Below are 288,358 nucleotides of genomic sequence, written 5' to 3' on the forward strand. Positions count from 1 at the left end.
CTCTAAAGTCAGCTCTGTGTTATTTTCTCCAACTTCTTCATGTGAAAACATGTAAGTCATTACGCAAACTTCTGGACAGAGTACGTTTAAAGGGTGGGATTTGCTGACTGTTTCATATTAGAATAATGAATGCTTTGGTTTGAATTTAAACTCCAGAACTATTTTTAAATGAAAAATATTACCTCTATAATCGTACTCTTTTTGTTTATCAAACTAAATATATGTATGTATGTATGTATGTATATATATATATATATATATATATATTTAGAGAGAGAGAGAGAGAAATTATTTTATTTCCAACCTTAGAAGTTTATATTTGTTAAATATTTAGAAATAGTTTTTATGGGAATCAAAAGACATTTGAATATATTATCAAGAAATAAGAGGAGAAAAGAATTAGTTCTAGAAATTTAGATGTGAGAGATACCTAATGATAAATTCTTTTGGTAAGCAGAAAATTAAACCAACTTTATATAATTGCCTGACAAATTTACTTATTGAGAATTAAGCTTGAGGATTAACAAATATGAAATAGATTACTTAAAGCAAAAGCTCAATATTTAATCCAGTAAATGTATTTCAGTTCATGGAAATGTATTTTAGTTCAGGCGTCTTTTGGTCTGTTTTATTTAATTCTTTTTATCTTACATTTGGCCTTCATTTTCGTGTAGAAGGACAAATGGCTGTCATTTTTACAACCAATACTGGTGCCTTTCAAACAAAAATGTCATTCAAGTGTCCTGTTTAAACTACTGGATATTTAACATCTTATTCTAATTAGGGGATCAGAATAAATCCGACTTGCTACAAATCTTCAGGTGGTTTATTGTGCCAAGAAATGTAATGTTCTGTCTGCATTTTAAAGTCATTTTATTCTTTAGAAATGCAGTGTACAAATGCATCAGGATAATCTATTTTGACCTTATGAGAAGTGATAGAGGCCCACAATACATTTAGTTACAAATGTTTAATGTTTTAGTATTTCAATATCCAGTCTAATTTCTACCTCTAATATTTTCTGAGGAATAAGATATATAAAGTACTCAAATTATATATAAGGGAGAGTCAGTGATAAAACTCAGTTTTCAACATGCTAATGAAAGTCTTATTTATTAAGCGCATTGTGCTGGATGGATCACACAGTGTAAGATGCAGGTTGTGTACATGTGATGCTGTGAAATATGTGTGTTTGATTTTTTTTCTCAAGATAAAATCAGTGTCTAAAAGGAAGCAAGGATGATACTGATGTTCTCAGCACACAAAGCAACCTTTCACTCCGCCCAGCAGCCTTTGACTCTGCCGTGCGCTCTGTGCAAGACTGAAGAGTACATGATGAAAGAAGTTACGCAGAAGTAAGGACATGTTGTGTGAAAACGGAGTCATTATCTACAACAGAATAAGTAAAAAAGACCGCTAAGAGATGCAGCCACCTCAACAACACTTTTGTGGGAAAATTTTAGCTTCAGTAATTGAAAATTTCGTGCAGAAGGAGAGATATTTGAGTTTAGGAAGTGGAACTCCCAAACCATGAAAACAAATGAAAAGCAGCTTTCAGATGAGATGTACTATTATTGTCAAGGCACAGATATTGACTAAAATTATAAAATAAGAATCAGTGCTAAAAAAGTGATGCTAAGTAATATTCTTGAATATTTTAATAAAATGAATATGTCTTCTAAAATTCTGGTCCCAGAATGTAAGATGAGCATGTATGGGGTACAGAACTCTCCTTTAACTCTAATAATTATGTTTCTGCATTAAAAGCCTGTAGTCTTATTTTCGATTACTACATACATCCACAGTTCATTATTAGTTTCTAGGCATGTATGAAAGAATAAAAAGATGCAGTCTTCATTTGACTAATATCTATTAAAGGCAACAACCCAGAATCCACTTTTATTTTCTTTATACAAATGCTTGCTTTTAAAAATGGTAAAAATATAAATATAGAAATAGATCAATCAAACAGAAAAAAAGGATCCCAAAAATAGACCCACATAAATATAGTCAATTTATTTTTAACACTGGACATAGGCAATACAATGGAGAAAACATGGTCTTTCAAAAAGTGGTGCTAGAACAACTGTATATTCACATGCAGAAAAATTAATCTGGACACACACCTTACACTCATCACCAAAACTAAGTCAAAATGTATCACAGACCTAAATGTAAAATGCAAAACTATAAAAATCCTAGAGGATAACATAGGAAAACGTGTAGATAATCTTGCATTTGATAAGGACTTTTTAGATATGACACCAATGGCACAATCTGTGAAAGAATTGATAAACTGGAATACATTAAAATTTAAAAAAATTCTCTTCTGTGAAAGACAATGTTAAGAGAATGAAAAGACGAACCAGAGACTGGGAGAGAATAGTTGCTAAGGACATACCTGATAATGGATTGTTATCCAAATTAATAAAGAACTTTTATAACTCAACCATAAGAAAACAAACAACTTATTTTGTAATGGGTCAAAGCTACCTCACCAAACAAGACACACAAATGGCAAACGGATTAAAAGATGTTGTACATAGCATATGGCACCAGGGGAGTTCAAATTCACACAACAATACATCTTAATGATCCCACCTAATGAATAGCCAAAACCTAGAACATTGACAACACCAAATGCTGGTGAGAATTTGGAGCAAAAAGAACTCTCATTTACTTCTGATGGAAATTCAAAATGGTACAGCAACCTTGAAAAACAAGTTGGCAGGTGCTTACAAAACTAAACATACTCTTACCATACAGCACAGCAATCATGCTCCTTGGTATTTACCCAAAGGAGTTGAAACATTATGTCCATAAAAACCCTGCACACAGATATTTCCAGTAGCTTTATTCATAATTTCCAATACTTAGAAGCAGCCAAGAAGTCCTTCCAAAGGTAAATGAATAAATACACTATGGTACATCCAGATGATGGAATATTACTCAGGACCAAAAGTGAAATGAGCTATCACGCATGAAATAACATAGAGGAAATTTAAATGCACTTAGTGAACGATGCCAATCTAAAATGGATATATAATGTGTGATTGCAACAACATAATATTCTGTAAAAGGTAAAACTATAGAGACCATAAAAAGATTAGTGGTTGCCAGGGGTTAGCAGGAAGAAAAGAATAGGCCAAACACAGATGATTTATTTTGGGCAGTGAAACTACTTGGTATGGTACTGTAATAGTGAATATATGTCATGTAGATTTGTCCAAACCCGTAAAACGTATGATACCAAGACTGAACTCTTAATATAAACTATGGACTTTGGGTAATAACAATGTGTCAGTGTTGTTTCAGGTATGGTAGCAAATGTACCATTCTGTGGGAGACATTAATAATGGGGGAGGCTATGAATGTGTGGGGGCCAGCAGGAAATATATGGGAGCTCTGTACCTATCATCCAATTTACTGATAACCTAAAGCTGCTTCTACATTTAGTTTTACCTGTTTGTAATCATTTTATTTGTTTGTTTTGAACTAGTGGGAGCTTACTTGTGTAAAGAAGATTACATTTCTGTACTCTAGTCTTTTTTGGTTATATTTCAGTAAAATTAAGGTGTAAAATGATTTGAAACATTATGTTGCTTCTCTGCTAATTAAAATTTCTCTTTTTCAATTTCCACCTAATGTAGCTTTTATTTTCTTAAGTGTAGGCACTGTACATACAATAAGTACTGACTAACTTTACTAATCCTCAATCCACACTGAAATACTCCCTGGATATCTGCGTACAAGAAAGGGAAATTAAATTTTCAAAGTAAATTAGTAAAAAAAAATTGTGTTTAAGACATTTAATGAGTTTATATAACATAGTTCCCTTATAACTGTTACATTGTATTTACTGGATCTGAAACTTTGTACTATTAAAACTAAAATTATTGACTTTGTTCTCCTTACTCACAGACATGATGTAACCATAACCATAAAAATCTGTTTCTATGATTATATTTATTTATCTCATTCCTAGTATATTAATATTAACCAGGGCTCATTTTTAAAACAATATTCTATCAGTAGTTGAAACAATTTTAACACTGGCAAGCAATGTGTCAAGATACATGGTGCATTAGTCTGTTTTCACACTGCTTTAAAGATACTACCTGAGACTGGGCAATTTACACACAAAAGAGGTTTAATTCACTCACAGTTCCCCTTGGCTGGGGTGGGGGCTACTCAGGAAACTTACAATCATGATGGAAGGTGAAAGGGAAGCAAGGCACGTCTTTACAAGGTGGTGAGAGAGGGAGAGAGAGAGCAAGGAAGTGCCACACTTAAAACCGTCAGCATTCATGAGAACTCCCTCACTATCATGAGAACAGCATGAGGAAAACTGCCCCCATGATCCAGTCACCTCCTACCAGGTTTCTCCCTCAACATGTGGGGATTACAATTCAAGATAAGATGTGGGTGGGGACAGAGAGCCAAACTATATCATTCTGTCCCTCACCCCTCCTAAATCTCATGTTCTTCTCACATTTCAAAACACAACCATGTCTTCCCAACAGTCCCCCAAAGTCTTAACTCATTCAAGCATTAATGCAAAAGTCCAAGTACAAAGTCTCATCTGAGACAAGGGAAGTCCCTTCCACCTATGAGTCTGTAAAATTAAAAGCAAGTTAGTTATTTCCTAGATACAATGGGGATACAGGTATTGTGTAAATGTTCTCATTCCAAATGGGAGAAATTGGCCAAAACAAAAGGACCACAAGCCTCATGCAAGTGTGAAACTTGGCCAGGCAGTCATTAAATCTTAAAGCTCCAAAATATCCTTTGGCCCCATGTCTCATATGCAGGAAAATGCTGATGCAAGGGGTGGGCTCCCACAGCCTTGGGCAGCTCTGCTCCTGTAGCTTTGCAGAGTACAGCACCTGTGGGTGCTTTCTAGGGCTGGCATTGAGTGCCTGTGGCTTTTCCAGGCACATGGTTCCAACCACACATTTCCCTTTTGCACTGCCCTAGCAGAGGTTCTCCATGAGGGTTCTGCCCCTGCAGCAGACTTCTGCCTGGACATTTCCACACATCCTCTGAAATCTAGGTGGAGGCTCCCAAACCTCAACTCTTGCCCTCTGCACACCTGCAGGCCTAACACCACGTGGAAGTCACCAAGGCTTGTTGCTTGCACCCTCTGAGTTCACAGCCCAAGCTTTACCTTGGCTCCTTTCAGACATGACTGGACCTGGAGTGGCTGGGACACAGGGCACCAAGTCCCAAGGCTGCTCGGAGCAGTGGACCCCTGGGACTGGCTTACGAAACCATTTTTCCCTCCTAGGCCTCTGGGCCTGTGATGGAAGGGGCTGGCATGAAGGTCTCTGACATGCTTTGGAGACATTTTCCCCATTGTTTTGGTTATTAAATTTCAGGTCCTCATTAATTATGAAAATTTCTGCAGCTGGGTTGAATGCCTCTCCAGAAAATGGGTTTTTCTTTTGTACCACACTGTTGGGCTGCAAATTTTCCAAACTTTTATGCTCTGCTTCCTTTTTAAGCATGAGTTCCAATTTCAAACCATCTGTTTGTGAATGCATATAACTGAATACTTTGAGAATAAGCCAAGTCACTTCTAAGCATGCTTTGCTGCTTAGAAATTTCTTCTGCCAGATACCCTAAATAATCTCTCTCAAGTTTAAAGTTCCACAGATCTCTAGGGCAAGGGCAAAATCCTGCCAGTCTCTTTGCTAAAGTATAGCATGATTGACCTTTACTCCAGTTCCCAAAAAGTTCCTTATCTCCATCTGAGACCACCTCAACCTGGACTTCATTGTCCATATCTCTATTAGCATTCTGATCAAAATGATTCAACAAATCCTAGGAAGTTTCAAACTTTCCCACATCTTCCTTTGTTCCCTTGAGCCCTCCAAACTGTTCCAACCTCTGCCTGTTCCAACATCACTTCCACATTTTCAGGTTAACTTTATAGCAGTACCCATGTCTGCTGGTACCAATTCTCTGTATTAGTCTGTTTTCACATTACTATAAACATACTACCTGAGACTGGGTAATTTATAAACATAAGAGTTTTAATTGACTCACAGTTCCATATGGCTGGGGAGGCTTCAACAAACTTACAATCACAGTGGAAAGTGAAGGGGAAGCAAGGCACATATTCACAAGGCAGCAGGAGAGAGAAACAGCAAGGAAGTGCCACATTTAAAACCATCAGCTCTCATGAGAACCCCCTCACTATCAAGAGAACAGCATGATCTCATGATCCAATCACCTCCCACCAGGTCGACATGTGGGGATTACAATTCAAGATGAGATTTGGGTGGGGACATGAAGCCAAATCATATCATCTGGTGAATAACTATTCACAAGAATCATACTCTCTATTCAATTTTGATTTATTTTGTTCGACTTAGTAGTGTATAAATAATTGAACAATTAGTATGTTCTCTTTGCATTTCTGGGCCTTTATTAACTGTATCAACCTGTCCCTTTGTTAAAGATATTCTCCTTTGTATTATGCTAAATTTACTAGTTGTTTTGTTTATAAAATTTAAAAATCTACAGAGCGTAATTTCAAGAACTATACTTTATTCTAACTGGACTGATAAGAAAATGAAATTCAAATTTTACATTTCAGATAATTCATCGTTTTTGACTAGATAATAATTTTAAACTAATTACTTAGAGTTGCAAAATTAGTACCAAAATTCCTGTATACTCTTCAACTATTTTTCCCTAATATTAACCTTTATATATCCATACTATAATTACCGAAACCAGAACATTTACATTGCTTTAATACTAAGACTTTGTTCAAATTTCAAAATTTTTCATATTAATTTCCTTTTATTTTTTGTTCCAGGACCCTATTCAGGAATCCACATTTCATTTAGTTTTTATTTCACCTTAGATTCCAGTAATCTCTAACATTTCCCTATTATCTCTCTTTCAAAACCTTGACACTCTTCTAGGGTGCTGATCTACTATTTGATAGAATTTCCTTTAAATTTGGGTTTGTCCAATGTTTTCTCATGACTAGAATAAAGTTACGCATCTTGGGATGAATACCACAGAAATGGCAGTATGTCCTTTGTGGTGTGCCATGTCAGGGTGTTTGTGATGCTGATATTTCTTATCGTTGGTAAAGTTAATCTGGATAGTTTGAATATGGTGCTATCCACTGTAAAGTTATTATCTTTCACTCAGTAGTTAAATAATATCTTGGAGTAAGTTTTTCGAAAGTACACAATACTATTTCTCTTCCAACTTTGCTAACTACTTTTCGCATCCATCAATAGATCATGCCTGCAACAGTCCTTGCTATGATGTTTGCTTAAAGTCATAGTTCTACAGTTAATAATTGGGAATTGCTCTGTAAAAAAAAAAAAAGACCTGTTCTTTATTCTCTATTTACTTGTCTGATTATTATTTATAACAATGTGCAAACACGGATATTTATTCTCTGGGTTGATTTTAATGTACAAATTGTTCCAACTCTGCCACTGGGAACATCTTCAGGTTAGTACCTGTACTCTTTCAACAAGACCTCATCTTTTTAAGAACTTTCTTACCTTCTAACTCCAGATTTATCTAGTATTGCCTCTACCCAACCCTGGAAAGCAAGCACTTCTCTAAGAATTCCTGATACCTTTTAACTGAAGAATGGTGTTTCCAAAACAAATAGGCGCCTCATTGCTACTAGATTTCATTGCTCCTAGAAGCTCTCAGTAGTCAGGGATAGGAGATTATGTATGTAAACTAATCTGTACAATACTCACATCTATATTTATTTTTCTACCTCTCTGTGTATATATGTATTATAAAATTTAAGATACATGTCATACATATGTTTGTATATACATAGGTATTTATATAGGCTTGTGGGTATGTGTTTATATTGTTAACTTTGAGTGCAGTCCAACACAATGGGGTTTATTTTATCCTTACTCTTTTCTTGAACATGATACATATAGTTCTACATATGTACATGAACATTATACATATAGTTACAGTATATTTATTCTTGTTTGTTCAATGCTAGTATACATATAAAATAGCTTCAGGATTGCTAAAGACTATCATTGGAAGAAATATATTTACTAAATAGAATACAACATATACTAAATAGAATACAACATTTATGCATAATTCTTTCTTTCTTTAGCCTTGCAGTATCCAATCAAAATATTGTTTCCCAAAGTTACTTAGGTAGTTGCTTTCTCCATAATCAACTTCTGTGATGATGCTATTATGTGTAATCTTGTTAACTTCATTTGTTAGTGTGTGAATTCCACTTTGGCTTTCCTCCATGCCTTGATGAGGTTTTAATAGTTTATTCTGAGGGGTTGTGAAGGGTATGAAAACATTACTGTATTTCCAAGAATCCGTGCTACAAAATAGTTCTCAGATAAATATTACTCGTTCTTCACTTCTGCTGCTCCATTCTCATTCTTCTGTTCTTAACACCACTTTGACACACTTTCCCTGTAGTTAACCAGTTAGAACATACATATGTATATTCTTATATCCCCTCTTCTTACTGTAAATAAGGGAAACATAGTATAGGTATTTCAGTCATTGGCTTTTTTATGTGGTGCTATATACTAGAAATCATCCCACTCTCAACTGGCAGATATCCTCCTGTTTCATTTTTCACAGGTGCATAGAGCTCCACTGTGTGGCTATACCATAGTATTCTCAACCACTCTCCTGTGTACTTAGCGATACTTAGATTGTTTACAATATTTTACAAATGCTGTTATATTGAATAATCTTATTAATATAGACTTTCAAATAACTGGAGCTATCTCTTCAGGGTAGTCTTCTTCTTGTAATCACGTAAGTGTGTAAATAGTATTGTTAAAGCATTGTCAAATATCTGCACAGAAGTACTGTGCTAATTTACATTACCAACAACAATCTGTGCGAGTTAAGTGCCTATTTCTCAATGAAACGTGTTGTTTCTTTATGTCATTTGCATTTTTTTCTTCTATCTTTATACTATAGACATTCCCTTGGTTGATATCTTGCCCTTTTTCAATAATCCTTAGTAAATCTTCATCCAAGTCAATCCTTACTATAGTGCTTTTTTCACCCAAAAAGTTGAGTAATTATTTTCTTTATTTCTGAAGTAATCTTGTCTTATCCTTCCATTACTTTTCAGAGTTCAATCAATTTTTAATTTTTTTCCAGTTTTATTGTGTATTTCTGTTCGTTCTTTTTGAAATTCTTAAGATTTTATAAATCTTCAAATGCTTGTTTGAATATATTTAATATTGTTTGGAGTATAGAATTACAGTTTTTCTTCTGTTTCATTCCTATTTTTCAAGGAGAAATTTTCTCCAGTTGATTTGGGAAATTTTGTTTCCTGACTTACTGCAATAGTTGTCCACAGACTTTTCCTTTGTTTATTTTATAGTATTGGGGTATTTTCCTGATTTTTGTTTATGGCATTCTCCTTTGCTTATCTATCAAAGTTCAGGTATATAACAAGATGTTTTATTTTCATGTTTTGCCAGTAGTCACATAGTTGTGAGTCCCATGATTTTGCAGTTTTCTTCCATTTTTCAGGCCTCTAAAATTTTCACTTCTACTTCTTTGTTCCTGTTCATCACCCAATTGCCAATATGTACTTCTGTCTTCTTTATTATTGCTTTTTTTTCCCCCTTGAGAAGCTATTTCTTTAGAAGTTTGGCCATTTAAATCATGCTTGCTTATTTAAACCAAATGTGTTCCTGTGTATAGCATTTGTGGCTCTTTATATGGTATCTGGCCCATTAAATTATTCTTAATTTGAAACCCCTCCTTCATAGTTTGTGCTTTTGTCTTTTCAGTTATTGATATTGTATTTTCAGATTTATGATGAATTTAATCTTTTTTGACGCTTTTTCTACCTAGTCTTAATCAATCCCTTTCACTGACACTCACCCTCAGATTTCCATATGTACTTTTTCTTGTGTGAGTTTGTTCCCATATTCACTACAAAGCCTTGCTGTGCAGTGGCAGTTAGACGGCAGTTTATAAAACCATAGTGGGAGTTCTTTTTCTTTTACTCACAGTTATTTTTTCTCAGTGTTAGCATTCTTTTTTTCAAGAAATGAAAATAGTGTGGTTCTTCACAGAATTTTCATAAAGATGAAGTAATCTCACATCTTTTAGTAAGAAAATTGGGAGAAATTGATTATTATAGATGAGCTATTTCTTTCCTTCACTTAGTCTTAAGCTCACAGTTTTTTCAAGTGGTTATGTACTAAAATTGGATAGATAATTTGGATGCTTCCCTACCTTCCCATCTTGACCCCAATAAAAATTTAAATGCCACTGAACTACAACAACCTATCAACACATTTTATTACTTTTCTTGACACTTACAATAGTTTGCAAGCAATTATTTGGGCCTCAAGTAAAATAATGATTGTAATCCATCATCCCACACTTCGATAATTGTTGAATCTGCATAGAAGATTGTATCATATGCACATTAATTGCCTCTAAGTACAAGAAGCTTATAATTCAATAAGTAGAAATATTCCAAATTCTTAACAATAGATCTTTATGCATTCTATACTTCAAAAAAAATTGAATGATTAATTGTTGAGATTTCCCCTTATGTAACTTTCAAATTATTCCTAGGATAATTTCTCAATAAAGCAAAAGTGAAACCCATTATTCTTATTTTGTAGTTCTTCCTTCCACAAACTTCCTCAGATGCTGTGAATGACAATTACACTTCTTTCTTTGAATTCTAAGTCAATATAATTACCTTACCAGCAGCTCTGCTTTTGTAAGTTCTTGCCTTTCTATGATGTTGTCACTCATCTCAGGAGCTGTTGCAAGACTAGGAACGTCCACCAATGGTCAATATGTCCTAGTTTTCTTGGATTCTGCCACGCTTTGCTTTACAATTCAGTGTGTATAGGTGTTTAAGTTGTGTTTAATGGCATGTGAGTAAAATTACTAGCTCTACTTCTAGACCTGATCTTTAGAAACAATCCTTTCCTCCACTGTTAATGCAATGGATTCAAACAACATAGCGGGAAAAATGTGGGTTTCTGAATGGCTTCATGCAACAAAGCGTGCTCACCACAAGGCATGCTCATACTTACAAGTTTTAGAGTGAAAACTTTTTGAAATTTTAACTGTAGTAGCAGTAAGCTTATGCTAGGTAATTCAGACACAATTATCATCTTGGGTTGAGATTTATTACACTTCTACATTGCCTGTATTACCAACATCACCGCTAACATTGTAATAAGCATGCAAAAATTATTGTTGAATGGATATTTTTCTCTACCAATGTAGTTACTAGTGTTAATGTTCTATTTTTATTGAAATTAAAATTCAATTTTTTTTCAAGGAACACTTGAGTCTACCCAGATATTCTAACCTGGGAGACATTATAATTTATTTTAGGTCTTCAAAGTTAATTTACACTTTGTTTCACAGTTTCCTTCATCAAGAAACCTGAAACAATATCCTGGGACTGAGGCAGAGAATAGCATAAAACATCTGTCTATGGTATACTCCAAATTATTTCTCTTTGATGTAGACACAATGAGGCACCACCCAGGCCCTTGCTTAAGAAAGATTTATTTCCATCTGTGGGAGTGCAGTCACCAGAAATCCTCCAGGTATAGGGGTGCCTCAGATTCAGAGAGTTGCCTTGCCCAAGGGCATGCCCGCCTTTAAGAGGTCAGAATCTTGTTGATGAACTAAATGAGATATAAAGGCCTGCGCATTTCAACCAGATGCAAAACACTCTAGATGACAATATTCCCCTCAGAGTGCTCTATTGTTTTGGGTGAAGTTTTGCTGGACCTGTATTATAATTGAATTATTGTACTTCTGTTTCCAGCCCCCTCTTGTTTTTTTTCACATTGAGTCTAATAAACATCTTACATTCTAAACTTTATTTCAGTGTATGTTTCCAGAGTACCCAACTCACCACACTTGGGCATATGTCATTATTCTTAATAACTAAACAGGTTTAAAAAAGTCTCTCCTGCAATCTAAGCTTCATTGAAATCTTTCGTGTTGTCCCAAATTGTCTGAGGAAAGAATGCTTCCTAGGTCCTGAATGTGATATCTATTATGATAGTTGGTAAAACAATCTCAATTAATTCTATAACTGAACAAAGCATGCCAATACAAAAAACAAAAACAAAATAGAAGACTAGCTAGATTGGTTAAGGAAATAACAAAAAAACAAAAAGAGGAGAAAAAGAACAATAGAAAAATCAGTGGGAACAAGCAGCATTGGCATAAGCTGTATACAGCATTTGTGGCTCTTTATATGATATCTGGTCCATTAAATTATTCTTAATTTGAAACCCCTCTTCCATAGTTTGTGCTTTTGTCTTTTCAGTTACTGATATTGTATTTTCGGATTTATAATGAGTTTAATCTTTTTGATGTTTTTCCTACCTAGTTTTACTCAGTCCCTTTCACTGACAGTTGTATTGTGATGGTTGGATTGCAACGCTGTCTAAAATAACAAAGTAACATTTGGTCCTATATAAAACAACTTGCAAAAACGTCATTTTTGTGAGCGTCCCTACCATCCAAAATGGCACCTTTTTTTAAACATTTCTCTAAAAATGAAACCTGCTTTCCTCCCAATGCTCCCAAACAAAACACAATAAAAAACGAAAGCCAATAACACCATGGCAAATGAATAAAGAAACCAATGAATGAATAAGTATATTTGAAACAAATCAAACAACAAGCAAATAAACCCTCTTATGTTCTATTGCCATAACAATTATGCAATGTCCCTGGGGTCTCAATCAATATGGAGATTGAATGTCCCTGGAAGCATTGCATTTGTACCTGCTACTCTTGTTCTGCGATGGTACTTGAAGGATCATTTGTCGCGGGCGCCAGGAATAACAACCAGAGTGCAACAACAATATTAAGGCAATATATCCTGTAGAGCTCAGCAGCTGAACTGATAATAATTGGTTAAGTAAACCAGATACTAAATCAAAAAGGATGAAAACAAGTCAAAATGACATGTGAAAATAGAATGTCTTGAGACAGCAAAGTGCAAACCAAATGTTAGTTTGGGGTTACATTTTATGGAATACGGAGTATTCACTGCTATTTTAAGATATACTATTTAGAAAGTAAACTAAAGGCATAGATTTGAAACAAATATCTAGGATATGTAATAGTTAAGTATTGAGAAGGATTTTGATTCAGAGACACAAAATATAACATTAAAATATTCAATCTGCAAGTTAGATGTTACATACACCACTAGTTTTTTTCTGAAAAATTATCCCATTATTATACAAATTTCAAAGTTTGCAGATTAGTTAAATAGCTACATTAAGAGTCACAGTTCTCGTTTCCAAAAAAATTGTTGACAGAGTAAAAAGATGTTAGACACACTTGATAAAATGGATATGACTGTTCTATGATCAATAAAAGCAATTACTGCCAGAATTGTTGATATTTTTCTAAAAATAGCATTTTAGCAGAATCAAATTTAGCTCATTTAATTGAAAGATAGAAACTTCCTTCTATGTTCTACAATATCCAGCTGAGGAAAACGGTGTCCAGAGATTTCACATTTTCTAAGTGACAATTAGGGAGCAGCAGAGTTTCCAACAGTATGTGTATGTTGTCTAGCTTTCAAGGCCAGCTATCTCCCATCCAATTTTCTATAGATATAAATTCACTTACTGAACAACTATTACATTCCTCATAAAATCAACATATTGGTAAGTCTCTGTCAAACTAGTAGTACCTTATATCAGAAGCTAAATGAAAGAAAGAGGAGCCTCTCATCGCATTATAGAGCTAGAAATGAAGACTTCTGTTCTACTGTTAAGTGCTACAAGTAAAAATCAGTACAAAATGGAAGTGAAAAGTCCTAAGCTTTCCAATAAAATTTATTTATTGTCCAGAATTGACCACATATCCATACACCCAAACACTCTATGACAAAATCTGTGAAAACAGTGCTTGCAATGGAATTCTGGGACAGATACCTGAGTCTTTGTCTCATATCTGGACTTTCTTTTGATCCTATCATCAGGCTGCAAATATCTACTACACATTATAAATCTTAATTATCCAGCCATAAAATGTTATTGCACAAAATAATTTCGCAAATTTAAATATTTACTTAGTTTTAAGCAGATTTCAATAGATCATTAAGTTACATTCAATCTAATTAAGGAGTCACATGAATTGTATATTTTACATAGTAGATTATGTAATCTGTAATACAACACATAAAATATAGGTTAAATTCAACAATGAAGATAAATGCGGCTCAAAGAACTTTTAAGATACTCTACAAATGTCACTTTTAAAAAATAGCCGATGTGTGAAGCCAGTTATTCATGAAGCCCAAATGCTTCACTATTTCACCACAATTGAATAAAATGAGCAAGTAAGTCTGGTTTTGCTACAAATATTTCAATTTGGCATTCTTGACTGATTTAGTAATGGAGGTACGAGTAATTGGTGTACCTTGAAAATCATCAGTTTAACTAAGTTTAACCACATGTTACTTTTTGCAAAATTGAATGAATTAAGCTCTTTTGTATTTTTTAATTTTTTTAAATGTATGTCAGACTCAAACGTTAGTTTTGCCTGTCTTTCATCTTAAATTCTGATATTGTTATACTCATTTTCAGCAAATGTATTTAAACACATGTGAAGTGTTCCTCATGCAGCTCTTCAAACTTTGTTCTTAAGTAAAATTTTTTTTTTGCTGCAGTTGTATGATCAAATGATCCTATGGGAACTGTCACGTTTTCCATAACTCATTTTTGTCCCACCATTGATTGGTCCAAAAATGGCAACTTGACTCAAAATTAACCAATGATACCATTTTCACCCTACATTAGTACAGATGACTTGTTTATGTACAGGTAGTATATTATTCAGAGTTTTCCAGGGAAACAGAACCAATAAGACGTGCATTACAGAGGGAGATAGAATGATTTATTTTAAGGAATTGCCTCATGCAGTTATGGAGACTAGCAACTCTGATGTCTGCAAAGTAGTTCAGCAGGCTGGAGACCCAGGGAGGAACTGATGCTGTTCAAGCCTGAAGGCTGTCCACTGGCAGAATTATTTATTTTCTAGGGTAGATCAGTCTTTGTTCTATTAAAACCTTTAACTGGTTGAATGAAGCTCACTCACACTGTGGAGGGCAATCTATTTTGCTCAGTCTCCTGATTTAAATGTTGATCTCATTCAGAAAAAAACAAAAAAACAAAAAAACAAAAAAACAAAAAAAAAAAACACCCTCAAAGGAAAATTAAGAATGTCTGACCCAATATCTGAGCACCATGGTCCAGTCACGTTGGCACATGAAATTAACCATAAAAACACCTTTGTCAATCTGGACTAGACAGATCTCTAGTCCTGGAACGTAGGTCGAGGAAAAGCTCTAGTCATCTCAGATGTCCAAGATAAGAGAGGTTGTACTTGTTTGGTTGTATGAATAAGGTATTCTGAGATTTAAAAAAAATTGATATCCCCAAAATAGTAAAAATGAACAACTGGAAAAGTCCCCACTTCCAATTATTCATGAAGCTCAAATGTTTCACTATTACACCACAATTGAATTAAACAAGCAAATAAATCTGTTTTTGTTACAAATATTTCAATTTGGCATTCCTGACTGATTTACTAATGGAGGTAAGAGTAATTGGTTGAGAGGAAGAATAACGAAGAAAGTCAAAGGCCTTCTTGTGTAGTATGTGCTTAAAGAAAAACAAGCAATAAAATTAAGCCACTAATACATTACCAATTTTTTACCTCTTTGTTATGGAAAGTACACATCTGGCTTTTCAGTTGAGTAAATAAGCTTTCTTTACTCTGTAGTATCATTTTATTTCTAGAAGCACTGGGGTACAAGAAGATGCAAAGGGAGCTGTTTTTATTGTTGGTCCTTAATTCATGAAAAAATGTAAGCATAGAAAGTCAACCTTAAGAACTTGTGATTTTCCTTCCTAATTTTCCTGATGTCCATGTTATTGTTGTCACTTATCAAGCTTCTACTCCCTTTACCAACGGAAATCTAACATGGCTAAACTTCTGTAATAGTGTTTCTTAATAAAACTCTCTGAATTACTATGTTCTGAATCTGATCGATCAAACTATGTGAATAAGGAAAAGATGCTGATAGTTTAATTCAGCATTTCTCAAGGTTTCTTTTAAATGGAACTCATTTGAAGGAAGATATTCTGTTACTAACCATGAATGATTTAGGCAATTTTCATTTAAAATGTTAACCTTATTTAGACCAGGCGTGGTGGCTCACACCTGTAATACCCGCACTTTGGGAGACTGAGTTGGGTGGATCATTTGAAGTCAGGAGTTCCAGACCAGCCTGGCCAACATGGTGAAACTCCATCTCTACTAAAAGTACAAAAAATCAGCTGGGCATGGTGGTGGCAGGTGCCTGTAATCCCAGCTACTTGGGAGGCTGAGGCAGGAGAATCACTTGAACCCAGGAGGCAGAGGTTGCAGTGAGCCGAGATTGCGCCACTGTACTCCAGTGTGGGCGACAGAGTGAAACTCCGTCTCAAACAACAACAAAAAGTTAACCTTAATTAAATTTAAATTATTATATAATTATTAATTCATTATGCTCATAAATTTTATACAACCATAATGATAAAAATACAAAACAGACCGGGCGCGGTGGCTCACGCCTGTAATTCCAGCACTTTGGGAGGCCGAGGCGGGCGGATCACGAGGTCAGGAGATCGAGACCATCCTGGCTAACACGGTGAAACCCCGTCTCTACCAAAAATACAAAAAATTAGCCGGGCGAGGTGGCGGGCGCCTGTAGTCCCAGCTACTCGGGAGGCTGAGGCAGGAGAATGGCGTGAACCCCAGGGGGCGGAGCCTGCAGTGAGCCGAGATTGCGCCACTGCACTCCAGCCTGGGCGACAGCGAGACTCCGTCTCAAAAAAAAAAAAAAAAAAAAAATACAAAACAAATAAAAATACGACTATAAAACCAACTAAGTTGAAATTAAAAATAACCTAATGGGATGTACAATGTGTAATGAGGAATTTTAGTCACATTATGGCTGTGGCATTTGATATTGCCTGCTAAGATACAAGTGATAAGGTTTGGTAATCTCACAGTTCTTCACGCTAGAGGTCAGAGATCAAGGTGCTAATAGGGTTGATTCCTTCTGAGGGCTTCAAAGAAGACTCTGCTCTAGGACTCTCCTGTAGCTTCCAAGAGTTTATGGCAATCCTTAGTGATCCCTGGCTTACAGATCTCTGCCTTCATCTTCACATGGTGTTTTCCTGTGTCTGTGTCTCTTTGTCCAAATTTCTGCTTTTTATAAGGATACCAGTTGTTACATTGAATTAGGGCTCACCTTAATGACTTTACCTTAACTTAACTAATCCTATCTTTAATGACTTTGTTTCCAGATAAGATCACATTTCCAGGGTACTGAGTTATGTCTTCAACTTGGATGTCGGGGAGGGGGATACAACTCAACTGATTACCATATATCTCTATAAGCTTGGACCGGGTGAATAAATTCTCCCCTACTTTATATGAACTTCTCTGAAACCTTCATTCATACATTATGTCATGAAATTTTTCTCTCATTTTCTTTTTTTCAACTTTATATTAGCACCTCTTTGTATAATTTGTCACCTAGTCACTGAAACCATGAGGTAGCCAAGAAGTGTAAAGTTACTATCCATGTCTAGAACATGCTTAAGCACATTTTTAAACATATCATGTTTAAAAAGATGATAAAACTTTTTTAAAAAACAGAAAATTTATTGTTGAAGCTCATGCATAAACTCTAGGTTGAGAAATACTGGTTTAATGTGTGTAGCAGATGACTTGTGGTCCCGCCCAAATCTCCTTGGCACTCACAGTTTGACAGCTTCTTACTGCAAACACCTGTGACTCCCTGTCTGAAGGCATTCTTTGGCTATTACATTTTTCTCAGTCTGTGGGCAGGGGTCAAGGCAAAAGTGCAAACATTTTAAAGCCCTCATGAGTAGTATAAAACCAGTTGATGGATGGAGTTGATGAATGGGGATCACACTTTGGGTGGAATAACTTGGAAGCATATCCCAATGGGATTGGATCTCAGTTACTCACAGTGTTAACTTGCTCATTCATGCACCTGTTTTGACTTCCTTTCTTTTTCTGTCTCATATTCCTGTGCTCCTACCAGCACTTCTTGGGATGACCTACCAAACAAAGTGCTTGTACCCTATTCCCATTTCAGGTTATGCTTCTGTGGGAAACCAGCATAAAATAATATGTTAGCTATAGCTAGAAGAACACATTGTAATAAAGACACTCTTGAGCTAGCTCAGCTAAAGAAATGATTTTGCTTTAGGAAAGCTACACGAAATGAGTAAAAGTTCTGTAAATTCCAATTATAAACTGTTTTTCAAATCTAGTCTTTCTCTCATTCCCATGATCCTACTTTTAGAATTTCAACATCTCTCATAGTCTCAAGGAATATCATTCTGACTCCACTCTTCCCTTTCTAATACATATCGCAAAATGACACTGCATTCAGCTCTATTAAAGGTCCCATTTCCTAGCACACTTTGACATACGACCTTTGCTCTAGTAATAAGCATGACAACAACAAAAGCACTGGAAGCTCCTCTGAAATAATTGATCCTTTCATGTCTCTCTGCCCCATTTGTGCTTTTTCTGCTGCCTGTAATTTTCCAGGGGAATGTCTGACAATTTCCAGACAAAGGATACCTCCTTTATTTTCTGTCACCTGTCTATCATGCCCATTACACATAGCTAGGATTCTGATTTATTGGTGATATAATTTTATGACTGTGCCGTTATTATCACATATCAAAATATTATAAATATTTTCATATTTTTAAATCTGCCATATGTTAAACACCTTGAGGAATATAATATTCATCTCCACATTTCCTACACCAGGTTGATAGGGTGTCATTAAAATATTTAATAAATGACGAGGCATTGTTGTAACTTGTTGTAATGTTCAAGATTCCATGTTTATCCTGAAATTTTGGTCAGTATGGTAAAATATCTCAGTGAAGATATTCTCACAAAATATTAGGGTGAGTAGCCAAGTAAAAATTCATCCTTATCTCTCAAACTTCAATTATACACTTTTTCTGCTGTACTGTTTGACACAGCCTCCTTGAAGCCAATTCAAAACTGACTTTTGACACGTTTTCCCTTGCTGAATGGCAAACAATCACATCATCATAGGTTCCTAGAGATGGGGAAGTATACTCTGGCTACTTCAGAGTAGTGAAAGTTTGTTGCTTATATTCAGGGGTAATTGAGAAGAGGAGAAAGCTATCTTAGCAGTTTCACCATCAGCCTTTGGAAAGAAGTAAATATTTTTCACTTTGTTGGCAATGCGGTAGCTGACTCAACACTTTTCAGCCTGCATTTTCATTCTAATCAGGTTAATGTGAATCCCCGTTCTTTGCCTGTTTCTTAAATATCAATATTTTCTGATGATCTTCCTCATTTAGTTTCCCATCTTTATTTACCTATTTCCAAACTAACTCATCCATGATTTGCTTTAGTTCCAGGTATATGTAAGTAGCACAGATATGTCTCTGAACCATATTCATGGCTCTGGGTGCATATTTTATTTTTAAAATATTTTTAAACATAATTTACTGTGGAAATCATCCCATATTTTGCCATCCTAACAAAATTATTATCCGTGCTTGAAAGTTCCCTTTCATTTTTTAACATATGTTTATACATATTATATAGGTTTAAGTAATGATGCATTTACAGTTTAAAGACTGATGTTTACTTGATAATATATCATACTTACTTGCTATTTTAAAAACTTCATAAATTATAACAGCATGATAAACCATTTAGAGAATCAGTATACTATAATTTACCATTCCTTTATTGTTGGATGTATTGGCTGTCCTCAAAAGTTTCATGTAATATTTTAAGGATCATTTGCATAGTTAGATTTTCTGTCTGGCTTTTATTTTTGCAGATTAAAAAAATCTCATAATCAAGACTGAATTAAAGAATGAGTACAATCAAAGTGCGTGGTTCAATAGCTTTGATAAATATTCTAAAAAATATTTCATAAAAATTATTAAGGCATATACCTTTTGTTGCCATTTTTATCTCACCATGCATTCATGTATAAAATTACTTTAGCTTATGAAAAGAAATAAAATTGTGCTAGTATTTTCAATTACATTTATTTGAATCATTTTAACAAGTTGAGGATTGTTTCATTATCTGTTTAGTAGATAACTCTCTCTGTTTTTGCACCATTCTTTCATGTACATTGCTTTTATTTGTTGGCAGACTATTAGTGCTAATTCAATTTTAAATGTGTTCTCTTAGAAGTACTTTAATCCATATTGGTTAGAGTTTTTTAATCCCTCACATAATTATGATTATATTATATATACCTCTGCCTTCTTTTTTACATGTTGACATGAATAAATGCACATTATTATAAAGCACTTAGAAATATTATTTTAATTGTTGGCTGCAAATAGGACATAATTTACCTATCTGTTGTTCAGTTGTTGTCCACTAAAATTATTTTTGCTTTTCCTAAGACAAACAATATGGTGAGAAATACATTTATGCAGACAGCCTTTCTAATATTTTTAGATTACTTTCTTTAGAGAAAGACTAATATTTGTGTGCTGTGTACACTGATTGGCCCATAATAGTGTCCCAATACATATTTTTAAATAAATACATGTTTGAATTGAATTTCCAGAATATATAAGGTAATTTTCTTTGTCTACCCCTACTAGATCATGCCTAAGGTATTGATCACAGTTCTTGATCATATCTTAAGAGGTAGATCAACAAACTTTGATAAATAGGTCAACAAGCTTTGATTCTTCCTTCTTTTAGGATACTGAAAAGATTTTAAATTTGAATATATTAATTCAATTTGAAAATTAGGCCTAGAAATATAAGATTGTGGAAAGACCCATTAAAATCTGTCTTTGAACACTTTGCAGCTTGTCTTAAGGGCAATGCATTCTATGCAGTTCTGAGGGCTTTTGCTCATGATGTAGTCATTTCATATTAGTCTTGCCACCAATTCAAATCCATAACGTTAATTTTGTTAATGATTCATCTCCCCCATTGCTATGAACTGAATAACTGTGCCCCCCAAAATGCATATTTTGAAACTCTAATTTCCAATATTTGGGAGTATTGGGAAGTAATTAGGTAATGGGGGTAAAAACCTTTCCGACAGGGATTAGTATCCTTAAAGAGCCAAGGAGACGATTTCTCTCCCTGCTGTAGGAGTATGTAGCCAGAAAGCCTCCACCCGTAAACCAGGAAAAAGCCCCTCACCAGGAAATGTGTGGGCCACCACCTTGATCTTAGACTTCCCTGCTTTCAGAACTATGATAAATAAATGTCTGTTATTTAAGTCACCCAGTCTGTGGTGCATATTGTAGCAGCCAGAACTAAGACACCCATGCTGTTAGATTTGTGGAAAAAAAATCAGACCAAGATTAGTCCTTTTCATTTAATATTTTGAAATGCCACCTCATTGTTACTTATCTTTTCATGTCATTGACATCATTTTATATTCCGACTCTCTTTTGTAAAATAATGGTTAGCTCTCATGTCTTTTGTGTCCTCTGCACATTCAATGAGGAAGGCCTCAATTTCTTTCTGTGAATATTAACTACAGATGCCTGCTCCCATGTCATGTCACCACCTGAAGTATTTATAGGTGGGTCATCAGGAATCCATGAAACAGCAACTTTTATAAGAAATGTTTCAATAAACTACAAATCCACTGAATTCTGCCACCATACCTGTCATGATTTTTTTCTTATTCGTAATTTTTTGAAAGCACTCATTATTTTGCTTAAAATTATTTCATCCAATTATACATAATAGCATATGAAAAAACCTCACATTTATTTGAAATTAATCTCTCTCATTGAAATTCACTGGTCTAAACATTAACAATAATTATAAATACAATAAAACAATAATTACAACAAAAATCATAACAAATAGCTATAAAATAGCCATATAGTTATCTGTATCCACTAGTCTATGATTTAAAATATTGCTGGACTGTCACGATAAACTAAATCTTACATTCCCTCACCATTTCACCACGTATTAATTTGAGTCTTAGGTGCAGGGATGAAGGATGGGTGAGAAAGAGAGTGAAAGGTATTTACTATTCACATCAATTCTTTGGGGAGGATGTAGATGCGGTTTCCTTGGCATGACACCCTCCTTCATGCATATGTATTACTCTATCATATTGACAAATAGAAACATATGTTCCTCTAACATTAACTAAAGTATTGCATAATATTAAAGGACCAAAGCACCACAGATGCTAAGAAAAAACCATCTGAATATTACACAGCTTCTTCTAGAATTCTACCAACTTTTGTGTGAGTCTATTGTACCTAGGTAATCACAGCCATATTCAGAATACAGTTTATAATTTGTCTTCTTTAAAAATTGAGAACACCACCTGTTTTCATTCTGTTCAGGAAAAAAAAAAAAGGTTTGATAGGATTAGGAAACACATCCAGTCTTTGTTTTAGCTGGCCCATTTTGAAAATTGAGGTCATGGATGATGGCTTCCTGAGTGGGGCAGCAAAAGCAATGGTAATGGGGAAACATTAAAAAGATTCAGATGTGTGGTTCTAAGAGGCATTCACAAATGTGTGAGCGCATTGACATGCTTGATTATGCAAAAGCTGAGCTGTGCAAATCATAATAATAAGCTTTCTCATTAGATTTCCTGCATTTTCTGCTTCTTGATCAGCCAGAAATATGGCCAAGTGTTCCCGTTCTTTTGAAATTTCCCATTTACACTTGTTTTAACTACTCAGAGAAAAATAGGGAAATAGAGCAGTGAAATGAGATTTTAATTAAAGGGGAAAGACGTTAAAATTTCATAAAACTAAAATATGTGTGCACTTTGGTTATAGTTAGCTTGAAAACAAAATTTTACTTGGCACTCACAGAAGTTAAATCAGTTTACAAGTCAATAACTAAGTAAAATAATGTAGTGCAATTATTTTAAAAGCAAACCTAAATGGGATAATTTTGGAAGTCTAATTGAATCTTTTATTTCACAAAGACAGGTTTTATTCAAAGAATCAGGGTCATCAAGAGTATAATAATAAAAGAGAATTAGTTGAAAGAAATGGCAAGACTAAAAACATTTTGCAGTTTTAACATATGTTCACGTATTCAAAATCATTTTACAATTTCACAATGTTAGACTACCATTTTGAGCTGAAATGATTAAATATAGTTACTTATACAAAAACCAAAAATAAAATGAGGAGCTCATTCAACATGACTAATGCTATCTTTATACTTTGATGCATCAGTGTCTTGTAGACAAACAATATATTAGAATAATTTTGTACAACAACTATTGCGTTTATTAGGCTTCTCAATTTAGTATTAATGAAGTCAATGACCAGGAGAAGCCACAAAGATTCTCAATTTAAGTTTTATGCTTGACATTGCATAATTTAGCAAATCAAAATATTTTCACCTGTAGTAGATAAAAGCAGAGCAATTTTTTCCTTTTATATATTTGGAGGTAAATGCTAATTTGCTTGATTCACACAAGATATTTAAAATTATGCTTCATATATTATTTATGTGACTGTTACCATGAAAGAGAATTTAAATAGGAGAGAGGAGTAGGAAGTAATTTAAAGATCCATTTTGAACTTCAAAATTTGATGTTATAGAGGCAACAACCTCCAGACTTATCAGGCTCAAGAAAATGGATATTTAAAGCCTCATCTTCACTGCTTCATTAATGAGCAAGAACAAACACATACCATAAGGAAATGGACACTCCAGTGTCAAAAATCTGACTGGTGTCTAGAGTTTACTTCCAATTATCTCCTATGACCTGCTTCTGTGCCCCAAGTTTGGTCACCAGAGCCACTCACATATTTCAAACATCAGTTGTGCGTCTATTTAGAATATTAACAACATTCAGTTACTTTTTTAAGTCTCTCTAAGCCCATGGTGTCATCTAGTTTGCATTCTCCATGGCTTAAATATGTATTCGACTTTCCTGTATCTTACACTTTCACTCCCTGAATTTCATTGTTCATTCTCTGAACTCTTACAACATGCTCATGTGGAAACCATACAGGAATCCACTCAGAAAAAATCACATAGGAAAGATAACACTCAGGAAAACATCCCCTGTCCCTCTCCTCTCTCCCTGTCCCTCTCCTCCCTCTCTCCCTGTCCCTCTCCTCCCTCTCTCTCTGTCCCTCTCCTCCCTCTCTCCCTGTCCCCCTCCTCTCTCTCTCCCTGCCCCCTCCTTCCTTTCTCCCTGTCTCTCTCCTCCTTCTCCCTCTGTCCCCCTCCTCCCTCTCTCTCTGTCCCCCTCCTCCCTCTCTCCCTGTTCCTTAGCTTGAAATAGTATAAAATGTAGAAAACCTCCCATACCTTGAAAGCTCACTTCAACTGCTTTCTGCCCAACTTAACATTTTAAACATGTTTTGATAATACATACAAATTTAAGAAACTCCAAGAAGCCTCAGAAAAACCCTTAGAGATTACCTTGGCTCATGGGCCTCAAAAATAAGAAATTAAGTTTTTCAATGGCATAGCCATTACAAGTTTTATCTTAAATTTGTTACAATTGAAGAATACATTAAAACATTATAAAAAGAAGTATAAAAAATCATTTTTTTTTTTTTAGACGGAGTCTCACTCTGTCACCCAGGCTGGAGTGCAGTGGCCTGATCTCAGCTCGCTGCAACCTCCGGCTCCCGGGTCCAAGCATTTCTTGTGCCTCAGCTGCCCAAGTAGCTGGTCACACAACCCTTCCATGAGAGCAAAATATCTCAACACTAAAATCCTCACACCACCCAGTTATGTTTCACAATGATCTTAATTTTACACCCTAAAGTATAAAGGCTGGTGGTCTCACTCCTTAACAGTCAGGTACATCGTTAACATAAACTTGTCCAAGCAGCTTATATCTCAGCTTAGAGGAGTTTGCTTTGCTTTCCACAAGGGGCTCCTTTCCTCCATCCGTGACTCCAGACTACGGAGAACATTTTTAGGACCACTAGATTTATTTGGCCTTCATCACTTCAACTCTTCTTCACCTCGCCTTCCTCTTACCCGACAGGAATTTATTATTAATCCTTCTCTATGACCTCCAAATTGCTCCTTTTTTGACTCAATTGCTAAGCATTCACTAAGAGAATCCAGTCAAAATGCCCATGAGGGCTTGACATATAGCTTCAACTGACACAAATAACCAGTTATGTGATTAAGATTTTAAGAACTTAGACCTGAGAACTTTTGAATACCTCACTATATTAATAACCCAAATTGTGATTTTTGTCACTAGAAGGAAGAGTAAGGAAATTAAATTTGGTTATTATTTCAATGGCTACAAGTAATATGCAATTTATAGCTATATATCTAGCATTATGTAGAGAGAAACATTTAGATTAGAATATATATGTTATAGGTATGGAGGGACAGCTCTAATCAGCAAAACAGATAATGAAGAATATTTGAATTATACTAGGAGATATCTGCCCTAACCATTCTTCACTAGGAACCTGCCTTTCTTTCCCCTGCAAGGTCAGCATCCTGATCATGTTCCTCATTCATCCATATGACCAGACACACTTATCAGTTCATTTCTCTAGCAACATTCTACACGTTCTTTTCTCATATTACACATTTTGCCAAGATCTCACTGACCCAGCATTTTATGTGTGAATTTATTTTCTTAGATATATAATCCTTTAAGCCACAGTTTTGGCTTAATGAGGAGGTACTTTCGCAAAAATTGACCATTTATTTTTTCTTTCTCACAAGACTTACTCTGCCTAAAACTATATGCACCATAAAATAATACACTTTTTTCTGTCTTGTTTTGCCCACTATTACATACTCAAGGCTGAATATAGAGCTAGCAAATATAAGAGTATTTTTAAAAGAAGTTGGAAAATTACTAAATACTAGTGGCTCGAATCCTATCATGAGTATTACTTTCTGTGCAAAAAGACAGTATTGTTTGATGAATGTATTTTAGTTAAACTTATAAATTGATAATGCTAAACAGTATGATATATAAAACACATAACTCCCTATTTATTTAAAAATCAAACAAAAAAACCCTCATTTTCCTTTTGATCTTAGGCAATGTTAGATAATTGATTGAATTTATAAAGTTTTGGCAAACTTAATCATCTATAAGAACTTCCTGAGGTATCCTCTTTAACATCTTCCCTTAGCATTTAATATGTTTACATCCATCAGGCACTCCAGTAACAATCTTTACTCAGGTCCAGATAGTTCTTTGGTAGAGAACTTTTTTTTTTCCTTTTTCTCTCTCCCCTTGTTGAATTGTAGGAAATTGTTTCCATGTGGTATCTCTTACTAGAGACTTCGGGCAAAGAGGGTGTTATTCAACAACACACTGACCTCTGACTCCTCCAAAAGATGCATCAGAAATATTCATAAATCCTGGAAAGAAATATTCACAGGCACACTCTATTAAATCTTAAAACTGATTCTAGTCACTCCTGATATTTCTCAGAGATCTCAAACATGACAAATTGTAATCTTTTGTTCTCATTTGTTTCTTATTTTCAAAACATTTTAAAATCTCGATATTCTCTTAAAAACAGAGGAGTGCTCAGGATCAACATCTGGGACTCTCTTAACTAACGTAATCTAATTTTCTCAGGTTACTTTACTAACATTCAATCATTAAGACATGGTGGTGCTCTTTATGATGCAATTCTGTATGATCATTTGCAAATTGCTTTACTTTGCCTATTTAATTTTTTTCAAATGAGACCATTGAATCCAATTAATATTAACGCCACAAACAATTAATTTTACATTAAGAATAAGTAGCTTCAGTTGATCGCAATTCTGGTCAACTACTGGAATTCAATGCTAATTTGCTAATGACAAGGAGCATACATTCACAAAGAAGGTCAGATTTAGATGTGAGCTATACTTAAAAAAAATTCTTTGAATTTGTGAAGAATGTTGTTAAAGTTTCACAGCGAGCAATGATAAAATGCCTTCATGAATGCTTGGATACTATAATTAACCTGAGTAATAATATACATTAAAGAATAAATCATCAAAGATACCTGGAATTACACAAGAAATATGCTTAGGAAGGATACATAACTGCTACCTGTTGTTAAGAGAAAATACTATAAAATTTAAAAAAAATTTTGGATAATCCTACAGGATAAATTAAAGCCAAATTTACTTTTGACAGTTTCCAATATTTTCTAAGTCTTGTTTTAATAGTAAATATGTGTACTTACAAAACAGCAATATTTTAATTTTAAATCAGTAACATGCAGGTACCCTATACAGCTGTTTAAATTCACTATAGTATTTTCATGTACTATGTTTTCACTAACAAGTAGTCACGCAGGCAAAAGGAGCCTGAAAAAGACCTTTATTACTTTTAGTGAATGAAGCATAGAGACAGTAGAAAAAAAATCAGACTCTGTCTGTTTCATATTTCAAAATCTCTCCTTTTTGTGGTACAGTTAAAAGAAATTAAGATAAATATTGTGTGCTACTTAAACATTTTTATCACATAAAATTTTTAAGATGCATAACTGAAAGAGACCAGTACTTTACTAGAAAAACATGGAAAGAAAATGCATTATTTTCATTCTGGTTTTCAAAACCTGGAAATCATATTTTGTTAGAATAATATTTATATTGATAATTTCCTTTAAAATAGATATTACTTTGGGGGAAAATCTTACAGAAATTTCTTAATGTTGTTCTAATTTCATTAATTTAAATTAGTCCAAATTGACTAAGATACAATGAGAAGCTGAGCAAAGGGAGCTACACTAGAGACTACAGTATTGAAAATGGAGTATTGTGTAAGCCCTGTTAGAAATGGGAGCAACTATAAACAAGGGATTCAGCAGAAGCAGACTCAGAAATAATTCTGAGAATGCTCATTTTACATCCAATCAACATCTTCACTGGTTATCTGCCTTTCCTATATTTACCTCTTTTTTTTTCACACTGACCCCAGTCTGATGCTGAGAAAAAAACCTTAAAAAGCAGGGTTTATGCCATTGTCCATTCCAAGAAAACTATTTCTACACGCTTTGTAATTTTCCGGGGCATGTCTGGCTTCCATGCAGAGGTTGAGTGGAGGGTGGAATCTTGCCACTTGAATTCTAAAGCAATTCTGCTTATGCCCAGAATTTCTTAGACCCTTTGGACAATTTAGGTGAGCTAAAGACCCTTTAACCTAACTGACTCACTGGATCTTACTAGGAAAACAGACTCATTGGATCTTACTAGGAAAACAAAAAATTTCCTACATCTTCCCCTTTATTCTGCATTTCCCACTCCTAAACAAAAACCCCTCTTTCCTAGGTCCTAAAAAGCTTCCACTTATTTTGAAATGTGTGTTTTTGAATATACATGTGTGTTTGTGATGAGACAGGGAAAGAGGGAGGACGCTGTAGTGATCACAAATAGAAGCTAGTCAAATCCTTTATGTTACGCTCTTGCAACAGTGTGGAGAAGCACTAAAAGTTCATGAAGTTAAATTTAAAGATGGTAAAGAAAGTTTCCATATACTTCACACACAGATTTCTCTATTATTAACATATTATACTAGTATAATACGTTTGTTACAATAAAGTTCATAACTTTATTGAGTTCTTAATTTCCACCCAATGTTCTTTCCTTGTTCCAGGATCTCACCCAAGGTAACTTTTCACATTTGGTTACCATGTCTCCTGAGGCTCTTCTAGACTGTCACGTTTTCTGACTTACTTTGCTTTTAGTGACCTTTAGAATTGTAAGGAAAACTGATCTGATATGATGTAGAATTTCTCTCAATTAGGGATTTTCTGATGTCTTCCCTCATTGTTATACTGGGATTATGTGTTTCGGGAGAAGGCTCACAGAAGTAAACTACCATTTTCATCACATTACATCAAGGGTACATACTATTAACATGACTTACCATTGTTAATGTTCACCATGGTCACCTAACTGAGCTAAGGTTTGTTAGGGTTCTCCACTGTAAAGTTATTCTTGTTACCCCTTTCCATACTGCACTCCTTGGCAGGAGGCCACTATGTGCAGCCCACACATAAAGAATGGAGAGTCCTGCTCTACATAATTTATTTGTAATTCTGTATGGAAGATATGACTCTAACTTCAATTTATTGTTCTTTAATTTATTTGTATTAGTATGCACTGAGAAATACACTTATTTTATACTATGGGTCATAATCCAATGTTATATTATTATTTAGCTTCTCAAATTGTTCCAGCTTTGGCTATTGGGAGCTATATAAATTGCCTCCTGTGTCCCTTTCACATGTCTCCATTATTCTGTGTGTGTGTGTGTGTGTGTGTGCATGTGCTATTGCTGCTGTTTTGATTTTTAGCATTTTCTTACTTTAGAACAATAAGATGCTCAAAGTTCATCTTTTATAGTTCTTGTCTTAGAGTCAGACCTATTTCCAAGGATATATGGTTTCTTTCACTGGAGAATGGTATTTGAAACCAAGATCTGTGCACAAGGTGTGCGTATTGCTTCTGGGACATTATGTTTCTTGGTCTTTGTATATATACACACATATATAATGTGTGTACATACATATATGTATTTATATTTCTACCTGTAACTACCTGTGTATAAATACATGTGTGTATATACACATGTATAAATACATGTGTATATATACATGTATATATATATGTTTGTGTATATGTGTATATATATATTTCTCATTAAAAATAAATTCTTGCCTATTTCCCCAAACCTATTCCTTTGTCACATGTATTATCCTTGCTTTCTCCCCTTGCTTATCTGCAACCTCTCACCCTGATGTAGGGAAACCTGGCTGTCACTATCTATCTCCATCTATTTACTTAATTATGCAATTCAGTATATCTGTGTAGTAGCTTTAGATTTTCTAAACCATAAACCCATAGGAATAATTTTATAACTAAGGTCTAAATTTCTATAGAGTCATTTTCACCTTTAGTAAACTCCATTCACTTCCGAAGTTACTTAAGTTAGAGCTCTTTTCCCAGTGCCCTTCAATGAGGTTTACTGCATTTGTGATAGTTTGTTAGACTAATCACATTCTGCATTTTATGATGGAATCCTCTGACTTGCCTATGTTAGTTTGCAAACATTTATATTTAATTCACTCTTTTTCTGTTGTAAAGCTTCACGCGTTTTGACAAATTTATCGTTTCACATATTCAACATTACATGATCATACAGAATAGTTTTACCAGCCAAAGAAATCTTGTACTTGATCTACCCCCTACCCCAAGCCCCCTACCCCAAATTCCTAGCAACCACTGATCCAATTATCATCTGTATAAGCTTTGTTTTTTCTAGAATGTTGTATAAATGGCCTCAAACAATATGTAGGCTTTTCAGGCTGGCTCTTCTTTTGTTTTTTGTTTTTATTTTTATTTTTTTACCTACAAATATATACACTTAAGATTCATCGATATATTTGCTGGATTTAATAGCTCATTACTTGTGTTAATGCTGAGTACTATTCTATATTATGTTTGTAACAGAATTGTTTGTCCATTTACCTATTCAAGTACATCTTGGTTACTTCCAGTTTATGGCAATTATAAATAAAGCTGCGTGCAGGTTTGTGTTTGTGCATAAACTTTCAAATCAATAGCTAGGAACACAACTGCTGAATCCTAAGACTATGTTTAGTTTTATAAGATACTGCCAAAATTCCTTTCAAAGTGGTTGTTCCATTTTGTAATCCCACTAGCAATGAATGAGACTTCCTATTGCTCTGCATTATCACCAAAAATTTATATTGTCAATCTTTTAGATTTTAGCCATTCCAATTTGTGTGGAGTATTATATCATTGTTGTTTTAACTTGCATTTCCCAATGATAAATTATGTTGAGCATGTTTTCCTATGCCCATTATTAATTAGGTTATTTATTTTCTTATTGTTGAGTTCTAACATTTCTTTGTATGTTTTGAATAAAAGTCCTTTATCAGACATGTTTTGCAAACATTTTCTCCTCGTCTGTAGCTTGTCTTTTACACACTTAGTGTCTTTTGCAAAGCATTTTCTTACGTTAGGACAATAGGTTTTAAATTTTAATAAAGTCCTATTTATCAATGTTATCTTTTATGTATGATGCTCTGGGTGTTATGTCAAAAACTCATCACCAAAATCAAAGTCACATATATTTTTCTCCTGTGTTTTCTTCAAAAAAGTTTTCTATTGTTGCATTTTACACTTAAGCCTATTACCCATTTTGTTAATTTTTTTGCATATGGATATCCAATTGTTTTAGCACCGTTTCTTGAAACAGTATTCTTTCTACATCAAGTTTTCTTTATATATATATATTTTAAAAATCAGTTGACTATATTTGTGTGGACCTAATTTTGGACTCATTATTTCCCATTTACTGGTGGAATTCTTCAACTTTATTTCCTTTCTTCAGTATTGTGTTGGCTGGTTATCCTAGATATTTTTCCTTTCTATATAAACTTCAGAAAAATTTGTTTAATATCTATAAAAGTGTTTTCTAGGATTTTTATTGGGATTTGTTTGAATCTGTATATAATTAAGATATTAATTTTCACCATCCATGCACATGGAATATCTATTTATTGATATTTTATTTATTTGATCAATGTGTTATAGTTTTCTGCATACAGATATTGTTCATATTTTGTTGAATTTATAACATTTTATTTTTGGTGGTTTTGTAAATTACATTATTTAGAATTTCAAATATAGGATAGAAAAGCAATTGACTTTTGTATATTAACTTTGTATACTGTGCTATTACTATACACTAGAATAATGTCTGCCACAGGGTAAGAGCTACATAATAAAAATATTTAGTGTTGTTAGGCCAGTTTGGCCAAAAGGTTTGGAAAGTATATAATTACAGTTGTTCAGGAGAGAAATTATGATAAAAGTTTTTACCTTTAAATAAAAATTAAATTATTTAGGGAAAACTGTTTTGTAAATGATAATCCTGTCATTAGAGAAGTGCAGAGTGAGGTCTGAAGTCAAGCCAAGTATGTGAAAGAGCCAGGATGAGAGTAATGAATGTCTTATTTCCCTTTCTATGTGCAAATAACACAACTCCTATTTTCAGTAGCATAACACAGAATCAGAAAATTAGGGGTTTATGAGAGTTTGCCTAGTTATTTTTTCCCATTTTCCAAGTTTTTCTTGTTTAATATCAAGAAGAAAGTATAAACATTGAGTACCTAATGGTAAAGGAAATTATTCTGGTAGCTAAGGATACAAAGGCTCTGTAATATTCTTCTCACCATTGAGAAATTTATCATATGTTTGGGAATTTAAGCATAGATACGTGGATGATAAAGTTACTCAGATGTCCTCTGGAATTTAAATCTTTTATTTTACTTACTAAGAAACTATGGATTTGAGAGCCAAAACTTTCTAGCACAAAGCCCAGCACCATGGTGCTGGATCTGTGTCAAAACCAGGTTGTTTGTTTCCCACTTGTTTTCTTTACTTTTTTCTTTCTTTTTCCAGGAGATTGTCAAGATTGTCATACAGAAGTTACAGATGCTCCTCAAATTATGATGGGGTTATGTACCAATAAACACATTGCAAATTGAAAATATTCGAAGTTGAAAATGCTTTTAATACATCCAGCCTATCAAACATCATAGCTTTGCCTAGCCTACCTTTAAGGTGCTCAGAACTCTTACATTAGCTTATAATTATGGGCAAAGTCATCAAATACAAAGCCCACTTAAAAAATAAATGTTGACTATATTGTGTAATTTATTGAACACCATGCTGAAAGTAAAAAACAGAATGCTTATATGGGACCTCGTGGTAAGCTTTCTACTGAACGTGTATCACTTTTGTACCATCATAAAGATAAGAAATCATAAGTCACACCATGGGTTGAGGATCACTTGTATTTCATTTTTTAAATGTCTATGTTATATATTGTTGAAAGAAACAATTCCTTTGATTTCTATGAACATAAATTTCTATCCTAAGTATTATAAATATTATAGCCTTACTTTTTACTCTTCTCCCTGACATTGAAATAAATAACCTGATAGCTAAACATTAGGAGAAATTAGGTTCCTGTAGATCATCCTCATTTTCCCTTTTTCTCTTAAGATATGGGTGTCAACAGGAAACATAGACTCTGAACATTTTTCTAGAGTGGATCAAGGCAGCTGCTTAAGGGAAGCCAGGGGACTGTGATTATTTGGGATTTTTGGTAACTTCTGGATTAGTGCAATTCAGAGAAGTTTTAGAATTTTGTACAATTGTCCATGAACAATGTGTAGCATTTGAAGATCAAATAGGTTTAATTATTAAAATCAATAAGATAGATGAAAAAGCTAGAATATGTTAGGATAGTAACATATCCACATATTGCATAATGATTATTGTTCTGACAATCCCGATCTCCTAGTCCCAACAATGGAAAGGGAGGGAATTCCCTAGGGGGCATCAATGTTGAATAATGCATTAAATTAAGCATGGCATGGGATGAAGAGTAAGGTTCTGAAAACTTCCTGGTTTGAATCACAAGTCTACCACTTTCTAGCTTTGCAACTGTGGGTGAGTTACATAACCTCTCTGCTTCTCAATTACCTAAAATGCAAAATCAGGATACTAGGGCCTACTTCATGAGAATTAACTAAAGGAATGCCTGGCATGTTAAAAATACTCTAAAATATTTGTTATGAAATAAAGTATATAAATAAATAAATACACTCAAGGGAGGATAGGACCATTGGGACTAGTAATGAGGAAATTTATGTGACTTTGCAGATGGTAGTTGTACTACAGTGGCAAGGGCTGAAGCCCCGATGCTATATGCTTAAGGAATAAGAGACACCAAGGCAGCCAAAACAGATTATATAAAAGAATATTAATCTGGAAAAATAGATAAGAGCATTAAATATATTTATGTAGCAATCATTTAGAATATCTGAAGAAAAAAAGGAAACTTTTAAACTTTTTTCAAGCATTTGCATTAAGTTCATCAATTACTCTTACAGCTCATTGAAACTTCAATTATCTTGTGCATTAATTGTTGGTCACAAAAACTATCTTCTAGGGTAATGCTTATATACAAAGAGAACTTTAAACATAACTAAATCATAACCTGTTAAATGTCAATAACCTATACATTATTTATATTTGGTATTACTAAAAATAAAGGTCATCTAGACCCCATTTTACAAACCATAAAGAAATAAATAAAATGAATATTTCCTCTTTTATGCATGGTCTATCTATTTTAAATGCTTTAGTTAATAATTATTTCATAGAAACTTTGTAATTCACAGTGTGGTATAGTAAAAAGAAAACCTAGGATTACAGTAAATTTGCATCACAAAACCACAACTTGACACTTAAAGCTCTGAATATCAGGAAACCAGAACCATTACTGGGAAAGCAGGTAAAATATGTTTCTTGTGTTTGTTTGATAAAAGGATAAAGCTGTCACCATTATTAAGGTGAGGGGTTTTAATTTAATTGAGGATTTCCTTTTCTGTCTTTCCAGAAAGTCAAGCATTTTCTTCTTCTGAAACAATTGAAATTTCTTATCTTCCTGTCATCATTTTATTATTTCATTTTGACTGCCTACAACTATTTTATATTGCTTCATTTTACCTGCACCTTTTTCCTTTCCAAAAGAAATAATAATTGGAACTGAAAAGATATTGACATTATTTTTTTGGCCAGAGAGAAAGCTGGAGTAAAAGACAGTCTTTTATTCCTGCTAGATCATACGTCATATGTCCCTTTTGCCTTCTCTTCTTTGGGTTACCTAATAAACTGTAAGAGAACCACATTTTAGAAGAAGAGACATGAAGGGTCTCAGTAGTCCCATAATTATTAATTACAGTGAAGAGAGCATGCTTTATTCACACTGTAACTATGTCTTTCTCACAATGAATAAATTGGTATGACACACTGTATGTGTGAATTTGGGATGATACAACAAAATGACACAGCATAATGTTTAGTTGTATGTAATAATTTTTATTTTGAAGAATATATATATTTTTAATTTTCTTAAATCAATTAAACATTATTTAATTTCGATTTAAGTTAAAAACTTAAACGTATACATTCTGTTTCTTTTGTTTCAAATCTGTACCTGCCAAAGCAAAAATTTACCACTTTGTACAGTATTTGCAACAAATGTTTTCCTCATTCAAAATCTACTTAAAAAGGAATTTTTAAAGTAATTCAAAAAGTAACAAAAATACTTTTTTGACAATTTGTCCTGCTTTTTCAGTTGTGATCTTCAGATATGAAAAATCATCCCTTCTCACTTTCTTTTTTTTTAATTGCACCTTCTAATATTTCCAAAGACTTAGTCTTGCCCTGACTTAGTCATTGCAAAACTGCTGGGCTTCATGTACTTACATCTTTTAAACTTTTTCTTATCAGCAGATTTTTCCAATTCCTTCATAATTCTCTTGGGAGCCAAACTCCTTTAATTATCTGAGAATGCCAGGATTGAAGCAGGACATACATCTCCATAGACTAGTATTTAATAGGGGTGCACACAACATGGAATCACTTATTCAGGCTGTTGGTTCAGGCAGTAGCTTTAAGTGTGAAACTTAACTGAAATAGGTTTATTTATTTAGTTTTAATTCCTGCCTGATCAGGAAATTTGACCACATACATAGCACAGTGGAAATTACATACCTTTTGAAATCTGTGAAACTTAGATAACAGCTTCATGTCAAACTTTCTGTTACCTCCACAAGTTCATGACAATATATGAATTTTATTTTTTTCTCTGTGTGTTGGGAATTTTAAAAAATGCTTTCATATCTTAACATGATCCATGAGGAAATTTTTTTTCTGTTCTCAGTGCCAGGGAAAGCTGTAGTATTTCTTGTTAACTTTCTTTTCTTTATTTTTTGTTAATAGAAACCAAATTGTGTAACTAAACTTATCCCACACTTTGATTTGGCTGCTAAGCAGCTCAAAGCCAAATTGTCAGCCCAACTACCCAATAGTCTGAACTCCTATTATGTATTATTAAGTACTAGCTGAAAATATTACTCTAAATTATTTATCTTTATATTTTTTCTTCATTTATTTGTTTTGCTCTTGCTTTATAGCATTCATTAATATAAGCCACTTATAAGTCCCACTTGGAAGTCAAGAATAAGAAAATTAATGAACTAAAATGCTATAACACACATAGTATAGATTATGTTATTTAAGTTCTGTAAAATACTAAAATATAGTGCCTTGCAAAGACGAAGACTCTATTAATATTTTACCCTTTCTTTCTTCTCCATTGAGACCAAAAGATGAGTCTCATTTTTTAAATTAACTTATTAATCTCAACAACAATTATGCAACTTCAATATTATGATGATTTCAACTGTCCATGAAATTTTGAAAAATTGGGTTCAAAGACCCGTTTGTAAAATCTGGGTGAAATTATTACACCCCTTAGAAACACTGCCACTACCTCTCTGTAGACACTTGACTTCTTCACTAGCACAGTTTTCGTATTAAACACTGCCCCTCCATGTTATATGGAGGATGAATTGGATGAGTGAGTGAGGGGAAGCAATGATAATGACAGCAACGAAGAAAAGAAAAACGAACTGTCTATATGGCAATAGAAATAATGTGAACTGGTAGGAATAAAAGATATATGTAAAATGTAGGATTTTTTTTATCTACTGGAGACATCAGCCTTTACTAGATGATTCCCATCCTAATTCAGGACTAGGGAATTCTATGTATTAGTATGGCTAGGATCGAAGTTTGAGGCCATCAGCAAATAAGTTCTTGATTTTTTTTTTTTGCATGAATTCTCTGCCATTTGTAAAACATTAAGAATTAGTCAGATAGAAGTTTTTTTAAAATTATTTAATTTTACTGATAAAGTTAATATTGAAGAAGAGGCTTAATATAAGAACTGACTATTCATACTAACCCCTCCTAGCCCATGTGCCTAGGCCTTAAAATATCTTACCTTAGGATTAATTTGAGTATTAGCACATACCCATTTAACCAGCAGGTTACCAACATCACGGTGTGAAGAGAGGGAAGTGAGAGACTGAGTATCCTAAATTTACTGCCTTGCAATATACATGAAACGCAACTCAGAAATTAACTTTTAACACCTGTTTAGGTTCTCCATCATGAGGAGTAGTAAGTAGATGGGCAACAGCATAGGAGTATTCAGGCCAGAATCTCACTTTATGAAAACCAGAACAATGGGATTATAGAAGGTTATGTGTAATGATTGCAAGATACATATTATAGTAATAGCAAGACAAAATATACTATAGAGGAAAATGCAGATGGTGAGATTAAGAAATCCATACAGGCATCAGGGGCTGACTTTGGGGATGGATGATACAAACTTGTGGTTGTCATGGTCCACAATTCAGTCAACGTGGACTTTAAGGGAGACACACAGATGGTGAGCCTCATCATCTATACCGTCTGCCCAGAGCATCTCAGAAACAACACACCTTTTTTCCTTAGTCAATGATAAATAAAACTAGCAGAGTTTGACATAAGGAATCTACAAGCTGCTGATGTTTTCACTAACTAGCCTTGAATTAAACTGTCAAGGACCCGAATCAATATAGGTTTCCTCTACCCTTCATTAGGGCGTGTTCAAGATAATGAGCTAATTTACTCAAAGCAATTATCTTTGTTTATTAACTGGTGTTAAGTTAAAAAAAATGTTCTTCTGATACTCCTTTATCTCTATATTTCTTGCTATTGGCCTAACCTAGACTCCCAGTACAAAAGGCTCTGGAATGGTGCCCCTACATCCAGATGATCCTCTACCATCACCAGTGATTTTTCTAAAACCACAACTGAACTCTTCCCCATTAAAGTGAAAGTCCTGGCAAGGACTGTGCCAGTCATGCTCATTTTAGTGTGCTTGGTACCAAGCACCTGGCTTGGCATATGGTAAGCCTTCAATCAATATTTGTTGAGTGAATTAATGAATAACTGTTTGTGTTATTATCTATCTTTTAAATAAAATTAAACCTCTAAGTCACTTCAATGTGTGTAGTTTACTACCTGTACAAATTCCTTAAATGATACCCAATGAACTTGGCAAGTTGATTCCAACCTACCATTTCTTTAATTTGTTCATCCTTTTGTTCATGTGCTGGGTCATGTTTTGTGTGCAAGGATATGGCTGTAAACAAAACAGACACATTACCTCAGATTATATTCCTGTGAGAGACAAATGAGAAGAAAATAAAAACATAACATACTAGGTAGGGGCATATGAAAATAAAAACAACTGGGCAAGGAGAACACTTCTAGTCAGGTAAAGTCTCTCAGATAAAGTGGCACTGAGAAAAGACATAAGTAAATGAAGACATCACTTATGCTATATCACAGGGGAAAGTGTTCCAGGCAACAACTCTGAAGACGATGTATTCCTCACCGGAGATTGTGCTAGACATTTCATGAAACTAAATATTAAGGCTTCTACTCTGGGTAAAATGGAGAACCAATGGAGAATTTTGGCAGAAGACAGAGATGATCTACTGGGTTGAAAAATAATGTAGGTAAGAGAAGGATGACAGCTTGGGACACATTTAAGTGTTCATCTTAAGAAATTTCTTGTAATGTGATAAGTTGAAAAAGATATACATCATGTTCATTATATTACTGTTTTTCACTATATTTGGGGGAAAAGTTACTAAATATCTAACAATAGAGACATACATGAAATTGAATAAAGCCAGTCAAATACAAATAAGGTAATAATTTGTATGTGTTGATATGCAAAGATGTTGTGACCTAATGTAACTAAATAAGACAAATTATAAAGAAAACACATGAGGCAGGGCGTAGTGGCTCACACCTGTAATCACAGCACTTTGGGAGGCCGAGGCAGGTGGATCATCTGAGGTCAGGAGTTCGAGACCAGCCTGGCTGGCATGGTGAAGCCCTGTCTCTACTAATAATACAAAAAATTTGGCTAAGCGTAGTGGCACATGCCTGTAATCCCACTTGCTTGGGAGGCTGAGGCAGGAGAATTGCTTGAACCTGGGAGGCAGTGAGCTGCGATTGTGCCATTGTACTCCAGCCTGGGAGGCCCTTTGCCAATTTCAACCCGAACATCCAACATTGGACACTAATCCAGCTGCCTGGTAAGATTTGCCTCCCCTGGTTTTTTCATGGTGCCCAGGAAAGTCAAGTCTGCCATCCCAGTCCTCAGAGGACCAATGGGAGTACGTTAGAAGAAATCTTGGGGATGCCCAGTTTCTTCTCAGCTTAACCATCCTCTTTATGAAGAGGATTACAGGTCTTTGTTTTTTGTCTAGGGACACCTAGAACAAAAACAGACACCCTTGGCCTCTTCTTACCAGTCCACATGGGTGCCAAACAATCCCACATTCCTAGGTCCTCCCCACTGGGCTGCCTCCTTCATAACCTCTCCAAACTGGGCTTACAGTGGAGCCTAAGCCAAAGCATTTAGTTTTTTATTGCAATATGGCCTGGCCCCAATACAAATTAGATAATGACAGCTGATGGCCTGAAAAACAGCACCTTTGACTTTCAAAGTCTCAGGGATCTTGACAACTTTATAACCAGGAATGGCAAATGGCAAGAGGTTTCCTATATTAAGGCTTTCTTCTACCTTAAATCCCAACCCTCCCTATGTCAAGCTTGCACCCCTCATGAAATCCTTCTTCTTAATGAAAACCCTCCCCAAACCTCTGTTTTTTCCAAAACCCCTTCCTCTGAAGCCCCTTTCGATTCTGCAGATGAACCACCTCTGTAGTCTCAACCCCCTGTATCCATTCCTTGACTGTCTGAACCCTCCATCCCTGTGGCCCCTCCTGCTTCCAAGCCTTTAGCCCCAAACCCTGCCCCTCCTCCTTCTCCACCTGCTACCCTTTCAAACACTGCTCCAACCAGACAAATCACTTCTGCCATTCTACTTTCCTGGGAAGTGGCTGGGGTTGAAGGCACTGCTCACATCCATGTCCCTTTCTCCATGTCTGATTTGTCACAAATCAAACAACGCCTGGGATCTTTCTCTGAAAATCCCTCTTGCCATGGCAAGGAATTCCTGCACATAACCCAATCCTTTAATTTAACTTGGCATGACATTTACATAATTCTAACTCCACCCTCACTCCTGATGAAAACTAGTGCATCTGACATTCAGCTGAAACACACGCAGATGAACTCCATAATCAAGCCCCTATACAAAATCCAGTGGCCAATGATGCAGTCCCCCATAGAGACCCAGATTGGACTTACCAACAGGGAGACAATGGCATCAGGCAAAGAGACCACAGAGTACCTGTCCTCAAAGGCATGGACAAAAACACCTATAAGGCATTTAATTATGAAAAACTCAGAGAAATTACACAAGAGTTCTAGAAAATCCTGCCCTTTTCTTATAATGCCTCACCGAAGCTATGTTAAAATATACCAATTCAGACCCAGAATCTAGAGACGGTCACCCTTTTCTACACCTCCAATTTATTTCCTAATCTGCCCTAGATATCCAGAAAAAGTTGTAAAAGTTAAAGGAGGGTCCCCAGACATCTCAGTGGGACCTCCTAAATGTGGCCTTCCATGTCTTTAACAGCAGAGATGAGGAACAAAAAATTTAAAAAGACAAACATCTCCATGTAAAATACCAGATGCTTGCCTCTGCTGTCCAAAAGTCAGTTGCACAAAAACCTCCCAGTAACCCAAAGGGAAAGTCCCAGACCTCTTCGGGAGTTTGTCTCTGATGGTCCCCCACCAAACCATGTCCAACTTGTGGTCTTTGGGGACCCTGGAAGATAGACTGCCCCCAACAGGGACACCTTCCGCATTTGGGTGCAGCTCATAATGAAGCCCCCTGACCATCACAGGAGGAAACCTCTTCACCGCTGTTGCTGACAGCTGATGACTGAGGGTGCCTGGGATCTTTCACTCCCACATCTACTCAGTCCATGGAACCCAGAGTAATTGGGAAGGTATCTGGTAAGATTATTTCCTCTCTTTTGGATACTAGGGTGAGTCTATCTGTATTAACTGAATATCAAGGCCTATTAGAATGTTCATCCATTTCTGTTGTTGGCATGAAAGGTATACAAGAATCCCCATACAAAACACCACCTCTGTACTGCTCATTTCAGAGTAACCTTCCTTCAGTCTTTCTTGGTCACTCCTCATTGTCCTATTCCTTTACTAGGAAAGGGCATCCTACACAAACTGGGAAGAATCATTCATTTATTGGCCTTACAACAAAGCCACCCTTATTTTTTATTATTTCAAGAACAGGACCCTTCCTCAGACACTTGGCATCAAAAAGACTTAAGTCCCAAATAACTCAGCCAAGTAAATCCCATAGTGTGGAACACCAACTCCCCCATGGTAGCTACCCACCATTCTCCAATTCAAATTTCACTGAAAGATCCTAAATGCTGTATAGCAGTCCCACAATATCCCCTCAACCCTAATGGATTATAGGGACTCAAGCCCATCATCTCCCGACTTTTGGCTGCCAGTATTTTAATCCCCACCATTCTCCCCAGAAATACTCCTATTCTCCCAATTAAAAAAACTGGATGGGTCCTATAGACTGGGATTTACGACAAATCAACTCCACTATTTTTCCTGTTTGTCTGGTTGTCCCAAAGTCCTACACCCTCCTATCATGAATTCCTCCCAACACTAGCCATTTCTCTCTATTAGACCTCAAACATGCCTTTTTTACTATCCATCTACATCCCTCCTCTCAAAAACTTTTTGCTTTCACCTGGACTGACCCTGACATAGGCTATTCCCAATAATTCACCTGGACTGTCCTCCCCCAGGGGTTTAGGAGCAGCCCTTACTATTTTGGTCAGGCACTTCAGTTGGACCTTTCCCAACTATCTCTACAACCTAGCGTTTTGCTTCAATATGTGGACAATTTACTTCTTTGCAGCCCCTCTTTAGAACATTGTCTTCAACGCACCACCAGGCTTTTAATTTTTTTGGCTACCAGGTATCCAAAAAGAAGGCCCAATTAACCTCTCCAAAAGTTTCATATGTATGATTAATCATAACTCCAAACACCAGAGAAAATTCACCAGCATTAAAGCAAGGCATTCAACAAATCCCATTTCCTAAAACAAAAAGGGACTTACTTTCTTTCTTTGGATTAGAGGGATATTTCCAATTATGAATAGCAAATATTGCCATCATCTCTAAACCTCCTTATGAACACACAAAAGGAAATCTTGACCAACCACTCACTCCCACCGAGACCTTTATCATGCTTTCTCTCACCTAAAATGTGCCTTATTACAGTCCCCCCCTTTAGGCCTTCCAATCCCCCTAAGACCTTTTCATCTATATTTACACAGTTTTGATAATCAGGCCCTTGGACTATTAGCCCAACCCATGGGAGATTCCCTTCAACCAGTGGCATATTTTTCAAAACAACTAGACCCCATTTACAAAAACTGGCCCCTTTGCTTAAAAATGTTTGCCATACCCTCTTTAATTATCCCTGAGGCACAAAATCTCACTTTCTATGGACCCCTTCAGTTATTTTCTTTTCATAGTCTACAAGATATGCTCAGCCATAAGGCACTCACTTCCATCTTGTCCTCTCACATACAAGCCTTACATTCAACTCTCCTTCAGGCCCCTATCTCTCTTCATAGATGCTCCTCTTCCAAAATCCTGCTACTCTTTTACCTTCAACACAGATTTTGGACCCTGACAAACACTCGTGTTCTGATCCAATTCACAGTTCTTGCACCATGTTTCACCACATTACTTCCACTCACATAAAGGGAGCCCCCGATTTGTTTATAGATGGTAGCGCATCAAAAAACCCTCCCCTCCAAGCAGGATATGCCATCATTGAGAGATATTATGATGATACCCACTCTCTCCCACCTAGAAGAGTTGTAGAGGCTGCCCTCTTGCCTTTGGGCACATCCTCCCAACAAGCAGAGTTAATTGCCCTAATAAGAGCACTAGCGCAAAACACACAAGTTAATATATACACCGATTCTAAATATGCCTGTAACATCATCCATTCTAATGCTCAGATCTGGAGTGAGCAGGGCTATCTCAGGGCTAAGGAAACTCCTATTATTAATGGAAAACTAATCCATCATCTACTAAAGGCAATACTACTTCCAGAAAAGTCTGCAGTTATCCTTTGCAAAGGACATCAATCAGATAAAGGCCACATTTCTTTAGGGAGCCATGAGGCTGACTATTGGGCAAAACACGCCTCAACCAATCATCCAATTCCCCAATATCTATTTCCCTTCACACAACATATCCCCTCCTTTTATCCAGAACACCAAATACAACAACGAATTGTGGCAGGAGCACAATTCAAACCCCTTGTACTCATTCATACAAAACAAATTAGTCTCACCTGACCCTGAAAAAAACAACTCTTTTATGGGACATCCATAACCTCTTCCACACTAGCCATTCCCCTCACCGATTCATAAGTTCACACATACACATAACCCCAGATATAAAGGAATAGTTAAAAACCGTTTCCCATTAATGCTCTATTTGCCAGAAAGCTTCACCCCAGTCCAACACTAGACCCCCTTCTTTCCCAACCCATCAAGCCAGGGGACATCTTTCAGGACAGGACTGGCAAATTTATTTTACCCATATGCCACAAGTAAAAAAGGTTTGATTTCTTTTGGTTCTGGTTGACACCTTTTCAGGATGGGTCGAGGCTTTTCCCACAACCAACAAACAAGCTTCTACTGTTACCTCCAAATTAATAACAGAAATCATCCGTGGGTACGGGATGCCTCTTACTTCTCAATTTAATAATGATCCTGAATTAGTTTCTCAAATTACTCACCCACTTGCACAATTCCTACAAATCATCTGGAAGCTACACATCTCCTATCGACCTCAATCTTTGGGAAAAGGTGAAAAAATGAATGGCATTCTGAAAAACACCCTCACCAGGCACTCACTCCAGACACAAAGACTGGGTTACACTTTTACATTTGACCCTTCTAAAAATTCAGTCATTGCCATGTAAACCTTGCTCAGCTCCTTTGAACTCATGTATGGGAGACCACTTGCCCCTTTTGTTCCACCTCAGGGTCAAGCCCCGCCTCTACCAACCCCTCTTGTTTCCCCTCTTCTACATACCATCTGCCATCTCATTTGGGAATATGCTGACAAATACCTGCCACAACCTGTTGCTGACTCCTCTAATCCCTTCCTACAGCCAAGAGACTGGGTTCTGGTTAAAGATCCTAATCTTACCTCAAATTCCCCCCCACACACTTAAATGGAAGTGGCCTTACCAGATCATCCTTACTACACCCAGGGTACCAAAACTCCAGGGACTCCTCAACTGCTATCATTATACTTCTCTCAAGGAAACAGACTTCCCTTCACCAAACACCCAAACAACCAAATCTAAAACACTTTCAGCCTTCTCTTATGTCTTCACAGGACTCATTTCCCTTCATCTCACTCGAATCCCAGAGGAAAAGGAAGAGAAATTCACCTAAGAAGCTTATGTCTCTTTCTTTCCCAAACTTTCATTGCTTCCTAAACATCCTTGTTACAGACCTTCAGTGGTACCCTTACAAAACTCCCATTATACATTCTGATCAACTCCTTACTATATTCCATGGGACTTACGGCTTCAAGGAACTTTCCAGGACTGTACTCCTACCCAAATAACTTTTTCTATTTTTGCTTGTTTCTTTCAATATAAATTCTCTAATCACATTGACCTCACCAATACAACCACTCCTCACTGCTCTCAAACTGGAATGCTCTATAAACCTTACATGATCCCTTGTGCAGCAAGCTAACTCTTCCTTTGCTCCAGAAGACTGGATGTGTTATCGCTGTCTTCCTCAGCTTTCACAGCATTTCCTACACCCCTTTATTACCTTTTAACAGGAAACATAATCCTAATCTATAAACTCCAGAAAAGAAGCTTCCTTTTTGGAAAGAGCTGACACTCTGGTGGGTGATTATCCTACTTCCAGGGCCAATCAGGCCAACAAATTATTTCAAACCTATTACAACTCCTCAAGCCCCACGGCCCTCCTATTGAAAGGCTCATAACTAAACACATCCCTCGTTTACAACAAGCCTCACTTTGCTTTTCAGCCTCTGAGGGAAATTTCCCTGTAGGGTCCTTAACACTCAACCAATGCAACCATACTATCATTGTTAAACACCGCTCTGATCGTCAAAATTAACTGAGTTGACTATCAAGTATCACCTGAAGCAAACAGAGCATTTCTGCAACCACCTTATTTTACAGCATCTCCCTCAACTGATGCCTCTGGCCTAACTTATGCTGTCCCTAGTGCCCACCTTTACATAGCTCAATATCAGTGGTACAACATCCGATCACATTAAATGTGTGAAAAATAACTCTTCCTATATCTCTGCTATAGTGGGTGCCTCCCTAACCTCCTCCTTGTTCACCTGGAGTAATGAACCACAGGAAAGAAAAAACACCTCATTTTTAATTCACCTGTTTTCTTTCCATATCTCTGTCTGTATTCATGACAAAGGTTTATTCTTTTTGTGTGGCACCAACACATATCTTTGTCTCCCCACCATCTGGGCTGCAACCTATACCCTAGTTTATCTTTCTCCCTCTATTGGACTAGCTCCTCCTAGTCAACCTCTGCCCATTCCATCCATCCAATATGTTAGGAAGAAGAGGGCCAGCCATGCCATTCCCTTGATGGATACCTTGGGTATAACCTCAGGACTTGGATTGGGAGCAGGTGGATTGGCCACTTCCTTAACATACTTTAAAGCTCTTTCAACAGAACTACAGGGTTCTTTAGAAGATACAGCCTGAAGCCTTTTAAGAGTCCAAGACTAACTAGGCTCCTTGGCTGGAGTAGTCCTCCAAAATAGATGGGGACTAGATCTCATAATGGCTGAAAAAGGGACCTCTGCCTCTCATTGGGTGAGGAATGTTGCTTTTACCTCAACCATTTGGGCTTAGTAAGGGACACTACTGAAAAACTTACAGAAAGGGGTAAAAAGCTAAGGGAATACCAAAGCAACCAAATAGATTCTTGGTTTGGGAACAAAATCATAACATGGGTCATCCCATTCCTGGGCCCTCTCCTAATGATATGCCTAGGACTAATATTCTTACCCTGCCTAAGTAAGCTTTTTTCAAAGATTTTTAACTGTCAGGATAATTGTCATTTCACAGACAACTACCCAAAAACATCTATAGACAGCATTATGCCTACAGTCAATCTGAGACCAAAGAACTTTCCACACGTGCCTCAGCAGGAAACAGCCAGAAAGAACACAACACCCCTTGTCCTTTTATAATGATAGGGTCTGCATTGACAGAAGAGGAGTATTGCCATCTTGGACAAACACTGCCATTCTAAGTTCCCCTTGATTAAAAACTGCCTAAATCCAGCCCCAAAAACATCAGCCTAATGGCTAATGTCAGCATGAACTTAAACCACAAATGACACTTCTGACCAGAAACATTCCAACCCTGAGATGAGCCTCACTCTGACCAGATACATGCCAGCCCTGAGATAACCTCCCTTCCATTTGGAAACTTGCCAGCCCTGAGATAACCTCCCCTCTGACCAGAGATATTTCAACCCAGCAATAAAACTCTCCTCCACCCAGAAACATTCTGAGCCTACGATAAGCTCTCCCTCCCTAACCCTTTAAATACCCTTAGTCTGTAAAAGAGAATGCTCCTGATTTAAATAGGCCAGAATCCCCTCTCAGGCTTATTTTCCAAAATAAATCTCTCTTTTTTACTGTTGAGCCACTTTTCGTATTTCTTTCTGCTTTTTTCAACTCTTACATAAATAACTTACCAACAAATGGAATGTAAAGAGTCAAAGTCAGATTATTTCACCTTCCTCCATTTACAATTTCCCCACTGTCAATATTAGCTCAAATATTGTATTAGAAATTATTATACCCTTTTTACAGTTTTCCAGTATCAATTAATCAATGTCTTATTGATACTTATTTTTACAGGCCTTCAAAACTGACCTCCATCCATATCCAGGCCAAGTTTATTCTTTATCCTATCACCCAAACCTTCAGTATTATTATTTCAATTTCATTATCTTCTAAAATCATGTTCAAATAGAACTTAATATTTGGTGATTTCCACTTTCTTTTGTTCAATACATGCTGATGTTTGTTCATGTCATGTATACAAAATCATCAATGGCACCCTTTCATTCATTTTGCATCAATAAATATTTATTGCCTGAATTTTCTAATGACTGAATGAGGAGAGTGTTCTGCAATCATTTGACTTATGCTTTCAGACTCTACACCTCCAGGTTTTGTTTCTTGAACTTCTGACAAACATTATGAATACATTAAACTCAATTGTTTTGCCTACTCTACAGCCACAATTATGCTGCATTTGAGGCTTAAGACACTGTAATTGTTTTTGGTCCCCAGTCTCATTACCTTCTCACCCTTCTCAACCTCCAAATGTATGCACCATCTGTCAACTTCTAAGTACTTTCCAACAGACTCCAAGGCAGCATCCCAATATTCTCTTTCATCAGTCTCAGCAATTATGTTTGTCAATTTGGGAAACTGCAATAATTTTACGTCACATAAGATCACTGGGAACTTAACAAGTAGATCAGGGAGCAAGGGCTACTAGGGTTGCCCCTCTTCCTAGTTTGTATTATTCACTTACAAAACTCAATTTAATCTGTTGTGTTTCTCACATATTTAAAATGCAGTCTTTTTAATAATCTTCTTAGCTGGCTTCAGACGCATGTTTGGTGTGAGCCAAGGCATCAGCTGCTTTTCAGAAATTAAATCATTAGTTCCATTGTTTTATTTTCATCTCATGTTTTTACCCAATTACATATTTTGCAAAGTTAATTTCACCTTATTAATGTGTTCAGTATAATCTGTGCAAATGATATGAGACTTTCACATCTCCAACAAATCCTCTCCTGATCCCTTCTTGAATCCTGGGGGTGGCAGTAGAGAAGTCACACCTCCCATCTTTTGCCCTCTGGGCACGACTTTCTTCCTCAGAAGGATATTGAACAGATTGACTGGAGGTCTTTTTATTTTCCCCTACTTCTCCTCTTAGAAAGCAGGAATATAATTCATTCAGGCTTGGTGCTTTGTCAACTTTTAATAGCTCTAATTGCCTAATTATCTTCTCGGGTACAATTATGAAACCTCCATACTGAGCTTGTTTTCAGGGGTATGCACACTGTTATAATGCTTGAATATACAGCAGTTTGCTTCATAAACAAGGCACAAAGAATTTATAAGTGATGATAGCCATTGGAGGCCACATTGTTCCTTGTTTTGACGAAAAGTGTATGACTTGTCACAATGAGAAAATGATAGAATTGGTCAGAATTTTTATCATAGATTAGCCTCTTATTTAAGAATTTTCATTTTTATTTTATGTGAATTTATTTGAGTTTTGGCAATGTGCCCCTTTCTTACAATATTCTGTGAATAGCCCATCTGTGAATAAATTGGTGTGAATAACCTTGCCCACACTTGAAAAAAAGTAAAAAATAGACACTACAAATTCATTATTTAACAAGCAAAGTTTAGCACATGTATTCAAATGAATACTAATTGAATTTGCCCCTTTAATTTGTATCGAACTATCATTTAAACCTTATTTTCATAGTATACTAAAGTAATTGCTATAAAAATTAGCTTATCAAAAATTACTGTGGATAACATCATATCTCAGGGTTACACAGCTACAGGGTACATAAGAGGTGCCTTTTGATTAGAGATTTAAAATAAAGTTCTTATTTCCTCCAATGTGTAGTTGACTAGAATGAAGTCTTAGATACCATAACAGTTACAATAATTTATTTGGTCTGGGTCTTCTTGATTATTGGTGAATTCTCAGTTTGGGTGCCATTCTTTGGATATTCATACCTCTACAATATTGTATATTTGGTTCAATTAAATCCTGTAGTGGTGCTATCTTTTAACTCTATTTTTAATATTATTTTTATTGAAACATACTAGATGTACATATTTTGGGGGTACATGTGATAATCTAATATATTCACATAATTTGTAAAGATCAAATTTATATAAGTGGGATAACCATTACCTTAAATATTTGTCTTTTTTATGCTAGAGACATTCAAATTATTCTCTTCTAGCTATTTTAAAGTATGCAATAGATTATTGTAAACTATAGTCACCCTACAGATCTATCAATATGAGGTCTTACTTCTTATATCAAACTGTGTACTTACATTCATTAATAGCCTCTTTTTAAAACTCATTTTGACTGCCCAAAAATCCAGCAAATTTTTAAGAAATAAAGTGACGATAGGCCGGGCATGGTGGCTCACACCTGTAATCCCAGCACTCTGGGAGGCCAAGGAGGGCAGATCACGAGGTCAGGAGATCGAGACCATCCCGGCTAATATGGAGAAAACCTGTCTCCACTAAGAATACAAAAAATTAGCCAGCTGTGGTGGCAGGCGCCTGTAATCCCAGCTACTCGGGAGGCTGTGGCAGAGGAATTGTTTGAACCTGGGAGGCGGAGGTTGCAGTGAGCCAAGATTGCACCACTGTACTCTAGCCTGGGCTACAGAGCAAGACTCCGTTTCAAAAAAAAAAAAAAAGAAAGAAAGAAAGTGGCTATTGAACAAACATAGTTTTGGATAAATGCATGGTAGGAAATAGAAAAATAGGAGGGGAGAAAGAAATACAATTGTTTTCAATGAAAGTCCTATATATAACATTAGTACTTAACATTTGTAAAAATATTAGGAATTGATAGTGATGTGAAATACCAATCTTCCATGTTACATTTTATAATGGCTTATGTACTTTTTTCCCAAAGTGATTTACAGCTATTTGTCAATTGAATTCAGTTTTATAATTTATTCTTTATAAGTGCCACAGAGGTCTGGATCCTCTTTTATACGACTCACCTTATGAGGCTGGGCTGACCCAGGATAATCTCTCTTTGATTACTTCAAAGTTGACCTATACAGAACTGAATTACTTCTGCAAATTTCCTTCACCTTTGCCAAATTTTATTGGTCAGAAGCCAGGTTCTGTCTGCACCGAAGGGGAGGAGATTATACAGAGTTGTGGATGCCAAGGAATAGAAATCCTGAGGACAGTTTCAGAATTCTCCCAACCACAGTGGTTTTAGAATGGATCCATTTCTCTGTTCATCTTGAGTTCTGACCTCATCCCTCATCATTTTCCACTCACTGCATTCAACAGCAAGTAAGCCATTGAGTGCTTTCGGTAAGCAAGGAGAATGGTGTGCTCCACAAATGTAAAAATAAAAAGATCCCAATCCATACTTTAAAAGAAATCAGTTTAGTGAAGAAGAGAGGAAACAAACACTATCCTCCAAATGAAATGTATCCCTAGGATGCAAGGATGGTTCAACATATATACATCAAACAATGTGATACATCGTATCAGCAGAATGAAGGATAAAAAAAATCGTGTCAATTGCTGCTGAAAAAGCATTTGATAACATTCAACATTCATTCACGATAAGAACCCTCAAAAAACTGGAAATAGGAGGAACATATCTCAACATGATAAAAGCCATATATGACAAATCGACAGCTAGTATCATACTGAATGGGAAAAAACAGAAAGCTTTTCCACTAAGATCTGGAACACGATAAGATTGCCCACTGTCACCACTGTAATTCAGCATAGTACTGGAAGTCCTAGCTAGGGCAATCAGAAAAGAGAAAGATATACAGTGCATCCAAATTGGAAAGGAATAAGTACAATTACCATTGTTTGCAAGTGATACAATCTTATGTTTGAAAAAACCTGAAAACTCCACCAAAAAACTATTAAAACTGATAAATGAATTCAATAAAGTTGCAAGACACAAAATCAATGTACAAAAATCAGTAGCATTTCTACATGCCAACGTGAATAGTGTGAAAAGAAATTCAAAAGTAATCCCATTTAAAAGAGCCACACATAAAATTAAATATCTATGAATTAACTTAACCAAAGAAGTGAAAGTTCTTCATAATGAAAACTATAAAATACTGATGAAAGAAATTGAAGAGGACACCACAAAATGGAAAAATATTACATGTTCATGGATTGAAAGAATCAATATTTTAAAAATGTTCATACTACCCAAAGCAATATACAGATTTGATGCAATCCCTATCAAAACACCAATGACATTCATCACAGAACTAGAAAAAAATCCTAAAATGTATATGGAAACACAAAATACCTAAAGCTATAGCCAAAGCTATCCCAAGCACAAAGAGCAAAACTAGAGGAATTATATTACCTTACTTCAAATTATACTACAGAGCTATGGTAACCAAAACAGCAGGGTACTGGCATAAAAACAGACACATAAACCACAGGAACAGAATAAGGAACCCAGAAACAAATTCATACATGTACAGTGAACTAATTTTTGACAATGGTGCCAAGAGCACACATTGGGGAAAATACATTCTGTAAATGTATAATGTGTAAATGTATAAAAAAATGGTGCTGGAAAAACTGGATGTTCACATGAAAAAGAATAAAACTAGACCCCATTCCTTGCCATATACAAAAACAAAATCAAAATGGATTAAATACTTAAATCTAAAAGCTCAAACTCTGAAACAACTACAAGAAAATATTGGGGAAAATCTCCATGACATGGACGGACAACAATTTCTTAAGCAATACCCCATAAGCATAGGCAACCAATGCAAAAATGGGCAAATGGGATCACAATACGTTAAAAGGTTTTTGCACAGCAAAGGATACAGTCAACAAAGTGAAGACACAACCCACAGAGTGAAAGAAAATATTTGCAAACTACCCATCTGACAAGGAATTAATAGCCAGAATATATAAGGAGGTCAATTCAATGGGAAAAAATCTAATAATCCAATGAAAAAATGGGTAAACGATATGAATAGACTTTTCTCAAAAGAAGAAAAACAATGGCAAACGGGCACATCACTGCTCATCAGAAAAATGCAAATCAAAACTACAATGAGATATCATCTCTCATCCCAGTTAAAATGGCTTATATTCAAAAGACAGGCAATAACAAATGCTGACAAAGACGCGGCAAAAAGAGAATCCTCGTACACTCTTAGTGGGAATGTAAATTAGTACAAAACTATGGAGAACAAAAATTGAGCTGCCATGTGATTCAGCAACCCCACTGCTGGGTATATTCCCAAAAGAAAGGAAATCAGCATATTGAAGAGATATCTGCATGCCCACGTTTGTTGCAGCACTGTTCACAATAGCCAAGATTTGGAAGTAACCTACATGTCCATCAACAGATGAATGGATAAAGAGAATGCGGTACCTATGCACAATGAAGTACTATTCAGCCACAGAAAAAGAATGGGATCCAGTCATTTGCAGCAACATGATTGGAACTGGAGATCGTTAATTTTAAGTGAAATAAGCCAGGCACAGAAATACAAATATCGCATGTTCTCCACTTATTTATGGGGTCTAAAAATCATGACAATTGAACTCATGGGCATAGAGAGTAGAAGGATAGTTACCAGAGGCAGGGAAGGGTAGTAGGGGCCTGGGGAGAAGGTGAGGATAGTCAAAGGGTACAAAAAAATAGAAGGAATGAATGAGACCTACTATTCGACAGCAGAATAGGGTGACTATTGAAAAATAACTTAGAGAGTGTAACTAGATTGTTTGTAATACAAATGAGAAATGCTTGAGGGGATGGATACCTTATCCTCCATGATGTGCTTATTTAATATTGCATGCCTGTATCAAAATATATCATATATCCCATAAATATATATACCTACTATGTACCCATATAAATTTAAAAAAAAAAAAGCTTCAGAAATCTAAAACAAATGCCATCCTTCAGACTTTGATTCAAACATGGACAACCACCTGTGAGATAGTGAAGAGGTCAGGTTCAGGACTTAGACCCAACTGGATTTGAACCCCAGACCTGCCAGTTCCCAGCTGGCACGGTGACCTTAAATGTGTTACTTCACCACTGTGCCTCACTTGCTTCATCTTTAACAATAGGGTAGTCATGAAGTTCAAATGACATAATGCATATAAAAATGCTGAACAGTGTCTGGTGCATAATTACTTAATAAATTATAACTATTGCTATGAATAACAGTTTGAAGTTTCCTCAAAAAACTAAAAATTGAGTTACCTTATGATCCAGCAATCCTACTGCTGGGTAGATGCCCCAAAGAAAGGAAATCAGTATATTGAGGAGATATCTGCACTCCTATGTTTGTTGCAGTGTTGTTTACAATAGCCAAGATTGGAGGCAACCTAAATATCTATCTATGCATGTGCTTGTGTGCACACAGACACACACACACACACACACACACACCAATTCTCCCTTATCCAGGCCCCAAAATAAATAGTGTGAAAAGTACGAGGAGAGAGGTGGTATTAAACTGAACAATGCATAGATCACTTCATAAATTACACACAGCAACTGGCATATAGACAGTTGTACCTTAAGCTCCAGTAAGTAAGCAGAACGAGGGACAGAGCCTGGACTAAAAATACCTATCTTTACTAGTAGATAGATTACATAAGGAAAAAGATTTTAGTTTCCTTATTAGCTATCTTATTCCGAGTGAGAAAGAACTGCCAATTAGAGATGTCTATAAATGGAAAGGCACATATTGAGAAGCAGTAAATCTGATTTCTTTAAATTAGTCATAGGGCTAAATCTCCATTCCTTAGAAATGATAAACAAAGGGATTTCTTAAAGGAGATGCTGTCTCAATTTGCTACACATAAAGTCCTTTCCTACACACGTTGTGAAGTCTTTCCTGTGAATTTTATATTGTAAAATATTCTACTCTAATATTTTTACTATAATGTAACATTAAAATTATATTTTATTTGAATATTCCTCTAAATTTAATATAAAATCTTATTTTTCTGCCTGTGCAAATGAACCTACAAATACTCAAAGGGCGCACATTTCCAAAAATGATAAAACAGAGGAGCCAGAATAAAGAATCCTGGAGTAGGAAGGGGTTCCTGAAGGAATCTCTGAAAACTCTATAGTCCTTTAGATGACATTATGTTTCTTACCTTACTCTACAATGCCTTGGTACTTCTTCAGGAAATTTTCCATTTAATAGATACATACTTAATTTTAAATAAACTAAATGAAGAATAATTTTGGAAATAGGTAAATATTTTTACCCACAACAACTAGAAATATACATAAATACTTATTTAATATAATCAGCTAGCCAATTTAGCAAATATTCTACCTTGTCATTATCAGTGCCTTCCTGATTCACAAGACTCTTAATATCAAAAAAATGAATGTCCATGCCTAGTCTTCATTTTTAGGTCATGATTTGAGGGGAAATACTGCATAGAGTGGGATCCTACAACTGCCCCCTCAAACATTAATGAGTTAAACATTTACTAAATATGGAACAGAACTCTTAGCACCCCTTGCTTTAATTTATTTTTTTTTCAATATCATGCTGCTTGTAATTTTGAATAACTGCTTTTACCTGCTGTGAGGAACAATAACCACTGAGCATTGTGTTTTTGCTCAAATCCTATTTGTTGTTATGGAAACAGCATATCTATTAAGTTTCCTACTGCAGAACTGCTGTAGAAAATGTTACTTAAAATGTTCACCAGCAAAGGAAAAGGGGGGAAAGTGAATTCAAACAATACCTGACTATTTCTCTTATATGACATGAAGATGTTTGAAATATAAAATGTTAATAATGATGACTGGGCAACTTCATTATACCAAATCAATACATTGAAATACGAAAGAGACTATTGTGCGCGTATGTAAATTAAAAGAAAAAGAAGTGTGGGTTATTCAATTTTGTAGGGTTCAAAATGGTTTTGAGTTTATACAATAAGAGGTTTCTTTGATTTGATGGTTTCACGAGAGGTGAAACACGGGGTTTACCTAGGTAGAATGCTGGATTAAATTGTCCATTATTCCATGGAGTGCTTTTCTCTCACAAATGCATTTGTATTCAAGCAACACAATTTCATGTCCTTCACCTGTTTTAACATGTGACCACAGATGTCTTAATTTACCTATATAATTATACATTTTAGGATAATGTCTATGACTGTGCGTAAGACATTTATATTTATATACATTTATATTTATAATCCAATGGACTTCACTGGCTATACTTGGTATTTCATCCTTGTTTAATGTATTTAAAGAGAAATATAAACATAAAATAAAAGTCCAATTCCTATCACATGAAACTTCTATTCCCCTATCCCTTGTTTCTGTGGAGAAACGCTAAGAATGGAACATGTTTACCCAACGTAATTGAGTGTCAATATCACTCAATTATTTCTAACAGTGAATGTACAGAAAGTTCTGTGGGTTCAAGTTGTATTAATGTTATGTATCTGCATTGGTAAAATGGAAGCCACCAATCCTCTATTATTTATTCTAAAATTTCTGTAGCAAAAAATGTGCCAAGTCCTTCATGGACATCATTTTATTTAAGCCTCTTGTAACCCCTGTGAGGTTGGTAAACTGGATATTGTCCCCATTTTATAGATGAAGAAACAAATGCCAAAAAGAATTAACCTCCTTAAAGTCAAAAGCTGGGAAGTGACAGTTGAAATTTTATCTGAGGTCTTTGTTTCTTTAAAAACCATTCCCTAAGTACCTTTAAGACCAATTTCTACACAAAAGACAGTCAGTCATGTAAGCCTAACTTTTCTACCAAACTTATTATAGGGGAATGGGGTGGGGTGGGGGAGGGGTGGAAAGAAACTGATTATTTCAGAAAACGGTTTTAATCTTTACTGTATTTGTCATGTATGTTGTTATTTTTATATGTATGAAAGGAACAGAACTAGACTGATCTACTAACATTGACTTAATTGTAACAATGAAGAGATATTAAAATACTGAACAGAATTAAATAAATAAAATTTCCACCTTCCTTTTTAAAAAACTAAATGATAGTCACTCTTCTCTAGGTTTGTGTGTAAATGTACAGGTGTGTATAGATGTATGTATGTGTATGTGCAAATATTGTTTAAAAAGGAACTAGGCTTAGAAAAAAAATTTTTTAAAGCAGAAACAAGGAAAGGTTGGATTTCTAAATATCACAGATACGTGGATTATATATTATAGTTCTTGATTTGAATAGCAGCTTGAGACTGAAATACTATTATGAGCTATGCCACATAATCTTGAATGTAAACAATAAAATCCTGATTCAAATTTTAGTTATCAACCCTTCAAAATATTTTATAGGATATTTTATCTCAGATTTTTGATAACATAATTATCAAAAATAGTTGATAGTATTTTAGTTGTATAGTACTTTAAATAGAGCATTTCTAAGTCCTGTTAAATTTTTATTCTCAAGTGCACTGAATATGTTTGACCTCTATAAAAAGCCAACTTGTTTGAAGTGATAATGTTGACTTTGGTCTCATAAAAATTATGGCCATCTCTCCATATGAAAAATACAAATTCCTCCAAAATAACTCCCCAAACTATAATTTTTATGATTGCTGAAAAAAGTAACCCTAAATAATATGCAAAACAAAAAAATCCCTGCTGAGTAAATATGCTGAAACCATAGTCCAGAATAAAACTATGTATGATTTCTTACACACTCATAACATTTATAGAAGGAGGAAACAGAGAACATCAGTACCAAATGGAAGGGGTATAAAAACAGGGAAAGAAAATTGGAACTCTTTTTTTGTTCTTACTGTTCACAGTTACTGCTAAAATCTTTAGAAAACTGATCACAACCTTTTTAAAAAATTTGAACAGCAACAAAAATAATAATAGGTGAAGTGAATGCCACGATGCGGCCCCTTCCTACCTCCCACTCCCACCAGATTCCTCTTCACACCTAAAGGAGCTATTTATTTGGCTCCTGGGAGTTCTGTTGGATGACCATCTTGCAGCACTCTGTCCTGGCCAGAAGAGAATTGCCTACCATAAGGTTGTGTCCCCTTTCCCGGGAAGCCTAAGCCTAATAACAAATCAATGAGAAAGTAAAAAGGCATAACCCCCTCGTTGCAATGCAAGACAACTGTAAAAATTCATCTTCGCTTTGTAGTTCCCTGTAGCCAATTGAGACCATTACAGTCTAATTTCTCCTGCAATCTCACTCCCAAGAAATCTAACTTGCAATGCCACATAACATGGATTCAGTCTACAATGAATACTAGTTATTTTTCTAAGTGTTTTACCTGGTTCATATTTCTTTTTTCTTTTCTTTTCTTTCTTTTTTTTTCTTTTTTTTTTTTTTTTTTTGAGACAGCGTTTTGTTCTTGTTGCCCAGGCTGGAGTGCAGGCTGGTGTGATCTTGGTTCACTGCAACCTCCGCCTCCTGGGTTCCAGTGATTCTCCTGCCTCAGCCTCCTGAGCAACTAGGATTACAGGCACGTGCCACAACACCCGGCTCATTTTGTATTTTCAGTAGAGATGGGTTTTCGCCATGTCGGTCAGGCTGATCTCAAACTCCTGACCTCAGGTGATCCACCCGCCTCGACCTCCCAAAGTGCTAGAATTACAGGCGCGAGCCATCATGCCTCGCCTCATATTTCTTCTCCACACAATCGTCATCTGATTTTCCAGATGAGAAAAATAAAGCATAGGGAGGATAAATAACTAGCCTAAGATCAGGATGCTTGTAAATCCAATACGTAGTTTTAGTACTCAAAAGTATGATTTCAGAGTGTGTGTTCTTAAACATGAGGCCATGCCAAATACTAGCCTGTAAAGTTTATTATACACTACAAATTTCAATTTCATTTTTATTCACTAAATATGTATACTGAATTATAAATGGTAAGAGGTGGCCATATATCAAGTGTGAATTATGTAACAAAGCAAATATTAAGTGCATGAAAGTATTTAATGTTTCTTTAAAAATAAATAATTTCATTAAGAGAACACATTTAAACAAAAATAACACTTTCAATATAATCAAATACCAATAAGACTAATAAAATTGGATGAAGATTGTAAAATTCTTGAGGAGATCTTCTTGGAATAGAATAGAATTGATAAAGACTTCAAAGTATCAGTAGAATTCAAACAGCAGAGAAGGTGAGAGGAACTTTTGATGTGAGAAAGTGTGGGCAAATCGAATCCAATGTTAAGGGACTTGGATTATACACACAATGCTGGCTTTCAAGGTTATGTTAAGAAGGACAGTGAAGGTACACTCACATGTACACACACACATATACATACATATACATACACACACACCAGAAATAATGACAAACATATTGTCAACTAAAATAAAAGCACATTAATTTCACATTATCATCTGCATGGAGGAAAATATGTGGCCAAATATGCTACAGCACATTATAGCAATACTGAGGTTGTTACAGAAAGAACCTGGATATAGCAAATATTTAGAGATGCCTTGTTATATTTTTCTTTTCCATTTTTTATAATGAATTATGTACCCAGAAAATGTAAGAGGAAAAATACGTGTCCTTAAACATCCTTTATGGTTTAATATTTAACATTTTTGAATACTTAGTATTAACCTTTTTTGTGTATTAATAAGAGAGTAACAATTTACAAATATTCTATCATATAAATTGTATTTGATATATAATATATGGTACATTTATATAATTTCATGTTCTAAATTGTAAATTTCAATTTAATACCATTATATACTTGTAAATATATCTTTTTTCTCCTAAAGACACATTTTGAAACTTTTTTCAGTTTCGATATGAGTAAACATCAGTAAGTTAGAAAAACACATCTTAATTTTTTCCCCAGAGAAGTACTTTCTTGTGATATTTAATATAGGGTAAATAACATTAGAAAAGGATTTTTGTGAATTGGTGTCCTATAAACACAATTTGGGGCATTCGGTGTTAACTAATATTTGACATCTGGTAAGCTTGTTTTAAAAAAATGTATAAATATTTTGTTGTGTGTGTTTTGGAAGGAGGTAGTTGAGTTGAAACGCTACTTCGCTCATCACTGGGCTAGGTTAGATGCAAACACTAGCATCCCACATCACACACACATACATAAAAAGAGGCTCTAGTTTAGGGTAGAATCAGAAATTTGTTCTGATTTTTTTTTCATTGATTCATAGTTTTTATGGTTCTAGGCTTAGTTTTTACTGAGTTGCAATTAATATCATATAAGATTTTACATGGAGAAAATCAAATCACTATTCTGTTTCCTTTTCTGCTGAAGCAATCAAGATTTAACAGCTTCTGGATGAAATTCAAGTCACACTAACATTTAAAATGCAATATGCCCATTCTTGACCCAAACTGCTTGTATAATTTTTTTACAACGCATCAGTAACCCCTCTCTGGAACTTGTTACAAATGCCCTATCCTGGGCCTCACCTCACTAATACCAGCTGAATCAGCATAGAGAGAAAGCCTAAGACTCTGTATTGTAATCAGCTATGCAAAGAAGCCTTTTGGTCCACTGAAGTTTGAGAATAGGCTAATTTGTGAACCCAATTAAGTATTCTGGAAGGAAACAAATGCAGTTTAAAAAAAAATGTTAGGTTGGGGGTTAGAGTGGTATTGGACAGGAAGAATAGTTGTTCCTACCGGGCTTGTTTCCAAATTCATGGCATCCTTAGACTACAAGAGAGCCAAATAAAGTATGTAGTCAAAACGAGGTGTCTTTTTTTATGTTTGCTACACCCTCCGTCTGATTTCCTGTTCTGTCATGGCTGCCAATAGTGAAGTAGAACAGCTGAGTTGACAATATGACAGGAGCACGTGCTAACAGTTTGTTAGTTCCCGCAGCAGTAATTATGATAGATTGTGTTTTTAGCTATCATTATTGCTTTATTACACCCCTATCTTTTTTCTGCCTCCTCTTTTTCCTGTTTTTACTTTGTAGTGACTTTTCAAATATCTGTGTGTAGGGGGAGGAAGAAGCAGAGACAAAAGGAAGTAGATTTAACACGGAGGATGCAATCCAAATGCATGTCCTCAGGTTCCATGCAGGCTTTTAAGCTTCACTTATAAGTATTTAATTTGAGTGTCAAGGACATAATCCCATATTTATTAACAAATCCACACATCTTTTACTCCATTTCTGTAGACCCGAAAAAAATTAATTGGATTAAATTAACTAATGTAATAACCCCTGTTGTTCTAGGGAAAGTCTAAGACCTTTTATTTAAATCATCTATAGTGGCCTCAAATCTGCCCTTCAAAATGAGCCTTTTTCTTTCTCAAGTCTGGATGCCAGCCATGGGTGCAATATAAGCTAATGCCAAGAGAGATCGTTTAAGTGCGGTTATTAAGGAGACTATGATTGATGGAGTTTGTAGCTGGTAATGTGATTCCCCTTTGGCTGCTCAGTGAACATCGGCAACAGATCAATATCTCATCTGCATGAGATTACAGCCAGTTTTGACAATAGCAGTGAGAAGAGGTTAAGAAAAAAAGACCAACATATTTGGTCGAGAATTACGACGGCTATTCTAGCTTAAAAGGTAATGTAAATAAATAAGTCTTTTCTTAGGAAAAAAATGATCTGATAAGAATGTTTGTGGTTGTAGTTTTTGTTCAGCATTGATCGGATGGGTATAGTTTAACCCCTCTTTTGTTCATTTTGTTATGTTTTAAACAAGATAAATCTTTAACATGAGCTTGCAGAAGCATGACTGTATCTACATACTAAAATAAATCATAGCAAGTTTGACAAAAAATTTAATATTTTCCATCTAGAGTGATCTAGTGTTTAAATCAAGTAGAAACCTTGAAGGCATGTCAAGACTGTGGAAATTGTGATTATAAACCTGCATAATTCCATCTTCCCCATCACTAGTGCTTTCGTCTCCTCCTTTACTGTCTGAACCTTGTATCCACAGCACAATAGCATATACTTTCCCAATGAGAGGTTAGATTCTGCGGTAAGTAGTCTATTCCTTGACTCTACTCTGGACCCTTCCTAAAGGTAGAGCAAGACTTGAATGTTTATCCTTACAGGCTGGGCACGGTGGCTCACGCCTGTGATGCCAGCACTTTGGGAGGCCGAGGCAGGAGGATCACGAGGCCAGGAAATCGAGACCATCCTGGTCAACACGGTGAGACCCCATCTCTACTAAAAATACAAAAATTAGCCGGGCACCGTGGTGAGCGCCTGTAATCCCAGCTATTCAAGAGGCTGAGGCAGGAGAATCGCTTGAACCTGGGAGGCAGAGGTTGCAGTTAGTGGAGATTGTGCCACTGCACTCCAGCCTATGTCAAACTGCTCTTAACAGGATTATCATTTTCCAACTACTTACTCGCCTTCCTCATTAATGTCATTTTTTCTTCTGCTTCTACTCTCAAGGAGAACTGAAGGAAAACCAAGAGAGACTACTTCAAACCAGATTCTGTGGCAAAAGGAAGCTTAAGTGGTATGGCCAGAGGATTGGAAGCATTTGAAGTAATGAAGATTTGTATACAGTGATTTAAATATTTTGTTAAAAATGTCATACTCTTATTTAGATTAGACTTTAAGTAATAAATCTCAAACTAATTTTCAAAGGTGGCAAATTATTCCTCTTTATGAACGTTCTGTTGGATCATCTTCCTATGCTGTGGCATTGTCTGCCCTTAAACAGACTCAAATTTTTATTAAGTTTTATTCAATTCTGCAGGCTATTTATTTTGATGTCATAAGCTCCTAAATTCTTGGCAAAACAAGGGGAATTGACAAGAAGGGATTATGAAGGTGTAAAGCTTAACAGAAATAAGGTTCCAAACAAGATCAGAAAATCCATTTCTGGCGTAAGATTTACTCACTAATATGAAATAAATGTGAGGTTTTAAAATAACATAATGATGCTTTAAAATTTAAGTTCATATTCACATATCATTTTTAATTTTTCTTTGAAAATTGATTTTTTATACATATCTATCCACATTAATTTGAAAATATTTAGTGACCCACTGCTAAACAGGTCTTGTAAGTTATACCATGTCCTCTGAAAATCAAAGACTGAGATTTGCAAATTAAGACTTGGGATGCCCTGCTGAGAGGAAAAAGAAAACCAAACAATCAAACAAACAGTCACCTACCATTTGGGGCTGAGCAGCTAGTTTAGATAGTTTTAAACAAAAATGCTTCATAACTGATCATACCTTTCAGCGTGTCACTGTTAAGGTTTTAGTTATTCTCTTTTTCTTTTAATGGAGTGGGGAGGAGGCCTATAGCATAATGGAGTCCACATGTATTTTGAAAAGTCTCTGAGGAGTAAAATCATTTGTAACCTATAAAGCATCCATCTAAAGCAAGTGAAAATGAGCCACACTTGTCAAGAATTAGAGAACTGGATGTTCTTTTAAAATTGTTCCTTCTTTAGCACAAGAGTTTGCTTTTAAAAATTTACTTCTAATCTCAGTTACAAGGATCAGTTCCATCTTCTAATTTAGACTTAGGGGACCTAACAAACAGCTCTCTTTGATAGGACTTTCGCGACTTTCATTCAAGAAGTTTATATTGTTTTATATTTGACTAACGCAATCCTCTGAGATGACCCTGTTATTTTAAAAGCATTTCCCATGAGAAACTAAACACCTATCAATTTTAATCCTTTTGCTTAGGAAAAGGACTTCTAAGAAAAAATTATCATCTCTAATACGGAAAAAAAGAACAAAAGTGTTTAAACAAAGTTTTTGGCACACACGACGGCAGTTGTCTTTTGACTTAACTCTCTTGTCTTTGACTCTACTGTACTCCATCCAGGTGGCAAATGTCAAATTTGACAGCTAGTGTCTCCCATGAGGTTGTATATGTGTGTGTATATATATACACATATGTATATACACATATATATATATTCTATCTACCTATCTATCTATCTATCTATCTATCTATCTACCTATAAAACGTTTGGTTTCTTTACACTGGATTCTATTAAAATCGAACTAAAGATATATGACATAATGATTCCAAATGACAAAGTATTTAATACTTTGGTGATTTCTAGGATAAATTTTGAAATATTTATGTTTATTCTCTGAGGTCACACTAGTGTTGATGTATACTTGTATAACAGCTAGTATTTTTTCTATAAATCTTGCAATAAACTTTGACTAAAATCCGAGATATATCTGAGTTCAGAATGCTTACATTTTGTCAGTAACTCTCGCACAACAGCTCCTCCTTTTATTCTGGTCACTTCTAATAATTCTGGAAGAACTAATTTAGGGAGAATATTTGCAAACAGTTAAACCTTTTTAAATTTCAAGAACTGACTATCAAATGTGCATCACTCCTACCTTTATACATTAACATCACCCATCTCCTGTTACCTGCTACCTATCCCCATCATGCTGGTTCATCTTAAATCACAAAACTAATATAACTTAACCATCTATTTTCAGAAGACAAGTTTATTCTGCCCTACAATACACATTCCCATGAAAAACTATACAGACAAGTTGGACAAGGGAAATGAGTAAGTTCAACCTCAGTTTTCCTTCCAATAAAATTAAAAGCTGTCCCCCTTGACTATCTCCATCCTCCCACGGGATGTACTGCAGTTAGTAGCTGTGAAGGACCCAAATATGTAGGTCAGTATGTGGCTTTGAGGCTCCAGATCAGTGCTTCTCAAACCATCTGTAGTGAAGGAACACTTTATTTTTTTCTCATCCTTAGGGACTAATATTTTTTGTCAGATATAATAAAAGTGAACTACTAGAAAAATGATCACATACTTGGATGTCACAGAAATGCCAAATTGCTCTAAAGGTTTCTAAATGCTATGAAAACTACTTTTTTTAGGAAGGCTGGTATCTGCTGCAGTTTTCAAGCTCTTGTCATGGTGTAGAGTGCACCTTTCCAGCAGACCACTGAAGGCCCCAACTATTGTTTGGAGAGTATGAAAAGAAGTGTTTTGCAGTGATCTCTCTGTATTACACCAATGAGTGGAGAAATAGAAAATGTTTCCTCTTTAGCACATACAGTGGCCAGAGAAGATTACTGTCTCCTTTGTGGTTAGTTCTCATATTCTCAAAGCAAAGATGATAATTCTCAAAGCAAAGCAATGATAGTAATATTTGCATGAATAAAAAAGAAGGAAAAGGCAAAAGAGAAAGACGAAGAGGAAGAAGAGGATGACAAGGAGGAAGAGGAGAAAGTGGCTACAGGGACTAGCTTATGCTTCTATTGATTCTAGTATCACGTAACACTAGGAGGAACAACTGCAAGGCTAATTAAAGAGCAGTTGCACTTTACTTCTTTTGCACTGAGAATTCCACTTTCTCTTTCGTCTTGTAGAAACTCTTAAAAGCTTCCATGGAGACAACCAGTGCAAATATTGAGACGTCCCACCTTTAGCAGTTTTCACAGTATGGACTCCTAGTGTTTAAGATAGATGAAAATCCTAGCAAAACACTTTGCAAGTATTTTATAAAAATCAGCTTTAGGGCATACTTATTACTCTGAACTTTTTGTTTTTTAGTTTGCTTGGGGGTGACACAGTGTAGTCATGACACCTTTGTTCAAGTTGCTGTCTACAGATTTCTTAAGCTCAACTCAGGTAAATGCAAAACCAGAAATGGTAGTGTCTGGAATTTATATGCTACAAATAACTGGTACAGAACTATGATGGTCAGAGATGACTGTAAGGCTAATCAGTATGGGGAATCACTATCAGTAATTTCTTGGTATTATCAAGTTCATCCTTATCACCTCAGAGGATTCCTATTTTTTTAACGCGTTAATCTTGTATTAGCAAATGTTGCTTTTTAAAGAAAACGCTCTTTAGGACCCAGTAGAACAAGAAAGTATTAAACTTCTTGCATTATTTTCAAGGCAAGTGTGTCACACATAGCAGTCTGTGGGGTTGAATACTAGAAATTTTGCTACAACAAACTTAGAAGGAAGTTTCATTTCCCGATTCCTACCTGTTTCTTAGAAATCTGATGTATTGAGGTGGTATGTCACTTCCTGAAAATTTTCTAAAGGTTATTCTATGTTTAGCCCATTATTAGAGTTAGACATATTTTATGGCTTTATCAGATCTTCTGTTAAATTCCCAGGACACAGAATATTAGTTGAAAGTCTTAACACTATACTGGTCTTCATTAATTGGTGCTCAATGTACCCGACATATCATCATCAGTGATATATTTTTAATGAAATGACAAATGGTTATATTTTCATAAGAAACAATCAAGAAGAAAAAATATTTTATTAAAATAGTTTAATTTAAGTACATAATTCATCATTCGCTTAAGGACGGTTAAGAGTATAGACTGAGATCAGTCAAACCTGAACTTTAGTACAACCTTTGCTACTTCACGATTTGGTGTTGAACAAGATATCCTACTTCTCTTTTCTAAGTTTTCTCATATTGTAAATTGGAATAATAGTACTACTTACATCAAATGATTTTAATAAAGACTAAGTGAGATATTTCAACGGGTGCTATGCACAGTTCCTAATACAAAATTAATGAACAATAAATACAAGTAGTTTCATGAAAGTTAATATTATAAGTACCGTTACGCATCATTTAATGATGGAAATATATTCTGAGAAATGCACCGTTAGGCATTGTTCATTGTGTGAACATCGCGGAGTATACTTACACAAACCTAAAGGGTATTGCCTACTGCATACACATCTAGGCTACATTGCATAGCCTATTGCTCCTAGGCTTCAAACATGTATGGCATGTTGCTATACTTACTACTGGAGGCAACTGCAAAATAATGCTAAGTATTTGTGTTTCTAAACATATCTAAACATAGACAAAGCATAGTAAGAATACAGTATAAAAGGTAAAAAATTGTTTTAAAAAATGTTCTATACAGTTGTATAGAGCACTTACCATGAATGAAACTTTCAGGAATGGAAGTTATTCTGGAGAGTGAGTGATTGGTGAGTAAATGTGAAGACCTAGCACATTACTGCACACTACCGTAGACTTTCTGAACACTCTACACTTAGGCTACATTAAATTTATTAAAAAATTAATAAATCGTGCAGTGACATTGAAACAACTATGACACCACTAGATAATAGGAATTTTTCAGCTTCATTAAAATCTTATGGGATCACCATAGTATGTGCAGTCTATTATTGACTGAGAGAAACATAGTTACGCAGTGCATGACCATATTGGTATCTTTGCAGTTCTACATAGATTTTCACGTCATTAATCTTCATTACTGGCAAAATTAATAGAGTTTATCATATGTGAGTGGGCATATTATTTCCATAGAAGCATAAGCAATTTATTTTGATCATATCTATCTAAAAAAAAAGAAATTCCTATTCCTTGTTTTCATATTTATGGATGCAAGGTTTTCTTCCAAATGTGACTGCATTCGTTTTCCTTTTCAGAACCTTATGTTCATAAGCTCTTGAGAATGTATTGTCATAGAAGTTACTTCTTAGAAATGATACTTAGATACTTAGTAATGGTGATTATATCTTTCCTAAGAGGCTTATACACAACACCTTATGACAAAATCCAATCCTTTCTCCAGGAAGCAACCATTGTGTTATTGACAGTGGTAGTGATGTATGATGTGCATTATTCCATGAAAAATTCTGAGAAATAGACTGAAGAGAAATTGTCCAATAAAGCAGTTTTCTTGGTTATTCATATACTACTAAGTTGACATATCTTGAGCTCAGGGTCATTCATTAGCATTGTTGAAATTACAGCAGGTTCTAGAAAAGTCTATCTCTGGGCCTTTTGAAGGAGACATGATGGCAGGAGTTAATTGCTTTTATGTGCTTTGTAGTTTAGTGATGAGTAGCAGATACTCAGGAGCAAGACTTAGGAAGGTTCAAATCCTAGCTCTTCTGATTACTGGCCATATGGGCTTGAAAAAGTTTAATCTCTCAGGGTCCCTGTTTCTTCACTATAAAATAATAGCAAGAGCTCCTACCTCGTAGGACTTTTTTCTAGACTCTAGCAAATCAATACATGCAAAGAGAAAGCACCATGATCAAGGCATCATGTAATCTGGAGTATTTTAGTAGTTGCTAAACTATGTTCTAAATTACTTTTATACAAAATCGTCTCAAGATTGTCTCTTCCCTTGGCAGAACATGCACCAAACATCTTTGAAATTAAAAGTAGAATGCACATTGCCTATTTCTTGAATTTAAAGCAGAACTTTTTTTTTTAATTTCCACAAGCTAGGCAGAGCAATTATACAAGCCAAGCTACATTTGATCTGATCCAGAGATATTTTATAAGTAACTTCCTTTTAAACTTTTTTGGTCACAGTATTGTAGAGAAGTCCTTACCATAACATACATAAATATTATGAGTTGAATCCACTCTTCAATTTCTGAATTTCGGTTTTACTGGATGAAGCCTTTCCCAGGAAAATTATAATAATTAGGTTTTTGTTTTATCAAGAGTCTCTATTAGATAATCTTTTCTTGTGAATTACACAGGCAATGCAATTCCAAATGATGTATTCCAAAATCCTGACAAATTTATTGTTCAGGCATGTGGCTCAACTCCCAATAAGCAACAATGTATTTGACATGGTTGAAATCTCTGAATAAATGAGGCTGGTGCGAAGTGTATTTACAGTAATCACACAAGTTTATTAAAGATCTTTGTCTTAGGCAAGGCAGAAAGAGGGAGAAATCTTTCTATGGCACAAATGCAGGCAATAGTCCGAATAAACATGGTCTTATAATATTACCCTCTGTTTTGTTAGCTTCAGAGTTAATAAAAGTTATTCAGCATGTAAACATAAGGAAGCAAATTAAGTGGAATCAAACTGTCGAATTGCAATAAACTCCAAGCCTTTTTGGGCCATGGTAAATTTTAGTACTTGTTTCTACCCATAGTTCTTTAAAAGACATTTTCATCATATGTTGTGATTCAGTTTTCTTTCAAAAGCAACCTTATTCTCATCATCAAAAATGTTCCTTTGGGAGTTTAGGAAATAGATACTTTTACCTTTTAATTGCTTATTTTCCCTTTAACAATGCTACCTTGAACCATTTTTTAAGTCCTTATATATACAGAAATAATAAAATCAAACTGAACAAACATACACACACAAGCATAGACACCAGAAAATATCTTTTGGCATGAAAAACCTGCTTTGATATGTTTTCAGCTCCGGTCACAAAGAGAAGCTATTCTGGTCATTTCCAATATAGAAGTAAGAATGAGGTGATGAGAGAGAATATAAGACAAAATGGTAGAAGTGTGCACTGCAGCAAAACAGCCCAAACATAATTGACTAGACTTATTTCATGTCAGATACACAGATCCAAAACAACCATGTTATCTCTGCTTTGGTTTCCAATGTTTAGAATGTTTGGATTATATGTACCTTGTATTCAGTTTTCACATTTTCCTTGTTAAAATGAATAGAGAAGTTATTGTAATTCAGTGCTTATCAGAAATTCAGTGCTTTCTTGGTTTGAAATCTTTACAAATAATAACTTTTAAAAAGTATCATTAATCCTTTTCTGCCTTTATTTATGCCCCTACTGGAAACAAAAAAAAAAAATTAGCTTACAACATCAAAGTTCTGCATGATTTTTAGTACATTATACTTGAAGAAAACTGAGTTTTGAACAATTGGTTCTCATTTTTTAAATCCCATTGCATAAGCAGCTTTGCTTGGAAACTAATACAAATATACTTACATTCATTTCCATTCAGTTTATATATTCTGGGATAAGTCTGGGTAGTAGTCTATTTTTCTGCATTAAAATGTGCAAGCTATTTTAAGTTTGAATAGTAAATGTTGATGAATAATTTTCATGATTATAAAAATCATCTTAGAGAAAAATATCGGTAAAAATGGGAGTAAAAGTGAACACATTTAAAGATGCAGTAGTAACGCATTAAATGACCCAGATTCTAGAGAAAACATTCTTTTTATTTTCTTTTTCTTTCCATTTATTTATTTATTTATTTATTTATTTATTTATTTATTTGAGATGGGTTCTTGCTCTGTCACCCAGGCTAGAGTGTAGTGGTGTGATTATAGCTCACTGCAACCTTAAACTCCCGGGATTAAGTGTTCCTACCTCACTCACCTAAGTAGCTAGGACTAAGGCATGTACCACCAGGCCTGGCTAAAGATAATATAGATAATATGGATTCATATCCATAATTCAGCAAATATGCATATGCAAGTATAAATATAAGAATTTGCAATAAGAATATGCAAGTATAAGAATATGCAAGTATAGTTCAGAAAAAGGAATATTTGTCTCTCAGGCAAATAATAATTCTAATTAGATTTATATTATTTTGGTATTAAAAACAAAAGTAACATTGCATTTCATGCCTGCTTCTGAGAAGATAATGTAAAGATACATTGCAGGTCAAGGGGAAGAGAAAGATACAGCACAAGTGGGCTATAAAGTATGTATTAATAGTTACCTTGGATACATCAGAGAAATGTGAGAGAAAGAAAGAGGGAGAGAAAGACAGAGAAAGAAGCTAATTTGCCTGTATGATGTGAAACTTCTAAGTAATTTTAAATTTGGTTTTCATACCTATAAAATGGGAATAAAAATAACGCCTATATCCTAGGATTGTTGTAAAGATTGCATTAGCTAATATGTAAAGGATGATAGCCTTGCTTATTCAAGTGTGGTAAATGTAAGTATGATATATTGTGTTTCTCGTTCCCAGACCACACCATGGTAGATCCATAGTAGATGGATCACAATAAAAATCACACACACAAAAAAAACTGTGGCTCTGCCACAAGCACCATAGTCAATGAAATTCCAGACTCCAAAAACAGGTACTTTTTCCTTTATTCAGGGGTTTTCTAAAGTGTTTGAAAACTGACAGCCCTTGGAAACATTTGGAATGCCTCTGTGCAGTGCTCCTAACAGCTGCTGCTGGTGATTCTAAAAAAATTCCCTAGATGTGCTTCCACATCCTTACCTGTTCCCATGTCCCGGTCAATTTTATGCCTCACCTCCATTTACCTCCTTTTAAGGGTCATCATGAAATAGTGGAGGAAAACCAGCTTCATATTTCCACATCCAGATGACTTTTCAAAACATTTTCAAAGTATGCTCCAATTTTCTATAGCTTCTCTGGTTAGAAAATTATCTGATGTGTTCATCTTGATTAGAGAGCCTCCTCTGTCAAGAATTCTGGTATAGAGTTCTGAGGCTAGGCAAAATCATAAATGTCAGTAGAAGTGTATGAAAGATGAACCATATGTAGTTTTCCAAAATCAGATTTTTCCCTACTTTTTGCCCTCCAATGCACCTTTATTGCCTGTCTCATAAGTCCCTTATGATGAGTTTCTTCTCATTCACTTATGTGGTCTGAGAATTTAAGTACAGATTGCTTGGGATGGGAAGTCTCCGTTTAGGGAGCAGCCATTGCTCTTAGGCATCCAGTCATTGTTCCTAATGTAATGACTTCCTTCCACCACCAGCAAACAGAGTCTCAGCACACCCACAAATATACAGCTGTGCCCCTTGCTCTGAGCTAACCACTAGAGAAGCAATTGAGAATTAATCAAATTTGAGAAACTAAAATTAAAATATATTTGCCACTAATATGCATGATTTAAGGTTTTAAGGTTTTCTCACAAATGAAGACAGATGGATTACATAGTTAATATAAGGCTGAGTGATTATGGTTGAATAAATAAATGAGAAAGGAGAACAAAGGAGAAAGAATTTGACTGGGTAGGAAGTGAGACAATTTTGATGTCAGCAGTAGCAAAAGCCTAAGGAGAACATGATAAAAATGCTGTAAAATGTATAGTGCGTATTGTGTATTATCATACTTTAAAATTGTAAAGATAAATAGATACTTTATCACCTGGGAATGCCGGGTTACAAAAATTTCACTTAGTGTCTTAAAAAGATCTGCTGGATCTGCATATCTGCAGTCCAGGTATAGTGTGCACATTCAGGAACAAAAGAAGGAGGCAGATTGTATTAGCATATCCTGGCTTTTTTCCATATTCTTCTAGCTGACTTACACACACACACACACACACACACACACACACAGGTGTGAACACACACTGCTGTTATTGCTATTGTTGTTTACATATATATTCATTTACTTTGCTGGATATGCTTACATTCCCAGCCCTATCTACAAAGGAGTTTTAGAAATTTCTCATTTTAGCTTTCTACTCTTGGTCATATTGGTTGGCACAGAAGGAGTGTGGAGTAAATGTTGGGTGAGAGAACACACAATGGATTTCAACTATTTAGACTATTTACTTAACAACAAACAACTATGTGCGTTTCCACACAAAAGATAAATACATGTTCCACGGGCTGTCAATGTCATTTCAAGAGCAAATGCTATTACATAAAAATATAAAGATTGCCCTATGATTGAATCTCAATTGAAATAGCCACTCTCTATTTGGAACAGTTTGGTCAAGGTAGTGGAACCCAGGTATTATTCGATTTTCTGGCTAATGAAAACACCAACATAATAGTGATCATAATAGTGATGATAGGAACCTATTAAGTTCAATTGTGGTGGAAATGTGAAGATTCTATTTTGCTTAATATACACATTTTATATCTTGAATGAAAAGTATATGCTTTCTATTTATTGAAGCATTTGCAATGTAATGTTTCCAGTACATTAAATTTTTAAAAATATAGTTAAAAGAGAAGTTGTTTCACTCTTCCCTCAGATTTTGGAGAGGGCCTGCATTTTACAATAAAATGATTTGGAAAGTTAGACATTAGCTCATCAAGTTAGTACTCTGTTTATTATTCAACTTTGATCACAGGAATGTAAATATTTTTCTTTTTTATCATTTCTGAAAAAAAGAGAAAGAGCAATATTTTCAAGTATCAAAATGTTTATATAAACAAACTTCTCTTCTCAAGCCTTCTCTTCCGAAATAATCACCACCTGAGTTTCTCCTCTAAATTTGATGATAGCTAAAGAAAATCTATTCGAGGGAACTTGGAATGAGTCTTCCACACTCTCCAAGCCAGCCACTTGCCCTATTGTGTGTGGCTCCAGCACACTGCTGGAATAGACATTGTTTTGTTATTTTAATTTGCAGATATTTTAAATTCAAGGAAGATAATTTTAAAAGGGAGCAAATATCCTATCTAGCACACTGGTACTTTGGAGTATAAATTGTATTTGCACTTACCAAAAGGAAGAGGAAAGTGAGGCAAATTACACAACCAATTTCATCATCTCTTGCAACAAGCTGAGTCTTTAAAAAATTAATTGCTCTCTTGAGCAATCTCTATCTCCCCTATAGAATTATAAATAAATAATTAAAAAAATAATTTCTTCTCCTTTTTCACTTTATAGTTTTCAGATAAAATACAGGGTACCCAGTTATATTTGAGTTTTAATAACAGATCAATACAAACAATGTTTAGTATAAGTATTTCCAAAATATTGCATGAGCTATAGTTATAGTAAAAAAATTGCTTATAACAATTTAATTTAAATTTAATGAGGTATCTTGTATTTTTATTTGCTAAATCTGGCAATTCTACTCAAAGTGAATGTTGATCTAGTCTTTTCCCTAGGACCTGTAGACCTGAAAGAAAAAAGAAGATTGGGAACTAATAGTTATTTTGATTCACATTCTTTTTTTTTTTTTTTGAGACGGAGTCTCACTCTGTCACCCAGGCTGGAGTGCAGTGGCTCGATCTCGGCTCACTGCAAGCTCTGCCTCCTGGGTTCACACCATTCTCCTGCCTCAGCCTCCCGAGTAGCTGGAACTACAGGTGCCCGCCACCATGCCCAGCTATTTTTTTGTATTTTTAGTAGAGAGGAGGTTTCACCGTGTTAGCAGAGTGGTCTTGATCTCCTGACCTTGAAATCCGCTCACCTCCACCTCCCAAAGTGCTGGGATTACAGGCGTGAGCCACCGGGCCTGGCCGATTCATTTTCTTAATAGTTATTTTGATTTACATTCATGGAGGGGAATTAAGGTTTATTATTGTAGAAGGAGGAGAATTTTTCTCTTAACATTACTAGGTATATAATCCAATAATGGGAATTGAGAAAAGAGTGAGTATTTTCCCTAATTTGGGGGGTGTCAAGGCAGGAGTGCCAAAAATCCACGAGCATTAAAAGGAAATCTGCTGCTGTTGAATTGGGAAGAAGGTCTGTAGCTTCCTCTTGTCTCACCCACCGTCACAAACATACTAGCCTGAACAGAAACTGGGCCATGAGAATGCTTCAGAGAAAGCCATAGCACCAGAGGATTAATCCCTAAGAGCAGCACTGAACGTTCCCATGAAAAAAACACAATTGAAAGTCCTAATGTACTTGTATATTCTTGGAAAATAACAGGTTTTATGACAAAATTACCCATATAGGCTTCTAGCCAACCTTTCCTAGTGGAATCTTGGAGCCTTTCCTTGTCCTATTTAGATAAACACTGATGCTTAATGTCTCTAGCTTCTGAAGAAGAAAGTTTTCTCTTTCCTTGAGGAGTAAGAGAAGAGGTATGTTAGTGTTGCGTTTGTAAAACTATAATTTGATTCCACCTCCTAAGAAGGCAGAGCTTTCCCCACTGAAAGCTACTGCATTTACAGAGCTGTTTGGCCATATCCTTCAAGTGGACTGAGTCTTTACAAAAACTTGAAAATGGTTGTACATCTAAACTGCATTAATTGGAGTCTGGAAAAAAAGTCTAGATACAAAGTAGAAGTTAATCTTAAATCTTGTATTTTAATAGACATAATTTTAGAATAAGAGTTAAATAGCCTAGGCTTTTTTTCTTCTGAATATAGTAGTATAGCAAATAAACACTGTAGATTATCAAATAATCTGTATGCAATGCAAAATCTACCATCGTGATATCTGGCTACTGAAAACTTTTTGAAAAATCACCAAAATATTAAAAGCTGAAGTAATGTATCAAGCATGTCATTATATTCTTTATTTTAGTCTATTTTATTTTGTGACCCGCTCATATATACTCTGTGGGAAAAAGAGCAGAGGGAGGTATTAATTTAGCTGTCTCATGAGTTACATGAAGCAGGTGAGCTCACGTTACCTAATTATACAGTTACCTAAGCTTCTTAGGTATGTCTTGAAGAAGGCTATACTTTTATAAAATTTGATTCTGGTATTATAATATTTACTCTGCATCCTCTGAGGGGATTTTAATAAATTAATTTTAGATTCTTTGAGAAAAAAACTGATGTGTTGCTCCGCATTACACAAAATTTCAAACATAGTCCCACTGAGATATCTCCTGGCACATTCTACTCAAACTTATCTTTAGCGTAGATATGGTTCTGTGCATTTACAATATAACAGCCTTGGGTATATGTTGCACTCTGTAAGATTCTAACAGACAAGTATTAGCAAGCATCATGTTCACCTTTTAACAATGCATCAGTGAGTCGCTTCTGAGACTGATTTAAATGCATTTGAATGTTCAATCCAATATGAATGTGAAGGCATTTAAATGAATTCAGTGTGTTTATCTGAATCTGAGATCATGCCGTACATGTTTATTTGAATGTGTGATGTGCAATCAATCAAATAAATGCACTGAGTGGATTTATGTCATTCTGTGATAGCACATTCAAATAAATGCCTTTAACATTTACAGTGATGTAAAAATGTAAACTAGAAAGAATATTTTTCTTCATTTTTATACAAAGCATGAAAAGGATATAATTTCTTAACTTGAAGGGTACATATATTGTGTAATGACCATATGAAAAACCATATGGTTTTTATTAATCACGTTAAAAAATTGTTTTAGTCTATTTTCTAGTTACAATTCCTACACTTCCCAAATAAACTTGTCACAGGAAAACTAATCAGTTAATTTTAGTCATTATGGCATCAATAGCAGTCTCCTAATAAATTTGGCTACCCCAAGGAATATTGATTTTGAAAAGAAGAATTGTCCATTATTCAGTGACAGACACACCTGTGATTCTGAACACAAGGAAGTGGGTGGGAACTCACATTTATTATCTTCTGGCCTAAAGATACTTTTAGTAGACCACAGTTAATACAAAGGAGAATATATCAAGTATTATCTGCAGAAATATACACGTCAGCTCAAGTGGAGACTGGACATTGACTTCATTTCATCAAAATCAACAGCTAGCTAAAAATGATGTAAGACATACTCTCTATCACCCATTGACATCACACACACACACACACACACACACACACACACAGAGGAATTTACTGCCTCAAAAATTTATGACATAAAAAATTATGTATAACAAAAACCCTGGAGATTCTAAGTAGACCAAATAATCCTAATTTTGATAAAATCATTTTTAAACAAATATTCCACACAGATGGATGTCTGAAGCCCTTATTTTAGCATTTTATATTAAGAAAGTGAGGTAATTTTTCTGTTTTGGTTCTTTTGTTTAGTTTTGTTAGAAATGGGAAAGATGGGGAAATTTGTTGATTAGTGTAATGAATGGATGTCAGGGAAGAACTTGTTCACTCCAAAAGGATGACTCAAATCTTGCCTAGGTAGCTTTGCTTCTAGGGAAGGAATGCTGCAAATGACAGACCTGAGCCCTGAAACAGCCAGGATCAGCATTCAACATAAGTAGCTGGATACACCTCTGCCAATAATTCCTTTTTATTGTGATCACAGTCAATACCATATTCTAGAGATGAATACGGAAATTTCTAATAGTGTTTCTGTATCCCTCTTTATACACATGGATACAATACACAGACACACACACTGTATACTCACTCATCCTTACTCTCACCCATATTCCCAAATAAATGCAGTTAGCCTCATTGTATAAGATTCCTTTTTCTTCCCTTTTCTTCTCATTGTATGATTGTGTTGTATTATGGAACAAAATGTTGTATTATGGAACATTGTATTAGGATTCCTTTTTCTTACTTTTTCTTCTCATTGTATGATTGTGTTGTATTATGGAACATTATATTATTTTCTATACATTTGGGTATTTTGATTTATTGTTCAATTGTTGATTGATACTGATATGGACAGGAGACAGGAAAATACTGGGTAGAAGAGGGAGGTTCCCCAGCAAAGCTTCCCCCTGAAGCCTGGAAACCCTCAGCCCTAAATCGGAACAGTCATTCCTATTTTCATGCCCAAAAGTTGCCTTTTGGCCTGTCACACCCTCCTATCCTGTACCCATATAAAACTCAAACCCCAGGCTCCACAAGCAGATGAGCAGACAAAGAGAAGAGCAGCAGAGAAGCAGACAAGATAAGGAACAGCTGAATGTCAAGAGGAGTTTGGCTGGGGACAGTCAGAGAGATCAGTTGCTGGATGGCCAAACTCCAGGGGAAGATCATCTTCCCACTCCATCCCCTTTCCAGCTCCCCATCCATCCTGCTGATAGCCACCTCCACCTGCTTTCACCATCCTTCAAATCTGTGTGTGACCTGATTTTTTCTGGATGCCAAATAAGAACTCCAGTTACAGAAAGCTATCACACATTCCCTCTGCCCTTGTGAAAAGACAGAGGGTCCAATGAGCTGTTTAATACTTAAGCTGTCTGCAGATGGCAAAGCTGTAACGCATGCTCACTCTGGCTTCAGAGGCCTCAGACACCCACCCCTAGATGCTGCCATGGGGCCAGAGCCCAGGGCCGCTCACCCTGGCTCCTGCACCTGCCCTTCTGCATGCTCCCCCTCCCATAAGAGTTTGAGTGTGCATAGCGGCCAAACAGATGAGCCACACCCCTGTCACATGTCCTGTGAGGGAGGTCAGGAAATTCTCCTATTTCAATATTTAAACTAGATTAGTTCTAGTTTGAGCCAATATTCAAACTCTATTAGTTATATGTTTATAACTGATATGAATGTTGTTCTAATTATATCACAATCTTGCAAATTATTATGTTCATTATCCACTAATGAACTATTTTTCACTAAAATATTGTGTGTGTGCATATATATATGCACATCTCTATATTTCAGTATGCTCAGCCCTTATATGATAACTTTACACATTTTTTCCAAAACTTTCACACACAAAATCTGAACAATAAATATTAAGGTAACTGAAGATACTGAAAAACTGCAAAAAGTATTTCATATTCTGTATTTTAAGTGTAGTTTATATATATTTTAAATAAATCATGAAATATCTAAAATGTACCAATATTTTGATCTTTCTTTAAAGATTCACAAGTTTATACTCCACAGTAAATTTGTAGGCTGGGAAATATCTCAAGTCCATTTAATACTGGAAATTAAATAACACATACTTGCCTTTTTCTATAGATCCCAGATTTGATTTGTTTTTCAAACTGTTGCAAGAGATTATGCTGAGTCATCCATACACTTCTGCATAATATGGCACATTTTTGTGAAGTGACAGCTGAGGTCAGAGAATATTGTTAACTTCTGTTCATGCTCACATGTCATTGGTTTACAGAAATCTTTATATGTATATGGTACACATTATGAATTTAAATTTCACACATAGCCATTTTTCAAATAGTTCCAGTATGGGAGCTTCTTCCTTTTATCTCACAGGAAAGCTCCCTTTCCTCAGGGAAATGAAACCTATGAAAAGACCCACCATATGTGAATTCACACTACAGATAGTTTTTACCATATGTGCTAAAAAGACCAACACTCCAAGGTACTTTCAGCTATAACTCTGAATTTCCTGTCCTTTGTCAGTTCAAACTAAGCTCTTTACATTACTGTGAACTGCATGTAACTCACGTGAATTATACACTGAAGGTAATACTTTACAGTAAGTGGAGGATAATTATTTATTCATTTTGTATTCATTGAGGTAACATTAATCATAGTGACTCCATCTGGGATTTATGGAATATAGTCCATAATTCCAAAGAATTCAACTACACACTTTTTCTCTATTCATAATCCATCTGTAGAGTAACTATGCTTTGTCTGGCACAAAGTCATGTTAATAATATCACAAGGATGTATTTTACTCTTCTTTTGGGCTTCATATGATAATATTTTGGCTACACATAAATGAAATATTCACTTCAATCCTGTGACCAACATTCTTTAAACCTGTACAGCAGATAATGCTAAGTATGTGACTGAAAGAGGTAGGAGTCATCAGGAGTTACCTATGATGATTTTCTTTTTCCAGATATTTTGGGGTTAATGGTAGCTCAAAAATTTTACTAGTCTTAGAAATCAATTATAGTTTGAAAAAATTATATTAAATTGTAATAGCGAGCTGCATCAGTTTGAACAGAGAAATTATTTTAAACCACTTAGGATTAATAGATATAACTTTAGTGATAATTTAATTATACCTATAATGTTAAAAATTACCACAAAAATGTAAAAGTTGGAAACTTTCTACAGAAAAAATGTTTATCTTCTGCAGTTTCCCTCTTGTTCAAATTCAGTTTTGTTTCTGCCATACTATCCTCTTAAAGGAAGTTTTAACATCAACCATGAATGAATTGATTTGAATTGCATTGGCATTGAATTCTTATGTAGAAATTCAAGAGGTGGATTAGAGAGCAATTGTAATCCAAAGATTGTTTTCAGCAAAGTTCTTTTGAATTATGCATAAATGACATTTGGATTCTGCTATTTGAAGTTTATAATTTGGATAGCTATTTAAATATTGATGAGTTGTTTGGGAAGTTTTACAAAACAGATAATGACCAGTCAGACCAACTGGATAAGAATACTTAGAAAAATATGGGGCACTTAAACATTTTAACTTGACGCTTTCTGTCCACTGGAATAGTCCATGTTGTTTACCACATGTTCATGTTTAATTAGTACATAGAAGACTACGGAGAGTCATTCTCAGGACTTTGAAATGCCATATGAAATGCAGAATACTGAGTGTAATACTCTTTCCAGAAATAATTGTGTTCCTGAAAAAAGAAATGTGGTATGTTTAGAAATTGATTTTGTAAGTCGAGATTATAAACTGACACATTAGGGAACTAGTCGTTAACAGTTTATGAATTATCTAAAATATACCGAAAAGATAAAGGTAGTAAAAAGGAAAAGGTAAGAAAACTGCTGAATGATGTGACTTCAAATTGTGACTGTCTTTATAGACCAAAGAAAAAGAGAGAATTCCATACTTTACTACAGAGACAAAGTTTATAGATACATAAAATAAACAATTATAAGCATCTTTGGACAATGATATTTATTACTTTAAGGAAACATCCATGATCAGTAATTACTGAATTTTGTTATACTATTTAAAATTACGATTTGCCAACTTAGTTATTATTCAAGGACTATGTTTTTTACCCATGTTCCAATAGAACCTTCATTCTAGAATGTCTAATTCTAAGTTGACATTTAAGGAAATCTAGGTAATCATGAAACTCACAGCTAGAGTTTTCACCAAGTCCTGAAAAACTAGAACTTTCTCTTAGTATTAACTAACTGTGCTAGTTACTCTCATGTTAAATTTTCTAAAGATTTAAAACTGAATTCATTGAAAAACTTTTTATGTCAATTTTCTACTCAATATTTCAAAGAGAATAGGTGATAATATTCTAAAACTATAATCCAGTTGCAATGTCTATGCCTTTCCACTACCACATCCCCCAAATTACCAAGCCTCACATCTTATTTCTACTGTTATATGGCTAAACTTTTATAAATCTTCTAAACACAACCTTTTGACCTTATGAGTAAAGAAAATAAAATCCAGAGAAGTTAATTCTAAGAGTAACTTCCTAGACCTATATTTCCACTATCTGCTTTGTCCTTAACTCTGTTTCACCTCTCACCTGCTTACTAACTATTGCCAGTGGATTGTTTCATGGGTATTTCTCAGGTAAACTTGTTATTCTTTAATCCCTAAATTAAGACTTCTCTTTCTTCCTCTATTTTTGTTAATGGAGGGTTATTTTCTAAGTAAAACATAAGATGCTTGGAATCACTTTTTTCTATTTTTTTGTGTCTGTGCTTTCTATCAGAAACTATATTACTGATACATTAAACAAATATGAATTTATAAATTATCCTGTCCTAGCACTGTGCTAAGCCATTGACATGTACAGAGCAATCCCCTGGCTTTATGGGCTGAATAGCCCTATTTTGCCTTTTCCCTCAGTTTTGCATCAATTTCTTTCTATTGCCGCTGCTACTGGTCTTAGCCTCCATATAATTTCTCTCTCTATATTTCTCTCTTCAAAAGAAAATCTCCTGAAATAATGTTAATTATATTAGTCTCCTATTCAAAATCTTTGTTGATTACTCCCACACTCAAATCCCACCACAATCCTATCCATATTTCTTTTGTTTTTTTCCTCTTTTTTTTTTTTTTTTTTTAGATGGAATCTCGCTCTGTCACCCAGGCTGGAGTGCAGTGGTGTGATCTCCGCTCACTGCAACCTCCACCTCCTGGGTTCAAGCAATTCCCTGCCTCAGCTTCCCGAGTAGCTGGGATTACAGGCATCCACCACCATGCCCAGCTAATTTTTCTATTTTTAGTAGAGACGGGGTTTCACCATCTTGGCAAGGCTGGTCTTGAACTCCTGACCTCGTGATCCATCCGCCTCAGCCTCCCAAAGTGCTGGGATTACAGGCATGACCCACCATGCCTGGCCAATCTTATCCATATTTCTTATTTTATAATGTAATTGTTATTGAAATTTGAATCAAATGTATTTATCTAGTTTCAACCTCTATTTTTCTAAATTTTATATATATATATATATATATATATATATATATAGAGAGAGAGAGAGAGAGAGAGAGAGAGAGAGGGAGTATTTTCTAGGGATAAAACTCAGTGCTAATTATAGTGAGGAAGACAAATGTAATAAGACATGGTGTCTGCTATTCAAATGTTAGCTCTTTATTAAATAATATAGAATCTTATGTAGACATTATCAATATCAATAAAAGCATAAGGGAAAACACTCAGAAAATTTAAAAGATGAAGAGTCTGTCTTTAGCTGGGGAATTCTAGAAGGAAAGATTTAATGAACATTTCTAATTGATCCTGTAATAACTTTCCCTGATACTCTTGGTTTATTGTCCATCCAGATGTTAATCTTTAAGATAATTCTACTATGGAAAATTTAATATGTCTAGGTACCATAAGTCACATATTTGCATAATAGTTCTTTTTGAGACAAAATCTCACTCTGTTGCCCAGGCTGGAGTGCAGTAGCGCAATCTCGGCTCATTGCTACCTCTGCCTCCTGGGTACAAGTGATTCTCCTGCCTCAGCCTCCCTAGTAGCTGGGACTACAGGCGTGCGCCACCACACCCAGCTAATTTTTGTATTTTTAGTAGAGACAGGGTTTCACCATATTGGCCAGGCTGGTCTCTAACTCCTGAACTTGTGATCCGCAGGCCTCAGCCTCCCAAAGTGCTGGGATTACAGGCATGAGCCACCATGCCTGGCCTTCATAATACTTTTAATAAATGTTTAGTGAAACTGTAATTGAAAATATTTTAATTATTTATGTTACCTTATGATCTAATATGCATATCTGCCTAATACATTCTATCATGAATTCTGTGTCAAAAAATAGTCTGGGTGCAGCCACCCAACAATGCTCCTCTGCTTGTGTCCTTAAAGGAGCTGTATGTGACCCATTGTCTTGGGCCTTAGATAATCATTATTTCTGGGCTCTTCTCAGTTACATGTAACCCTGCCCAAAGCTGAGGGCCAGCTTTGCCTCTGAAACTGCTTTCTTCTTATGACTGCTTGATCTGACTTGGGGCCAGGTCAGATCGTGACAGCATTTACATTGTCAGAAGGGTAATGGAGAGGCTTGCTTATCTGATGAATATAGGGTGCTCCAGTTTCAAAGAATTTTGCTTTTTACCCTTTCCCAATAATTCCCTTAAAAATTTTACCATGGGATATATTGATTGTATAAATTAAAGAAAATAAAAACCAAAAACATTTTTGAAAAGATGCAGATGTTTAACCTTACAGAGTTTAGAATCATTTTTCCTGTAACACATGAAGTAACCCTTTTACCAATTCATACCACTATTGATTTTATTCAAAACTGTACTCAAATAAGTATCTTCTGTTCTTTTCATCTGGCTAAAATGTTTATCATCATCACATGTACGGCTCATCTTTATTAAGCCACTTGCAAACATTTTTTTCATAACATTCCTCAAGTTTTAGAATAACTGTGAATAATTATTGATAACAAATGCTTACTGTTTTACAAAATTCTAAGGTTATCAAAAATTGGATGAGGTAAATTTGATTAATACAGATCATTCTTTTTAAGAAGAAATTTTAGCTCAAAACTTTATTTCTAAATAGAGGAAAAGAGCCAGGCATTGTGGCTCAGGCTTATAATTTCAACCAACACTTTGGGAGGCCAAAGTGGGAGGATTATTTGAGGGCAGGAGTTAGATACCAGCCTGGGCAACATAGTGAGACTGTGTATCTACAAAAATAAAATAAAATTAGCCAAGCCTGATGGTGCATGCCTGAATTCCAAGCAACTTAGAAAGCTGAGGTGGGAGGATCACTTGAGCCCAGGAGTTTGGTGCTGCAGTGAGCTATGATTGTGCCACTGGACTCCAACATGAATGACACATTGAGAACCCTTTTTTAAAAAAAGTTAAAAATGAAAAATTTGAAAAAACAGATGAACAAACAGAGGAAAATAATTTAAGGATTTTGAGAAAAAAATTGTTGGGCTCTAACAAACTCTATTACTCATTGCCCTGAAGTGCAGCGGTCCCCAACCTTTTTGTCTCCAGGGACCAGTTTCATGGAAGTCAATTTTTCCATGGACTGGTAGTGGGAAGTGGGGGGGCACTGGGGATGATTCAAGTGCATTACATTTATTGAGTACTTTATTTCTGTTATTATTACATTATAATCTATAAAGAAATAATTATACAACTCACCGTAATATACAATAAGTGGGAGCCCTGAGCTTGTTTTCCTGAAACCAGATGGTCCCATCTGGGAGAGATGGGAGATATTACTGATCACCAGGCATTACAGTCTCATAAGGAGTGTACAACCCAGATCCCTCACATGTGCAGTTCATGATAGGGTTTGTGCTCCTATGAGAATCTAATGCTACTGATGATCTGACAGGAAGCAGAGCTCAGGCAGTAATGCGAGTGATGGGGAGAGGCTGTAAATACAGATGAAGCTTCACTTGCTCGCCTGCCACTTACCTCCTACTGTGTGGCCCAGCTCCCAACAGGCCCCAGACAGGTACCGGTCTGCTCCTGGGTGCTGGGGACTCCTGCATTACCACATTCATTTGTTTTTGCCAATTTTCATAATATCTACCATATCTTATAACTTTTATTTGTGGAAATACTGTCTGTGGCTCAGGATCTAACTAATGAGTCTCTTCTTTCTTAAATAATTCCTTGATAAATTTCTACCAGTCAGTTTAGGCTAACATACAACCCCAACATTCAGTGGCTTACAACCACAAAAGCTTATTTTTTATATTTTATATCCACTGTGGGTCAGCTATGGCTCTGCTCCTTGTCGTCTGGATGACAAAACAGCCTATATCTGGCACCATGCTAGTCTTACAGAAAAGCTTTAAAAGAAATATGGCAAAGGCAAACTAATTTTTAACGTTTAACTTGAAAGTTATGTATGTACTTCACTTCACAAGTCACTGACCAAAGCAATTCACATGACTCATTCTGAGGTCAAAAATATGAATGAATAAGTCACATGTCCAAGGATGACATCAACAGAATTGAGAAGTATGCTCCACATCAAGGGAAGGATAGCAAATATTTTAACAATAATACAACCCATAGGACTGATCACTGTAATGGAGATGAGAACAATAGAAACTTTAAAAATGTTCTTCCTGTATTCTTATCAACTCGTTAATGTTTCCTAAAATAATATATACTTTATTGGATATGAGTCTTTATTCATTCTGATCATTTCTCTTCTTTATAGTCCCTTCCCAGTTCTTTTTTCAAAGATCTACCCATTTCTCAGAGTTTTAATCACATTCCCATGCTGCCTTAGACACTTCCTTGATGTACTCAACTTAAGTTTGATCCATCTGTTCTTTGAACAAGTGAATATTGATTTTGTAGCACTAAATTTTACACCACAAAAATTTTGCAAGTGTGTCTTCCTGTATTTTCTCCTAAGTTAAACATACGATAACATACTTGACAAAAGTGGAGCCTTGATGTATTTTTCTTTACTATATAGAAGAAACTTTTTCAGAGTTTCATGGTTACAGTACTGCTGCTGCCACTACAGCTGGGCTCTCCAAAGGCATTTTCTGTTCAGGTGATAATGTGAACAAACACATCATTTGTTAAAGTGGGAATTGCTTTTGATTTTGTATTCACCTCTCCTAGTGTGTACTTGGTGGATATAGAAATCCATACCAGCCCCTGCTCCTATCACATGTTTACTGGATGTCTTAATGGATAATCTTTGGGTTGAGAGAAGGAATATTGACCTCTGGTAAGTGATATAGTTTACTAATAAAATAATTCATATGTTATGCATTGAGGTACTTGTTTCTATCCCGCTTTGTGGAAAGAATAATATTTGCATTATTTTAAAAACATTAAAATAAAACACCTTGGAGTTGATGTTACAGAAACCACTGGAAGAAAGAATTTTATAAGGAAAATTAAAACTTTCCTTATAAAGTTATAAAAACAGATGGCAATTAGAAAATAAAAATATAGAGAAAGGGGTCCATTACCTAACTATAATCACGTGCTGCCACATAATGTTTCATTCAGGGATGGACCACATATGACAATGGTCCTATAACATTATAATAGAGCTTAATAATTCATTTTCTAGTGCCAGCATGGATTTCATAACATCGTAGCATAACGTATTATTCACATGTTTGTGGTGATACTGGTATAACAAACATACTGTGTGACTGGTCATATAAAAGTATGACACATACAATTGAGTATGGGACATAATTGATCACAAGAAATGACTATGCTAAAATAATGATAAAAAGTATGTATATATATACACACACACACACATACATATATACACATATGTATATATACAAAAAGTACATATACACATATATACTTTTTATCACTTTTTTAGAGTGGACCTCTTTATCACTTCTTTACATATATATATACACTTTATCACTATTTTAGAGTGTACTTCTATTGTAAGGCAGCCTCAGGCAGGGCCTTCAGTAGGTATTCCAGAAGAAGGCATTGTTATCATAGGAGATAACGGCTCCATGTGTGCTATTGCACCTGAAGACCTTCCAATGGGAAAAGATGGGGAGGTGGTGGAAGACAGCGACATTGATAACCCTGGCCCTGTGTAGGCCTAGGCCAAAATATGTTTCTGTGTCTTAGTTTTTAACAAAAAATAAATAAAAAATAAATATTTTTTAAAAGGTGAAAAGCTTATAGTATAAAAATATAAAGAGTTTGTTTTTTTTTTTTTTTTTTTTTTGAGACAGAGTCTCGCTCTGTCACCCAGGCTGGAGTGCAGTGGCATGACCTTGGCTCACTGCAACCTCTGCCTCCCGGGTTCAAGCGATTCTCCTGCCTCAGCCTCCCGAGTAGCTGGGATTACAGGTGCCCACTACCACGCCAGGCTAATTTTTGTGTTTTTATTAGAGACGGGGTTTCACCATCTTGGCCGGGCTGGTCTTGGACTCCCAACCTTGTCATCCACCCACCTCGGCTTCCCAAACTGCTGGGATTACAGGCGTGAGCCACCGTGCCCGGCCCAGAAATTATTTTTATACAACTGTGCAAGTGTTTTTTTACACCATATGTTCTTACAGAAGAGTCAAAAAGTTAAAAAAATTAAAACAGTCATAAAGTAAAATGTTACAGTAAGCTAAGGTTAATTTATTATTGAAGAAAGAAATTTTAAATAAGTTTGCTTTAGCCTGATGTACAGTGTTTATAAAGTCTACAGAAGTGTGTAGAAATGTCCTAGATCTTCACATTCACTCACCACTCACTCTCTGACTCACCAAGGGCAACTTCCATGCCTGAAAGCTCTATTCATGGTAAGTGTCCTATACAGGTGTACTATTTTTAATCTTTATATTTTTACTGTACCATTTCTATGTTTAGATACACAAGTGATTACCAATGTGTTACAATTGCCTCCAGTATTCAATACATGCTATACAGGTTTGTAGCCTAGGTGTACAGTAGGCTCTACCATCTAGGTTTGTGTATACTCTGATATTCAATAAAAGGCAAAATCACTGAATGACAGATTTCTCAGAATGTATCCCTGTTATTAAGCAATACATGACTGCATTTAGTGAGGTGATACGTGAATACCTAATTCAAAAAAGGAAGGTTGATGCTATTTCAAAATTGCAGATGCTTTTCCATGGCCACTTAATCACCTTCATGTCACAAAGTTTATTATTTTCATAATTTACATACTGACAAAGAAGTATTCGTGAGCAAATAAAGAGTAGATGAAAGAAGGGTTTGAAAACTGTCCAGTATTTTATCATTTTCATGAGCAGTTCCTATTAAAAAGGCTAAAGTGAAGAGTAATAATCTGAGGCTGAACCATTGTAAATGAATCATTTATATGTTGCACAACATGATCAATTAGCTATTAAAATTAGGTCAAACTTTCTGGTACAATACAATCAAAATCTGATTAATATTATTAAGGATATAAAAATATATATGTTAGCTTTTGGAAAATAAACTTGATATTTTGGACTTACAGTGAAAGGAGAAAATGGGGACTAGATGGATGAGAGATAAAGCATGTAGAAAATCAATCAGGAGGAAAGTTCCTTGACATCTGTCAGAAAAGAAATTTCAAAGAAGTGAAAGGCTAAAGCAAGGTAGTAAATGACATAAGCTCAGTTTAACAACTGTAACTTTGAAAATAAATGATAAATTGTTTGATGTACTGTAGTGAAATACCGTAGTAGACTTTCTCTCCTGTTGCCTTTCTCCCTTATTTAGTGCATAAATAAGTTAGATGTTTATTCATCTGTCTCATAAAAGAAACCTATAATTGTAAAAGTAGCATTTCAGGGCTGGTAGGCAGGCATGAAAAAAAAAATGATGAAATGCACTGGGGCAAAAGAGGAGTTCTTCCCATCTGAAACCATTACACCTTTTCCCTAGAGGGGGACTCCCACATTTGCACTTAGATATCTGTGGCAAGAATATAGATAAAAGAACACATACCTAATGAGGGCCCTCATTTTATTAGATTTTCCAAAGTTCTTTCATCCCATTGGATCTTTGCAATTGTGTTTCTGTCTCAGGAAACACTTCATCCCCTATTTGCTCTATGTGAGGCTTACCCTTCCACAGCTCTAAACCAAGAGTAAGACAATCAGGTCTCACCATGTTAGTCTTTGTTAGAAATCCAGTTTTGGATGAGAGACACAAAGGAGTTTTATAAAAACATTGATGTTGAGCTACAGTGTTCCTTGACATAGCAACTAATGGGTAAACTAAGTGGGCATTATTTTTATTGTTTAAATAGTATTGTGATTCTTGAGTAAGGCAGCTGGTTCCTTGTAAAGCAAGGTTGTGAAAGGTCTTCAAAACCATCTTTAATACTACATTCAGACATTCTCTTCTGTTTTTGACCTTGATTTTTCATTTCTGAGGATGCATTAGCTATATGCACAAAGGCTTTTCTTTCCTGTTTTGTGCTTAATGGTTTTCCTTCATGAAGAAGTATTGGAGATGTTGCTATTAAAGCACAATGTGTCTTAAATCAAAAGGTTTCTTATTTACTACTTTAAATAGTAGTATTGTTTTAGTAATTTCACTTACACATGAAATACATATTAAGAGCAACTATAAGTTCTACATGGGGCTAAGTCCTAGGAACACACACACACACACACACACACACACACACACACACACAGACAAATCATGTTTCTGCTCCATCTGGAGCTTGCATTGTGATAGGAGGAAATACATAAAATAAGCAAATTCAGGAATACATGTATTTTTACAAATTGTGATAGTTTTATACAGTAAGAATTCTACACAAAAGAACAATATGTGGGAGACATAGGATTTGCAGGAGTAGTCTCTTACTGAGGAAATAACATTTGAGCCACATTCTGAAGAATGAACAGGAAGAGTTATATAGGTGTGAAATACAAGAGGATTATTCCAAGTGAGGGTACATAAGTATACAAATGCACCCACATAATGGAAATGGAGTGGTAAAATGTGTCCATTCATTCCACTGGAATGTATAGAGCACCTACTGTAGGTACATGGCCTAGCAAGACAGAAAGGTATTGATCCTACCTGGCCACTATTTACAGTCAAAGGGGAAATAGCTTTTATAAATGAGTTAAATGAAGCAGCATTCATAACTACTAAAAGTGTTTCAAAGTTACAATAGGCAGAAATAACGAGTCCTGTCTAATTCTTCTAAAGGTGGCAAGAAAGACATTTATGGACGAGTTAACTCTTGAGTTGTAGGGCCATGAATTTTCTAACTTCTAAGTATCCTGCCTACATGTCTTGTTGTCTTCTGTAGGATTCATTGGTCTTAATTAAACATCTATAGCATGCATCAATTTTTGGTATTAGCTGAGGAGAATCTAAGAATCCTTAGCATCAGTAGTTTTAGAATAAGAAATGCTGGCCTTATAAATTGTTTAGCAGTATAAATTAAGACATTTTATTTTGTCTACCTATTTACTTTTCCACAGAGCCCTTTAGTCAAACAAAATCATAGACAGAAGTCCAATATGTAAAATGAAGGAATTCTCATAACTAATTATCATTGAAATATCAGGGTTAGAGAACTAACAACCTGGTTATAACCCCATCCTCACTCCATAAGAAACCAGATATATGGTCTTTGTCTCCTAGCAGTGTGTACTTTTGGAATATAGGAAACTATATTTTAAAATATTAATATATCTTATTATTCTTATATCTGATTATTTTAGAATAAACTATACCTTAGTTATCTCTGCATTTATCTTTTAATATTTACCTGATATTAATTTATTTTAATTATGCATTTAAAAATACACATTTTTTTGCCAATTTTAGACATCTCCATGTAAAATCAAATTATTAAACATGCCCTTAGCTAAGCAGAGCAATTCTAGGGGCAGAAAAATTGTTCTTTATGACTTCAAAAAACAAAGCAAAAAGCATCAGAAACCATAAGAATAAAGCTGTTGAAAATACAGTTTGATGAGAAATGTATAAACAAGAGGTTATTCTGAAGACTGTTGATTAGTTGTAAAGCTCTTATTAAATAATCAGTTTTAAAGAGGCAGTGATAAAAATGTAAATAAGTCCTTAATTAATCTCTTAGGCAGCTAAATAAACCTAGTCTAAAGCAAAAATATTTCTGTATATTCACAACTCATGACAATCAGTTACCGGATTATCAACTAAATAATAAAATAAAGAAAACTTTTTGTCAAACTATAAGATTGTTGTAAAAAGTGGAGACTTTCAAAAAATTGTAGTTTTCTCTGTTTGAATTTCATTTGTAAATCATAACAGGTTTGAGCTAATTATTCTTTAGTAAGAGATAAAACTGAGAGTTCTCTCTCTCATTTTTTCTTAAGGACAGATAAAAACAGAGATTTGATTCTGACATTCCCAAAAACCAAAAAAAAAAAAAAATCAAATAGAAAAATTGTGGTTTTGTCTAGAGAATGCAAAACTTACCAGTCATATAATTAAATTCAATTGAAGAAAATGACTAGTATAATTAACAAAGTAAATCTAGTAATTTGGCACTATATTTGGAAACAGAAAATTAATTTAATTTCTTTAATTTCTGTTTCTTTAATTTCTGTGTTGACCTCAATGAAAAAGAATGGGCTAAGAAAGAACGTTTTGATAATCTTTAAAGGGTCTAGTAGTTGCCTTGTATAAAAGAATTTTGTGCAATGTATGATTTATTCCTGCCTCTGAAAAGCTTATCAGATTCATCATGTACATTGAAAGGCCATCCATATAAACAGGCCACAGGAAGAAAAGCCCAGTGGCAGTTGCTTGTCACATTTCAAGAGGCATTTTAAAACATATCAAACACTCAAAAGCTTCTCTCTTTAAAGCCTTAGAAAACAATTTCCCCCGAACTCTGTATAAGTTTAAACATCAAAGTACTAAACACAGTACTAAAATATTGTCAATGAACCATTCTAAAAAGAATATTTTGTAATGCTTCAAAGAAGAGAACACTGTAAAGGTCTGAAAATGCTATTTTTAATATCTCACAGTCCTTGGCTCATCTGAAACAAGAGTTAATCCAAAAGTTATGATCTGGATAGTGTAAATAAACAAGTTGATCATTTATAATCCTGCTACTTGCAAGTGACTGAAAATAAAACTCAAAATGGTTTTAGCAATTAGAGAATTCATTAGGTCATATACTGGAAAGCAGTTAGTTACATGGACTAATAAATTATCTAACTTTGGGTAATGAGATAGGAGCTCAGTAAGACCATCAAGCCCTGTTGCTCTAGCTCCACTTCTGTTTTCCATTTTCTCTGAACCAGCTCTACTCTTAGGTATCACATGATGGTAAAATGGAACATCTGCTCTTTCCTCTTCTCAGGTCTAAGTGAAGTAGATATATATGGCTGCATATCCTCCACTAGGTATATCCCCTTTATAGATGCTATGGCTGTGGCCAAGAATTTAGGATATGTCCATAGATCTGGGTCTGTACCATATGGCTATCCCTGCGGCTTCTGGCAGAGCTTCACCAGGAATGTATGATATGGGATTGGGGAAGAAGAAAATGCACAAAAGAAAATAAAGATTGCTGCTGGAAGAATAGGAAGTGATGCAATAGAGGCAAAAGAAAAACAATTATTAATTATACTTTGTATAATTTCCAATTTCCTGGAAATATTTGTGACCAAAATGACATAATATGTAAATTTAATTGATAGAATGTTTATAATACACTATGCTTGATGATTCCCTAATCATCTCTTTACTATTATATTACTTCAAGTGTCAAAAATAATAAAATACCAAATAAAATCATAATAAAAAACATATTTAAAACATTGATTCCTAATGAATGTATAAAAACACAATAATGAAATAAACCGGTCCATGAACTTTAACATCTAAACTGTTCATGAATTTTGAAAATTATCTTTTCAATAAGAGAAAAAAAATTTTCTTTACGTTCTATCCTTACTTTATGGGCAAGCTAATGTGTTTTTCTGTTTAATTAAATTAAATGCATACTGTGCTGCTATCCTTTGGCAGCATGCTGACTTCATCTTATTCCAACGAATTAAAAAAAATTTTTTAAGCTATTGGAAATATTTCCTGAAGAATAAAAAGAGGAATGAAAAAAGGAAAGAGAGAAAAGAAGGAAGGAAGGAAGGAAGGAAGGAAGGAAGGAAGGAAGGAAGGAAGGAAGGAAGGAAGGGAGGGAGGAAAGGGAAAAGAAAAGAAAGAAAGTAAAGATTTAGAGGAAAAAATAAAGAAAACAGCATGGAAGTAGAAATAATACATTTTATTCTTAGCATAATTAGCTAAAACATTATTTACAGTGGGGATGTCTTAATCAGATTATTAATCAAATTAATCAATTTTTGATGTTTTAGTTTCTGTCAAATTGTGTCATTAAATAAGGAATTTTCTTTGAAAAAAAGGCACTGTGTAAAAACAAACAAAAACAATAAGCAAGCAAACAAGTCTCTTTTTTGTGCGTACTGGCTTTCAGTCATTTTTCCCCCACATGAAGAAACAGCACGGTTCGTCACCAGACAACTGAAGCAAAGAATTTACCAAACAATCCTGAGTGTGAGCTACAGAGGATGACCAGGGTATGTTGCAATCTGGTCCTGTTTCATGTCTTACATGTCATCCACTCTTTAGTTAATTTCCTTCTGTCCTCCTTAGGTATGAGAAAAAAGTTTGCTTAAAGGAAAACTTGTTTCAGTGTATTTTAATTTCAGATTTTAAAGACCCAGCTCATTCTATAGCATACAAACACATCTTGGGAAGATTAAATAAAAGAAGTGGGTAAAATTTTGCATTAGATGTGTACAGATGTGATTAAGCAAAACTAGCTCAAAGATTTGCTTGGATTACATTTAATTTTCTTCACTCCAGGACATATTCTAGTGTCACATCAAATTATATGCCTTATTTTTAAAATTGATAATGGTATTTTATGTATAAAGTGTGAAGACATGAAGACAGAAATAGAAATATTTTTATAATTATTTCTCCATCAAGTTCTATTTATTTCAAATTTAAATAAGATATTTCTGTAAAATTTAGCCTCTTATTAAGTTAATTGCATTGAAATTATTTCCAAAGGTAGCTTAAAAAAACAGGTGAATGTGGTTTTTGTGATAAGTTAAAATAATGTAACATATTGGAACTTTTTACAAAATATTTAATTTACTACACATTTTTTAAGTTCTGTAACAACTCAGAGGACTTTTCTCAAGTTTCCTGTATAAAAACAAAGCTTTAATGTATAACATATAAAGTAAGAATTATTTTTTTCATACACAGTAGTTAAAATGTGTAGAATTTAGAGAATATTCAAATATTTAGAAGAGTCTAGAGTGCCTTTTTGAAGGGGTCCCTCTGCCTCTTGGGAAGGGTTAGAGCATGCCAGAGGGCTCCGAGAGCTCCCGCCCTCGGCACAAGAAGGCACATGATCATGGTTGGAGCCTGGTGAGGAAGGCTCATGCACTTGTATGGCTGCAGCCACAGACCCCAAAGCACAAAAATCATGTCCTCTACCAGCATCCGTCTAGTAGAATCCCCCATGTGTTCATGACCATCAGTTAAGTTAATCAATCAGGTGCTAGGTAATCATGGTTAAACTACACACATGTGAAGCAGAGCCGATGGATTTTCCTGGTATTGATTTCTTGTCAGCTTACCAGCACAAACTGATTTAAGTATGCATCAACTAATCATCACACTGAAAGGCCCAGAATATCAGAGTTTGTTTTAAGAAAGAGCTAGGTCAAATTATATTTCACTTCAACTTCAAGCTGACCTATATGTAGTTCCAGAGCAAATACTCTATGACACTTCTTTAGAATCTGTCCCTCTTTCTTCATCTTATACTTCTTACTTTCTTACTTCATCCTCCAGAAGTTAGTATTCTAAGCTTTTTTCTTTAACTGCCTTTTATGTAGCCTAAAAAATAGCAGACATGATTACTACATTATAAAATGTATGATTTGTTGTTAAAATAAACAAAGACAGGTATCTCTGATACCTTTGATATTTGAAATTATTCTGAACCCAGGACCAACTTATTAGGATGCAAACACTACCACTGTTATTGCTTTCTACCCTCATTTCTTTTTATTCCTAGGACTCTTAAGGATAAAAGCCTCCCAGCCTCCCACCCTCAGATTCCTATGGCTTATGAACATACTGTATTTACAGTTTAACAAGGTGTTTATGATTAAGCAATGTGTTTCTTTCTCAACTGAACCCTTTCCCCTTATGAATACAGCCAAATAAATTATTTTCTCTAGAAGCTTATTTTTAAGTGCTTTTCTTGTTATTATTTCTTGCAGAAGAATTATAAAAACTCCAACCCTGAGACGTGAATTGTCATTGAAAAGATTCTCAAGCTCAAAGCCAATGTTAGGGCTTCTTTTAATCTCCTTTCCAAGGTGGCTGCCAATTTTACATGAACTGGGAAGCCTCTATTATTTTTTTCTCTGCCTTTCTTAAACCAGGAAGATTAACCTGCTCCAGGTTGTGCTAACCAACTTCATTTTCCGAGATTTCTTATTGCACCAAGAGATAGTTACTTTCTGTTGTAAGTTAAATAGATCAATTCCTATCTTCCTATGTGGCCTTTATTCTGGCTAGCAGATTGTGAGGTCTCCCACCCAAGAGCTGACCATCTCCTTTTCATATCAATATGCAACACCCTAACAGATATTATTGTTATGCTTGCGCTGGCAGTTTTAGAATTTTCTCTCTGGCTAGACTGTTTCTAGACAAGGCTCACCCAAACTACCACAAAGCATGAATTGTTTGGCAATAAACTTTCAGTAAAACACTAATCCACGTGCGTTGTATGATAGCATTTCTTTCTTCATGTTCCCCCTGGAAAACTATTACTAAAATGATTGTTTGCCTTACAATTTATGGAGCGTTAGAATTAAAGATGTAGGATATTTCCTTGCACTGCTTATCTGGGTAGAACTTAATGCAAAGAAAAGTAAACTTCTATGCTTTAGGGGAAGGTTAGATGATTAGATTAAGAAAACAGGTGACCTAGCTTTGCAAAAGAAGTTGAAGAACTTCACAGCTTAGAAAATTAATTTCCAGCTCAAATATGAGTAGGCATGATTTTCTCCAGTGCTTCCTGCTATCATATGCATTTCTAAAATGCTGCAGAACAGCTCAGCAAGGTTGGCAGACTTGAGGCACTCTGTTTGAAAGCACAATTTTCTCTCAATGCTTAAGGATCACTTTGCAATTGCTGTGATTAATTGAAACAATACATTTAAATGATGCTGAACTGCCACTAGTTTATTAAAGAGGGCAATTCTCTCCCAAAGCCTCTTTATTCCACACCACATGTTCTGATCCCCAAACATACGTGGCAAGATTGCAGGTACTAACTCAGTTTCCATGTATAATCCCGCTTAGAAATGTATCACAATAACTGTTTAGTCTTTACTGTCCCCACTTTTGTGATTATGAGGACATCACATTTAGAGTAGGGCAATTTAAGTTTGTGTTAGCCAGAGCTGGTGATCATCTCTCACCCCTGACCTTCAGGTTAATGAGAAGTTCCTCTGGATAATTGTCCTCTCTTACGACAGCCCTGTACTGTGTAATCTTTATCGCTGTAAAATGACATTTAAAGTTTGTTTTACATGAGCAAGTAGGAGAACATTATTTCTGCAGTGAGCAATAATTATCTGCCTCCTAGCTGAAAATACATGCTGTGGATAAATTGTGTTCATCTGGTAGCCTTTGTTTGCAAGACAAGTTAATTAAAAGAGGAATGTTGAAAAATATGTTTGCCCACTGAGTGCTGACGGAGTAATAATATTACTTTACAAGAAAACATTACATGCAAAACAACTTTGGTTTTGTTCTGAAGTTATGGGAGAAAATGAGGTAAATGTAATGTTCCCACAAGCAAAATTTGATCACACGAAAAAGAATAGATAAGGCAAATTATCTATATTTTAATCAAGCAATAAAGGTCTAAAATTATCTGTACCCAAGTGGTATTTGTACTGTTTAGCCGGGACAAGAAATATTGAATCTAAAAACATGGGCTTATTAAAATATCCAAGTAATTCTTTATACTAAATACTCATATGCCTGGCTGCTACTGGGATCAGTATCTTCACTGAAAATGTAATAACTATTTAATCTGAGCACATAATACAGTTATCCCCCATACGCCTTGCAAAAAGCTTCCTTGTAGCTATACATTAAAAAAGAATTTCCTATTTTGGGGAAGAGACTAATAACTCAAATTGGAATTTATTCAGCTTTTCTGGAAATAATACACTAATTTTTACCAAATGAATTTTCTCTTGTAAAAAGCATCCTAATATTAAACTCTACATTCAGTCACTGGAATCAGAGTTCAGTGCTCACACTTGGTGAAAAATGAATTTATAATTAATATTTTTCTTTAACATTTTCTGTAGCATTTTCCACTTATTTATTTTAGCAATAAATGATCTGCCAGCAGACTTTGTCAACAAAATTTTATAGCCATATCTCCACCTCAAGAAATGGAGGCGCATACTTCCTAAGGTCATGTATCTCTGCAACCAATCAACACTTTCATCTGGGCAAGGCCATCACCACTGAACTGGGGCTTTTCTCCATTGCTATTCCAACTGGTACAGCAATGAGTATGATATTACATCAAAACTCTAACTTTCCGGGGAAAGGCTAAAGTGACATACAATTAGGTTGGTCAATGGCTCTCATTTTGTCTGTTTAGTACAAAAATCTGTTTATAAAATCAACATTTTAACGCAAGTTTATGATTTAAAGTTACACATTTTAATCTTTTGTAATAAGAAATGGCGGTAAAAAAGGTATGGCCCGTTTATCAAGCTTTTCCCAAACTTTCCATGTTTACACTCACTGCCTTTGAAGTACTTTGAAGAAATCTATGGAGAGTCTTTATTTCTAACTCAGACTAGTTGAGAATCTGATAAAAGATAGATAAAGCTTCTCTGAAACCAGCAACATATCCACGGATTTTGCATACAATTTCAGGAGATTAATGAAAAACTTGAAGTTCATGGGTCCATGAATCCAAAGGTGAGAACATCTGAAAAAGATCTTGATATTGTGTCCATTTTAGGGTTCTTACCATCCGTACTCAAAATACCTTCCTTCATTTAACACTATTCCTTTAAAGCTGGTGTGATCGTCAAGCATTTTTATTGTTTTCACTCACTGAAGCAAATTGTTGTGTTCCTGTCAAGGACATTCTTTGTTTTTAAGAATTAATCTTTCCCAAGATTAGGTTGGGAAAGTGTGAGGTGGGAACTTCTAGGTTGTAGTATGAGGTAGAAAATGTGTATTATTTCACTCACAATTTTCCGGCCTTTCTCCACTCATTTCCTCTCCATCACTCTCTTAGGAATCTGCTTCTACTAACAGCTCTTGTTCATTTTATTTTTCTATGAATCCACTCTCTTATGGATGACAGATTTTCACTCCCACATAAACTTTCCTCCTAGTTTTTAGGTGAAGAAACTGAGAACAAATACTCAAATGACTTTCATATGGTTTGTGTAAAGACCCTTGGCCAAGACAGGCAGAGTCAAGACAAGGATCCAACACTGCTAAACTTCCTGATGAGGTTTACAATTTTTCATTTTCACTTTTTTTTTTTTTTTTTGAGACAGAGTCTTGCTCTGTCGCCCAGGCTGGAGTGCAGTGGCGCGATCTCGGCTCACTGCAAGCTCCGCCTCCCGGGTTCACGCCATTCTCCTGCCTCAGCCTCCCGAGTAGCTGGGACTACAGGCGCCCGCCACCACGCCCGGCTAATTTTTTTTTTTTTTGTATTTTTAGTAGAGACGGGGTTTCACTGTGTTAGCCAGGATGGTCTCGATCTCCTGACCTCGTGATCCGCCTGCCTCGGCATCCCAAAGTGCTGAGATTACAGGCGTGAGCCACCGCGCCAGGCCTCATTTTCACTTTTAACTAATGCAATTGATTTCCTTAGTAAAATAATGCTGTAATAATGAAATGTTAGTCAAGTAACCAGAATAATAGAAGTGCCATATGTGGAAAAGAAGGCAACTGACATTAATGCTATTCCAATTATTTCCTGGGTTCTATTTTTAGAGATACATGCCCAATCATATTTTCCATAAATAAATGTGCCTCTAGTTGCACTACTCAAAAGGATAGCTTTGTCTCCATTCTGAACTGAGAAATACATGCCAAAATACTGTATGTAGTCTCTCTTGCAAGTTGTATCACATTTACTTGACAATGGTAAAATGTAGCTATTACTCCATTAAACAATAAACAAATGCACTCATAAATAAACACATGAGTAAAAGAGCATTTATATAATAGTTATGTGCATTTATACATATAAACATTCACACACATGCATAGATAAAGGAAAGATGTGGAATATAAAGAGAGAATCAAAGGGTGATTTTACCTAAATATGCAAAGTATCTGTGAGAAAAAAAATTTAAAATATTGTCAGAAAATAAAATAGATAAAGTGAGGTGGAATGTTCTGTTGCAATACAAAATTACTCTTATAAGGAATCCTGGTCATTAGTATTCAAAAATATGTAATAATTTAAAATAAGTGGGAAAAAGAATGTTTTGACAATAAGACTATATAGCATTTTTATAAATCATTTGCAGTTTTGTAACTACTTATTGCTCTGTAAAATACTACTTCAAAATTGAACGATTTAAAACAAACTTTTACTGTCATGCAACACTTAGCAATGGGAATAGTTTCTGAGAAATGTATCATTAAGGGATTTAGTTGTTGTGTGAACATCATAGAATGTACTTATACAAATCTAGATCATATGGCCCACTACACACCAAGGCTATATGGCCTATTGCTCTGCACTGCATGCTGGTGTACTGAATACTGTAGGCAAGAGTAGAACAATGGTGTTTGTGTATCTAAACATAGAAAAGGTACAACAAAAAATACAGTGTTATAATCTTATGGGACCACCATTTTTTCTAAGGTCTGTCATTAATCAAAATGTTGTTATGCACCCCATCATTGTATTTGTATGATTATTTGGGTCAGAAATTTGAAAAGGACTCAAAAGGACAAACTTGGGCACTTTGTCTCTGATCCAGGTAGTGGCAGCTGAGAGAGTTGGGTCCTAAAGATCCACTTCCAAAATGGTTTCAAAACAAAATAGTTGTTAAGTTTTTATTTCTATGTATATTTATTGATTCTGATTGGCACCATGAGGTTTCTAGATCAGGGAACACAATGATTATTGGCTCACACAGTGATTTTATTACCAGCTCACCACACCCTGATTATCTTTCCAGTTGACACAGTGAGGGCCAGATATACCCTGCTCCTTCAAGAGGCTTGAACCAAAGGAGAGAAACCTTATAATTATGAATTATTGGAGCTTATAAAACTTGCTGATGTAACTACCCCCTCCTCCTTTCTACAGAGAGAAAGAGAGAGAGACAGAGAGAGAAAGAGGCCTAGCCTTTTCTCTGGAATATAAATAAAATGCTCTCCAGGGAGAGGAAGAGATTTCTAGGCCCATCACCATTTGCAATGCAAATAAATGACTCTTGAGAGATACAACTGTTAACCTCTCTGAAGGTCTCTTTCTTTAGGGTTGCTATTTACTGACCTGCCCCTCTTCCCCAGCCCCCAGCAATCTTTGCTTAGAAAGCCCTGACTGTATAGAAATGTGAAAGTAATAACATTATTTCCAAGCACATAATATCTGGCACCTTGGTTCTCCTTGTCCTACTGCTCTCTTTCATTCTCTCTTATTCTCTTTCTCTCTCTGTCTCCATGGCATCTTATATTCCACAGTTCTTCCATGGTTTTTTTTTCTTTTTTTTTTTTTTTCACAATGTGGGGCTCTAACAGAAGCCGTAATTCTTACAGAATAGATGGCTTCCAAGAGGTAGGGAGCAGAAACAGGCACAGCACCTCTTCTGCTTATTCTATTGTCAGAGCAGTCACATGGCCTTCCCGGATTCAAGATAGTGGAGAAATATTCTCCAGCTCTTTATGGGGTGGAGGGAGAGCGACAAGGTCACATTACAGAATTGTGGCTATCTTTGGAAAACACAATCTGCTACACAACATAAAGACATTTTGAAAGAATGGACTTACTAGAACAAAGAAATACTGTAGTTGGATAGTAAAACTCACCATGAAAATAAATAATATACAAATAACTAAATGTCTGATACAGATCAAGGTGCTCCTTAACAAAGACCCAGATTTATTCTGAAAGTTCCTTAGACTGAAGAATAAAACAAATGCTTGAGGGCACAAGGATAGAGTTTAGTCCTTGCAGCACTTGATCTGGCTTAGATAGGTTTGGGGGAGTCTGGGCACAGGGGAGTTCAGCCTACAACATCATTTAGGTAGGGCTCCTTAGATCTAAAAGCTTGATTTTACTTTTAGATAAACGTGAGGCTTGAAGACTTTCTTAGACTGCCTATAGGCCTCTCTGTTTTGATGTACTTCCCAGCCATTTCCATTCTCCAGAGTGTTGGCTATTCTCTGGAGTCTCACAACCATTATGAGAGGCTGATAAAGAAAACTGAGACTGATTCTTTCTTACTACAAAATCTATATTCCCTCAGACTGAGAAATGTTTTTTTCAGTTCTCAAGGTGAGGTAATGTTCTCCCTACAGATTTTAAAAATTATTGCTGAGATCTGAAAATGCTATTTTATTTTTTTCTCCTCGTTTGAAAATTATAGTGGTTAATGTATATTAAATTATAAGTAGAACACAGAAGAAAGATGACAGGTATAAGATGAGAGTCAGAATACTTAGTAGTTCTGGTTCTGCCTCTGTAAGCTAAACAAGTCACTCAAAATTCCTGGCCTTATTGTTTTCATCTAGTCAAGCTGGATCGGGTCATGATCAGTACTGCCCTGAAAAGGCACCAGTGAAGCTCTAAATGCCTGATGGGTCCATAATCTACTTCTGAGGAAAGCAGCTTCCAGCAGTTTTTCCTAAAGATGCTATGTCTCATGCATAAAATATATGTTAAGCAATGCTATGTCCCAGGTCTTAGCTAACATTTATTGAAGGAGCAGATAATGCAAATTTTTTGTAAGCACTATCACGTTTAATTCCCACTCCTGCGCTGTAAAGTATCATTATTCTCTCATTTTAAAAATGAGAAAAGTGTATAGATGCTGAAGGCAAGATGGTCAACTTGGCCAACTAGATGCAGCCAGTAAGCCCTACTTCCACAAAGAAAACCAAAATAGGAAGTAGATATTCGTATTTGGAATAGATTATCTAAGAAAAACACCCCAGAATTTAATGAAGAAGTGAATTTAACAAAGGAAATAACAAAAGGAAAGGATAGGGAGGCAAGGCAGCCTTCTCAGCCAGGAATGGCCAGGAACTGGGAAAAGTTCCCAGACACAGGGAAAGGGTGAGTGACCCCTGCAGGGCTCCACATTCCCTCCATGGAATTTTACAATCCTAGCCACAGGAAAGCAACTCAACTCTTGTGGGTCTGGAGACCAACATAGGGAGCTACATAGAAATTATGCAGAGCATTGCTCCAAAGAGAGAGCTCACACCGAGCCCTACAGGCTTTGGAGCCCTGAGCAGCTGCTGCATTGTGCCACTCTGAGAACTAATCTCTTAAAGGATGGTGTCCTGCCCTGGGGCCAATGCTGCTGATTCTACCACTGGATTAAGGAGGGAGAAAGGAATGCCGGGCACCTTGACACACCCGAAAGACTAATCATACTGCCACTGTTGTGGTCTTTTGTGCGATTCAGACACAAGCAAACCACAAGCCTCACAGCTGTCTACCTATGCTACTCCCACTGAAAGTGGCCCTGCCCTCCCTGGGGACTGACACACAGTGCAGCCACCACTGCCTCCACCTGAGCATTTTGCCAGCAGCGTGGGGACCACTCCACCCATGACTATCAGCTAGCACTTGAATACACTTACAGGTGGCCTGTGGGCAAGTCTGCCAGCCCAGTCCCATCCACCCAGTATACAGTTCAGTATCTCCCACCCCAGTCCATCACCACTGGCATCTCAACCTTCCTTTCAGGGTCTGAGAGTGGGTTGACCAAACATGCCAATGTCACCACAGCTGGCACCCACCCACATGTGACAACAGTAGGCCATGGAACTGGCCTGCCCATCTCATTGCAGCCACTACCAGCACCAAGGCCAGCTGCCTTAACACTGCTGTCGCAATTGTCCACTTCATACTCACTGTCCAGGGGCCCAAGAACCAGTCCACCCCTACCCACTGCTGTCACTACTGGCATATGAGCAAGCCACTGGGAGGCCTAAGAACTGGCCTGCTTTGATTCTGTAACAACAGAGTGAGCATACACAATTCTGGGGCTCAAGGACAGGCACACTCAGCTAACCATTGACGCTACTGGAGCCTGAAGACTCGCCCACCTGGTATTCTAGTCCCAGAAAAGCTTCATCACAGCCCCCACTTATAAGTGCACCCCAAAACACCAAGGAAATCACAGATACTGTTTACAGCTGAAGAAATAACACAGAGACTACATACACTATTGCATGGGCACAAATTCAAAGGCAAAGTACCCTATTCAACCAAAACCACATATATGTCTTCAGGAAAAAATCCTCCCATAAAAAAGCAAATTCAAAAAATTGGAAGAAATGACTATTATACCAGATATGCACATATCAATGTAAGGACATAAGAAATATTAAAAAGGAAAAAAAATGATACTTCCAAAGGAATAAAACCATTCTCCAGTAACAGAACTCAATCCAAGAGAAATTCACAAAATCCTAAAGAATTCAAAATACTGATTTTAAAGAAGCTCAGTAAGATACAAGATAATTCTGAAAAAAAAAAAAAAAAAAAAACAAAGATATCAGACAAACAAGGATATGAATGAAAAATTTACTGAAGAGGTCTATATTTAAAAAAGAACAAAACAGACATTTTGGAATCAAAAAATTCATTGAATGAAATAAAAATATATTTGAAAGCTTCAATAATGGACTAGATTAAGCAGAAGGAAGACTCTCAGAACTTGAAAACAGGTGTTTAAAAATAATCCAGTCAGACAAAAATTAGCAAAAATAAATTTAAAAAGAATGTGCAAAGCATTCATGTATTTGGAACAACATAAAATCATCAAATATTCAAATTATTGGTGTCCCTGAGAGCAAAGAGACAATGAAAGGGTTAGAAAGCCTATTTAATAAAATAATAGATTAAAAAAATCCCCAAATCTAGCAAGAGACTTAGACATTTAGATAGAGGAATCTCAAAGTCCTCCAAACACATATAATGTAAAAAGTCTTCTTTTCAGGGGCCCAACTAAACAGAATTATATTATGGCATATTATAGTCACACTGTCTAAAGTCAGACAAAGAGATAATTCTAAAAGTATCAAGGGAAAAGCATCCAGTCACTTATAAAGGTACCCCAATGAGACCAACAGCATGTTTCTCAGCAGAAATCTTACAGGCCAGGAAAGAATGGGGTGACGTACTCGAAGTGCTGAAAGAATAAAATAAACTGCCACCCAGGGATACTATATCCAGCAAAATTATCCTTCATAAATGGACATGTAACATCTTTCTCAGACAAGAAAATGGTGAAAGAATTCATTACCCCTAGACTGGCATTAAAATAAATGATCAAGAGAATCTTAAACTTTGAAGTGAAAAGATGACATTTACCATAATGAAAACCCATTAAAGTATAAAATGCACTGACAAACCAAAGATGCAACTGAGGAAGAAAAAGGATTTGAATGGTGCCACTACAGAAAACCACGGAACCACAGTGAAAACAACAAGAGAGGGAAAAAAATGTATTTACAAACAACCAGAAAACAACAATATGATTGAAACAAAACCTCACATATCAATAATAACCTGAAATGTAAATGGATTAAAGTCTATGTTTAAAAGATATAGCCTGAGTGATGGATAAAGAAGCATAATCTAAATATACACTATCTACAAGAAATACATTTTACTTGTTAAAAAAAAACCTTATAGACTCAATCTAAAAGGATGCAAAAAGATATTCCACACCAAAAAAAGCCAAAGCAAAAAAGGAGTAGCTATGTTTATATCAGATAAAACAGACTTTTAAGCAACAAAAGTAAAAAAAAAAAAAAAAAGATCATTATACAATGATAAAGAGATTAATCCAGCAAGAGAAAAGAATGATCCTAAATATACATATATGCACCCAACACTGGAGCATGCAGATTCATACAGTAATTATTACTAGAGATAAAGGGAGATATAACAATATAACAGTGACAGACTTCAACATCCCTTTCTCAGCATTAGAAAAATCCTCTAGAAAGAAAATCAATGAAGAAACATTAGGTTTAATCCAGACTTTGGACTAAATGGATCTAACAAACATTTACAGAGAATTGTATACAACTACAGATTGTACATTCTTCTCATCAGCATGTGAAACATTTTCCATGATAGACCACATGTTAGGCCACAAAACATGTCTCAAAAAAATTTTAAAAATCAAAATTATATGAAGTATATTTTCAGACCATGGAATTACACCAGAAACCAATACCAAGAGGAACTTTGGAAACTCTACAAATGCATGGAAAGTAAACAATATGCTCCTTAATGATCATATGGTTTTGCTGTCCCCACTCCCAAGTCTCATCTTGAATTGTAATAGCCATAATCCCCACGTGTGGTGGAAAGGACTCAGTGGGAGATAATTAAACCATGGGACTGGTTTCCCTCATGCTATTCTTGTGATAGTGAGTAAGTTCTCATGAAATCTGATGGTTTTACAAGCGGCTTCCTGCTTTACTCAGCTCTCATTCTTCTCTCTCCTGCCACCATGTGAAGCAAGACATGTTTGCTTCCCCTTCTGCCATGATTGTAAATCCCCTTAGACCTCCACAGCCATGCTAAACTGTGAGTCAATTAAACCTCTTTTCTTTAGAAATTACCCAGTCTTGGGTATGTCTTTATTAGCAGTGTGAGAATGGACTAATACATTGGGTCAATGAAGAAATTAAGGTAGACAGTTTTTAAATATCAGAAAAAAAGAAAATTGAAACACAACATACCAACACTTGTGGGATACAGCAAAAGTAGTAGTAAGAGGGAAGTTTATAGCAATAAATGTCTACATCAAAAAGTAGAAATATTTCAAGTAAACAACCTAATGATACACCCCAAGGAACTAGAACAGCCAGAACAAACAAAATCCAAAATTAGTAGAAGGAAAGAAGTAATAAATATCAGAGAATAACTAAATAAAATAAAGACTAAAAAAGCAATAAAAACTATCAATGACAGAAAAAGTTTGCTCTTCAAAATAATAAACAAAATTGATAAACAACTAGCTTGACTAATGAAGAAAGAAGAGATATAACCCAAATAAACAAATTCAGAAATGAAAAAAGGAGACATTACAGCTAATACCACAAAAATACTAAAGCTCATCAAGACTATTATGAACAACTGTATGCTAACAAACTGGGAAATCAAGAGAAAATCAGTAAATTCCTGGAAACATACAACCTCCCAAGACTGAATCAGAGAGAAATAGAAAACCTGAATAGATCAATTGCAAGTAGTGAGATTGAATCAGTAGCAAAAAGTCTTCCAAAAAGGAAAAGTCCATGACTGGGGGGAATCACAGCCAAAATCTATTAAACATATGAGGAAGAGCTTATACCAATGCTCCTGAAGCTGTTCCAAAAAAATTAAAGAGGAGGGAACTCTCCCTAACTCATTTTACAAGACTGGCTTTAACCTGATGCCAAAACCAAACAAAAACAAAATAAAAATGCTATGGGCCAATATCTCTGAAGAATGTAGAAACAAAAATTTTAAACAAAATACTAGCAAACCGAATTCAACAGAACATTAAAAAGATAATACACCATGACGAAGTGGAATTTATATCAGGAGTGCAAGGGTAACTCAACATATACAAATTAATAAACATCATATATCACATGAATGAAAGACAAAAGCCATACGATCATATTAAAAGATGAAGAAAAACATTTGGTAAGATTCAATCTTCCTTTCTGATTAAAAAAACTCCCAAGAAACTAGAAAAAGAAGGAATATATCTCAAAATAATAAAAGTCATATATAACAAACCCAATGCTAACATCATACGGAATGAGAAAAAGCTTAAAGCATTCTCTCTAAGATATGGAACAAGACTAGGATGGCTATCTTCACCACTCTTATTCAACATAGCACTGGAAGTCCTGGCTAGAGCAGTCAATGCAAGAGAAAATAAATTAATGAAATGTATCAAATTAAAAAAGAGAAAGGCATATTATCCTTCTTTGCTGATATTATTTTATATGTAGATAAACCTAAGAAATAAAAATTCTTAGATTTGATAAATAAATTCTACAAAGTTGCAAGACACAAAACCAACATACAAAAATCAGTAGTATTTCTATGCACCAATAATGAAGTAGCTGAGAAAGAAATCAAGATGACAACTTATTTAGAATAGTTCCAAAAGAAATAAATGCTTAGGAATACATTTAACCAAGAAATGAAAGATTTCTACAAGGAAACTAAAAATAACACTGATGAAAGAAATTGAAGAGGACACAAACAAATGGAAATACATCCTTTGCTAGCAAAGCAGGAGAATTAGTATCATTAAAGTGGCCACAATCCCAAAGCAGTTTACAGATTCAATGCAATCCCTACCGAAATACCAACATCATTTTTTTCACAGAATTAGAAAAAGTAATCCTAAAATTTGTATGGAACCAAAAAGGAGTACAGATAGCCAAAACAATCCCAAGCAAAAACAATAAACAAAGGCATCACACTACTTGACTTCAGAATATATTACAGTGCTATAGTAACTAAACACCATGATATTGGTAGAGAAAACAGATACATAGACCAGTGGAACATATAATAGAGGATCCAGAAACAAATTTGCATGTTCATAACCAACTGATTTTTGATAAGACACCATAAAAATTCAGTGGGAAAGAATGGTGTCTTCAATCAATGGTGGTGGGAAAATTAGATAGTCCACATGCAAAATGAAACTAGACTCTTATCTCTCTTCATACACAAAAATAAACTGAAGATGTATTAAAGACTTAAACATAAGACTTGAAACTATATACAACTACTAAAAAAAACTTAGGGAAAATTCTTGAAGATGTTGGTTTAAGCAAAGATTTTATGGCTAAGATCTCAAATGTACAGATAACTGTAAGAAAAATATACAATGCCAAGTATATTAAACTTAAAAGTTTCTGCACAGCAAAAGAAACAACCTGTCAAGCAGGAGAAAGTATTTGAAAACGATTCAACAGACAAGAGATTCATATCTAGAATATACAAGGAACTCAAACAACTCAACAACAACAACAAAATAACCCCATTAAAAAGTGGGCTAAAAATATGACTAGACGTTTCTTAAAAGAAGACATACAAATGGCCAACAGGCATATGAAAAAATGTTCAACATCGCTAATCATCAGAGAAACGCAAATCAAAACAACAATGAGATATCATCTTACAGCAGTTAGAATAGCTATTATTAAAATGATGAAAAATTCCAGGTGCTGGCCAGGATTTAGAGAAAATGAACTCTTCTACAGGGTTGGTGGGAGTGTAGATTAGTACAACCACTATGGAAAACGGTATACAGATTCCTCAAAAAACTAAAAATAGAACTACCATAGAATCTAGCAATCCCACTACTGCATATTTATCCAAAGGAAAAGAAACCTCTAAACCAAAAGGATACCTGTATGTTTATCACAGCACCACTCACAACAGAAAAGATAGGGAATCACCCTAAGTGTCCGTTGATGGATGCATAGTTAAAGAAAATGTGTTGTATATACACAATGAAATACAATTTGGCCATATAAAGGAATAATATAATATCATTTCCAGCAACAGAGATGGAACTGGAGATCATTATGGTAAGTGAAATAAGCCAGGCACAGAAAGACAGATATTACATGTTCTCAATTATATGTGGGAGCTAATAAACTTGATCTCATGAATATAGAGAATAGCATGATAGATTCCAGAGGCTGGGAAGGGTGTGTGGGTAGGAGATGGGGATAGAGAGAAGTTGATCAGAGGGTACAAACATATAGTTAGCTAGCATAAATAAGCCCCAATATTTGGTAGCAGAATAGGGTGACTATAGTTAGCAACAATGCATTATATATTTCAAAGTAGAAGAGAGGATATCACCAACACATAGAAGTGATACATATTCAAAATTAAGGATACCCCACATACCCTCACTCAACCATTATACATTCCATGCATGTAAGAAATACATGTCCCCATAAATGTGTAAAATATTTTGTAAATATGTAAAATATTTTGTATCAATAATAAATAAATAAATAAAAATAAAGACTAGAAAAGCGAAACACACACAGATCTGTTAAAAACAGTCACTAGGCTTTACTTTGACTCTCACTTTATGAAAGGTGAGTTTTGAAATCTAAAATTGTGAAATTAAACTGGATTTATGTCCAGTGATAGGGCTAATAGAGACTCAAAATATGAATGCATAAATCATTATATTTTCCTCTATTTACTACACATTCCTCCAGATTTTTTAATATGTCATTAAACATCAAGTCCGATGTCAGCATTAGAAAGTATCTAATTTTGTTTCCTAACAAAAGTGAGTTCATAAACTGTGATTTATCTTTCACTGACATTACTACATTAGTGTGAGTTGTTGATAAGCTAATTTACAATGATAGACAAGATCAAGGCTTACCCTAAGGGTGATTTATCATAGTTCCTATATTTGCTAACAGGCTGGCATGTGAAGCCTTTGAAAATATAATGAATTTACAATGTTTACCCATTATCTCACACCAGGTGATTAGTTAACCTATTCCTTGCATATTTACATTCTTTCATATTGAGTTTCAGCAGCAAATATTTAGAGTTGTAATACATCAGTAGAATAAATTTGAAATATTCAAATGTTTAGCCATTGTGAAAATAAATACAATCATCTACCATAATTTATTTTACTTTTAGTTTACTATACTACCTTGCATTCATTTTATGAAATTAATTATAAATCAAGAAAAAAAGCAGCCTACGATTTTAGAGTTCAAAGGAAACCTTAGAAATGATGTTGTTCAACTTTATTTTATAGACAGAACAAATGACAAAAGCTGGGAAGTAATTTGCTCATTGTAACAAAGCTAGTTTGAAACAGGAGTTGGACTAGGTTTCTCAAAATCTTTTAATGTGATAAAAATCCTTTCATTAGTCACTACATCATATTTTCCTGAAATTACGATATTTCCTTTGCATTTATGAATCATTATTTATAACAATGCATCTTCTAGGAAATGGCATTTTTATAAGTGCTTAACATAGTAAATGATACTTTATTCTTATTGCTATTTGATAAAAAGAAAGATACATACACTGGGGCAGTAAAATCCCCCAGAACTATTTCGAGAATAGATGGTAACATTCACATTCAAAAGTTTTAAGAGAGCTATTATTGTTTATAGTGTGCTGTAGATGGCATACATAAAAAAAGGATTGAATATAGTTCATAGAAATAAATCAAAAAATTACATAAATTGCCTATGCCAAAATAAATTTAGGGAGTTTTGGTATAACCAGTTTAACATCACAGTTTAGTTATCAAACACACCATGTTTCAGTAATTCTAGGGAAAATTTATTTTTCACATTTGTATACATGTTGGAATTATCCTCCTAAATTTAGTATATCCCAGCAATCTTTGAATGTATATGTCCATGAAGATTTAATTAAGAAACACAATTCTTTGGGTCATATACTCAACTTTTCTGGCCATTTAAACCCTTTCTGTTTGACTGAATTTGAGCTGAGATGCCCATGGTAATACTAATCTGATGATGTTTGCTGAAATATTAAGGAATGCCTTAATTCTTAGACTAGTCCAATATCTGTCTTAAAAGCTGACCTAGCATATGAATAGAACATTATAGTATTACACGATTTCCTTTGAAGGAATTATGTCGGTGTGAGAAATCAAGCCCGCACTGTAAGTTTGAATTCTCAAAACAAACTTTAATATTTCATGGTTTCATTTATTTTCTATAAGATGTGCCTTTCTGTTTCTAAGTGGAAAAAGACATTAAAAAGTCTCAGTTAAGAATCTTTTGGGATGTGAAACAAGCAGTTCTGAGACAAATAATAGTTTGAGAAATTAAACATGAAAGCATCAGATTTATTATTCAAATTCCTTTGATACACATTTATTGTTTAAAAATTTTAAATTATGTTTTGATCATTACTATGATTTGAATGTGTCTCCCAAAAGTTCCTCTGTTGGAATGTTAATTCCCAATGCAATAAACAGTGTTGGAAGTTGGGGCCTATTAATAGGTGATTTTGCCATGAGGGCAGCGCCCTTACAAATGGCTTAATGGCATCATCACAGGGGCTGGTTAGGTATTATGAGTGGGTTGTTATGAAGTGAATCTGGACTCTAGTGCCTCTCTCTGTCTTACATCTTTATTTGACATTTTGCTATGTCATGAAGCAGCACAAAGGCCCTTGCCAGATGCTGGCACCATGCTCTTCAATTTTCCACCCTCAAGATCTATGAGAAATAAATTTCTCTGCTTAATAAATTATCCAGTCTGTAGTGTTCTATTATAGCAGGAGGAAAGGAACTAAGATAATCATTAACTGTAGATTTTATATATTTTAAATGTAGGATCAACTTGAGATATAAGTTTTAACTTTAAATGTTTATTTTTTTCACAGTGTAAACATAGCTCAACTAATAAAAATTGCAGCCATATAAAATACATTAAGGATATTTATATGTGAATATCTTGTTAAAATTTAGGTGGAATATTAAAGGGTTCCAAATGTAAGCAAAACGTATCTGAGCTGGAATAAAATTATACAACTGGATATGGCATATTTCCAAAACAATTATACTTTTCACAATGTTTCTACTATTCATATCATTTTATAAGTGTGATTGCAGATTAAGGTCCTGGTAGCCAGACCAGAAGAGATGAGGTACATAGAAGAACAAGTAAATCACTGTAGATGACTGAATAAAGGAACAAAGAAATGGAGGAAATTCAAGGTCGTTGTGAAGATTTCAAATCTGGGTTGATGTTACAAGTAAAAGAAAGAGGGAAATCAGACAAGATGAAATGGAGAAAAGCTGTCTGTTTTAGAGAAGTTGAGTTGAGAAGTAAAGGTAATCAATAGAATGCTTTAGATATGGTTCTTAAAGCACAGCAATATGTCAGTTTGAAAATAAGTGTTGGAGACCAATGGATAATTTTATTTTATTTTTCTCAAGCTATGTTTATTTCAGAATGTTTAAAAATCTTTCCTGGCTTATTTAACTATTTACAGAAGTGTATATTACAAATTATTCATTCATCAGTTGTTTCTACTTTGGGGTCATTTCTACTTTTTAGGCTAACGTGAATAACACTGCTATTGAAATTTATGTTGAGGGTTTTTTGAATTTTAATTTTTTTAGTTAAAAAAGTATTTTGGGGGACCAGGTGTGGTGGCTCATGCCTGTAATCCCAGCACTTTGGGAGGCCAAGGCAGGTGGATCATGAGGTCAGAAGTTCAAGACCAGCCTGACCAACAAGGTGAAACGCTGTCTCTACTGAAAATACAAAAATTGGCTGGGCATGGTGGTGCACACCTGTAATCCCAGCTACTGGGGAGGCTGAGGCAGGAGAATTGCTTCAACCCAGGAGGCAGAGTTTGCCGTGAGCCAAAATGGTGCCACTGCACTGCAGCCTGGGTGACAGAGTGAGACTCCGTCTCAAAAAAAAAAAAAAAAAAAAAAAAGGTATTTTTTTAGAGACAGAGTCTTGCTATGTTGCCCAGGCTGGATTCCAACTCCTGGGCTCAAGCAACACTCCTGCCCCTGTCTCCCAGGTAGCTAGGATGACAGGTGTGTGCCAGCATGCCCGACATGTGTGTAAAAGTTTTTGTGTGAACATATTTTCATTTGTAAGAGATATATACTTAGCAGTGAAATTTCTGGGTCATGTGTAGCCATGTCTAACATTTAAAGGAACTGCTAGGTAGCTTTTTATAGTGGCCGCATCATCTTCTATTAAAACCTCGGTGTATGAGATTTCCAATTTCTGTGCATTTTGCCAACATTTGCCTTTACCTGTATTTTTAGTTATAGCCATCCTAGTGGGTATAAACTGGTATCTTATCCTGATTTTAATTTCTATTTTTCAGATGGCTAATGATATTGAGCATTTTATATCACTTTTTTTTTTTGCTGCTTATGTTTTGGTATCATATCTAAGAATCATTTCTCAAACCCAAGGTCATGAAGATTCTTCCCCTAAGAGTTTATCCTCTTAAGAAGTTTATAGTTTTAAGTCCCACATTTAGGACTTTGATCCATTTTGAGTAAATTTTTCTGTATGGATATCCGATTGTCTTAGTAGAATTCACTGGGGGCATTTATACTGTCCACAATTAATTATCTGATATCTTTGTCAAAAATCAATTGGTTATAAATATGAATGTTTATTTCTATTCAATTGATCTATACACCTATTCTTGTGGTGGTACCAAATATTTAATTATTGGAGATTTATAATAAGTCTTGAAATTGGGAAGTGTGAGTCCTTCAATTTTGCTGTTTTTCAAGATTATTTTGGATATTTTTGTGTCCTCGAATTTTCATATAAATATAAGGATCAGTTTGTTAATTTCTCAAAAAAAAATGAGCTAGGATTTTGGTAGAAATTACATTAAATCTGAAGATCAACTTGGTAATATTGGCATTTTAGCAAATAAAGTCTTCTATAAAGATGAAATGTTTTTCTGTATATTTACATTTTAAATTTCTTTCAATAATGTTTTACAAAATTTTAGAATAAGATTTGTACTTCTTTTGTTAAAATGTGATTCATATTTTATTTTATGCTACTAAAAAGGAAACTGCCTTCTAATCTTCATTTTCGGATTGTTCATTACAAGTTTAGAGAAATGCAATTGATTTTTGTGTATTGATCTTAAATCATGCAACCTTGATGAACTCACTTACTAAGTTCTAATAGTTTTACAGTGAAACTCTTAAGATTTTCTGTATACAAAATCCTGTCATCTGCAAATAGACCTCTTTTCTACTCTGAATGCGTATTGTTTCATTTTATGCTTAATTGTCCAATTTAGAATCTCCAATACAATATTAGATAGAAGTCATGAGAGCAGGCATCTTGTTTCTGACTTTAAAGGAAAAGCATTCAGTCTTTCACCATTAGTATGATGTTAGTTGTAGGTTTTACAAAGATACCCTTGCTTAGGTTATAGGTGTTGTGGGACGCAGGTTAAACGTATTTTTTGTGTGTGAAATTGTTTGCTTCTATATTTATAAGAGATAATGTTTTGCTGATTTCTTTGTATGACTTTGTCTTTTCTGGTATTAATTTAATATTGGCATAACTAAATGATATCAGAGGTGTTCTTTTCTCTTCCATTTTTGGAATGGTATATGACAAACTCGTTTAAATCCACTTAAAAAGTTTGAAAATTCACCAGGTAAGTCATATACACTTGGGCTTTTTATTGTGGAAATTTTATTTTTATTAAAAATTCAATCACTTCACATCTTAAAGGTGTATTCAGATGGTCTATGTCTTCTTGAGTCCATTTCAGTAGTTTTTGTCTTTCTAGGTTTTGTATATTCATGTTAGTTATCTTATATTTTGGTCTACGTTTATTCAAGATATTCCTTTCTATTTCTTTTATTTCTACTAGGTCAGTAGAAATGGCCCCTATTTTAATCCTTCTTTTATAATTTGATTCTCTTCTTTATTTTATTTCCTTAATGCAGCTAAAGATGCATCAATTTCATTGATCCTTATTTTAATTTTATTATTGATATATTTAATTCTGCCATTTTACATTGATTGCTCTTGGGCTTACAATATACATCTTTACTTCTGAGAAATTATTTCAGATTTATACTCAGTTCCAGTGCAATAAAGAAATTATCTCTATTCCAATTTCCCTTTACACACAAACACATTACATTTGCAAAAATAAATTGGCATAACTATTGCTTTCTATAATTTCATGTCTATTAAAGAAGATGAGAGAAAAAAGGAGAGTGAGTATATTTTTATATAGTTTGCTATATAGTTGTCCCTTGGTAGCATTGGGGAATTGGCTCCAGGACCTCTTGCAGATACCAAAATCTATGGATGCTTAAGTATCTGATGTAAAAGGATGTGGTATTTGCATATAACTTATGCACATCCTTCCCTATACTTTAAATCATCTCTGAATTACTCATAATATCTAACATAATGTAAATGTTATGTAAATAGTTGTTATACGGTATTACTTAGGGAATAATCATGAGAAAAAAGTCCGTATATGTTTAGTACAGATACAATTTAAAAAAAAATAATTTTGATTCATGGTTGGTTAAATCCACAGATGCAAATCCGTGGATATGGAGGGACAACTGTATTACATTTCTTCTTTTTATTTCTGGTTCCTTTCCTTTTTTCCTTTGGACTCAAATTACCATCTGATGTCAATATTCTTCCTCTAATACAGCTTTAATCTCACCCACATTTTAGTTTTATAATCAAATATGTTGTTATTCTATATGTTAAAGACCCAACAATACATAAACATTTATAAAACTGTTTTAAAATTCATTAAAAGAAAAGGGGAGGAAAAATGTACTGAGTATATTGTCTACCAGTCTGTTAGCAATGAATTATCTCTAATATTTTGTGGATTTTGTTTTTTGTTTTTTTAATCTGGGAATATATTTGACATCATATTTAAAAGACAATTTTCTGTGTATTGTATTCTTGTTTGAGAGGTTTTCTTTATTTTTTCTTTTAGCACTTTGTGTATACCACCTCATTGTTTTTAAGCCTTCATTGTTTAGGTGGGGATGTTAGCAGTTAATCTTATTGGATTCCTTTGTAAATGCCTAGTTATTTTTCTTCTGTTGCTTTTAAAATTTTCTTTTTGTTTTTGTCTTTAATTTTCACTATAATATATTTAGGTGTGAGTCTCTGTATTTATCCTACTAGGAGTTTTCTCAGCTTCACATATGTGAAATTAATATTTTTATGAAATTGTGAGATATTCAGCCATTATTTCTTAGACTATTTTTCTGCTCCTTCTCTCTCCTCTCTAGTACTCACATTATTTATATTTTATGTAATTAATGCTGTCCCTCATTTCTCTGAGTCTATGTTCATTTCCTTCATTCTTTTTTTGATTTTCTTCAAATTGCATAATCTCTATCAAGCTGTCTTTGAGATTATTGATTCTTCTTCCTGTCCACATATTCTGGTGATTCCCTGTGGCAATTTTTTTGTTTTCATTTTGGTTATTGTATGTTTTATTTCTAAAATTTCAATTTGGTTTATTTTCATAATTTCTATTTATTTGTTGATATTCTCTGATGAACATTTCCATCAAAGCTTCTTTACTTCTCTATGCAGCATTTATTTAGTTTTTTTGAAAATTTTTATAATAAATTCTTTGAAATTTTTGTCTGTTAAATCAGCATCTAGGCCTTCTCACAGGTAATTTCTGTTGTCTGCATTTATTCTTATATATAGATTACATTTTCCTATTACATTGTATATCTTATAAATTTTTGTGAAAACTATACTTTTTAGGTATATATACGTATACATACATGTATACATACATGTATACATACATGTATACATACATGTATACATACATGTATACACACATGTATACATACGTATACACACATGTATACATACATGCATATATAGGTATATATACATACATACATGCATATATAGGTATATATACATACATACATGCATATATAGGTATATATACATACATACATGCATATATATAGGTATATATACATACATACATGCATATATATAGGTATATATACATACATACATGCATATATATAGGTATATATACATACATACATGTATATATATAGGTATATATACATACATACATGTATATATATAGGTATATATACATACATGTGTACATATAGGTATATATACATACGTGTATATATAGGTATATATACATATGTGTATATATGTATAGGTATATATACATACGTGTATATATGTATAGGTATATATACATACATGTGTATATACATATGTGTGTGTGTATATATAGGTGTGTGTGTGTGTGTGTGTGTATATATATATATAGATATATAATTTTTGTTTTGTGTTTGTTTCTTTTTTTTTTTTTTTGAGACAGTCTCCCTCTATCCCCCAGGCTGGAGTGCAATGGTGCAATCTCAGCTCACTGCAACCTCCGCCTCCTGGGTTCAAGCATTTTTAAGCAATTCTCCTGCCTCAGCCTCCCAAGTAGCTGGGATTATAGGTGCCCACCACCACGCCTGGCTAATTTTTTGTATTTTTAATAGAGATGGGATTTCACCATGTTGGCCAGGCTGGTCTCAAACTCTTGACCTCAGGTGATACATCCACCTTGTCCTCCCAAAGTGCTGAGATTACAAGTGTGAGCCACCGTGCCTGGCCTAGGTAATATACTAGGTCTAGATACTGATTTCCTTAACTTCCTCCAAGGCTTGTTTATTGTTGGGGTGTGTGTGTGTGTGTGTGTGTGAGAGAGAGAGAGAGACACACACACACACACACACACACACACACACACACAGAGAAAAACAGAGAGAAAGAAACTTGGCTATTTCAGTCATGTCCACATTTCCTGCATGTTAAGCCTCTGGTGCTCTTTCTCAGGAGGTTCTGCCATGGATATGTGCGTAGTCACCCTGAGATGAGATGGTTTTTGTAGAGCTTTCTTTGTGTCTTTCTCTGATTTCTCTTCAGATTATCTGCCTTATTTGGTATTATTCTCAGTCCAGTCTCAGCTAATTTGTGACTGATTGCTCTCTTAATTTCCAAAGTGGCCTCGGACACAAATTACATCTTAGTCTGATCCAATGACATTTAGATCCCTTTGCAGAGATAGGTTTAGAAGCCAGTCTTTGAGGTCTATTCTGACCCCTGGAGTGGTCTATTTAGCTATCTTTTTTTTTTCTTGAACTCTAATAAACTGGTTGGCTTATGATTTAGTTGCTCCTTCTCAATGATCCACCAGCCTCCTCTTAATTACTGTTTCAATCACTCCCTTAGGTTGAAATTTTCTACACTCTGTTTTAAATAAAGTTTTTAAGGGGCACTTTGGAGCTGTCTATTTTTATGAATTACCACATCCCCTGATTGTAATCTTTATGCTAGTGCTCCAGAGTTGCAGGGGGTGGACAGCAGGCTGTTATGATGAATGGGGTGCTGGGTAGGAAGGTAGCCTCTCACTTTCTCAGCTTGCCTTTGCTTATGTGGAACTTCTGCCCTATATGCAAGCTGGGCAGGAGCAATCAGGTCCCCAATATTTTTAGACTGTTGATCCTTGGGTAGGCTCCTTGTCCTATGAGTGGTAGCTGAGTGGGGGAAGTGAAATTCTGATATCGTAGCCACACTAGCTCTTGTATAGCCTTTGCAACTTGAAATTGAGGACAGAGGGTGTGGTATGAAAAATGCCTGCAGCCTGCACCTCCCAATGAGATACTGTTAAAATTGCCAGTACCAAAATGGAGTCACTTAACTTAAACCCTAACAAAATGTAGCTGAGAGCCAATGAAGGAAACGCCCTCATACATACATGTGTGTCACAGAAGCTGCCAAGGAGAACTTTTCTAACTGGAATTTTTAGTTAAACCACTTCTATGAAGACCCTCTTCAAGTAACAATCAGTACCATCAATGAACAGATTTTACCTCCTGCAATAAGCTCTTGTAACAAATGATCTTTCTTTCAAAACAGCTTGCATGGATTCCTCCTTTTTGTCTTTAAAAGCTTCCTCTTGCCACAACACTCTGGGATGTACCTAGGGGCTGCCATAATATGTGAATCCTAGATTGCAATCCTATGCTATTCCCGAATAAACTTTGTTTTTGAGAGTTGGCCTCTCTGCCACTCAGTTTAGGCTGATAATATTGTATTCTTTGAGTGGAATCTGAGGGAAAAGGAGTTGCAGGTTTTGTCCACACATGTCTAGAGTGGAGTTTTGATATGCTGAGCTGGGGGATGCGGTGAGGGAGGGAGCTAGCCTTTGGCCAAGTGCCACAGACCCTCATTGTTTTATCAAGATTCAGGGCCGGGTGCTGTGGCTCACACCTGTAATCCCAGCACTTTGGGAGGCTGAGGCGGGCGGATCACAAGGTCAGGAGATCGAGACCATCCTGGCTAACACGGTGAAACCCCGTCTCTACTAAAAATACAAAAAAATTAGCGGGGCGTGGTGGCGGGCGCCTGCAATCCCAGCTACTCAGGAGGCTGAGGCAGGAGAATGGCATGAACCCGGGAGGCGGAGCTTGCAGTGAGCCGAGATAGCGCCACTGCAGTCCGGCCTGGGAGAAAAGAGCGAGACTCCGTCTCAAAAAAAAAAAAAAGATTCAGGTTGCTTTCATATTTTATTTTATTTTTCATTTTCTGTGTGCCCTTAGGACAATGCAGGGACATTTTAAGTGGTAATTTGTTTGACTTAAAATTTTTCATCCGTACAGTTTTGCTAGAATGGAAAAATTTCCACGTTACATTCTGGAAGTTGGGAACAATTTGAATGGAGCTGATATATCACATAATAGGAATAGTGAATATTTTTAAGTTCAACAGGTATTTCTAGAAAGCCCATTATATGCTGGAGGTAGTCCTTAACCTCATTAACCTAAGAGACAGGCTTTCATATATCCCATTTCTATCAAGAATATTGCTATGAAGATTGACATTAAATAATACATCGACAATAAGTATATAGCATTAATAATAAGAGTAATAAGCAATAAAACAATAATATAAAATAGTATTACAGATTACAGTGATAGATAGAGTCTGGATTGGGGGCAAGTGCAAAAATACTCTACATGGAGTGAACTAGGTAGGCTTTACTGTATGTGGTATTAGCACGGAGATTAGAAGATGAGAAGTGATGCATATGAACAATCCAGGAAGATCATTTGAGATAAAGAAACATGCCAAAATGAAGTTTTAAATAATAACAATAGCTAATGATTTCCTATATTGAATCATGTTATAGGCCTTAGTATAAATGCTTTATTTACACATTATCACATGAAACTTTTAAAAATCTAATGAAATAAATAATATGATGTCTTTATTTTACAAACAATGACAGTGAGGAGAGAAATGGTGGAGCTGAGATTTAAATATAGGAATTCTGGTCCCAGCAACCACGCTATTAAGCATTTACAGTGCTACCTCCCTTGAAATGTATCTATTATAAGATGGCATTTAAGACCTAACTGCCAACCTTGGAGAGAGGAGTTTTATTAAAGTTTGGGAGTAAAATAAGACTTGTTGAGAAGAAGGCCCTGAGTTTCAATTATTATTTTTAGCTTTTGGCAGAAAGAAGACAAAAAATGATAGTAGGCCATGTGGTTAATAAGAGAAAGGGAAATTTTCACTTTTTTGCTTTTGTTATTGTTGTTCTTTAAAGGTTAATAATAATCCAAACAAAGAGCTACTAGAGAAAGAGAAATTAAAGATTCAGGAGTGACTGTAGATAATTGAATAAGGTCCCCATGGTAGAAGGAATTGAGGTAGGAAGCATAGGTAAAGTTTAAGGTTGTTAGAGGCTATTTTTGTTATAAAAATGAAATTCTTTTCCAAGCTTAGAGGTTGAGAGATTTTTCAATGTAGTAAGAGAATTATATTTAAAGCTAAAAAGGACTTTGCAATTAGATGAGATAAAAAAGAAACAAGTACATTTACCTTATAGAAAATAGCAGTGTTGCCAAATACCAATGGATTATACAAACTCAATTAAAATGAATTATTATTAATAGTTTTTCATGTTAACTGACAATATGGATACATTTAGATATGATTAAAATAATTATGTTTCTAGAAGCTAGTCTAAAATCTCATTTATCTATTCAATGCCTTCTATGTCTGTAGTGGAATAAAGATTCACTTTACTTTCCAATTAATAGCAAAGATAAAAGAGATAAACTTTAGAGATAGGGCAGATGTAAGTAATAAAAAAATCAAACAAATCATAGCCACATGTGGATTAGCTTATGTACCTGAAAAGAAAAATGTGTGCTATGATGAGATTCAATAATAGTTCAATTACAATAGATCTTATGAAGGGCCAGTTGAGGGCTTGAAACAAATATATCAAGTTCAAAAATAGTTTCTGAGAGTCAATTGAAGCCACTGACAAGCAATTATATATCTACATAGGAATCCAAAATCAAATAAAGTTGGCTTAGTTATCCATATAGCAGCTAATTGACCAGATGTATTCCAAAATAAGACAATCTCATATTTGCATCACAGAAGTAAATGAAATTGTTAAACCAATTTCTTCTAAATAAAGAGAGAGAATAAAATGAAATTTGCAAGCATTAAGATAAAATTCAATAGCTGACATGAAGCATTTGTGAAAATGTGAAGAGCTCATAGAAAACTAAGGAAAATGCATTGCCTTAAATGTCCTTCAAAAAAGCCTTAAAAGTGTCTAATATTAACTAAGAGTAACATAATAGTAAACAATAATAAAGATTTATAGCAATCTAATATGGAAGTACTAAATGCCTTTTAACTATCACCTTTCTCTAGTGTATTTTTCTGATGATTTATTCTGATGATGTTAAAGTTGAACTGAAAGTAAAATTCTTACTTATGTTGTGCAGTGTTTAAAAATGTGATTTTCAAAAACTAATGGGGGCCAGTCACAGTCACTCACTCGTGTAATGTCAGCCCTTTGGGAGGCTGAGGCAGGAGGATTGCTTGGGCCCAGGAGTTTGAGATCAGCCTGAGCCACATAATAAGATCCTATCTTTATAAAAACAAAATAAAGTGAGCTGGGCATGATGGCATATGCCTGTAGTCTCAACTACTTAGGAAGCTGAGTCAGGAGGATTGTTTGAGCCTAAAAATTTGAGGCTATGGAGAGCTATGATGGGGCCACTGCACTGCAGCCTGGGCAACAGACAGAGATTCTGTCTCCAAAATAAAAACAACAACAACAAAAACAAATGGGTATGCCATGTATCCCTGTTTTATTTGTTATATGATCCAAAGAAAAACTATCACTATATTAAATTTTATTGTTTTCTTGTCCTTTCCAGAAAAAGATGAAAATTTAAAACACTTTGCAACAATAGTCTTTCTATAAGCAAACATCCACAACAAAAAGTGAAGTCTCCATGGGCTGGGTATTTGGGAGAGAGCTGTCAGAGTGTTATGTAGAATATGAAGGAGGAACCAAGTTTCATTGCTTTCTAATCCAAAAGGCAAACTATCAGCTAGATGTCTGGCTGTTTTCAAGTAAAATATTCTAAAGTTGTTTATAAAATACGCTTTCAGACTTTTCAAGACAGCGCATTTCTTATCAATAACTTTTTGGGGAGCGGGGAGATGGCAGGTGAAAATGAAAATGAAGGCTATATAAGGAATATGAAACAACACAAGGAAAATAGTAGATATAAAAAGTTCTAAGTATCTGTTGATAAATGATTGTATGATAGCTTCCCCATTAGTGAACAAGATTAAGAGGTACTAGCCACTTAAATTTAACCTAAAATCAGATCTGTTTAAAAGAAAGATGGTTAGACCATACTTACACAGGTATAAGGTTAGAGGAGTAAATTATTTGACAGCTAAAACCATTCCTGCACACTTCTACAAAATATCCCAGATTTCTCAAGTATTCATCACCTCATGGGTAGATGAGAATTGTGCATTCTTCTGCAGCACTGTGATAGGATTCACACAATTGGACCTGGATTCCAGCTGTAAGCCAGGAAGGTCAAATTTAATTTCAAGAATTCAGAATAAAACCAATGTCCAGCCTGTGTTTAATAAATGAAGTTTATTGCTTTCCTTTATGCATTTTAGTATTATTTTAGCAATTAAGAAGCTACTTTCAGGCAATTTCCCTTTCCTGTAAGATCTGGAACAAGACAAAGATGTGCACTTTTAGCACTTTCATTTAACATAGTACTGGAAGTCCAAGCCAGAGCAATTAGGCAAGAGAAAGAAATAAAGTGCATTCAAATTGGAAAGGAAGAAGTCAAATTGCCCTTGCTCACAGATGACAAGATCCTATATTTAGAAAAACCTAATGACTCCACCAAAAAGCTGTTAATACTGATAAACAAATGTGTATAATTTTTGCATAGCATAAAACAATCTGTGAAAATATATAGTTAAAAGAATGTACGTTGTGACATTGTTTTTTCTTAAAAAAGGAAATATATTTTCATCAGTTATGTGTTGGTGTATTATGATCTCAATATAATGAAAAACTATTTAGTAATTGAAATAAAATTATACATAAATATTAGTTGATATGGAAACATTTCCATACATTATTGAATACAACTAGTTTTAAAATAACTGTTCATGAAAATATAATATTTTCACTAACCTTCTTATCTATTTTACTTCCCTATCCAACATACATAATTTAAAAGTTTTAATGTGTTATTTTATTTTATTGTTCTCATATGTAATGGAGAGAGTTGCTCTTGTTGCACATACGTTGTTAACGTACATAATTCTTATTGTTCCCTCACCCCACTGATTGAATAAGCAATATGTCCTTTGCAATATAAATTTGTTTCTCTATATAAATATGAACTTTACTTTTCCCCAAATATTGGTTAGTTACTCTATTTGATAAATTTATCTTGAAACAAATGTGCTGTTCTTGTGAGTGAATCCCCAGCCAATCCTCAATGAGCATGTAGCATGATTAAACCTCAGTTGCATAAACTTCTGGCTTTGATTTTTTTTATCCCCAATTGTAATGTAATCAATAGACTAATATATGTAATTTGAAATCAAAGTATACTAACACTATAAAATGAGCTGAGTGGCTTACACCGTTTTTATTTTCTCAAAGAATGTTGCAAGGCATAAATCATTACTTAAATTTTTGGTCTGTTTTGCCTGTCCATATATTAAAACTTGTTTTATTTATGATTTTTATTTTTTTCTTTTAGAGAGAGGGTTTTGCTCTGTCACCCAAGCTGAAGTGCAGTGGCACAATCATACCTCACTGCAGCCTCAATTTCTTGGGCTTAAGTAATCCTCCCGCCTAAGCCACCACCAAAGTGCTGGGATTACAGGTGTGAGCCACTGTGACTACCCTTGTTTTATTTTTTAATTAATTTATTTGATACTTACTAATCAATCAAGTTCATTCTGTCTTTTCCTCTGATTTGGGGCCCTATTTTTCCATGTTGAATATATTTATTTTATTAAACAACAAAATTCATCATACAATAAATTATAAAAGGTATCTGATTTTTTCATCCTCATTTTGCAGTAGTCAGAATGGATAGACTTACATAGTCATTTACTCTACAATTTTAAAGTGAAATCATTTTTATCTTTCAATATCCGATCAAAGTAGAAAACATCCTCTGTATGGTAGTTGAAGAAAACTAATACCATAAAATGTTGAGGAAAAGCAAGACAACAATAAAGTGTTTATTGAGTACTTATATTATGCCAAGCAATATTGTGAGTGGTCTGTGTTTAAGAGCACAGATTCTAGAATCTGATTTTTTGAGATTTTTGAACCTAATTATTTTACATCCCATTTGTGTGATTTGGAGTAAAATATTGATTCTCTATGGCCTTCTGGTGCGTAATTTATGAGATTAAAATAATAACAATATGTATCTCACTAGACCACATAAAGATAAAATATGTTATTTCGGTGGCTTTGTCTTTTTCCCACCAAACTCTTTTATAAATACAGAGAACCTTATATGTGAGAGGCAAAAACAGAGAGGCAAAAGCAAAACTATTCTTTTGAAATGGGTAAGAGGGCTCCTTGCCTTATTCTCCCTTGTATGTGTTCTACTCCTTCCCTCAAACCAGGTAGCTGAAGAAAGTACCTCTTCAGAAATATAGGCATTAAAGGAACAGAAATAAAAAAGAGAGAGATGTCTAGTATTTTTTATCAGAAATGAATCATCAAGCTACATGGTTAATTTTGCCTTAAATAGAATTTTGCTATCTTCTGAGTGGCATAGATAAGTAGGAAGGAATGATATATATTTTCTTTCTTTACATCATCACCACAAACATTCAACTTACTATAAGCAAGTCACTATGCCATGTTTTGGGTATGCAAGTAATAAATAATTGGGCATAGGCAGCATGGGGCTGGTGTCTCTCTGTGTTGTTTCAGAGGTCAGGAAGAAACTTGTCCTTAATGATAGACAAATCTTGGCATCAGATTCTGGCCTCACCATTTACTAGCTGAAAACTGTATGAAAGTTAGAAAACCTCTCTGAGACTGAGTTTGTTTGTTTTAAATTTTATCATATGGCAACCTTCAATGAATATTTTGAAGAATTCTGATGATATAAGGTCACAAGTTGATTGATTGTGATATACCTCTTAGGGCTTTCCATATAGTGTTAGTAATTTACTATTTCTCTAAGGGATGTTTAAACAATTATCTCTGTCTGGAACTACACATGGTGCTTACAGCAGTCTCTGACTTTATCAATGTGAATCAATAAATCCAATCTGATATTTTATTCTGGAAAGACCCAGGTTTGGCTCCAACTTGTTTTGACCACTACCAATATGTAGACTTTCTTTTGCCCATTATTGGCCCTAATCCTTATCTACATGAATATATCTTAGCCTAATCCACTAAGAGTAATTGTGCATGTATGATACCTGGATCAAATAATTTGGCACTCTTAACTTTAAAAGGAAACAGAACAGTCATTGAAAGCTCAAGTTTTTAAAAAATTAAACTTATATTACCATACTATAAGATTATAAGTGCTGAGTGACCTTCCTAGATGGCGGTTGCTTCATCTTAAATCATGTAAATAGATAAATCAAGAAAAAACTCATTATGAAAATGTACTTGATTTACATGTGCTAAATGCTTACAACATTCTGCTATAGAAAAATATACACTTTTTGAGGGAATTAGGGGAGAAAATGATGGATAGGAGACAGAATTAATTTGAAGCCCCTACTTGGATAGACAGAGCAGCCTGTGGTGGAGGCACATCATGAACTTTAGGTCCATGACCTACTGCAGGAACATCCCAGGAAAGCTGAGAAAATCCATGGACGCTTTGAAGGAAGTGAATTGCTGCTGCAGGCTCAAGGAGACAGCCAAAAAACTGTGAGTGCCCAAAGTGTGAAGGTGTGAAAGGGAGATCATCTGCCGCCTCGAAACGCACATCCTCACTGGGAAAGCTAAAGGTCCAGGTCGCAGGAGATGGATTTGACCTCACCTGGAGCTGATATGAATTTATAGAGCCCAGTGAAACAAAGGTGTAGAGGAAGCAGCAGCAAGAGCCCTGTGGGCACTCTCAGTGCCCAGAGAAACATTTGTGACTTTGTCTCATAGACGTCCTTTGGGAGGGCTACCAGGAGAATTAGGGAAAGATCACAGGGAGAAGGAAACTTCCAGCTGACCTTAGTAACAATTTTAACCAAACGAGAAGTTTCCTGGACAAAACCTGGGGGAGGGGGCAAACCAAGAGTTCAGAAAGGAGAACAGAAGCCATGGCAGGCGGGGAGGTGCAAAACCTGAAAGTCCTGCTTGCTTTCTTAGCAGGAAGGCTTATAGCCTGCGACAAGTTCTCAACCCTGCTCACTCACTGCCTGATAATAAACTTGGTGTTGTGTGGGGCACAATGGGAGTGCGACCAGCCTTGTAGGCTGTGTGGGAGCTGGGTGAGGCCTGTAAATGCCAGTTGTCCCCCACTTCCTTGGCTACCTGTAAAATTCAGCATAGGCAGCCATAATCTTAGGAACATAGTTCCAATGGCCTGAGAACCACACCCCCATCCTCAACAGCAGCGACAGCAAGCCCTGCCAGAGGAAAGTCTGAGCTCAGACATGCCCAAAACTGCCCCCACCTGATGGTCTTTCTCTACCCACCCTGGTAGTCAAAGACAAAGGACGTAATCTCTTGGCAGCTCTATGGCCCTGCCCACTGCCTGAGAAACCAAGTACTTATCCAGCTGACCCTAGAGCAAGCTCGCATCCTCCCTATACTACCACAGGTGATGCTGTCTTGAAAGTGCTACTTCCTGGCTGGAGGCCAACCACACAAAACTAGAGCCATAAACAAAAATACCAAGGAACCTCACAGAGTTCACTTCACTCCTGTGCTACCTCCCCTGGAGCAGGTGCTGGTATATATGGCTGAGAGACCTGAAGATGGATCAGGATGTCACGACTTTTTGTAGATACTCCCCAGTACCAGACGAACACCTAGTAGCTCTGTTGGATGGCTAGATCCAGAAGAGAAATAACAATCACTGCAGTTTGGCTCTCAGGAAGCTACAACCCTAGGGGAAGAGGGACAGCACCACAGTAAGGAAGCACCCTGTGGGACAAAAGAATCTGAACAGCAGCACTTGAGTCCCAGATTTTCCCTCTGACATAGTCTATCCAAATAAGAAGGAACCAAAAAACAATGCTGGTAATATGACAAAACATGGTTCTTTAATACCGCCAAAAGATCAAATCAGCTCACCAGCAATGGACCGAAACCAAGAAGAAATCTCTGGATTGCCAGAAAAAAAAATTCAGAAGGCTAATTATTAAGCTACTCAAGGAGGCACCAGAGAAAGATGAATACCAACTTAAATAAAGTTTTAAAATGTTACAGGATATGGAAGAAAAAATCTCCAGGGAAATAGTTACCATAAATAAGAAACAATCACAACTTCTGGAAATGAAGACCACACATAAAGAAATGCAAATACACTGGAAAGTCTCAGCAATAGAATTGAACAGGTAGAAGAAAAAACTTCAGAGCTTGAAGACAAGGCTTTTGAATTAATCCAACACAACAAAGACAAAGAAAAAATTTTTCAAAATGAATAAAGCCTTCAAGAAATTTGGAATTATGTTAAATGACCAAACCTAAGAATAATTGGTGTTCTGGAGGAAGAAGATAAATCTAAACATTTGGAAAACATATTTGAGGGGATAATCATGGAAAGCTTTCCCAGCTTTGCTAGAGATCTAGATATCCTAAAACAACAAGCTCAAAGGACACCTGGGAAATTCATTGCAAAAAGATCATTGCCTGGGCACATGCTCATCAGGTTATCTAAAGTTAAGAAAAATGAAAGAATCTAAAGAGTTGCAAGGAAAAAGCCTTGGGTAATCTATAAAGGAAAACCTATCAGTTTAACAGCGGATTTCTCAGCAGATCCCTACAAGCTAAAAGGGAATGGGGTCCTATCTTTAACCTCCTAAACAAAATGATTATCAGCCAAGAATTTTAGATCCAGCAAAACTAAGCTTCATAAATGAAGGAAAGACACAGTCTTTTTTAGACAAACAAATGCTGAGCAAATTTGCCATTACCAAGCCAGCATTACAAGAACTGCTAAAAGGAGCACTAGATCTTGAAATAAATCCTTGAAGTACATCAAAAAAGAAGCTCCTTAATGCATAAATCTCCCAGGACCAAAAAACAACAACACAATAAAAAAACCCAAGGTACTCATGCAACAAATAGCATAAGTAATAGAATGGTACCTCATATCTCAATACTAATGTTAAATGTAAATGGCTTAAATGCTCCACTTAACAGATACAGGATGACAGAATGGATAACAATCCACCAATCAAATATATGCTGTCTTTAAGAGACTCACCCGACACATAAGGACTCACATAAACTTAAGGTAAAGGTGTGGAAAAAGATATTCCATGCAAATATACACCATAAGCAAGCAGGAGTAGCTATCAGACAAAACAAAGTTTAAAGCAACAGCAGTAAAAAAAGGCAAAGAGAGACATTACATGATGAAAAGACTTGTCCAACAGGAAACTATCACGATCCTAAATATATATGCACCTAACACTGGAGCTCTCAAATTTATAAAACATTTACTGCTAGATCTAAGAAATGACATAGACAGCAACACAATAATAGTGGGGGGCTTCAGTACTCCATGGAGAGCACTAGACAGGTAATCAAGACAGAAAGTCAACAAAGAAACAACGAACTTAAACTATACCTTCAAACAAATGAGGTTAACAGATATTTATGGAACATTCTACCCTACAACTGCAGAATACTCATTCTATTCATCAGCACATGGAACATTCTCCAAAACAGACCATATGATAGGCCACAAAACAAATCTCAATCAATATAAGAAAATCAAAGTTATATCAAGTACTCTCTCAGACCACAAGAATAAAATTGAAAATTGATATGGTTTGACTGTGTCCCCACCCAAATCTCATCTTGAATTCCTACATGTTGTGGGAGGGACCCATTGTGAGGTAATTGAATAATAGAGGTCTGTCTTTCCCATCCTGTTCTCATGATAGCAAATAAGTCTCATGAGATCTGTTGGTATTATAAGGGGGAATTTCCCTACACAAACTCCTCTCCTCTTTGCCTGCTGCCATCCATATAAAATGTGACTTGCCCTCCCTTGCCTTCCACCATGATTGTGAGGATTCCCCCATCTATGTGAAACTATAGGTCCAATTAAACCTCTTTCTCTTGCAAATTACCCAGTCTCGGTATGTCTTTATCAGCAGAATAAAAATGAACTAATACAGTAAATTGGTACCAGTACAGTGGGATGCTGCTGAAAAAAATACCCCAAAATGTGGAAGCGGCTTTGGAACTGGTTAATAGGCAGAGGTTAGAACAGTTTGGAGGGATCAGAAGAAGACAGGAAAATGTGGGAAAGTTTGTAATTCCCTAGAGACTTGTTCAATGGCTTTGACCAAAATGTTGATAATGATATGGACAATGAAATTGAGACTGAGGTGGTCTCAGTGGAGATGAGGAACTCCTCAGGAACTGGAGCAAAGGTGACTCTTGTTATGTTTTAGCAAAGAGACTGGTGGCATTTTGCCCCTGCCCTAGAGATCTGTGGAACTTTGAAAGTGAGAAACATAATTTAGGGTATCTGGTGGAAGAAATTTCTAAGCAGCAAGGCATTCAAGAGGTGACTTGGGTGCTGTTAAAAGCATTCAGTTTTGGGCTGGGCATGCTGGCTCATGCCTATAATGTCGGCACTTTGGGGGGCCAAAGCAAGTGGATAAGCTGAGGTCAGGAGCCTGAGACTAGCCTGGACAACATGATGAAACCTCATCTATACCAAAAATACAAAAATTAGCTGGGCATGGTGATGGGTGCCTATAATCCCAGCTACTCAGGAGGCTGAGGCAGAAGAATTGCCTGAACCCGGCAGGCAGAGGTTGCAGTGAGCAGAGATTATTTCATTGCACTCCAGCCTGTACAACAAGAGTGAAACTCCATCTTAAAAATAATAATAATAAAATAAAATAAAGCATTCAGTTTTAAAAGGGAAACAGAGCATAAAAGTTTGGAAAATTTGCAGACTGACAATGAGATAGAAAAGAAAATTCCATTTTCTGAGGAGAAAATCAAGCCTGCTGCATAAATTTGCATAAGTAACAAGGAGTCGAATGTTAATCACCAAGACAATGGGGAAAATGTCTCCAGGGTATGTCAGAGGTCTTCATGGCAGCCCCTCCCATCACAAGCCTGGAGGCCTAGGAGAAAATGGTTTTGTGGGCCAGGCCCAGGGTCCCCATGCTGTGTGCAGTCTAGGGACCAGGTACCCTGCCTCTCAGCTACTCCTGCCATGACTAAAAGGAGCCAAGGTACAACGCAGGCTGTTGCCTCAGAGGGTGGAAGCTCCAAGCCTTGGCAGCTTCCACGTGGTGTTGAGCCTGTGGGTGCACAGAAGTCAAGAACTGAGATTTGGGAACCTCCACCTAGATTTCAGAAGATGTATGGAAATCCCTGGATGCCCAGGCAGAAGTTTACTGCAGGAGCAGTGCCCTCGTGAAGAACCTCTGCTAAGGAAGTGAGGAAGAGAAACGTAGAGTCGGAGCCACCATACAGAGTCCCTACTTGGGCACTGCCTAGTGGAGCTGCGAGAAGAGGGCCACCATCCTCCAGACCCTAGAATGGTAGATCCACTGACAGCTTGCACCATGCACCTGGGAAAGCCCCAGACACTCAATGCCAGGCCACGAAGGTAGCCAGGAGGGGTGCTATACCCTACAAAGCCACAGGGGTGGAGCTTCCCAAGACCATGGGAACCCAAGTCTTGCATCAGTGTGACCTTGATGTGAGACATGAAGTCTAAGGAGATCATTTTGGGGCTTAAGATTTGACTGTCCTGCTGGATTTTGGACTTGCACAGGGCTTGTAGCCCTTTGTTTAGGCCAATTTCTCCTATTTGGAATGGCTGTATTTACCCCATGTCTGTACCCCCATTGTATCTAGGAAGTAACTAATTTGCTTTTGAATGTACAGGCTTATAGGCAGAAGGGACTTGCCTTGTCTCAGATGAAACACTGGACTGTGGACTTTTGAGTTAATGCTGAAATTATTTAAGACTTTGGGGGACTGTTGTGAAGCCATGATTGGTTTTGAAATGTGAGGACATGAGATTTGAGAGGGGTCAGGAGCAGAATGATATAATTTGGCTGTGTCCCCAACCAAATCTCATCTTGAATTCCCACGTGTTGTGGGACAGACCTGGTGGGAGGTAGTTGAATAATAGAGGCAGGTCTTTCCCATACTCTTCTCATGATAGCAAATAAGTCTCATGAGATCTGATGGCATTATAAGGGGGAGTTTCCCTACAAGGGCTCCTGTCTCTTTGCCTGCCATCATCATTGTAAGATGTGACTTGCTCTTCCTTGCCTTCTGCCATAAGTGTGAGGCTTCTCCAGCTTTGTGGAACTGTAAGTCCAATTAAATCTCTTTCTTTTGTAAATTGCCCAGTCTCAGTTATGTCTTTATCAGCAGTGTGAAAATGGACTAATACAGAAATCAACTCCAAAAGGAACCCTCAAAACTATGCAAGTACATGAAAATTAAATAACCTGCTCCTAATTGATCATTGGGTCAACAATGAAATCAAGATGGAAATTTAATAAGTCTTTTAACTGAATGATAATAATGACAAAACCTATCAAAACCTCTGGGATACAGCAAAGGCGATGCAAAGAGGAACGTTCATAGCATTAAATGCCTATATCACAAAGTCTGAGAGAGCACAAATAGTCAATCTAAGGTCACATGTCAGGAACTAGAGAAACAAGAACAAACCAAATCCAAACGAAGCAGAAAAAAAAAAAATAACAAACATCAGAGCAGAACTAAATGAAATTGAAAAAAAAAAAAAGATAAATGCAACAAAAAACAGGTTCTTTGAAAAGATAAATAAAATTGATAGGTCATTAGCAAGATTAACCAAGAATAGAGAAGATCCAAATGAACTCAATTAAAAACAAAATGGTAGATGTTACAACTGATAGAACAGAAATACAGAAGATCATTCAAGACTACTATGAGCACATTTACATGCATAAACTAGAAAACCTAGAAGAGATGGATAAATTCCTGGAAATATACAACCCTCCTAGATTAAACCAGGAAGAAATAGAAACATTGAACAAACCAATAGCACGCAGTGAGATTGAAATGGTACTAAAATAAAATTGTCAACAAGAATGTCCAGGACCAGACAGATTCACAGCTGAATTCTATTAGACATTCAAAGAAGAATTGGTACCAATCCTATTGACACTATTCCACAAGCTAGAGAAACAGAGAATCTTCCCTAAATCATTCTATGAAGCCAGTATCACCCTAATACGAAAACCAGGAACGGACATAACAAAAAAAAGAAAACTACAGACCAATATCCCTAATGAATACAGATGCAAAAATCCTCAACAAAATACTAGCTAACAGAATCCAACAGCATATCAAAAAGATAATCCACCATGATCAAGTGGACTTAATACCTGAAATGTGGGGATGTTTTAACATATGTACTTCAATAAATGTGATAAACAGAATTAAAAATAAAAATCACATGATCATCTCAATAGATGCATAAAAAGCATTTGACAAAATCCAGCAACCCTTTATGATTAAAACCCTCAGCAAAATCGGCATGGAAGGGACATACTTTAATGTAATAAAAGCCGTGTATGACAAACACAGAGCCAACATTATACTGAACAGGGAAATGTTGAAAGAATTCCCCCTGAGAACTGGAACAGGACAAGGATGCCCACTTTCACCACTTCTATTCAGTATAGTGCTGGAACTCCTAGCCAGAGCAATCAGACAAGAGAAAGAAATAAAGGGCATCCAAATCAGTAAAGAGGAAGGCAAACTGTCACTGTTTGCTGATGATATGATTGAATTCCTAGAAAACCCTAAAGGCTCATCTAAAAAGCTCTTAGAACAGATAAAAGAACTCAGCAAACTTTCAGGATACAAAATTAATGTACATGTATCAGTAGCCCTGCTATACACAAACAGTGACCAAGTTGAGAATCAAATCAAGAACTGAACCCCTTTTATAATGGCTGCAACAATAATATAAAATACTTAGGAATATACCTAACCAAGGAGGTGAAAGACCTCTACAAGAAAAACTACAAAACACTGCTGAAAGAAATCATAAATGACACAAACAGATGGAAACACATTTCATGCTCATGGGTGGGTAGAATCAATATTATGAAAATGAGCATACTGCCGAAAGCCATCTACAAATCCAATGAAATACCCATCAAAATACCAATATCATTATTCACAGAGGTATAAAGAGCAATCCTAAAATTCTTATGAAACTAAAAACAAGACCACATAGCCAAAGCAAGACTAAGCAAAAAGAAAAAATCTGGAGGTATCACACTACATGACTTCAAACAAAAACATAAAGCGGGGAAAGGACACCCTATTCAACACATGGTGCTGGGATCATTGGCAAGCCACATGTAGGAGAATGAAACTGGATCCTCATCTCTCACCTTATACAAAAATCAACTTAAGATGGATCAAAGACTTAAATCTAAGACCTGAAATCATAAAAATTCTAGAAAATAACACTGGGGAAATGCTTCTAGAAACTGGCTTAGGCAAAGACTTCATGACCAAGAGCCCAAAAGCAAATGCAACAAAAACAAAGATAAATAGATGGGACTTAGTTAAACCAAAAAGCTTCTGCACAGCAAAAGAAGCAATCAGCACAGTAACACAGACAACCCACAGAATGGAAGACAATCTTCACAATTTATACATCTGACAAATGACTAATAACCAGAATCTACAAGGAACTCAAATAAATCAGGAAGTAAAAAACAAACAATTCCATCAAAAAGTGGGCTAAGGACATGAACAGAATTCTCAAGAGAAGATATATAAATGGCCAACAAACATGAAAAAATGCTCAACATCACTAATAATCACGGAAATGAAAATCAAAACCACAATGCAATACCACCTTACTCCTGCAAGAATGGCCACAATTAAAAAATAAAAAAAAAAAGAAATAGATGTTGGCATGGATGTGGTGAAGAAGGAGCACTTTTAGACTGCTGGTGAGAATGTAAACTAGTATAACCACTATGAAAAACAGTGTGGAGATTCCTTAAAAAACTAAAAGTAGATCTGCCATTTGATCCAGCAATCTGACTACTGGGTATCTACCCAGAGGAAAAAAAGTCATTGTAAGAAAAAGATACTTGCACTCACATGTTTATAGCAGCACAATTTGCAATTGCAAAAATGTGGAACTGGCCGAAATGCCCATCAATCAATGAGTGGATAAAGAAAATGTGATGTATAAAAGAAAATTGTGTGTGTGTGTGTGTGTGAGAGAGAGAGAGAGAGAAAGAAACAGAGATTCACTTGCAATTTTAGGAAAATTCTATATTTTTCATTCACGTATGTCTTTTATATGTGTCTAAAAATCTCACTATAAATGAAATATGTATATGCCCACACACACACACACACACACACACACACACACACACCATGGAATACTACTCAGCCCTAAAAAGAAATTAAATAATGGCATTCAAAGCAAGCTGGATAGAAATGGAGACCATGGAGACCATTATTCTAAGTGAAGTAACTCAGGAATGGAAAACCAAACACCCTATGTTCTCACTCATAAATGAGAGCTAAGCTATGAGGATGCAAAGGTATAAGAATGATAAAATGGACTTTGGGGACTTTGGGGAAAGGGTGGGAGGGGGTGAAGGATAAAAGGCTATACATTGGGTAGCGTGTACACTGCTTGGGTGATGGGAGCACCAAAATCTCAGAAATCACCACTAAATAAATTATTCATGTAACCAAACATCACCTGTTCCCCAAAAACCTATTGAAATAAAATGTTTTTTAAATTAAAAAAAATGTTGTTGTCACTGTATAAGGACTTCACTAATGTACTTAGCATTCTTGATATGATAAAATCCTATCATCTATGCTTATTTAAAAAAAGAGAAAAATATATACTTTTTATGATAAATATGATTAACAAATATGTAATATTTTAGTCCCATTTCTACATTTAGTTTCCCAAGGTTTATAAGCATAAATAAAATACATTAGGAATAACTAAAGAAGTATATACATGTTTATATTAGATTTTAATTTTATATATATTTTATATACATGTAGAGAGCATATATGCATATATTTGTGTGTGTGTGTGTGTGTGTGAGATATGCACTCACAATTTTAGGAAAATTCTTCTACATTTTTCATTCACGTATGTCTTTTACATGTGTCTAAGAATCTTGTTAGAAATGAATTAAAAATCAAAGTAAATTGATTTCTACCTTTGAATAAGGTGGTACTTTTAGTTTTTGACAACCCAGTGGGATCCTGTTTGATATTCTTCTTAGTTCTTCTGTGAAGCCTAACCATGTGTATGTTAAAGACAAAATGAAATAAAACAAATGACCCTGATACAGTCTCAACTAAGAGAATCCTTGAATAAAATTGTGGGCTGTAACTAGACCTTCTTCCTATCATCTAGAAGGTCGGATTCTACAGAGTGGCATTAGGAATCAGAGGTCTATCTCACTGTTCAGCATGAGTACTCTTGTTTCAGGAATATTTCAAAGTAAAGCTAACTGAAAGAAGTTTTTGACTCTGAGAAGAGTGCTCCTTGGGACCTTACCTTATAAATTAAGAGAGGTTTTCTCTTATTCTTATTGTAGTAACTGGGAGGAAGGAAGCATGATAATTATGACAGATTAATGCTGTCCATCAAAATTATATTTTCTCCCTCTTTTTAGGTGAATAGCAGGATTGGGTTTTCCTGCCACCTTTAAATGTGATTATGTGACTGGTTCCAGCCAATGAAATGTGAGAAGTGAAGCATGCCAGTTTGGCGCAAGAAGTTTTAAGTGCAAGCACACTGACAATGTGCACTGTTCTTTACTTTTGAAATGGTGATTTGTGTGTTCTAGATAGTGGCTGTTGTGTCATCATCAGGTCCAGAGAGAGAACATGATGACACAGAGCAGAGTTCTGTAGCTGACCTGAAATGGACATGTACCATGTCTGAAAAATAAATCATTTTTTAACCCTTTGAGCTTTTTGCATGTATTTATTATGGTAGCATAACTTAGCATATCCTGACTGAAGCAATAAAGTATTAAACTACTGGTTTTAGAAGTATACCATATTATACCATAATCATGACAAGAGTGTTATCATTCTGTATAGCAGTTCTTTTCACTTTGAAATTCTTGTATTTTCCCACTTATGTATTAAATTCTTAAATCTATCATCTGACTGAATCCTTACAATGACTTTAAGAAATAAATTAAACTTCTCTCCTACTCGTACATTAGAGAAAACAGAGGCTTATAGAAATTAAGTAAAGTCCCTAATACCACACAGCAAGTAAGTAGAGGCAGATCTCAAATACAGATTTATTTTAAACGGCAAATCTCATACCCTTAAACATTATGTTACATTATTTCTCTTATACAATGCCCCAAATCAACAAATAAAATGAACTAACCAAACATTGAATAGTTAGCAACTAAGTTACTGTTTTATCCATGTGTATCCAGGAACTATATAAGTGGGAGGTGAGGAAGTGGTAGCTGAAGGATCATACAAAAATGAATACATTAAGTCTCATAATGAGCAAGCTGGAGATTGGGACAATGTGGCGAGGAAATTGAATTGAGAGTCAGGGGTATGCACCTGGAAGCAGGAAACAGGAAGGAACAAAGCACTGGAGCATGACATGTTGAACCTGAAGTGGCCCATATCAGAGAAGACTGGTCATGCCGAAGTGATGAAAACCATAGTTACATAGTGGAAGAACTTAGGGAAATTAAGGGTTCCAGAGTAAAAATGGCCAACAAATGAAAGTATGAGTGCACAAATAGGATAAACTTTACAATCATTGCTGTCAAGTATCCAATATTAGCACAGTGTGTATACCTAATGATATCTGGAATGGATTTGCACTATGGAAAGTGTGAAAAACTGGTGAAGGTAATTTGTATTTATTTTGTACATCTAAACTTCTGCAATGAAATTTAAGAATTCATTTTAGTTATTTATGTTTTATTATTTATTTATTTATTTATTTATTTATTTATTTATTTATTTTTGAGACGAACTCTTGCTGCATTACCCAGGCTGGAGTGCAGTGGCGTGACCTCGGCTCACTGCAACCTCCGTCTCCCGGGTTCAAGGAATTCTCCTGCCTCAGCCTCCCAAGTAGCTGGGATTACAGGCATCCACCACCATGCCCGGCTAATTTTTTTTATTTTTAGTGGAGATGGGGTTTCACCATGTTGGTCAGGCTGGTTTCGAACTCCTGACCTCAGGTGATCTACCTGCCTCAGCATCCCAAAGTGCTGGCACCCAGCTATTATCTGTTTTATGTATATTATCTATATAGATTATAAAGAATGCTTGTGGTTATTTATTTTTCATATAAGATGAGTAAATACCTTACATTTAAACTTAGTGGAAAATTTCTAAAAATAAATGGGAAATTTTAAATAAATGACACTGAACATGTAGATATTTTAGATAATGATTTGAAAGCAAAGTATATTTCTTAAGATATACTTCTAAACATCAAAATCTTAAAAACTGGGAGAATCAAAACACTATATATGTTTGGGTTCTTTGAGACCCACAAATAAAGATATAATTGGGTGTGCATTTTTGTCCATAATATTTCAGGACTGCATATTAACCAGTTCTAAGGTGCAGTGAAGTTTTCTTTTTTAATATATTGAATTATAAAAAGTATCACTTTGAAATGATCTGTAGGTCACCTAGTATAGTTAGAGAGCAAATATGATGATTTTAGAATCCTTTTTTAAAGCACAGAATTGTAATAAACAATGAATCAAATTATCAAATATTTTCCCAACCATTTTTGCTCAATATATTTAGCAATTAGAGATTTATCATGTGTAAGCTTTATTCCAAATAAAACAAGGATTAGGGAAATGCACAATTAAATAGTCAAATGTTTATTTAAAGATGATTTTCTTGAATCTCCTTTAAATAGGGAACAATTATACTTAAATTGTTATTCTTCTTTTCATAAACCTTCTTATTCTCTGTTTGAATTCATAATGATGTGGGGTATTATCATATGAAGTGAAGCATTGTGGAACATTACACAAAGCTTTAGAGTTAAAAAATAAAGCTGAACAACTTTCACATTTTTGGCTAAAGATTTTGTTGTCATGGTTTATAATAGCATTCACACAGTCTCATCAGTCTTAGGTGGTTGAAGATTTATTCCTTGGTAGTTTTAATTTTTGTTATTTTTATTTTATATTATAGGCAGACATGAAGACCATGACATCATTGAGAAAGACCACCAGCTGCCCAAGACAAACTTCTAAACAGTCTACATTTAAGCTTATGTTGCTTTTTCCATGAACCCCAAAGTACATCTTCAAACTCATCATAGGTGGCTGAATTCTAGCATCTATTACAAAGATCTAATACAAGGATCACTGGTCCAGTCAATAGTGACTGGGGAGGTTAGGGTGAAGACACAAAGCATGAAGGTCCAGGTGCAAGTTTATGCTCATGACTACTCTGGCAAACTGATTCTTGGAACAATATCATTTAGACATTCATGAACTAGCTATACAAAAGCAATACAAAGCGACAATTCTTATTTCATGGTATTAAAAAAAGTTGTTTTTTCTATTGAACTTCCCATGAATTTTTATCTAAAATAACATGTTGTCGTAGATTCCTTGTTTACTTTATCCCTGATACTATTTCTGGCTTATTTGGAATTTCCCAAATCTGCCTTTAGATCACAATTTATACTCCACAGCTCAACCCCTTGAGCTATCTGGATCTACCCATATAAACTAGAAACCTAATTCTAAGTTTTTTGAAGATGACACAATTCTAATATGTGATATCATATCATAAGCCCTACTAAGATAGCCTAAATTATTTTATAGTTGCTGAGAAACGAAGGTACTAAGTTTAAATTCTGTAAGTCTATGAACAGCTATTTTTCTGGACCAGTACCTAATTTTGTCGAACATAAAAAAAGTTGTCTGGTTTCTTTCAAGACAATTTAGATTTTCTAATTTCTGTGAGAACTACAGCCAAAACTTCCAAAATGAGAGATTCTTTGAATTCAGCTGTCCATTAAAGTGTTGTCCAATGCCTGCTTTTGCTGTCAATTTGTTATACTTAAACACTGTGTGAAGAATTAAATTAGAATAAGCGTAATTCACTTTGATCTCAGTTATGACATTCCTTACTTTCTGTGTAATACACAACCTGTCTTATGAGTTGCAAACTATATTAACCTTGAATATATCAACATTTTAGCCTAATGTGCCCTTCCAATATTTTCTGATCTGATATGTGCCACCAATCAATACATTTCAGACACTTTTTCATACTCCACAAAGCTGTTAACATGTTAATCTATTCAGTCTATTCTTGTCCTTCACATGTCCTGACATTTTTAACTACTTAAAATAGAGGCATTTTCATCTTAAAGTCTTTATACAAGATTTTATTTCCAATACATCTCTTATACCTTGCCAACATTCTTAAGTATTCAAAAATGAGTTTTTTCTTTCTCGTTTATGAGCATGCCAGAGTATATCCAGTGATGGGGTGGGTGGGGCGGGGGTACACTCTAAAGCCATGTAGGTCTTCACGTTCTGTAATATTTATTCCTTCTTTAAAATTTTTCTCTATAGGCTTCGCCATGAAATTTCACAGAGTACAAAAATATTTATTTTCATATTCAGTTGGGACAGGGTCCCCAAGTCATATTCATTATATAAATTTGTCAATATTGTAATCAAAATCTATTCATTACTTTAGACTGTATACAGTGATTTCAAATAAATCATTCATTTAACTAGGCATGTGTACCATTCTTCATTTTAAGGAGAGGTGCCAAGGAGTGTAATGACTTGCCTTAAATTATGTAGCTAGAAAGTGTGAAAAGATTCCAACTCAGGAACTCTACTTTCAAATAGTCTGAACGTCCTATCAGACTATTTGACCCTAACTTCTCACTGCTGGACTTAACAATATGTCATGATTTAAAAGATAATAAGAATTATACCGTGATGTAGTGATGCTCTAAATTACTTAAAGATTTTGCATTGATACATGAAAAGGGACAGAGGGAGAATGAAAGCCGTGACCTCACTTTCAGGAATGTTATAGTGAAAATTATATTTATATTTTCTGTTTAATTATGCAGTAGTTGATAAGAGCAAAGTTACCTAAATACTAAAGCTGGAACAAGTTCTATTCATTCTAATTATTTATTGTTTATCCCATCCTGAACAGGAAAAACAAATACAACCATTTAACCCTTCCCATGCCTCCAGCTTTCACCTGATTATTTTGATCTCACATACAAGCCCCTTAACTCATTTTTTTTTCTTTCTTTTGACTGCATCTTCTATTACACTATGAACTCAGCTGTGATATAATATAGGGCAGATAGAAGTAGCTCAATAGTCTGGGAGCAGTGGCTCACGGCTGTAATCCCAGTATTTTGTGAGGCCGAGGCAGGCAGATCACCTGAGGTCAGGAGTTTGGGACCAGACTGGCCAACATGGTGAAACCCCGTCTCTACTAAAAATACAAAAATTAGCCGGGCGTGGTGGTGGGTGCCTGTAATCCCAGCTACTCAGGAGGCTGAGGCAGGAGAATTGCTTGAACCCTGGAGGCAGAGATTGGAGTGAGCTGAGATCGTGTGACTGCACTCCAGCCTGGGTGATAGAGTGAGATTCTGTCTCAAAAATAAAAGAAGTAGCTCAATAAACATTATCAAGTGAGTTAATAAGATGTTCCATACATCAAAAATTAATCATTTTGTAGTAATTCCACTACATAGCCAATTGTAAATATTTTTTATGTTAGAATGGATTATACTTTCAAGATATGTATTCTCTTCTGATAACCTTTTTAAAGTAGGCTAGAGTACTGTAGAAGACCTTTGATTACTCCAGGTCCAAATAGATAATTTAAGTATGTCTTATTCCTCTAGCAACATTTGTGCTTGATGCCTATAGTTAAAACTTGGGATTCAGATAAACAAACTGGAAAAAATAAAAGGGAGCATATTTAGCCAAATTTAAAAACAAAGATTTTAAATAACTTCATAGGCCTCCATTGATATGCAGGAAACTACTGATGCTAATTACAAATATTTATATAATAATACTTAATGATCTATAGCTATTTACAGGGTAAGTAAAAGTGAACAATTATAATTTACATGAAAGCAATAGTATGATTCTATTTTCTATGTTTATGGAATCAGGTTTTGGAAAGTTAAATAATGTGTATGTATTTTTCTGATGTTGAAACTATTAGTGGTAAAAAGCAATTCTAAATTTGAAATATTAAAATATGTGGATAACACATAATTAATATCACATCAAGTAAAATTTAACATCTTAACAGAGCTGATTAGGATGTAAATATGCTGGAGTTAAATATAGGCTCTTCTTTATTCTTCTACCTTTAGTATATTCTAATTAGAAAAGAAATAGTCTAAGACTTACCTTGGAATCCCAGCACATTTTGAAGGACCCTCTTTATTTGCACTGCCAGAATATTCATAACATCAGCGAATATTTACCTCTTTTTGCCTAAAGCCCTAACTGCAAAGCAACTTCGAATGACTCCTAAGTGAGTACTCCGTTACAGCGATCAGCTATCAAGGAGCTTCCACTACTCTAGTTGGCTTTACAAGATCCTCAACAAACAAAATCCAAACAGGAATATTAGTCAAATCTTCTGGTTGAAAATTAACATACCAGGCTGATCTGCAAAACCGCCTAAATTTATATTAGAAAAAGTAGTTGAGGCCAGTTGTAATGAACAGTTTTGGGGTTAGGATGGGTGAACATTATTATTTAGATTTGAAGAATTTTTCTTACATTCACGGATGTAATTTTCAGTCCTTAATTTTTATGACTCCTAGAGGCATTGGCCTTCGTGCGGATTCCACTCCATCACCACTCTTTGTGATTTTTTCTCTCTTATGTACCTTCCCTCTTCATGCTTCAATTTGTAAAAATCGTGATTGATAAAAAGGTGATTATGATGCCACATGCCTTACAGAAGTTGAGGACAAAATGAAGGTACTTTCAATTAATATTTTTATCCACAGTATAATGTCATCTTTTATTCTGTGATCCCTTGTGTTCTTATTTTTTCTTTCTGTAGTTCAGCCAGGGGTACCACTCCATTAAATAGCCAGTTACTGCAGCCCAAGAGCTCTATCTGCATGAAGACTAAAAGTTCAGTCGTCTTCCATGTGTTTCACACACCTCCAGGGAATATTTTCCTTTTCATAATCTATCCTGGTCTGACTTTGCACCTTTACTCTCAGCTACACTAACTTCAAATAACATGCTATCCCTGTCTCTAAACTACTCATCCCCATTGTAAACAGAGCTCTTTGTTTATTTTTCTAAATGCCAAAGTATGGTACTAAATAAAACTTTACCTGAAGGGGTGGGAGGAAAAGAAAAGGTAAAATAACAGTCTATCATTTCTTTATAATGAGGAACCCTAGCTTTCCACAAAAGTGTCCTTATTAGCTACTTTTTTCCTTACCTGACTTCTTACACAGAAGTCGTCCTCATATGTGGAAACCCCATCAGAAAAGAAAATTCATTTGGCATTATAATTTTTGCCTAGGAAGTTGAAAAACTTTTACATATTATACAGACTCATTTCCCTAATTTGGCCCAAACTTTCCTTTTCAGAAAGGAAAGTAAGATCGTACCTTTGTGTAACCACAGTGTCTAATAAAGTGTGTTCCCTAAACAAGAGAATTCTCAAGAGAATACTGCTTTTGTTGAAGCAGTGTTTTGCTTCCTTACGCTAGAATCTGTCAGTAAAGATTCTTTCAAATTTTTAAAAGATTAAATCACAATATTACCATAAATTGAACGTTAAAAGGCCTTTGTAATTAAAACAAATAAAAATAGTATTGTAAATTCTCACCAGAATATCTACCTTAAATAAAGGTAATTAGAAATATATAGTTGACTTCTCATTTTCCTTCAGAAAAATGTTTACCAAATGGACATATTGACCTAAAATGCATTTTCTCTGTCTGCTTCAAGTTTGTTTCTGCAGCCAATTCTTTCTCAACATGAGGTAAAATTATGTTCAAGCCCAATCAAAAAAAAACTTCAGAGCCAAAAATAGTTGTGGACTTTTTCATTAGTTAAATTAAAATCAAATAAATATATAAGTGGAGCAGTGTTACTATGAGAAAATTGGCCTATTTTCCAAAATTATCAAGAGAAATGTGATGTCTTGTTGTATAGGAAGAAAAGGAATCCTGTGACTTGCTTTGGTCTTTCCAAGGTAAACCCTTCTCCTGACTCTATTTTTTGTGAACTATGCTAAATGGATTTATTCTATCATAAAGAGTTGAACACAGAGAGGCTACTGAAATAAAAGGTTTTACAAAACAGCTACCGCTATCTACCTTCTGGTTCTGAGCAGAAAGACTATTGAATACATATACAGAAGTATTAGTTTTCAGTCTACTTGAGGTAATCTAATGATTCATTTTCAAATTATGTGGTTATTGAAGAGAAATGGACAGGGTTTTTTAACTGTTCACAGATGAAAGCAATTACCACACCAGTGAAAGCACAAGAATTGTAGTGCATGGAAATTATAAGAAAGAAAAGCAAGGACTGAAGATACTTTTTACTTTTAATTCAATGTATAAAATATTTAGAGTAATGGCATCAGATTCATTAAACACTTTTCAATTTGTATTAAATTGTAAAAAAGTTGTTGCAAAATCAGTCTTCCATCTAATTAAAAAATATAAAGTCTAGTTTCTATACAGTGCTACTAATTGAACACACCTGAATAATTCATTTACCATAATTCACCCTGGTCATCATATAACAAAACTGGCCCTGACTAGAAGCACCTAACTGTTCTCTCAGCAAATAATTTCTGGAAATATGCTTTTGGCTATGCACAATGCTAGGTACAGGCCCATGAGCTTAATAAAACTTTAATATGTAAATAAGAATAACGTGTACTTTAAGTTACTTATATACTATTGTATTAGTCCATTCTCACATTGCTATAAAGAACTACCTGAGACTGGGTAAATTTATAAACAAAAGAGGTTTAACTGACTCACTGTTTCCCAGACTGTACAGGTTACATAGCTGGGGAGGCCTCAGGAAACTTACAATCATGGTAGAAGGCAAAAAAAGAGGCTGATAACTTCCTACATGGCTGGAGTATGAGGAAGAAAGTGAAAAGAGAGGTACTACACACTTTTCAACAACCAGATCTCGTGAGAACTCACTCACTATCACAAGAACAGCAAGGGGAAATCCACCTCCATGATCCTATCACCCCCTGACAACCCTCTCCTCCAACAATGGGGATTACACTTCAACACAAGATTTGGACAGGGAAACAAATCCAAACCATATCAACTATATACCTTGTGAAGTACATAGGGCAGGGTGGTGAAGTTGAATGGACAAAAATGGCTTAATTCAAGAATACTGCAATATGGGAGAGAGGCTAGAAGCCCATCACAGCTCAACCACTCTGAAAATAAGAGCTGGAGAGTTATGAGCTGGGGTGTGGTGAATTATATAAGCCACCTGTGTTTGCTACTTGGCATTACCCAAAGAAAACTGGCAAGAAAGCTTTAAAATGATTTACATCTTAAAGGGGAAGAGAAAAAAATTACAAGTTTTCTAAAGTAAAATCTCTAAGAAAAGGGAAGTCAGGCCAGGCTTGGTGGCTCACGCCTGTAATCCCAGTACTTTGGGAGGTCAAGGCAGGTGGATCATCTGAGGTCAGGAGTTCGAGACCAGACTGGTCAACATGGTGAAACCCCATCTCTACTAAAAATACAAAAAATTAGCTGGGCATGGTGTCAGGTGCCTGTAGTCCCAGCTACTAGGGAGTCTGAGACATGAGAATCACTTGAACCTGGGAGGCAGAGGTTGCAGTGAGCCGAGGTTGCACCACTGAACTCCAGCCTGGGCAATAGAGTGAGACTCCATCTCAAAAAAGAAAAAAAAAAAAAAAAGAAAAAGAAAAAAAGAAAGAAAAGAAAAAAGAAAAGGGAAGGGAGGAATAGAGTAAAGAGAAAACTATATAAAATGTAATCAAACTGAGGGGAACATTAAGGCCATCTTGGTCAGTGAAGAGAAAATACAAATTGACTGTAAACAATTTAAACAAATGATGCAAATTACACGGATAATCTTAATTAAAGCATATGTGGTACAATCACGTTTTTGTTCATTTGTATTTCCTTTTGAGTATCTATTCATGTCTGCAAGCAGTGGAAATCAAAAAATGGCAATTTCACTTGTCACAAGAGTGGATATCAAAATGAACAATCTTTACATTGCATGGATTACACTAAAAATTTAAAGGTGCCATGAAATTTATTTGGGCACAGTACAGTGCTTCAGTTTACTATAGCCTTCTAGACTGGGCCTACAGAAGCCATTGAAAACTCTCATTATCTTCTGCTTTTTAAAGCCTGCCCTTGTGGTTTTTGATGAAAGAAAGGTACAGAAATGCATTTGTTGTGGCCCTAGTGATGTTTAGCATCACTGTAGACAACATTTTAGATAAGAATCTTCCTTATATTTTGTAGGTATAGAAAACCTTAGAGAACACTAACACAAATTTGCTCCACACACATGCAGCTTTTGGAGGAAGAAATACTATCTCACATTATAAGACATATCACAAAAATAAAGTACAAAAATGACCAGATATTGTAGGAAAAAAATAAGTATTTAAGACGACCTTACTAAAAGTGCATTGTGAGAAGGCCTCTATGATCAGTGAAATAGTCTGAAGAATGAAAACGATGTTGTTTTTCATAACTGCCCTAATATCAGACTGGTTCTCATTGTTTCTCAGAATAAAATAATTGAAGCAATTTGTCCTCAAGACAAGTACTATATAACTCTATCTATTATTGCTGTTGTGAGTGTAGTCAAAAGTGTTAAACTACAGTTTGAATGAAACTTTCCAGATGTATAAAAATTGTTGCTTCTTTTAGTAGTTGTGGAAACCTTGCTTCCCAAATTACAGTGACAAATGGCCAACTATGTACTAGTCTGTGAGCTTCTTGTGAATTGCTGATGTCATATTTCACGTTGTGCACATATTAGCTCCCATTAAACATTTAAACACTTCTTGAACACATAAATAAGGGAATGTTCTTTGTATTTGGATCTTGGCAGAGTTTCAGTTCAGAAAAGGGAAATTAATCAATAGAGGTTTAATCCCTAGGAAAAGAGGAAATTTGTAAACTAAGGCTATTTGAAAGTGTTTTGTTTTTCTCATAATTGTAGAGTTACCATGTCATTTATTGTTCATATCAGAAAACGTTTGTCCAGGACAAGTATTAAACTAGACAGGAATCCCAATCATATGTTGAAGTTTCTATTACTCTACCCATTCTACAGATGATGAAACTGAAATTTATTTAGGGGTCAGACTTGACTCTATATAAAGTATCTGACTATGAGGTAATAAATAGGCCAAAATCATTAGAGAAAATGTGTTTCCGATTTCTATTTTGATAAGCTTTGTGGGATGCGAATTTTCCAATTTCTCTTGCTCTCACTAGCAAGTCCATTTGGGGACCACACAGGATGTTGCAGTCCTGATGGGAACTTCATTTGTCATCACTAGAAGCTTCCTTTGCTTAGGGCTTTGTAAAGTTAGAAGTGAATTAATTGAAAATAACCTGGTATATTTAAAATAATTATAATTATATGAAATTTATAAGCCAGTATGTTTAAACAAAAATACATATTTTAGGGACTATAAATAAGGTGTTATAGGGTCCAACTTTTAAACTTTCATTGTTCCCCTAGTAACCTTTCTATTCCCCAGGAATAGGGAAAATTATAGCTAGTTGATTATTTTTAAGAAAATTGTTTCTTTTCTTGTTCCATCAAAATTTCTCTTCTGGTCTAGGTTTAGCCTACCATTTTCTGTGTAGCATGATGTTTGAGTTTGCTCTTGTTTATCAGGAGTTGACTTTTTGTTTTGAGGAGAATAGTTTCATATGTGAAAAATGTTCATGCTTCAAGTAAGAACATATTATTTATATTATCTATTTCTATTTTTAATTTCCCAGCAGTTATACAGATCCTCTGTCTCAAATATAGTTAACAATATCTGCTATAGAATTGTGCTGTGTTTTATAGCACTAGGAAGCTATTATTTTGTCCCCCTGTTCACCTTCCTTTCCTTGTAATGATGAGGAAAATCATGGGGAAAGCACCTTTTAAAAGAAGTCTGAGCCAAAAATGAATCATCCATTGGGCAAAAACTACAGCTGTCATGTTACTTAGTGTGTTGTACCAGTAAACCAGTAAACACACTTCTTGGCTACAGAACACCAGAGTTTTAATATTGAAACATTTTATGTCATAAATTATACAGTTGCACATTCAAAATTCCCTAGTTCAAAAATATTTGTGTTTTTTTTCCCCAAAGATGGCAGATTAGAAGCTTTTAGGATGCCTAAGCCATTTGAAAATAGCAAGATAGTGCCTAACGATCAACTCTGTGAGCTTTAATTCAAGAACGGAAATGGGAATCCACCAGAATCATGAAGGACATCCCAAACCCTGGGGAGGAGAATGTGGGCAAACAGCCCCTGCGAAGGCATCTGGCTGATAAAAGTGAGTGAAGTCATTATGTGAGAGAGTCAGAGAGCCTCCCTCATAATTCACCTTTCCATTGGGGATCTGAGCAACCCAGGACAAAAGAGAACACTGCGTTTCTCCTAAGCCACGGAGGTAACTTGGGAGGCGGCTTGGAGACCCTGAGAAGGAAAGACTCTAGGAAAAGCTGCAGGCATTTCCCCCAACCTAGGACCTAGAGCAGGATGGCATTTTTAATCCAGACACATACGCAGCCAGGCGCAAAGCCAGGCACAAAGCCATTATTTGGTGACCTGGCAGTGTGCCCATACCAGCATTGTAATCTCAGGCCAGAGATTGGAGCACTTGCTCTGGAAAGTGCCTGAGGACTAGGCGCTAGAACTGTGCTGTCCCCCATCACAGGCCTGGAGCGGAAGGAGAGCTGCTACAGCTCTGGTTTCTCCTAGATTATAAGACATGCAGCCAGGGCCAGCTTGATGACCAGTAACCGGTCTGGGTGTGTCCTTGCTGGGTGCTCCATTCTGCTCCCCGGATATCCTGGTGCAGCAGAGCCCTCTCCACTCCTCCCCTATGCAGAATTTCAGGCATTTGGAGTGCCACCTTGCCTAGATCAGCAGCCTGAGATACCCACTCTTTCTGTGCATAGATTATGGTGCATTGCAACCCTCTCTGCTCCACACCCAGGCAGATTTCTAGGCATTCAGAGCACCTGCCTGCCTGGGCCTGCAGCATGAGCTCCTATCCTTCCTGGGCATAGATCCCGCTGAAGCAGGACCCTCCCTGTTCCACATCCACACAGAACTCCAGACATTCGGAGTGCTCCCTTGCCTGGATCAGCAGCCTGAGACACCCACCGTTTCTGTGCATGGATCATGGTGCAGAGGGACCCTCTCTGTTCCACATCCAGGCACATCTCCAGGCATTTGGAGTATTCACTCACATGAACTAGCAGTCTGAGTCACCCTACCCTTCCTGTGCAGAGATCCTGTTACAGAGGGTCCCTCTCAACTTCAAGCCCAGACAAATCTCCAGGCACTTGGAGCACCTGCTCAACTGGCTCTGCAGCCTGAGCCACCTCACCCTCGCCATGCGGACACTGTGGTGCACTGAATCTTTATCCACTCCACACTTAGGCAGATCTCCAGCCAGTCAGAGCACCCACTCACTCAGATCAGCAGCCTGAACAACCCAGATTTTCCTCTACAGAGACCATGGTGAAGTGGGGCCCTTTCTACTCCACGCCCAAGCAGACCTCCAGACATTTGGAGTTTAGGCTGCACCCACTCCCCCTCACCACCCCCGTGCAGAGAACTTGAGGTAGGGTTGGGGGAGAGAGAGAGAGAGAGGATGGAGAGGGGGGAGAGAGAGAGAGAGAGAGACTATACTACAGAACCTTGAGCATAAACAGCATTTATATGAATGTGGTTACTTTCTCTTTCCTTCCCACTTGTTGAGGAATGTGTCTTTAGCCTTAACTTGTGAGTGTAGACCAATGCGTGCTTTAAACCTGAGGTTTCTGAAACTAATTACACCATCCAGGGTCTTCAATGTGCTGCTTGAGTTGAAATACAACTGCTAGGATAAATAAAAACTCAGGTATTATCTTATCTGGGCAAGTTATAGGGCAGTACGTTGCTAAGTGCCACCTGAGTAAAAGGATTTATTGACATGGAAACTACTATAATTCACTCACATTTTATTATAAGTTCAGCATGTTTTATAGTTTCCTTATACTTTCAGATAAAAAAATCTCTTTTTGAAGTTACTGTAAAACACATGGAAGAACACTGAGTTTGACAGGTAACCTCTAATAAAAACAACAAAAAAAGCAAAAACAAACAAACAAACAAAAAACACTTTTAGAATATATAAAGGATAAAATGCAAAAGTATTTTATAAAATTTTGTGGAAAAGGACATTCACTAGAAGACACATGCATTTGGCTCTCTAAAAATTCAAAACATGAGACAAAGGACAAAGCCAGGGAGTCTATTTGATGCTTCCTATCTCTATAGAAACTGTATTATTGATACCCACCCCTTTTCTATTTCTATGGTTACAGAACACAGAAGACCCTTAAAAAGCAAAAGGATAAAGAGATACATCTCTTAAGTGTCCATGGTGGTGAGTGGAGACTGATGATAATAAGAATGGATGCTCACAAATTCTTGACAATTTCTTAGAGTTATGGAAAAATGTTTAAGTCAGGGCTTGAGATCAGAATACAAAGATGTCTTGTTCACAGGTGAGAACACCATTAAGCTAAACTGAATTCATAAGATGAATTTAGTGTGACCCCACATGAGTTATTTTACATGCATACCTTAGTAGGTTTTCACAATTGAAGCAGAATAAAAGTTTTAAAAGTTTAATAAAAAAAAATAATGTGTTCTTTTTTATATTTATACACTGGTGTCTCATTTTTTTCATTGAATTGCTACATAGAAGAAAATAACATAATGTTTGGTACTTGGAGGAAATAAGATGGAATGAAATACATACATAGAGACTACTTTAGACGTTTAGTTGTTCTTTGTTTCTAGCTTCTCCATGTAAATTTATTCTTGAATTTTTTTTTCTCCAAAACACGAAAAGTTTAGATGGTAAAAAGAGAAGAGAAGAAAAGGAGTCAGACAATTTCAATACTTTAGTAGTGAGAGAATGAAATTACTCACAGCCAGATAGGTTCTTAGCTTTTCTTCCCCATTGATATATGCCAAACATAATACTGACAAAGAAATGAAGGACAAAGACATTTTGTGCCATCTCCTGAATTATTTCCTACAATTCCTTTAAAGTTAAAATTACTTAACATTGCAGGGGAAAATGAATCAGGAAGTCACATGGCGAATTAAATAGTATAGAGTACACTTACTGACGTACTCTGCTACTGAAAGTACCAGCTCAGTTGGAAGTGAGCAGTCATCTAAGGTCTACGTGCTCTATTCTGTGTAGTCAATAGAAATCTCATGAAAATAATAAGATTGGTTTATTCTTCTTTAAACAGAAGTGCTTTATTCTGTATGTGTGTATGTTTGTGTGTGTGTGTGTGTGATTTTTTCATGTGAACCTTCTTTGTGAAGGATTATTGATTTATGACCATATTTATAACACCTTTGTCTTAACATTTTCTCCATGAATTAACTCCTTCTTGTTTTGAAGGAATAAAAACAACTCTTGTGGAAGATTTGCCATCTTGCTTTCTTTTCCACTTATGCATACTTCAGTGGAACAGTTTTCCTGGGAGGAGACAGTGAGATTTCACACTCTTAGATCTGAGGAAATGAGGTAGCTGTGGCAATGATAATAGGACCAGGTATAGAAGGTAAATAATGTGCCTTTTAAAATTGGTGTGATGGGAATGGCAAAGCCTTCTTGAAATGCGAAAATGTCTAATTGGTGCCCGCAGAAAGTTTCACTCAATAAAACATTTTAAGTCAGGATGTGATCATTTTTATCAGTCATTGATGAAAAACGTAATTTTGAAAATAAGTACAGTTAAGAAAGCAAGAAAAAATATGCCAGCCTTTTTCTTCCTCATATGAGACACTAACATGAGAAAATTAATCAAATCACATTAATGTCTCCATGCTCAATGCAAATTCTTTATTCTTATTTTGTGCAGTTTCAGAGTTGAGTGAGATAAGATTGTACCTATGCCATAATATTTACTTCATTATTTGAGGACAAAACTAGTCAATTTTTACAGAAAAAAAATCAGTAAAACTAGCCATTTGATATAAGTCTTCAATTCAGACAAAAAGTTATGTTAGTAGTTTCTCCAGAAATAGTTCCATATATGTCTATGCCTGCATTTAAATGTTTGTGATAGCTTTAAAACCCTTCAGATATTTTATTTTATTTTTTATTATACTTTAAGTTTTAGGGTACATGTGTACAATGTGCAGGTTATTTACATATGTATACATGTGTCATGTTGGTGTGCTGCACCCAGTATCGTCATTTAACATTAGGTATATCCCCAAATTCTATCCCTCCCCCCTCCCCCTACTCCACAACAGGCCCTGATGTGTGATGTTCCCCTTCAATTTTAATTAAAATTGTGCATCCATTGTATGTATATCATTAATGAAGAAATTTTAAATTGGTTAATTCATATGATCAATCTTGCTAAAATAATCATCTACATGCTTTGTATTATACCAAAATTACAAATTTATTTATAATCTTAAAATCTGAAAAATGGGCAAGAAGAATGATATCTGAATTTTTACAGGTGAATTCCAGGACTTCTTCAAATAGGTATTCCAATAAAAACATTTGGTTTTGCCTTCCTATTCTAATATTTTTATCTAGATCTTATTTAGAAATTCATCATGAGTCACTATGACTGTGGGTATGACATTTGTGGTGTGCATGTCATTGCTTATTCAACAAATAACTTATCACTATGGCAATTTAGCCCATTATTTGTCTTTATGGTTGGCTTTCTATAAGGCAATAAAAATTTCATGTGTTATGAAATAAAAAATTCAGTGTTCAAGTAAAGGCTTTAGCCTTCATCAGATTACAAAAATCTTTCTTTCCTCTAAACGACTTTTCCATTTGTTAATTTTCAAAATTGTAAAACACGTTGCCAAACTAAGGATAGCATGGGGTGATGAAATGGAAAAAAGTGGACTTGAGTGGGGTAGTCCTGCTGTTTGAATCTGGCTTTTCCAATTCCTTACTGAGAGATTTTGGTCTCATTAGTTATGTTGCCAATTTTTGATTTGCTCATCAAACTAGAAGAAACAACATATATTTAGGAAGATTTTGTAGTAATGAGAAACAACGTCTATAAAAATATAACCAATAATCCAGAGTATGTTACATGTTCAATAACTGTTAGACCAAATATCATATACTTTTAATTTAATTAGATAAAGTTTTCCATGAATTTCCTCTCCATGTTGTAAAGGAGAGGAAAGGAAAGAAACCTAATATATATTGACCATTTACTGTACTCCAGCCACCGCGCTAAAGTTAGAACTTTGATTTCTAATTCAGGGCACTTGGGATAATTTGGACACTCAGGTTAAATAAAACACTACAGTGTTTCTGCTGAACCTACTCCTGAGCATAACTAAGTTCATGGTGTTAACAAATAGGCCATATATGCCATGTCTTTCTCTAGACATAAAATTTCCAGAACTTCAGTTGCTACCACAACAAAAATGAACAAAACTGTTTTTCTGGATGTGTCAGTCCCCTTCCTGTTAACTGGACCAAGGCTATCATTTCATGGCCGTTCGGGGATTGGGGAGAGTGGAGGGTAAGACACACCTCTCTTTATCTCTCCAGCCCCCACAAAATTTCTTCTCTAAGATTCTCTGTGTTCAAATATTTCTCGTTTTAATAATAATCTCTCTATATATACTATAATACAGATTATTTAATAATCTATATATAATAATTAGATATGTATATGTGTATCCCCAATACATAGAATTATAAATTATATATTATAGATATTACTATATGATTATGTTATATAATTATATATAAATTATATATTATATATTTTATATAGAACACATATCAATTTTATATTATATATTATTGTATAATACATAATATATAATTGTATAATACATATTATATATTGTATAATATGTATTACATATTATCGTATAACATATATATTATTGTATATAAAGTATATATTATATTACATGTTATATATTATATATTATATAGTATATTATAATTATAAATTAATACATATATTTTATATAATTACATAATTATAATTATAAATTACATATTATAATTTATATTATATAATATGTACTATATATAATAATTACATATATGTGTATATATATCATATATGTGTATATATATATATCTCCCCAACCTTAGGTATTTTTATGTGTGTTATCACCTTTAATAACTTTTGATACCTCAGACTGCCTCCTAAATTGCCCTTTTAGGAATGAAAAGAAAATATTATTATTAACCACAATGCCAGTTCTGTACAATTAATCTACTAGATTTCACAAGGCTGGAAGAACTGAAGCATATGAATTGAGTATCATCTTCTAAAATGAGAAAATAGGATGCAACTGTTTCTGGGGGCTATTACATGTAATTGAGATCGAGTTTTGTTTATCAATGCTAACAAATAGGAAGTAATAAGTATAGAATGAATAATCTTAGGCTATAACCCACAAAAAGCGAATAACTAAGAGTCATTCTTTGGATTTAAAACACTCGATTTTTGTTGGTATGTTAATGTACCTCGCTTTCATCTAATATTCTGTACAAATCTATCTGACATTAAAACCTGTTCTTTTCTGGGTTCATACAGATTACTAATTAAGAAAAGGTACTGACTGGATATATAGATATTTCTTCTCTATTTTAATCAATGTTGAATATAATTTATCAGAGAAGTAATAAAATAGTAATGTGGCCTTATGAAAGTCATGAATTCAGATTATTACCATTTTTTGATCTTAGTAGATAAATTTTTTTTGTATTATTCAAAAGATATATAAATAGCTTTTCCTGAACTCACCATTGCTGCATCTCTAGGAATTTTCCTTAAGGACTTTCTATGCCTTGTGTCACTTAATCCTTATAAATTGCCAGATTTAGCAAATAAAAGTAGTGGATGCCTAGTAACATTTGATTTTCAGATAAACAGCTTATTAATTAATTAATTTTTGACACAGGGTCTCACTCTCTCATCTAGGCTGGAGTACAGTGGCACAATCATGGCTCACTGCAGCCTCGACCTCCCAAGTTCAAGTGATTCCTCAGCCTCAGCCTCATGAGTAGCTGGGATTACAGGGGTGGCTAATTTTGTATTTTTCATAGAGACAGGGTTTCACCATGTTGTCCCAGGTTGGTCTCGGACTTCTGGGTTCAAGCGATCCACCTGCCTTCGCCTCCCAAAGTTCTGGGATTACTGGAGTGAGCCACCATGCTCAGCAACTTTTTCTTTTTTTTTTAATTACAGGTATGTCCCATGCTATTTTGGGCGTGTATACACTAATAAATACTACTTGTTTTTCTGAAATTCAAATGTAACTTGGTATCCTATATTTTATTTTGCAACCCTAAAACTACTTCATTGGCCAGCCACTGTTACTGATCATCCCCATTTTAAATAAAAGAAATTGAGGTACACAGTGATTGTCATGTGCTCAGTGTTACATGGATTTTAGTATGGATTAAAATCCAACTCGTTTTATAGTCTGGTTTCCTGGTTCATATTCCCAACCATTTCACCACTTTCTCTCTCAATATCTACTCCTATGAGTTTTAAGACTGCCTGATATTATCACTGTGGTTCCTCTCAAATCCAACCCTCCATGACCTAATTCTATTTATCAAGGTAAAAAGGGGCTTATCCTTTAAAAGCTTATTCTACTTCATCGCTCCAAAATGAATGCCATTATTTTGGCAGCATCAGTAAAATATCACTAATATAAATAAGATCTACATTTCTCTTGAAAAACTTTCCAGAGATCAATGTGGCATAACTAGCCAATCACCGTATCGGAAGAACTGATTTTTGTAAGGTATTCAGTGAACCTTGTAGCTTCTCTCCAAAGTTTACCTGCTAATTACTATCTATTTACTTGTAAAAATGCTAATCGAATATACGTGGATTTAAAAACACGGGGAAATTCCTCTTCAATTACCACAATGGTTCATTCTCTTCACTGTGGAAAGGATGCAGTCCATGACAGACAGAGTAGCCTGTGGAACTGAAAATTAAAAGGAAAAAGGACCTCCTTGTTATGTAAAAAGTAGTTTTATTCAGTAGAGTGCTGGGTAAGTGTGGCAAAATGTTTTCCACATTATCTGGGTGCAGTAAAGGATTTTCATTTATCTTGTCTACGATCACTTTAGGCAGCTCCAAGTGACATCTTTCACACCACTAATTCATTGCTATGGGTCCAAGATCCCCTTTTTATCTGTAATGGAGGCAGCATAGAGGGTGATACAGACTCTTCACCTAGAGCGGTCAATTGGGGAACTGACCAATGTCTGAGGTCCAGAAACATTACGTACTGATAGTAGAGACAATTGTCCCCATGCTAAAGACAAAACAAGAAAAATTTATAAATATTCTGGTTACAGGCTATATAAGGTGTTCAAGAGAAATCAGCAGATGCAGACTGGACAGTCTGTGGGTCTGAGTGACTGCCAGTCATCTCAGAGATACTAGTGTTAGATGATACTTTCTAGGGCAGTGGCAAGAGCCAAGGACTTGACAACTCTCTTCCCTGCCCTGGAAAACTGGCTACTCTTGCTGCCTTGGATGAAAAAGAAGACCTCACAATAGGGTACAACTAAGCTTAGAGGACAAGAAATCATGTTTAGTAATGAAAATCATTGTTCTCATCTGATTTGCTATTTTATACCTTCACTATTCTACTGGAGTGGTTTTTATATTTTTCTCTTTCCTACAGTAATATTTCAATCATGTACATATGAGACACATTGTCTAGGATCCCAAATAATAAATGTTGTTTTGATAAAATACACTGCTGGTCATGCACAACACCTAGATAACTATAATCTCTTTTTCTCCTACATTAGAAAGCATGTCTGAGTGTCTGAGTGAGAAACACTTAAAGTGATAGTCTTATAGAATTACTAATTTATTTTTTAAAGGAAAATATTTGCTAACTCATTGTTAGCATAAAAGCATTGCAATGTGATGACACAAACATCATAGTACCTTGAATAAGAGCCACTATGTATAAAAGTAGGAAGCTACCCATAAAATTATGATAGTTATCTGCTTAAAATCCTTCAAAGACTCCCTCTAAAGTCATCACAGTTCATTAGACACGCAATGCCCTTTATAATGTGGCCACAACTTATCTCTCCAGTCTTTCTTCTTTCACTTTCTCCTATGATTCCCTGGCCCCAGGAGAAGAAGAAGAAAAAAAAACAAACAAACAAAAAAACCGGCTACGTCTGAATTACATCATGTAATTTAATTTTTAGGGCCTTTGCTTGTATTTTCCTATCTGCTTGAATCACCCTTTCGCTATATTCTATGCATACTCATCTTTCAAAACTTAACCCGAATGTTACTTTCTTCATGATATTTGCATGCCTCAAAATAATTTTTTCTCAGTGCTCAAATAAAATTTCTTAGAGCTCTCCTTGAATAATAGCATTCTTTGTTGATAAATTCTTTGATATTACATAATGAAATCTCTTGTGATGGGATTAAAATGTATTTCTCATTATATCTCTAACATGATGTATGTGATTTAGAAGTTGTTTAATGAATGTTTGTTAAAATAGTAACTAAATGTCAAACAATTATGTACTAATCTCAGACTATCACCAAATACATACCACTTATAAGCAAGGAAATTCTGCAATACTTATTTCACAGTTAATAGGGACTAAAAATAATTTTGAGGATCAATAAATTAGTTAATTATGTGACTGGGGTGAAATATGGAAACAGTATACTGTTTAAAGAAAAAAGCATGGTCTTTGAACTAGACAATTAGATTTTCATCTGAATTTCTCCACTTTTGGTTGTGAAGTCAATGAGTAATTATTAGACATCTCTGAGTTTCATTTTTGTTGTCTTAAGGAGAAGAAGAAGAAGAAGAAGGAGGAGGAGGAAGGAGAATGAGGAGGAGGAGGAGGAAGAGGAGGAGGAGGAGGAGGAGGGGAAATATCGGTGAACCCAGTTGCTGGTACATAGTAGGTGATCATTAAATATGAATTCACTTTCCCTTTCCTGAGTTCTTCTGAGCTAAATGCGTAAACAGAATGACCCATGATGATGGAACATACCAGGTTAAAGCTGTCTAGAAATAGGGAAGTAAAAGGAAAATGCAGAACATGTAGAAATTAAGTTATTTATGAGGATAATAAGATAAAATATGCCAAAATAGATTTAAACCATTTTAAATACTTACTTTTGTATTCTAATGTTGCCTTTTCCTAAATCCAATTTTATAATATTCTAGTTTCAGGTGCAAAATAGAATACTAAAATTCTCTTGGCATGTTTGCAATGTTTCTTTTATTATCATACCCAGTATCCTTCTTTATTGCAGTGACTTCACGTAGAAGCCAGCCTCTTTATAGTTTCTTCTTTTGGAAACTATGTCAGCCTCTCTGAATCTCTCTGACTATCACATTCATCTTGAGCTTTCCGGTATGTTATATAAAACAATACTAGCACCTTCTGTTTGATGTAGATAAAAATGACAGGATGAAAAGCTGACTATGAGACAAACTCCTGGCTCATTTGTAAAATAATAAAACACTTTCAGCTGCCTCATAGATAAACGTTTTGAAACAAAGTATAGCTTGGGTCCATTTTATACTAATTTTGTTTATTTAGTATTTAGAGGTCTGAACAGGACTCATGATAAAAGTGACATTTTTGGTAGTTAATTCACTACCTACTTCATTGACTTCTACTTGATAGGAAAAGAATGTCTAGACAGGAAGACTTTCTTTTCATTAAGAGACTAGGAACTTGGGTTAAATATTAAGAAATAATTTATGATTCTGGCTGGTCACGGTGGCTTATGCCTGTAATCCCAGCACTTTTGGAGGCTGAGGTGGGTGGATCACTTGAGGTCAGGAGCTCAAGACCAGACTGGCCAACCCAACCTCTCCTAAAAATACAAAAATTAGCCAGGTATGGTGGAGGGTGCCTGTAATCCCAGCTACTCAGGAGGCTGAGGCAGGAGAATAGTTTAAACCTGGGAGGCAGTGAGCCTCCCAGGTTGCAGTGAGCCGAGATTGTGCCATTGCACTCCAGCCTGGGCAACAGAGCAACACTGTCTAAAAACATAAAAAGAAATAATTTATGATTCTGAAGGATTAAAAGATAAAAGATTAAGTATGATCAACAATCTAAATAGTCTATATACAACTTGACTACAGTGATTTAAGTATTCAGACAAATACTATTATCAGGAAATGATCTCAGGTTTAGGCAAATAGGTATATCTTAACTTACGGGAATTAGGAAACCCAGTAGCTGTTCTCTTGAGGGTAACCAGAAAGGCTGTTCCACATTTACCTGTACTTACCTTACAAGGCTAAACCCTTGAATTTTCTAGAAGTTCCTAGAATATGGTTCTCTATAAACAAAGAATGTCAATAACATTATAGTATCAAATATCTTTGGAAGTTTATTTTTAGCATGCTGTGCATTTATATTCCAGGAGAGGACTCTAAGGAGCATCTATAGAGGTGCTAACTGTGTGGCCTATATAGGCTACTGTGTGGCCTAACATTTATTGAAACCTCAGTTACAGAACAAGAAGGCATAGACACATTTTCCCCTAATTGTAACTGCTATGTACAACTAAAAACCCCAGAAGTAGGGGAGAAGGAAACAAAAGGGTGGTAGGCAGAATGCAAACTGATTTGGGATCCAAGCACTGCAGAAAATGGTCATCTGGGTCCGAGATTTTCCAACACTCAAACTAGAAACAGAAGGCATTCCAGGCAGGCCCATTTCTCTCTCTCAGGCAAAGTGGGAACTGTACATAAAACACCATGTTAGCCCTGGCATATTTAGCAAGGGAAATTGATTGGGAGCACCACTAACAATAAGTAGTCAGAGTGAATACTCTCTTTCCTTACTAGTCCTGTGAATTCCCTACTGGACCTAGAGATGCTGGAGAAGCTGATGGGATCACCGGGGAGGAGAGAGAAACCTCCAGGGAGATGTAGTGAATTATTATAGTTTTATGTTGCCTCAGGATCCATTTTGAATATAGGTTTAATTTTCTCATGCCAAAAGCAGGACTTAGTCACCCTTGACAGTTTCCAGGTCTCTGCCTTCTCCCAGTTCCTCAATATTGACAATCCAGATATCTACCTTATACAACCACATCCTGGTGATCAGTTTCCTATGAGACAGCTAGATCAAACTTACTTGATTTGTCTCACTCACTTCCATATCCTGTGTGGACTGTGCAGATGTGCCTCAGGGATCACCTCTCAGTCACAGTGTGTCTCCAAGGATCTCATACCTACTCGTTCAAAACCCAATTAAAATTCCCTGAGGAAAGCCTGCTTGGGTAATGCTTGGAACCCCAACAAAGGCTTCATCCAACAGACCCCTCTCTCTTTAACTTTCTCCCCACCTGCCTGTTGAGAGTGCATGTCCCAGAAAGCAGCCCCCCTTCCTGCTGGACCTGCAAGGTATGCCACCCAACTTCTCTCTGGGAACTGTCAGTAATAAAACTGCTTCTGTTATTTTATGTGTTTTGTTGTCTTGCTTCCTCTGTGTTTTATCCGACCAACACACCTGAACCTAACTTCTTTCCAAGTTAGGGCTCTGTTAGACAGTGACTATATGGGTAGAAATAAACTGGACACAGGTCAGGCAAAAGCCACGAAAGGGTCTTCCAGAATAAACAAGTTTTCTTTGAGAGGGACACCTAGTCAAAGGTTGACACTTAGGTATTAGACTGTTCTCCAGGATAGAGGTATCCCATGAAGGGCACACTCTAAACATACAAAACAATCTCCCTGAAGCCCTGTCGAGGTTATACTTTATATCCACTCTCAGGAGAGAAACCTCAAACTCAAATTAGAAATAAAAAATAGAGCAGAGGCCGGTCGCAGTTGCTCACGCCTGTAATCCCAGCACTTTGGGAGGCCGAGGCGGGAGGATCTCAAGGCCAAGAGATCGAGACCATCCTGGCTAACATGGTGAAAAACCGTCTCTACTAAAAATACAAAAAATTAGCCAGGCATGGTGGCACACACCTGTAGTCTCAGCTACTCGGGAGGCTGAGGCAGGAGAATCGCTTGAACCTGGGAAGTGGAGGTTGCAGGGAGCCGAGATTGCGCCACTGCACTCCAGCCTGAGTGACAGAGTGAGATTCTGCCTCAAAAAAAGAAAAAAAAAAAAACACAGCAGAAGATCACATCACAACAAGCAGTTGGGGAGCCACTATCCATCCCCAACAGACAAAGATTGAGCTGTCACAACAAGCATCTAACAGGGAAGTTTTTTTACACCACGGTCCAGGGACTCCTTTCCTCCTTCAGAATACACCAAGTAAGTGGCCACACAGAGGCCACCTTTCTGCCTCTGTAGACAGCATCAGCAGGGGCCAGAGGAGCACCAGTAGTACCACATGAACCAGGCAAATCAAAACAATGTAATGAAGTCTTTGAAAATTAAACTGTTATTGGAATCATAGCCCACATAAGTAGGCCAGAACTTATTTAGTAAATCTGAGCATCTTATCCTGAATTCTGGTGTACAACTCAGTCCATCCTGCGTTATATTCAGCCAATTCCTAGATTTAGAAAAGCTTACAGATACAGATCAAAGAAATGGGTTGGAAATCAACAGAAAGCAAGTCAATGAAAAGGCTTATTTTGGATCTATGGAGAAAATGAAGGGAATGCCAAATGGGTAAGGTACTGAGTGTACAAACAGTCTATTTGCCTGGAAATTGAAGCAGATAGCACTTCAAAGTTTGGGTCAGTGATATAGGTAGTCGTGTGTGGCAAATAAACAGCTTTTTAGTCTCAATGGTATAATTGCTTTATACGATCTGTGAGTTTTATACTTTTAATGTGCGTTTAGGACAGGAAGTATCATCCTTTCATTTCCATGTTTAGAACTCCTTTGAGCATTTCTTGTAGAACCAGGCCAGGGGAGATGAATTCCCTCAGCATTTGCTTGTCTGAGAAATACTTTATTTCTACAAATATAAAGCTTGGTTTGTCAAGCTACAAAATTATTGACTGGAAGGTTTTTTGTTTGTCTGTTTGTTTTCTTTTTAGAGGACAAAATAGGATCCTGGCTTGTAAGGTTTCTGCTATGAAGTGCACTGTTAATCTGATAAGATTTCATTTATAAGTTATTAGATGCTTCTCTTTTGCTGCTTTTAGAGCTTTTTCCTTCATATTGACTTTAGATAGTCTGATGACTATATTCCTTGATGAGGTTCATCTTGCAAAGTATCTCCCAGGTGTTCCTTGAGCTTCTTGTATCTGAATATGTAACTCTGTAGCAAGACCAGGGAAGTACTTCAGAAATAGTCCCTCAAATAGGTTTTCTAAGCTTGTTACTTTTTTTTTTTTTCTCCCTCAGGAATACCTATAACTAGTAGGTTTGGTCACTTTACATAATTCCATATTTCTTCGAAGCTGTGTTCATTTCTTAGAATTCTTTTTTAGTTATTTCTGACTGGGTTAATTCAAAAGGCCTATCTAAGCTCTGACACTCTTCTGTTTGGTCTGGTCTGCCTATTGTTAAAGCTTTTGACTATATTTTGTAATTCCTTCAATAAATTTTTCATGTCTAGTTCTGTTTTTTTTTTAATCTATCTCTTTAGTAAATTTTTCATTCATATCCTGATTTGCTTTTTTTTTTTAATTTCTTTGTGTTGGTTTTCAACTTTCCTTTGGATCTCATTGAGCTTCCTTACAATTCATATTTTACATTTTTTATCGGTCATTTCACAATTTTCATTTTGCTTAGAATCCATTGCTAGAGGGCTAGTGGGACCTTTTTGGGGTGTCTGCCACTCTGTCCCACTTCCTGCCTCACCCTTCATGCAAGTCCTGGCTGGTGGGCACACTGCCAGTAGGGTGCAGCCACCGCCCCCCATAACCTTGGACATGTTTTCCTAGGTGCATCCATCCCAAACCCCAGTGGAAACAGCTATGGCCATATGTGCAGCAGTGGGTCGGGCGTAGATAGAAGTTCCCGTATCCATGTCTGCTCCTGGGCACTGGTGCCACCTTTCTGTTGGTGTAGAACTGTACTCTTTTCCTGTAGAGCCCAGAACTGTACCCATGTCTCTGCTGGGAGGGATGCATTTACCTTCTTCTCACAAGCGGAGAGATCTCTGGCAGAAGAGAGCGCACAATTTCGTTTCCTTTCTCCCAGAGGGTGCTTTGGTATGCTGCATGCTTCCCCTAGAGGCAGCCTATGCTGAGGGTTGAACTCTAGGAACATGCAGCACCCCAGGGTCCCACCAGCCCTTTGCAGTTGTCACAGTCTAAAATAATTCTGGGAAATATTTGTGGAAGATATAGTGATGCAAAGACATAAGGGCTGAGAATTCCTGGGCAGGATAGAGGCACACAATTGATGCACAACCAGTATGGTGCCCTCTACCTCAGCTCAGGTGTTGGGGGAAAGTGAGTGAACTTATGCCAGCTGGCCACCCAGCATTCTGCCCTCAAGAAGTTCCCAAATTGCCACCCACAACAATACTTGGGCTAGCAAAGAAAGAGGTGCTATCAAATAGTTTGGCAGTCAGCAGTCTCCTGAAGGAGTTAGGAGAGCAAAATACACCCCCACCTGCCCTTTCTACTGGACTCTGAGTTCCACAGGGGTCAATCACTGCTAAACTCTTGCTTCCTTCTTTTTCTGCACCCCAGATTCTTCCCATGCATTCTCGGATAGGTTCTGGCACTGTTCCTTCAGTATTTCACTCAGACCATGATTATTCACTTGCAATTTTGGTTCTTCTCTCTGTAGACAACTGGCATCCAATGTCTCTAGTTAGACATCTTGGATTAAAACAACAGCAAAAACAAAAATAACAGAAACAGCTTTTGTTAAAAGACGGGCTTTCCCACATCAGATCATATCAAAGGATCCAATACTGGTTCTAGTGGTAAATTCAATAAAGTTGGAATAATTGCCTTATCATAGTAATTCTAGTGTTTGTTTACATCACTCTTGAAAAGCTGATTGTCTTTGAATATCACTATGGGCTCCATAGCAACTTGAGAAGACAAAAGAATAATCAGGGAGCATCAACCTCAATTGTCACATTGAACCTTCAGAATGTGTTCAGCATCAGAGGTGACGGTGAAGCAGTTCTCTCCTTCTCAAGTTCTGTCAGCCTGTAAGCACCACATCAGATACCAAAGTGTTTTCTGTCAAATTGAGGTGATCGTCCAGCAAGATTTCAGTGAACATAAATAAAGAACACTGTTGGAGAACAATGGTTTTTTGACTATTTTTTCTTGTCCCTCTTAATAAAAAAGGTAGCTGAAAGAATGTGTACTTCAGGGAGATTTTTATAATTCTGCTGAAAAGACAAGGGAATCAGATTAAATATATGTCTATATAAGACAGATGTTCAACAAAAATTAGGTGACTGACTAAAGGCTCTTTTCTCTTAGTGTTTATTCAGAGGATTGACATGTCAGTTCTCACCAATCAAACAGGGTTTAAAGCATAGAAGTCCCTTTCAGCTGTGTTTCTTCCTTCCAGTCCCTCCGTTTCTTCCCAGTTTTCCAGTCTCCGAATTACTCTGATCAGAGGCCTGCTAGCAGCTTTTTGGGATTCCTTGTAGAGATAGGCTGTACTATTCTATTATACTATATAGGCATATATTCATATTTATCGCTCTTATTTTCACTTCACAAAATAGCTTAAAGTTTGTCGAATATCAGTTTGTAGTGAGTGGTCCCTTTTTTCCCCAGTGTGCAGAAGATAGCATTCTCTTTTATGAATTACTATAATTTATTCAACCTATGTTCTCCTAATGACATTTGGGATTTTCTCAAATTTTGCTATAATAAAAATCCTGTGATGGATTTTTTTTTTTTTTTTTTTTTTTTTTTTGGTGGTGGTGATGTTGATTCTGTGACAGAGTTTCTCTGTGTTGCCAGGCTGGAGTGCAGTGGCATGATCTCCGTTCACTGCAACCTCCACCTCCTGGATTCAAGTGATTCTCCTGCCTCAGCCTCTTGAGTAGCTAGGACTATGGCGCATGCCACCACACACAGCTAATTTTTTTTTCTTGTTTGTTTTGTTTTGTTCTGTTTTTTGTTTTTATTGAGATGGAGTCTCCCTCTGTCGCCAGGCTGGAGTGCAGTGGCGCGATCTTGGCTCACTGCAACCTCTGCCTCCCGGGTTCAAGCAATTCTCCTGCCTCAGCCTCCAGAGTAGCTGGGACTACAGGCAACCACCATGCCCAGCTAATTTTTGTATTTTTAGTTGAGACGGGTTTTCACCATGTTGGCCAGGATGGTCTTGATCTCTCGACCTCATGATCTGCCCGCCTCGGCTTCCCGAAGTGCTGGGATTACAGTCGTGAGCCACTGCGCCCAGCCGCGATGAATGTTTTTAAGCTCATTTCTTCATGAATATGCGTGATTGCACCTACAGTGTATGTTTTAAGAAGTACATTTTCTGAGTCAAGGAATATGTCCATCGAAATGATGATAAGTGAATGTGAGAGTGCTTTACAAGGAAGTAGAGCTAGTTACACTCCTGCTAACATGTATGAGAGTTTCACTTGCCTCACTGTTTTGAAATATTCAAAACTCTCATCTATAATCCTATCCTTCCTGCTAACTCCTCTGTTGGATACAACAGAGCTATTGATTTTTTTAAAAATGGAATGAGTCAGGAAACAGCTTCACCTAAATCTCCATCAACAGTATTTTCAATATAGGTTTTTCCTATGCATTGTAACAATAGCATTTTCATTGTTGTCAGTTTCCTGCTCAAATCTAAGTGTTTGGACATTATGGCCATACCAGCTGAGTTATACTATCCAAACAATAAAGGGATTGATTTTTTTCTCAGTGGCCTGCTCCTGACTACAATGGTGAATATTTTCCTTGCCAAAATACATGACGGGTTAGATGTGCTTTCTCATACATGGTCAGCCACAGCTCCACAAAATAACAGAGAACAGAAATTTTTATTCATCATTACCAAAGTATGCTTATACAGAGAAATGAATAAAAATGTATACCGATTTATGAGCATCCTATAAAGTCTACAGTTACTGCTATATCTTTCCTGATAAAGATTTGTATCTGAGGAAGCTAAAAGTATATACAGTACACTTTTAAAATAATCTCTTATAGCATTCAAATCAGTATTTGCCACACTACCCCCAAGAAATCAAGCTAGTATCAGAGCCAAAACACATTGTTAAACAGCATTGTCCATTACTTGAATAATTTGAAGATTGATGTCTAGAGAAATGTTGAAAATAAATTGCTTTAAAGGACTATCTGGAAAACCCAAAAGGCAAACTTAGAAGTTGGTTTTGTATCTTTGTATATCGAACAATTTTTTTTTAGTTTTATTTTTAAATGTCCAGATCCTGTCAAATGAACAAACTCATGCAAAATGTCAGATCTAGTAATTAAAAACTTGAACAGACAGAATCTATGAGGAGTAATCATAAAACCCACCATCCCTTTAAATATCATGAAGCTCAATTTCTGGTTAAATTTACTAATTAAAACTGGTTTTTCCTCTTTTTGTGAATTGTAATCGTGCAGTTTAAAACTTTTCTGATCATTCCTGAGTAAAACAAAGTATCAATCCAAAAATTAAAATTTCTAAGCATGAGTGATAGTTAAATCTTCAAACATATTTGAAATTGAGGACACACCTTTCCCCCATATGCAAGAAGACCGAAGGTTGAGAAATGGATATGACTGGCTTCTTCTCTCATCTTGGTCCATTGTTAGGAAGATTCTATACCAGCTTTCTTTCTCAATGTGTTGCCAGGAAACATACTAATTATTTGGCCAAACCGTGGAGAAAAACTGATTGAAATGCTCTGTTAAAGTAGCTAGGCTGCCTATGGCATGCCCTTTAGAATTTCCAAGAAGTTTGGTTCTCAGATGCAGTTGGGTTCTCAAAATGTAGGGGCCGTAAAACTTGAAAAAAAAAAAAAAAACTCTGATTATTTGAATGATGAATTAACTTTACAACTCACTGATTAATTAAACAAGTTAACAGAAATATCTACTCCGTTTTCAGTTACAGAGTTTAGAGCCATTTTCTTTTAAGTCATCATTGAATAATATTAAATCCCCTCTTCCTTTCTTATCTACCATGGTAAATATTAAGTGGATGCATGTATTTCTCCCATTCCCCTCTTTAGGAGTTAACTTAAAGTGTGGGTTAAAAAGGGATGAGTTCTTTTAATATTCCCATAATGCCACTTAGAAAGATAATTTCCTGGTGTCCAAAACTGGCTTAGATGTTAATAAAAAAGCAGAACCACTCTGATTGCCAATTAAATTATAGTTTATCTTTATTAAGTAGAAAACAAAATAGATGTACTATAATAGTAAATTGAGGTGTTTGTGTCAACTGAAGGCTTACTTAAAAGACAATTAAATTATCCTAAAGGAGAAATTTTTCCAAATTCCGTACAAATGAGTATAATCTTGATAAAAAAACCTGACTATAACTTTACCAAAAAAAAATCAGAGCACTTTTATATTTGGTATAAGAAAATTCTTAATGTAATATTAATATACAGCTTATTAAAATGACAGCCCTCATAATAAGTTTTTTTTCAGGAACTTAAGAATGTTTTAATATTAGTTATCACTATTAATATAATATAAAATATTAATATTTATAAAAAATATATGATCTCTATAGAAACTAAAAATTCAGCAAAATTTTGGATAAAAATAAAAAAGAATATATATATGTATATACATAAAATATTTTACTTTATAAAATAGAGTATTCTCAGGCCCAAAGCCATCATCATGTTTTATGGGAAAATATTAAAGGCATTTCTATTAACGTAAAAAATGAATGACAAATGCCTACTCTCATTGCTGTTATTAAATATTGTATTTAATACAAGTCAACTCAAAAGAGAAAAACTTTGTAGAAAAAAAAGTAAGATGATTTACATGTGAATGACACAATTGTATGCCCGGAAGTCCCAAGAGAATCAGCTAAAACACTAATCCCAAAATAAAATGATGTTATAAGACTTTGTTAGGGGAGGAGCCAAGATGGCCGAATAGGAACAGCTCCCGTCTACAGCTCCCAGCATGAGCGACGCAGAAGACGGGTGATTTCTGCATTTCTATCTGAGCTTTGAAGAAAGCAGTGGTTCTCCCAGTACGCAGCTGGAGATCTGAGAACGGGCAGACTGCCTCCTCATGTGACCCCCGAGCAGCCTAACTGGGAAGTACCCCCCAGGAGGGGCACACTGACACCTCACTTGACAGGGTACTCCAACAGACCTGCAGCTGAGGGTCCTGTCTGTTAGAAGGAAAACTAACAAACAGAAAGGACATCCACACCAAAAACCCATCTGTACATCACCATCATCAAAGACCAAAAGTAGATAAAACCACAAAGATGGGGAAAAAACAGAACAGAAAAACTGGAAACTCTAAAAAGCAGAGCGCCTGTCCTCCTCCAAAGGAACGCAGTTCCTCACCAGCAACAGAACAAAGCCGGTCGGAGAACGACTTTGACGAGCTGAGAGAAGAAGGCTTCAGACGATCAAATTACTCTGAGCTACGGGAGGACATTCAAACCACAGGCAAAGAAGTTGAAAACTTTGAAAAAAATTTAGAAGAATGTATAACTAGAATAACCAATACAGAGAAGTGCTTAAAGGAGCTGATGGAGCTGAAAACCAAGGCTTGAGAACTATGTGAAGAATGCAGAAGCCTCAGGAGCCGATGCGATCAACTGGAAGAAAAGGTATCAGCAATGGAAAATGAAATGAATGAAATGAAATGAGAAGGGAAGTTTAGAGAAAAAAGAATAAAAAGAAATGAGCAAACCCTCCAAGAAATATGGGACTATGTGAAAAGACCAAATCTACGTCTGATTGGTGTGCCTGAAAGTGATGGGGAGAATGGAACCAAGTTGGAAAACACTCCGCAGGATATTATCCAGGAGAACTTCCCCAATCTAGCAAGGCAGGCCAATGTTCAGATTCAGGAAATACAGAGAACACCACAAAGATACTCCTCGAGAAGGGCAACTCCAACACACATAATTGTCAGATTCACCAAAGTTGAAATGAAGGAAAAAATGTTAAGGGCAGCCAGAGAGAAAGGTCGGGTTACCCTCAAAGGGAAGCCCATCAGACTAACAGTGGATCTCTCGGCAGAAACCCTACAAGCCAGAAGAGAGTGGGGGCCAACATTCAACATTCTTAAAGAAAAGAATTTTCAACCCAGAATTTCATATCCAGCCAAACTAAGCTTCATAAGTGAAGGGGAAATAAAATACTTTACAGACAAGCAAATGCTGAGAGATTTTGTCACCACCAGGCCTGCCCTAAAAGAGCTCCTGAAGGAAGCGCTAAACATGGAAAGGAACAACTGGTACCAGCCGCTGCAAAATCATGCCAAAATGTAAAGACCATCGAGACTAGGAAGAAACTGCATCAACTAACGAGCAAAATCACCAGCTAACATCATCATGAGAGGATCAAATTCACACATAACAATATTAACTTTAAATGTAAATGGCTAAATGCTCCAATGAAAAGACACAGACTGGCAAATTGGATAAAGAGTCAAGACCCATCAGTGTGCTGTATTCAGGAAACCCATCTCACATGCAGAGACACACATAGGCTCAAAATAAAAGGATGGAGGAAGATCTACCCAGCAAATGGAAAACAAAAAGGCAGGGGTTGCAATCCTAGTCTCTGATAAAAGAGACTTTAAACCAACAAAGATCAAAAGAGACAAAGAAGGCCATTACATAATGGTAAAGGGATCAATTCAACAAGAAGGGCTAACTATCCTAAATATATATGCACCCAATACAGGAGCAACAAGATTCATAAAGCAAGTCCTGAGTGACCTACAAAGAGACTTAGACTCCCACACATTAATAATGGGAGACTTTAACACCCCACTGTCAACATTAGACAGATCAACGAGACAGAAAGTCAACAAGTATACCCAGGAATTGAACTCAGCTCTGCAACAAGCGGACCTAATAGACATCTACAGAACTCTCCACCCCAAATCAACAGAATATACATTTTTTTCAGCACCACACCACACCTATTCCAAAATTGACCACATACTTGGAAGTAAAGCTCTCCTCAGCAAATGTAAAAGAACAGAAATTATAACAAACTATCTCTCAGACCACAGTGCAATCAAACTAGAACTCAGGATTAAGATTCTCACTCAAAACCGCTCAACTACATGGAAACTGAACAACCTGCTCCTGAATGACTACTGGGTACATAACGAAATGAAGGCAGAAATAAAGATGTTCTTTGAAATCAACGAGAACAAAGATACAACATACCAGAATCTCTGGGACGCATTCAAAGCAGTGTGTAGAGGGAAACTTATAGCTCTAAATGCCCACAAGAGAAAGCAGGAAAGATCCAAAATTGACACCCTAACATCACAATTAAAAGAACTAGAAAAGCAAGAGCAAACACATTCAAAAGCTAGCAGAAGGCAAGAAATAACTAAAATCAGAGCAGAACTGAAGGAAATAGAGACACAAAAAACTCTTCCAAAAATTAATGAATCCAGGAGCTGGTTTTTTGAAAGGATCAACAAAATAGATAGACCGCTAGCAAGACTAATAAAGAAAAAAAGAGAGAAGAATCAAATAGACACAATAAAAAATGATAAAGGGGATATCACCACCGATCCCACAGAAATACAAACTACCATCAGAGAATACTACAAACACCTCTACACAAATAAACTAGAAAATCTAGAAGAAATGGATAAATTCCTCGACACATACACTCTCCCAAGACTAAACCGGGAAGAAGTTGAATCTCTGAATAGACCAATAACAGGATCTGAAATTGTGGCAATAATCAATAGCTTACCAACAAAAAAGAGTCCAGGACCAGATGGATTCACAGCTGAATTCTACCAGAGGTACAAGGAGGAACTGGTACCATTCCTTCTGAAACTATTCCAATCAATAGAAAAAGAGGGAATCCTCCCTAACTCATTTTATGAGGCCAGCATCATTCTGATACCAAAGCCTGGCAGAGACACAACAAAAAAAGAGAATTTTAGACCAATATCCTTGATGAACATTGATGCAAAAATCCTCAATAAAATGCTGGCAAAATGAATCCAGCAGCACATCAAAAAGCTTATCCATCATGATCAAGTGGGCTTCATCCCTGGGATGCAAGGCTGGTTCAATATACACAAATCAATAAATGTAATCCAGCATATAAACAGAGCCAAAGACAAAAACCACATGATTATCTCAATAGATGCAGAAAAGGCCTTTGACAAAATTCAACAACCTTTCATGCTAAAAACTCTCAATAAATTAGGTATTGATGAGACGTTTTTCAAAATAATAAGAGCTATCTATGACAAACCCACAGCCAATATCATATAGAATGGGCAAAAACTGGAAGCATTCCCTTTGAAAACTGGCACAACACAGGGATGCCCTCTCTCACCACTCCTATTCAACACAGTGTTGGAAGTTCTGGCCAGGGCAATTAGGCAGGAGAAGGAAATAAAGGGTATTCAATTAGGAAAAGAGGAAGTCAGATTGTTCCTGTTTGCAGACGACATGATTGTATATCTAGAAAACCCCATTGTCTCAGCCCAAAATCTCCTTAAGCTGATAAGCAACTTCAGCAAAGTCTCAGGATACAAAATCAATGTACAAAAATCACAAGCATTCTTAGAAACCAACAACAGACAAACAGAGAGCCAAATCATGAGGGAACTCCCATTCACAATTGCTTCAAAGAGAATAAAATACCTAGGAATCCAACTTACAAGGGATGTGAAGGACCTCTTCAAGGAGAACTACAAGCCACTGCTCAAGGAAATAAAGGAGGATACAAACAAATAGAAGAACATTCCATGCTCATGGGTAGGAAGAATCAATATCGTGAAAATGGCCATACTGCCCAAGGTAATTTACAGATTCAATGCCATCCCCATCAAGCTACCAATGCCTTTCTTCACAGAATTGGAAAAAACTACTTTAAAGTTCATATGGAACCAAAAAAGAGCCCGCATCGCCAAGTCAATCCTAAGCCAAAAGAACAAAGCTGGAGGCATCGTGCTACCTGACTTCAAACTATACTACAAGGCTACAGTAACCAAAACAGCATGGTACTGGTACCAAAACAGAGATATAGACCAATGGAACAGAACAGAGCCCTCAGAAATAACGCCACATATCTACAACTATCTGATCTTTGACAAACCTGAGAAAAACAAGCAATGGGGAAAGGATTCCCTATTTAATAAATGGTGCTGGGAAAACTGGCTAGCCATATGTAGAAAGCTGAAACTGGATCCCTTCCTTACACCTTATACAAAAATCAATTCAAGATGGATTAAAGACTTAAATGTTAGACCTAAAACCATAAAAACCCTAGAAGAAAACCTAGGCAATACCATTCAGGACATAGGCGTGGGCAAGGACTTCATGTCTAAAACACCAAAAGCAATGGCAACAAAGACAAAAGTGACAAATGGGATCTAAAGAAACTAAAGAGCTTCTGCACAGCAAAAGAAACTACCATCAGAACGAACAGGCAACCTACAAAATGGGAGAAAATTTTCGCAACCTACTCATCTGACAAAGGGCTAATATCCAGAATCTACAATGAACTCAAACAAATTTACAAGAAAAAAACAAACAACCCCATCAAAAAGTGGGCAAAGGACATGAACAGACACTTCTCAAAAGAAGACATTTATGCAGCCAAAAAACACATGAAAAAATGCTCATCATCACTGGCCATCAGAGAAATGCAAATCAAAACCACAATGAGATACCATCTCACACCAGTTAGAATGGCAATCATTAAAAAGTCAGGAAACAACAGGTGCTGGAGAGGATGTGGAGAAATAGGAACACTTTTACACTGTTGGTGGGACTGTAAACTAGTTCAACCATTGTGGAAGTCAGTGTGGAGATTCCTCAGGGATCTAGAACTAGAAATACCGTTTGACCCAGCCATCCCATTACTGGGTATATACCCAAAGGACTATAAATCACGCTGCTATAAAGACACATGCACACGTATGTTTATTGCGGCACTATTCACAATAGCAAAGACTTGGAACCAACCCAAATGTCCAACACTGATAGACTGGATTAAGAAAATGTGGCACATATACACCATGGAATACTATGCAGCCATAAAAAATGATGAGTTCATGTCCTTTGTAGGGACATGGATGAAATTGGAAATCATCATTCTCAGTAAACTGTCGCAAGAACAAAAAACCAAACACCGCATATTCTCACTCATAGGTGGGAATTGAACAATGAGATCACATGGACACAGGAAGGGGAACATCACACTCTGGGGACTGTTGTGGGGTGGGGGGAGGGGGGAGGGATAGCATTGGGAGATATACCTAATGCTAGATGACGAGTTAGTGGGTGCAGCGCACCAGCATGGCACATGTATACATATGTAACTAACCTGCACAATGTGCACATGTACCTTAAAACTTAAAGTATAATAATAAAAGAAAAAAAGACTTTGTTATGTAAAATTACTGTATATAAATTAATAATTTCCACATACAATATACTGCAAGAAATTTCCAACTTAAAATATTAATGACATATTTAGGAGTGTGTACAACATGAAGAATTCTCACTAAAACAAAAGAAATCTTGAAAAAAACAAGACGTTCTTGAAAAGAAAGACATATTAAAATAGATCATAATTATTTTTTAGGTAATTCATAAATTTAATATGATACCCATGAAAATACCAAACACTAGTTGGCTGTTTATTTATTTTACTAAACAAACTAATTCTAAATTTTATGTGAAAAAACAACTAAGAAAATTAGAGAAATTTTTGAAAAATAATGTATACATCCTAATTGTTTCATGTAATAAAACATTATAAATTTCTAATAATTAGATAAGTATAGTGTTAAGACATAAGCTTTCAGGGAGGACAATAGAAGAAAATAAAAATCATAAATAGGCCCAATCACATATGAGAATGTAGTAAGTGATTAACATAGCATCTCAGCTCAGTAGGAAAATATGTTATTTATTATATCAGACTCTGACAAAGGGACAGACATCTGAGCAAGAAAATAGGATTAATATAAATCTGACACCTTACAATGAGGTAAATTAAAAATGAGTCAAAGATTTAATCTAATCAGGAAATCCTTTCTAATGATTTAAGTCCAGCAGCATATACATATATATATTTGTGTTTGTGTGTATATATATATATGTAGAGAGACAGAGAGAGAAATAGCACATTTTTTAAAAGTTTGCATTAACAAAAATTTATAGGCAGATTCAAAGCATAATGATAAACTGAGGACAAGACAATACTCCCAATTTCTGTCAAATACAAAGTTCTATTCTCTCTAATATATAAGAATTACAAATATATAACAAGATGGTTAGTAAGAATGAAAAATAAATTTTAATTTTGACTAGGAAGTTCACAGCAAAAGAGAAAAATGGCTCTTAAACATACGATAAGCTAGTTAACCTCAATTCTAATAAGAAAACGGCCTATTAAAACAGTGCCTAAATATCCTTTTTTAGAAACTATGATTAGAAAATCCTAATATGTGTCAATTATGTACCTGTGGAGAAACAGGATACTCTCATACATTATCAGTACAACCTCTATAGATTACAAAAGTGCAAATGCATATACGTTTAACCCAGATATCCTACTTCTAGAATTTTTTCTAGATATATCCATGTAAGTACCTAACGATAAACTGTACAGTGGTTTTTATGGTCAACCATATGCATTAGCAAAAAGTTGGAGATAACATAAATGCTCAGTACATGCACGCTAGCAAAAGTTATGTACATATCTGTATAAAACAAAGTGGAAGCTCTCTGTGTATTAGTAGGGAACAATCTATCAGACATAGCAAAAAAAAGCAAAAGTTATAGTTATTATATAATTCAAAAATTATAGTTAGTGAAAAAAGTAAGAGTGCACCACATTTTTAAAAAAATCAAAAGTTATAGTTATTATATAATTCAAAACTTATAGTTAGTGAAAAAAGTAAGAGTGCACGACATTTTAATCACTAGCCACTGTTTGTGTAAGAGTGGTAAAACAAAATATATATTTATATTTGCTTTGATATAAAGGCACTCTAGGAAAATACCTAAGACATTAGCAACAATAGTATCTATAGTTGAGCATGGAGGGGAATCTAGGTAACTAAGCAAATTAAGTTTATGGTAGAAGAGAGATTTTTATTGTTAAGTGGTTTTTTGTTTGTTTGTTTTTGTTTTTTTAAGATGGAGTCTCACTCTGTTGCCCAGGCTGGAGTCCAGTGGCACCATCTCAGCTCACCACAACCTCCGCCTCCCAGGTTCAAGCAATTCTCCTGCCTCGGCCTCCCGAGTAGCTGCGATAACAGGTGCCTGCCATCACGCCCAGCTAATTTTTGTATTTTTAGTAGAGACGGTGTTTCACCATGTTTGCCAGGCTGGTCTCAAACTCCTGACCTTGTGATCCGCCTGCTTTGGCCTCCCAAAGTGCTGGGATTACAGGAGTGAGCCACTGTGCGAGGTCTATTGTTAAGTGTTTTTATATTTACTCCATGGGAACATCTTACCTATTAAAATAATCTATATTTTATATATATAGTGAATGGTTACTTCAAATGAGAGTCATGAATTGGCATATCTTTGTATTTCCTTAAAGAATCTGGTATGACAAAATTTCTATGGGTCACTCTTTGGAAAATGCTAGCTAGCATAGGAACAAGAAGGCTATAGTTTAAGAAGTATTGTGTCAATTAATTCAAACAAGTCATTTTACCTTCAGGACCTCAGTTTTCTTCTCTATACCTAAAGGGGTAATAAAAGAGGAGTTTCCAAGAATTCATCCAGGTTTTAAATTCTGTAAGTACAGCAGAGTACGAATAATTAAATCTTTACTCTTTCTAAGCATCAGCTTTCACAACATGGAATCCACTTAGTTACAAAAATGCAGGAGATAGAGAGTGGCCTCTAATTCCAGGACATCCCACCACAATTTTTATGTAAAATTCCATGATACCAATCTATATTGATGTAATTTTTCCACATAAAAGCTGTCAAAAACATTTAATATTAAAATCTTTTTATTTTTACTCTTTTAATCAAAGTGTATAACTCCGCTGAGAATACATAAAGTAGTGATGAGAGAAAAATGAATTTACCTGTCAGGAGCCTGTGTATTGATAAAATTCAGTATTTTTTATTCATATGTAATTTTTCATAATTTATGTTGCTCTCTTTGTTCTATCAGCTATTTTTGTTTTTTCTCTATTTTATTTCATTGGCCTAATGAATTAGGTAATATTGCGGGCTGGTGATAACTCATTGATTCCTCATCTACCCTTGGGTGTGTTCAACATGCAGTAACATTCATTCTCCCCCATAATGAGTTTTAAAAGGCAGTGATTCTGGAATAATTTCATTTACATCCTGAAAATGCAACCGAGGGTATGTAACAATAAGAGTTCTAATAAGATGAGAAGTTTAGTGTGCTGTTCACATTTGCCCCCTTTGCTACTTAAATCCAGAATTCTTCAGACCAGTGAATCAGAACAAGGAAACAAACTGAGAAGTAAACAGATGCCTGTCAGAACTGTCATGTTGTTTTCATGAGTATGATCTTGTTAGAAAGTTTGAATGAAATACACGGAAAAAAATGATAAATCTGACAAATCAGTCAATTCACAAATTCAAGAATGTACATGTTGATTATATAGCCACTTTTGCAGTTTTAATATATCTCAAGATTTTAGAAATCATGTTTTTTAAACAGAAAAAAAATCCCCAATGATTACTTAATGATTACTTATAAACAGTCTTTTAGTAACATACATTTAAGCATCACTATTCCTTTGGGCCAATGCAAGGCTATAGTAAGAATCTGAGATTTGAATGTCACTGATACTTGTTTTTATTTTTTGTATCATATCTACCATTTAGTAACCAAATATTTGACATTAGGGATTTTTAATTTTGTTCTGGTTCTTAATTTTAATTTTTGGTACAAAATAGATAATACTACTATATACCAAATAATATTATACAAATTATTAAATAATATAATACAATTTAAATAACATAGTGTTCTTGGCACATTATATACTGCATAAAAGGTAGTTATTACTATTTTTTATATTTTATTAAGTTATAACTGAATCAGCCTCCATCCTGATAAAATTATACATAAAGTGTCTAAAGTACTTAAAAATAATACGTAGCCAATGTTATTTCTTCTCTCTTTAAGAATGTTAAAAGGTACCAACTGCTATTTCTGGCCCACCTATATTTTTTTCTTTGCATTAAAAAAATGTATTGATAAAATGCGAGATTAAATTTTTTATTCTACAAAAGTTGAAATTAGACAGTCTACTCTAGCTGGGAAAGTACTGCAGGGCCGTCATTGTGGTGGATTGTATTTGCTGCTGTGTCAATCATAGGTGGCAGGCACCACCTGGTTCCCTAGTCATCTGACAGAATTAATGAATCCATTCAATTGCTTCACTTACTACCCAGTGGTGTTTTAGACTCCATGGAAAGAATTCAATTGAGTGGTATCCTTCAGAGTTTCGATAACATGTCTTAAAGTCAGGGTTTTCAAAGTGTGATTCATGAGTCACCTGCTTCAGAATAATCAATTGCTTTTTAGAATTTGTTTTAGAAATCACATTCAGAATTTAATTTTATCTTTAAAATAAATCTTTGATATGGAAACTTAGTAATTATGAAAGTGTTAATATTATTTCTAATAAAATATTAGAGGAAAGTTTCTGTGTAATTACTATGCTCCAAGTTTTGTACCAAACCATTTCCACAATTATTTATTCCTCAAAAAGAGAAAAAAACTATAAAGTAGACATATATTCTACCTATTAGATAAAGAAACTTAGACTAGAGAGAAACATGATTTCCTCAAGGTTACACAGAGAATTGATTAACTGAGCTGGACTAGAAAATTTCATTGCTTATAAAGTCACATTTACTGAGCTCCATTTGTGTGCCAAGGCTTGTATTTGGCTCCAGGAAAAGGAAACTAAATAAGATAAAGCCTTCAATCCACAAGGTAGTGTTTCTCCCATCTTCTTTGACAGAACAGGGCAGGGTCAGGCCAAAGGAGCAATGAAACCCAGAACAACATGGATACAGTACAATTTTTGGAAGGTATGTGGGTTGCTCGGACTACATTTGAAGTATTTAGTAATTTGTGCATTAAATATATAATCAGTTTATATTTGTAACAGCAATAACGGTCAGTTGTAACCCCAAACTAGAACTGAATCTAATGATAGATGGTTGATAAAGAGTTGCTGAAGGATAGAATGAATGAATAGTCTGCTCTACATTGAGCCCATGCTGAGATTTCTGAAACCTTACGAGCTAAACTCTTTTAAGTTTTGGCTTAGGTTGCAGAGTAATCTAATGCCATTTCTTCAATGATACAATCACTTTACCAGATCCTTGGCCTCGCCTCCTGCAAGTGTGTCTTCCTGATGACTGATCTAAATGGCCCCCTCTGCAAAGTTGAAGAGTTTTCCCAAAAAGTTTCTTTTTTTTTAGTCTATTTCCTCTGCTTTGCATGAAATATACACTACCATTTCTACAATTATTGAGCCTCTACTTCGTTTAAGGCTCATGGTGGGCTCTGGTAAGCAAAATAGTCATAGACTCAGAACTTGACTGGTCTCATATTCTAATGAGAAAAGTAGGTATGTGTTGGGAAAGGAAATATTCAGGCTTGTCATATGGTAAAATATAATAAACCAAATTAAAATGATCAGAAAATCTAGAAACAAACTGGATTTAAGTAGCAAAGGGGGCAAATGTGAACACCACACTTCTAGAACATCTAAAAACAAAGTGTCCTTTAAGTGATGATAAAACAAATTAGTCCACCCACATTAATCCAATTATATTGTTATTCATTATTCTATCTTTGAGTTGTTTTTTTAAAATACAACAGATTTTACTGTGCCAATAAAAGTTATGTATAGTAAGTTAATCAGGGGAAATGTACACCCCCTTCTGCCTACTTCTGACTATTTCTGCTGCCAAATGCTAAAAGATCCATATTCTTAAAGAAAGTTGAAAAACTCTGGCATTTATCTCTATAAACTTCCATTCATAAATAATTCTAGGGACAAAATGAAACTGAAAAATGATGACAATAGCAATATGCTGGTTATGTGTTAAATATTCACTCAACACGTATTTATGGAAAATGTACCCCGTGCCAGCTATGGAGCTCAAAAGCTGACTTCCTTTTAGTCCTCATAGATTTAACAGTCTACAGAGCACAGAGCTATTGACAAATAATAATTAATCTGGAGATTGAGTGAGGGCTTCTCTGAGGAAGAAGTAGCATTAAACAGAATGCAAGATGAGGAGTCAAGCTAAAAAAATATGTCCTGCAGAGAAAAGAATGTGTGTGAATTGTCTAGCTGGAAGAAAATAGGTGAGGCTGTGCAATAGGAAAAGGGGCTAGGGATAACCCTAAGTCCTAATAGCAGTAATATTGCCACAAATAATTTAGATTAAGCCTTTATTCATTTCTGTTTGGCATGGTAGTATTGATATCCAATTGTCTAAAGACTTTGAAGGCTTCTTTACTTGTTCTGCAAATTTTTCTTAAAGTAATGAAGATTCTTACATGACATTACTGTAACTATTGATGCCTCACAAGATTACACTGAAATTTATTTGTGAAAAGTTTTTTTTAATATCTCAATTTAATGAGTCTGAAAGCTGAGATTCTATACTTATTTCAGTGTTATTACAACTTGAAGAAAGTACTGATACTCTTATAGATATGAACTTTGAACTTCAAAATATATATTATTTAAATGTCTAATAAAAAGACATAATTTCTTACAGTACTCTATATTAAGTAATGCCTATGTTCTCAGAATGCTTTTCTACAAAATCAGTGTTTCTGTAGTTGTACACTCAGATTGTATATGACAACTTTATTAGACCATCAAGCTTTCAACCAGAACAGCATTGAAAAAAATCTGCAAAATGGAGAAAATACAGTTTTTTTGTGACTGCTAAATCATAGAGTTTTCACAGGAACATTTTTGGTATTGATTCTTGAAAGCAAAAATTATTTCCAAAATGAGGAGCTCCTATTGGCTGTAGCTTTTAACATCTTCCTTTTCTTCTCATTGCCAGAGTTTATCAGAATAGTTTAATATGAGAAAAGCTCTCAAAAAAAAGAAAGAAAGCTGAAATTGCTTGATCTAGTTAAACATGATTTTTTTTCTAAATGATGTTCAATATTGCTAGAGGTTTTTTTTTCTTCTCATTTAGTCTCAAATTACTACATAAGAAAGCACTTGACATTTGCACACCAGCCTTCCCTCAAAGAGATATTTTAAGTTCTTAAAGAAAAAGGCAAGTGTATATGAGTATTCTAAGAACAGAGGCCTTTTAAAAAATTACCACCAACACTGTTATAAAACTATAGTACAAAAACATGCAGAGGTAGTTAGGAGTGGGGCTGACTTCAGGGAAAGATCTTTGGCAGACTGGGTGGGAAGATTTGAAGGAGATACTGAACTGGAGGAAAGATGATTCTGGATAGAAAACAAAAGATACGATTAAGGAAGAAAGATGATGACGATACCACAAAACATTCAAGACTTCTTTCTACATCAAAACCAGAGAAAAATTTTGCATGTTACTATTGGATTTTGAAAAGTAACTAAAAGTATTTAAAAGTCAGCAGCAATGTAAGCCTATAGAAGTCTGTGGGGCCAAGAGAGGAACTGAGGGCAACATGAGCATTAATAAGCAGTCTGCCTGGTGAAAAGTGGGCTCTCTATCTCCAGATAACAAAAGCAAAATAGCAACAGTAACGAGTTGGGGACATGATACCATGGTATGAAGGAAAACAGAATTACCCACAGTACTTTCCAATTTCAAAGGTGGTCATAAAACCTCTCAATTTACTCATATCCAATACCAACAAGTTGATGAGGTGAAAAATAGGGAAAAGCTACCATGAATATCACTCATATTAAATGTAAACTATATCTTTCCTTCCTTTTATATTCCACTTCATTACCACTGCCTCATTTAGAATCTCATCTCTTTATCCTTGGACTACATCAAGTTGTAATCTCCAGGCTTCCCGGTTATCTCTGGAAACAATTTTGTAATTATATCCATCATGAGTATATGCAAAATCAATCTCATTTCATTCTTAGTTCATTAAGCTACAATGACTTCCTCAATGAGTTAAGCCACTCTGTTCAGCTTGCAAGGCCTTAAGTGTATTTTGTACATTTTCATCCATTGTTACTTCGCATGAATCTCAGTCAACTCTTTCTCTGTTATCCATATTGTCTTTATCATTTTCTTTTTTATCTCTCCTATAATTTCACACTTTCAAAATTCTTTGAGGCTCAATTTAAGTTCTAGTTCTTTCATGACACCAAATTAAAGTACACTAGGTCCAGGTTTTCTCCAACTTTGATCTCATAATACCAGAACCATACATATTAATTCCCCATTTGAAAAAGATTGGCTTAATTTGTCCCCACAAATAGATGTTAAATTCTCACAAGCAGGGACTTTTTATACTACTTTTGTATCCACTGGGGGGCCCAACAGTGTTCTGAGTGTTTGATCATTAATTCAATAAATACTTAGAGACTGGTTTCAGATAACTTTCTTAATATCAAAATTGGACTGCCCTTGAAAGATTATTCAGCAGAAGATACTGATTAAAACAGTCGTTTACAACAAGAGAAGGTTTCCAGTTCATAGATTTTATTGCCTGTTTTTTAGATAATACAAACACTGTAACAGGAAGCATCTTGTAAACAAAATTTGCCTTGACTGTTGGGCATAGCCAGCTTTAACTGCTACTTTAATCTCCGCTAAAGGCTCAGAGAGGAACTGAAATGTGAAGTGTTTAGCAGGGAGATGGTCCAAAAATCAAGTTAGTGTGGAAAATAACCTGAGTGAAAAATAGAAAAACACAGAAACTATGCCAGCTGTAGGAGTTGAGCCTGCACTGTGTCCCTTCACATTTTCCATTAATTCATAATTCTGGGCCACGCATGTTATATCCTCACTCTTTTCAATACTCACAACTTTAAGTTTAGTTTATCATAATTCCTGTCTTGAAAGAAGTGTTTACATTTTAGTCTTCCATTGACTTCTCTATTCTTAGCTCTTATCATTTGAATAGTCTGAGCTTGTTCAACTGTTTCCTTTGTCCCACCAACAAATTTAACCACAAGTTTTGGGGTTGAGATTAAGAAAAATAAATAGGCATAGATTTATATTAAGTTACTCCAGGTTATAAGAAAAAGCAACAAGAAATGGGCAGGTGCAGCATAGCTAGATGACTTGGAGATGTTGTTTTCTTTCACATCTGTGAAAATAAAGGTATATGAGGAATCTACCTCGTGGAATGTCTTGAATTTTAGAATAATAGAATTTCAGATTTAGAGTGGACTTTAAACATAATCTTGCTGAAACTTTTGACCAATACTGTGTATATTACTGAAATTAAGACTTAGTTTCTACATCTATAAAACATGGGTAACAAAATAAAGTTAAACACAGAATTCCCATATGACCTAGCAATTTCAGTTCTAGGTATGTAGGGCTCAAAATAATTGAAAATAGGTATTCAAATAATTATTTCCCACAAATGTTCATGGCAGCACTATGCACAACAGCCAAAAGCTGGAAGCAATCCAAATGCCCATTAATAGATGAATGGATAAACAAAATGTGGTATATTCACAAAATAGAATATAATTCAGCTATAAAACAAAAATGAGTTACTAATATATATATTACATCGTGGATATGAATGAACCTCCAAAGCATTGTGCTAAGTGAAAAAAGACAGATACAAAACGTTAAATATAGCATAATATTATTTTTATGATACATCCCAAAAAGGTAAATCTATAGGGACAGAAAGTAGATTAGTAGTTGCAAGGCACTGATGAGAGAGAAGTAGGATATTGTGCTTTAAGGTATATGGAGTTTCCTTTGTGGGTGATAAAAATGTTTGGAAGCTAGAAAGAAGTGATGGTTGCACAACATTTTGTATGAATTAAATGCCATTGAATGTATATTTTAAAGGGGTTGGCTGTACATTATGTGAATTTCATCTCAATTAAAAAAAAAGAAGGAGAGAAATGCTAGAGGTTGAAATATTTCTGTCTTTTACAGGTCATGTTGCAACTGACAGCATTATCCAATTTAAACTCTCTAACACCATTTACTCTTTGTGGTCCATATAAATTTGATGAACATAATTGTTAATTCATAGATATCTATCTAACATAAATATCTACTTTTACTTTAAAGTATTGCCATGTTAATTAGTTTAAATAAGAAGTAGTATACATACATTTAGAACAGATTATAACTCTCCTGTCATTTACATTTGGATGCAGTTCATGGTGAATTTGCACATCCTTTGAAGAAAAACCTTCATGCTTTAGTTTGTGTTCAGCTATACAATATCCACTATTTTAAGTTGTTGGCAGGAAATAGCTATTTAGTATTAGTCATCTTGCAGAATTTATAACATAATGATTGTAATCCAACCCCAACAACAGAATACTATATTGCCAAGAATGGAATCGGGCTCACATTTATCTTTAATGGAGAAATATGTTCTATTTTAAAAAGCCAAGAAAAAAATAAACAGTCATGGAGGGTTAAAGTTGGCAGAATCTAGCCTAGGTATTACTTTTCAACTTTTCAAGCAACTAGTGAATCACCTATGACAAGTCTAATTAAAACAATTTCTGCTCCGTAACTGGGATACTAAGCAGATGGTAGAAATAAAGATGTGCTGAACAGGCCATAAATAATTGAGGCAGGAAAAAATACAAAGAGAAGTGCAAGCTAGTCCTTGCAGTTTATGTGAGTATGCATAGTTTTCTCTGATATGTTAGCATATGCTTTTAGCATTGTACCTTTACAAATATACATTGTAAGATATATGACATTATTCTTGGAAGCTGGGCCTTGTAGATGTTATAAATATAATCCACAAAAAGTAGCTAAGGATTATGACATAATAATCTGTTGGGAAATGAAATAAAAGGAAAGGCATATAAACCAAATAGACAATTGGAAGGAGATATAAGAGTTTATAGTCCCAGTGAGCCGTGAACTGATAGTGGTAATTGGATTATATAATTTCTCATCATAAAGCCAATACTCATTGTCACTGTGAAATCTGTTTTGCTTCCTGTGCCGAGCCTTCCAATTGAATGGAATTTCACTGTGAAGGGGATTTAAAATATTAAAGAAACAAATGAGCCTTTAAAATTTTTCTGTCTAAACTGTACAATAGTCAGGAACTCTGCACAACACAAGTACATGATATTGTCTTCACAGAACACACATTCCCAGAGCAAGTTCCTTGGCTTACACTATTACCAGTCACACTCAATCAAGTATAGCCCTTCAAGGATTCCATGGGAAGAAATGTGTGAAACAGATTTTGGATATCCTGTAGGGGGCAGTGGGCAAGTTATCAAGGGACTAGGAAATCAATAAACAATGCAGACAATCTAATTTTCAGCGATGCAGGCATAACATGGAGGTATTGCGAATAACTTGGAGATATTTATTTCAGTGGTTTGGTTAATATTACAGTAAATTGAGTCATACAAAATTTTTCATTTCTCAGTGCATACAAAAGCATGCAGTAGCATTATGTCTAAAATACCAATGTATATACCTTAAGTTAAAGTATTTTATTGCTAAAAAGTACTAACAATCATCAGAACCTTCAATGAGCTGTGATCTTTCTGCTATTTGAGGGTCTTGCCTTGATGTTAATGGCTGCTGACTGAGCAGGAAGGTGGTTGTTGAAGCTTGGGGTGACTGTGGTATTTTTGTAAATGAAAGAACAATGAAGTTTGCTGCATGGATTGGCTCTTTCTTTCACGTGAGATTTCTCTGAAGCATGCAATACTATTTGATAGTATTTTACCCAAGGTAGAACTTCTTTTAAAATTGCAGTATATCGTCTCAAACACTGCCACTTCCTTATCAACTAAGTGTATGTAATATTCTAAATCCTGTGTGATCGTTTCAACATTGTTCATAATGTCTTCACCAAGAGTAGATTTCTTCTCAAGAAACCACCCTCTTTGCTCATCCATAAGACGCAACTCCTCATTTGTTCAAGTTTAGTCCCAAGATTGTAGCAATTGAGTCACAGCTTCAGGCTCCACTTCTAGTATTTTTACTCTTTGTTTTGTTTGTTTGTTTGTTTGTTTGTTTGGAGACAGAGTCTCACTCTGTCTCCCAGGCTGGAGTGAAGTGGCGTGATCTCGGCTTACTGCAACCGCCTCCAGGGTTCAAGAGGTTGTCCTGCCTCAGCCTCTAGAGTAGTTGGGACTACAGGCAAGTTCCACCATGCCCAGCTGATTTTTGTATTTTTAGTAGAGACAGGGTTTCACCATATTGGCCAGGATGGTCTCGATCTCTTGACCTCATAATCCACCCACCTCAGCCTCCCAAAGTGCTGGATTTACAGGTGTAAGCCACCACACCCAGCTATGCTCTTAGTATTTCTAACACATCACACTTACTTCCTCCACTATAGTCCTACAGCCTTCAAAGTCATCCCTGAGGGTTAGACTCAACATCGTTCAAACTCCTGTTACTGTTGGTATTTTGACCTCCTTTCATGAATCATGAATGTTCTTAATGGCATTTAGAATGGTGAATATTTTCCAGAGGGTTTCAATGTATTTTGCCCAGACCCACCAGAGTAATCCCTATTCACGGCTGCCATAGGCTTACAAAACATACTTCTTCAATAATCCTAGAAAGGCAAAATTGCTCCTCTAACTGTGGGCTGCAGAATGGATGTTAACAGGCATGAAAACAAGATTAATATCTTTGTACATCCCCATCGGAGCAATTGGATGACCAGGTGCATTGTCAATGAGCAGTAATATTTTGAGAAAGGAACTTTTTTTTTTTCTGAGCAGTAGATGTCAACAGTGGGCTTAAAATATTCAGTAAACCATGCTGTAAATGGATGTGCTGTCATCCAGGCTTTCTTATTCTATTTATGAAGCACAGAGAGAATTGATTTAGCATAGTTCTTAAGGGCCCCAAGATTTGTGGAATAGTCAATGAGCTTTGGTTTGAACTTGAAGTCACCAACTGTGTTAGCCCCAACAAGTTCAAGCTGTCCTTTGAAGCTTTGAAGCAAGCCACTGACTTCTCTATAGATATGAAAGTCTGAGATGGCATCTTTTTCCAATACTTCAAATATAAGGCTGTTTCATCTTCATTGAAAACCTGTTTAGTGTGGCCACTTTCATCAATTTCCTTAGTTAGATTTTCTGGATAACTTGCTGAGCTTCTACATCAGCACTTGCTGCTTCACCCTGCAGTTATAAGCTCTGGAGATGGCTTTATTCCCGAAACCTCATGAACCAATCTTTTGTTAGCTTCAAACTTTTCTTCTGTAGCTTTCTCACCAGGCTTTGCTCTGGATTAGGCTATAGCTTAAGGGAATTTTGTGGCTGGTTTGATCTTCTATCCAGACCACTCAAACTTTCCCCATATCAGCAATAAGGCTGTTTATTTTTCTTATCACTTATGTGTTCACTGGAGTAGCATTTTAAATTTTCTTCAAGAACTTTCCCTTTGCATTCACAACTTGGCTAAATGGTGCAAGAGGCCTTGCTTTCGAACTATCTCGGCTTTCAACACATCCTTCTCACTAAGCTTAATCATTACTGGATTTTTATTTAAGATGAGATACATGTGACTCTTTCACTTGAAAACTTAAAGGACATTATAGGTTATTAATTGGGCTAATTTCAATATTGTTGTGTCTCAGGAATTAGGGAGGCCTAAGAAGGGAAAGAGAGATCAGTGAACATCCTGTAGATGGAGCAGTCAGAATATACATAATTATTGACTAAATTTGCTGTCTTGTATGGATGTGGTTTGTGGTGTCCCAAAACAAATACAGTAATAACATCAAAAACCACTGATCGCAAATCACCATAACAAATATAATAATAATACAAAAGTTTGAAATGTTGCAGAAATTAACAAAATGACATACACAGACACATAGTAGGCACATGCTATTGGAAAAATGGCACTGACAGACTTGCTGTTCACAGAGTTGCCACAAAGCTTCAATCTGAAAATAAAACAAAACAAACAAACAAACAAAACACTGTATCTATGAGGTGAACTAAAGCAAAGCACAGTAAAACAAAATATGACTGTGTTCTTCTATTTGTCAACATACATCAGAAATAGCAGTGAAGTTTGAATATCTAGCTGAACAAGAGATTTAATCTGTGCATGGACCTCTCGGCAATGACTGATCTAAAGCTAGTGCTGGCTTGGGTGATATACTGTGAAAACAACAATGAGAATTCATGGAATTACAGATGAATATTATTCAATGATTTCTTTTTCTCTCTCAAAGTGCTTCCAGGATAAAAAGACACACTAGAAAAGGCAGATGTAATTAAAGGTAATGAGAGATCAAACTTTAATTGAACTATAAAAAAACACCACCTCTTCTACTTGATAATTACACTAACACCACCAGGATCAGCTCCACCATTTTTATTTCCCTTGAACCTTTATTATCACATTATTGGCATGTATATCCTACAATTAAAACATCTTGAATTTATAAAAATGTTAGTTATCAAAGAAATTAAAAAGAAATAAGATGCAGTGATGTGCAGTGGCATAACATCAGCCCATGAACTCATTGCCCCAAATGGTAATGCTCTAAAGTAATGTGAGGTTCCTTAATATATGCTAATTAATGAAGGGAATTCAGTTTAAAAAATCATATACATACGCTCTCCACTCTTCTCTACTGTGAAATATTTTTCTGCTCTCTTTAGTGCATTGAAATTGCACTAGTTTCTTTCTACTTAAAGAATATCTGATAGTTTGTATACATATTAATTTGATTACTTGCAGGTTGATTAGTGAGCACTTTTGGGGAAGGCATGTTGATTCCAATTTTGATTAAAAATAAGCAGAGAACATCTGAAGTTTGATTTGGGCAAATGAACCAATGTCTGGTGTAATAAGTGGAAGAATGGCTCTTAGCTAAAGACACTTGAGAGTTATCACAGAAGATTGGGAATAAAAGGTACTTAAAAGTTTGAAGCACTATATAATACTTCATGAAATAATCACTCTTTAGGAAATAAACAATGATGACACAATAACACAATGATTTTGGAATAATTAAAGAAAAATTTCAATTCATTTTAAAATTCTTACTGCAGAAAAACTCTCATTACCTACTCAGAACTTTTTAGAAACTGATTTGTGGCTTTTTTTTTTCTCAATTTTTTGAGTCCTCTTGGGATTTTGATGCTATTTTTGAGGGAAAATGGTCTCAATTTTACTCAGCTGGGCATGTTTCTAACATGTGTTTCACTGATTGTAGAATTATTTATTAGCCTTCTTAAGATAACATAAGTTTAAAAATGCTGTAAGCCTCCATTTTTTTTCCTTTAATGAACTCAGGTCTACGAAAACTGTCTGGTTAGTTTAAGAGAACCTTAAATTTGGTGGAGGGATGAACAGTGGAATGATTGGAAGTAATAAAGAGTTTCTAAAAGTGGAAACAGGAAACAAATCAATGATGAAATATAATTTTGCTTTCATGAAGGCCTAAAGAATAATGGGCTTTATAAGGAATGATAAAATTAAATTTTAGAAGCAAGGAATGCAGAGGTCTATAGAGGAAGACTTATTCTTTCTGTTAAGACTAAAAATGATAGCTCTACTTAAATCTCTTTTGGCACTAGAAAAATCTTGTGAAATTGAGTTTCATATTCCATTGACATGTCAAGGTATCTTATTCACCCGAGAAACAGTTTCACTTAAATATATGACTTGTTCTGCACCATCACAGGACTTAATTTAAGCATAGCACTTCTACTATCGAGGAGGATCATGCTTGTATCAGCTCCATCAGGGTTACAAGGCAAGTGGAGAATTGAGGCCATCAATTTTAAGGCCATAGAGTTGAAAAGTCTAGTCTTTAGTAAGTGACTTAAAACGTCTTGTGTGGGCTGTATTTATTGGTTTGATGCCACAGCATAATGAAATTTATGAAACAATTATTTTATGTCTGAATTCATGACTAAATTGCTAAACTTAACTTGCCATCCATTTACAGAAAGAACTCATATGAGAGTTCAGTTTTAGAAAAGACACAGGTCATTTAAAAATACAACTAAAGGTCACTATTTCTAAGATCTCTTCTATAATAGGGGTGAGGACAGTCCATGTTTAAAGTAGTAACAGTAGTAAACTGAATATATAGATGAACTTTTAAAATACAGAGAAGGAAAAAGGAAGTCTCACGGACAATAATGTTTTACTTTCAAAACTAAGCTAGCTTTTTATTAAAATATCATATGAAATTAAAGAAAATTTAAGAACCCCAATCACCAATATTGAACCACAGTTATCCTCAGAAAAGGTAGCACAAATATATTCTCAGAAGACATTTTTATTATAAGTGGATTAACTTACTTGGTTTTGTCTCTATCTCAAATACGTAGGTGAGAAAACACAGGTAATTATACTTTGACAATTACAGTAGCCACAAAAAGTTAGTGTTTTCTTCAATTTATGGTACTGAAGAGTATCTAGAAGGTAATATGGTTAATCAGTAAGATGGAAAAACCATTAATAGACCTTCTGTTGTAAGAAACATTATATGGGGCTAATACCTTTGTAATTAAAATGTGAAGCAATCCATTTTCATGTCAGTTACCCTTGATTGCCAGGTTGGCCTATAAATCTATATTGCTTGGAGTGCTGTCTTTTCATTACTTAATAGTTTGCATTCAGTGGAGGAGGATATCCACCCTGAAAAAGAAGTAATATTCTTTCTTCAAGGACATTAATTTTCTTTATTCAAAAACTATTAGTCAGCTATTTATTTTGTCAACAAATATTCTAGGCTTTTGCAGTAAGCACGGTTTCACAAATGCCTTTCCCTATGGTAAAATGTTATTTATACAGCTTACTTTCCATTCGATATATGGGTATTTTTATTTTTCTTCTAGAGCTTTTGTAGTGAGGAACATTGGAACTTTACCCTAGCTAATTTGCACTCTTGATCATGACTATTAAGTTAGTGGTTGTGAACTTACTTGTTTTCACTCCAGGATATCTTTTAACGACCAACTAACAATGTTGACACAGAAAAAGCAATGAGCAAATAGGCACTATTTTTTCCCTTAAATCTGGCTAAAGTTTAAACCAGCATTTTTTGAGACACTGAGCTATGTATTAGTCAGCATATTCCACTCATGCTTTTCAACGTAGGATAACAGGTTCAACAAAAAGAAATCTGAAAATCCTGTCAGTAGTCTTCTCTAACCATCACGGTAGGGCATCTTTCATAGTCAATACCATTGCCTCAGACTAGCCACTTGCTTGAGGGTGATAAGGTATAACTGTGATAGTTCTGATAAGGTTTGTGCACTCAAATATTTTAAACACTACTAGAGTAAATGTAGACTCTTTGTCCAAACCATTAATTGCTAGCTAGCCATGTGTTGCAGATAACTGCAACACAGCTGTTAAGAGTTGAAGTGTGAGCTAGAGTTAGACACATTTTCTACTACTTTGAGGCAAAATCTATTATAATCAATATATACTTTCTCTGGGTTGGTGCAACTCTATCAAGATGGAATCCTGACCAATACTTTTTGGTCAATTTTCATTACAAATTAGGATATTTTGTTTGGTGATTTTGCCCATGTTGAAAATAGATATTTTTAAGTATTTAAATTTGAGTATAAGCTAAATTCTTTTTATTTTTTCATCACGTTATATACCAACTGAGACCCTATTTCACAGGTACTTACTCTGGGATCCATTTTAATAAAGCAGTTTCCATTTGGAGTATTGTCAATCACTATATCACAGGACAGGGATATTTTAAACCAAGATTTGGCATTTAAAAATAATATTCTACTTGGCACTGACATACACCAAACTAAGTCTCATGGCCGTGATACATTACAGCAGAGTGGGAATATGTGATCTTTTCACAGGCAGGAGTACCACAAAAAAGACACCAAAATAATATGATGCATAATATTTGTATCTACTTTGGTAGTAACATTTTAGGAAATAAATATTATGATGTCATATAATACATTATAGCCAATCTTTTATCTGCTAGTCTTGAGACATCAGTGGTGATAAAGAGTAGTTTATATTTATTTTAAAATGGTAATACAGCTATAGAATTTTTAAAAAGCTTGATTATTTATCCATCATCTTGGAAAATACATTAAATACAGTTAACTATATCATAGAATATTATAGTGATGATTATCTTTATAAAGGTGGAAAAAGTACTCTGTATAAATGTAGTAGCAACAGAAAGGTCTGAAAATCTTGTGTTGTCATTGAAATGACTAAATTATAGACCATGTACCTTATCTTCAGTGAGTTAAATTCCAGAAGCATTGATGTGATGGCTCAACTTGTGACACAAGATAATACATTTTCACATTTTTAAATTCAGAAACTCATACATCCTATGTAGATCTGTCTGAAGTCATTCTGATGGTCACTCATCTGTATATTACGTGATCCTGACTCTCTGGAATTTGTACTATACTTTAAAGCCCTAGTATTGAGGAGCAGGAGAAGGAGGAGGAGGAGGAGGAAGAAGAACAGAAGGAGGAAGAGGAGGAGAAGGAGGAGGAGGCGGAGGAGGAGGAGACATATATCAAAGAATTCCAAACTCAAGTATATTCTATGGAAAGAACTTTAATAAGTGATGGTAATAATTCATTACTAGCCTAATGCTGTGTTTCCAGTGACAAAAAGAAAAATGACACTCTCTGAGCAAGCATAGGGCTTTCTTAAGTGGATGGCATCTTTGTGCATCCTTCCTTCCAGGTAGGTGTAGCCTTGCACCATGTCATACGGCTTGAACCAATCTCAGTTTCCTTTACCTCCTCAGCTAGACAACCTCAAACAATGCAAAAACTATTCAAGCAAATGTGAGAGCCCTAGTTATTGAGTATTTATGGTAGCTTAATTAAAGATATGTCTTTATACACTTAGCAAAACCAAGTTTCACAAAGATTTTGCTCCAGAAATAAGTAATTGCTCAAGTGTTCATTTCACATTGTATTTCCACTCTCCATGATTATCTTGCCTCTAGCTGAGCCTCTGACTTAATCTCCTTCACTTCTAATCCCACTCAAAAGTTACACATCACTAATACTGGCTCTACTTATACTTCCTAATCATAACTCTGCTTCACATGTCCATGCATTTGCACTTTGACAGCTTCCCATTTCACATTCCACCTGCTATAGCTTCTGAAAACCCAGCACAAACGTTTATGTTTTCTATGGAAGTCATGAAAATACAACATAGAGACTTTCTGCTGCAGAAAAAATAGTTGATTCATAGCCCTGTTTCTGTTCTCTGAATCTACCAGTGTTTATGCCAAGATCATGCTTCTCTTGAGATGATCCAAGCATTGATACAACGGCAGATCTATTCCTGCAAAATATGTCTTCTCTGACCACTGACTTTGGTTCAAGGACATTCTATTGATGTGAGCAAGTCTTTCTTAGAGATGTGCTACAGTCTGAGACTGTTCCTAATCTTACCTCTTTGCTACTGTTTTTCCAGAAGTCAGACCTGTCTTATTCCTTCTCTGGCTCTGCAATCCCCATTTTATTTTACATGTGTTTCCTCAATAAATCTCTTGCATAGATAAACTCTTATGAGCATCTTTTGTTAGAGGATCTGAACTAAGACAATTGATACTGAAAGAGGTCCAAAAATAGGTGGCAAGATGGGAATTGGAGACAGGATCAATCACCTGCCCACAGGTAAAATGGATGTCATCCTAAGTGGTAGGTGAGGCATAGACAGTCTCTGGCACAAGATGGTACCCTAATTGCTATTGATTTCACCACTTGAGACATGAAAATATGTTCCAATGGAATAAAATACCCTTTCAAATGCAATAATTCAGGCATTTGAAAGATAAGAGTTTACGAGGCAGCATCAAAAAGACAAGGACTTCTATATTATGTTGGTGCCTTGCAGAGAAATAATGAGAAACTGATGGATGTAAACAAGCATTTAACAGCAAAATGTGAGCACCAGAGGGTCTTTTTGCTGGCTTAAATAGATATCCAGATCTCCTGGAGAAGAACAGATACAGCAGCAAATTGAAAATTTGATAATTATATTTGCATAACTTCAGAGACATCTGAAAGTCCTTCAAGACAGGTGTTTTTGTGCTAAAATCAAGGCCCTGGTTAAGACAATCTGGGACTCTGAAGCTTGGGATGGGAATATCTAGACAAGTGTCCATGTAGATGATGACTTATAGACACCCTTGAACTGGCAGAGCTTGGAGAAATAGTTCACTTTTGTGCAGTAAACTAGTTCTTTCACTCCTTTATTAGACTATAAGACCCAGCCTGGGTAGAGTGACTTGCACCTGTAATCCCAGCATTTGGGGAGGCCTATGTGGGTGAATCACTTAAGCCCAGGAGTTGGAGACTAACCTGGGCAACATGATGAAACCCTATCACTACTAAAAACTACAAAACTTTGCTGGGCGTGGTGATGTATGCTGTAGTACCAGCTACTCAGGAGACTGAGGTGAAAGGATCACTTGAACCTGGGAGGCAGAGGTTGCAGTAATCTGTGATTGCACCACTGACCACTGCACTCCATCCTGGATTACATAGCAAGACTCTGTCTAAAAAAAAAAAAAAAGAAAGAAAAAGACTATAAAACTTTAAAATACTACACAGTCCCATTTCTCCTTCCTACTAGGTTGAAAACTAGAGTTGAAAGTTACCATGATCTACGTTAAGTGTGTTCTGGGCCTGATAAGAAAAGAAAGAAACAACACACTTAAGGAACTGCAGTACTAAGGTAGCGTTTATTGACAGGAGAAGACATGTACAACTGTGATTGCATTTTGAGAGTACTGGATCAAAGTGATGGAATGTAAGATCAGAAAAACAAGAATTCATTGACATGGGGTTCACTCTCCGACTTTGGTCTTAACATCTTGGCAAAGAACCTAAAAAATGAGGAAAACTCTCTGTAAGTGTTATTCTTAGAAACCTGGAGAAAGTGATGGCTAATACTAAGCAAAATGGAAATTCTTGAGTCGCTCTGGAAGAAAACAGTGAAAGGAATAAAGAGGCTGAAGCACTTGGGAACGTGGAATGGATTTATTATGTGAGGCCTGAAGACCTACCATATGGTTATGCTCCACAGGAAGAACTAGAGATCAAGGCCATCAGGATGTGCCAATAAGACGGAGACAGGATCACTAATAAGCTTGGGGGTGCCTCTCCTCTGTAGGTCAGGGTTGATGGTAGACAAGGTTTTCTCAGATTTGAGCTTTGTAATACCTATGAGATAATGACGCCCCAAAATATTAGAGGCCAGGTATAAAAGTTGAGCACCAGAAAGCAGGGAAGGCAATTACTCTGATGTCCAGCAAGGTCACATAGGCAGCCAAGGGAGCTTGACTTACAGGGAGCTGGGATGATTAAAAGAGCAGGAAGCCTCTAAAGGCAAAATAGATGGGCAGACCACAAGGAGGCTGCTTGACATCTACAACTCCCCTTCCAAAAACAAAGCAAAACAAAACAAAACAAAAATAAAAAACAAAACAAAACAAAACAAAAAAACAGAAGAAAACAAAAATCAAGACACAGAGGTTTGGCACACTCACCCTCAATAAAAAGCCATTACTCAACTTAAGCGTCCAGTGATTGATGACTGGGAAAAGAATGTGGTATATATACACCATGGAATATTATGCAGCTATAAAAAAGAATGAAATCATGTCTTTTCAGTAATATACATAGAGCTGGATGCCATTATCCTAAGTGAAATAACTTAAAAACAGAAAATCAAATATCATATGTTCTCACTTACAAGTGGGAGCTAAACAATGGGTATACATAGACACAAATATGGAAATAATAGACACTGGGAACTCCAAAAGTGGGGAGGGTAGGAAAGAGATGAGAGTTGAAAAATTATTTATTTGGTACAATGGTCACTATTTGGGTGACATGAGAAGCCCAAACCTCCCATTATGCAATGTATCCATGAAATAGATATGAACATACACATTCTGAATCTGTAATTTTTCAAAAGAAGTCGTGATTACTTGCTGAGTTCTCAGACCTGTGCTAAGTTTTAGATTTGGAAGCCAATGACTGAAGAGGTGGTCAGGTTCATAGGAAGAAGCACCATGCAACACTACAGAACATCAGAAGTTGTGATGATTTCCCTATTCATAACACTGTACACTAAAGAATGGGAAATACTCATATATTTGAAGACAGTTGGACAGAGCCTGAGTGTAACTTGACATTGACAACTAAAGTCTTAATGTGTCATCATTGACCCTATGTAAGATTGGAGGCTTAAGTATAATAGGAAATAAATGGAGCACTGACTAAAATCTAACCCACAATGGCCCACTGTGTCCATGGATCCACCCAGTAGTTGTTTTCCAGGTACCCAAATACAAATTGGACTTGACTATGCAGTTGGAGTAATACTCACATTGAGTCTTTGGCTTGCAGAATGAGAGATATGACTGTGAAGAAGGACCACTTGCCACCTCTTGAAATGCCATCCTCCCTCCAGCTAAGATTGAGTCAAAACAAATATCACATCCCCAGAAGGATGTTGCAGGTTATTACTACCACTAAAGATCTAAAGGTTATAGGGGAGGTCATTTTTATTATATCTGCATTAATTTACTAGTCTTCCCCTACAAACAACTGTATAGATCTAGAGAATGATTATAGACTACTGTAGACTTAACCATGTGGCTGCTATAGTTGTGGATGCTTTGCTGACAGTCACCATTACTAGAATAATTTAATAAGGTTTCAGGTACATGGCATATACAATGGCATATAGTTATTGACATGGAGAATGGATTATTTTACCTTCTGATAATAAGACAGGATTTTTATAAGTTCATGTTCATATGAGAAAGTAAAGAATGTTTATTTGAAGTTTGGTTTCAGAGGTACATTAATTCTTTTTACCCTCTTTTATAACTTCTGTTATAGTCTAAACTGAATAGCCTGGGGATTCCATCAAATATCCAATGAATTCCTCACATCAATGACATTAAGGTGATCAGACAGCATAAGCAAAAGGAAGTTAGTTCACTGGCAGCCTTAGTAAGATATAAGTGTTACATATTATAGGACATAAACCATCAAAGATTCAGGAACATGCTACTTTAGTGATGTTTTCAGAGTCCAGTGTTCAGGATGTGTCAAAAAAACCCCACAAGAGAAAAGGAAAATTGACTCATCTTTCATCCTTTATTACGAAGAGGGAAGCACCTTACATGGTAACCCTCTTAGGGGTTTGAAGGCAACATATTCTGCACCTCAGAATGCTATCTCGCCCATATAACAGATGGCACTGATTGCGGCCAGCTTTGGGTGAGGCCCAGAGGAGGAAAGTGTTCCTGTTACTGAAGCTGATCAGGCTATGATGCTTACCATCAGCTATCACATAGTAGAGGGCTGTAGCTTACTCCACTTACCATCTGTATTTTCCCCTCAGCAAGTGAGGCCTGAAAGAACCAAGGAGGATGTGCTCCCCAAAGCTAAATTCGGAAGTGATTTTATGGTACGTATTAGCTCATTTTCATAATGCTATGAAGAAATACACAAGACTGAGTAATTTATAAAGAAAAAGAGGTTTAATGGACTCACAGTTCCACATGGCTGGGGAGGCCTCACAGTCATGGCAGAAAGCAAAAGAGGAGCGAAGGCACGTCTCACGTGGTGGCAGGAAAGCAAGCATTTGCAGGGGATCTGTCCTTTATAAAACCATCAGATCTCATGAGACTTATTCATTGTCATGAGAACAGCATGGGAAAACCCGCCCCCAAGATTCAATTACCTCCCACCTGGTTCCTCCCACAAAATAAGGGATTTATGGGAATTATAATTTAAGATGAGATTTGGGTGGGGACACAGCCAAACCATATGATGGCACAAGGGGTGGACTGTGGCAGACACTTAAGATTCTACTCAGCTCTCCTGCTGTGGGAAATATAAGTGATGGACTTCTGTACTCTTCATTTTTCACCACATTCATGCTGAGACTATGACTTTCACTGGCTGCTCCCAGCCAATGGCTGAGCATAGGGTGATAGTAAGGAAGGCCCATTTCTGCAGAACTCCTCTAACAGGAGTGGCTGCTCAAGGACTCCCATCAACTTTATCAAAACTTTCTTAAAGCTGTGCTACAAACTGAGACTCTTCCTACTACTTCCTACACAGAAGCCAAGAATTGAGGTTTGGGAACCTCCACCTAGATTTCAGAAAATGTGAGGAAATGCCTGGATGCTCAGACAAAAGTTTGCTGCAGGGGCAGGGCCCTCATGGAGAACCTCTGCTCGGGCAATGTGGAAGGGAAATGTAGGGTCGGAGCCCCCATACAGAGTCCCTACTGGGGCACCACCTAGGGGAGGTGTGAGAAGAGGGCCACCACCATCCTTCAGCCCCCAGAATGGTAGATCCATCAACAGCTTGCACAGTGCACCTGGAAAAACCACAGATATTCAATGGCCAGACTCTGAAAGCAGCTGGGAGGAAGGCTGCACCTTGCAAAGCCACAGGGGTGGAGCTGCCTAAGACCATGGGAACTCACCTTTTGCATCAGTGTGACTTGGATGTGAGACCTGGAGTCAAAGGAGATCATTTTGGAGCTTTAAAATTTGCCTGCCCAGCTAGATTTTGGACTTGCATGGGCCCTGTAACCCCTTTGTTACAGTGCACCTGTATTTTGGCCAATTTCTCCCATTTAAAATGGCGTATTTACCCAATATCTGTACCCCCATTGTATCTAGGAAGTAACTAGCTTGCTTTTGATTTTACAGGCTCATAGGTGGAATGGACTTGCCTTTTCTCAGATGAGACTTTGGACTGTGGACTTTTGGTTTAATGCTGAAATGAATTAAGACTTTGGGGGACTGTTGGAAAGGCATGATTGGTTTTGAAATGTAAGGACATGAGATTTGGACGGGCCAGGGGCAGAATGATAACGGTTTGGCTCTGTGTCCCCACCCAAATCTCATTTTGAATTGTAATTCCCACAATCCCCACACGTTGTGGGAGGGACCAGGTGGGAAGTAATTGATTCATGGGGGCAGGTCTTTCTTGTGCTGTTCTCATGATAGTGAATAAGTCTTATGAGATCTGATGGTTTTATAAAGAGGAGTTCCCCTGCACAAGTTCTTTCTCTTTGCCTCCCACCATCCATGTAAGACGTGACTTGCTCCTCCTTGCCTTCTGCCATGATTTTGAGGCCTCCCCAGCCATGTGGAACTGTAAGTCCATTAAACCACTTTTTCTTCCCAGTCTCAGGTATGTCTTTATCAGCAGTGTGAAAACAGACTACTACAACAGACCTCCAATAGTACAGATATAGTCCATTATTCCTGTAAAACCATTTCTGGTTAACTCCATACTGACACACAGCAGAAAACAACTAAAAAATTTACATGCACACACACACACACGTATATGAACACACATATGTATATGTACACATATATGTATATGTGGGTAGTCACTATAGCTATAAACTAACATTGAATAATTTTGAGTTCAAAGTTTTAAGCATTGTCAAGAAAAATTCAGGTGAACATCCAAACTGTCTTAAATGTTTATTCCCTAAAATTTTCTCTAAAATAGCAATTTTTTCTTGTTTAACATTATAGGCCAAGGTGGGCGGATCATGAGGTCAGGAGATCAAGACCATCTTGGCTAACATGGTGAAACCCCGTCTCTACTAAAAATGCAAAAAATTAGCTGGGCACGGTGGCGGTCACCTGTAGTCCCAGCTACTCGGGAGGCTGAGGCAGGAGAATGGTGTGAACCCGGGAGGCGGAGCTTGCAGTGTGCCTAGATGGCTCCACTGCAGTCCAGCCTGGGCGAAAGAGCGAGACTCAGTCTCAAAAAAAAAAAAAAAAAAAAATTATACAAACTAAGTACAACATTAAAGCATACACAAGAAAGAAATATAAATGGATATACATGTGGACATGCCCATCTTCACAAAAACAACTTTTTGTATATATGGACATATGGACATATGTATAGAAACATATATACACATACATATATATATAGAAATATACATAAATACACACTTATACATATATACAAACTAAGTACAACACTAGAGGCAGATACAAGAAAGAAATATACATGGGTATACATGTGGACATGCCATCTGCACAAAAACAACTTTCTGTAAATACGGACATATGGACATATATATAGAAACATACATATATACACACACATATATAATATATGTGTATATATACATATAAACCAATACATATATGGAAACATACATATATACCCATATATTATATATGTATAAATATATACATACATTATGTATGCATAAATATATACACATATATGTATAAATATATTTACACATATGTATGTATATATGTATGTTTCCACATATATATGTATGTATATATGTATGTTCTTATATATGTCCATATGTCCATCAACAATTTATGTTACTGTCACCAAAGAAATAGATTAAAAGAAAGTGTACCAGAATATACTAACTCTGGACAATGGACAAATATATAGAAACATATATATGAACATATGGAGATATATATAGAAACATATATGTATATTGGACATATGGATATACATATAGAAACATACATATATATTATATGTATGTTTGTGTATATATGTATTTTATATATACACATATAATATATATGTTTATATATGTATTTCCATATGTCCAATATATATGTGTCTATATATATGTCCATTGTCCAGAGTGAATATATTCTGGTACACCCTCTTTTAATCTCTCAATTTCTTTGGTGACAGTAACATAAATTATTGATAGCCAACAGTATAATATATATTTAATTTAATATTTGTTTATGTAAACAACAATATAAGTTTTTTATGTAATAATGTTATAAAATAATAATACAATACCTCTGGGATGGGGATTATAACAGGAAAAGTATTAATAATAATGCTGTTGAATAATACTCTTGACTATACTGTTGAATAATCTATATTATTATATTTTAAATATAATGTATTTATCTTTTATTTTATTTTATTTTTTTAATTGAAAATCTTTTATAAAACATTTCATGAAATGCTAAATCGCTATTTGTTAAAGCATAATAAGTTGTTTCAGAATATTGTAATTTCATGTTTAGTTCACCTTCCCCTCTCCACAAATTATGGATAATTTTAAACATAAGTAAAAGTAGACAGAGTAGTATAATGAGCCCCAAAGTACTTATCACCTGTTTCTTTTTTTAATATATTTTACTGACTTTCTTTTTGTTTAATGAGTTGAATAAAACCTATATTGTTATAGGTTATTCAACATATATTCGATATATAATAATTATATATACTAGATATATTTTAATCATTATTAATAATATTAATAATGGTTAATGTTATTAGTTATTATGAATTATATAATATATAATAATACTGTTGAATATACAGTTGAATGACCTATAATAATATATAATAATATAGGTCACTCAATATATATTCAATATATTATTAATAATAATATAATAACCTGTAATATGTAATTATCGGTTATTCAACTACAGGCAACCACATACCATAAGTCAAAAATATTAAGGGTCACTTCCTATAAATCATACACAATATATAAATGGCCAATTGGTTAGTATTGTATCTGAGAACTAGAAGAAACTTTCAAGGTCATTTAATTCAGCTCCATATTTTCTTCAAAGTAGAGGTGATCTTTTAAAGTATTTCACAAATATGAAGTACTATTGACTCCACAGGCCTGTACTATCACAAGCTGTAATAATATTTATATAAAGATCACATAATTATTTTTTCATAAATTTGAAAGCAGACCCAAAATTGGAAATGCTAAATCAAAACCAAATCAATCAAAACAACAAGAACAAAGCAACATCTCTGATCTGGAACACAGTTAACAAACCACCAAACAAATATTCAAAGTTATTTTCCTAGAAAAAAAAATAAGACATTTAAATTTATTAAACCGACACTTTTTGTGTGCATAATTTAGTGGGTTTTTTTTACAAAAAACATGCAGCATCATACAAAATATTAGCAAAATACTGAAACATATAAATTAAAACAGTTATCTTTTTAATATAAAGATAAAATCAGTACATCTTCAGTATTTGTATATTTATAATATACGTTTTGTTGTTCTTTAGTTTTAAAAATTGACAGATATAGTATCATATTTAGTAGCTTAGGAAATAAAGTTTGTAGTTGTGATTTGTTCATGTTATATATCTCACCCATATTAACCAATAATTTTACCTTATTTAAAATCAAGTTTATGATATATTTTGAAATATTTAAAACCTTTATGATATAAGACAGTGGGATACTAAAGTAACTCAAACTTTTTTCTATTCACCTTTGACAAGAAAATCCAAATTTTAATCTTAGCTCTCTCATAGTGATGTAGGGTTAATCTATTTAACATTTTTGCCCCTCAGTTTCTATATCTTTAGAAAATTGATAATATTAGGAAAGACATTAAAATGTTGTAATAAAGATTCAACAAGTGCATAAAATTGCTAATGAATAATACACTTAAGCTATCTAATATCAGACAAAAAAACTCGGCTCTGGGAATAAGAAATGCCTGGACATGTATCTGGAGGAATCTTTTGCAACAACTTATCCAACATTATTATAATTCATCAGGAACTATGAGTGCCCTTGAATTTTAATTCTTTTCTGTAGCTACTTGGAATCGGGGAGAAAAAAATGAAGCCTCGTGGCTCTACTCAGGAAGTAACAATAAATAATTCAGCTCAGGACAGAGATGTCAGGGCATATTTGGGGTATAAAAATGCAACAGGTAAGAGCTCAATTAGCAAGATTCTAGTGAGAGAGGATTAACAAGTTTTCCATCCGCAGTCATAGATTTGTTCACCTCCATTACCTCCCCCTACCTTACCATCAAAATACAATTAATTTAACATAACTGTTTTCTCAGGTTGGAGTTTGTCCCGTAATTTGCTTTTAGTATGATATATATATTTTTTACAAATACGATTATGGTGAACAATCAGATATACAGTACTGTGTTTCTCAGAATCACAGGGGGTAAAAGGTGGCCTTATAATAATTTCAGTATATATAAACCAGAATGTTAAGCGTTGGTCCAAAATGTGGAAAGAATAAAAAAAGCTGAGGAATGTATTATTTTTCTCATGTTTCAAGGGGCAGAAACTCTAGAATGGAAAGCAATTGAGACAATGCTGGCACAGTCATCTCAGGACTCTGAGTCAATTCTCAGCTATCACAACTCTGGTGTCTCAGGAAAAATTTTGATAGAAATATCTAAACTTACCATGACAGCAACCTTATAGTGCCAGAGAGGAAACCCTGTACTCAAGAGAAGGGTGAGAAAAAGTAGGAAATGTCTGTAAATGGGAAGAACTTGAGTTTTTAAAAAAATTATCTGAATGTTGGAAATAAGCAGAAGAAATTCCTGTGTGTTCTTTCATTGTGGTTCTGAGTTTGAACCTTTCATTTATTTTATATTGACTGGACTATTCCACAACTCTGTAGGAGTGAGTTTAACTTGCAGATTTTTTTCTGGAAAAGATGCAAGTAATTAATTTTGATGGGAAAGATAACCCCAAGGGTAGGACATTAAACAGGTTTGTATCTAACCCAACAATTTTATGCTAGATTGATCATAAATACCCAGTTCCTCAAATATTCTTTGAACTTATGTGTGTGTGTGTGTTTTAAATATATTTTACTGGTTTTCTTTTTGTTTAATGAGTTGAATAAAACCTTAGACACACATTCATTTTATATTTGCATGAGAGTAACAATGTTACTATTTTGAAAATTATACTTTACATCTCTCTTGGCAGAGGATGAAAAATATCTAGCCAGACATATGCTAGAAAACTAAAACTATTTATTATGTGAGTATTCAAGGAGAAGGAGGAAAGAGTTCTTATTTGTTAATCAGCTCTTGTGCTCTTCATTATTGTGAAGAGTCTGGGCCATTGTCAAGTGGGAGGATTGGAAGAAGCAAGAAGAACTAAATTGATGCACATTAAAAAGAGCTGAGCCAGAGAACTGACAGGTGAAATAATGGAGAACCTTATAAGCTGTAGTCCAGTGGGAGGGTCATTATTTCTTTATTGAAATTGTTGAGAAGATTTTGGAGTACTTGTGATACAACAGAAATATAAAGATTGACAGTAATGGCCAAAAGAGACTATTAAAGGATTGTGTTGTACTTAATGAGAATATATTTTTGTGTATTTTTGTGAAGAAACTAACCACATAAAGACGTATGTGGTTTTTCTTTAAATATGTTAAAGCAACTTCTCAAGACAGAATATTTGTGAGCATGTTGTCCAAAGTTTCATTTAAATTTGCCACTAGGGAAATATACTTCTAAAAAAGACATTTCAAAATTTTATATTTAATAGAGAATTTTCTAGGGGAAAAAAGGTACTAGATTAAATTAACATAGTTATAAGAGGGGAAGAATTTGCTAATATTATTAGCATAGTAATTAGACTGGTTAAAGGATCTTGTGACTTTAAATATCTGATTTGAGGATTTGGGGCTGAGAACAAGCACAATAGCTGCCCCTGTTATAATCTAACCTCCCAGAAGTTTCTGTTCATCACTTCTAACAGTCAAGTTGGCTCCAGATTATCTTCCAGAAAATCATTCAAATTATTTTATTCAAAATGATCGATAACATAACATTGGCTTTTCTCAGGGTTAGCAAAATGTATGTTTTATTGTGATAGCTTACTGGACTTTGTATGTGTTAAATGTAGATTAAGTGCTTAATACATTGCCTGACAGTAAACATTTAAAAAACAAAAAAAAAATTAGTTATTTCCTATGAATGAAACAAACATAAGTACTGAGTATGAATTGAATAATAATTATAAAATTATAAACAAATGATAAAAAATTGAGGCACACACACTTATTTTACAATTTATCTATTCATCATTAACTCTATCAAATAACTGTTATTTGATAAAATAAATAACAGTTATTTGATAAAAATTATTTTAATTACTCCCCCAAATATTTCAAGGTCACCCTGAGCAACAGGCCGTATTTATTTCTTGGCACATAGCTTCCAAGAGGCTTTCATAAGCTGATTCCTACTCTGTTAGATATCAAATGTCTTCCACTCCTTCTCCAGCTATTTCTCAATTCTCACGTTCTGTGCAGTTTTCAACACCTATTTCACATACTAGCATTTCAGATAAGTGCTTCCTATCATCCAGCCTCAAGCAATTTCTTGCTTCTCTGATGTTCCCTGGCACCTTTTCTTACATTTTTGTTGACAGGCATTGCTTGCTACCATGTATTAAACATATTTACATCCTTCCTTCCCTATTAGGCCATAACCTCCTTTTATACAACATTTCATTTTCTAAATGATTGCATCTTAATTTTGCTTTGTTTCCTGAATCAATACTTTGCATCCATATTGTATAGTTAAGATTTTGCTGAACAGGAAAAGCAATCAGACTTCCTCCGCACTCTGCTAAGAATGATGTGTGATGTGGTCATCCATCTCCACCACAAAAGTGGCAGTGATAGCTGTGTCTGTTCTTTCTGGTTTACAGAAGAATACAGCCCTGGTCAGCTAACGGTGACATTGGAAGGATGGTAACAGCTGGTTGTACCCGTAGTCCTAAAAATTCTTGATAGGATCTCCTTCTCCACAGGTCAGAGGGCTGGAAGTTAATTATATTTTACAATCACATACCCCTAAAGCAACCACAACTTTTCAAGCAAGGAGCAGTATTTTTTCTTGCTTATAGACTGCTCTGCACAGAGTTTCAAACACAGGGACCAGAAGCACTATCTATGCCTCATTACCATTTAAATAGGCTGATCAATGAGAATTAGCATGTAATTTGAATTACAACACCCACCTCCTGCTTCTTAGAAGTGTTGGTCCTCCAACCTTTTTTGAGTAGTTGCTACATTTTCCAGAGAGGATTCACTCTTCAAATCTAAAAGCAGGTGTATGTCTGTGTTTTGGTGCAACAATTTAGATGGAGCCATTGATCCCTGATTCTGCCCAAACTTCATCTACATCCAATATAATCTATTGTCCTATTAAAATACAAAATTTGTAATAGCCACCTCAGCCAACTCCTTACAACAAATATTTTGATTCAATGTCATCCTTAGTTTTAAGTCTATACTTTCACTGCATCAATTTAACCAGTAGACCTACAGCTATATTATCATGTCTCCACATAGGCAAATATACTGACAGGACCTAATTAACACTTATGGTAGAACTATTTTATAATTTCACATACTTTGTCAGCTTTATTTATGTAGACGACCACCTCGAATATTTTTGAACTGCAAATTTTCCTATGTATATGGTGAAGATAGCAAAGAAGTACTTTCTAGGATGCAGTTGTAATTGCCAGTCACCAGTATGTACTCTGGAACTGTAAGCAATTTCCAGCTGAGAGCTCGGAGAGTATTATTTAATGTTCAGATGATATAAAATTCTCTCCTTTCAACTAGTAATTCTTTTGATCCTCAAGTAACTTTCCAACTCTAGGAATACATAATTTTGATGCAGTTGAAAAGGGAATGATAGTGTTAGGCCGGCATATCCAATTCTGTAGGGTCTGGGGTTCATAAAATATTTTTATATCTGTGTTCCAATATTGTATTTTTTGTTCCATCATATTATTTTCATTTAAAAGTGCTATTTATTCTTGTTGAATGTTCTCTCTTCCTCAAATATTCAATGTCTCCTTGGGACATAGTAGACTTTATTTTTTTTTATGTTACTATATCTTCATATGATAGTGTACTATCATAGTGCCTGGATCACAGTTAGCATTCACTACATATGAGTTGAGTGAATGGACAATGGTATTTCCAAGTACTAACCTGAATAGGTTTTCATTCCCTATTAAACTCCATCAATTCCCTAGGCTACTCCAAATAAACATATTATACATAAAAAATTCAAAATTGGTTTGGATATGCAAACTCAGGGAAATTTCTATAGCCTATTTTTCCATCCAGATTGCTACTCGTAGACTTCTGCTATGTAGCAACAAATAAATAAATAAATAAATAAATAAATAAATAAATAAATAAATACGTGAAAACTGTATAGCCAGCAGACAAATTAAAGAGGATTCCAATGATGTCATAAAATGGTATAGTGCTCTCTAGAGCCACTTTTAAGATGATTAGGATTTGGAATTCATAGATCTCTTATTTGGAAATGTGTAGGTTGAGGACCCAGTCCTCAAATAGTTATTTATTGGAATTATTTTAACTTTAAATATTAAATAATTATATGCTATATTTCCTGTGCATCTATAGTTATTTAAAAATGTAAATAATTAGATAGAAATGATATAAATCCATTTTAGTTATCAAAATTTTTTTATGTTTTTGTTTTCATACAGAAATGGTACACTATTTAGTTTCTGTAATAATCTTGTGTTTGCAAGAATTTGGGATGATAGTATTTATAGAATTATTCAAGGTGGCAAGAAAGCAGTAACATCAAAAACAACAAGAAAGTAGGAAGATTTATTTGGATTTTTTTGTTGAAACATACTTTTTAATGGTGATATAGCCAATGTATTTAATTAGAGTATGAGCTATTTTCTTATTTTATTGACCCATTATTTTGTGTAAACATTCACACACAAATTGAATTATATTTCCTATATGTGCCTAAAGGTCCCAGTCATGTTTCCATGTTCAGGCTACAATCACTCTAAAGAAATTCTTTCTTCAGTAACCTTAGAAATCTAATTTAACCATTATATGCTCAATGTATTTTTCTCTAATCTCATCAGCTAAACAAATTTTCTTACTCCTCCGAATCCCCCCTTTTAAAATGTGTATACTCTCCTTGGAACTGAAATAATTGTCTACCACATGTAAAACTATTATAGGCATCATTATGTTCCCTTTTGAACCATGTTCTCCCAGAGGGCAAGATACATCAGTTAATCCCCTTTATATTTTGGAGCCTCTAGTTGACAAGTATTTTTGAAAGAGTTAATGAGAATTTACATTTACATCCCAAAATATCTATCTTGGTTTCCCAACATTCACACTTATCATTCAAAACTTGTGAAATGGAGAGACAGAAGAAAAAAGAGAGAGGAAGAGAATGGAGGGGGGGGGGGGGGGAGAAAGAGACACAGAGACACAGAGAATCTTATAATATACCTCTGACTTTGCCCAATTTAAATGTTTCATATTGTACTGTGCTGGAAATAAAGTTCATGCCAGCAGGTTCAAAGTTTTAAATTATTAGAAACAATTGTTATCCTAAGGAACTACTATATATACGGTCAGAATGGTAAAATGATTTTTGTTAGAAATCACATTTAAATTAAAGTCATTTATTATGGATGTAGTCTGTACTCTGAAGTGCTGAATATAGTACTTAGTCAGCTGGAGTTCTAACCCAATTTATTTCTTTACTAGCAGTCAGTCTGGAAGTAGCAGAATATCTGGGGACTCATTGTCTGAACCAAAAATAAAATTTGTTGCTTTTTTTAAAAACCCAATGCTAAAATACAGTCACTATTTTTTATAGTTCTTATTATTCCTACATATTTATATAGCTCATATAAAATTTTACATTAAATTATTAACTAATAATATGAAATAAATTATTAATTTTAAAGATTGTGAAAAATTACTACTAATGGTGAAAAGAGGAAAATCCATGGAGGACAAATTGATATAGCCAGAATTATTTTTTTCCTCTTCTAAAATCGATACCATTTTTATATATCTGTAGCTAAACATAAAAAAAATTTCAACTTAATTGTGTTAAAAGTATGATAATCCTTCCTGTAATTTGAGAAAATTTAATCTAAATAAAGATCAGCTGTTCTACTGCTAGGGTATGATATTAGCTATTCTAGAGCTATTTCCTCAATTTATCAGTAAGAATTTATGTAAATTTATGTAAACTGTATTGTAGTTTAGAGATAGGTTGTGATTTATTTATTTAGGGCTCTTATAAAGTTTAAAATTGTTGGAGAGGGCAGAAGAATATGAAGAAAATGAGTTAAAAACAAAACAAAACAAATAAAGTAATAAAAATAATTGTATTATTTATAAATTTTACAATATCAAAATGAAAATATTCCTCCATTAACCTATGGATTATTTTTCTCCATAAGTATGTTAAAGTCTTTAACTATTACTGAATCAGCAATTTAACAGATTTAATCACACAAGAGGATGTAGTCAGCCTTCTATGATTGATAATACAATGACTTACCTTAATTTTTTCATCAATATTTTAGGAAAATGACAGCAAACAAGTAACAGCATAATAACAAAGAAGACAACCATACGCATATACTCACATGCATTTTTTTCTCTCTACACACAAAAATCTGACAAAAATCTGCTCAAAACTCATAGATGACATCACTTCTGAGAGGTAACTTTCTAAAGCAGATAAAAAATGTCTTAGTATGATAGATGCCTCTCAAATATGCATAAAAGAGATAGAATTTTTCTCTTTTGCTCATTAGTTCATTAATATTCAGTGTATCTCCATTTTTCAGAAGATAGGGGGATCCATGAGGACATGTGTACTCTTATTTGTTTCCTTTTAGTATCGCCTAGCTCAAGTTGTCATATATGCAAAGCACTCAGTAATTAAGTTTAAATAAATAGCTTTCTTTGTAAACAAATCTGTTATTAAGATAAACTTAACTATTTTATTTATTTTTACTCTATGTTTGCTACAGATATAAGGAAATTAAGATAAAAATGTAACTTATTATTGTCCTAACAAATGATGACTTCTGCTAAAGTTTTTGTATTAATATATGCACATTTTTCCATAACATTTAGAAAAATGGGACTGTACACTTTTGTAATTGCCATTTCTCACTTGTTTGTATCTGCAGTTTCTCACTTCTCATTTCAAAATATAAACATGCATTATCACTTTAAATTCTACAGTGTGTTTAATCTACATTTTATCATTTTTAATACTGTGATTAATAATATTTTGCTTATATAGGACTATACTTAATTATTTCCTCATGATGAATTCACTAAAGTGAATTTAGGGTCCAACATGTAAGAAACTTGGAAGTCATCAAACATGTCCTAGATGCAAAAAAAAAAGGAGAGCAAACTGAAAATAAGCAACTCTACTTCGATTCATCAGAGAATTGAGGTCACAGAGCAAACTGTTGTCCATCCCCACCAAAACTGGGGGGACAGAAAGGTAGATATAGAGAATCACATTTTATTAGAGCAAAAGTCCAGAAAGAGAAACCACAGTCAGAGCCAGACCAGGATAGGAGAAAAAGAAAGAAAAAAGAAAAAGAAAAGAACTGTAATTAATGAATTGCTGGAAGTTCCGTATATGCTGTAAACCAAAAATAAATTTTCAAGTGCTCCTCTCAGCCAAGGCATTCCAAAGTTAACCTGAAAAACTAGTTCAGGCCATGATGGGAAGGGATAGCTGGACATGCCTCATTATACTCTCCTCCCTTTTGGAATTACTGATAGAACAGGCTCTTTAAGTCTGATAAGAAACATTTACAGTCTATTCTCTGTGAAGCCTGCTAAGTGGAGGCTTCATCTGCATGATAAAACCTTGCTTGGTCTCTACAATCCCTTATTGTAATCCAGACATTTCTTTCTATTGGTAATAACTCTTCCAAGCAATTGCTAATCATAAAATATTTAAATCTACCTGTGACATGAAAGCCCCTGCTTCCAGTCAGCCTGCCTTTCTGGACCAAACCAGAAATATGTACCATACATGCAAGGTACATCTTACATGTATTGATTGATGTTGCATATCTCCCTAAAATGTATAAAACCAAGCTGTACCCCAACCACCTTGGGCACATGTTGTTAGGACATCCTGAGACTGTGTCACTTGGCAAAATGAACTCTCTAAATTGATTGAGACCTGTCTCAGATACTTTTGGTTTACAATATAAAATGAGTCTTAAAATTTTGGTGGGGCCCCATCTTAAGAAGGTCACCACATTTGTGTCTGTTTTGCCTCCAAGAGCTCTACCAGGTTGACTCAGTGAAGAGCAGATAAAAAGCCCCAATACCATGTCTCTGGCACTGGGAGGGAAAAAGCAGCCATTTTGAAATAAACTAAGAGCTTCTCTTTTCCTTAACAAAGCCTGCAATCAAGGGAAAGGATTTTACTAAACACAAATTGAGTGGGGTTTTCCCAAGGCCTAAGCAACGTGGGGAAAGGAAAATACTCAACCCCAGTCCACTCTAGGCATCCATGTGAAGGAAGATACCCATCTCCATCCCTCTCTAGTCTTCCTGTCCCACTTACGGAGAAGACAAAACAAAATACAACCAAATAGCTGGGCACTAATGAATAAACAGTCTTACCGAAAGACTGAGATCTAATTGCAGAACTGTAGTATACTTTCCCTCACCTCACACCTTACAACTATATCAATAGGCTTCTATATAATAATAGAAGATTACAACTAAAAAAATTGCAAGTATCAGGCTACTTAAGAAATTTCTTTGGAAACTCAAAGAAAAAAAGGGAAACAAAAACAAGGACATCAGAGGAAATTTTAGCCTCTGATACCTGTAGGTATAGCGAATGGTAAACACAGACTAACACCTAGCCAGCAAAACATAAAACCTCACACTAAAGACCTTTATACCTCAGTTCCTTTTACCTAGTACATCATATCCTGCTTTCAGTAAAAACAACAAAAAAATCAAAAAGCATACTAAGACACAAAAAACACAGTTTTAAGAGAAAGGACAAACGTCAGAGCCAGATTCAAAAATGGCAGAGATTTTAGAGTAGTTAGCCTAGCTATTTAAAATAATTATGATTAATATCCTAAGGGCTCTAATGAAAAAAAAAAGAACCACATGCCAGAGCAGATGGGTAATGTAAGCAAAGAAATGGAAACCCTAAGAGACAAAAGGAAATGCTAGAAATAAAAAATACTGTAGGAGAAATTAACAATGCATTTAATGAGCTCATCTGTAGATTGGACATGGCCAAGGAAATATCAATTAGCTTGAAGACATGTCAACAGATACTTTCAAAACTGAAATGCAAATAGAAAACATTTAGAAAGATGAAACAAAATATTCAAAGACTGTGGGAACAATTACAAAAAGAGTAACATATGCATGTAGGAATATTAGGAAAAGAGAGACAAAATAAATATTTGAAGTAATAATGACATAGGATTTTTATTAAAATTAATGACATCAAACCACAGATCCAGGAGGTCCAGAGAAACAGGACAAATATCAAAATATCTATAATGCAGAAAATCAAAGACAAAAGGAAAGTCTTGAAGGAAATCAGAGATAAAAACACCTTATCTATACAGGATGAAAAAACACCATATCTATATAGGATGAAGGATAAGAATTACAGTGAATTTCTCATTAGAATCCAAAACAAAAAGAGTGTGTACCCTATCGATGTCTCAGTTTTCACTTCATGTATCCCTTTTTTTTTTTTTTTTTCTCAGACGGAGTCTCACTCTGTCATCCAGGCTGGAGTGCTGTGGTGCAAACTCTGTTCAATTCAACCTCTGCCTCCCGGGTTTAAGAGATTCTTTTGTCTCAACCCCCTGAGTAGCAGGGATTACAGGCATGTACCACCACGCCTGGCTAATTTTTGTATTTTTAGTAGAGATGGGGTTTCATCATTTTGGCCAGGCTGGTCTCGAAATCCTGGCCTCAAGCGATCCACACACTTAGGCTTCTCAAAGTGCCAGGATTACAGGTGTCACCCTTCGTGCCTGGCCCATTTATCCCATTTTTAAATAGCTGTTCAAAGATTTCTATCTAGGATGAGTTGCTTGACTCTCCCTTAGTTTTTGCTTTTTGTCATTCTCTTGTGAATCATCTTAATTTTCTTAGCTATTATTGCTTCAAGGCCCTTTCAGCTGACAGAGAAAGAAAAAAAAAAGATATATATATACATACGTGTATATATACTCTGTGTGTGTATACACAAACACACACACACTATATATATATATATGCACACACACATATGCATACTCACACACACATACTACATATATAGATATATATATATAAAGTGTGAAACCTGGCCCCACTATCCACCATCCATTTACTTAATTGTTCTCATCTATATACCAATATAGAAGTACAAGAATTATTATCGTCCTCCCCTAAGGGAAACAATTTTATCAACTGAAGTATAGTTCTTAAGTACAATTTCTTTTATCTTTATTTTTACAGACTCAATTTCCAAAGTTATATAGGTAAGCACCATTTCCCCAACTCTCTTCAGTAAGGTAATTTTATGCATTTATCGTATATTTATATTTTGTCAAGTTTTGCATTTCAATCTGGGATCCTCTGACTTACTAAGTGGTTATATTTTCCTAATTTGGGTGCATTAAGATTAACTCTATATACTATATAGTTCTATGGGTTTTGACAATAAGAATAGTGTCATATACTCCCTAATACAATATCACACAGAATAATTTCACCACCTTAAAATATCCTTGCTTCATTTACTTAACAATCTTTCCCTCCCTCAATTCCTCGGCAACTAGTGATCATCTAACCATCTCTTTAGTTTTTTATTTTTCAGAATATCATGTAATTGGTATGATACAATATGTAGCCTTTTAAATGGCTCTTTCACTTAGTAATATGCCTTTAAGATTCCTTCATGTCTTTTTATGGCTTACTAGCTCATTCTCTTCAAATATTGTTGAATAATATTCTGCTATATGAATATATCACAGTTTGTTTATCCATTTACCCATTGAAAGGCATCTTGGTTGTTTCTAGCTTTAAGTGACTATGTAAAACAGCTACAAATATCTGTTTTTGGTTTTGTATAAGTCATATAAATCCTTTTGCCACCAAACAGAATATTGACAATTGATTTGTATTCCTAATTATTAAAAGTGTTTTAGTTAGGGTATGTAAAATTAGTATCTGAATATTGCATAATTATAGTAAATCCTTCAAGATGATTATTTTATAGAAAGCAATATAAAGTTAATTGATGAAAAACAATTACTACTTTGGAAACTTTTGAATATAAATTTTACAAACTATGTCTGCTTTGGAATTTTTTACATGCCACCTTAACAATACCTGTTCTTCAAAATATTCTTTCTGAAAGCCAGACTTATATATTATTGAATTTATCATGGTGGATGCAAGGAAAATGATTGGGTCAGGCTTGTCTTAGGGTTGCCAGCATCAAACATATGAAGTTATTATAACCAAGGTCTACAAAAAGTCATAAAGAAGCAGACTTGAGAAAAATGAAGGGAGCCTGTGAAAGTTACTGTACTATTTGTTCACTATGAAGAGGTTGGGGAATGATCACTGACCTCTAAGTAACAGAGAATGGAACTCATCTTTCACTTCTGAATGAGCTCCTCACTGTAATTGATGGCATTTCCTGAAATGGCTGCGATCATTAGGGCTCCAGTGACTGAATTAAAAGAAAATGAAAGATGCAGATGGCTGTAATAAAGCAGGAAAATGCATTTCTTCCTGGTGACAGATACAACTGATCATTTTACAAGGAAGTGCTTTACTAAAAGTGTTTCAGCTATGTAGTTCTCAGGGAAAATGAAGAGTAATGTAAAAATTGGACAAGATGAAACTGGCTGTTTCATTCCAGATATTGACTGCACAAGTCACTTTTAATAAATCAGCTGCTTATGGTACCTAAGACAGCAGTTTGTTAATATTATGAGGCACTACAAAATGTTCTCTTTGGTTAGGCAATCTTTGAGCGTCACATGATAAACTTAAAAGTTTTATTTAATTTTTTATTTGCTATATGTTTTTCGAATTATCAACACTTGAAGTAGTAGACATATTTGTTTGGAAACAGCTTTGATCATCTAAAAGATTCAAGGGTCAGCAATCTTTTCCTGGAAATGTCCAGATAATACTTATTTTAGACCTTTGTGGGCAATATAGTCTCTGAAACAACTGCTCAACTCTGTAGTTGTAGCGGGAAAGCATATGCAGGCAATGATAAAGGAATGGGTATGACTGTGTTTCAATAAAACTTTACAAAAACAACGTACAACTGGATTTGGCCTTCATACTGTAATTTGTGAATCTGTAATCTAAAAAATCTATTCAGCATACCAAATGATGTTGTGAATAACAACAATTAGAAATCTTAAAAGCTTTCTACACTGAAATAAATAAAATGCTAAAGCTAAATATTTTAGTCTTCTACTAGAAATAGGGATATGAGCATTTATAGCATTTAAATAAATACGGAATACTGTTTTAAAAGAACCACAGCTTAATGACAACCTGTATTTTTCAGCCATGAGAAAAAAAAACACTGTTATATTAAATGGAGTTTTAATAAGTATAGTTTTTTTTGGTTTGTTTGTTTTTTAGCTTGAAGAGATTCTGTGTGTCATACTCTGAAAAGATTACTCTCAGAGTCAGAATTGTTCATTCTATTATTTCCTAGACATTGACTTACCACCTTCACACTTCCCCTTTCAATACCTAAATTAAGAGAAGCGCTCCTTTCTTTTGTCAAGTTCAAAGATGTTCGTGAACTGTCTCATTTTTGGGATTCAATTTCTTAGAAGTCCTTTAGTTCTTCCCCAGGGCTGAGGAGATAACAGCTGTCTTTTGCTTTGATTATGTAGTTCCTTATCTATCAGGAATCTCTTTAGTTTAATTCAAAAAAAGCTGAGTTCTCCCCGGTAGCCACCTTGCCCATCACTACCTCAACGGTAAGTGAGAAAAGATGGTAAGGTGTTTTCAGTCTAGAAATCTTTGTTGGGTCAAAAGTTTAAAACCTTTTCCCAAGAAGCTTGCTGGAAACCTAAAAATGCTATTTTGAAGTATTTATGAAATGCTAGTTTGTCAAAAAAGTAATCATAAATACTGCTTTAGAAAAAGTATAGAATAAAAACCTGTTTTTCATCTGGTTTTAATGTTACAAGCTTCCATCAAACATTGATGTTTACTTTCCAAGAAAGGTATTTAACAACACACATGGGTTCAAGGTGTACAGAACATAATTTAATCTTTTGAAACATTATTGCATATGAACTCAAAAATACCCTTTTGGTACAATAGCTATCAATTTTTGAATAAATCATTTTGTAAAAATATTTTAGAGCAAAAAAATGATTTTAGATTATGGGCTAGCTAGACTATCAAGGACTCTTTTAGCACATATTCTCTCTAACAGTCCAAAATGCACAATGTGTAAATTCCAGTCATCTAACTTCTGGCTTTGCAGAACACAGAATACTACTGTTAAAATTCCAAGAACTGGTATTCAAACATTACATCAACAAAATACCATTTTTCTCATTACAAATCTTAATGTGTTAGTTACAGAAAACATACAAAGTAAGAACATCATAAATTTTAGAGACTATTATTACTGATACATAGTATAATACATTTAATTGTAAGAGATAATAGAACCAAGTCCCTTTGGAACCAAAAAAAAAATCATTGGGGATGTAATCTATCTACATTATAATGATTTCTTTTGTCTAAATCTAGTTACATGAAATTAAATGAGGTAATGACTGTGGAAATAAGTGGGAGAATTTAAAAGTTCAAATGGTAGTTAACAGAAACAAGAAAAATCTGGCTATAATTGTGTATATATATGTATGTATGTATGTATATATGTATGTACACATACATGTATATGTATATACAGAGAAAGAGAGAGTCCTTAAGAGTAAAAAAAATAAGGATTTAGCTATTAATGGGGCCAAAAGTGACCTCTGTAAAAGAACTCTAGAGCAGCATTCAGTAAAACTACAGAAATAAGGAGTATATATATACATAATATATATATTATATATATAATGGCCCACAAACTAAGTTTGGGCTACTGTCTGTTTTTATATAGCTAATGTACTACAATTTTTTTTTTTACCTATTTAAATTGTTTTAAAAGAGGCAAAAATATATTTTGTGGCATATGACGATTATGTAAAATTTAAATTTTAGTGTTCAGAAATGAAATTTGAATTTCATCAATTAAAAATTGTATGGAAACTTCTTTTTTTTCATTTAAGCATCTACTTATACCCTTGATTTTACCTCTTGGCTTTCCTGAAATATTTACTATCTGCCCTTTATGAAAAAAAAAAGTTTTCCGATTCCCACTAAAGCATATCTTCTAAGATCAAGGTGTTTCCACAACTCCAGTTCTTTACCGTAAGTTTGTGTCACTCTCTTGCTTCTTAGAAAATTGAGGGTATTTATTCTTTCATATCTATCTTTTCTGGGGAAACTTAAAATTATGTTAAAAGTCACAGACAAACTTGTTTTTCAAAATTCTGTGATTGGAAAATCATAATACATATTGAACATTTTTCTTTAAAATAAATTTCAAGTTTGAGGTATCTATTAATATAATGAGAAACAGAAGCCAAAATATGGAAAGATTGTGTTAGAAAAATTGAATAAATTTCTTTACTTATATATAATAGAGGTCTTAATCCCTGGGTAATCCCAAGTGTTGCAATTTCCTGGGAGTTGTCCAGACATATAAAACTAAAGTAAAAATTGGATTGAACACCTATGGTAAGAAAATTTGAAGATGTACTAAAAATTTCCCACCCCTGGTGTTCATGCCCTGTATAATCCCTTTTCTTTTAAACTGGACAAGACCAGTGAATATAATGAGATTTCACTCTGATGATTAGATTATGTTATATGGCACAGTCGGTTTTAAGAAAAGAAGATTATCTGGGTGAGCTGACTTAATCACATGAGCCTTTTAAATCTGGGTCTACACATCAGAGAGAAAATCAGTGATTCAAAGCAACAAGAGGAAGGCTTTAGGAGTTCAGAACCGCCTGGAGTCAATATACAAGAAAATAGTGACATTAGTTCTATAACCTCAAGGAACTGAATTCTGCCATGACCTGAATGAGCTTTAAGACAATGAAGTCTCAGATGAGATATCAGCTCTGGCTGACACCTTGATTTCAAACTTGTGAAACCATAATCAGAGCAACCATGCTATGCCAGATTACTGACACAGAAATTGTGAAATATTAACACATTTGTGTTGTTTTAAGCTTCTAAATTTGTAGTGAGTTGCAACGCAGCAATGGACAACTGACACACACCCAATTCGTTTCCAAAGGCAAACAGAAACCTTGCTCTTCTTTATAGAGAAGCTTGGGGAACTTGTGCTTAATCATCTCTAGTTCTGTTGTCATTTTTCAACCGAATGTCAATTTCCTTGTATGTTTATTGTCTCCTACCTTTGAAGTCCCTTTTTTACTCTTAGATACTACATTTATGGCACCTTTGTTTTTTTGGAATTATTTGCAGTAATTAGGGTAGCACAAAAAAGCAGGCAACATGAAAAGAGGACTAGATATCTCTCTAAAAAGTATCCTTTGACCCTGTGATCCTGAGGGAATTTGATTTGTTTTTTATTTGGATTCCTGTTCTCCCATGTTTCTAGACTGCCTCCCTTGTCAATTTGCCCCTTATTTTCAAATTCCTGATGAAGAACACTTCATCTAGTCTCAGTTTTTTCAAGTTTTCTCCCAGAGGCCTCCTTTTCATAATCAAATATGTGTATATCTCTTAATCTCCAAAGAAGGATGTTCTTCCTTGAAAGAAACCATTTTATTGACTCATAGACTTACCATTTTGGGGGATGAAGGTAGAGGCAATATACTGTAAGACTGCAATGTGTAAATGTCATCTTTAATGTAAGGTAGTTAAATGCATAACAGGTTTGTGATGACGATATAATAAATTAAAAATGACATGACCTTTGCTGAGAATCTTTAAAATTGCTACACCCTCTCTAGTGATTGTTTTATTGCTTGGAAGAGAAAAATATTCAAAACCTAAACATATTAAAACTAAAGTTGGCTTCTTTTCTACTAATTTGGTGTAAACATCAAGAGGCTAGATATATTTTCTAAGATGTTAGTTGTAGTGAATAATGTTCCAAATGTTAGGCTACAACATTTTGGGAGATAACTTCACAGAAGCTTGTGATGTTTTAATTTTATCTCAATTAGAGCTCTTATTTCTATGTTTTTCACCTCTAATTACTCTTATTTTCATCTTTTTATGCTTTATATTCTATAATTCGCAACAATAATAGCATTTGCTTCATCCACTTTCTGGATGTTCCATCCAAATCAACCAATTTAGAATTTTCTCTGTAATAAGTATGGCTCTCATTGCTCTTTTCAAGGTAAACAATGTAGTCCTTCTTCCAATTTTCTTCAAAATTTCTCACAAAATTCCACTAAAAGGTTATTTTCTTAACCAAATATCTCTAGCACTGACCATTCTTTCTGTGTCTAAATATGTTGCTTGTAGGTCAAGTTTTTTTAGAGCAAAAAGAAAATCCAGAGATGATCTGACTCAGTGTATTTACATTATAGGTATAGATACAGCAGGTCTTTGAATAACTTTGTTTCATTGTCGTTTGGTTATACATTGATGAGAAAAGTCAATTATTGGCTGAGGCTACTGTCTGTATGGAGTTTGCATGTTTTCCTCATGTCTGCATGAGTTTACTCTGGGTACCCTGGTTTCCTCAAACATCCCAAAGCTGCATCCATTAGGTTGTGTATAAGCTGTGCACGTGTCTAACTGTGCACAGTTAAAACAGTTTTAACTTGTCCCAGTTAAAACAAGTGTGAAGTTTCTCATTGATTCCCAAAATATTGGGTAAATAATTATCTTACTTGTTTTTATTAATCTTTCTTAAACGTATGTATAGTTTACATTTACTTCAGTGTTTTACATTAAAGTGTTTTGGATTTTTATTTAGAACATTAGTGATGTTTCTGTGACCAGAATTGTACTGTAGGAACTTAACCCTTGTTTATATCACTTAGCCTGTGGTGAAACTGGTTTCCCTGTACTTTATTTTGCTTAAAGTTGCTGTTTCTAAGAACCTATCAATGATTTTTAGTGAGGACTTACAGCAGTAAGATTTTAGCTAAGTTTAACTCACTTGCCATATAATGTATTCTGCATTGTTATTCTGCTATGCGGTTAGTAGCAGAAGCAGTATGAGGCCTCAGTTCTAGTTATTTTTTTATATACTACTACTAATCATTTTTAAAACCTTTTTTGGTTCTGTCTTCCTATGCTTGTTGATTACTACTAGATTGCTTTATAATGTTATGTTGTGCACATTTCCGACGGACAAGTATATATTCGCATAATAACTGCTAAGTTTAGTTTTTGACTAGTTGATGGACTTAATGATATTCTATGTATACTCTCTTAGAAATAATATAGTAAGGTAGATATCACTAACATCTCTATGAAGTTTTTTTTCTCATTCCCCTCAGACTCATTTAATTACTCTCCCTTTTATATTACTGAAGTACCTTGCCTATTTTATATTTATCTTGAATTTAAAATTTTTACTTACTAAAATAAATTAAAATATAATGTTTAGCCAACTCCATTGCCTAATACTGTCACAATGTAAGTGCTTAATTCAAGATAAGCTTTTCTTGTGAGTGGACAAACGAGGCATCTTCCTTAAAGACTGCGTACATTTGATTGAGCTCCTGTATTCTAGTTATGTATGCTCTTAGGGTTCATGCCCTCACTTTCATATCACATGGAAAGCATGCCCATAAATTCCACAGGATTGGAAACCAGTCATTTTTATGGCTACCATTAGTGCTATATTTTTTCTCTTAGTTCTCTATTATAGTCATTTGATCAAATTAATGTTGAGTAGATGATGTGCAACTCATGAGTTTATACACTTTCCTACAAGGAGGTTTCACTAGAGTGGGCAAGCTAACATTCATGAAATCATGATGCACATAGAATATGGTCGTTCTAAAAATTTACTATGTTCTTCACACAATGATTTATTTGCATAGCAAATTATATTCATATACTTTTTCTATGTATTTACTAAAATACGTTTTTAGAAGCATTTTTTTATTTGCTGAATATATGTCATAATAATTCCAAATAACCTTTTTTAAAATGCAGCATAACGCAAAGGACTGAATTAGTAGACCATCCTGTTTTAATTACATAGACATGAAGGTTTGACTCTTTACAAAATTTTAATGTGAACTTTTAGAGGCTACTTCATGCTGTAGTTGAGCTTGTATCTTTTCTGGCTACTAAATTATACATTTTGCTTTGTGTCACCATGTTGATGTAACATCTGCATTTAAAAAGCAAAGTGAGCATAAAATAATGGAATTGTGTCCTTTGTGCTATTTTTAAAAGAAATTGTCCAGATTTTTAACTTGTATCTTTTGGTACACACAGTGCTCTTTTTTCATTACTTCAGCATGAGATTATTTTAAAGTCCATTAAACTTTCATATGGACAATGCCATGCCTACTTTTCTAAGAATAATGGCTTAGCCAAATATTCTTGTTAAATATTTTGTCAGTCCCTCAATGTATCTAAAGTGTCTATCATATGCCATTTAGCAAGATGCACTGTTAGTAGTCAGCACTGACAGATAGGATAAATGATAGGAAGAAGAGTGATGGAGATATTATTTTGAAATCTTCTATTTTTTATTGTTTGTATTTTAACATATACTAGATGAAACTATATCTTAACAGTTTCCACTCCAGTGAAATATTTCAAGACAGTATTTCTTTTGCAATACAACAATTTCCTCATTTTCCCAAGCACCATAAATAAACAGAAGAGTATGAACAGATCTCTGAAGACAGGAGAAAATGAAAAATGATTTGTCAAAAATAGCAACTTAAAGGAGGTAGGAGAAACAGATTTTCAGAGAACTAATAGATATCAAAGGAATAAAAATGGTCTTTGGAGTTCCTCAATGTTTTGTTAAAAATAGAGAGATGAATAAAATCATAATGACTATTTTCTCATGCTCACAGTTGTCAGACTAAATTTATTTTAAATGGTGGTGGGGGCAGCATTGTTGATACATAAGCTATTGATGAGAAATCAGAAATTAGCCTTTAAGTTTACTGATGTTGAGAGAGTTTGTGGTTTTTATTGGAACACCTCTGCAAATTACATTGAAAGATGTTATTTTCCTTATGACCTCAATTAAACATTTAAAATGAGGAGGGCCTCCAGGGACACTGAAACAGAAATATGAAACTTTGCATTTTGGCAAGATGATTACTTATCTGTACTCAATAACAACATTTCAATCTCGTTAAAGTGAATTGTTGCTTCCATGTTTATTTTTGAAAGAATTATTATTCTTTTAAGAGTTTATCTTTAAAAAGTCAATATTCTAATATGCTTTGTGGAGGAGGATGAATCTATTAAACAATTCCTATCTCTCTTTTCAGAAATTTATAGTTTTACTGCACTTAACATAGTCTAGCAAATAATACTCAGTGACAACATTTTTTAACAATGTATGCATGATTTACCTAAAGTGAAAGGTACATATGTTAAGAGTAAATTTCCATGAGTATTCACAACTGCCTACACTAATATAATCCAAACATCTGTCTAAGTATAGAACATTTTCATCAGCAAGATCCCTTAGGTCACTTCCCAGTCAATTCATACTCCTCATCTCCAGGTAATCACAGCTCTGGTTTCATTTACCATCCATAGTCTTCCTTGTTTTAGAACATCATACTAAATGAAAAATATAATATGTCCTCTTTTCTGTCTGGCTTCTTCCAATTAGCATTATGTTTTTGAGATTCATTCATTTTGCATGTATTAGTAGTTTATTCCTTTTTATTGCTGAGGATTATTTCATTGAATTTTTACCCATTTGGTGTAGATGAACACTTAGGTTGCTGTTGGTTTCTAACTATTATGAGTAAAGCTGTTACAAATATTATTGTTCAAGTTTTGCATATGTACATTTTCTTTCCTCTTGGATTAATTCCTAGAATTGGAGTTGTGGATTCTAGGTTAGGTATATGTTTAACTTGTCACAAAAATTCAAACTTATTTCCAAAATAGTTGTACCTTTTTACAGCCACACCAGCAATGTATGAAAGTTCAAGTTGTTTCTTATTCAATCCAGCAGTTTGTATTCTCAGTTTTTAAAATTTTATCTATTTTGGTAAGAATGTAGTTTGGCTTAATATACATTATTTTGTGATTTAATAATACTGACTAGTTTTTTGGGTTTATTGGCCATTTCCAAATCTTCGTTTGTAAAGTACCTATTCAAGTTTTTTTTTTTTTTTAATTGGGTTGTTCGGGTTGTTTGCTTGTGTTTTTTAAACTGGGTTGTTTGCAATTTTATTATTGACACATAAGGAAAGACACACACACACACACACACACAAACACACACACACACACACTTCTGTTCATCTAAAGACACAATGAAAATAGATGCTATATGTATCAAAGGATATAACTCTGCCGTGATGTTGACTGTGGTTCTTGCCTATTGGTTTGTGGACGTAGAAGCGCTAAATGTCTAGGTGTTAATTGCCCCGTATGATTCAATATGACCCTTCCTGTATTACCAAGAGGAAGTATGCCCCCTTTAAAAAACAGAACTTTTATCCCTGCTGATTCCAGAATTGTGGAAAGAGGATGTACTCATTCTCAAAATGGACCACTGGAAGTGATGGTAAGCAGCAATATTCATACTTCCACTCTTTGGTTCTTGAACCTATGTAATCTTCTGATAGAGGGCACCATTTTATATGAAACTTTTTAATTCAATATGTACACTATGTCTTGATGATGCCCAATCCTGGCAAGGTAATACCACTGAGCTGGTGCTTCAGTTCTGCATTTAACTGGCCATTCCAATGCTCTAATAGAACCCTTATTTACTCAACAAATGGGCTCTTTTGGTTTTTGTTGAATAAATAAGGACTGTATTAGAACATTGGTTTTTCCCCACACCAACTCTCAAACATCTTTTACTGTAAAATGTGTCCTCTGGTCTGTTATAAGGTCATAACATATCCCTTTTGGCAGATGTAATACTTTGTGAGCCCTTAGACAGTAGTGCTGATTGAGATCTTACAGGCATAAAATACAAACATACCCCTTAATTATATATCTATTCCTGTGGAAACAAACCATTAGACCTTCCCAGCTGAAAGAAGTCCAATGTAGTCAACTTGTGAAGTATTCAGTTGGTCTCCTTGAGGAGCAGAACAAATTAATGTCATTTGCTTTTTGTTGCTGCTAAGTTTGTTACTGAGAAGTGGCACTAACTGGGTCAGGATTGCTAAAAGGGAGTCCATGCTATAGTGCCCCATGCATAGCCTCCATCTCTGCTACTGTAGCCCCTTCATTTATGTGACTGTTGTTCCACACTGGGGTTGCCAACGACAAAGTCTGGCTAACATCAACTAAGTACACTTATTTGTGTGTGTGTGTTTGCGTCTGTGTGTGTGTGTGTCTGTGTGTGTGTGATGGGTGGGACTCTACCATAGTGGACATGTTTTGGTAGAAATTTACCTGTAATACAAAAATCTTCACACTTCATACCAACTCAAGTATAACCATGCACATCCTCCTACTGTAACCCTCTTTGTCCCAGATTTTCCAAATGCTTCTTTTCCAGTCCTTTCAACAACTGGCCAGGCCATTTGCTTCTGTCAATTTGTCCATATATATTCTAATTTGGGACTATATTTCTTTTCACACAAAGTGAACAACCAAGTACACTGCCAGAAGCTCTGCCCTCTGGGACAATGTTCCCTCTCCACTGTTTTTCTAAGTTGCTTCTGCTCTACAACCACATACCATGAAATAGGATGTTTCTCTTCTTTCAGCTAGTTGTACGAAAGTTTCCAGTGGATGGATGTGTCACAGAGAAAGGGGCACTGGTACAACCTTGGTGTATGACATGAGTATCTGGAATACCTGCTCAGGTAGCTTCCTTTGGTCTTGTTTTGCTTGTACTCAGCCCCAGATTTATCCCTTCCGGCATACAATGCATTATTTTTATATCCCCTGAGCACTAAGTCTTTGAAGTTCTGAAAGTGCTGAGGTCATAATGAGCAGTTCTGGATACACGGGCAACTAGTGTCTAATACTAAGGAATTCCATCTTTATCAGAGCCTAATAGAAATTCAGGAATTGGTTTTCAAATGGCGTATAATTATTCTCTGTAGATGCCATGGCCTTTCTTTGTAAACCTAAAGAAATGTGTTGAGATTTTTCCAGTGGAGCTTTCCCCAAACGCTACACAAGATTATTGTTCACAACTGATATTTCACAACTGATGTTCCAACACCAACTACATGAGTATCAGCTCATGTAGTCCAATTATTTATTTATTTATTTATTTATTTCACATGTTTTAAGAATAAAGTCTTCATAATCTGAATTTTCAGCTGTTTTCTCATAATGTTACCACACATAGGTGAATTGTGTCACGTGTTTAAAAAAAATTGCCTATGGATATCAAATCAGTAGGAATTTTCATCCATGAAAATCTCAGATATACCTGTGATCTAGATTAAGCAATTATCTTTAAATAAATTTTTTTTGTTTTTGTTTTTTTTAGCCAGTCACATGGAGTTACCTCAGCCTGGGTTTAATATCCATACGTTTAGTTTTGAAGCAGGACAATTTTCCTGACTGCTTTGCAGGCAGAAACTGAAATGCAGGCACTGGAGCTAGCCGGTTGCTTCAGCCGGCTTCACTAGCTCGGACCCACCACACTCTACTCCTCGCAGGAGGGCGAACACAGCTGAGTGGGTGCAGGAGCTGGGGCGAGTGATTCTGGGTGGCAACAGGAGCAAAACTTCATGCAGGCCCCGTGGCAGCATCTATGGGAGTACATATGACTCCTCAAAACACCAAAAGGAGTATTATAGGCAGTGCTGTTTTAGCTTTGCCATCCACAGATAGCTTAAGTGTTTAACAGCTCAGTGGCCTTTTAGTGAGGGCAGAGGGTCAGCGTGACAGCCTTCGGTATCTCGAGCTCTTGTCCAGCAACCAGGAAAAATCAAGTTGCACAAACGAAATGAAGGATAGTAAACACAGGGGATTTTATTGCTGATGGAAGTGGCTCTCCGTGGGAAGAGGAGCTGGAAAGAGGATGGAGCGGGAAGGTGTTCTTCCCCTGAAGTCCAGCCATCTCTGGCCAGGCTCTTCTCCAAAGTCCCACCATCAAGCTATCTCTCTGAAGTCAAGCTTCTTCTCTCCAATGTTCAGCTGCTGCTTCTCTTCTCTTCTTCTCTGCTCTCTGCCAGTGGAGCCTGGGGTTTCTATGGGTACAGGATGGAGGATGGAGTGGGCCAAGGTAATTTTGGAAAAGGCAACATTCGAGTGGGAAAAGAGGGATGTAAAGTTTTCACTTTGGGCTACAGTTCCAGGCTTGAGGGCGGGGGCCCTCACCGGGCACCCTGCCCTTTTCTGCCTAGAATTTCTCTGCCTACTGTCCCTATTAGTTCATGTGGGTCCCAGTACATCTTCATGTATAATACTTGGTTTTCTCATTTTTTTTAAGTAACATTTTCTTGCCAGTTGGACTTGGGATTGCTAACTCACTTTAGTTTGTCTCCTTTTTGTAGATTATTTTTGTCCATACTTTCTGATTTATGCAAAAAAAAAGAAAATTAGAGTATTTCACTAAGGATAGCACTGACTACATCCAATTACTCCCAACATAGGTGCTTAAATCCCCAAATATCTATGTTCAATATATTTAATACAGCATTTCTGTGTGTGAGAATCAAGAATGACGTCTTATATGGGTTTCGTCTGACATCTTGAGCAGAAGTTACAATATAAATGTAATATATCTCTTCTTCTTTGTCAAAGCAACTTATATTTGTGAGTCAACCAAATATAATGTTTTGATTATGCACACAACATAATTATATATTATTAACGTATTAAAGATACTCATTGATAACATTGCTCAATTTGAAAATATTTTAATCTTTTATCATACCAGAAATTATCCCAGATATTTATATTCATTAAATTGTTTAAGTGCCTAGAAAATTCTATGAATTCTGTTGGGATTCTCAAAGTCTATGAAAGAGATGACATTTAAAATTATATTATTGACTATAATAATTATGAATGATATAATATGTATCAATTTTACTTCAAAATAATACAGTAGTAGAAGTTGGGGGAGTATAGATTTTAAATGATTCACCACAAGTTGGCTAATTTTGAGCTTGGGTGATGGCTTTATAAGGGTTCATTATACTACTCTCCACTTTTTAAAGTGTTAAATATTTTCACTACAAAAATGTTTGGAAAATAAATATTATATCTTCAGATTTCCTTAAAAGTGTTATAAGCAATCATGTAATTATGATATTCACATAATTCCTTCATGACAGCTAAGAAGATACACACTTTGTTTTCAACATTTAAACTCACCATTTATTACTAAAGTCTTATAGCACATTTGTGCTATCTGAAGCACAATATTTAAAAATTGTTTCTAAATACAAATGCATTGAAGAGCTAACAAACCCTAAGCAGAAGTCTCATGATGGAACAAGGCATTGCTATCAATTTCATTTATTGTTAATAACATACTCACAAATGGAGCGATGGTTTTAACTGAAGCTTAATTTGAGGAAAACACAGCAAATTTCTAAAGCCTTTTTTTCTTTTTTAGTGAGTTTCTTAATGTTAAATTTGAAAATAAAAATGCACACATAATATTTTATTGTTGAAAATTAATTTTCATCAGAAATATATTCCCCTCTAAGAAAACAACCTGGAAAGATAATTAGAGAGAAAGAAAAAGGTATGTAAGGAAACATGGGAACACTATCTCAAATGAATGTAGCTAGGACTAAATTCAGATTACACTAATACTGAAAACATAATGTCATTTGATACTTTTGAATGCCTTTTGGCATGCAGTGCAAGGACCACAGCTGGCCTTTTAGCTTGTTGATTGATAAATTTAATGAAGCCATTCTCCTATATTGTTATTTGTCCTTTTTAAAAACAAAAGGAGTTTTCATAAATAGTTTGATTAACTTTTAAATGTTTTTCCTCTTCTTCAAGCAATTATTTTCCAGGCAGTATCAACCAAGCACAAAGAGAGCATTTTTAAATCATAGCTACTATTTTTCTGTAGCTTCACTTTGACCTAGAAAGAAAGCCTGATATTTTATTCTCATTCTTCTAAGATTCACTAACTTAACTTGAGGGTAAGCCAAACCACAATTAAAAAATTTCTGCCTTCTTTAAAACAGGCTGTTGCATCCAGGGATGTTTAATGTGCCTAAGGTTGAAGGCACTTTGAATCCATTGTGGAGGCAGCTTGAGTTATTGAAGAAGGTTGTCTATCTTAGCTATTGTTCAGGTCTGTTCAGATCTGTTCCTCCAAACACTTAGTACGCTCTGAAGGACAGAAAACCTGGCCTCTTTCCTTTGATAGAATACATTTCTATATATAATGTATGTCTATATGCTGAAAGAGAGAGTAACCCTTTATATGTCTAATTAATCTCTACACGTTCTTCACAAAATGTCCTCCTTCTATGTAGAAGAGGAGGACGCAGTCAATTTTCTTTTATTTAATAATAACCTTTATCTATTTGCATTTTAGAAGGTAATACGATAAGGCTTTGGATATTAAAATATCTCTTATCTCTAACTGGAGATAAGGTATGGCGTACTACATTTCTGGAGTCTGAACCAATTAGCCTAAAGGCAGTACATGCTCCCTCCATGCACCTTTCTTTTCTTTTTTTTTTTTTTTGATAAGGAGCAGTCTTCCCTCTTTGATTTATAGTTCTCATAAGGAAAGTAATATATTTCATGATTAGTTTTAGTCCCAAGTCATTTGCATATTGAATAAGAGATTCAGAAAAGACTAGGAGAAAATAACTATGTATTTATTTACATTTAATAATCAATATGATTTATGCATTCAACACATCTCATAGCTTTTATTTTAAATTAATCTCATGAAAATACATTGACAACATAGCTATTATTTTAGATCACCTTTTTTATGTTCTAAATTTAAAGGAAATTTAGAACCTTGTTTCTGTCTATGCCTCATTTCAAGATCCTACTGTCTAGAAAAGTTAACTAGATGAACACAGGTTTTAGTTTTACTTAAATGCAACCTCATCTTGTCTTGTTAGGGACCATTTCAAGTGCCTCTAATATTTGTGATGCCTAAGTGAAACTACTGAGATACATTCATGAGCCATCCAGAAATGTAAGGATTTTAACATCCTTCAGGCTACCCTTGGCTGATGAGAGCTGGGAGACAGGACAATGAATAAAATGCCTTCCCCTAAAGGAAGGAATACCTGATTTTATTATCGTATCAAAGCCAGTGACCTACCGAGATACTGGTAGAATTCTAGACTCAGTACCCTCGCACAATTTTGTACCCTGGACAATATTCCCAAATAAAGCTTCATCTCAGTCTCTGCCAAAACAGGCTTTTACTCTGGAGCTAGACTGCCTGAGTTCAAATCCTGGCTCTATCTCATAATATATGTTACCTTAAAGAGTTATTAACATCTCTGCGCCACTATTTTCTTATATGTAAAATAGAGGTTATTAGACCTACCAATAGTAGTGTTATAAGGATTAAAATATATAACATATGTAAATTACTTAGGATATTTTTTAGCCTACAGTGAGCACTATATAAGCATGTGATTTTATTTTACCTGTTACATGTTATCTAATAAAAAAATAACTTTATATTTTAGAAATATCCATGGTCACACAAATTGCTTATGGCAAAGGAACTTTTATAATTTTTTTTCACTCAGAATAAATGCTATTCCATATACTTTTGAGGCTCACTTTCATAAAACAACTTTTTCTTAAAATTTACTTTTAGGCTAAAACAATTTATTCACAATCTAAAGCATTTTGTACAAAATACCTTTTTCTTTTTGCAATACCTCAGAAACTGTAAGTAAAAGCTCTTAATTTGGACTAATTACACAAGTTAGTTGTCAACACTGACTAAATTTATTACATAACCCAAGTTTAAGAGTTTATTCTATAGCCTTTGAATTATAACTTGTCAAGATTGATTGTGTGTGTATGTATGTGTATGTGTGTGTAAATATATATTATATATATGAAGAATATATACATATTATTATAGTGTATGAAGAAAATGGCAGGAAATGTTAGAAGTTTAGGTGATAGGATACAGGCTGATGACATATTTATTCACTCGCTATGTAGACTTCAAAATCATTTCATTTCCTATAACAAGAAAGTATATCCTTTCTGTTGAATTGGTGCTCATCCTTATAATTTACTATGTCCTATAAAATCGAGCAGGATTGATGTTGTGTAAGATCAGAAGCTAGACCCAAGACACCCAAGACACCCAAGACTTTTCTACTCTCTCTGGAAACCGTGAGATTATCAAGTGAAACATATTGGTATGAATGAAAAAACACATGTAAAAGAACCATCTCAGGCAAGGTCACCCAGACCAGTTAGTTCTGCCTGCCCCCATATGTATACACATGCTGACCTCGGACACATAAGGCTACCCAAGATTAACCTAGTGCAGCCAATCTCAAAAGAAAGTTCTAAATAATGATACAGACAGGAAGCTGGGAAACACTAGGCAGAAAAATGAATCTTTATGAATCCAATATTCAGTTTCAACACAGTGAATATATTTTGCTCTAAGTCTATATCTACTCTTCATCCCATACCCAACCCTAGGTATTTCTTTAGTCCAATGTAGATAACATATTATTGCATTTACAGATCCTTCAGTATGTATCTGTAAGAAACTTTAAAAATAGTTATTTCCATATTTTTATTATTCCTAAGGTAGATAGCTATGATTCTTTAATGTTATAAGAAGTGCAGTGTTCACAAGTCCTCCAATATCTCACAGTATTTTTAAATTAGAGTCAGTTTGTTTGAATCAGGAGAGTATACACATTGCAGTAAATTGGTATAGTTTTATTTTATTTTTTTACAATTTATTCAATAAAGAAACTCATGGCATTGACTCTATATAATTTGGCATATTTAAGATTTTGCTAATTGATTTTGCTCATTGTGTATTGTAACCTTTTGTGACACTTAAGATGGTCTGCAGACCTCTTTATTTCCTGTGAAAAACTACAGTGTTAATCTAATAATTTATGTCCTACTTTTTAATAAGAACACTTCATAGGAGGAGTTGTAAGCTTTCAGCTGTGTCACATCAATGGATGATCATGTCTGGTTTTTATTCTCATTGTTATTACTGTGACTGATATAGTTTGTCATTTTACTTTTTTAGTATCAATATAAACTTATAGTGAAACCAATACCATTATTATTACTGAAATTATGATTACTGAAAACATTCGAAGATGTCCTTGCCTGACACTTTTTTATTTCCCATACCATTTTAAAAATTTTTCATATTTATATGTATTTAAGTATGGCAAAATATATACAACATAAAATTTACCACTTTAACCATTTTTAAGTGTACAGAAAAATATAAAACATTTCACAATTTGCATGTCCTTATTGGTCAGGCATCATGCTAATCTCTGTATCATTCTAATTTTTGTATATGTGCTGCTAAAGCAACACCTTGCATTTCTTTTTGTCCTTAGGATGTATCTAAATTGTCTGTATTACAAAATTACTGTATTATAAAATCCTATTTAATGATTCTTGATGGACTTTAAACATTTTTGTTACAAATATGTTTCACTATTTTGTCATTTGTCATTGTTGATCATAATATTTATTTGTCATAGATATTTTTGACAAGTTACCTAACTAAAATTAACTCTTTTATTGCTTCTATATTGTGAGTCACAGGTAAGACTATTTTACCTACTTTTAGATTTATAGATGAATCCATACATGTTTCTTCTAATATTTGTATATGCAGTAAGAAAATAATTCTGTTTTCTTCATATAACTATGCCATTATCCCAATACCACTTATTATAAAGTACATATTTATTCACCGATTTCTGATGCAACCTTTATGATATACTAAATTTATATTTGCAAATGTGTCCATTTCCAGATGTGCTATTCTGGCCCATTCATGGTATAATATCTTACTGTCTTAATGATAGAGATACATAATACATTTCATATAGGACATGGCTGGCATATACCCTTTTCACAATTTTTATAATCACTCTATTCTTGTTTGTTTGTCCATTCACATGAGCTTTGCAATAAACTTTTCTAGCTCAAAAATGGTGTTTATATTGCAATTATATTACATTTACAAATTGAAATTTTTTATTAATATTCACATGAAAAATTGTTTTACAGTTTCCTCTTTTGTGCAATTTTTATCAGGTTTTATAATCAATGTTACATTCACCTCATCACAAGAATTTTTGAAGTTTGTTCCTTTTATTTATGCTTTAAAATTGTTGAAGTTGTACTAGGATTATCTTTAAAGTTCTTTAAAGTAATTCACTTGTGAAATCATTTGAAGCTTAAGTCAAATCATTTTACCATAATATGTGTTGGCTTTGGATGCCTGGGAAAAGTTTTTCAGAGGCATGGTATTCCTTTTCAATAGGAAGACATAATTCTTATCTTATTTCGGAAAAAAATTTATTGAATTGCAGTTTTTAATATTTATTCTTAGCTCTCGCTTTTGTTTTCATTTTGTCTTTTAATACATGTATTAGAACTACTTTCCCTATCTTTTTTTCTTTCAATTCCTCCCTCATTTACGTCTTTCTTTATTTTTGCTTGATTTTAATTTCATTTTTTCTATTTTCTACTGCCTATTTCTTTTACCATATTATTTAGAATATGTATTAATTTTCATTTTCTATTTAGTTTTGTCTTCACTTTTGAAATTTATTTCTAAATCATTTCTCAACTCTGAGAGAGTTCAGAAGTTCCTTACTGACATAATTTAAAAATTTTTTTTCTAGTTCTCATTTATTCTTTTTTCATAAATTAATTTCCTTGCTTATTTTGAAATATTAAGCTAGTCTTCCCACCAAAAAAAATGTTAAGTCGGAAGGTCATGTTATTTTGGTATGTCTTTGCTGTTTGAAAATAGTTTATTTTGCTCACAATTTTCTTTTTACCTGGATTGAGTTTGTATGGAATTCATCTACATCCTATTGTATTATAAATATTTACACGAGATGGGGTTTTTTTAAGTATTTTTCAAATTAAATTACCCAGTATGCGAATCTGCCAGAATAACTTTCATAGCTTTATGACTCCAGAGCTTTCTATAGTGAAGCATCAACAAGTTAGTTCAAGTACTATTTGAGAACCTTCTTTTTTTCCCCCTTCTTCATTGTAATCAATATTTTCTGTCTCTCTTTCTATGTTTCTCTCTTCCTGTTAGAATTTTTTTCTTGCTGAATTTGTATTCTATTCCCAACAGTTTCTCTTTAGCATGGGCTTTCTCCTTGAAGAAACCTTCTCTGGCTGGTTGATTTCAAACTTCCATGACACCCAGACAATCTCAGCACTAACACTCTTGACTTCCCTCAAACCCACCTTGAAATGGAGAGAGCAAAGCCTCCTCTGCTGTTGTTTAGCTATTTTCCTCAGATTGTTCCATCTGACTTCTACTCAAGAGTGTCTTCTCTTGCTTTCTGAATGAATCATTTTTAGCAGTTTCTGGGTATACCAACATCAGAGCTGCCAGAAATTATTTTAACTTCTTTCTAGTTTCTCACATGCTGTTAATTATATACAAAGGTGTTGTTTATGTTGGTAGTTTGGCACAGATCAATGGAATTTGGAACTTTTTAATGCTACCTTTTTACCTACATTTGTTCAAAATAATTTTGATGTTTTACTTATTTACTTGTTTCTTTCTTAACATATTATTCCTGGTGTCTATTTTCTTGGGAAACTCAGAAAGACTTAAACGCACTGCTGCTCCACAAACAGTATTTTTTTGGTTACTGTTTTTTTTATTAAAAAAGAAAACAAACAACCATTATTCTTTTCTCCTTTGGTCAGGCCTTTCTGAATCTAGTGAGAAAATATGCTTAATAATTGAAATAACTGTATCCAGAATTTATCCAGAGTTTCTGCATTAATTATGGTACTCTCATGAATGTGCTGTGTTTCCAAAATAAATCTTGAAATCTCAGTGATAAAACACAGTAAAAAAATGGTTTTTCAAACAACCCCATCAAAAAGTGGGTGAAGGATATGAACATACACTTCTCAAAAGAAGACATTTATGTGGCCAACACACATATTAAAAAAAGCTCATCATCATTGGTCATTAGAAAAATGTAAATCAAAATCACAATGAGATACCATCTCACACCAGTTGGAATGCCAATCATTAAAAATTCGGGAAACAACAGATGCTGGAGAGGATGTGGAGAAATAACACTTTTACACTGTTGGTGGCGTGTAAATTAGTTCAACCATTGTGGAAGACAGTGTAGCAGTTCCTCAAGGATATAGAACCAGTAATACCATTTGACCCAGCCATCCCATTACTGGGTATATACCCAAAGGATTATAAATCATTCTACTATAATGACATATGCACACATAAGTTTATTGCAGCACTATTCACAATAGTAAAGACTTAGAACCAACCCAAACGCCCATCAATGGTAGACTGGGTAAAGAAGATGTGGCACATATATATCATGGAATACTATGCAGCCATTAAAAAGGGATTAGTTCATGTCCTTTGCAGGGACATGGATGAAGCTGGAAACCATCATTCTTAGCAAACTAACACAGGATCAGAAAACCAAAAATTGCATGTTCTCACTCATAAGTGGGAGTTGAACAATGACAACACGTGGACACAGGGAGGGGAACATCATGCACTGGGGCCTGTTGGGGGGTGGGGGGCTGGGGGAGGCATAGCATTAGGAGAAATGCCTAATGTAGTTGACAGGTTGATGAGTGCAACAAACCACCATGGAACGTGTATACCTATATCACAAACCTGCACATTCTGCACATGTATCCCAGAACTTACAGTATAATAAAAAAAATTTACAAACCCACAGAAAAGTAAAAATATATGACAAACCACTCTTTTGTACACCATCCATCTAGATGTACAAGTTGTTAACATATTTCTAAAAAAAATCACTGAGTTGTATACTTTAAAATGATTAATTATATCTCAATTTAAAAAAAAAAAAAGAATGGTTTTTATTCACATGTAGTCCAATGCTGCTTGGTTGATTTCTGCTAACTAGTGACTCAAGAATTTTCTTGTCATATCAAGAGCTTCAAAGGGAAGAGTTCTTATGAGAATTTTACAGAGACTTTTATTATATTATTTTTGCTCATATATTTTATTATATTATTTCTGCTCATATCTCTTTGCCAGGATTGGCACAAATCCCAAAGCAAGTATGTTAGTCTGTTCTCACACTGCTATTAAAAACATACCCGAAATTGGGTAACTTATAAAGGAAAGAGGTTTAATTGACTCACAGTTCCACGTGGCTGGGGAGGCCTCAGAATTATGGCGGAAGGTGAATAAGGAGCAAATTCACATCTTACATGGTAGCAGGCAAGAGAGCTTGTGCAGAGGCACTCCCATTTATAAAACCAGCAGATCTCGTGAGACTTAGTCACTACCACAAGAACAGTATGGGGAAAACTGCCCCCATGATTTAATTATCTCCATATGGCCCAGCCCTTGACATGTGAGGATTATTACAATTCAAGGTGAGATTTGGGTGGGGACACAGCCAAACCATATCAGCAAGAAATTAGAAAATATGGGTGATGTTTCATAAGCAATAAATACCTATACCATATTTTTTCCTCCTAGTTTGTAAATTTCACTTTCATTCCATGCACAGATTTGACTGCATTACATTTAGACAATATTCAACTTCTCTTCAAGGAAACATCTGTCCCATGAAATTTTGGAGTTACAAGAAAAGCACACCCCAGCACTGTCCATGCAGATGCTATTTTACTTATTCTATCCACTTAGTAACTAAGTAATAATAATAATAATGACAACAACAACAATAGAAAGCTTATGTAAACACTTCAAACAGGCACTGGGAAATTAATGCAGTTGAGAGTCCTTGAGAGAAGAGAAGCACATAAAGTGAACTATCAGTCTTGCACTCTGGCTTTCTTTCTGTCTAGGAGCACTTCCAAAATCACAGTGCAGGTAAATAGAATTCAAACAGAAAATGGCAATATCACTGATATGGTTTGGCTGTGTCCCCGCCCAAATCTCAACTTGAATTGTATCTCCCAGAATTGCCACATGTTGTGGGAGGGACCCTGGGGAGGTAACTGAATCATGGAGGTCTTTCCCATGCTATTCTTATGATAGTAAGTCTCAGAAGATCTTATGGATTTATCAGGGGTTTCTGCTTATGCTTCTTCCTCATTTTTTCTTGCCACCACCATGTAAGAAGTGCTTTTTGCTGCCTGCCTTGATTCTGAGGCCTCCCCAGCCATGTGGAATTGTATGTCCAATTAAGCTTTTTTTCTTCCCAGTCTCAGGTATGTCTTTATCAGCAGTGTGAAAATGGACTAACACCGTGAATAGGTACCAGGAGTGGGGGGTTGCTGAAAAGATACCTGATAATGTGGAAGCGACTTAGAACTAGGTAACAGGCAAAGGTTGGAACAGTTTCAAAGGTTCAGAAGAAGACCACAAATTGTGGGAAAATTTGGAACTTCCTAGGGACTTTTGGAATAGCTATGCCTAAACCATTGATAGTGATATGGACAATAAGGTCCAGGCTGAGGTGGTCTCAGATGGAGATGAAGAACTTCTTGAGAACTGGAGTGAAGGTGACTCTTGTTATGTTTTAGCAAAGAGATTGACAGCATTTTGCCCCTGCCATAGAGATTTGTGGAATTCTGAACTTGAGAGAGGTGATTTAGGGTATGTGTCAGGAGAAATTTCTAAGCAGCAAAACAATCAAGAGGTGACTTGGGTTCTGTTAAAGGCATTCAGTTTTATAAGGGAAGAAGAGCATAAAAGTTTGGAAAATTTGCAGCCTGACTGTGATAAAAAAGAAAAACCCATTTTCTGGGGATAAATTAAAGCCAGCTGCAGAAATTTGCATAAATATCAAGGAGCCTAATGTTAATCCCCAAGACCACTGGGAAAATGTCTCCAGGACCTGTCAGAGACCTTCATGGCAGCCCGTCCCATCACAGGCCCAGAGGCCCAGGAAGAAAAAGTGGTTTCATGGGCCAGGCCCAGGGTCCCCGTGCTGTGTGCAGCCTAAGGACTTTGTGCTCTTAGTCCCAGCTGCTCCAGCCATGGCTGAAAGGGGCCAACAGACAGCTCAGGCTGCAGCTTCAGAGGGTGGAAGCCCCACACTCAGGCACCTTCCATGTAGTGTTGAGCCTGCAAGTACATAGAAGTCAAGAATTGAAGTTTGGGAACCTCCACTTAGATTTCTGAAGATTTATGTAAATGCCTGGATGCCCAGGCAAAAGTTTGCTACAGGGGTGGTGCCCTCATATAAAACCTCTGCTAGGGCAGTGCAGAAAGGAAATGTGGGATTGGAGCCCCCACACAGAGTCCCTACTGGGGCACTACCTAGTGGAGTTGTGAGAAGAAGGCCTACCCCAGAATGGTAGATCCACTGACAGCTTGCACTGTGCACCTGGAAAAGCTGCAGATATTTAATACCAGCCCATGAAAGCAGCTGGGAGGTAGGCTGTACCCTCCAAATCACAGAGGCGGAGCTACCCAAAACCATGGGAACCCACCTCTTGCATCAATGTGACCTGGATGTGAGACATGGAGTCAAAGGAGATTGTTTTGGAGCTTTAAAATTTTGACTGCCCTGCTGAATTTTGGACTTGCATTGGCCCTGTAACCCCTTTGTTTTGGCCAATTTCTCCCATTTAAAATCACTGTATTCACCCAATACCTGTACCCTTATTGTATCTAGGATGTAACTAGCTTGCTTTTGTATTTAAAGGCTCATAGGCAGAAGGGACTTGCCTTGTGTCAGATGAGGCTTTGGACTGTGGACTTTTGGGTTAATGCTGAAATGAGTTAAGACTTCGGTGGACTGTTGGAAAGGCATGATTGGTTTTGAAATGTAAGGTCATGAGATTGAGAGAGGCCAGGGGCAGAATGTTATGGTTTGGCTGTCCCCCCACCTAAATCTCAACTTGAATTGTATCTCTCAGAATTCCCACGTGTTGTTGGAGGGACCTGTGGGGTGGTAATTGAATCATGGGGGCTGGTATTTCCCCTGCTATTTTCATGATAGTTAATAAGTGTCATGAGATCTGATGGGTTCATCAAGGGTTTCTGCATTTGCTTCTTCCTCATTTTTCTCTTGGCACTGTCATGTAAGAAGTGCCTTTCACCTCCTACCATAATGCCCCAGCCATGTGGAACTGTAAGTCCAATTAAACCTCTTTTTCTTCCCCATCTTGGATATGTCTTTATCAGTAGTGTGAAAACAGACTAATACAATCACTGGCTAGAAAAAAATGAAATTGTATTCATTGCTGCCATTCTGACTTGAGTTTCAGGAGTCCAAGAGAAAATTGTTATGAAGAAGGAGCCACAAAACTCTATAAAATACTGTATATTTGGCTCACTAGTTTGGATGATGTTTGATAAGCAATAAATATGTCATATTCTTCTTTTCTAGTTACTTTCCTTCTAGTAGATGCAAAACCCTACAAAGATACTGGAATTCAAGCTCAGTAAAAAAATAAGCTATTTTAGTGAAACCCAGGGCTTCTGGTAAAAGGAAAACCATGCTGTAAAATGAAGAAAAAGATCCTAGGGTTAAGATCCATGCCCTACAAATATGCCTAGGAGATGTAGAAGGCAACATAATCCAGTGTCTCTACAACGTATCATACCCAATAGGTGAGATAAGATATAAAATCAACAGTCATATGACCTAATAGTAATGAATTATATGTAATAAAGAGATACAGTAGTCTGTAAACAGAGCAGGCCCAGATATGATATAATTATTGTAGCTGTTCTATAAGGACTTCAAAACACAGATATTTATACACAGTAGAAAAAGAGAAAAGGGAAAACAATGGGGATTAAATAGATGGAGAATATTAATAGAATGTTTATATATTTTATACAAAGAAGAGTTAAGTGGGTCTCATCAATGTGATAAATAGTAGAACCATACATTGCCTAGAACATGCATTGAACTCAGAAATACAGTATTAGAAAAATACAGAAACTAAAACAGAGAGAGAAAAAAGAGTAGACACATAAAACACACAAAGCATAAGAGATATGCAGAACATGGTAAAAAAAAAAAATAGGCGGTGGGGGGTGGGGCGGGGGCGGGTTCTCAGAGGAGAATGCAGACAGTTAGAAAAAAAAAAAAGAAAACTGGAAAAAATCATGGTGAATGACTTCCCATGTCAGTTGAAAGATATTGCCAGAGAATTGAAGTAGGAAAAATACAAAGAAAAAAATACCTAGGTGTATTATAATCAAATAGCTGAAAATCAAAGACCAAGTGATGATATTAAAAGAAGCTGGAGGGGAAAAATGATGTATAACATTTAATGAAAAAGATATATAACTGACAGCTGAGATCTTAATGGAAAATGGAAGTCAGGAAATAATAAAAGGATGACTAAACTAAATTCAATTAGCCCAGAAGCCTAGGAAAAACAATTTGTTGGTTATCTTCCCTCTTACCCCCAACCAGCCACCCCCATGGGCCTGATCTCCATATGGAGTAGGGCAAGATAGGTTCAGAAAATATATGGGAAAACAAAAACATAAATTATCTGTATTGTAGGAAATAATAATGTTGGCAGGTGAAATAGTTACCTGGTGTTTTAGTCAAACAGATCACGGGTCAATAAATTTATATTTTTTTGTTTTTGAGACGAAGTCCAGCTCTGTTGCCCAGGCTGGAGTACAGTGGTGTGATCTCGGCTCACACAACCTCTGCCTCCTGGATTCAAATGATTCTCCTGCCTCAGCCTCCCCAGTAGCTGTGATTACAGGCATGCACCACTGCCACATGTTGTGGGAGGGACCCTGGGGAGGTAACTGAATCATGGAGGTCTTTCCAATGCTATTCTAGCACTCCCAAAGTGCTAGGATTACAGGCAAGAACCACTATGCCCAGCCAATTTCTATTGTTTTTAAGTCACCTAGAAAACTACCACATTGCCTTTATTCTCAATTCCTTCACTTATTTCTAATTTGTTATCCTTCATTGTACAACATGTATTTTAATAATACTTCTTGAATTGCACTTTTATTAAATGAGGCAAAATACCTTCATCTATGTACTGTCTATTCTATAGTATAAAAACATAAGATGTAATTCATGTCATTCAGTAGCTTACTGTCTTATGTATGTTTTAAGATTCAATGAACAAAAGTTAGTGAAAAACAAGACGATAAACACCTACATTATAAATTACTCAGAGCAAATAGTATAACTGCCAAACACTATAAAAAATAAACATGAAAAGTGTCAATAAGTAGAATTTAAGATGAAGCTTAAAGAATGGATAGGAAGAATTTCAGCTTATGAAGGAGAGAAGATGGGTTTCAGCAAGGAAGCCGGTTGAGAAATGTTATAATAGGCAAGTACATTGTACACAGAATGACAATATGAACTCTAGAGAAAAGTCCATACTTGGGAGTAGTGGAAAATAGCCTTGTCTAAGTGGGAGATAAAAATAATGCAGAGAAATGAAAAAAAAAAAGAAAAGAAAAGACAGAATAAAATTTAAATCTGCTTAGGAAGACAACTGGGAGCTGTTGTAGATTTTTTGAACACTAACAGAATGAAAGGACCTAAGGGACATTAATTCAGAGATCATGTGCAGAGATCATGTGCAAGATAAATTACAGTACAAGAAAGGAAGAAAACAGTCACAGAAAAGACTCAAGAGGAGAGTCTGATAGTTATTTTAGAAAACTGGTTAGAGAAGCCAGACGTTCTATGTTAGGGGCCTAAATAAATGCCACTGACCTAGGAGGATTAGCTAAATTTTCTGTGTTTTTCTTAAAATCCTGATTTCTCTATTGCAGTTTAATTTCTCTCTTTCATCTCAGTTAGATTTCAAACATTGGCATCTATTTCAGGAAACTTTTCACTGATAATAAAAAATTTCTGCCTAACCTTGGAAGACTTTGCATAAACTTTGATTTCTAAAAGCACTTAACATCCTTGGCATATATTTATAATTCTCACTACTAAGATTCAGCATTGAGAAAATGCCAAGTTTGAAATTTTCAGTTATATTATCTTTAATTTCCAAGCTGTATTAATTTTGCTGACTGTAGTAGCTTTCTTTTCACCTCATTATTGTGTCTTTTCTTGAGACTACTCTAGCTAGCAGGTATTTCTGAAATAGGTGAAATCTATGTTCTTATACTTTTCCTTTCAATTTTACCTTTCTCAACCAACATTTCTGTTTTAGAAAATGCACCCTCTTTATATACAGATTTCAAGGGTACCTCTTATGGCATAATTAATTTTGAGGACTCCTCGGCCTGATGCTTCTATTTAGATTGAAATTTATGGAAGTAATTTGAGATGTCACTCAAATTGCAATATCAGTATTATATGGCAATTCTTTTCTTTGAGCAACAACACTGAAAATCTATTATCTTTAATAAAGGAAATGATTGTTTTTTGAAGATATTTTTATTTTTAAATAAAAATTATAGAATATGTGTTTTTTTCCCATAAAATATAAGTTTCTAATGCACAACCCCTTGAGCCATTTATGCAGATTTAGCCCAGAAAAACAAAGCAGGGAACAGGCAAGTTTGAACTGACAGACACTGAATATCCCAAGTGTATTCATTGAGAGTCACTCAAATTTGCAGAATCATAATAATTGATCAGTATTGAGAAAAATGAGATGATTGAAGATTGTTTAGAACATTTTTTACAGATAAAACATTTTGGAGGTGGTTTGTTTTAATATGTAAAATTCTGACAATTCCTTGAATCAGAGATAACTGGGGATTCATTCTTTTTAAAATCTCTATCTGCTGCTGCAAACTCAGTCTATGTAAATAGTTACATATAAATAGTTACATGGCAACCTGTATTGCATTTTCATAGTAAATTCCTAGGTTAGTTATTTTCCACTAGTATGTACTATTCTTGCTAAAAATATTGTAAATGCTTCTAATACCATTTTTTCAATGAAAACTTGGAACTAATTTTTAGCTGTATCAGTTTTATAAATATAAATTGTAATTAATAGAATTTAATGTAAATTAATATAAATTATATATTTAATTTTTTAACTTTCTACCTCTATAATAAAATACAAAATTTATTTTAATTTTGTCAAGTTTCTCATGATTACTTTTTCACTGAAAGTGTATGTAAAACAACTCTTCTGTGTTAAATATGTATTTTCTTTGCACTTGATAATATTATCTATATCATAAACTATAGTGATGTTAAAATTTGAAAACATGTTTATTTACTAGAATATAACTCTTGAAGGCAGAGGATACAAAATCTTTTATAGGAAATGGGTTTTAACACAATTTTACTTAGCAATCTGTACTTGGTAGGTGCTTAATAAATGTTTAAGTAAATGTATGAATTATTTATCTCGCATATTAATCATTTGTTATCCCTGAGTTTGTTTCAATAGAGGAACATTGGCCTCTAGGCAATTAATTTTACTTTAAATTAATACATAGTTATTTCTGGACTTTACAAAATTAAACCAATTTAAAATTATCCCCTGGTAAAATAAATGCATTTGTTTCATAGGTTTTTATAAGAATATGTTTTCCTAGATGATCCATTGCGTGTACATTATAAAATTCTTGTTAAGAGCTGTGATTTATAATCACCTAATTTAGATTTTGGTTATCAATTCTGGATTTTTTTTCCGTAAAAAATATGACAGTAGTAGTTTTCTATAAAAAATATTACAATGGGATTATGATTCCAAATTACTGTGAAGACATTTTTTAAGCTTGGTTGATGTGGCTTATGATAACTTGATGGTATTTTGGATGAGTATATCTTGTTTTGATTCACAATGTATGAACATCGAGGGAATACTTCAAGAGAAAAAAGCCTTCATATGGTTTCTTGCCATAATGAACACTGAATAGTATCCACTTGACAAATTTTTACTTCAGTATTTATAGAAATAGCTAACTCAAACCAGTAATTCTTAGCCAGTGGAAGCATCATAATAGCGGGAGGAACTTTTGGAAAATACAATGAACTGCATTATGTAAGAAACGCTTATATAGAGTAGGAATGGCATTCTGCTGTGTGTCATTCAAAATTTGCCCAGGTGATTACTACATACAACCCCATTTCCTTAGTTCATTTTGTGCTGCTGTAACAGAATACCAGAGACTGGGTAATTTGTAAAGAACAGAAATTCATTTGCACAGTTCTGGGGGCTTGGCAGTGTAAAGTGGAGGGGCCCACATCTGGTGAGGACCTTCTTACTGTGTTATCCTTTGTCAACAGGCAGAAAGGCAAGAAAGCACATAGGAGAAAGAAGGAGGGGGGCTGAGCTTATCCTTTTATCAAGAACCATCTCTCTGGATAAGTAACCCACTCCTGAGATAAGACCATTATTCCATTCATGAAGGCAGAACCCTCATGACCAAATCACCTCTGAAAGGTACCACTTTTCAACAATGCTGCATTGGGGATTAATTTTACAACACATGAACTCATAGGACACATTCAAACATTAGCACCCATTATAACCACTGGATTATAGGCACACATGTTCACACTAGGGACACACATTTATTTTTCTGGACAAACTCCATATTCATATTAGTTTCCGTGTTTGTGTTTTGATACTCTGGAAATCAGGTCAATAAGCCTAATGATCAGTGTATCTTGCTGATGGTGATAGTGAGTACTATTTTCTCAGTCTAAGTGTGGCTTTATTTATGACAAGTAAGGAAGAGCCTATTATTAATATTAGGAATATTAGTTAATATTAGGAAGTTAGGAATTTAGATATATTTATGTGTATACATATATATGTGCGTGTACACGTGTGTATGCGTGTATGCATAAACGTTTATAATGCCTTTGTATCCCAATGTCTCATTCTCCACTCCTTCTAAGAAATTTCACAATTGCTTTTCCTTCTGTACTCCTCTATTTCTAACCTCCTGAATTGATTCTTCATTTCAAGGAAGTCCATTCTTCTCAAAGGATGTTGAAAATCTTTCTCTTTAGAACGGCAACTGAGAAAATTAACTAATACTTACCAAGGGTGCCAAACCCAAAACCCCTTCCAAGTAGGTACTTAAGTTAATAATTATGCTTAGTGCAGATCGAGCAAGGCTTTGCACAGAATAACACACTAGGCGTTGTTACTTGGATCCAAGGCTGCCATCCTAGACACAGAAAAGTTCAGGATCCATTTGGGAATTTAATGTGAAATTTCTCCTCCACAGTAGCACATGTCACTAGCTAGTGACTAACCATTTTAACCACAACTTGCCTAATATAGCTAAAATCTGAGACAGGCATGTGGGAAAGAGGCAGGAGAGTGGTGCAATTGCCAAGAGATATGAGCAGGCAGGAACCAGAAATAATGTAGGGGTAGATTCCAGTATTTGCATTTCCAGCGTGCAAAATGCATGAGCCTCTCCTACAACACTTTATACTAGCACCTAATTTAGAACATTTTTACCCTGAGATTCCACGTGTGCACTCTGATATCCCAGAGGAAAATAAAAATAATTCTTGGAAATGTGCTATAGTATGAAACATAATAGTACCTAAAATAAGTTATATGGGTTTACATAGGGAAATGATTCTTTTTACCCTGAAGCAATGTTAAAAAACTGCATTAAAAATCATCAAAAACCTAACATATGTACATAGGTTAACACCCATGAGAGATTATGCCTCCTGATCTAGATGGCCTTAATGTTCACCTCAGCTTGACTAAACTTTAACCAGGCTTCTTTTTGACTTTAGGCTCTTGACCTCTCTTTCCTTAGAGAATTTACTTTAGAAAACTTGTAATTGTGAATTCTTTTTCTGCTTCTTTGAGATGTAAATATTTTTAAAAGCTCTTGCAAGGTTTACAACCCAGAAATGTTTCTCAAGGACCTGGGAGGCACTCCTTTGAAATGCAATCATCAAGACAGATAGTGCCCTGATCTCCCAGTTTCTCTGGGATGGTAAGAGCCTGCATTCTACAGAGCCTTGCTCCAAACTGTAAAACTATCTCCTGTCATAAAGATAAGAGAAAGTTTATTTTTCTTTAGTTTAAGGCCAATTAACAAACACAGGTGGCCTATAGTTCCTCCCACCTTAGCTCTTAAACTCTTTACAACTCTCTTTTTCAATTCAGTATAACTCCGACTGAGTTCTAGACTTGTTCCATTTTTGCAAGAGTCTTGAATAAAGTCTTTGTCAATTTTTAAACTTTATTCTGTATGATTTTTCTTTTGATACTACCACTCTCCCTTCACTTTGCCCTTATACACTTAAAAAATAATAATACTGTTTATGGTAGAAGCAATAAAGTGAAAGATGCCAAGACTACAAAGAAGCCATGTGTTATTTTAGCAGAGAATAGAGAGTGATGGATCGTATGTCTAAGAAAGTTCAAATCAGAAAGAAAGTTCAAATCAGAAAGAAAGTTGATGAATTAACACAAGAGCAGATTTCCAGGGGAGGGAGAAAGGAGCCCTTGCTTCTGAGGTGGCAAGTTATTTTTTTTTCTTCCGGAGCTGCTCTAAGTAACAGCTTCCATTTCTTCATGAGCTCAGTGAGATGATTTTCTGTAACTTCTTGTAAGGGAGGAGACCACCCCTCATATTGTCTTATGCCAAATTTCTGCCTCCGAAGAAAGAATAAGTAAAAACTAAAAGGCAGAAATGAAATCCATAAGCAGACAGCCTGGCGCCACAACCTGGGCCTGGTAGTTAAAGACCGACCCCTGACCTAATCGGTTATGTTATCTATAGATTACAGACATTGTATAGAAAAGGACCGTGAAAATCCCTGTCCTGTTCTGTTCCGTTCCGTTCTAATTACCGGTGCATGCAGCCCCCGGTCACGTACCCCCTGCTTGCTCAATTGATCACGACCCTCTCATGTGGACCCCCTTAGATTTGTGAGCCCTTAAAAGGGACAGGAATTGCTCACTCGGGGAGCTCAGTTGTTGGAGACGTGAGTCTTGCTGAAGCTCCCGGCCGAATAAAGCCCTTCCTTCTTTAACTCAGTGTCTGAGGGGTTTTGTCTGTGGCTTGTCCTGCCACACTTGTCCTGGATTTCAAAGATCATTTGCCTCTACTGTCTTCATTTTTCCTTAAGATTGAATCATCATCAAGCCCTCAGAATTCTCTCTCCCAAAGTTAATAAAAGTTCTCAAGTTAGGATAAAATGTTCAGTCAATATTTGCTAGAAATGCAGATTTTGAACAAGGCAATCATTACAGGACACATGGATATTGTAGTGAAATTTAGAGGCTACATCCACAGCTGATGTGCTCTATTTCTTTTACTCCTTCCATTTGAACCCCCATTCCTTTTTATTATTGGGCAAACACACTTTCTCAGATTTCCTGCTTATTTATCTTACTCTGTTTCCTCTGTAATGGGGAGGTCTTTTCGTATTAGAGTTCTTTATAACTTTGCATCTTAAGTGGACAAATATCCTTACACCCCAAGGAAACTCCTTAGAAATTGAAAACAGTTACTCATATTGTTCCAAAGAGGAAACAAAAAGGATAAATGACGTTTAAAGTCAAGTCCCTATAATAATGATAACAATAAACTTTTGTTTGCTCTTGATGTTCTCAAGCTTATATTTTCTCATCAATACTGATTTTTCTTATTTTCGTTTTAACACATATACAAGCAAAAAAAATTCAGAAACAAACAAAAAACCCCTAAAAACAAACAGAAAGACACACACACACATGCACACACACACACACACACACACAAATAATGACCAAAATTGGTGAAATGAAAATTGTTTTGAAGTACAGACTCCGAAATATTCAATACTGAATATGATTACATTGAATCAGAAATCAAAATAACTGAAATTTATAGTCCATGTTAGCTACCTAATTAACTTTTTGCCTAAGAAATTTTATTTCTAAAAGCCTCAGTGTTTTGTCTATAAATGAAAATGATGTTTCCTGATATACCAATATTAGAAAGTTTTAAAAATAAAATGTATTAACAAATATAAAAATATTTTATGAAATAGCTCTAGAAGATTGACTGTGGCAATATTAAGGAAAATAGTCCACTAGTATTAGATGTTATAAATCTTAAATCAGGTATTAACTGCAATCTTGTTGATATTTTAAAATCTAGTAGTTTACAGTAATAAATTTAAGAAAATGTATCTTAGAGAATTTCAAAAACTTCTGGGCATCGTTCATTGTTTGTTTATATAAGGCCAAGTTTGTGTATATTTATTTAACTGAGACTTTTCATTCACAGGGCTAAATGCTTTACTGTTTTAACGCATCTCAGGGGCTTCCTGTTGCAACTAATAAACTTACAGCTTGTAGGTATATGCATAGCAGAGTGTTTAACTTTGTTGATTATAATGAAGTAAAATTTGACAACAGTGATGGTTTTATGAAGACATATTTTCTCCCTAAATTAACTTAGAACTACATTATGATCACAATAAATGTTAACAGGCTTTTTGTGTGTGAACTAGACAAAAGGTACTTAAAGTATATATGGAAAAATAGGCATATAAAATAATCTACACAAAATTTTATAGAGGAGTATTTAGTAGGAATTTACATTTCAAAATGTCAGATAGATACTTAAAACTTAATTAAAGCATTTCCTATCACCTTGTACTTTAAAGCAAATCATGAAATAGAATAGAGAGACATGAAATAACCCCAAATTCCTATATGAACTTAGTAGGTTAATGTCAAGTTATTTCAAATTGTGAGGGAAGTAGAAAGTGGTTATTTTAATACATGAGTTTCAGCCTTCTGGTTCATGATAGATGTATGAACAAAACAAAATATAGATAGATGCCTACTTCACTTCTTATACAATATTAAATTCCAGGTCAATAATAATTTAAAGTTAAAAATGAAAGTAGAAGGCTACTAGAGGAATATATAGGATAATTACTTTTTATGTATATTTAGATAAGGAGTCACTTTCTAAGCAGGGCCTGTAACTTGAAATTATATTTTTAAGCAAATAATTTAAGATGTCATAATTATGAATTTTCCAAATATAAACAAATTATTAAAATGACTCAGAAAAATATCTAAATCATCAATTTCACAAAGACATATTTTCTTAAAAATAAACAGATAAAATACCATTCAATGGTGAAATCGACATGAACATATAGTTTATTAAAAAATAAAAATTTACAGATTAAAAATATAAAACTTTGCCAGTCATGATGGTTCATGCCTGTAATCCCAACACTTTCAGAGGCCGAAACAGGAGGATTGGTTGAGTCCAGGACTTTGAGACCAGCCAGGGAAACATGATGAAACCCTGTCTCTATAAAAAACCACAAAAATCAGCCTGCCATGGTAGTGTGTGCCTGTAGTCCTAGCTCCAGAGGAGGCTGGGAGGTTGAGGCTGCAGTGAGCTGTGATCATGCTACTGCACTCCAGCCTGGGTGTCAGAATGAGACCCTGTCTCAAAAAAAAAAAAAAAAAAAAAAAAAGCCCATAAAAATTCTTCAGCTAGACACATTACACCACAAAACAGTCTTCATCAATTACAGCAATAATCATAAGTTTAGTAATACACAATGTCCTGAGTTTATGGAGAAATGATTATTCAAAAAGTGTTGATAAAATGTGTATCCACATTTAAAATACACCTTAATTTCAATCCCAAAATTCTACTGGTGTTGACTTATTCTACAGATAGGCTGTGTCTGTACAGAAAAAGTAAGACAATTTGGACTGCATGGAAGACAAAAAAAAAATAATAAAGAATAGAGATGATCTTAATGAATATTATGTAATAGCAAAAGACAGATATTTTTAAAAATCCATTAATAGGTACCAATTGAATAATCCAAGATAACTTCATAAAATTAGACAAAATAATACATAGTTATTTTGATTCCTTTTGAAGTGTAAGGTGGATCAATATCAATGATATGAATGATCTGCTAGTTATGTAGATCTAAAAAGGAATAGTGGAAGAGGGTATCGTTTATAGTATATGTTCCCTTTCTGTAAAAGTATAAATTTATAAATGAATGCACATTAGTTTTCATATATGAAGAATATTTGTGGAAGAATATTTAAAAGAAACTGTTAGCAGAATTATTTTTTGGGAATATATTACCATAAATCTGAAGTAATAGAGAAAAACTTACTAATTGTCTAATCTTTTGAATTCTTTGATGCATTTCCTTTTTAATAAAAGTAAATTGTCAATGGCATCTTATGTTTAAGTAACAACTAAAAAATAATAAAGGATATACAAAAATAAAACACGTAATATATTGTAGATGTTTTTCTAAGAAATTACTGTTTACTTTCAGCAGTTTGTTGACACTAAAACGTATAGTGTCTCAAAATAACTTGGTAGACATAGCCCCTTTTTCTTCAAAAGAGTATATTTCCCATAGTTTAAAGGAAGAACATACTAATCAAATCAGGAAAGCCCAGGCCTTTCATATTTGACCTTTTGTATTATTGGTATTTATAAGCTCAAGCCAAATTTTATGGCAATTTATTTACAGAGAAATATGAGAACTCTGCTGGAATGTAAGGATTCTGAATAGCAAATGCTCCTCTCCTAGATCCAGGATTAATTTCTTCTGTGATTTCAACTTTCATCCTTTACATTTTTATTTTAGTAAATTTTATGATATGTTGTCAATAGTGTTAGCATAACAGTTTAAGGTTTACTCTATTTATTTACATATAAATGTCTCTCTTTATATATCACATGTAGGAAATGGAAAAGTAATTTTCTCTCTGAATTTTATATACTGCTTTCTGTTTGTGAAAATGACTTGCCCTCTTCAGAGCACTGCATTTAGACTAGATCTGTTATCATTCACCATGCATAATGTATTCTTTCCCGTCTCCGTGCTACTTCTCCCGACTACAAGTGTTCAGACTTGTAATTAGTCCATCTTCCTCTTTTTTCTTCAATGGTATGGAGACTTTATAAAGTTAATTAAAATATCTTAATAAGAAATCCTCTTGCTTATCTGTTTTGTTTGTGAGCTATGTACAGCTTTACGGCTTTCTTGATATTATTTCCAAAGTCATATTCGTCTTTTCAAAAAGACTGTAATTATCTTAAGAGCAAAAGCAAGTTTCTTCTATTTAATTTACTTCACATACCATTTAGTAAAATACTTCATTAGGTTTTTTAACAAAATTTTAAATGCTTTTATTATATAATAAGGTAAGATTTATAAGAATGTCTTCATTATCAAATTAATTTTTCATACCACTAAAATTATAAGTGATAAGACATTCTCACTGGTCAAATATGCATTAGTATGCATATTTGCGTAGTAATTCTTGCAATTGCAGGACAATTCTCTAGGTAGCCTTGGACCAACTCAGTTCTCCTCTCTTTTCTTGTTTGTAGTTCTCAAGAAATTGTAGAATGTGCTGGACTGCAAAATCCTGAGATGGGGCTGTACTGGTGAGAACGATCTGGGATCTATTCTTCTCTCCCTTAGAAGCAGAATGTTCCTCCAGGTTTTAGCAGCATGTCATGTCGCCCCTGATGTATGTCACCCTTGGGTTTGCCCTTCATGATCCCTCAGCTGCAGTGCAAGTGGGGCACTCACAGTCAAGACTCCAACCACACTAAGCTGCTTTCCTCAGCCTTGGGAGACCAGCTCACAATAAATCCTAAGCCTCCGTTGTCCCTTGCTATCTACTTATAAGTAATACATCCACTTTGTGTAACTTGTACGCACTGGTGTTGTGTCTCACCAGATTCACACGAGTTTGTAATCAGTGCATCGTGAATCGACTTCATATATAAATAAGCTATCTAAAATAAATTTATAATAACTCATGCATAATAAAGTATAATTTACTTTTTCATGTATTCTCCTCCATTCTTTTTCCTATAAACATTTTAATGTATTTATAGTCATAATCTATATTTACTTGTTTGTTTCTTTTACTTTACTAACAACTTCAACATATGCTTTGCTAGATTACTTTTAAAAAGTCATAGAGTAATAATATTTGCATAATATTTTATTACTTACAATATCTTACATCTATTAAAGCAAATGTGTGTGCGCATGTTGGGCATTTAGGTTGGCTTCATTGTTTCCATGTAATCTATATTTTTGTATAAATGTACATTCAATGAAGTTTTTTGGTACATGGGGGTCTCTATAGACTAGATTTCAAACAGTGATAATAGTTGATCAAAATCTGTTACTTTCAAGACTATGAAACACTGGAACACACAATTGTTAATATGTGTCTTTCAAAAATCTCGATTGTAGCTGTTTTTCTAAGAAATTACTGTTTACTTTCAGCGGTTTGTTGACACTAAAACATATCTGTACTGCATGTCTCAAGATGAATTGGTGCCCCTAAAAGAGCAAAAGATGCCAGATACAACAGGAAAATTGGAAACATTAATTTTAAATGATGATTTTTAAAAGCATATCTGGTTTAGAAGTAAAGATGTTTTAATGGGCAGTTAAGATGTTATGTTGGTTTAAAAAAAAAAAAATTCCCCCAAGATGGCTGATTACAGACATCAGATGCCTGTTCTCTTCAGAAAGAAGAACCAAAGTTACAGGTGAATGATCATAGCCTGAGTGGAATACTGAGAGAAGAGTTCCAAGACCTCAGCACATCCTACCATGTGCTCCCTCTGCCACCCATGTCAGCATATGTGCTTCTGTTCATCTTTGGGGAATTTGTGGGCAAGCTGGCTTTTACTCCTCAGTGCCACCTACCGGACAACAGATTGGTTGGGCAATTCTGTAATTGCACAACCAAGTTAAAAATCGGTTGACAGAAAGGCATAGTGCTGGCGAATGAGATAAGCTTCCCGAGACCTCCACACTTGAAACCCCACAGAAGATAGTGAGCCAGCTCACATGCTCAGTACATGGCTACAATAATCCACATTAGAGAAGACCACTGTCCTAAAGCTACCTATAACCAAGGAACTCATATATGGCCTTGGCACCCTAAAGTCACAGAAAATTGAAGCCAAATGATCATACACAATAGACATTACAGTCACACCCTCAAAGGGGGAATTGTCTCATCCAAATGAAAGTAAATTAAAAAATAACAAGTGACAGGTTTTCCAGATGATTAGGATCAGTGCAAGAACTCTAACAGCACAAAAACCCAAAATATCTCGACACCCAAAAGATCACAATAGCTCTCTAGCAATAAATCCTAATCAAAATGAAAATTCTGAAATGACAGATAAATAAGTCAAAATGCAGATTGTAAGAAAGCTCAATGAGGTCAATGAGAAAGTTGAAAACCAACAGAAAGAAATCAGGAAAACAATTCAGGATATGAATGAAAAAAATACTGAAGAAATGGATATTTAAAAAAATACAGAACTTCTAGGAATAAAAAATTCATTGAAGGAATCACAAAATATGAAAGTTTTAACAATAGACTAAATCAAGCAGAAGAAAAATTTTAGAGATTGAAGACCAGTCCTTAAAATTAACCTAGTCAGGCAAAAATAAATAAATAAATACATAAAATAAAAAAAATAAAAAAATGAACAAAGCCTTCAAGAAATATGGGATTATGTAAAGTGACCCAGACATATTAAGTACACATTCTTGCGAAGAAGGAGACAAAAAAGGCTTAGGAAATGTATTTTACACAATTCAGGAAAAGCTCCCTGGTTAGGGAAAGAATTAGACATTCAGACACTAGAACTCAAAGACCACCTGGCAGATTCTCTGCAAGACTAACCTCATCAAAGCATATAGCCATCGGTTTACCCAACATCAAAGTGAAGGAAAAAATCCTAAAAGTATCTGGAGAAAAGTGTCTAATCACTTATAAAGGAAGTTCCATCAGACATACAGCATAAACTGTAAGTGGGTACAGAACAAGCCAGAAGAGATTGCCGCACTATCTTCAGCCTTCTTAAATAAAAAACATGCCTGCCAATAATTTCATATCCGGACAAACTAAGCTTTATAGATGAAGAAGAAACAAAGTCATTCCCAGAGAAGCAAAAGCTAAAGAAATGTGTCACCACTAGGCTAATCCTACAAGAAATACACAAAGGAATTCTAAATGTGGAAATGAAAAGGTGATATTTGCCATTATAAAAGCACACATAAGTTCAAAGCTCACAAATCCTATAAAGCAATTACACAATTGAGACTACGAAGCAACTGGGTAGCAGCATTATGACAGGAACAAAAGTTCAAACATCAGTATTAACCTTGAACATCAATGGCCTACATGCATCACTTAAAACATACAGACAGGCAAATTGGGTTAAGAAAACAAACAAGCAAACAAAACATGTTCCAAACATTTGTTGGCTATAAGAGACTCACCTAATGGTTAAAGACACCTACAGATTCAAAGTAAAGGGGTGGAAAAATGTACACTACATGATGGAAAACAAAAATGAGTGGGAGTAGCTATACTTAGATAAAACAGACTTTAAATCAACAACAGTAAAATTTAGACAAAGAAGGTCATTATATAATGAGGAAGTGTTCAATTCGGTAAGAAGACATAATTGTTTTCAATATACATGCACCCAGACTTATAAAACAAACACTACTAGACTTAAGAAAAGAGAAACAGTAATACAATAACAGTGAGGAACTTCAACACCACACTGATAACACTAAGACATCATTGAGGCAGAAAATCAACAAAGAATCTCTGGATTTAAACTGGACTCTATACCAAACAGACCTAATAGACATTTACAGATATCTATCAAACACTTGCAGAATATACACTTTTCTTATCTGCACATGGAACATTCTTCAAAATAGACCACGTGGTTGGCCATAAAATAAATCTCAATGAAGTTAAAAAGAATTAAAATAATATCAAATATCTTTTCAGACAAAAGTGGCATAACATTAGAAGTCAATAATAAGAGGAACTTTCAAAACTTTACTAATACATGGAAACTAAACAACTTGATCCTGGATGATCTTTGGGGGAATGATGAAGAAATAAAAAAAATTGAAATAAAAAAATGGAGCTGAAACATTCAAAACTTTTGGGATACAACCAAAGAAGTGCTAAGAGGAAAAAGTTTAAAGCATTAAATGTCTAAATTAAACAGATGGAAGGAAATATCTCAAATTAACAACCTAACATTACATCTCAGGAAACTGGATAAACAAGAACAAACCAAACCCAGAGCTAGCAGGAGATAAGAAATAACAAATACCTGAGTAGAAGTAAATGAGAATGAAACAACAACAACAAAAATGATAAAAAGGATCAATGAAGCAAAAAGTTGACTCTATGAAAACCTAAACAAAATTGATAGACTGATAGCTAGATCAACCAAGAAAAAATAGAGGATACGTAAATAAACATAATCAGAAAGGATAAAGGTGGCATTATAACCAATACCACAGATATACCAAAGATCATCAGAGATTATCATGAGCATCCCCATGTGCACAAACTAGAAAACCTTGAGAAAATTGAAAATTCCTGGAGACATACACCCTTCCAAGATTGAACCAGGATGTAACTGAAATCTTGACCAGACAAATAGCAAGGAATGGAATCGAATAAGTTATTTTATAAAAATCTCCCAAGCATAAAAAGCCCAGGACCTGATGAATTCACAGGCAAATGTTACTATACACACACAGGAGAGCTGGTACAAATCTTTCTGAAATTATTCCAAAAAATTGAGAAGAGATTTCTATCCAACTCATTCTACAAAATCAATTCACCGTGATGCCAAAATTAGTCAAGGACACAACCACAAAATAAAACTACAGGGTTGTATTTCTGATTAATATAGATGCAAATGTCCTCAACAAAATATTAGCAAACCAAAATCAATAGCACATGAAAAAGATAATACATCATTATCAAATGGGGTTTATTCCAGAAATACAAGGATGAGTTGGCATACATTAATCAATAAGTGTGATTCACCACATAAACATAACTTAAAACAAAAACCATATGGTTGTCTCAATGCAGAAAAAGCATTCAATAAAATCCAACATTTCTTCATGATAAAATGCTCAACAAACTAGGCATTGAGGAACATACCTCAAAATAATAAAAGGCATACAGAGCACACCCACAGCCAACATCAGACTGGATATAGAAAAGTTGAATGCCTTTTGCCTAAGAACTGGAATAATACAAGAGTGCCCAATCTTATCAGTCTTGTTCAACATAGTGCTTGAAATCCTAACCAAGTAACCAGGTAGGAGAAACAATGCAGGGCTTCCAAATTAGAAAAGAGGAAGTCAAATTATCTTTATTCCCTGATTACATGATCTTATAATTAGAAAATCATAAGACTACTCTAATCATAAGACTACTCTAAAAGACTACTAGATTTGATAAATGACTTCATTACAGTTTCAGGATGCAAAATCAACATACAACAATCAGTAGTATTTCTATACAGCAATAACGCTTAAGCTGAGAATGAACTCAAAAATGCAATCCCATTGACAATAGCCACAAAAAACTAAAGTACCTAGGAATATATTTAACCAAAGAGGTGAAAAATATGTACAAGGAGAACTACAAAACACTAATGAAATAAATCAAATATGACACAAACAAATGGAAAAATATCCCATGCTCATCGACTAAAATAATCAACATTGTTAAAATAACCATGCTACCCAAAGCAATATATAGATTCAATGCAATTTCTATAATTTACCAATATCATTTTTCACAGATTTAGAAAAAAAATCCTAAGATTAATAAGGAACCAAAAGAGAGCCATAACAGTCAAAGCAATCCTAAGCAAAAATAGCAAAGCTGGAGGCATCACATTACTTGACTTCAAATTATGCTACAAGGCAATAGTAATCAAAATAGCATGGTGCTTGTACAAAATGGAGACATAGATCAATCAAACAGAATAGAGAACCCAGAAATAAAATTACATACCTACAACTAACCAATCTTTGATAAAGTCAACAAAAATATATAATGAGGAAAGAACACCCTATTTAAAAATGATGCTGGAAAAATTGGCTAGCCCTATACAAAAGAATGAATCTAGACCCCTATCTTTTACCATATACAAAAACCAACTCAAGATATATTAAATACTGAAATGTAAATACTGAAACTCTAAAAATTGTAGAAGAAAATCTAAGAAAAAATCTTCTGGACATTGGCCTAGGCAAAGAATTTATGGCTAAGACTGTAAAAGCAAGTGCAATAAAACCAAAAATGGACAAATGGGACTCAATCAAACTATAACAAACCCTCTACATAGCAAAAGAAATAATCAACACAATAAACAATCAACCTACCAAAAGGGAGAAAATATTTGCAAACTATGCATCTGACAAAGGGCCAATATACAAACTCAACAAGGAATCCAAAAACTCAACAACAAAACAACAAATAACTCCATTAAAAAGTAAGAAAAGGACATGAACAGATATTTCTCAAAAGAAGACATGCAAGTGGCTAACAAATTAAAAAATATTCATTATCACTAAATCATCAGAGAAATGCTAAAACTACAGTGAGATACCATCTCATACCAATCAGAATATCTATTATTAAAAAGTCAAAAAAGCAAGATATGTTGGTGAAGACGCAGAAAAAAAGGGGAAGAATGCTTATGCACTGTTGATGGGATTGCAAATTAGTACAACCTCTATGGAAAGCAGTATGGAGATTTCACTAATAACTGAAAATATAACTACCATTAGACCCAGCAGCTCCACCACTAGATATCTACCCAAAGAAAAATAATCATTGTATCAAAAAGCCACCCGCACTACTATGTTTATTGCAGCACTATTCACAATAGCAAAATCATTGAATTCATCAGTGGATGAATTCATCAGTGGATGAAGTGTTCATCAGTGGATGACTGGATGAGGAAAATGTGGCATATATACACAATGGAATACTATATGGCCAAAAAAAGGAATGGAATCATGTGTACTGCACCTACATGATGCAGCTGGAGACCATTATCTTAAATGAAGTAATCAGAAACTGAAAATTAAATACTGCATGTTCTCACTCATAAGTGGGAGCTAACCAATGGTTACACATAGACATACAGATGGAAGTAATAGACACTGGGGACTCTAAAAGTGAGAAGAATGAGAGGGGGCTGAGGGTTATAAAATTACTGATTAGGTACAATGTTTCCTATTTGGGTGATGGATACACCAGAAGTCCAAACCTCACCATTATGCAGTATATCCATGTAACAAATCTGTCATGCTCCCTCCCCTTCATATATATGTGCTCTCTCTCATTCTCTCTCTGTATATATATGTATATACATACAAAAAAGTTTATATATATGTAATACATATACATATATAATGTTATGTAGATGTATTAATACTTACAAATATATAATGCTATATACAATAAATGCTATGTAGAAATCACTACTGTGGATTTTTGTTTTATTTTATTTTCTTCATACCTCCCCAACATTTTTTGTTTTGTTTTTACTTTTTTTTTTTGAGACAGTTTTGCTCTTCTTGCCTAGGCTGGAGTGCAATGGCACGATCTCGGCTCACTGCAACCTCTGCCCCCTAGGTTCAAGCGATTCTCTTGCCTCAGCCTCCCGAGTACCTGAGGTTACAGGCGCTCACCACCATGCCCGGCTAATTTTTTGTATTTTTAGTAGAGATGGGGTTTCACCATGTTTGCCAGGCTGGTCTCGAACTCCAGACCTCAGGTGATCCACCTGCCTTGGCCTCCCGAAGTGCTGGGATTACAGGTGTGAGCTACCGTGCCCGGTCAGCTCTCCAGTTTTTACCCACCAAGACTGATTCCAATGTTGATGGATGTCGTCTTCATATTCTCTTAAACTCTGCTCTTTGAATCTTCTTACAGTACCAAAGAAGTCTCAACTCAAGAACTGACCTATTTCATCACAAACCAAACGTTTCAAGATATTAATCTAAAGCTTCCTGGATAGATATATGGGCTAATAATCTACTTCAAATTGTCTTTACTGTTTAAACTCTTACACAAATCCTTGGCTGTTTCATATAATTATTTTTTCTTTGTGCTATATAATTAATTAAAGAGAAGCCAAAATGATAATTATTTCAGCAAACAGCTGGATATAACTTTGTCCTGCAGATATGTTACATACATCTTCAAAGGCACTGCCTGGTGACAAAAAAAGTAAATGCTTAAATTCAGGCTTCTTCAACTTTTCCAATTGTTTAGGTATCTGACTATGCCTTTTTTGTTGTTGTTTGATAATAGATGTGTTTTATGTTCCAAGGCAGTTGTTTGAAAAGTAATTACTGTATAAAGGTGTTAAGGTAGAAATGTTAAAGTAATATAGAATTTTACAATAGAGCATTAAAATATTTTCGAACAATTAATTTTCATTACAATTGTAATCTAATCAAGTCATATAATTAATGCTGTATTTGTGCTTTATAGGTTTTAATCCTTCTGATGTTGTTTGTAATTCTAAGAGATAGGTGTGTCATTTCTTTAACTTACTTGGCATGAATACTGAGGCTTGGAACGTTAACTGAGAAAGAACAATGGCTGATAAATGTTGGAAATAGAATTCCCCCAAACTCTTGCTTTTAACATGTATTTAACCTCTATTCTAGATACAATTTTAGCACTTTTCTTCTAATGAATTTTTATTTTGCTTAATTTGTCTAGGAAATGGTAATGCATTATTTATATTGGGGTTAATATGTTATTATATTATTTAAAGTTATGTATTGTGGGAGTATTTTAAAATAAGTTTCTTATAAGATTTGTCTTTTAATGGTTTTTTCTATTAATTGTTAGCAATAGGTATTATTTATAGCAGTGATTTTCTAGGTGCACTAGAAAAATAATGTAATAAAATCAAAAGAGTGTTAAAGAGATTTAAATTACCAGTAGGTAGGATCAGAAGACGAAAAGTTTCACTTATTGAACTTTTGCCATGCCAGGTTCTGCTCTAGCACCAGATTTATATAATACACACAGTAAAGCACAAGACAGTCAAAGTCTTGGCCTTCAGCCTACAATCTAGATTGGGAGTATAAAGTATACCAGGAAGCCAATAATGAAGTAATATAATTTAATATTTGATAAGAATGTTAAGAAAATTAAGTTTGGAGAGGAGCTGTTTCAGATAGGATACACGGAGAATATTTCTTTGAGGAGTTGGTAAAGATAAAGATGGGACAGTAAGCAGAGAGAAGATCAATTCTGTCTTATCAGTCTTCTTAATTTTATCCATTCCAGGAAGTATACAATGGTTCTGCATTCTGGCTTTAATTTGCATTTCCTTAGTAACTAAGGATGCAGAGTGCCTGTTTATGTGCTTATGATCATTTCAATATCTAATTGTTTGAGTGGTTGCTTAAGTATTTGACCCAACTTTAAATTCTTGCTTTTGGTGATGAGGGTTTTGTTTGTTTTGTTTTCTGGTCTTTCAATTATTGGAGATGCAGGAGTTCTTTATATATTGCCATGTACAAATATTCCAAATATTTTCTCCTATTTTTTGTATTCTGTATTCATTTTCGGAATCAGTTTTTCAGGAAATAATTTAATTTTGATTATGTTTAATTTACTTTTATTTTTCCTTTTTATGATTAATGCATATCGGATCTTGTCCAAAAAATTATTTGCTTGGCAAAACTCTTAAAGATAGTCTTCTAGTTTTTGTATTTAGCTTTCTGCCCCATCTCAGATTGATTTTTGTGTATGATATGAGGTAATATTAAAAATAAATATTTTTTAATGTGAGATATTCAATTTCTCTAGAACAATTTATTGAAAAAAATAAAACCGTTTCTCTTTGTAATTGAAAAAGTCTTGGTCAAAAATCAACTAACTATGTGAGAGCTAAAAAAACTTGATCTCATAGAAGTAAAAAGTAGAAAAGAGGATACTAGAGTCTGGAAAGGTAGTGGGAAGGGCAGGATAACAGAGTTTGTTAAAGGATACAAAATAATAGCTAGATAGGTAGGATAAATTCTAGTGTTCTATACCACTGTAGGATGACTAAAGATGAAAACATATAGTTTCAAATAGGTAGAAGGAGGATATTGAACATTCCCAACTCAATGATATGGTGTCTGAGATGATGGATATGCTAATTACCCTCATCTGATTACTATACACTGTGTATCAAAACACTATTATGCACCCATTGTATTAATACATTCTCATGCTGCTCTAAAGAACTGCCCAAGACTGGGTAATGTATAAAGGAAAGAGGTTTAAGTGACTCGCAGTTATGCAAGGCTGGGAGGCCTCAGGAAGCTTACAATCATGGTGGAAGGAGAAGCAAACATGTCCTTTTTCACATGATGGTGGGAAGGAGAAGTGGTGAGGAAAGAGGGAAAAGCCCCTTATAAAACCACCAGATCTTATGAGAATTCACTCACTATCACAAGAATAGCAACATGGGTTAACTGTCCCCATGATTCAATTACCTCCAACTGGGTCCCTCCCATGACACATGGGGATTATGGGAACTACAATTCAAGATGAGATTTGGGTGGGGACACAGACAAACCATATCATTCTGTGTCTGGAATTGGTTCCTTCCGGTGGGTTCTTGGTCTTGCTGACTTCAAGAATGAAGTCGCGGACCCTTGTGGTAAGTGTACAGTTCTTAAAGATGGTGTGTCTGGAGTTTTTTCCTTCAGATGTTCATATGTGTCTGGAGTTTCTTCCTTCTGGTGGGTTTGTGGTCTCACTGACTTCAGGTGTGAAGCCACAGGTCTTTGCAGTGAGTGTTACAGCTCTTAAAGGTGGTGCATCCAGAGTTCTTTATTCCTCCTGGTGGGTTTGTGGTCTCACTGACTTCAGGAGTGAAGCCGCAGACCTTTGCAGTGAGTGTTACAGCTCTTAAAGGTGGCTCATCCGGAGTTTGTTTGTTCCTCCCAGTGGGTTTGTGGTCTCACTGACTTCAGGAGTGAAGCTGCAGACCCTCGTGGGGAGTGTTACAGCTCCCACAGCTTTGAACATCTCCACCCCTGTGGCTTTGCAGGGCACAGCCTCCCTCCTGACTGCTTTCACAGGATGCCATTGAGTGTCTGCAGCTTTTCCAGGTGCATAGTGCAAGTTGTCTGTGGATCTACCATTCTGCGGTCTGGAGCCACAGCTCCACTAGGCAGCACCCCAGTGGGGACGCTGTGTGTGGGGGTTCCAACCCATCTTTCCCTTCTGCATTGCCCTAGCAGAGGTTCTTCATGAGGGCTGTCACCCCTGCAGCAAACTTCTGCCTGGACATTCAGGAGCTTCCATACATCCTCTGAAATCTAGGTGGAGGTTCCCAAACCTCAATTCTTGACTTCTGTGCACCCACAGGCCCAACACCACATGTAAGGTGCCAAGGTTTGGGGCTTGCAACATCTGAAGCAACAGCCCAAATGCTACATTGGTCTCTTTTAGCCATGGCTGGGATGCAGGGCACCAAGTCCTGAGACTGCATAAAACATCAAGGCTTTGACCCACTAAACCATTTTTCCCTCTTAGGTCTCCAGGCCTGTGATGGGTGGGGCTGCTGTGAAGACCTCCGACATGCCCTGGAGACATTTTTTCCTTTGTTTTGGCAATTAACATTTGGTTCCTTGTTACTTATGCAAATTTCTGTAGCTGGCTTGTCTCCACAGAAAATGGTTTTTCTTTTCTATTGTATCATCAGGCTGCAATTTTTTGAAACTTTTATGCTCTGCTTTGCTTCCAATTCTAAGCCTTATCTTTGTGGATACATAACACTGAATGCTTTTAATAGCACCCAAGTCACATCTTGAACACTTTGCTGTCTAGAAATTTCTCCAACCAGATAACCTAAAACATCACTCTCAAGTTCAAAGTTCCACAGATCTCTGAGGCAGGGGCAAAATGCTGCCAGTCTCTTTGCTAAAACATAGCAATGGTCACCTTTATTCTAGTTACCAACAAGTCCTTCATCTCCATTCGAGACCACCTCAGCCTGGACTTCATTGTACATATCACTATCAGCATTTTGGCAAAAGCCATTCAAGCCTCTAGGATGTTCCAAACTTTTTCACATCTTCCTGTCTTCTTCTGAGCCTTTGAAACTGTTCCAACCTCTGGCTGTTACCCAATTCCAAAGTTGCTTCCACTTTTTCAGGTACCTTTACAGCAGTGCCCCACTACCTGGTACCAATTTACAGTATTAGTCCCTTCTCATGCACTATAAAGAACTTCCTGAAACTCGGTAATTTATGAAGGAAAGAGGTTTAATTGGCTCACTTTTCTAAAGAGGTTTAATTGACTCACAGCAGAAGAGAAAGCAAATGTGTCCTTTTTCAAATGATGGCAGGAAGGAGATGTGGTGAGCAAAGAGGGAAAAGCCCCTTATAAAAACATCAGATCTCGTGAGAACTCACTCACCATCACAAGACCAGCAGCATATGTGTAACCGTCCCCCTGATTCAATTACCTCCCATTGGGTCCCTCCCACAACACGTGGGGATTATGAGAACTACAATTCAAGGTGAGATTTGGGTGGGGAGAAGACAAACCATATCCCCTATGAATATGTACAATTATTTGTCAATTTAAAAATAAAATTAAAATACAAAAAAGTCAATTAGTTATTTAAAAAATACTGTATTTCTGGTATTTCTATTCTGTTCTGTTGATATATAGTTGATTCTCATATTTATAATACATTCTGTGAAGTTGCTGTGAACACTGAATTGTTGAACCCTAAACTGAACTATTGGTCTTAAGGGATATATAGGGTTATGTTCCTGAGAGCCTCTGGTCACAACATTTTCTCAATGAATTAATACATAACTTTGTTGTATGTTTGTTTCTGTTTTAGAAGACGTGATTTGATATACACTGTTGATTCATTAACACTGAACTCACAGCCAATAATACAAGACATTATACCCTAATGAACCTTATCTAACGCATTCATTTTCTCCATAAAGCACATGCCAGCCTACATGGCTTTAGGAACACTAGACAGCACTTCAACACAATGTTTAGGGACTATTTTAAACTGTAGAATTACCAACAAAAAGTGTAAAAATGTGAAAAACATGGCACTAAGTAGACCACAAAAAGAATACTTGTTTATGGTGTGAGAACTGAAACAAGAAAGCAGAGAATCACCACAACGGACTGTAGCTGAAGAAGTATGTATCTGCTGGCTCAAATGTTTTGCCAATCTGTGCATGTCTGTGAATGCACGGTGGATATTGATTTTAGGGTTACAGAAAAATTTTAGTGTGTAGGTGAGAATTTGAAAATATAAACTACTCCCCGAAGCCCAGGCTGTTTCCCAAACTCACTCCTGGAGAAATTAGGGGCAACCCCCAGCGCTAGCTGGTTCTCAGCCACCCAGCTGGACTAGGGTACTTCACAACCTAAAAGAATGAGCCATCTTAGTCCAGAAAGATAACTGCAGTGGACTTAACAAACATTTCTAAGAGGCCCAGAGGCCTACTTTGGTAGGCAAGTACTTGCCTCTTGTTTTAAATATAATGCATTTAATCATATGTTTATATACTTTAAGTTTTAATAGCAGACACATTTAAAACTGGCAAATGCATTTCCCAAAATGAAGTAATCAGCTAAATTAATTACACCATATTAATGTGTGTATTATGTTTAATGATTTTGTTTTTCTAAATTTAATCTTGTCTGGTATTAATATCATGATCTCTTACTTTTTTGTTTGTTTGCATCTACCTCATAAAACTTAGCCTATCATTTCATTTATTTATTTATTTTTTCCAGATTAATTGCTTATAGATGTGCCATTCAAAGCCCAGCTTGAGGCTTTGTATTATGAAAGACAGTGTAGCTTATTGGTTAAGAATATTGATTTTGATATAAACGCACTGTGTCACTACATTTTTGGTTTTTACCAAAAATATTTTTGTTGTAAAGATCAATTTCAAATTGAGATTAAATTCATTTTTGCACAGTATCATTTCCATAATTTCAAATATTACAAGGTTACTGTGTTAAAAGTGTGCATATCTGAAGTATACTAGAAACTTTAAAATACAGAGTAATTGCATTAGAAAGATCATATCCATTAAGTAGAAAGGCAAAATATTAAGTTCATGTATATTAAAATGTTTATATTTAATAAAAAGCTAAAAGTTGAACACAGACAAGAATTGCATTTATATATTCCAATATTTAAAAGAAAAATACAAACTCTACCCTTTGTAGGAAGAATGTCTGTTCACATGCTGCTTATTTGCCACCTAGTTGGCTCTCATTGGCTATGTGACTTTGTACAACTTACTTAACCTTCTATGCCTTGGAGTATTTCTAAGCAAACTAGAAATATGATAACATATTATAAATTTTTTTTTGCTCATTTTTGGTTTACTTTTTTCTTCTTTTAAAAATGAAGATTAGATGAAGTAAAGCATTTACTTACAACCACATCACATTTTTGTTCTATAGCAGTTTTAAGTGTTATTACCTATTTACCTCTGTAACCATAACTTTGTGTATCAGAATCCTATACTGCTTTTACAGCACCTATTACATCTTTTTTAAAGCAAAAATAAAAATTAGCATTTTTAATTTTCCCTCCTTCTGCTTCTTCATTCAATTTAAGATTATGTTATTTTAAAAGATGTATTTTTATTGTTAAATATATGTAAAGCTCATTTATTTGATTTATCAATTTGTCTTTAACTCTCATCTGTTAAGAGATAAATCTGTGTACTAACATAACTTTCCTCCCACCTTCCTCTTCCAACTTACTCAGCTAAATATTTAAATTTTGCATTGTGCAAAAAGTTATACTTATTATCCACATTTTTATACCTTTGATTTGTAATAAAATGCAATACATATTTATCTTCAATTATTTAGAGATAATGCTTTTAATTTATTATTTAAATACTTTAAGAAAGTTTTATAGTAGTAATTATTCTTAATTTCTGGTCTGTAGTAGAAATTAGAAATTATTTGTTGGCATTATGATAAAACTACAGATGGTTTGGACATCCATTATCTTATACCATTAAATGTTACTGTAAAGTAATGTAAGCCAGCCTGATTGTTTTCTCCATATGTAACTTGATTGTCTTGCCTATTTAACCAAACAAGCCTACTTTGAAGTTGAGCGATTTTATGAGACGATATGCTAGGGTAGACCACATGAGTCAAATTTGTCTAGGCCACAATATGTCCTTTTAGTCTGTAAACCCAAATAATTTTTATTTCTGGAAATATTTACTTGAATTACATTTATAAACTTCTGTATAATTATTTTAATTTTCTTCTTTGGGAAAAACTACTCTGTGGCTCTTAGATTGCTGATTGTATATAAGAGTCTCATTTTTTCTCTAATACTTTTAAATACTTTATGTGTTTCCATTTTATTTTGCTTCCTTTTCTGCTTTCTATCATTTATCATCTAGATCTTTTATTTTCATCAGTTTTGGTTTTTGTCTCATTCTTCATAAGTACCTTTTTTTGAAAAAAAATTGAATTTTTTTGTTTTTCCTTTTCTCCTAAATGTTGAGTTCTTCTATATCTGATAGTTTTCTTATTATCTGTATAATTTAATTATATAATTATATAATTTATAAATTATATTGCTATATAGTTTTATTTTATTAAGAGAGAATTAATCTTTTTTTTTCTTTCCAAGAGGCAGAGTCTTGCTCTTTTGCCCAGGCTGCAGCACAGTAGTTATTCACAGTCATGAACGTAGGACACTGCAGCCTTCAACATCTCAGTCTTCTGAGTAGTTGGGACTATAGTGATGCCATCACACTGGGCAAAATTTTATCATTCATATATTTGTTTTCTGGTTCCTTTCCCCCATTTTTGGTAAATATTCTGTGCTGATTCTCCTTTGATTGCTCATCTGAATAAAATGAATCTGGGGGAGGAGATCCCTTTAGATTTTTATCAATAAGGACAAGGTTATATCTTTATTTCCAGTTTGAGTATGTGGTTTTGTTTCTGTGTGTTTGTGTGTGTTTACTTCTCCCCATCAATAGATATAGGCAGACAGAAGGCAATATTGATTTAAATGTCTCCTCATTGCTCTCACTAGTCTTTTAGACATATGGTTGTTTTGAATAACATATATGTGACCTAAGTGATTTTCCCCTTCAGCTACTTCATGCCTATTCTTTCAGTATTGTTCAAGTTCCAGAGAATTTGTCAATGTGGCAAACAAGTGTTTTTGTTTTCCCTCATCTTAGATAATTTTACTTTGTCAGATTTTTCAAGAACTGCAGCCAAAAGCAAACTTCCTCCTTTTTTACTGAAATCACTGTTCTTGGGAACCTTTCCATTATTTTGTTATTTGGTAACTTGTTACTTTTTCAAAGATAGAGTTAATTTTGTGTATCTTCTCCTTGGTTTGGTGTCGTTTCCAAGGTAAATAGAAAAAAAAATGCTAACTGTAAGCTTTTAAACTTGTGCCAATTATTAAGCTGTTGTCTCTAAGTTCTAAATTCATTTAACACTCTGTTCTGTGATGCTGTTGTGTTGTTGCTGGAACTCTGCAATCTAATTTTCTCTGAACCAGCTGGCTTCCTATTAGGTTCTTTCAATAGCAGGTGCTGGAGGCTGACACACAGTCAGGAGTGGAAAGATAAGACTTACTTCTTTTGTGCTGTCTCCTTGTTTCCAGTTGGCATACTCTCATTATCAGGATTGCATCCTCAGCAAAAGCAGTTGGTTCTAATTTTCAGTTCCCAGGACCAGCTTAATTGCATTCTCTTCTCAGACCTAAAGTCTCTAGACTTTGTAGTTATCCACTGCTAAGTTCCCAGGGTGCCAAAAGCAACTGACCACTGGCCTTTTCTTGGAAATCTGGGTACTAGCTACAAGGCATGCTTTCTCCATGTTTCTAAGTTCTGATTCGAAACCTTTCCTTTGTTTTTCAACCCCATGGCTGTTAGCTGCTTTCAGAATATTCCGAAAGGAACTTGATTGATGTAACCTTCAAAACATGTCTCTCCTTAGTTTAAAGAAGTAGAATAGAATGTTGTCTCACCCATTAACTGTCCATGGTAGATACCATGGAGGTAAATGCAAGAAATCCTTGGTCCCTAGATCAGTTAGAATCCTGCATCCTCTTTATAGAATGGAGATAAGACTGGTTCTGTAAGGAATTATTTTTCTTTTTATAGGATAAAAGACTCAATAAGAAATTAAGTACTAGGCCATAGAATCTGCATTGAGATTGTCACCCACACTATTATCTCATATACCACCCATGTGATACCTCCCTTTGCTAACCACTAGATTAGAAGGACCATGTGTCTAGTAGAGATTTCTTTACCTATGATATCTGATCATTTCTTAGCAAAAGAGAAGTGATACCTCTAAATTGCTAAGATTACAATGATATAATCCTTCTAATGTCCTGTACTTGGTGTGTTGCCAGCGCTATTTTGTTAATTCCACTTTCTAATTCAGGCTTACACTTTGCCCTCAGGCTATCTTCAATTCTAACTTAAAATTTCAGGCACAGCACACACTAGCTCCTCAATATAAAATATCAAAAAAGTTTTATCCTGGATTTTTAAAATTTCTATAAAATTATCAACTAGCATTCATCTAATAAGGCTACATTTTGAAGACTTTGTTTACTGAGCACCGTGTACCTGGTGCTGTTGTCTTCACTGAAGATAAAACTTAACAAAACCCAACAAAATCCACGACCTCTAAATTACACAGCCACAATGCAAAGAGATGCTTCAAAATTAAGCCAATTACCATGCATGTGATATTCCACTAAAATTGAGAAGCAGTGAGCTAACTAATCTGATGACTAACTAATTTTTGATGTCTCCATTCAGGGAAGTAGATTCAGCCGTCTATCTGGATAGTTTAGTATATGTTCAAATATTGGTTTATGTTGACATATCTGAATTTTTTTGTCCCAAATATCAACTGGTACAGAAAATTGGTTGACTGTTATATTTAGTAAGATTGAAACCTTTATACAAATCTTTTTCAAAACTAAAAGTAAATTACACTGTGATTACAACACAAGTTGAGTCGCTTCTGATGGTCAATCCTAACACCAGATATAGAATAAGAGAAGAGAAGACAAATGCTTAAAGACTTACTGCACTACCATGTTTAATAGAAAAAATCCTAATATGATAGAAATGGTTTCTGAAGCAAATTGATAAAGAGTGGTATAGAAACATAATAAATTTAGTATAAAGAAGGCTACGAACTAGAATTTTTAAATCTTCATGGCAAAATAAAACAGGAATAGTGTTTTAATTTTTTTCATAACTTTCAATAAGTTGTTTTACAATTATGATTTCTATATGAGGTGCTTTATTTTAGAGCATTTTTGATTCTTATGGTTGGAAATGGATTAAAACTTTAAATAATATTTAGGGTGTACCATCTTCTTATCTCAGCTGCTTGCTGGGCATGCCGTCTGAATACTCATTATGACTTGGCAGTTACCCACTGACTGCAAGTTCAGATTTATGAGGAGGCAACAATCCAGCTCTGTTTGTTTGCCTTTGGTTCAGCAGTCTGTTCCTGTGGTGATTTCCACATGGCATACATGCAGGAAGGTCAAGATCATCTTGATCCAGGGATTTAGAGTCTAAAATATTTATAAGAAAAAAAAAACCCACAATTCATAGTCCTTAGAGAAATACAAGACATAGCATTATTTGGAAGATGTTGTCCTAAAATAATTAAATTCTTATTCAAAGCAAAGCTATTAATCATTGCAGAAAATATACACCATGAAGATTAGAAGCTTGCCTATAGGTGTCACTGCTATGAGTATATAAAAAAATATGGTTACTCAGAAAGACATTATACTTCCAAAATATTTTAAAATATAAAAATAGATTGTAGGCAAGTCTAATTAATTGTATTATTATAAAGAAGCAAATAATGTGCATGCATAGAAATGATGGGTTTACTTTATGTGGAAAACAGAATACAACCAATATAAAGAATGGGGGCAACTGTGGATGAGTTAAGATGGAAAGCTCATCCATAGCATCTGAACCATCTGACAGCCATTCAGTATCTCTAGGTTGCCGGTTGTATTTGGGACTTGCCAAGAAGCCAGATGCTCTCATGGCTTTCCATCATATAGTAATTGCTCTCCAAAGAACAAAAAAGTATAAATGTGAGAATAATGTTATTTTACTACATGTTTGAAATATTTTTAGTTTTAGTAAATTCTGATATAAATTAAAATACTTAATAACAATATATTTTTTAAAAGTTAAACCTATATATATTTCCAAGACATGAATCTCCTATAGAGTCTTCAACATTTTGAAGTAAATAGGTGAAGGAAAATGGCCTAGGATATCAATACAATCTGTGGATTTACATTCATAAAATTTTCTAAGGGAGCTGAGAAGAGGCTTAATGTTACAGAGGTGAAGAATAATGGCACCATGTATTCAATGTTAACTTCATAAATGTTTATTTTTTGAATGAATGAATCTTAACTGAGATGACAAACACAATTCGAACTGTTATCTCCACCACAGAAAGGGACTTTAGAATGGAAACTGGAACCTTGATATTTTCCACAATATAAAGTTAAGTTTGCTATGGGTGTGGGAATGAGGATAAGAAAGGAAACTGAGGCTAGGTGGAGCATCCTGACAGGTCCAAAGTGATGTAGTAAGGAGGTATTTTGTCACCACTGGCCAGTGGACCACTTTTATTTCCTGAAACATTTCATACAAAATTTGCCTCTCTGAATACCTGATATTTTTGGCTCCTTACTTAGTTTCTCTCTTTCTCTCTTACACACACACACACACACACACACAAAATACACACACACACTTTTCTGTCTATCTACTCAGCTCACTCCTCAGTATAAGCTCCGTGTCAATCCAGTTTTAGGCAAAAGTTAGTGAGGATACACTTACGCATTTAAGAACTGTCATAAATTTGGGAATTAAACTGACAATACACTCTAAGCAAATTCCTCCTCCTCACAAACAACAGCAACTCACATGCAAGCTTCTGTACAAAATTAGTGGGCTCTCTAACCTAAAAGACCACAGAGATGTCCCTTATATTTTGGACTAGATAAGAATCATAGGTCTTTAGCACAAGAAAAGGGGAAAGGCATTCCCAAAGCATAACCAAATGTGAGTTTCTTGCCAAGGCGTCAGATGGGTGGCTCAGTGTAGGTTAAAGATATTCATCAAGTAGGGGGTACAGTATCCATGTCAGAATGTATGATCAGTATATATGCATCTCTGTTAGTACTATAATACACACTTTCCTTGTTTCTTATGAATACTTGCATGCCTGTATTTTGATATTACTGCTAATTTTTATTTAAATTGCAATTGAAGTACAAGGAAAAGCGTTTGCATTTGAGCACTTGAGTCATTTAATACTGGACAGGATATCGTCATATATTTTAAGAGTGATGTAAAATTATTGCATAAGGGAATAAAAGTTTTCACTGAGGTCTAGAAATACTCAGTGAAAAGTCTCTGGCATGTACCAAATAATAGATGTTATTAATTTTTAGATGTTATTTTTAATTTTTATAAAAATAAGAGGTAACATAGCATTTTAGAAGGGTATATAATCCATACTAAAAAAATGAGCTTCCAATTCTGGCCATAAAGTTTTTATTAAATATAACAATTCTCACCAAGGATTGATACATGATTAAATGTAAAACTATATTTTAAATGTTTTAGAAACAAAATGCAGTACGCATAAGTACTACTTATAGCTAAAAAGTCACAATCTCTCTGATTTATTTTTCTTGTCTGTAAAGCAGATCTGAAAAATCTCTAACCCTTGGCTTACATTTTATATTCTTCCAAAATACTATTTTTATTTTTCTTAATTGTAAAAAAGTTCACAGGACTTTAGAAAAATATAAATAATATAGCAACAAATAACAAATAAATAATCATGTTTATTCCATCCAGAACTAATCCCTGTACCTTTTTGGTAGTCACATGTTCAGATCTCTCTCTCTGTATCCACAGATTGAAATACTGTTCCCAAGTATTACTCTGCCCTTCATTCCTATGTAAGTCAAGTTGTCATGTCATTTGCAGCTTCTCCTGTGGGTGAGCATACACGGTTGCCTCATTGACATTTTGTTTATCCAAGAGACTTGCTTTGGCCAATGGTGTGTGGATGGACATTATGTACACCTTGTCTGTACATAATAGTGTTGAAGCATTGTGTATTTTCTGCCTGCTCTCTTGCTCTTTTCCCTATTCAACTAGAAACGAATATCTGATATAGCAGCCTCTTTTTCATGTTAGGTCCCAGAGTCCTGGAATGAGAAGAAAATCGAATAGAAATCAATAGAACTCATGCTATACAGAATTCTAAGATGGTTCCCATAACCTTTACCCCTGAGGTTACTCCCATAAATATGTTATGGTACAAGGTGAAGGGATTTTGAAGACAAAATGGTTTCTAATCAATTGACTTTAAGATAGGCAAGTTATCCAGAAAGACCTGACCTAATCATATAAGTTCTTCAAAAGTAGAGAGATTTTTTGTTGTTGTTGTTATTCTGACATGGTAGAAGAAGAAAACAGAGAGATTCAACTTGTGAAAGAAATTCAATGTAAAGAAGCTTCCCTACTGCTGAGGTGGAAGAGGCCACAGAGCAAGAAGCTGAGAGCAGCCTCTTGGAGATGAGAGTGGTCCTGGCTAGAAAGCCAGCAAGAAAAAGGGGACTTCAGCCCTACAACTCTAAGGAACCAAATTCTACCAAAAACCTGCATGAACTTGGAAGCAGATTGTTTTACTGAGCTTCCAGATTAGAACCTAAACTGGACAGGACCTGGCCTAAGCAGAGAACACATCTGAGCAACCTTGAGCCACGTATGAACACATTTGTGACCTATAGAACTGTGAGATGATAAATAAATGTGGTTTTAAGGTACTGCAGTGGTGATATTTGTTACTCGGTAAAAAGTAATAAAAAAGAAAATACAGAGCTACAGCAACCAGCCCACTGCCACCAACACAAAACATAAATAAGAATATTGTAATAAACATGAGGGCTAGTTTGTTACTTCAAAGACCCGATTAATGTATCTTGAAATCACACACAAACACACACACAGTGCTTTAGTGCCATTGTATAAATTGTATCATATTGAAAATACTTCTTTATCTTTTAACTTATTTAATGCTTTGCAATTTCACTTATAAGCAAGTAAATGTGGAAATGTTTTATGCCAATTAAAGTGTACCCACAATACCACTTCTATTGGCTGTGTGGTTTTACATTGTGTGGAAGTACAATACACTATTTTCTTTAAACAAACACTGCTTTTAAAAAAAATCCTATTGAAGGAAGTTTTAGGTTGTACAACTCTTCATGGTTCAAGAAGAGCCAACATCTTTTGGTATAGATAATATTTTCACACTTGTGTCCTTCAGAATGATCCTACTAATATATAAACTTTAAATTACGTTATTGTAATCCTTTTGTTTAAAATTGTTACAACTTTACCATTTTTACACATATACACATCTTTTTGTACCTTTGGAAGTTTATAAAGTCAAATGTTTCTAGATATCTTTCATTTTGTTTTCTAAATTGATTGTCCATCATCTTAATGCATAATTGAAAAAAATATAAATTTCAAGAAATAATGTTATTCTAGTAGTCATTCTTTTTTGTACCGTCTACATTTTTCCATTGGTATTTCAAACAGTACTTGGAAAATCCAAAATTTAAAGCCAGAGCAGCTGTTCAGCAAATGTTCACAGAAGCCAACAGGCTAGTGTGCTCTCAATAGGTTTGTGTAACAAATAACTGCAAAGTTGTTTCTGCATAAATGAGAAGTTCATGGCCAACTAGGAAGTTTACATGTGTAATTTAGGTCTAGCCCTGGAAAAAAATGGCTTAGAATGTGCAAATCTGTTGTATATAGTGAGGCAAAGTCAGGATAACCATGGAGGCAATGATGAGTTCAGAACATTTTTCATCTGGATAATTTAAGGTACTGGCTTGAGTTCAACATCATTAATTACCATTTTCCTCAGTAAATTGTTTACAGTTCCTTTGAGGCAAATATTATTTTCTCTGTTCAAATCTTATGAGCCTGATTAGAGTACACTAAGCTGCCTTTTTTCTCTGTACAGTGGATGTCTACATACCATAATGTTGTTTGTACACTGTGGAAATTGTATGACGTATTTGTAGATGTTTTTTTCCCAGAATGAAAGACATTGCTGAGCATGCGGAGAAGGATGTTAAAAGTAGCAATATGGTAAATAAGTGATTCCCATTGTCTGACTGAATTGTTTTATTTTAACTGATAATTTACTATTAGTAACTATATTTTAAGTGTTTTCATCTGAACGAACAAACAAAAATTGCTTTAAAAACCATCTAATCTTTAGAAAATGTAACCTGCATGTAAAACTTGTATTCTTGGCCAAACTAAGTAGCTCTGCAGCATTTCCTGCTACTGGAAGTAAAGTCCCTTTCTGAAGAAGAGACTAATAATTATATAATGCCAGTGCTACCTGCTCTGTTTGCTTGATTGCTTTTTATCAGTAGGGGTTTGAAACAGAAAGGCAATAAATGAAGTTGTGAACTTTAAACCTCATTGTATGAAGAAAAATCGTATCTTAGGACCTAAATTTCAATGGCATACTTTATTTTATAATTGTAGCTATGTAAAAATGCCTAACAACTATGAAAATTTAGGATACCTGCCTGTAGAATATTTTAATGTCCAAGTCCATGAATTTTTGGCTATGAAAACCAAATACACAGAGACCTCAACTTACAGTGATTCTGTACAGCACTTTAACTTCGTCAATATTATTCTTTATGACACAATAGGCAGCTAGAACATAACATATCATTCAGCTAATTCTGAGGAAATAGCAAGGCAGGAAATTGTGAGATGTTCATAATTTCATTTTTAAAACATCAAGTGGCCACAAGTTTCCATAAAATTCCCCAAAAAGCTACTTGTTGAAGCTTCACCAAGAATTCCTTTAGAATTCCATGGCTTTGATAATAATGCACCTCATTTTATGATTTGTTCTAATGAATAGGGATGAAATTTTAAAAATATATTTATGTGAAAGATGGTGAGTCTGTATGATATTAAGTATTATTGTATGCGAATGATGTTGATTGTTTCTCATATGAGGAAGGGAGATTGAGATCTAAGCCATAGACAGTTATAAAGATAGACAAACTCAGCAATAGTCAGTCTCTTGACTTCTGTGTTTTTATCTACTTCTGACACAGATGTCCTTGTGGGTCCTTGAAGTTACTTTCTTAAAAGAAAATTTGGCCCTTATTTCTTTTTTCCTATATTGGTAAAACCAGATACATTTTTTATGACTGCTATTTAATTATATAAATAATGGATGCATCTGTTCATTTTTGTGAAAAATTGGGAATAAGTTCCTTGATATGAACACAGATTTTAATAATATCCCTCTGTGTAAGTCTTAATTTATTTTGACTTTGAATACTTTTTTGAGATACGTAACTCACATATGGAGAATATCTGTTCTCCTTCTAAAGCACTGTAAAGATAAGACCATCAATAAAATCTGCCATTTACTTTTAAACAATAACCTCATGCCAAGTAGAATAGAAAAGACTGCATGGCTTTGAAAAAATCTATTCAATTAGTATTTATTGTCTATTATGTGTCAGTTATTGAGGTGATCCCTGTAGAAAAAAATAATGAACAAGCTCTTCTTTATTTTAAGGAAGCTTACCACTTAGCTGGGAAGGCAGGCATTACAATGTAACTTCAAATTGGTTAATATAGTGATAGTGTAGGTAGTGGTAAATGTGGAGTGCTGTGGGAACCAAAAAGAGGGCATTAAACCTATTATGATTTTTGTTTTAATTCTTTCCTTAGATTTTGGGGAGCAGGTGTTATTTGGTTAGATGAGCAAGTTCTTTAGTGGTGATTTGTGAGATTTTGGTGCACCCATCACCCAAGCAGTATATACTGAAACCAATTTGTAGTCTCGTATCCTTCACCCACTTCCTACCCTTTCCCCCTGAGTCCCCAGAACTCCATTGTATCATTCTTGTCTTTGCATCCTCATAGCTTAGCTTCCGCTTATGGGTGAGAACATATGATGTTTGCTTTTCCATTCCTGAGTTACTTCACTTAGAATAATAGTCTCCAATCCCATCCAGGCGGCTGCGAATGCCATAAACCTATTATTGTAAATTGTTGATAAGAGTTGTGTTCAGCAAAGTGATCAGAGAGGAAGAGATATTTATACTGACTTGAATAATCATATTATATTTACCTATTTACATATTTCATGTTACATAGGTCAAGAGGAGCAGGGAATAGGGGAAGACAGTGACAAAGACGGCTCCAGGAAGAGAAAAGAGCAAAAAAACACCCTTAGATGTAATGTTCTAGAACAATGGAGAAGATGTGGACTTGAAACACAGTCTTCAAACTGCCTTATCATTTTCTTTTACTATGTCTTAAAACTAATTATTTATTGTTTTATAATTTCCATTATATATTATTGTTTTGTTTTTTAGTTTCATATTCTTATGGTCTCCATATTATCAAGCTATTGTCTTTAAAGCCAGAAAATAGAGATAAGACTGAGGAAATATAAGAATTATGTAACCATAAATTCTAACTCTTTGACGTTTTAAAAATAAGTATAATTTAATCAACATGTTGATTTTTTAATGAGAAAAGATGCACTGAGTTCCATCTGAGAGACAATTAAGATTTTAGAATATATCTTGTCATTAGTAACACTGGCAAATAAACCAATAAGACATTTACCATGATGTAAATATTTCTAATAAGTTACCTTGGAATCTCGTCAGAAAAACAAAACTACCACAGTAGTTCCTGCTTATTTCCTTTCTCTAAGAAACACACTCAGGGATAAACCAGCAGATTTCATATCTGTTATGCATAGTACCTTGACTATCAGAAAGAAAAGAAACGCTGGATAAGTACTCATTGCTTGACTGAATATGGTCTTATAAATAATTTAGGAGTTTACTACTAACATCTCTTTCTAGATCCACCCAAGATAAAGACTATAACATTCTGATAAACACACAAAAGCCCCACACTAATAGGCATATTTATTATATATTTTTAAAAATCAGTAAGTTGATGTCACTATGCTGTTAATGTTGAAAAATAATTTATTGTTCACATTTCTTGACATGTACTTACTATGCTATCCCTGATACTTCGGGAAGCCACTTTTGTTCCTAAAGATAGAAGAGCTTTATTTAATACAGGTGGAGCAGTAATTATGATCAATGTAAATTTCCAAGCACAGATTGTGCAAGCTGCTGGTGCTGGCAGTGTGCTTTGTGTGTATGGATGTCCATGTGCCAAATGTTGTATCTATTAGTCCAGAGACATCAGCAGGATTGGACATCAGCTGAATATGGCATAGTGAAAAGTAAATAGGAGCTCAGTATATTATCTTAAGATTCAAAATCAGTATGAAAAATTAAATGAATGAGATAAAAAATGATTGATGAAATGAAGTTTGCATAAATTTTACCTTTTATATCAAATGCCCCTAGAAATTCAAAATCATTATCACTTAATTATATAATTTTCCACAGTTTTTGTTCTTGCTTTGTGTAAATTCTATAGCATTTTGAGAAATACCAAAATCTGGAATAATGTAAGAAAAGATTCTTGTGGGATAACTAAAATGATAGAGTGAAATTGATACATGAAACAATAACATGCGAGTAATACATGCAGAAATACATACACATGCTTAATAATGAAATGAAGGCTGGTGAATTTATGCATCAACATGTGAGCTCCAATATTATGAGTACTGTTAAAGCTACTTTTATTCTCCCCACAATCCCATATATAGTCTGGGTGCAAATATGTCAGTTATAGCTGTTGAAAGTAACTTCCATAAATCTGTAGCTTGCCTTTCAACTTTTTTATGATGTCTACTGATGAACATAAATCTTATATTTAGTTAATAATCTTTATTTATAGTTCATTTTTATTTTGAAATAAAATTAATCCTTTCCTAACATGAAGATATAAAACGTCCTCTTGTATTTCGAGAAATGATTAAGTATTTTGTTTTTCACATTGAAACATTTAGTTTGTATTGAATTAATTTTTATTAATGGTTCATATATGGATTACATTTCAATTTCTTGTTCCTTTTGGATGTCCAATTATCTGAGCACCATTATTATTAATTTCTTTAAAAAATAAACTTATTTGGTTTAGCTGTAAATGTATTCATTCAATAGATCAATCTTTATGACATTGAATACACCTGTCTTTGAAATAGTATATTGCTTAATTTATTTAGGTATTTTATATATTCCAGAGTGTTTCATGTTTTAACCTTGAAACTCTGGCCTACTTTTTATATCTATATCCCCTTTACCTTATAGTTTCATCATTCTTATTAAATATTGTTTTTTAAAATGTTTTATAACTTTTTATTGATAAATAGAAATGAAATTCATTGTTTATGCTGAAATCTACAACCTTACTAAATTCTTAACTAACTCTAATAATTACAACTTGTCTATAAATAGGCTTTAGGGGCTTTAATACAAATATTCATATGATTCATTAATAAAAGTGTTTTTTTTCCTCTCAAAATTCATTTTTTTCTGCACTGACTTGGATTCTTAGTGCAATTTTACATAGAAAATGTTCTTTGTTTTGCTGCTGATTCAGAGGAAATGCTTCTAATGTTTTAGCGAGGAAATTATATTTGCTAAATGTTTTTAATAGAGTTTAGGAGGTTATAGAAGTTTCTTCATATCTCTGATTTGCTAGGGATTGTAGGTTGAATGGGTCATAAGTTTCATCATGTGCTTTTTCTACACATTTTTAAAGGACAATATGGATTTTTATTTTATAATATGTTAGTGAGCTGAGTTAAATTTATGTATTTTATAATGTGAAACCTTCATTGAATTTCTAGGATATCTTCTTAAAATATAATAATATGTTGCTACTAATATTTTGTGTTAGATTGTTTTCTGTATCTCTTCAAGGTACTAACTTAGTTTTGCTATCAAGTTAACACAAGACTTATTAAATGAGTTGCTTTTTCTTTTCTCTTTATTCTATTTTGTTTATGAACTTGCTTAATGCTGTAATTATAAATTACTTGAAGTTCGTGTGAACTCACCTGTAAAACCATCTGGGCCTGGTGTCTTCCTTCTAAGAAGTTGTTAATCATAGGTTTAATTTATATAGTGTTTTAAGATAACTTACATTTCTCTTTATTCTTCAATAAGTCTTACTATCTATTTCAAGATATCTGTCAATTTAATTTTTACATTTTAATTTTTATTGGCATTGAGGTTTTCATGACACTCTCATTAATTTTTTAATGCATGCAGTATCATTATGAAGTCCTCCGTTCAATTTCCAATATTGCAATTTCTCTCCCTCTTTTTATCAGTCTTGTTAGAGGTATACTTTTTTATTAGTCTTTTCAGTATAGCCACATTTTTTACTTTCTTTAATCTCTCTATTGCATCTTTAAGAAACCAAACTGTAGTAACACTGCTCCTGAGAAAATCTGGGCTTTTTCCAGAATCCAGGGAAAACTACCAACCTGAACTCACTTCAGCTCTCTTCAGTGTTCATAGATCCATGGGATAATTTCAGGGTCAGATTTTCTCTATGTTTTGTGGAAAATATCAGAATTAGTTTCTCTGTTTCCAATCTGACATTACCATTTCTCCTGAATGCAACCTGGTTTTCTGTGTACTAGTTTGCAAGGGTCAGTTTTTACCTCACTGTTTTTTTTTTTTTTTTGTATTTTTATTTGGATATTTTCTTTGCTTATAACAGTGCTTTAAAAGTATATTTGTTGTAAATTATCTAGGATAATTATGTAGTCTAGCGAGAAGTCCCTTCAGGGTATCTTTCTGTCTTCCTACTGGAAATGGAATTCCCTCTGAGATATTTTCAAAGTTTTAGATATTTCATATAACCCGTACTTAAATATTTGATTTCTGGAAATATGCATTCTCTGAAGTTGCATCTTCAAGCCTTCAGGTAAATTGTGAAAGTAATTTAGTATGCAGCAATTGAAACCTTAGCTGTTATATTTTGAAAATATGAAAATGAAAATAAAGGCCAGGCGCAATGGCTCACACCTGTAATCCTAGCACTTTTGGGAGTCCAAAGCGGTGGATCACTTTAGGCCAGGAGTTCAAGACCAGCCTGGCCAACACGGCGAAACCCTGTCTCTACTAAAAATACAAAAATTAGTGGGGCTTGGTGTTGTGTGCCTGTAATCTCAGCTACTCAGGAGGCTGAGGCATGAGAATTGCTTGACCCCAGGAGGCGTAGGTTGTAGTGAGGTAAGACTGGGCCACTGCACTCCAGCCTGGGCGACAGAAGGAGACTGGCTCAACAACAACAACAACAACAACAACAACAACAACACAAAAAAAAAAAAAGAAAGAAAGAAAATAAAGAAAATAAATTTCTTTACACTGAGAGAAATCCCTTTCCAAAGCTAATATCTTGCCAAGTGTTTCATATCATATTTTAGGTCTCTTGATATTACCAAAAAGGGAATGGAAAAACTAACATTTATTGAGCCCCTGCAATGTGCCAGATATTTTATTTGTTGTTCTTTATTTGCCAGCTCAGTAAATCCTCAGACCAATTTTATGACCGTTATGGTCATTTTTAATTTGAAGAAAGAGAGAGATGAAGATATTTACACAGTCTAATAACAATTGAGGGACTCAAATTGAGGTTTGCTTGACCTCAATGTTATTCTACCATATACTACTGCTAGCTCTATTTTATAAGTGTGGAAATTGAGGTTTCCAAAGTCTAAAAAATAACTTATCTATGTCTTGTGCCGGTTTTCAAAGGGAATGCTTCCAGATTTTACCCATTCAGTATGATATTGGCTGTGGGTTTGTCATAAATAGCTCTTATTATTCTGCAATACGTTCCATCAGTACCTAGTTTACTGAGAGTTTTTAGCATGAAGGGGTGTTGAATTTTGTCAAAGGCCTTTTCTGCATCTATTGAGATAATCATGTGCTTTTGTCATTGGTTCTGTTTATGTGATGGATTACATTTATTGATTTGCGTATGTTGAACCAAGCTTGCATCCCAGGGAAGAAGCGGACTTGATCGTGGTGAATAAGCTTTTTGATGTGCTGCTGGATTCGGTTTGCCAGTATTTTATTGAGGATTTTCACATCGATGTTGATTAGGGATATTGGTCTAAAATTATCTTTTTTGTTGTGTCTCTGCCAGGCTTTGGTATCAGGATGATGCTGGCCTCATAAAATGAGTTGGGGAGGATTCACTCTTTTTCTATTGATTGGAATAGTTTCAGAAGGAATGCTATCAGGTCCTCTTTATACCTTTGGTAGAATTTGGCCGTGAATCCATCTGGTCCTGGACTTTTTTTGGTTGGTAGGCTATTAATTATTGCCTGAATTTCAGAACCTGTTATTGGTCTATTCAGAGATTCAAATTCTTCCTGGTTTAGTCTTGGGAGGGTATATATTTCCAGGAATTTATCCATTTCTTCTAGATTTTCTAGTTTATTTGCATGGAAGTATTTATAGTATTCTCTGATAGTAATTTGTATTTCTGTGGGATCAATGGTGATGTCCCCTTTATCAATATTTATTGTGTCTATTTGATTCCTCACTCTTTTCTTCTTTATTAGTGTGGCTAGCAGTCTATTTTGTTAATTGTTTCAAAAAACCAGCTCCTGGATTCGTTGCTTTTTTTGAAGGGTTTTTCATATCTCTATCTCCTTCAGTTCTGCTCTGATCCTAGTTATTTCTTGTCTTCTGCTAGCTTGTGAATTTCTTTGCTCTTGTTTCTCTAGTTCTTTTAATTGTGATGTTTGGGTGTCCATTTCAGATCCTTCCAGCTTTCTAATATGGGTATTTAGTGCTATAAATTTCCCTGTAAACACTGTGTTAGCTGTGTCCCAGAGATTCTGATACGTTGTCTCTTTGTTCTCATTTGTTTCAAAGAACTTCTTTATTTCTGCCTTAATTTCTTTATTTACCCAATAGTCATTCAGGAGAAGGTTGTTGAATTTCCATGTAGTTGTGCAGTTTTGAATGAGTTTCTTAATCTTGAGTTCTAATTCGATTGCACTGTGGTCTGAGAGACAGTTTGTTGTGATTTCTGTTCCTTTACATTTCCCTATTCAACATGGTGTTGGAAGTTCTGGCCAGGGCAATCAGGCAAGAGAAAGAAATAAAGGGTATTCGATTAGGAAAACACAAAGTCAAATTGTCCCTGTTTGCAGATGACATGATTGTATATTTAGAAAACCCCATCGTCTCAGCCCCAAATCTCCTTAAGCTGATAATCAACTTCAGCAAAGTCTCAGGATACAAAATCAATGTGCAAAAATCACAGACATTCCTATACACCAATAACAGGCAAACAGAGAGCCAAATCATGAGTGAACTCCCATTCACAATTGCTACAAAGAGAATAAAATACCTAGGAATCCAACTTACAAGGGATGTGAAGGACCTCTTCAAGGAGAACTACAAACCACTACTCAATGAAATAAAAGAGGACACAAACAAATGGAAGAGCATTCCATGCTCATGGACAGGAAGAATCAATATTGTGAAAATGGCCATACTGCCCAAGGTAATTTATAGATTCAATGCCATCTCCATCAGCCTACCAATGACTTTCTCCACAGAATTGGAAAAAACTACTTTAAATTTCATATGGAACCAAAAAGGAGCCCACATTGCCAACACAATCCTAAGCAAAAAGAACAAGGCTAGAGGCATCATGCTACCTGACTTCAAACTATTTTACAAGGCTACAGTAACCAAAACATGGTACTGGTACCAAAACAGATATATAGACCAATGGAACAGAACAGAGCCCTCAGAAATAACACCACACTTCTACAACTATCTGATCTTTGACAAACCTGACAAAAACAAGAAATGGGGAAAAGATTCCCATTTAATAAACGATGCTGGGAAAACTATCTAATCATACGTAGAAAGCTGAAACTGGATCCCTTCCTTACACCTTATACAAAAATTAATTCAAGATGGAATAAAGACTGAAATGTTAGACCCAAAACCATAAAAACCCTAGAAGAAAACCTAGACAATACCATTCAGGCACAGGCATGGGCAAGGACTTCATGTCTAAAACACCAAAAGCAATGGTGACAAAAGCCAAAATAGACAAATGGGATCTAATTTAACTAAAGAGCTTCTGCATAGCAAAAGAAATTACCATCAGAGTAAACAGGCAACCTACAGAATGGGAGAAAATTTTTGCAATCTACCCATCTGATAAAGGGCTAATATCCAGAATCTACAATGAACTCAAACAAATTTACAAGAAAAAAACAAACAACCCCATCAAAAAGTGGGCAAAGGATATGAACAGACACTTCTCAAAAGAAGACATTTATGCAGCCAAAAGACACATGAAAAAATGCTCATCATCACTGGCCATCAGAGAAATGCAAATCAAAACCACAATGAGATATCATCTCACACCAGTTAGAATGGCGATCATTAAAAAGTCAGGAAACAAGAGGTGCTGGAGAGGATGTGGAGAAATAGGAACCCTTTTACACTGTTGGTGGGAGTGTAAATTAGTTTAACCACTGTGGAAGACAGTGTGGCGATTCATCAAGGATCTAGAACTAGAAATACCATTTGACCCAGCCATCCCATTACCGGGTATATACCCAAAGAATTATAAATCATGCTACTATAAAGACACATGCACGGGTATGTTTATTGTGGCACTATTGACAATAGCAAAGACTTGGAACCAACCCAGATGCCCATCAGTGATAGACTGGATAAAGAAAATGTGGCACATAAAGTAGTTTTTTCCAAACACCATGGAATACTATGCAGCCATAAAAAAGGATGAGTTCGTGTCCTTTGCAGGGACATGGATGAAGCTGGAAATCATCATTCTCAGCAAACTATCACAAAGACAGAAAACCAAACACTGCATGTTCTCACTCATAGGAGGGAATTGAACAATGAGAACACTTGGACACAGGGCAGGGAACATCACACACAAGGGCTTGTCAGGGGTTAGGGGGCTGGGGGAGGGATAACATTAGGAGAAATACCTAATGTAAATGATGAGTGGATGGGTGCAGCAACAAACCAACATGGCACATGTATACCTATGTAACAAACCTGCACGTTGTGCATGTGTACCCTAGAACTTATAGTATAATAAAAAAAGGAACAAAAATTAATAAAGGGAAATTCTGTATTTACAAAAAAAAAGTAACTTATCTAGATAAAAAATGAACATGGTTCACCCTAATTCCAAACTCTATGCACTTTTTAACATATTTTGCTGCACAAATGCTTCATTACCACCATATGAAATATAGATAATACCTCAAGTGTCTCATATTTGTCAATGATCAGGTCTCTGAGAACAGCATTTTGTATCACAATTCCTTTAAGTCATGTATTAGCACAGACATTGACTATCTAATTTTTAGACTACTATGGTAATGACTTTTGTCCTGTTCCCAACACAATCAGTATCATTGCAAAATTGCTTTATTGCTCTGTTACTAATTAAATTATAACTTTTCCCCATTCAATAATTCCAAATATTTTTCCTTATTTTTTTCTATTAAATTTCTTTATTCTGGAATTCAAGACCCTTTGCACTCCTTTCTTTGCATAAACCTTCCCCTTTTAAAACTATGTTCAACCTATTATTTTGCTCCAGTAAAGTAATACTGACTTCAAACATTTTTGTAACTTTTTCAAGCAATTCTATAAATTTTTATGATTAAATATTGATAAGTTGTGTCATTCCCTCCCCCTTCAGTTTAAGTTTGTTAGCTGGATTTTATTTAAGAGTGATTATCCTAGGAAAGATTTCCTGGGTGAGGGTCACTGGGTGAATTATTTGACTTTTGTTTAGTATTCTGCTCTGCTATAGATTCCTCAGGTGCTTTCTGGTTCATATTAGTAAAGTAATGATCAAAATCCCCTAAATTATAATTCCCCAAAAGAATGTGGACTATGTGTTGGTAATAATATCACGATATTGTATGGAAGCCAGTGGTTAATATGAGGTATACACGTGAGCTATGAACAGAACTGCATCACCTCAAAATTCATATGTTGAACTCCTAACACTCAATATGACGTGATAGTATTGGAAGATTGAGCCTTTGGAAGGTAATTACATTTAGATGAGGTAATGAGGGTAGAGCCCTCATGGTGACATTAGTAGCTTTGTAAGAGACACTGGAGAGTTTGTGCTGTCTCTCTCTCTTTTCCCTGCCATGTGAAGATTCAGCCAGAACATGGCTGTCTGCATGCCAAAAGAGGGCGCTTACCAGAAACCGACCATTTCTGACACCCTGATCTCATAATTTCATCCTTCAAGACTGTGAGAGAAAAATGTCTATTGTCTATGTATGCAGTTTATGGTATTTTGTTATGTCAGCTTGAACAGATTAATATACATATGTATAATATGTAGTATATATGTGTGTATTCACACATGTATGATTTATGGGCTCCTTGCCATTAATACAATGGGCATTTGATGAATATTTCTTGTTTTTATTCCATATGGTATAGTTAAATGTGAAGATATCATAGAAGTTATGAATTTAAGACTGGTAGAGAAAGATGAAAAAACAGAGTTTGAGGAAAGCTCATGATAGAGTACCTAAGATAAACTCTTTAAGGGTTGTTTTAGAATTGAAGATGAGAAAGGAATACACACGCATACACAGACACACACACATACATGCTTTTAGTCAGTTTCTATAAATTGAAATTATTATACCTTATAGGGCAAGTTGGGACAAACTGAGCCCAATCTGGTCATTCCAGTTCAATTTTGTAATTTAAATACTCTCTTTTGGCAAAAAAGTATTTTACAACTCCTTTTTCTCTCTCTTTTTCTTTTATTTTGTGGAATCAGCATTCAACAAGACAAGCAAAACTAAAACTATAATAGATAAATGAGAGATTGAATAGATGATAAATAGATATAAAGATTATAAAGTATCCTTGAGAATTGGCTTACATATTTGTTGGAACTGCTTGAACATGCTCTCTAAGGCTGTGTTTCCGTGATGCAGGTTGAAGTCTACAGGGCAGGCAGTAGTCAGGGAGTGAAATCCCAAGTGGATTAGAACCCACAAGCATGAGCTGGAACCTCAAGATGACAGAAGGAAATCTGTATCTGTTCTTCTTGCTTCCAACCTTGGTAATAAAGTTATCTTACAGAAGCCAGGGCCCTGCACTGCATAGCCAAACACGTATCAACATAGTTGAAGAGTCAGAGAAGCGGAAGGATGCTACAGGAGACCAAGGAGCAATTGCAGGCCTAATTGATTTCCTGTCCTAAACTTAAAGCAGAATATACTACTTAAACTTTTTATTGTTTTCTCCTATTTTTTAGTATATTAGTGGTATCTTAATTTACCTATTTCACATCTGCCTTTGAACACATGAAGTAGCCATCAAAATTAACATTCTTTACAGTATAAAATGATTGCTATGATCTGAATCAGGTAACAGTGGGTCCTGTTCTGAAATTGTTGAAATGATTTGAAACTAGGCATTATTAAGGATAAAGTAAATTCGCTCGTAAGCCTCAAATTGTACTCCTTATATACATATATGAGGATATAAAAGGTTTTTTAATGAAACTTTTCTAATTGTATAAAACTTTGCATTCTTGTATTATGAAGCTTAGAAGAACTTAAGCATAATAAATACACCAATTTCCAAGGAGAATTCTTAAATTAATCACTGCTGGAATTGAAAAAGAAGTGTATAAAACCAGAATTGCAAAACTTAGCCTATCACCTAATTGTAGCTTATATGGAAGAGAAATTTAGACTTCTTCAAATTTTTATTTGAAGATAGTTGAGAGAGTACTGTGAGTTTTCTCTCACTCATTTATGGCAGCATTAAAAGTCCCATAAGGGAAGTATTGATTAAGCTGCTTTTAGGGGAAGAGTATACTTTCAAGGAATAAAACTTGTTATGACTGGATGCTTCGTGATCGGCGAAATCTCATAGGCTTGCCCTTTATTGCTTCAGAGCCCAACCTCCAAAAACTTGCACTATTACAAGGACGAGATTAATTTCTAACCCTCAAACCTTCATTTCCAAGAACTACCCAGAGTTCAAAAATACTACAAATATATATTCCAAATAAAATTCCTCTTCCACTTTTTATTCTTTGTCAAAATAATGCTCCAGCTGGCAGACAAAATGGACTCCCTGTGACTCACTGAGATGTTCAAAAGTTGAAATAGAACCAGGCAGGCATGACAGAATGAGGGAGCCGTCATGGACTCTGCATTTTCAGAAAATGTTTCAAAACCTCCTTTTTGTTATCAAACCAGACCAGTTCTTTCTATCAATGTTGAAACAAACTACAGCTAAAAATTCCTCAACAGGGCCGGGCGCGGTGGCTCACACTTGTAATCCCAGCACTCTGGGAGGCCGAGGCGGGCGGATCACGAGGTCAGGAGATCGAGACCATCCTGGCTAACACGATGAAACCCCGTCTCTACTAAAAATACAAAAAATACAAAAAAAAAAAAAAAAAAAAATTAGCCGGACGTGGTGGCAGTCGCCTGTAGTCCGAGCTACTCCGGAGGCTGAGGTAGGAGAATGGCGTGAACCCGGGAGGCAGAGCTGGCAGTGAGCGGAGATTGTGCCAGCCTGGGCGACAGAGTGAGACTCCGTTTCAAAAAAAAAAAAAAAAAAAAAAAAGATTCCCCAACAGACCACCAGGCCACCACAACTGACCACCTGGAGCCACCCAATAAAAGAAACTTGTGGTTTTGGACTTAAAATTCATCCATTCAGGACTCTGCCCCTAATCTCCACCTACCCTCAGGTTTTTTCTTTATAATCTTAGACTCTTTTGGCCTAGATCAATGCAAACTTTGTTTTGATCCAAAGGCTAGGTCTCCCCAATCTACAGATTGCTTTTCAGAAAATGAAGTTTCTTTTGCCTCGGCAGATGTCATGATTTTTTGTGGACACTTTTTATCAGGAGTCTGTATTTCCCTTTTGTCAATCACTTTGAATAAATATGCAATTTTCTTGAAAATTTTTTTAGTTACTAAGAGAGGTATGTTGAAATCTTCTATTACAATGATAGATTATCCCATTTCTTATATGTATGTCACTTAAAAAATTATAGCTATTGATTGCATGAGATTATTGATAGATATAAACACATTGAGATTTGCTATATATTCTTGGTTGATATTAACACAAATAATATGAAATACATTTGCTCCATTTTACCCCCTTTTTACAATTTGTGCTATATTTGTTGTAAATTTATATACTCTACAAGATGTCATTTTTGTTTTACATAGCCCATATTTATTTAGAAATAGTCACCTATTAACTCTTCCCATCCTATATCTTCTTCCTTCCATTTGAGACCACTTTTCTTCTGTTTGAAGAACTCCATTTAATGTGGATCTGTTGATAAGTACTCTCTTTTCTTTGTTGTTTCTTCACTGAGGAAATGTTCATACATATAGAATTTTTGTTTAGCAGCTGTTTCTTCTATGCTTTTAAAATTTCATTCTTGCTTCCTGGTTTCTATTAGTTGCTTTGAATAGTGAATTTAGCTTTATTGTTTTCTTTTTGAAGTTAACCACATCTTTTAATTTTTTATTATTTTTACATTTTTTTCTTTTATTTTAAGTAAACTAAACATAAATGATTATGTTTTCTTTTAATTTATACTGCTTGGAATCGTTAAATCTTAAATTTAATGATTGTTAAATTAGATTTAACGATTCCAAATTTAACTTAAAATTAAATTTAACTTAAAATTAAACTTAAATTTAAATTGTTAAATATGTTGTTTGAGTTATTTTTATTAGTTTTAAAAAATTATTAGCTTTTATGTCCTCATGTATTAATTCTGTTAAAACATTCTCTCCTTTCATTCTGAGACTCTGATTAAAGAAAAATTAGATATTTTTGCTGAATCTTATATTTCTTCCTGGTACTTCTGAGTTATTTCTTCTTTTTTTGCTCTTCATGGGTCAGCCTAGATATTTTATTTAATTTTTCCAGTCCACTCAACTTATTTTACACTGAATCCACTTTGCTGTTAAAATGATATATTTATCACTTATATTCATTTATTATAATTTCTGTTGTAAGATTATTATTTTTGTGGCTTTGTCTTGTATGGTAAAATTCTATATGTTACTCTCCAGCTTTTTTAAGCATTAATCACACCCACATCTAATAACTCCTCTGAATCTCCTGCAGATCTATTTTTATTATATCTATTATTTGTTCTATCACTCATATTTTTCTTTTTTAACACCTTATTGTTTTATATGTAAGTTTTTATAGCTTCTATGAAAACCTGAAGAAGTAATTTTAGAGTTTGGATAGTGTAACTTTCCTTTGGTGAAAGTTTACAATTTAAATTTTTAAAAATTTATAAAAATTTAATATATTAAAATTGAATATATTTTGCTCTGCCTGGGCAAATAGAATAGAAGCTGATCAGCAGATTCTCTGATTTGAAGCTGGACTTGTCTTTGAAAAGACTTGCCTAATCCCATCTCATCCTTACTCCTCTAAGACATAGCACTTCAGGGGCTACAGGTAAAACTCTTAGCCTTCCTCCTCCAGGTGGGGCCATAAATAGGAAAGTTTTTATTCTAGCCTTTTAAGGATTTCAGAAAGTCTGCTCCAATTGATGTTCCTAAACAGCCACTTACTGCTTGGCTTTTGAGCCTTTCAGCTGCTCTTTGGGACTCAATAAACACCGAGAAGTGGGGCTCAGAATCTCAGCTCACCTCTCTTCCCTTTCCTTCTGCCTAATATGTTGTATTCTTAAGTTCATACCCATTCTTAGTCCTTCATTTTATTTGTATGATGTTTGTTTGTTTGTTTATTTGAATTTGACTTTTCTTATTGGTTGAGAATATTGGTCTAGAGATAGCTACACTTCCTTTACTAAAAGTAGAATTTCTGTTTTCCCTTTTGTAATATTCAATTCACATTAAACTATTCAAATATAATACAAATATTCAAATACATATTAAACTATATTAATAATGTGTTTCCAAATTATCTTTATTAACCAGTCAGTGTTTCATCTTTTGATATACATTGAATTATCATTGACTCTTTGGTTAATGAATTCTGGAATCAGAAAAAAATAAAGCTAGCTTAAATACTATGAGAATTAAAAGTAGAGTCTTCCTATTTTACTCACTTAATAGATGCAATTTTAGTACATACTGTGACACTCAATGTGTGATATTTTGCAAATTACTTCTCCAAGTCTCAGTTTTCTCAGATAAAAGAAATGAGTTCAACTAGATGATCTTTAAAAGTCCTTCTATACCTAAAATTCTGTGATTTAATAAGAATAAATTAAACTTGAATCTTTGATGATTAAAGTTTAATTTGAATCTTGAAATCCATGAGATTTTTATAGTTTCTAAATTTAGAATAAAATAATATTCTTTTCTATCTCCAACACTAGAAGATGTCCCATATGACCTGAATAAGTTTCAATGCAATAATTACTTTGAAATTATAATTGCCAAGAAATTTTGAAGAAGTCTAGCAATATTAGGAAACTACCATATTAAATATTAATAAACATTATACAGCCCTAATAGTTTTAATAGTAGGGTGTCAATATAAGACTACATAAATTAATAGATGGAACAGAATGGAGAATCTACAGATACATGTATATATGAAAGAGTTAATTAAGACAGTGAGATTTAGCATCGTCTATCAGTGAGGAATCCTAAACTTGTCAGAAAAGGGTGCTGAGACATTTATCTATACAGAAAAAGAAGTAAATCTCCACTTCACAATACACAAAATCAAGATTGAGTAAAGATCCATACATAAAAATTATATTTTTAATTGCATCAGGGTTGTAAAACAAATCTCAAACTTGAAATTTGCAAATCATAAAAAATTGCAAGTGCAAGTGTAGGAGATAGAGAAATTTTAATGAATAAGATTCAGAACTTTGTCACCAGACTTGTATATGGTGTCAGACACATATCACCCTGCCCCATTCTGTGTGTATGAGCTTGGAATTATTACTTAAACAGTTGAATCATTATCTTCCTAAAGTGTAAAATGTGAATTATAGCACCTGTTTTATGAGAAATGCCATGCAAATTAAATAGGAAAATATCCAAATAGTGTATAGCAAGAAACAAAGTATTATCAATTATTTTAGGAATTATATTTTAAAAATCTCATTTGTTTTTCTGCAGAGATTGATGATAGTGTTTGAGGAGGAACTGAAAGATTGAATAGAGACATTAAGTTTGGAATATTTGTTCCTTCATCTAACATAGGGTAAACATTCCTTAGAGATACAGAAGAAACAAGTCAGGGTAATTCTCCTTCAGTTACTCTAGTCTAGTAACTTCTTTGAAGAATGAGAAAGGGATGTCAGTCAGACAGCTCTTGAAAAGATGAACAAGTGGTGCAGAAGGCTCACTCAGTTAAGAATGAAGACCATAAAATATATTGGCTACAATCTTTATGTTGAGTGGTTTATCACAGCTTAGCATCTTAAATATAGAGACAGAGAAAGTAGAGTTTTACTGTTTTAAATTTAAAGCTCTACAGGGTTGACGTAGCAAGAGGAATACTTTTTATAGTTCTTATTAGGCTAGCTAAGATATCTTGATACACAAGACCTATAGAAAGAGAACTAAAGCCATTCAAGGATAATAAATGAGAGAAGGGAGGATTGGAAGAAGTGGGCATTCAATGATTTCTGATAGCTTATTACTTGTAATATGGGAGTAAGAGAGTGAAGATTATATGCAGTTGAGTGGACATGACTGTTCAAGCTGAAATTCCTAAAAAAATATCTGAAGCCCAGCTGGCAAGAAAAGTACATTTGTTCAATGTGTTAAACATAGGTAGGTGGAATTTGTTGATGATAACTTAAATTTAGTCTCTTTTGTACCACCAGTATATAGAAATGCCTGACCTATGCTACAGACTTTAAATACTGCATATATCCATATGAACTGTTCTTACAAACTAGCTTGTTGATCTTAAAAGGATTCTAAAGCTGTGAGGATAATGACATAGATAGAGACAGAAATAACCCTGTGAGCTTCACTGAACAAGTTTCCTTTTGGTATGGAAAGTTTTCATTGTCAAGCTAAAGATGTCACCTAGCATGCAAAGACTTTTATTCCAACTCAGATAGCAAAGCCCCATTTCACCTTTTCCTATAAGAAACTGAAAAGGTCAAATGGTGACAGTTTTTATAGCAAAAGAGTTTAAAGTATAAGTGACTAAAACATTTGTTAATTATGAAAAGTGCTTTAACTTTAGTACATTTTATAGAAAAGAGACCTTTTCCTTTTAGCCCTAAAAGGAAAAACATTTAAGTG

The 288,358-nt window shown here is 35.0% G+C and overlaps 1 long non-coding RNA gene and 1 pseudogene across 21 annotated transcripts, besides 4 other annotated features; both read right to left on the reverse strand.

The window, feature by feature from the left end:
• Positions 34,559-34,728: an enhancer, noted in NCBI's record as "experimental_80648 CRE fragment used in MPRA reporter constructs". NCBI's record gives its function as "activates a minimal promoter by MPRAs in K562 erythroleukemia cells, with activity observed for the introgressed 5:103922247 variant allele {active_cell/tissue: K562}" and the evidence as "EXISTENCE:reporter gene assay evidence [ECO:0000049][PMID:34662402]".
• On the reverse strand, positions 77,628-221,901 carry LOC105379109 (uncharacterized). 21 transcript variants are annotated; one of them, NR_188309.1, is made up of 7 exons: positions 221,711-221,901; positions 211,378-211,481; positions 192,133-192,289; positions 187,595-187,733; positions 187,395-187,510; positions 86,546-86,625; positions 77,628-78,754 (listed from the first exon to the last, which is right to left on the reverse strand). It is a non-coding gene; the product is annotated as an uncharacterized LOC105379109 (long non-coding RNA). The 21 variants fall into 21 exon arrangements; NR_188324.1 differs by lacking the exons at positions 77,628-78,754; positions 86,546-86,625; positions 187,395-187,510; positions 187,595-187,733 and adding exons at positions 191,790-191,952; positions 192,616-192,707; positions 193,461-193,544; NR_188313.1 differs by lacking the exons at positions 77,628-78,754; positions 86,546-86,625; positions 192,133-192,289 and adding an exon at positions 164,147-164,761.
• Positions 98,281-98,877: an enhancer, noted in NCBI's record as "OCT4-NANOG hESC enhancer chr5:103985884-103986480 (GRCh37/hg19 assembly coordinates)". NCBI's record gives its function as "activates a minimal SCP1, AML or CMV promoter by ChIP-STARR-seq in naive H9 embryonic stem cells {active_cell/tissue: H9 hESC(naive)}" and the evidence as "EXISTENCE:reporter gene assay evidence [ECO:0000049][PMID:30033119]".
• Positions 202,370-203,184: an enhancer, noted in NCBI's record as "OCT4-NANOG hESC enhancer chr5:104089973-104090787 (GRCh37/hg19 assembly coordinates)". NCBI's record gives its function as "activates a minimal SCP1, AML or CMV promoter by ChIP-STARR-seq in naive H9 embryonic stem cells {active_cell/tissue: H9 hESC(naive)}" and the evidence as "EXISTENCE:reporter gene assay evidence [ECO:0000049][PMID:30033119]".
• RNU6-334P (RNA, U6 small nuclear 334, pseudogene) lies at positions 228,386-228,487 on the reverse strand (annotated as a pseudogene).
• Positions 266,451-266,620: an enhancer, noted in NCBI's record as "experimental_80715 CRE fragment used in MPRA reporter constructs". NCBI's record gives its function as "activates a minimal promoter by MPRAs in K562 erythroleukemia cells, with activity observed for both the introgressed and non-introgressed 5:104154139 variant alleles {active_cell/tissue: K562}" and the evidence as "EXISTENCE:reporter gene assay evidence [ECO:0000049][PMID:34662402]".

Source organism: Homo sapiens, chromosome 5 (genome assembly GCF_000001405.40).
Source record: "Homo sapiens chromosome 5, GRCh38.p14 Primary Assembly".
Taxonomy (NCBI): Eukaryota; Metazoa; Chordata; class Mammalia; order Primates; family Hominidae; genus Homo; species Homo sapiens.